We start from the raw sequence: 256,685 nt of genomic DNA, 5'->3' as shown, positions 1-256,685 counted from the left end.
ACTCCGTGAAAGAGAAGTGCTCTCTTTGTGACTTGCAGTCATTTGGATAAAAGTTCACGCAGAGGTTGTTAATGATTTAAACTCTAAAACCTGTTACTACAATTGAAGTAAAAGGGTTTGAAGCGCGGTTGTTTCATATAGCTCTCGCTTTGTGTAAGGAAACTTTGAACTTCGCAGAATACATAATTGAAATCATGAGTCAGATGTTGCAACTAAAACAAAAAACTGCATTATTCTCCCATGTGTACCTGTTAGGTTGGTTGCTTTTGACAACCTGACTCATCACTTTATCACACCACATTTTATCCTAACTTCAAAATACTTTAATTTTTATAAACAACTGTCTAGGAAAACTCAAAACGGTAGGCTTGCAGCCTATGTCGTTTAAGCAGTCACCTCAGCACTTAATCGCCTCTTGCTAGAAAGGCTTCATATAATATTACACCCATTTCACAGCACAGTTGCCTCTTCCACGCAGGGAAAAACAAAGATTTAAGAGATTAGGCTTATAGGAGAGAACCTGAGGTTCCCTGCCGTGAGTACAGTTCTGAGGTTAAAACCAAACGCACAGAGAAGGTGAGACTTCTGAAACAAGACACACGCCTCCTGACTACAGCTGGTTTCTCGTTTCCCGATATGGCTAAAATACTTCATTTTCATGGAGAAGTGTATTTACTTTTAATCCAGAAGCCAAAAACAGAAGTACATAACGAAGTGATACAGGGCTGGAGATGAATCCAGATACCTTACACCTACCTACTCATGACCAAGTATACCAGAGTAACAAGTCCCAGAGTACTCAAGTCCTGTCTTTGCCTTCAGTTCTCCAGATTACACTGGTTTTGGAGATTCATATAGCATTAGTAATATTAACCAAAAATATCAGGGCCATTTTTTTATTATTATTGCACGCAAATCTCAATTTTGACATGCCAGGGACTTTAAGCAACATAACTTTGTTAATTTAACAGCGCTAAACCCTTCTTTATTTTCTTTTAGAACCGCTCCAATGGCACTTGTGTTAACTAAGCCAGCTTTGCAGGCGATGGCTCCCTGTCTGCCTGGACACCCCTACCCACACAGGAGGCCGCAAGGCAGCTGCCCCAGAAAGGGACGAGTCCGGCCTCGTGCTGCCATCCACCGCTGTGGCAGCCCTTCTCCAGGTGCTCTGTGGAGGATGGGATGTCAGAAAAATACTGCTTTCTGCATCATCACTCTCTTCCACCCTCTACTCCTCACGCATTTCTGGCATAAATTAATGCTGACAGCGTCAGCATTAATTTACAATATGCTAATTTTCCCCCCTCCATCATTTGAACCCCCCCTTCAGGGGAGTTAAGGCGGCTGCAGGGAGGACACTGGGGGAACACAGCTCTTTGAGAGCGCCACGGGAGCTGGCAAGCGACAGAGCAGCACCACATCTCTGAAGATGACCTTGGCTTCAACACATCTCCCAACAGTTTGACGAAGGGTTTAGAGGGCCGAGCCTTAAGCCTGCTCGGCAGTGAAAGAAATCCCAATGGCTGAATGAACTATCGGGGAGACACTTCATACTTCACTTTAAAGAGTTTCTAATCCCATGCCTGGAAGTAGTCTATATGGGAACGGCTTCGTTCTTCGTCCCCCTCCTGGTTAATTGCACTACTCCGCGCATTGTCCTACTTAAAACATCGCATCCAGCAATCACACTGAAATCAAAGACACCAGGTCTAAATTTACATGCCTTTATACAGTGGTTTAAGGAAGACGACTTAGGACATAACGCCATTTAAAAATAGTCTGCCATTACATGTTTGGTGGTATAGCAGGAAAAAGAAAGAAGTTGGCTGACCATACTTTTGAACATTTCTAGTCCAAACACAAAAAAATAGTTGCAAGCCTTCCACAGATAACATAATATAAATAATGCATTGCCTCTGCAGGTCCTGCTATTAATAAGTAATGATCGTATGGCACCTTCCAAACACCAACCCTAGTTACACATATGAATTAAGTTCAGCCCCAGAAACCACTTTTGAACAAAGTAAATATTTTCTTCACTTACACATGAGAAAAATGAAACAAATTGAGTAAATAAGGTTTTACACAGTAATAAATGATGTAATGCTCTGAAAACCTTTGCAGGTTATCTAGCATCCAAACTACCTTCATATAACATAGTAAACACTTGAAAAGGTTGCTAAACACAAACCTAAAAACTAACTGGTGGCCTCGCTTTATTTTTTGAAACTTTAAAGAATTCTGTTGTCAAGGTCAGCTTGAAAGAAAAAATAAAACTGCACTGAGGAAAAAAAGAAAAAAAGGCCATTACATCCAGTTCCTGGGCCCCAAACCACCAGCCTATGGTAACTACGGTACTAGGCCACCTCTGCTCAAAGCACAGCCCACCAAAAGCATTGCTGCGTCCCTCTGTGTATGCAAAGATATACAGACTCTCTTCAATGCTACTTGTATCTTTAGGTTAATTCCTGCTGAACAAAGGTATTTGCCTATAGCCTCCGTATCTTCAATATCTAACCAGGCACCCTGTTTTCCATCAAAATCACACTCCTTCCCACACCTCTTGGAGGAAGGTTATCAATAGCCTAAACTCCTCCTCTTTTAATTGAGGTCAATATTTCTACACTGAACAGTAACAATGAATCAATCCTGCAAACAAGATTAGATTGCAAACTTCTTGCTCTAAAGTGTTTGAGAAGCAAACACAAGGGGACGAACAAATCCATAGGATTCATAGGATCATGGATACCACCATCCTTGTTTGCAAGTGCTTTGTAAGCTAACAACATTAAGCACCAATTTGTAATAATAATAAATAATGACAAGTTAATAACTGGCAAGGCCACTGACTGGTTTCACAAAGGCCAATAAACAATGATCAGAAGTCATTATCAGATGATTATCACCTTGGGACAGATAATAAACAGTTACAAAGTGGGAGGCAGAGTTGCATAACCAGTGGATCCTAAACCACAAACAGGCTTTAGCTTTTGAAAGAGGCAACCCAGTTCTCCTTCCCCAAAGTTTTTAACCTCTTTGTCTCTTAGATGGAAAACATAATGCAAGGGCCACAGTCAAGGAGAGCAAACTGGACAAAAAGTCTTTTTGGAACTGCTGAAATCACTGGCAGTACTCTTCTGACTCTTCATTTGCGTATGCCACGATTGTGAGCAGAGAACACACTGCAGCAGGAATGTTCTCCAAGATCCCAAACCTCATGAATTCCCCTATGGTCTTGCAGCCTCAGAGCAGGGAGGCATCACGAAGGAAGAGTGCAATGTATTCTGCATCTCTTAGCTAAACCACAGCCAGCTTTGTCAGAATATTGTCCAGACCCTGGTAAACAAACTAGCCATAATCATTTTATAATAATTTCAGCATAAGCTGCTTCCAGTTGCAATGCAAGTTCAGAATGTTAATCCCTTCAGCAGAATTACAGTGTTTACATGTTCCAGCTGCTAGCATTGGACACTACTTAGGAAAGGTGATATAGCTCCTAATTCCAATTAAAACAGAAAACAAACAAACAAACCACCACAACACAAAACAATACTAAAGGCTGTTAGCCTTAAACCCGTGCTCTTGAATAATCCTGGGGTCTGCCTGCCAGAAATACACAGACTAGAGGCCTAGAGACACAGTTGCTACTCAACTACTGTGATGTTCCTTCAGATTTACCAAGGAGATCTTCTGATTTTAATAACCAGAAGTGCAGTTGGCTGCTTACTTACATAATTCACTATACTACCTCTTCATGCCCTTTTTCTGTAAGCATGTTTTGAAAAAAACAAACAAACCTCACTTGAGCCTTTAACTTACAGATCCATAAAATACAGAATTCCTCCCCAGAATCCAAACCAGCAACATCTTACACACTACAACGTAAGTATACAGACTTAATTTCATATTTTGTAACCTGAAATACTAAGCATCTTCTGAACTGATGAAAAGAATTTACGTCAAAAGGAAACCAGAACACTTAGTTCAGGGCTATTACAGTTACAAATGTGAATGAAATATATAAATATATTTGCCGCAACCTTGATCTTTTTTCATCATTTTCCATTCTCCACTTAAAGACATTCAAATCAGTAGCTTTACCCATCTTAAGAGTGGTTTAAGTTAAATCAGAATGAGACCAAAAACATTCCTTCCATCATTTTGTTTCCGCTTAGCCTCCTGTTAGTCACTGGTTAACTGACGATTTAGGCACATGCCCATTAGCAAACACCTGCCGTGGTTTAAGGCATTACCACCCTCTTGGAGGAGCTAACTGCTTCCACCCCCACGCTGGCAGAGCAGAATGCATTTGGCCTCCTCATCTGCTTCAGGGTGAAGTCTTGCAGCTTAGTTTAGTAGAAAGGCAACAGCATTTTAAGCCACAGCTGTTTGCTAAATGAAAGTGTGTCTAAGTTCTTAAACACCTTGTTACATATACTTTGAGAGGCAGAGTTTCTACTGCACCAGCAAGGTGGCAAATTCCTCGGGGAAATCAATTCTGGTTTCTCAATTCACTAGCTAGCTTTGTGTTAAAACACTGGAGTAATACTGAGACTGCTCTGGACCTCGAGAACTGGCAAGCTCCCAAGGGGCTTATCTACCATCTAGGACTGTGCATTTACCAAACTCATCGCCCTCTCCCTCTGACATAGCGTGTTACCAGCAGCAAAGAAGGCAGGCATAGTAGACTTTAGCAGTACTAAGCCAACTATGCCCTCTTCCCAACACCTCAATAATTCAAAGAAGGGTGAGAGAGAATAGAAGGGCAACTGGGAGACAAGAAAACATGGCGGTGCCGAGGTCTTACGTTCCCAGGGAAAGGAAACACATGCAGGTAAGGGACAGGAGGAGTATGGGGAGATCAAGCTCCTAGCGGACTTCACCTGCCTGGTGTGATGAATTTCACATGGCATTCAGCTACATTTCACCATGCCACATGTCCTCAGTAATCAGCCCTCACCCCCTGGCAGGCAGGAGGGTTTGGGTTGCAAGTCAGCCTGCTGTCACCGCTGCCTGCTGAGAATGAAGTCATGTGGCCGGTCCCCTCCTGGAGGGAGTATCTCCTTGCTTTGGCACTTCCCCGTCGTGCCAAACAGCACAGAGGAAAAGGTTATTTGTCTTTTGAGGTACTAGGAATAGTCTGGTCTCCTCAACTCCTGCTCACGCAGTTTGACAGACGTACTGTTTCTAGCCCCTACTTTTCAGCACCAGGGCCACCCAATGTTTTCAAGTTTGTAGTTTACAGAAAGATGCAAATTATTTGTCCATGAGAAGTAGGCTAATAATAGTGAAAAATCACACATGGAGTAGCACGCAACTTCACGAGTAGGAAGAAAGGGGAAGAAGTGATGACTGGAGGGAAGCAGCTTACATTTCCACACAAGAAAGCTGAGGGATGCAGCTACATAACAAGAGGAGAGACAGCAAACAGTGCCACAGGGATTGAAGCGTGGCTTTTAGAGAAAGGGAAAGCAGCACAAGGGAACAGGTGGGAAGTGCAAGGTTCCACAGGAGAACCTTGAGAGGAAAATATCAATTGAGTACTCAGTAGCTAGGGAGCTTTGTATGCCTCAGGAAAAGGCAAACACCTGTGTGTTCAACTCCTTGGCTCAGAATGGTCACACATACATTGGGAGTTACTGTTTTCCTTTTAAGACAGAAACAAATGGCAAGGCCAAGAAACCTGTTGTTTTCTTTGCCTTGAAGCCTCTTATTTTTACACCTGTATCATAATTTATGAAACGCTAGCTCTAAATCATCATTTCTACCTATGAGAGTATATTTGAGGAAACGCGACTAAAACGTTTCCACTCTTGTCCTGTAAAAGAGGAGCTACTTGCTCCATCTCAGTTTACTATTTGATCAGAGAAGCATTAAATATTTATTAAAAACTACAACTATGTATTTCTCCTGCCAAAGTACAAGGGTAGTTACGTAAGTATTCAGCAGAAATACATCTTTCTTAGAGGCTGGTGAGAACAGCACCAGCAGGTGAGATTTTGAGAGTTTTCTTAAAGGACTGGTTGCACAAAACTCTGGTGTCCAGCAAGGAGATCCCATCTCCTGAATTATTTTTAAACCTGGAAGAGGCCTACTATCCCATTCTCTCTCTAAGGGTAAGTTCGAATGCCTTGCAAGAAAACAGAAAATTAGAAGTTTTAGAAGAGAATATTGCAGGACTAAGTAACAGGCTGCAGTGATCATGATGCCGAGTAATACAGCACATAAAGCATGAAAGGGAAAGCTGAAATGCCTTCCTTGCCTTTACCAGTAAAATTGGCCTTCAGGAATCCCAGGTCCCTGAACCCAGAGGGAAAATCTGGAACAAGGCAGATTTGCTCTTGGTGGAGGAGGATGAGGTTAGGAAGCACTTAAGCTGTATATATGGAAGTCTGCGGGGCCTGATGGGCTGCACCCACAAGTGCTGAGGGAGCAGGCTGATGTCACTGCAGCGTCTTTCTTGATTATCCAACAAAGGTCACGGCTACTGGGAGAGGTTCCTGAAAACTGGAAGACAGCAAACGTCACTCCTGTCTGCAACAAGAGCAGGTAAGAGAGTCCAGGGAACTACAGGCCACTCAGCCTCACTAGGAGGAATGTTGCCAACAGGTCGAGGGAAGCGATCTCACACCTTTCCTATGCACCGGTGAGGCTGCAAGTGGAATGCTGTGTCCCATTCTGGGCTCCCTGCTATCTGAAAGATACAGATGTGCTGGAGTGAGTTCAGCACAGGGCCACAAAGAGGACTATGGGACTGGAGCATCTGTCCTATACAGAGAGGCTGAAAGAGCTGCAGCTGCTTAGGCTGGAGAAAAGATGACTCAGGAGGATGTTGTCTATGTATACCAAAGTGTGAGGGGTGGGAATGAAGATGAAGGGGCCAGATGCCTTTCAGTAGTGCCCACCAGCAGGATAGATAAGAGGCAACACGCGTGAATCAAGAAACCCAGAAAATTCCATCTGAACACAAGAATATATTTTTTTTAATTTGTTGCTTTTCTTGCTAACCTGCACCCATTCTTCCTCTGTGCAATTCACTTCTTTTACCAGTAGGCATACAATTTCCTCCTTTATGCTCTCATATTGGCTGCTTGCCCTAGAGGTTCCTATTTCATGGAAGATACATATACAATTCATGAGCTACAATTTAATTTATTGTTACACTTGATTTCATTTAGATTTTTGGACAGATACTGCTGCTGCTGTACAGTGAGAAACACCTGCTGATTCCAGCAGTGCTATCCAAGACCCAAGGTGCTCGCACTGCGTAGAGACGATGGTGAATCTCGGCAAAGAGTAGCGTGCTCTTGCCTGCAGAGGGAGTAATGGACCCAGGCAACATGCTCTCACACATCTCTTTCCCCCCTAACTGGAGCAACAAACAAAATGACGGAGTTGTGGGGCAGGGGTTTTGCCCCTCTATTTGCTTCCCAATAGAAAATCAACTGTGAGATTGAAGAACTGATGGACGGAAAATGGAAGAATGTACTAGAAAGCATTTGAGTGGACATCTGTTTATCCCTTTGCATGCATGCAACAAAACACACATTTTTGTATTAACGTGGGGAAGAGAAAAGCAGAAGTGTTCTTAAAGTAAAGGGAGAAGTATTTTTTCCATATGTTATACTCTGCAAGGATTTCACACAGGTCAAATCTACAGTCACTGGCAGAAGCGTGAACAAGACATATTCCCTGTCCAGCCAGAGTATTAAGCCCACTTCGTCTTGTGAAGGTCATCAGGCAGGTGGTAACAGGGAAAAGTCAAAGCAAATGACTATTAGAGAAGGGGTTCAACAAGGCAGTTGACTTGTGCAAGGCCTATTAGTTTTAAGATGTTTTTGTTGGGTTTTCTTGGAAATTTTATTATATTTGGGAAGTTCTGTTCATTCTAAGGTACTGAATGGCAACCGAGATAAAACTAATAAACCTTCCTGGTCTCAATAATCAAGAAGTTAGGTGGCCTGTACCTCACAGTGCAAAGAACAAGGGAAAAACAGCAACAAAACACAACACATTTTGGCTGCTTCTTTCATGAACCACGTAAGAGTCAACTTGGGAAACTCAGGAAGGAGATACTAGGATGCTTTCATTTACATGGGGATAAAAAGCAAAGTCAGTGGCTTTTAAATTATCAGCTGAGTAGCAAAACAATTGGGAAGAGGGCCATGAAGGTACTCAAATGCAAGCTTTCTAAGGGAAAACAGCTGAAGAAGGCACCACAGCAGAGACAAGATTAGAAAGAAGCGGTGTAGAATGTCTTTCTGATCCTACTGTAAAAGGAAATCTGCTCTGTGGAGAAGGATAATGCAGAAAATAGGAGAGGAACTCTCCTGTTCAGGGCTTACTAGGTACATAGGATTCCTGCAACCTTCCAGTCCTCATACTTGGCAATACCACATCAAATGTATTTACACCTGCTGCTCAACTGGGTATGTTAATCAAGTCTGACTCCCACTTACTTCCCTCCAATCAATAACTTTTAATCAGATTATTAAAGATGTAGAAAGCTCATCACACTCTCCATTGAAGAACATCAAAATACGAAAACTGTCATCCTCCATTGCTGACAATGTTTCAGACCGTCGCAACACATGGCCTTTTTACCAAAAGTCCTGTTTATGCTCTCAGTGCATCGATATTATTAAAAAGAATAACACAACAAATTATCTGGAGCTAGATACATTAAAAAAAAAAAAAAAGGTAAAACACACACAAAAAAAAAACAAAACCAAAACAAAACAAAAAAAAGAAAAAAAAAAGAAAAAAAAAAGCAACCTCACCCAAAAGCCACCCAAAAGGACAAACAAACAAACACACAAAAATACAACTGAAAACAGAAGGTGCTAAAAAGATACAGACATTTTAGGCCGCTAGGAAAGCTAGAATTCAGATCCAAGTTGCTGGAAGTGCTCTTTCTTAACACCTTTTCACCTTTTGGCCTGACAGCTCTAACACTGCAGCTGACTGAAGTCGTCATTCCATCATGTAACAGAGGGAATATCTAACTTGCAAGCCTTTTAAGTTTAAAGGCCCTTTCTCTTCCCAAGTTACCACCAAACTCTTACTGCATCCAGTTCTCTATTCCTGTTTCTCCCATGCTAAAAATAACACCAATTTTACCTCTATGACTGAAGCCTGTTCGTCCTCTTCATCCTGACCCACAACACTCTTCCAACCTGAAAGAACACCTCAATTCTATATTCTTCCTCTGCTCAGCCATCCTATCTAATTCACAGCTTCATGCTTCATTTGCTGCTACAACCAAACCCTTATCAAACTCCTCCCCATCTCCAAACTGCTGTGCCTTCAACATTTTCCAGTAGCAGGAGGACTTCTCTGTCCAGCATCTTACAGCATAGGCTCTCTATAGTTGGCCTTCTTCAAACTAACTTTTCCAGACAAACTGAGAATCTCCAGGCCCTGTTAAAGGCTCCCTTTATCTCAGCAACGCTGTCCCCTCTGATGCTTCTCTTACTACTGAGTGTCCCATTGTTTTTAGCTGCTCCTCGTACAACCAAGCCTCAGGTCTTGACTGGCACAGTAAAGCTATTGTATACACAAAGTGGTAAGATGTGATTTTGCCATGTAGTCAAGAATTACAACTCTTATCCTTCAGAGCTCTGTCCCGAGGGACTGTACCTCCTCAGGCCCCAGACTAAGGCAACTATACTAGCAGATGCTTGGAGTGAAGGTGGTTCTTTCTTGGCCGATGCTGTGCAAGACCCAGGCAACGCCGCAGGCCTTGCTCACCTGTCCTTTAAAATACAGAACACCTTAATTCCTGCATTAAAAATCCTTCTTGCGTAAGGGAGAAAGTCTGCCGAAGGAAAAGGCTGTGTCAACAGAGGATGACAAAGTCACAAACGCAGGATTAGGTGGCAGGCCGATACTTGTTTCCTAGTCAAAAGGTTAAGAATGCTGAAGGTACAACGGTGACTTATTAACGGGTGCAGAAATAACATTCCTGCACAGATTCGGGTCTGTTTTACACCTGACCAGCAAGAACAAGCCGATGACTCCACCAGCCCAAGCCACGGCTGCCTCATAACACCCAACACGCCGCGTTGATGCCTCTCCCCAGGAGGACACCGCCTCAGGTGAGGTGAGGTGAGGTGAGGCGAGGCAGCCCCTGGAGCAGCCGCTGCGGGCTCCCCTCCCGCCATTTTCCCCGCCTCCCTCCCGAGGCTGCGTGAGGGGCGCCGGGGGGCTCGGCGGGGCCGGGCCGGCCGCCGGGCCGCGGCGGGGCGCTGGAGGCCTCCCCCCGGCCCCGGGGAACCGCCCCCGGCGGCTGTGAGGAGAGGAGAGGGGCCGGGCGGGTCGCCACGGGCTGTGACACCGAAGGATGTGCCCCCCCTTGCCTTGTGTCGCGATATTGAGGCGATGCCCGCCCTACCTTCGGCCTGCCCCGCTGCGGGCTTTGGTCTGTCAGGGGGCGATCCTTAACGGGGCGCCTGAGGGAACCGCGCTGCGTGCTGAGGAAACGTTTAGTGTCCTCTGTGTTAAAAGAGTGCCGAAAAGATAACATTAAACAAACAAACAACAAAAAACACCAAAACTAGTCCCCCGGGAACATGTAACCATACGTTACTGTTTCTGCTCCTTAATGCTAAATATGCTGAATCACAACAAATGAGACAATTAGAACCAAATTTCAGGCAGGCCTTTAGCTACTATGTTGTGGAAACTGTAGCCCTGTCAGCTTTTGAGTAAATTAATACAAGCAGTAGGGGAAAACAGCTTAGGAGAATCCAACACCATCTTAAAAATAACAAGCTGTTTTGTAGTTTGTTTGCAGGGCTCGCCATGTGCTTCAGGATGCTATGTTTTGCAGCCAACCTTTCCCTATTAAATTAGGAGAGGAGTAGCAGTGTTTTCTCTAAAACAGCACGGTAGCACAGCATGTCCATGTACACTTCTAAAATTGCCCCACGTACCCTACTGGACTCCCTGTGAGCCGAAGCTGCAGTTCCTCAACACTTTTCCACCTCACGAGCTTCCCTCATCCAGCCCCATATCAGATCTGCCACTGAACTCGAATGCTTGGGCTGTTCTCATGTGGGCTTAGCAATGGCACTTCTGCTCATTATTAACACAGAAGATGCAAATGAGACTCTAGTGGACATACAAATTTTACCCACTAATCTCACACCTTTTCCTTTCAAGATATTCATGCAACATTATTATCCATCAGGAAAGCACAGAGAGCAAGTGCTGCTAAAATTCATACCCTCCAGAGCAGGATTAGAGAAAGAATTAGACACAAGAATTAGGATATAGATAATCTCATATGATAAATTACTATGGTTTCATAAATTGCTGCTCATCAGCTGAACTTTTGTAACTGCTCTTGGACACCCTCTTAGACTGTTAAAATGGCAAGTACAATGTGTTAGACTAAAATACCTTTGTTTCACTTCAAATGTGCCAGAGATGAGAAGAGCACACAGTCAGGTACCTCATTATGCCATTGTAACTCAATAGCTTGCAATAGTCAGTACAATCCTAAACCAGTGGGTTTTTTAAGTTCTGAATTAGAAGACACATACCGAAAATAAAGGAGTCACTTGACTCTAAAGGTGCCAACACACCCTGGATTCAGGAGCCAAGTGTTCAGTTGTCACTACTAACCTTTTGTAGTTCTACTATTTTTACAACCTTTTTGATGACCATATACTGAGCATATAGAAAATTGCTACTTTTACCACTGAAAATGTGGAGTGATTTTCCCAGGTCTGCACCTTCTACTTGTTCATTTGATTTTGTTAGCAGTTGGTCATAGCAGTACCACTGCTTAGGTAAACATATGCTTGAGAGGGAGAAAGAGCCTCATATGAAATGCACAAAAAAAAAAAAAAAAAAAAAAAAAAAAAAAAAAAAAAAAAAAAAAAGTTAAAATAGTTCCTTTTGTAGTCTCAGCTCTAGGGCAGAATCCAGAATTGTGGTAGGCCACTGAGGTCCCTACGGATCTCAGGTTAGGACTGAAGTGCCTTAGAACCAGATCTGTGACCAATCCACACACTAGGAAACTACCTAGAGCTAATGAAAACCGGATTTAATGCTTATTTCCAAATAAACTATTTATGCATTTTCCTCAACAAGTTTCCCCATCCTACATAGCCAAGCATCAGGTAATACAGGCACACTTTAGAAAGTAAGTGGGAGTTCTGAGTTGGAGTCGGTTCCTTCAAGAAAAAGTTAAACTTAACTCACCTGCACCCTGGAGTTCTCTATCCATCGGCCTACAGCATAAAAGACTCTGTGTCATTGGCTCTTCTTTCACCTCCCTCTTCTCCTCTTCTCCCTCCACCTGAAAGAAAACAATAGTTACTAATGCATTTTCTGAACAGCCCAATTCTGTTAGTACATTCCTATTGAAGCTTGGAGAACGCTTACCACTGCCACTGGTGGAAACGTTCTTGATCCACAGCAGGCTGAACTACAATCACTGGACAAAACATGCCATAGTTTGTTTTCAGTTTGAGCCTGGAAAACTTTTACCAATGAAAGCTAAGCTTCAGTACTTCCAGAACTAAATAGCAGCTGAGAGAGTTTATTTTGCATGCTTGTTTTTGCCTCTCTCTTTCTCTCTTTCCTTTCTTCTAATTGCAGTTTTAGACTTAATTAAGGTTTAGGTTTCTGATTTTGGTTGTTGCTTCCTTTTGGAAAAAACATTGAACACTAAACCCTGAACGTGATCTGAGCAGATGGAAGTACAGAGCAATTTACTGGAGCTTTTCTCTCTCACTTTTAATATTTCATTCCTATAAAAAAAAAGAAATAGTAGTAGCCTTTCCTCAGTGGTTGAAGGAAAGATCCTGTAAAGATTTAGGACAAATGCTAAGGAGCTAAAATAACAAGACTCTGTTCTTAGTCTTCAACTACTTTTCTGTCAGTCTCTCAGATTGCATCTTCACCACAGGAAGTCCTCTGAGCTAGTCACTATTCTCTCCCTCTCCATGCATCATGGTTTCTGAAGGAAACCAGGTAAGACCAGAAGATAACGGGTGCCAGAGGTCATTCATTCCAACACAGACTCAGGTGGCAATCAGGGTGCTTAACCAGTAACCAAGATTTACAGGTACAGCTGATCAAAGTATTATTTTTCCTCTCCTCTTGTGGAACACTTCAGCATTTATTTTTTTTTTTAAATTTTCTTGGATATGAGCAGGTGTTAGGGGAAAAAGGTGAATCAAATCTTGATGTTGAAGCCCTACTAAGTTTGTTCCTCTTCTGCTTTAGAGGGTGGACCCAATAGCAGGGTCATCTAACTTGTTTTAGGGTATTCAGCTGGTAAGCTAAGTCAACATTGCTGCAGAAAATTGACTTCTGATAGATCAATGTCCCCACACACACAGTGTCCTCAAACAGTGATTTTTTTTTCTCCCCAAATAAATAACAGTTTTTGCTTAGACTTCTCTGCAGGCATGACCTCAAATTTTAACAGTTGTTTTTACTCGTCCTGATGGAGTTAACTGGTTCTGTGAACTCCTTTCCTAGATTATTTCATCTTTTACTATCACAGCTCTATGGAGATCAACAAGACTTAAAGCAGAAAAGAGCTATCATGCAAGAATATCATCCCAAGAATTATCTATAAACAGAAGTGGCTATCATGTCAACATGAGGTGAGAATGCCTGTATTACTAGTGATGCAGCACCAACATTTTACAGAAAAGTCCTTTCCTGCCACAAGTACCTCTTTTTTTTTTTTTTAAATCATTTTTTTCTCCTGTACCTGAGAGATAATCCGCAAATATTTTATGCAGTTATTTAATAGGCTTTGGTCAGCAAGCATTGTTTGAGTGGCTGAGGAGGAAATTAATGCAGAACGCAGCAGTCATTTACCTGAATGATCTTTTCATGCATCCATCCTCATCAGCCAAACCCTACTTTTTAAGTCACACGTTCTGAAAGCAAGTAGCACAGGGATTTATGAGTCCCACTTCCCAGGCCTAAAAAGTTGGGGGAAGGAATAAATCAGTTTCTAGCATTGGCAAAAAAAAAAAAAAAAACAACAACAACAACAACAAAAACAACACAGCAACAGAACCACCAAAAGACTCCCAACAACAATAAACCAGCAAACCAGAAGCAAACTGTTCAGCTCCAAAACAGCAGCACAACTGTTGCACATCTGCCATAATCAGTAATTACAGGGAAATCCTGGTCCCAGTTCAGTCACTGTCAAAATCCTCACTGATCTGCTCATAGCCAGGGTTTTGCTCGTAGAGGCTAATGACTCCAGCTCTCATGCACCAAAGCAAATTGTTCCAAGGCTTGAGCCACTTTACTGCTTGCAACTGCTCTTTTCATCTCTTTGCCAGAAGTTAATTTTCCCACAACAGTCAGCAAAATTCATCCTATATGTTCACCTTTGCCACTGCATATTGCAGCCCAGGTGTTAGGACACAATGAGGCAAACTCAGCTAGCTGCACCTGCCCTAGATTAAGTGGTTGCTGACCCATTTCTAATACCCTGCCACCCGTTACCATTTTTTAGTTTAGATCTTCCATATTACTCTTTTAGGGACTTCTTTTTTTACTTTCAAGATCACCATGTATGGGTTATTATACTAAGCTCTTGCTGTTGATTGTACTATGTAGGTAGTAGCAGCATCCACCCAAGGAACACAGGTAGGTTTATCAGAAGTTGTGGCTCACCTCACAGTTCTCCTCTAGCAAACCAATTCCATCTCATCTGTCCACTTTGTTGTTGACAGAGTTTTGGACATCTAGTAGCATAAGGTTTTATTTCAAAGTTTTATGAAATTAATGGAATACAGCAGCCTTGAACAATTTTAAGCAGTAGACAGCAAAGGCAAATTCTGCTAGCCTTCACCAAGAGGGAGACATAGTCATTTAATGTAACCCGTATTTCTAGGTTACCTGTTGTCAAAAGATACAGTTAGGTGCTACCAGTTGGCAGTCATTCCCCAGCCTGTGAAGGTAGCATGAATTTACCTGGAGAAACTTTGCTTTCTCCACGGACTATGGAGGAAACTAAACAATCAATTCAACCCCAAACATCAAATTTATAGGTGGTTAAATCTAGCTTAAAGGAGCAGTCCAACTCCTTTTTTAAAATACAATTATTTTATCATTCATCTAACTAAAAGGAATGCTGTGTCCTAAGCCACCTCACATGCTCTGCCACAGCCTAGTAACATGGCATGGTTTGACATTCAGTGGCAGTACAGCTTGAGCAAGTGTAAGGAATTGCCACCCGCCTTGCCTATCATTCCTTCTTTTCTGCAGCACACTAGCAAAAGCATTTGTGTAGCACACAGTGAACAAGATTGAACAACAGATGTTGCTAAAATTAACTCAGAAAAACAAAAGCCCAAAGTCAGTAACCATTCGGATGGATTCCCAGAGACCCCACAAACTGTACTTCTAAAGCAGAAAACAAGGGCACAGGAGCTGCCTACGACTGAATGGCCATTTAAACCATGCTGATGAGACCACACACTTTGCCTGCAGGCCCCCAGACTGTTGTAGACTACTAAGCATTTCACTTAATTCTCTCTCTCCACGCAGATACCCTTCTCCTGAGAAAAGACTAACCCATTCCCCACCTTACAAGACTGTGACCCTAAATGTATTACATAGTATGAGCTGATAATGCATGTTATTACTTAACTCTGTTAAGTACATACACATGAATAACAGCAGTATCAGAAGCCCACCTGTTAGTCACTCTTCCCATACCAAATCCATCCCTTCCTATTGCTCAGCACACAAGGCATGGTACACAGAGGTCTGCCTGCTCACCTGTAGTTTATCAGAATTACCTGTTACTGTGTTTGCTAATAATGATTTGGAAAGTTTCTGTGGTAAATCAGACTTCTCTCAGGAACATGCTAGACCCACTGCAGCCAGCAGGCCAACACTACAGAACCTTCAGCTGCCAGATCCAACAGATTTTCAGGACTGAAGCAAACGCTCAGTGAAATAAGCAGTTTCCTCAGATAAGAAGAGGTTGCAAATAGCCTAGGTATAGTGACTTGAGCAATTATACTTTCAGGTAAAACACTGGTTTCTAGCTTTGCCCTGACTCTTAATTTGGCTGGGATAAGCCTTCTGGCAGAAAGGCCCTTACAAGCACCACTGCCACTTGCTGCCCCTGAATCCGCACAGCACTTTTGGTGGCTGCCACATTTGCACAGCCACAGACCTCCCCTCCACTGCAACCTGTTACGCCACCTCCTGCTGCAGCAGTACCATAGCACCTATAAAGCTATTCTGTTCAGTACTGCTCTACGCATGAGAGCAAGTCCTTTTCTTTCATCAGACTCCCCCAAAGAGAGCTTCTGCTTCTTCCTCCCCCAGCGGGGCAGGAGAGGAATTTGGGTCAGCACTTTCCAAATCAGAAGGTGACAGGTCAGCTGAATGACCTTGGAAATGTAAAGAGCAGGATGTTCTGCATTTATGATACTGTATGATTAAAGTTTCTGTGAATTTATCTGGCTACCTGACTAAATACATTACTGAAAGTTGTTTCAGTAATCCTTTCTGCAAATTAAAATGGTACCTGTCACTAATAATGAAGCTGAACATAACAGAAGAGAATGTAAAGAGGAAAAATTCAGTGTTTACATGCTATAATTATTTGCATTTTCTTTTTTCCCTCATTGTGTGAGTATGTAAATTTCTAATAGATTCGCTCAGGGCTATTTGGCAAAAGAATCTACAGGTGCCTACAAACCTTCCCCATACCCTAAAAACAACTGAAGCAAATCGTAAGCCTCCGTGTTCTGCTAAGCAACACTCTTCACATTTCAATGTAAGTGTATTGAGAGGAAAAATAAATAAGCTAATCAATACCTTGTACCTCAATTAACTTACCACAAGCCAAAATGTGGTTCTGATTCTCTGTCACGGGACCGTCTCTTTAGCTTGGACCCAATTAGTGAGAAAGTTAAGGCACAGGGGAGAAAGGAGTTTTTTATACAATTGTACGTTTTTTGCCCTTCTTTACAGTGAAAGTTTGAGAGAGAGAAAGTAGAATTTGTTCTTTACCATTTTCTGTGGGTGATATTTTGAAATGTTTAATTAACATACTACACAAAACAATGTAAACCAGACCGACTTCACATGTTTTTCAGTGGCTAAAGTACTGGGGAAAAAATAAAGCAATGGTAAAGAAAATGAAGGTTAAGATTAAAGAAACCTACAGTTAATGACAGGCTGAAGTTCAACTGTCATGTAACTGAGAATGTTTGAGAATGGACAATAATTAAAGTCAAGCAAAGGATGAAGCCCAGATTATTATAATGAGATATGATATGTTCTTCAGACTATCTGGAGGTTAATGTTACTTAGTTTCATACGGTTACGGGTAAGTAAGTACTGTACTACTATATAGTAAAAATAATGTAGCTGGATACAGTCTGCTTCACAGTGACCCAAGGTTAATGGTAGTTGCTCTTAGTATATTTAAAAGGTTTAAAAGAGATGTAACAACCTCTGCATCGGAAATCTAGTGCAATGGCACTAGAAAATGGCACCGAAGAGGCTAGCATAATACCGGTGCTCTTGGTTCCATGAAAGCAGCTTCCAGTGTAATGTATGTTGCCTTTTATCTCTGTAATTATACTGAATATGTCCATGAATTCTTTCATTCCTGAATGGCACCACCTTTTGAGTAATAGGTCATTGGTATGCATCACTCTGATAAGGTATTACACTAATATATCACTAAAGCAACAGATGTATTAATGTAATACATCACTGGGACAAAGCACTCTGATGATGATGTATTTCTGAGACGATGGCACCATCCAGAAAGACGAGGCCCAAGAGAAGGCTTTTGATCAGTTTAGTAGAAAAAAAAGGTATATTTTCCAGGCACAAAAAATATGATGCTTCCTATAAAGATAGGGTACTGATATTAATCCTTTTTTTTTTTTTTTTTTGGAGGGGGGGATAATTTGATGATCATATGGCTTGGAAAAGAATTTACTGTGGTTGAGGAAAAGATACCACTTAGAAACATAACCTATCAGACTACTTTAGTCTTTTCCCAGAATGTCTGATCTCCTCAGCCCTCCAAACTCTATACCAAAAATCTCATTGTGTTGAGAGCCTCAAGATGCCTATCCTTTTCTGGAGCTAGGGAGGCTACAGGAACAGTTCAGCGAGCTCAGTGATGACATAGCCTTGCAGAAGTCACCTGAGGAATGAGGCTCAGCTACATGAACATCCAGAGGCCAGAGAAATCCAGTAATATCAGCCTTGCAGGCTCTGGCTGACTCACTCCTTCTGAGAGCAGAGATTATGCCATAGGCCCCCCAGGAGCCAACACATGAGTTGTACTTAAATAGTTAGCTACAAGCAGCTCAAGGGGCACAGACTGGCCAGTTCTGTTCTCACCTCTTTGTATCAATCAACTTGACTCAAGACCTCCCATGGCCAATGAATTACATTTGAGCTTATGTAAAACCAAAAACTGGTGCGCTTTTGGAGGTGAGTCAACTAAAAGAATACATACTCTGAAACAGGGCTCAGGAAGCCAAATAGTTGCAATCCAGTCACTAGCATGTTAAAATTTCCATGGTTTCAGATTCAGTGACAATCACAGTCTGAACCTAAATGAAATTCATTTGACATGTAACAGTGAGGATTTTGGAAGTAACTCTGAACAACTAGAACATTGAGTGGTAAAAGCAGGATAGTTCTAGAGAAAGAAAAGGGAAAATATAAGTATAGAGGATTAAAACAAAAGCATTTGAAAGAAAGGAAACAAAAGAGGTAAGAAAAGAGTTTGCATGTCAAGGATAGAAAGAAAAAGACAGATTTTTTTCACCCCTAATTTATAATGTTGACTTCAGTATTTAAGTTCTACTCTATCAGTTATAAGCATGCACACACACACACTTTTCAATGAATAATAGAAGCAAATGGGCCCACCAGACCTGATTTTCTTTTCTTTTCTTGGTTGGGCTACTAACATTTATTCAAAGAAGAATTAACATCATAAAGTTTTTAAGGGCCAAAAGTGATTACAGAGAGGGTAAGACACATGGGAATCAGGATCATTAAGTTTTGGAAAGCTTTGTTCTAGTAGTGTGAGGTATTGTTTCTCTTAAAAAAAGTTTTAATTTCAATTTTTTAAAGTGGTAAGGCAGTGGTATTAAGATGAAAAAATGTCCTAACAGGTTCTCTTTCTGTCTTAATAGGACTGATATGTGATGGGACTATATGGTAGTACTTTCACAGTCGAGCCTACATGCTATAGTCAGAGGAAAGCGGATAATGTAAACCCATTGTGTGGCATGTCTTCACATAATTTAGGCTTAGAGTCAATTTATTAGCTAATTCTTCTCTTTGTCAAATGCTCTCCAACAACCTTATTTTTCCACCTATATTTGAATAATTGTTTAGCAAAAGATACAGTTCTTCTAATCAATTTAAATTATTTCTCATATACAAAATACAGAACCAAATACTCCCTGTAAATGAAATTCTCTTTAATGGAACTAAGTTCATTTATTGTAAGTAATGATCTGCTTAACAATGTAATGTTTGGTATCAGAAACAGTTCTATTATTCGTTATTTCAGTACAGTAGCAGCTAGGAACCAAAAAGAAGGGTAAGCCCACTGCTTTAGGTGCTGGAGAAACAAAAACAAAGCAAAACAAAACAAAACAAAACAAAACAAAACAAAAAACCCTACTTCCTGACCTATTAGATCATCTAGGATTTTGTTTTATTTTGTGATCTGGTTTCACAGATGATGACAACCCAGTGGCTTGACAAGTCTTAGCCAAACAGATACACCACAGGAGGAGATTTTATGTAATATCTGTAGTCCTTCCCCTGCTTTCCTAAACAGATGAACACCTGCTTAAAAACGTAACCCCCAAAGTGAGCTAGGCATTTGCAATTTCTCAGCTCCATAAACAAAATATTACTACAGAATGATCATTGATATTATAATCTGGTCAGTCTCCACTTAGATTTGCTCTTACTTTTCTTATTAGAGAAAGAATCTTTAGAAATAAGTAACTTCCTAGATTACATCTTTTCTGTAATGGTCTTTAACCTGTGGTTTGCACAACTCAGGAAGAACCTAAGGAATCTGTAAAAGGGAATTAAAAGAAGCAAACTTACTTTAAGTAGGTTAAATTTCCCATACACCTGCACTGGAAATTGAAAAGGACTAAAATGCACTGATTTGTGAGATATAGCTTTACATACTTTTATCCACCGTGAATATTCCCCTTAGCAGTTTCTTCCACGTATTACTTGTCTTCTGTACAACACTCTATATTCTTCTTCCAGTTGGAAACTGAGTCTTCGCTTTAAAGTTTTCTTTAACACATAAAAGAATTATGCAGAAAGTTTCTGTAGAACCTGTCACAACTCTTCCTCTTGAATGCTAGGATGGCCAGGAATGCCTCCAATAAAAGACCATTAAAATATAAGAAACTCTCTGGCATAAAACCAATAGCCCCTCCAGTCTGGTATCGTGTCACTGATGGCAGAAGTGGGGGAGTTGTTCTGGCAACTGTTCCTATTTTCTCAGCAACTGAAGCTCTTTGGGAAGCAGTGGGCACCACCACCGGATGCTTTCCTCAGTGCTCCCCTCCAGTTCTTTATCTATGTATATGTGACACTGTGACCCTCAAACCCTATATCTTTTTTTTTTTTTTTTTTTTAAACTTATACCATGAGCTGTTTTTGAAGCCTCACACAGTTGTGGATTTGTTTGTTTTCTCCTTTAGTTTTTTTTTTCTCTCAACTGTCTTTCTCCCAGAGAAGTTTCATGGGGGTTTGGCTAATGCCTGAACCAAAATGGAAAAGCCAGAGGAAATACCAACAACAAAAACAACAACAAAAGCTATTCTTTTTACCTTTCTTAATTTTTTGTTTGAAACTGACCTGTCATGTCTGATGGACTTTCATGTTCTCATTTGAGCAACCAAAAACTACAGACCAAAAACTACATTCAAAGGAAGGTTGGAAATTGATTGGAAGAAATGTGCCTGGGTGTGAAAAGCAAGTGAGTGAATGGCATGGGAAAACTTGGCAAAGGAGACCCAGTAGACAATCTTAGGATGAGAAACTTCAGGAGTTAAGTTTAACCGAAAAGAGTAGAAAAGGAGGCCAAGAACAGAAAAGCAGCAAGACTGGGACAGGGACAGCTTAAGAAAGTTGAGACAAGCAGAGGCTCAAGCCTGTTAAAGATGGGCAGGAGTACCTGCGTGCGCATTGGCATGCTGCTGATCATGGCCCTGAGCTGAACTTAAGTTTCCAGTGGTTTTCTGATTAATTTCAGCTTGCCTTTGCTGCATCCCACTGCAAAAAATAATAATCATATAGCTGAAGATTAGCGTAAGGTGTATATACCCAAGGACTGAGTTAATACTGTGTGTTGCAGCATCGGTACTGGCGCGTCCTAAATCCTGAAGGCTCAATTCCAGAACCTAATTGAACATGCTTTTAATATAGCTTTCCGCATGTTGCAGAAGTAGAGACTGAAGATGGGCTAAGGTTGTACTGAAGTGAGAGAGGCCAAGGAAAGGAACAGCTCTGGTATGGTTGCTGTCGAGCAATCTGCCAATTGAATAACTGCGCTGCACCTGCCCTGCACTCTTCCATTTTGGAGGGGAAGTAAAAATGTTAAGGAACTTAAAACAGCCTTTACATATTTCTCCAGTGGGTGTTTGCCAAAGTTGCAGCATGATTAGGGAACTTCAAGAAGGAGAGTGCAGGACCCTGTAATTACCCAAATGCTTTTTTTAAAATATACACATATATTATTTTTTTCCCCTACCTGTCCTAAGGCAACTGCTCACTTTCATTTACTTGTCTTTAATTGTGTGTTTAATATTTTTTAATAAAACTGCATTAGAGATATAAATTACCACCTTTTTTGTTTCTACCTTTGGCATGAAAAGTGAATATCTGTGTGGATATGACATCTTTACGAGATCTTAAGTAATCTGTTGGAGGGTTTTCTTTCCTCTTTTCTATTTTTTGTATCAGAAGTGAAGTGAATTGAAGTGAGAAACCTCCAGAGGTTAGTTACATAATTCTGAGGATTCACATACATGCATATCCTACACTTTGCAAGTTCTGCTATAAATACATTGCAAAGTTAATTCTAAAATATGTAATGTTTCAGCGAATTACACATTTTTTAAATATGTATAAATTTAAGGCAATACACATTAAAATGAGATGCCTCCTTGGTGAAGACTTGAAGGAAATAAAATAGCATCAATGGTCCCTTGACCTTTTTTCTTATTTAAAGATTAAATAGGAACTATATTGCTCTTCTGGAAGCCTCTCAACTTCTTTCCCAGTGGCACAAGAGGTCAGTACAATCACCAAGACCCTGACATCCTTTCCTCTGTAATGAAAAAAAAATCCTTAATAATATGTATAGTTAATAAAATCTAATTGCATAATTCAACTGTAATTTCAGTCATGGTTCTTGCCAGTATGTCAAAGATGTCTTTCATAATATAGGCTTCATTCACATAAGCACCCCCGAATCTATTCGGTTTCTTCATGAGTAAGAGTATACATTTTTAAATATTCAGTAATTGTAGGTTCTTGTCTAAATCCAGCCAAATTTGGCACACAGTAATAAAGTGAAAGGTCATCTCTCAGTTGCTGCTTCTCTGAAGGTGACATTTCTTTGGTCAAGTTTCCTGACACTGTGTAATTCCTTCTGTTTATTTTACTGCTCCAGTACCTCATTAGCCATTGCAGAAATGGGTTTTCTTTGATTGTGGTTTGCACAGAGGACAGAACATATCGATATGCACTTACAGAGTGTTAAAATGCAGACTATGTAAAAGCAAATGTTTAGGGACAATCTGTAAATGTAACTTAATGAACCAACAAACCATAACAGCTTCAAAGCATTGAAAGTATAAGAACAGAACCAATAGTGTGACACAGAACCATCTGTAAGTTACTTTCATTCTTCTGCAAGGAACACAGTTGGTTTTATTCCTTTGTACAAGAGGTACCAACCTCACCTCAACCATACCTAAGAGCCACTTGCACACTCCCTTGACAACCTCCTCTTGTTCTACACAAATAAAACGAGGCCAAAATCAAACTGTACCTGCCAGCTCTTGTGAAAACTGCCTGAATCTCCTGTGGATTCAGAAGGAGGAAAAGCAGGTAATTAGATTATGCTGGCTAGGGACAACTCAGCTATCATCTGAAAAGGCCCATGGCATGACTGCTGCTCTCCTCCTGCCTCACAAGCAGCCTCTTGGTCAAGGTTGTCAACTTGAGTTGAAAGACAGAAGGTCACTTTTTGCTACCACAGAGTCTTCTACCTGACATCCAAACCTTTTACCTGTTTTTTTCTACTTTTTTTTTTCTTTTTTTTTTTTCCTGGCACAACCCTCAGACAGAGCTACTCTTAATATCATGCATCCATTTCACCTAAATCTACAGTTTAGACTGGACATATCCTGTTTTTCTTCACTAGTGAGACTGAGCCCTCTTTTCTTATAGTTTCCCTTTTTAGTTATTTTTAAAATTTTTATATCTGCCTTCTACTTTTTTTTCTTTTTTTCCTAGCCTGACCATGCAAGCGTCTCTTCAAAGGCCTCATTTTTCAACCTTTAGGTATTTTTGTTGCTGTCAACTGAACTCTTTCCAGCACACTGAGGTAATTTTAAAACCTAGTGCCCACAACTGAACTAAGCCTTGCAAACGAGGCTTGCACAGGACTGTGTCAAATAGAATAATTGCCTCTCTTATTTCAGTATATAACTCATTATCAAATTTTGTATGATACTGGGCTGTTTTATTTAACAAGACAGTCTTTTGTTTTTAATTCATGGTTAGCCTATGGCATGTGTGTGCGGCCTATAAGACCCATAGTTCGCCTTTGCTTGAGAAAAAAAAATTGAAGAGGTAGCAGTAATACTTTCCTGTGAAAAGTAATGAATCTTAAGGCGTTGGAAATGCGGGCCAGGATCACAATCTGCTTCAGCAGGGCCAAGAAATGAAGCTTGTCAGGGAACAGGCCGTTCGGGCAGGAAGCAGGCCAGAGCTGAAAGCTCATGGCAGGAGGAGAGGAGAGGAGCGAGCAGGCCTGAAGAGAGGCCTGGCAGCGCTGAGGTGGTCTGAAAGCCCCTTCGGCTTCGGGAGCAGCTGACAGGATCCCTGGATGAGAAGCCATGAGGTGGATTAATTCGAAGTCCCCAGTCCCAAGCCAGCCTCATGCTCGACTTCTGCCAGGCGAAGTGGGCACGGGGCCGGCCAGTGCCTGGCGGCCACCACATAGGCAGCCACCTGCAGGAAAAGCCCTCGTTTTAACACGGGTGGCTCTCCAGTTATAAAAAATACTCTTCTTTGCATTTAGCATACGTTTTCATTTAGTTTTATCCTACGCTTTTGGCCTCAATTACTGTTTGACATGTCTGAGAAAGAAACAAAACAATTGTATCTTTGGTTGTGTTCCTAAATTATTCCCTTCTCTTTCTACTTTCCTCAGCTGTTGCCCCCCTCTGAAGCTTCCCGCATGTCTAACACTTCACCTCTACATTAATTTCACCTCCTAACAGCATGCAATGTCACAGACACAGTCTTCAGTGAAAACCACTGAAAAGAAAAGGAAAGCAAAGTGGATGCAGCAGAAAATAAATAAATAAATAAATAAACACACTTTCCTGTAAAGCTTCTGTAAAACTAAAACTTTCCTTTACATTTCAAAATTGGGCAGGAGGTAGAATTGAAGAAAAACTGTCACCTTTACATACTCATCCAGTGGGGCAAAAAGACAAAAAAAAACAGCAAACACCAAACCAACCCACACCACAATAAATGAAACACAGACCAATGAGTTTAAAAAAAATTAATAAAAATCTACTGTTTTCCTCAGAGAGAAACTCAAACCCCAAAGTTTTAAACCAGAAACTAATAACCTGACACTTTTTCTACTTTCAAGTCATATTAAAAAGAAAACAAGAAGTTTCCCTCATGCTCACCTTTTCCTTTCCAACAATGGGAAGACAAAAAAAAAAAATCTGAACAAATGAAAAAGAAACAGAAGGTCAACAGCGGCTGGCAAATTAAAATAATAAAATAAGAGGGTACAAAATCATAGTATTTCTTGAGAGATTCATATTGACTTTCTGGGAAAGGATGGAAGTAGAAAATAATAAAGAAAATTTTGGCAGGAAAAGTGAACTATCAGGAGTCTTGTTATTTCACAAAATAGCTTCCACTGAAATGGAACTACTAAAGAAGGACTGGAGATTTGTCTTATCCTAGTCTGATTCTTACTTCCCAGGTCAAAGCTGAAGACTACTGTGCACCATTGCCTTTAAAAGCAAAGTGGGGCCTCTAAAATACAGTGTAATTAGGGGGCTCAGCTCTACCTATCTTGACTACCACAAAATGTCTGTCCTTTCAGACATACATCCCTGGGAAGTTCAAATGAGGCATGCCACCACAGAGGTTCTTCTGTTGCCTTGTGTGGTTTCTAATAAGCAAAGGTTAATTGTTATCCTTTGTATTTCCCAAGGGACACTAAAGGAATGCAGAGTTCAGATGTCTGTAAACACAGAAGTGTTTGGAAAACCTCTGGCAAAGGTGGTCATTTAGCTCGCCGTACTCTTTGTGTCCTGTAGGTCTCAGCACTGTCCTTTTGACAACATTCCCTGAAGTATTCATAAAATTATTTCACAGGATGATGGAGTGTCACAAAGGCTAATTGACTTGTGTTGCTGCAATGATCCATGATTGTACACATACAGACAGCATTGTTACCAGTTAAGTGTACACATGCATCTGGAAGTGGAGGCAGGGATTTGAATTCATAACCTTTAGCTACCCAAATTCAGCTCTTTATCCAGAGAGTTAAAAGAGCAGCTGTAGTCACAGAAAAAATACTGCTATTCATGGGCACGTTTACCCTATTGAAGAAAAAAGCAGCAGGGCATTTTCACTTTGGCCAGAGATATATTCCCAGGCAAACCTGCTTCTGGAAAAAATGCCACAGTTCCTTCATGGCTTTCTGGATATCTGTGCAGATACTGGAGCTGTTCTACTGAACAGCACCCACTGGAGTCAGACTTAACTGTCTCAGTACTTTTGTTTTGGTGCCTCAGTTCCTGGTCTTCTTGGACATGCTAGTATTTTTCCCCATCCCTCGTCTGACTTGCCTACTACCCAGAAATATGTTTACAAGTATATTAAAACTATTTAAATTTAAGCATGAGGTGCACTAATCCAAGCGCCTTTAACAACAATTAATTAAAAAAGACAACATGTTCACAACTGTTGTAATGTATCAGGCCCTACTAACAATTAATTTCTAAGCTTTCTAGCTATGCTCCACTCTAAGGAGATCCTGTAGGATTTAAACCTGAATTTAAAAGGATTTTCAATGCTTATACTTTTTAATTTTGTAATGAGGGACATGAACAATATGTTTGCAAAAGCTTTCTGAAGTGTTGTATTAACCACATTCCCTGTTGAGGCAAGACAGCCTTACCTGCCACACCACCTGAATAAGAAAACCTGTAGCTAACAGAAGCAATGCTGGTTACCTTCAGTAATTTTTCCAGCAACCAGAAGAGCTATTTCCACAGGGCAAAAAATATACAAGAAGTATTTTGAGCATCCTTTAAAAGACTATTCAAAGCGTTTACTCTGCTTTTGGCACATCTATTCTATGGTTTTAGGGAAACTGGAACTGCCATAAAAACACCTTACAGGACTAAATGACCGGTGTGCAAGGAGCCAGATCCCTATCCAAGGAACAAACAAGAGGCAAGCTGTTTATCCACTCACTCACTTCAACTCATTTTCACCTCTGTGCACAGCCTAAGATCCACACTTGAAAACAAGGTGTCCCCATTTGTCTGCATGGAGGCACAGAGATGCCTGCTTGAAGTGATCTGAATGACCTCCATTGTGGTGACACCACACAAGGTAAAAGAAAATCCTATAGCCAGTTCAAGAGAGGTGGTGCCATTTCTTTCATACTTTCCTCAATATGGTAGTTAGAGATTTAATGGGAAAGAAAAGGATTTAATCTCTCTCTCTGGTGGGGAATACTGCATAGCCAAACCAGAGCACAGGTTATGACACTGTAACATGACACAGATGTCAGAAATGAAACATTGATCCATGTCTTACTAACACTGCTGATACAGTTCCAATAGTGCAAGACTGTAGTGCTGAATGGGAGAAAGATAAAGGCAGCAATCAGCAAAACACATACCCATCCCAAATAATCAGATATTTTCAATTTACAAAATGGATTGTATACTGATTTTTATATTTTGCAAGCATAGAACAGCTACCTCTTTTAAAAGCAGTCAAGGAATTTCTTCAGAATGCTACTCTTACTTTTCAATAAAAATGCCACAGTATGAAGACACATATCTTAGTTTTGCTTTCTGGTCATATAAGTGAAGAATAACAATGATAAAATTAAGTTGCACTTACAGCTTTTATTGTCTTCCATTTCCAAATAGCCCAAGGTATTTTACACACCAAAAGGGTCAGTGAGACCAGGAACTCAGCAGCTGTCAATGTGAAACTGCACAAAGCGATGCTAAGCTGATCACGACAGGAAGCTAGAATGCCATAGCCAAATGGTACCGAAGCTTATGAAGATAGAAATTAATTAGCTAAAAAGGCCTAGGAACGGGTAGGACTGCTACTCTTACAAAGAACCTGATCTGCCACCTCTACCAGCACAATCCACTTGACAGCTAAGACACCAGATATTTGTTAAGTCCTTCTATTCTCTGTTGAGTGTCTATATATTGTGATGATTTACCATTCAAATACAACCCTTTTTCAGCTTAAAGAAGTCCAGGCTAGTCACAGGACCTAGGTGGTACCAGCTCACAGAACTATTGCTTTCATTCCTTTTTCTTCCAAAAAAAAAAAAAAAAAAAAAAAAAAAAAAAAAGGCAGAAGGTTCTACTTGCACCTAGCACTGACTGCTGTGTTCAGTACTGGATGGGTTATTTTGCTGAGGTACTTTGTGAATGCAATACCTATCCCCCTTGCACACAGCGTTCTTGATGTTCACAAGCAATAGCACTAATGCATTGGATAGCCCTACACTGAGAAGTGTAGCTAAATACCAGGAAAAAATGTGACAAAAGAAGTTAGAAATGGGGAGAACTAATGGTGGAGAAGAAATTGCAAAAAGAAAAAAAAATCAATTTTAATAATAGTTTGACAATTACAATTAAATAATCCAAAGCTCAGGCCGGGCATTTTTGTTACACACTGCATGAATGATGTTTGTACTTTGGAACCTTTAAAATATTTAAGCAGAGAAGAAATGAAATGAACTGCAACCAGTTAAGGTCATCCATTTAGGATAAAATTGATGAAATATTAAAATGAAAGAAATAAATTTTCAAACAGAGATACTGAGGCTTCACAGAGATGTATTATTCAAAGCAGAGGAACATGCGTGACCTCTAGGCCATTACATAATGGGGAAAGGATACAAAAGTTCAAACGAGCAGCAACTGTAGGCAGCAAAGGCAAAGAGGGAAGATGGATTAACAATTCCTGCTGCCAGGACTTCACTTCCAGGGTACTGTGGCTGGACCCCAGTATTTAAGCATTACATTCTCAGAGCCAGCTATTGGACTCAGCTATTACGTTGGGCTTAAAAACCCTACAGAAATCATGTATTTTTAACCACAAGACTGATTTTGTGTCTAGCTGAGTTTGTTTGTGCTCAGAGGCTGGCATTAACAGCAGAGGTGGTCCCAGGCTGCTGAGTTTCAGTGCGTGGGCTTCTTCTGAACTGTGACTTTGCCCTCACGTACCTTTTCTAGAAGGGCCTGAAGTCAGGATGCCACAGGCTGGCCAAGGTACAACACATCGGACTTCTTTCTGTGGTCAGCTTTGCTGGCTGACAGCCAACCTTCTCCTCATTCATCTCTGCCCTATCAGGGCTTGAAGATACCCAGTTTATGCTTTGGGCATCTTCAGAGGAAATGGTCTTAAACTCTGGCCATAAATTCTTTTTTGAAAATTGCTAAAGCCAGAGCCAGTACTTATTATACAGGGTTTATTATAAAATGGGGTTCTGCAAAGTTCTCGAGTGTTTTGTATCTGAAGTACTTGGATAAATCTCTCCCAAACGAAGACATAGCTTCCTGAAACAAGAAGTGTCTTTAAATCCCAGTGAAGTCTGTGGGAGAGTACAGATTTTGTTCGTTTGAAAAATTAATTTCCAACTTGCAGAGGGCTCTTGCCTCCAAGCTCAGTGTTCCAGTGCAACTCCACTGCTCTCCTGTTGGCAAAGGCTATTCAAAATTCATATAGCCAGTAATGCTCTGCCTAAAATAAGGTTCTGAACTGTGCGTCAGGGGCCAGACATCAAAAAGTTAGGTGACACGATGCCAAAGCTTTTTCTTGGATGTAGATTAGCCTCCCTAGAGGATCTATACAGAAGCATCTAAAATATTAGGAAAATAAGTGTCCCTGACAGCCATTCATGATCTGAAGTTCTCTAATGTATTTGATCGTCTTCCCATTTTTACTCAGCCGCAATTACTCCATGTGGAAAATAAATCTTTGCATTTGCAGAGCAAGCATTTATTTCTAAATCTCTAAGCTCCTTCCAAAATAAAGTATAAACATTATTAGCTTGATTTTATAGCTGTTCTAAGTGGAAAGATAGGGACAGTTTTAAAATTAGGTAGTATCAAGGATGTAGGCATAAACTGTGATACTACTTCTCTGTTTGCAGTCTTCTCTACTGACTCGTGGCAAGATGTCTACTTACCTTGCTGGAATTTAGGGATAATGGGGTGGGTCTGCCCTTTTGGGAATGGTATGAACACAGACCTCGTAAGGCCTACTGCAGAGATTTTCAGTGGAAGAACTAAGACATTGGTTCTGGGCCTGGCCCTGTACCTCAGAAGCATTTTGGAAAAGAATGGCCATCAATTAGATCCCAGAGGTCTTTCAATTTTCAAAGTTTTTTTTTTAAGACAATTTTTTTTGGGAAAAGGGATCAACAGAGCTCAAAACGTCAATAACAAAAGCTGCCTTTTTGCCACTGATTAGCTTGCAGAAATTAAGAGATACCTAGTTGCAATTAATAAATTATTACCCTTGCACTTTATGGATGCCTTAGTTTTTGAGTTATAATGCATAATTTTCAGGAATACAAGGAAATAGGAAGTGCTTAGGGAAAAAAAAAAAAAAAAGTACAATAGCAATCTTAGGATCATAATCTTAAAAAGTATTTCCTTTAATAATGTGAATGTTTCCAATCACATTTTAATTGTCAATATATTTTTCCCCAGAAGCTGAAAATATAGCAATATTTTCCTTATAATTTTCCTTATAATTATCAAAGGGGATCATATGAAAAGCATAAAAGAACTGTTCTCTGTAATGAACTAAAAAGAAAGACTGAATTTCTACTCTGATGGATGAGAAAACTGTTGTTCTAGTTCCAAAATAATATTTTCCCCTTTGAGTCAAAATGAACTTTTTGTTGACATAACTAGACACCACATCGATCAAAGGTCCATGCCACCAACTACCTTTCCTCCAGCAGAAGCCAATAGCAAATGCCTAAGGAAGTGAATAAAAAGTGGCAAATGTACAGTGACACATCCTCACTTTAGTCCTGCAGCTTCTAGTGATCTATGATGCCAGGATTTTCTTGAAGCAGAGTTAGCACCTGCATATTTGAAAGTCCCCAGTAGGTTTCCCTTCATTAAGTCATTTAATTACATTTTCAATACATGTATATATAAATTGTGAGATTCACAAAATCTGTAGCCATGAGTACCACACTGGCCAATCTATCTTCCTCAAAAATCTAGCAAAAGTGATATATGTGGCATGGCTAAAGAAGAAGTAAGCTACTTTTTTTCAAATAATGGAGAAAAAAAAAAAAGGAAAAAAAAAAAAAACAAACAATCAGACCACTTGAAAAACTTGCATTGAAATTTTGCTGAAACAATCTGCTATGCCTTCAATGCAGACAAAGAAATTTTGTAGCCAACATCATTTTAAAAACTGAGATAAGTATGTGTGTTGGGGGAAGGGATAATAGAGCTTTCTATTAATGGAAAGCAGTCTGGCTGCAGTCTGAACTGTGGTGTCTTCCCTCCCCATAATCATGGCATTAATTACTTCATAGGTCAAATTATGTTTCTGTTTGAAAGAGTTTGGCCGTCTACGTGAATCAGGGCATGCATATTTAGATCTACTGTATCCTCTAGCACGAGCTTTTATTCTTGTTTGATGCATATGGGCTAGTAATTTAGTTTTTCAGTGAAGACTGCTCTCTTTTCTCTCTCCTGCACAATGGCAGTCTGGTTCCATAATATATAGAAGAAGCACACATTAATTGAATCTGAGGGCAAGTACACTTCCTTCTTCAACCATATGGACAGGATTTTTCTTTAAAATAAAACGGCCAAAAAGGGACTGGAACAATGCCCAAAGGGGAGAATAAAGACAGACATTTAAAGGTGAGCTCACTAGATTTATAATAGCAGCGGACACTATCATCCTTTCCAGCCAGCTACCCAGTTAGCAGTAATGCTTATATCACAGGAAAGGCCCAGGAGATTCTTCTTTAGAAAATAATGGATATAGCTATTAATATACTGGGGAAGCTGCAGACATCCACTTCAGATATTGATAATAAATTACATTGTTCAGATACAAGATTACATAATCCAGACAGAAAAACATTTTTTGTGTATCAGTGTTATTTAGAAGAGTTGCTCTGAAAAGTTTCAAGAAATTAGAGGGCTTCTCTCCAAAAAGAATAGCCAAGAGCTTTGAACAAAAATAATGCTAATTAAGTATAAGAGCCTGAAGGAGATCAAAACTAAGGGCTCACAGGGAAGGTGTTGCTTCTTCTGTTAATCCAATCCCACAATCTGCAAGAACAGATTGTGAAATTATTTTGACCGTATCAGAAGGCATAAGCAAATCAGAAAGAGGTAGCGAAAACATCATCACGTTGCAACACATAGCAAAGCTTCTTCATCAGTGAAAGACCTTTCACTGTAGGCATTAGTGTCAACTTCAAGAGGGCCAGTAGTGGCCCAGCAGTTTACACACTAGAAGCAAAGTGTTTCAAGACAAGCAGTCTTGGTCTCAGAAACTTTTGGAGCTTTAGCTTACTCTCATGTGCAAATAGATGCAAGCATTTTGTTGTCCAAAACTTAAAATAGAAAGCAAAATGGAGAAACGGGAAATAAGCTTGAAAATCCCAAGACTGCTAACCCTAAATGCATTAAAAAAATACCATGAGCTTTTCTTAAGAATAACTGTACTTCAGAGCCCTGTGATACTGCAGTCATCTGGTTTGTCTGCTGGTGTTGAGACAAATGTCTTTAATATTATCAGATTTTCTCAATCACAAAGGTTAGACATTTATTTGCTTGTATAATGACAACAGATATCCTCATATTACACAGCTGATCTGAGAGTTATAGAAGCCCTTAAAAATCATGGCCATGTGATAAGGTTGTGGGTTGATATGAGTGAACTCCAGAGACTTTTCTGAACCCCCTATAAGCTCCTGTCTTCTTCTCATTTCTGGCTGAGCACATAGCACAAGAATTCCTACTGATGCCTACAGAAGTTAAGTTATCTCTTTACCTGTGGTGTTTGGTTCTTTGCAGGATCAGGCCATAAGCAAGGCTTACAAATTAATAAAATCAAAGTGATTTTTTTTTTAACTGTACCTTTTAAACCATATAAGAGTCTTTAACACCACCTTCTAAAAAAAAAAAAGTCTGACTCTAAGAGGATAAGCATAATACAACAACTTTGAAAAATTCCCTTACTCTCTGGCACACAGATTCAAGTCTCAGAGTCACTGAACCCTTCACCTTTCTCAGATAGATAAGATGACTACTGCAATATTTAATACAAGATAAGCGACACAAGCATTTGACTGGATTTGGCCTCTTGGACAGCTTACAAATCCAAGAGCTTGTGTAACCTGAACCTCTGCAAGGAAATGGCTATTTCTGCATTCTCCCATAGCTCCAAGAACTGGGGACTTCAGAACCATCAAAAACCATAAAACTGCTAGTCAACGATACTGCTGAAGGCACTTCCTTAGCTCTGTCCTCTAGTGCCAATGGCCAAGGCTCCCATTCACCCAGGTACAGACACCAGGCTGAGCTCCGGGTATCTGTGTCTGCAAAGCCCCTGGCCAGAAGGAGCCACACACCAGAGATAAAGCTGTATGTACGTAACACCAGTGCCTCCACGAGGACAGACCAAGGTGCACCTGCCCAGCCTCCCGTCTCCCACAGCAGCCTAAGGCAGATGTCTATAGGAGAGCTGTAACAGAGCTGAGCGGTGCTCGCAGAGGGTGAATCAGACTTTCCCTGAGCCCGGGGTGGTTTCTGTGTGGTTAGTAACATCGTACTCACTGCTCCGAGTTCATGTAAACCTCGGTCATCCACCACATATGCACCATGTAGCGCCACAAAGCTTGTCTGCCTATTACATGACGAGTTGCTGCTACTTTGGGGACCTGCCACGTTATGTTCCTTACACACGTGCCTGGAAATAACGAACCATCAGCCCTTACTTGCTGTCTTCAGGCCAGTCCTGATCTTACAACACAACCCTTCCCTGCCATCCCGTTCCCAGACCCAAATGCCTTACTGTACCCGGCTGGTGATCGCTCCTCAGGCCCTTGGGTGCCTCCTCTGGAAGGAGTCACCAGATGGCACTCGGGTCACTGGCACACAGGGTGACCGACCGGCCTTGGGCACCTTGTCCCCTCACACACCTGGTACCAACTGGCCCCAACCAGTACTGACCGGCCTCAACCAGTACCAATCAGAACAAACCCGCGCCAGCTGCCCAGCTGCTGCAGGGCGTCAAGGGGCACCACAAGATGTCCGCCCTGCTCCACCACCCTCAGCGGCAGGTCGCGAAGCCGGCGCGTGTGTGAGGTACTGCTAAGGGCAGCAGGGAACGCAGCAGGGTATCGGGCTTGTGTGAAGAAATCGTTCTGAATTCCTCACTTGCATGACATCAGTTTCACCCATGACACTTCCTTTTCTAATGATCCCTAATGTGTAATTTACCCTCTCGTTTTTCATCTGCGGCTCAGCGTTGAGCTGATATTTTCACCAACGATGCACTGCTACTCCAAGATCCTGTTCTTAAGTGACAACAGACAGCTCAGAAAGAATTATTTTGCTGGTGAAGTCTAGACAGGTACCCTGGTGTTCCACGTACAGTGCTCCATTTGCTTGCAACATGGTGGTGCAGCAAATACCTTTCCCTAATGTCCAGATACAAAAGCACAAGTTTTTTTTCTTCATTTAGAAAACACAACCAGAGAGGAAACCCAGCCTGCCAAGAACATCACATGACTGTGCTCTCCAAACATTGTCCCGGTGGTATTTCAGGTAAACACGCGGTCTGAGTCACCAGAGAAGCATGGCAGGAGGAGACACGAAGCCGCAGACAGCCAGCAGGCCAGCCACAGGCCTGGCCACACTCAACCCAATTTCCACTTCTCCCTTAACTGGGTCCTTAGATTTTCATACAGCTTCTGTACAAGAGTTTCTCTTCAGTTTTAGAACACGGCAACCTCATCTTCACATGTGACCAAGCTTGTCATAGTGGCTGTAAAAGAAAGCAAGGTCTCATGCAAGGCACTTATGACTTGTCTGCCAGGCTATGGTACTTCTGATACACCAGCAGATTCTGACATTCAGATACTGTATCATCCAAACCTGCTCAGAAAAAAAAGTCATCAATTGGTAAAGATACAAATGTCTTACCTACACTTAAGGTAGTGCTAAATTTATACTGACATGAGTGGAAAAGTCCCAAGTGCAGACAATATTTTCTATAGGCAATAGAAAATAACGCACCAAGTTTCAAATAACTTGTGCAAAGCATTCCTATTTCTGAAGCAATAATTCCTTACAAACATTCCTATTTCAGAATACAAGAATACATACAGTAAGTCCTCACAAGAGTATTTCCATTTACTCATTTGTACTTCAGGGTGCACTTCAAATGCCTCTGGAAGTCCAGGACAAGAATTCTTGGTTTAATCTGTATTTCCTCAAAGTAGCAATGGAATTTACAAATGGCCTGTAAATTGAGGCAGTCTTGGGGATTTTTTCCCTTCTTCTGATGTGGCATCAGCATAAACAAAAATTCAAACTGCACAGCTGTAACTAACATGCTCATCTTAACCAAGCTTTAAACAACAAAGATCTGTGTCTTGTTTACATGATTTACTAAAGCTTCTGGAGAAGTCAAGACCACTTCAAACCACTTTGGCTAAGAAGTAAGGAAAAAAGTCATTACTAAATAAAATTCAGGAAAAAAATATTAGATGTAAATTAATACAGAATTTTGATGTATTCTTGACACTATATTTATTTGATAAAGAGAAAAAAAAATAATTAGAAAATCTTGTATTCCCGCTATTGTTGCATTTGTCCGTACAATGCAATTAATTCCTGCTCTAGTAAGGTCCTACCACAGATACTACCGTCTGTACTAGGAAGTAACAGGAAGATATACACAGCTGTTTGTGACTGAGGCTATCTAATCAAGGACATATTTTTGGTACTGAAAACAAATACAGCAATATTTTAAGAATAGAAACTGTGGTACACTATAAATCATGCTTGGTTGTGAACTGGAATAAACTTCTGTTCAGGCATTTTTTTTCCTATATGGTTGTCAATGGAGGTTATTGTTCCCAGTTCTGACTGCAGCTGCATGAACTCTTCCACGTCTTACGGCAAGCTGACTCAAACGTTTTGTCCAAACCACTTCACACTACACAATTTACACAATTGAGCATTTACAAGATCTGTGATCAAACTAATTTATTGCTTTTGTTATATTAGTTTTGCTGCTGATCGGCGCAGACCCAAATCTGAAAACACTTAAATTAAACCATGCAAATAGTCACAATTACTTCAGTCGGTCTGCTGGCATATGTAAACACGAGTGCTTTAAGGTTCAGGAGCCTGGCAAGCCTTCACCAGCTCTTTGCCTATGCATCCTGCAGGTATATATTGGCTACAAAATGGTCCTGCAGGGTAGGAGATGAAATTCACAGGCTGGACAACTGCTTGCAAGATAGATAAATATAATCAACTTGCCAGAGGTACTCCTCGTGTCATATTGCCGTACACAGAACGGTTTGACAACCCATGCCTTCAAAAACAACAATTAAAGATGGCTAAGATCAGTTTCCTCAATCTGACAGTATCAGGTGTATTATTTTCCTGACAGAGGCAATGAGTTGACCTACATTCTGATGCAAAGGTTATTTATGTGTAAATGCTACATATTGCTAAAGTTACAGGAAGCTTTTAAAATTAAAATTAATGTTGCATAGTGATGGTTCCAAATGTGCATGTAATGAACAGGTTGCCCATAAGAGCTGCTGACGCTGATAGCAGTGACATTAAACTGCTGCTGTAGTGCAGGCTGACAAGGGGACAAGTACGCTGTAGCTACCAGCAAGTTACCTGCTCTCTTCTTGTAGCTTATGCACCAACTGGGTGTTACTGCTGAACATGTAAGTGCTGTGCTCTTTATATAAACCCATGAAAGAATACATGCATGTACATACTGCACACACGCATATATATGCACATACCTTCGTACATTAAACAAAATTCTCTGGATGAGAATTCCTTGGCCTTCTAGAATTTGCAGCCCCCTCACTGACCTCTCCCAAAATGCACAGCTGAGTTCAGCTCTTGCCTTTATCAATTTTACCCAAGCAGAGCTTTCCTTTCAGTCTTGCTTGGGCTATTTTTTGAGCTGAGTATTTTCTTACTATGTTCAGCTAAAACAAAATTTCGTTGGAGAAAGGGAATGATGGCTATTTTAATATGATTGCAAGATGTGAGGAAATTAGTGCTCATTTCATTTCACAGTGCCTTGTAGTAGCTAAATATCTTGATGTAGACGTGCTACATTTTAATGTAGACATTAAGTAGACATGGTCTCTGCGCTAAGGCTGTAAAATGGAGATGGGAAAGATGACTTTAAGGAGATATCAAAAGTTCAGAGTGACATTTAGGTAAGCAGCTTCTGTGAATGTTGAATGTGTTTTTTTTTTTTAACCTTTGGAAATTATTGTTTTCATAAAATATGTGATCTTTTTTCCCACGTATTTACAGCTCTTAATTATCACGTAAATATTTCTACCTGTGGCTTACTTATTGACAAATGAATATATTTAGTCCCAATACATTTAGTAATATGCTCTGTAGACAAAGGCAATGAGGGCACGGCAAAAACGTATGGGCAAACAGCCTTGGGCAGGATGAATGCTATCCTGGACAACAGAGTTAAAGTGGAGCCAGCTCAAGTAGTCGGGGGCACAAGAGAGACACCCTTGTGTAACTTAGCCCTTGTTTTCACCCTGAATGAACAGGGTTCAAACCTAATGGAAATCAGCGAACAGAAGCTTCAAAATGCTGATGCTAATCCAAATAAAAAAGACACCAACCCCAAAACAACAACAAATACAAAGCAAAAGCTGAAGTCAGTTCTCTAGCACAAACTGAATTTAAACCAGATTAATATATTCATAATATATTAGCACAGTAGCACATGTATATAATTTTATACATTAATAAACATAGATACATTGGGGTTGCATACTCAAAATGATTTTACTGATAGCAATGTGTGATCAAAAAAGTTTGGAGACTTCTCCTGCAAGGATCCAGGATCCATCCCTAAACGACCAAAGTGGGACCCCCATAATTTGAAAATTCTTCTATGAAAAAAAAAAGAAAATGGTACATGTTTCTTGGAACTTCATGCAAACATCATTGAAATAAATGGTAACCTGATCCAAAAACTTTAAGTGGGCTTGGATCAGGACCCTGCAATTTAAGGCAGAAGAGCCAAGAGAAGGCATGAGGCATTCCTGAATCCTGTCCATACAGCCCTGCTGACTCTGCACTCCATAAAGAAATATTACGTAGCTAAGGAAGGAAAAAGTGGTTGTATGTAATTCTACATAAGAGAGCAGTTTTATGGTGATCCCACAGGTAGATAATATAGTCAAGTGTTAATATGGGGCAAGATAAACACTTGCTGGTTTACACTAAAGGATACAGTTAGCAAAACCTAAGTTTAGCTGTCAGCTTTTCTAGTGTAACACAGCACAATCCTAAAAAGCAAAGCACTTGACATTGCTATTGTAAAATAATACAAAGCACACAAGTTTTAACAAACAGCTGCATTCCCTCATCCTAAAAATGGATTCCACCTTATTCCTTAGCCACCTTATCCCTTAGCCAGTGAGATGTCCCCTCAGGAGCACAGCATTGCTGCTAACAAGAGGCATTTTGTGGTATGAGACAACAACCCTTTTCTGTCATAGATTTCTTTTATTATTGATGGGTATGCTTGGGTGGCATTGATCAGCACCAGTTCCTCACTGACCACAGTGCCTCAGCTGTAGCAGGAGGCGTGCTGATACCCGATGCCAGTCACGCTGTCCCTCCAGCAGTTCAAAGGCACGATCTTTCCTTGGATCTGAATGATTAAGAAGGGCGCCTGAAATATAGCTATCGCTGCCGCTGCTCTCCGGAAGCGTTCCAATGTGATGCAACACTTTTATGCACCAGAAACAATTCCACCACTATAAAAAAAGGTAAACTCATTTATTCCAACACCCAAAATCAATCATCGGCTAGCTGGAATAGATCATGTCTGAAAAGCCATTGCTTATCCTGCTCAGTTCCAATAGCAACCCTACTGTAGGTCTGTCTCTAACTGCACCAGTGAATGGGAGGGTCAAAGAAGAAAGCTTGGAGCATCAGCATCTATTTTCCTGCTGTTGGACCTCCCTCCACTAATCGAAACTTCTTTCAAGATGTCTCAGCTGGCTTTTTGAGATCCTTGCGGAGTTATTGCAGCCCTTCCCAAACGAAATTTTGCATTGTGCCAGATGCGAAAAGATGCCTGATGCTTCCAGAACATCTTTAATTGAATAAAACACATGATTATTAATAATATTTAATTATAGAGGATATCACTAAATTATATTAGCTCTGGAAGAATGCACTGATATAAAACCAGGGCTACCTTTTAGCACTGACACACGACTACTTCACTTTTGTTAATATGATCAATAGGACATTGAGGGATGTGTCTGCACTGGGCTGTTCTCTGGCACACTTGTGCTACGGTGGCTGCTGCTGTAATTCCCGTCCATACACAAGGGAGGGACTCAAATTACTTCAGGGGGTGCAGAGGGGCTTGTTCATTAGTCTGGCCTCGCAAAATCTTGCTCTACTGCAGACATATAACTGGCTACACCTATTGTAATGTAATTCAAAGACTGCATAAATCAATGTTACAACAAGTATCACCCTTTAGATACCCACAAATGGTCTTAGCCCTTCGGAAAAGGCTTTTCCTGCAGCCTCAGGTCACCACGCCTGGTTAGCCCTCTGGTACAGCAGGCAGCCAGGACAGCTGGGTGGCTGCAAGGGCTCCCCAGCACTGCCAAGCTCTTGTAACCTTGGCTGCTGCTCAACAGCCGTGCTGGCCTCCACGCTGCTGGCAGAGGAGGCAATGCTCATGTACCTGCACCTCTCTGCTGCCTGGCCTCAAAGACTGCTGCTGTCCTCAGCACAGAGGCCTTGCCCCTGCCTCCACGCACTGCACCGTGACAGTGTATTTCCTTAGGGTAAGTTCCCATATGCCCTTTTTAGAAAAGGGGATAGCTGAGTCACAGCATGTTTAGGTGGCTTACCCAAGATCACGCAGCAGCAGCAAAGTGGTAATTCTTATGCAACTGCTGAGGAAAGCAGCATATTTCACTGAATCACACTGCTTCCCAACCATTAATAATGGTTCTTGGATTCAGCACGTTCAGATCTATGAGCTATTCTGTCCCTGACTGATGGCTAACGAAATCAACTGCTTTTATCCTCAAAAACCTGAAGAGAAATAGGGTATACTTCAAGCTTATTTTACGAGCGAGCCCACTGTGGAGCAGAAAGCAAGGTGGTGGGTCCCAGGAAACTTTTCATCGTCAGCTTAAACAGGTAATTTTCTGGAGGCACACACGTAATATTTAAAAATAGAAATTCTAAAGGAGCACAGACTGGCAAAAGCACACCACGAAGAAAAGCAGGAGGTCAACCTCGTACAGCTCCATTTGCAACCACTGGCCCCCACAATCCCCAAAGGCCTTTGAGCTTGCACATGATGTGGGGTAAGACTGCAGGGGCTTTTGAAAGCAGTCTGTCAGCAGGCAGGAGGACCCCAAAGCCCAGCACGCTCGGCATCCAGGTTGAGCTATTGCTTCTCCATCACCAGCACCCCATGCTGCAGTTCACTAAGGTGAACAAGGGGAAGGGAACAAAGCCTACTGTTGGTTATAAGGTTTTTATCTTAACATGCTTTTTTTTTATTATTATGTTATAGTCTGGAGCATGTCAACAGGAGATAAAGAGGAGAGATGGCTGTGGAATTAAATTATCCAGAGTGCTGAGCAAGCCTATTTCAGTCCACTGTGGTTTAAATTTGCCACCTGACATGATAAGGTAGAAAAGGTTATGTTACTCTTCAGCTCAAAATGCACCTGTCTAGGAAGCCCTAACATCCCTCATTAAAAGGGGTAGTGCGTGACCTAGCACGGAGGTTAATACTAATATGTTCCCCTGGAGCCACGACTGTGGTCCCTCATTACCATTATCCTCTGGATGTTGTTCTAAATGCTGGCACCCTAATTGATAAACAGAATCAGCCGGTTTCAGACCTCAGGGACAAGTGGCTAGAATTTGAGATAGCTATTCTTTGACACGGGAAAGGAGAGCTTTTCTATTAAGTGTCTACAGAACTTTAGTCAATCTTCCCACGATGCCGGTAGTTCACAGACAGAACTCCAGCTCTTGAAGGAAAGAGGTTATCTTTTCCCATTGTGAGCTGCTATTTCCAAGGAGCATCTGATGCGAGTCTGAAGTAACCATGCAATCTGAATTTGAAAGGGCCATTAACCAGGAAAAATTAACAGAATACACAGAAATGACTGAGCTCAGATGATCAGTTTTCCAGCTATGACCTTTAATTCTCCATAAAGAGGTGTTCTAAAAAGTCAAATATTCTCCCCAATCTGGTTATTTAAACAGAATGGTGAGTGATGCTGCATGTGTGGAAGGAATCCAAAACAGTTTGGGTGGAAGAGAAAAATATGCATATAATCAGCCTTATTTGAAGAAGAAAACTCAGTATTTAAGCACATTACACTATTCTGTGATTCTTATACTGTGAGACTAGTGTAAATATGCAAGAACACTAAACATACATATAAATAGAGATAAACTGTGAATGAAATCTATTGTTCTCAAAAATCTATCAGAATACTCAAATACATATACTCAACAAATATATATGTATATATATATGTAATTTTAGGGAGAGAATAAGCATTTAGGGAGAGAATAAGCATAGGGAGAGAATGTAAGCATTCAAGCGTGGTTGTAAAGAACTTGTAAGCCATATTAAATGACTTACAGGAGACTCAAACATCAAAAATGCAACTCAAATACAAGCTGTATGTTAGAGATGCATAGAGTTCAAACTCGTTATCTCATTTCAAACTGCCTTGACTAGGTACAGGGATGCTCACTGACCGCTTTCAATACAAGGTTTGCTCCCTGACGCTAAACATTTGCCTGAATCATGGCCAGAATGAACAGATGAGTTGAACTTCATGCCCCAAATAGCAATGAACCAGTACTTAAATTCATAGGCAAATAAAATTCATCCTTACAGGAAGTGTTCTTCCTCTACACTACCTAAATTTTATTAAATGCACAGAGATTTGTTACCCATGTGAGGGTACAGTACTCATTCTCTGAAAGCCATCACGTGCCTGCTGAGGAGGAAAAGGACATAACCTTCTGAGCTTTCTGAAAGAGGACACTAATGTCAACCAAGTTGGCAGACATAGGCTTAAGTCCAAAGCTTTTGAAAGCAGGAGTTTATGAGTCCCTAGTCCAACATGCATTTATTTAAACATTGCATTGGCATAGCACCTAATGATCCAAGTCATGGGCCATCACCCTCTTGCACTTGGCAATGTATAAGCACGCACAGAACAAAAGCACATTCCCCAGATAGTTTACAATTCAATTACAAACAGAGATCCAATCGAGGGATGCAGCGTGGAAAGCACAAGCGATGAGATTGGTTGATGTAATGCAGTTGCTTGAAAAATGCTGATGTGATGTAGTTCTCCTTCCATATTTCTACCTTCCAAGTGTCATTAAAAATAGCCAGAATCTCTTATTTTTTTTGCCTTACAGCACTTTTCCAGGTGACTCTATGCCACAGGGATGCCACACAATTACAAATGGGAAAACTACCAAGGATGAGAGGGGAAATGAGTCAGGAAGATGTGAGACGTAGTCTAGAAATATTTACAAAGCCTTACAAAAAAAAGGGGCTGTTGGAAATGACCCTTCTTGGGCAATAGGATTTTTTGTGGGGACAAACAGCAAGTGTGACGTAACAACTGGCAAGCTTTCCATATGAAACCAATTTTCAAAGAGCTTATGAATGGAGGTTGGACTCGATGACCTTGAGGTCTCTTCCAACCTAGAAATTCTGTGTGATTCTGTGTGAATGTCTCTCTACTGAATTTCTTCCTCGATTTTTGTTTAAACTATCCCAAGTCCTACATATGGAGACAGAACAAGCTTAATCGGGGCAAATATAAGCCTTTTATCAATTCAATTATCCGTTTAAGGACTCACTCATTGAACTTATCCATAAAATGTTAGAGTTGCAGTGCTGCTCCTGTCTATCAGCTTGCGTCCCTGTATTCTTTGTACCCTTAGGGACGTTTTATCTTTTGAGAAATGTGACAGCCTGCCTTCTGAGACTGGCCTTGGCAGAGTCCATAGCCAATATATTGACAGATAGAAGATAGCATGGAAAAGTGAAGCAGTTCACAGCTTACTTGGGTGTGTCAAGCTGCTTTTGTCACCAGCCAAAGGATCTTTCATCTTTTAAAGCTATAATAGGATCTTTCAAATCATTAACTTTTAATTGCTTCTGTTAATTGCATCTGACCCTTCTTCAGCCCCCGGCGATCTGTGGATCCACAGCAGGATCACATCACACCCCCTTTCCCAATATTTTTACTTTTTGGAAAATATAATTAATGTATCTCCAAACACACTCTTTGGAGTGTTTCTTCATGGTCAGAAGAGCAGGCTCAAAATCAGGAAAATAATTTACTGATACGCACACTATTTCTGGTGTTTTCTGCTGAAATGTAAGGTGATTATTTCTAAATGCAAGCTCAATCCTGCAGTTTCTCTTCCCTACATTTTGAAGGGGGATGAAGACAGACAGCTGTTTCAAAGTAAATTAAAAAAAAAAAAGTCACGGCACCTCTAAGAATATACATGTTTGTAAAAATTACAGTCAGAATGATACAGGATTAGCTGTGGAATATTACAGGGATCTTCATGATCCCTGTCAGCCACCACTTCAGATTTTGCATGCCACAGATAGGCAGCTATGTTGATTTCAGTGCTTCCTTTTGGCAATACTACTATAGAGACTGGCCAACACTGTTTTCCTCCCTGTTTTGCCTCACCTGAATATTACTGTTTCAGTGCTCCATCATCCCAGCTACATGAGGGTTCGGGTTCCTGCTGAGAAGTGTTTTCTTTTAAAATTACAATTTCTGCAAAGGTAATGGAAAACAAATGAGTTACTTTTTGCGTTGCCAACATTCTTTTTACACTGTAGTATGCTTTTCAAGATCAAACTGTCAAAGTACCAAATGACACAACATTCAAAGTTGATTTTTTTGAATTTTAGTTTAAAGGAACAGCCTCTCTTGAGGATACGTATGCCCATATACTTTAATTTCCTGTCGTTAGCTGACATCACCAGTCAAATGCTAGCACAAGATACTCATTGGGGCTTGAGATTTCTTGCCATTTTACAGCCTTTTCAGCAGATACTCTTGTATACAAGGTTTAAGAACAGTGCAGCTTTGGACTTGCAGGATAAAATCTCCCAGGTAAGGGCTAGAAGCGTATTTAAGAGGGGACTTATGAAAAGGACGTTTAAAATCAGCCTTTAAAACCACTGGCAAATATTTCCTAGACAAAATATTAAATTTGCTGGTTTAATGTAGAACTGAAAGCCTAGGTTTTGGTACCGGGGTGCTGTCCTTTCTCAGTGAAATAATCGTGTGCCCAGCTAATGGCACGCTATATGGCTGTCAATATCACTTTCAAGTTATTAGGTCCAATCAATGTTGAATAAAAGGAAAAAAAGGTGGTCAACAGGCAATCTAGCTTTCAGTTTAACACTCCCTTGAGGATTTTCATTATCCTTTCCTTTTCTGCTCTCAAGGTTAGCTCTAGCTAGCCTATTTCTAGCTTCAGCTTCCTGGAGATAATGCACATCCACAATAGCCTTGCTCCTCCAACGTCAGTGTGCCCTTCCACCTGAGTAAGCAGAGTCCCTTCTCTCTTCTATTATTTGTGACCTTTTCCTGGGTTAAAAGGTCGCTCCTGAAGCAGGCGGGTTTCACTCCTTATGGTGATTGCAGCGCGGAAAGCAGGCTTCTACCTTGTTAGAAGTGACATCACTGTACATTAAAGACATCATATCTCCTTTCATATTAAAATGCCTGTCAGTTCTGCTGCTCACAGGCTGTAAATCTGCCACAGTATCCTGGGCTTGGGAGTTTTCATTATGAAAATATGAAGATAAGCACTCTGCTCCACTGTCAGAGGGAAAGTAGTCTGGTAGTAATGAGGTTACTTGAAAAATAAATATACAATTTCTGAAACACAGATTATTTAATGTGGAACAATTTTAAAAAGGAATCTTTTCTATTTCAATTCCTTTAAAAAGTCAAGCTTAAAACCCAGTGTGAGAACAGGGTGAATATACAGTCCTGTAGAATTTATTAATACATAGACTGTGCACTTACTCATGCAGTAAATCATTAGATTTTCCCTTTGACTTTGGCCCTCTAGCCTTGAGTGAAATGACATACCAGACTCTAACCTGTTTTTCATCTTTATATCATACAACTACTGAAAGACTTGTATGTTCTGCAGGAAAGTGACAACGTTCAGTTGTTATATATACGACTTTAGAAAACGCATAGCAGAGAAATACCTCACAAGCAGCAAAGAAGAATATAAATAATTACCGATCAGTGCCGATTACCAATCACTAAATTACTCTCAAGGCAAGATTAGCATATTAATACCGCACTATTAGGTAACAATTTTCATCCATCAATCTGAAAACACTAGGTATTTAATTCGTGTTTTGCAGAAGGGAAACTGAGTCACAGAGCGGTGAAATGACCCGCCTTAACGTTTGAGAGCAGCTCAGCATCTAAAGTGAGAGCAGATCCCACAGACTAGCCTAACTCGGTGTGCTTATTTCAAGCTGGAAGTTTGTTGGTACCTCCCCAAATTGTTCACACAGAGCCTGTGATGATGATGATGATTATTAGTTAATGGATAAAATTATCACAGATGTTTCCTTATTATAAAAAAAACCTTCCTCCATCTTCTTAGAGAGTACCAATTCACTGCTATTGCCCATTTCCTTCTTCCTTAAATATTTGGAATTCCCTTCAATTGAGAAAACTTCAGCGTGGGAGCATAGCATATGTATTTTCAATCTCATCTTCCAGATCACATACTCGATTGTTGATACTCTGTTTGGGGAGCTGAAATGAATGGCTCAAGAGTTATTTATGGATGATGAAACTTTTCACCTCCAAGGCATTGATTTTAATGTCTGAACCCTACATCCAGAGACGGAAATAAATATATTTAGACTGTGCTGTGTGCATTACGTGAAATCAATTGGTAGTGTCAGTTCCAAGTAGGCAGGAGTTCAGGTGAAAAACATGAAAAAATAGATAGATGATGATTTGCATGAGGAAGGTGAATGTGTGGCATAGGAAGAATTCAGTAGCCGAGGAGATGACATGCTCGGGCTGTGGTCTGAAGAGACCAGACCAGAGCATCCCACGCATGTGGAGGAAACCAGAGCATATGTCAGCTCAGCAGAGCTGGAAGTGAAACGAAGCAAGAAACCTAAGAAAGGCAGTGCATGGTAAAAACATGGCTTGCTTCTTCACTTCCCAGTTTCTCCTGACTGCAGAGGAGATTTTCTTCCTCTTCTTTCTAGAATGAAGTCCTCTGTTCATGTAGACCAGAGCAAAGTAACGAGAGCTGCAGCTCCTTGATGAACCAAGTCATAAGGATTTATAACCTGTTTGAGAGCAATATTGCCAACACTTTCCTGGCCACAAAAGCCCACAAGGACTACTGAGCAGGCTTTTGAATCATCCCTCTTCTCCTCAGAAGAACCCTTCAAACCTTTTCAGCTGCACGGTCACAGGTCACGTCTATGCTGAGTGGTTTCTCAGCGTTCACCATTGTTTCCAACATCCACACAGGCCCGTGGCAGCAGTAAGGGTGCAATTTTTAATGACAGGTCTGGATAGCTGCGGACACTTCATGTTACTGCCGTCTACGTTTTCTAAGTAGTGTAGGGTGAGTGGCAAAACACGGGTGTTGTCTTTGCCCTAAAGCCCCCACAGTTCCTAGGGCTAATAGAGCTGCACTGATAGCACAGCTTTCCGTGAAAACTGAAAGCCAAAAAATGGCCCACGAGCCAGCGTGTCGAGTTCCCTGCAACATCCCCCTCTCCTAGAGGTAATCATCAAAACTGTTATCGCAGATCCGAAGGACTTAGGTCACAGTGTTCAATACCGTTTTTATATAATTTTCCCAGCAATATCTTTTCCTCATCGAAATAGTCAAGAGTAAAATATATAGGAATATTTTCTTGCATGTGCACGAACACCAGGGAATCAGGTCTGAACACAGTGTTCGAGGTTAACGGCAGACCCTGGGGACTGGGTCACAGGCAGTTGCACCACATTGACAGCTCTATATTTACAGCTAGCATCCTTATTTTCACTAGGATATGCACAAAAGGATAATAAAGTTAAAAAGACAGGAGTTGCATAATGTACTCAGTGCAAAATTAGCTTTTGACTTAATATGAAAATTTATGCCTTTGTTTTATTCCGAACAAAACTGTTTATCTTGCATACAGAGTTTCTAGTCCACCCACCTGATTTTACCTTTTTTTATATATCTATATAAAGCTACAAAATCATCCTATACAATTTTGCTTCCTTATCCTCAGGAATAGCGATTTGGTAGTCAATGGTCAGGAGTTAAGGGTACTGGAAAATACCAGCCCACAAATGCCCTAGGAGTGACCCAACATTGACATTAAATCACATTTTATTTCTAAAGAAATTGTGCTCTCCAGCTCTGCAGCTAATAAAGGTACAGAAAGAACAGAGTGATTACACCGTAGTCTCCATTATTTTAAATACTTAATTGTTTAGTTTCCTGGATTAACAGCGGACTATGTAATTATTTTTAAAGTTACTGAAACTAGGAATACTTGATTTTTTCTATAAATATCTTTCCTATTTTTCCTCCACTTCAGAAATAACATACACTAATAAAAATAGCTTCTTCCATCTAATCAAGTTTCTGTTAATTAAGTGAATGTGGGAACTGAGCCACCGAGGATGCAAGTGATTCACCCAAGGTCACCCTGGAAGCCTCTGGCAGAGGCACGTGGGAACCCAGGCAGTCTGACCAACACAACACCATCAGTTTTTTGCCTCTTTCCAGTATCCTCACGAGAGTAACACGTACCAGCCCTGAACACTGACTCTGCAGCCTCCACTCCTGGCTTCCAGTCTGGCTAATATCCAGAAAGGCACTCCTCACACTGACAAACTGAATCACTGCATGCTTATTTTTGTTAACACTTGAGCAATATTTTTATTTGCAGTTCAGTAACGTCTAAGGAGCTTCTTCATACTGTACAAACATCAGAAACAAAAGGCTTACAACCCCAGAGCTTAAAGCCTTGATCTTTTGTTTGCATCATCATTTTCCAGTATTTTTTCTTGATATGTTCCAGGGCAAATGCTTCAAATTTCTCAGTTATCTATACTTTTATATATTATATATATACACACACACACACACACATATATTTAGTACTGTGGTCTGCATCAGTAAAACTCAGTTTGCTACTATTACAACTGTTCCTTAAACTGTGCTAGCTGTTCCATCTAGTGAAGTAGCACTGCTGGGCTCAGGCTTAATGTTTTACATTTTCTGGAAGACTGCAATGTGTTGATGGAAAACAAACAAACAAAACAAAAACCCCAAAACACAAGTCACAAGTTATTTTAGGCTCAATCCACAAAAAAAAAAAAAAAAAAAAAAAAAAAGGCTCTATGGCTCTTTCCAAGGAGAGATCAACACATTTTTTTCCCCATATACGAAATACCTGTGAAGGCTCACAGGTAAATGGAAAAAATGCATTGAGAGGCCAGAAGAAGTCAGGGGGTGGCAGCTCCCATCAGTTCCCCAAAAGAGAATTATTATTCCCACAAGTCTACTCCTGTCCTAGAGCATCAGCTGAATCCTTAGGTGGAAAGGGTCAGAGGGACAGAAAGGCAGCTGAACGCTTCCCAATCCTCCTTTTTGAAACAAGGTGTGGGCTGTTTCCACCACACGATGAGTTAGAGCAGCCCTGTGTTTACTCCATATCCTCAGGTGGCCATCAGAAGCACTGCTGGGGAGCTGGGCACTAACCTTGCAGATGCTTTACACCAGCGGGTCAGTTAAAAGGAACCATTTGAGCTCATCCCTGGGCTTAACCTTGACACCAGGATTTTAACCTGAAGTACCGAATTAGCATCAAACTGGCTATGGAAAAATTTACATTGAAATGTCATCTGGCATTGATATTCTGTACTGAAGAAAATAAAGAACTTGTGTTTCTTTGATGTAAGTATTTTAGAAAGTTTAAACATAAAAGGCTGGGTCCAATTTGATTGTAATTTGGATATAATCTAGCTAAGTGTTTCAAAAAATTAAAAAAAAAAAAAATTGAGCCTTTACTTAATGTAACAGAAAGCACAGTTTTCACGTGATCTATTAAACTATACTTGAACCAAACAGAAAGCTGCAGACAAAAACATGTTACAAAAGGTAATCATGTCACTTAATCCGTATCGGATGACATGAACATCCCAGGTTGGGGAACGCAAAGCAAGAACCTGAAGACAACAGAATTTTTTTATGCTCTTTGTCTGAAATCTGTGGCACAGAACCTATATATATGTATATTTTATTAAGGTCCAATTTAAAAATGCATTAACTTTTTAATTGAGAACATGGCTGGGAATCAGTAGTTCTGATGATCTTAGCATAGCACTGGATATAATGTTGGATAACTAAGCCTTCATTTAAGGGAAAAAACCTTTAATCTTTCACTGCATAGGAGCAGATAGAGTGTCATTCAAATGCCAAAAGGCTTGAATTCTCCCATCAAAATGCATGCAAAGAGAATTTCAAACCTCTTAAGGCTCACAGGAAAGCTTATCCCTTGGGTGAACCAAGGAGAGCACTGCCAGGAACTCTGAGGGAGTTACATGAACTCTGAAAGCTTCTAGAGACCTTCCCTTTCTTTTCTACAGACCTGAAAGTCCTGGAGGAAGAGAGAAAGCCTTGGGCTGGGTTCTCACGTTGTTATCCTCGGCTCCCTGAAGACCTGCCACTTGGATTGAAAAAGCCTTTTTGCCGTGACGCTGAGCAGCACAAGGCACCAGTGTGCTCAGTTCTTCCTCAGGGATCCTCTGGGATTGCTTCGGAGAAAACACCTGCGGCGATTCCTTGATGCAAACAGCGTGGCACGGATCTGAACCTGAGCCCCCTCAAGACTGTTGGATCAGGCCAGTGGGCCTGGAAAAAGAAGTTTCCCTGGATTTGGTTCTCAGCCCCATATTTCCTTGCATATTTTTCTTTTTTATCTAAGTAGGTTCCAAAGTTGATTCTTAAAGTCTTGGGGTATGCCATGACTTTGGCCCGAATAGGTTTGTCCTCTGTGACAGAACTGTCAGGTGAGGATTGTTTCATACATCTTTTTTCATCCACTGATTGTAGCCAGGGATTATTTAGGCTGAATTCAAAGCCTTCCCACAGATATTCTTTTGTCATCTGGATTGTTGTTCTCCTGCATTTAACTTATGTAAATGGTGTTCCTTTCAGAAGAGCTAGAAGAATTGGATGACCCTTTTTAACACGTTCTGTGTTACACGGCCATCTCGCTCTACGGAAATGCTTTTATTTCAACTGGCTGGAAAGAAAAATCTCCCTAACTTTGAAGTGTTTTTTATTGCATTGAAAAGAGAGAACGAGAGACTGTCAAATCCCATTTCGTTTTTTAAAGCTAACTGTAAAGTTTTAATTAGGTCCTCTGAACAAAGATTCCGAGATGCTTCATGTTTAAGAGTTAGCGATAGTATACGAGCTGCTGACTTCCATCATTAAGTTCAGTTGACAAAGGCCAATGCAACTTTTTCTTTGTAACTTTGTAACCATTTATGTTTGAGGTGAAGATGTTAATATGGAAATTTTGCGAGCTGGGAATGAGTACGAACTATCATTGTAATTTATGACCTTTCATCTAAGGCCAAATGTAAAGGCAATCACAACTGTTCTATATCTCAAGGCCAGCACATAGCAGATGTATGAAATTTGGAAGTGTTAGACATAAACTTTTATTACCAAATTATAAATAATTTCTACCACTTACAATGTTCACCTTTCAAGTTCATCTTGATTAAAACACAAGGGCAGCATCTCGCTGACTTCAATGAGTTGCACAGCTGGAAAAACTCTCTCAGTGCACTACGAAAGGATAAAGCAACACAGTATTTAGAAGAATCTACTCATAGCAACGCACACAAAGTTTTAGATTTAAATCCTTTTTCATCTAGATGACCGAAACAACAACAAAAAAAGAGAATCATTAAACAATGAGGTCTGAATTTTATTTTCATTCCTGAAGCTTTGAATTCTGTAAGCAATCTGCTGGATGTGGATTACTTAAAACCTTTGAAGACCACCTTCCTGAGGTCATTTGGATTTCATCACTCAGGAAATAAAGCATTCTTTAGGTTGTGCATTAACAGATGTAGATTCAGGAAGATTATGTAATCACAAGATAGGAATTTTCTTTCCAGGTCAAATCCCACCACACCAAAGTGCTCGTTAATGTATGTCTTATTGCATGAAGGTTAATTTACCCCTAAGAACAGCACATGAGATTGTTTAGAGACCTATGGCAATGCTGGAAACATTAACAGAGATTTGGACTCATGACTTGGCCTCAAAGCATGGGAGCGGGGAGGATATGAAACTGTTGGCCATTTCGATTCGGGTGTCTCAGAATAGACACATTTGTAAACGCAGTAATGGTATTAAGAAGGGAATTAGGAGGATTTGGGTGGCATCAAACACCCCAAAAACAAACCTGGCACCCACCTGACACGGTGCCGCCTGCTCCCCGAGGTGCCCGTGCGTGAGGCCGCGATGGGCCCGGTGCTGAGGGGCGCCCGCCAGCACGGCCATGGTGGGCCTGGCTGCCTGACCGCGGCTGGTCTGCAGCCCCAGGATGAAGGCCTCGTGGCCCGAGGTTTGGGCTGTTTTTCTTTTATTTTGAGCAGTGTTTGGGGGAGATGTGGCTGAAATTGCGTTTAAAAAGAGAAGGCAACTCAGGAAGGGCAAACGCTTGGCTGTGCTCTGAAGAAAAAATTTTCCCCTGTTCTGAAGAGCACGTTTTCTGGAGCAAGTTTTCCCTCTATTACAAGAATTAAAAAGTTTTTTTAATCAATACTGGAAGAATAAAGAAAAAAAAGTCAGTCCAGATGCTTTCACAGAGGGTCAACTCCACCAGGAGTTTGGGTCACGCTACCAAACTCCTAAAAACCAAGGCGTTTTGTTTGCTTGGTGTTTTTTTTTTTTTTAATTAATTATTATTATTATTTTATCATTAACAAGTATTATTATTTGTAATCTTGTTGAAGAACAGAACTTGGCACAGTTCCTAGCCGTGGGGACCAGCCCCCACGGGCTCCTGTCAGGGCGGGCCGGCTGCCGCCGTTGCCCGGGCGGCGCTGCGCGCGCGCTGCGCTTTGTCCCTACCGGCGCGCCGTAGTGGGGCCGCCCGCATTGGCCGCGAGCGGGCCGGGGCGCGCGCAGGAGGCGGCGGCGGGTGAGCGGCGGCGCCCAACGGTCCCCAACGGTCCCGGGCTAACGGCCGCGGGGTAACGGCCGCCGTGACAGGGCCGGGCGGGAGGGCGGCCGGGCGGTAGGGAGGGAGGCTCCGCGGGGGGGTGCCGGGCCGCCCCCACAGGCGCTGAGCCGCTGCCCGCGCCTCTCCCCGCAGCCACGCTCGGAGCCCAGGATGAGCCTGCGGAAGCAAACCCCCAGCGACTTCCTGAAGCAGATCATCGGCCGGCCCGTGGTGGTGAAGCTGAACTCCGGCGTGGATTACCGAGGTGAGCTCGCCGCCCCCGCCCCGCAGCAAGCCCCGGACAGCGCTGCTCGGAGAGATGCACGGCGAGACCCGGCCGCAGGGCGGGGACAGCAAGGGGGGGGGAGCAGCTCTGGAGACACCGGCGGGGAGGAGGGTAACGGCGGGTTTACTGATCAGAAATACCCATCTAAGTCATTGCAACCCCTAGCCGCAGCGGTTGACTGCAGTCTCACGACGAGCCTGAGTTTCTAAATCAAGTTTTTTAGAGGTGGGTTTGGATCACAGCTCCTGAAATGGTCAGGCCCTCAGTGCGCTGACAGCACGCCTTTTGGAAGCCACCCCTTTCCTGTGCCTTCATGTTCCCCAACTCCTGGCACAGACCTTGGTCCAGAAAAGCTTCAAACAGTAACCTGTGCTATCAGCAACTACATGGGGATGAAATAGGACGAGTTGTGTGCTTGGTTAAACAGCTCCTAAACTCCTGTTGGATCAAGACACACAGGGATACAGAAGAAAGCTCAGTGTGTTTTTTGCACCTCTGTGCCCAGTGTTTTTAACACAGTCAAGCAGTTTTATTCCAGAACTCTTTGGCTTATCTGCAGACCTTCATGCACTCTATGCAGGATTGTAGGGTGTTTTTAAGCTTAAAAACACCCTATAACTGCTTAAAAAACACCCTATAATCCTGGGATTATATAAGGGGAGTATGTTAAGTTCATGCTCCCCTTAAGCTAAGACTATCAGCCTGCCAATTTTTTTTCCCCAATAGCATCCAAACGTAACTAAAACTATCACGATCTCCTATCGAACACAAGCTAGGCACTTTATTCTAGAATGATTTAAACGTTACCATTGTGCCGGAGATACCCGTTACAGGTAGGTTCAATTCAGTGGGCAAAGCTTAGTGCTTGTGAGACAAGACTGGTTTGTCCTGTGACAGGAGCCTTTGCATTCTGACAGCTTCAAATTTTTGCTCACTGACAGGGCAAGCAGTGCCTTATTATCCCTTCCCGTTCCTCTTCAGTGTCTCTCAGCTGATGAAATTTGCAATCTGTCATTTCTGTAAATTCATTCTTGCAGGATTATGTAGTGGCAGCTCATTCAAGTTAATTAAAGCAAGTCATCACTTGCCTAAGAGTACGTGCAAGGTGTTTTTTGATACACTTCCTATGTTCCATAAGAACATTGGTACCTTTTACTCATTAAGATACATTTGTAACCTGCCCCCTTAGCTAGGCCTGGAACTCTGCTAGTTTAATGTGCCTACAGTCAGGCCTACAAGGAGCTAAAAAACACTGAACAGTCAGGTTTTCCCCTTTGTGTGGAAACAGAGAAGAAAAACACATACAGGAAAATAACAATCCTCAAACCATTACAAGTTGGCAGAAAAACCTAAATTCCTAATTATTTAATGGAATATATTACAGTAACAGTTGTGGAAAATGAGAACATGCCCTAGAGGAAGATTCTCAGTCTGGAGTTTTCTTCCTCTCCTCAGTACAGCAATGTACCGTAACTCCTGAGTTTTAATACTAGGTAAATAAATGAGGTTCTTCTCAATTTTAGTAGTGGCAGTAGTTTTAGTGGTAGGGTCTGTGCTGCAATGAAGTTGGAAAAATGCACAGGCAAGACTGAGGTGAGAACAGCTTGTTAGAAGTTGTTTCATGTACACACAAAATCAGAGTGCATTTTCTGAGCACTTCTTCTGTTAATCCTCACGTTCAGTTTGTTACAGAAACGGTCTGTTCATTAGCTAAGTTTAATTTAGCTCTGGCCGTAGTGGTGAGTACAGATCCCAAGGAGTGCTTATGAATAAAAATGCCATCATACTGCCAGCACAGTGCAAGTACTGTGTCAACAAGGTGCAGCCTGAACAGGGGCTATGAGAAGTCAGAATACCAAAAACTTCTAAAGGCAGTGCATGTTATGCATATTTTGCAAATGCATATTTTCCTGATCAAGAGACCATCTAGTATAACAGGTATTTTTTTTAAGCTGTGCAATTTCATTTTTGTGGGAAGATATCAGTGTCATTTGGAAACTCCTTGCCTGTTGAAAGTGATTTAGAACTTTGCTCACACAAAAACAGACTGGCAGCCCACGTTATTCAGGGTCTGTAAGCATAAAAATCAATCTGAAAAATGTATACAGTGTCCTGTATTAAAAGGGTTATTTATCAGATACATCCTTGACAAGCTTTAATTAAACTGAACTTAATAGTCTTGTTCCTAGGCTACCCCGTTACACCTAATGTCACAAGTTCTTCTTGGGCATAAAACAAGCAAGAAGGGACAACTAAACTTTCAAGTGGAGGTTGTTGATCTTCTGGAAGTTGTGCCTCAGTGACTCCTGCCCCCCATCCTTATATCAACTGATAAAGTTGCTGCTAGAGGACCTGGGGTTCCTTACTCACAGCTTCATTCTTTTAAGAATACTCTGATCCACTGACTCACCTGCAAGCTTGGGCTTTTAGTTTATTGTAAAGAGTTTTGTTTTCTTCCCTGTACTGTTCAAATGCAATGCATTTTTATTTCTTTAAAAGTAAGCTTAAGCTGATTCACTGTTAAACTGTCCCTACCTTCAGGTGTCCTGGCTTGCCTGGATGGGTATATGAACATAGCTCTGGAACAGACAGAAGAATACGTAAATGGACAATTAAAGAACAAGTATGGGGACGCCTTTATCCGAGGAAATAATGGTAACTCCTCCTCCCTGTGTTATTGCTCAGTAAAATAATGGTATTCTACTTCTGCATCTGAGATGTGACTGAGGTGTTAGTAGGTTCCCTTTAAGAATGTTCCTTTCATACTTCCTTGGAAAACTTAATGTTTACTTTTTGTAGGGCACTTTTTCAGGGTCTGTGCTTTTCCTCATTCCCATGGCCCTTTTTGCCTCTGAACTCAGAGTTCTTTAGGAGAAGCGTGCTCTTTTCTATTCATTCACAGACCTCAAGTTCCTGTCACTTGACAGAATTACTTTTGCACCCGCTGCCTGCCAAGGTGACCTCTCCACAGGAAGTTCAGTGTTTTGCTAGGTAAACTGCTGGACACATGGATGATACGGACAGCACATGGGCACATGGAGACATGGAGAGCTCTGTGTCCCTGAGGTGTGAATGCCCCAGCCTGAACACACCTGGATGAGTGGTGTTCATTAGTACTGCAGGCTATTTTTATAGTAGAGGTTCTGTGATCAGTCAAGAAAAATCACTTGCCCTTCACTATTGAACCTTGAACTGTCCCAGTGCAGTACATGAATTTTAGTGTGCTGCAAGGACAGTTAGCATCCTTCCCCCTGCAAGAAACTTGCTTCTAATCATGGGCTGATGGTATCCCAGGCTCCTGGAATGATGCTGTGGTATCAGACAGTTAGGCTGTAGCAGCAAGACATGCCAGGGAGAAGAATATCTAAAAATAGAAAAGGTTCAAAAGCCATATGTGAAGAGACTTGTAGAAAAGGTAAGTTAAGCAGCATTTGCCTAAGTTACTAGAAAAGAAAGCACAAGCCAGGAAGGGGAATAGAAAGAAACAAGAACTGAATCTCGCATTACATAAATAGTCGAGGAGACTGTGGCACCAGCGTGAAAGATTCTGTTCTGTTTTGGGAGGAGAAACAATCCTTGAGCAAGGCCAAGTGCTTTTTTGCAAGGAATTTAGCTTATTATGATAAGAAGTACTGTGGCACTGCAGCTGGACAATCAATTATGGAAATAAGAATTTATAATAGAAGTTAATAACAATTGGATAAGAGGGAGGAAAATGAAGTACAGGCTGGGCAGAGAGCTTAAGATATCCCAGGTTTAGGAGCACGATACAATTCATGTTGTGGACATTCAAAATACAGTTTGCATAGTCCCACTCTCAGGTAAGAAACATTCCTAAGAAGTGCCTGGGAAACATTGCGTCAGACGGTGCTCTGGTGTCACCAGCCAAGTAGGCGAGAGATGCCTGCTGTCGCATGGGTAATTAGCTTTGCCAGAAGTGCCTGGGATTTCGGCTCTTGTTGAAAGACCGTAACATTCATGTCTAACACCCTTAATTCTGCTGCGTAAAGATTTTATCATGCTCTCCTCAGTAATGCTGCAGGGTAGCTGGGTTTATTCTCATCTGCTGGAGTGTATGGTTTGGTTCTGGATATAATACTGAGCCAAGTTAGTACATAATGTATAAATTTAATAACATTTCTTGAAACTTGAATGTTTCAGACTTCGTTCATGCTGAAGGGGATTCATTACACTTACTTTACAAGCCATGGAACTAAGAGGTTTTAAATAAACAGTCTTCTGCACGGCATTTACTTGAGCCCTCTTATGTGTGCCATTTTCTCGTTTTCACAGTATTGTACATAAGCACACAGAAGAGAAGGATGTGAAGATGCCAGAAGGAGGCTAATTTGTACTTGTGAACCTTTCCAAAGGGATGAGAAGTATTTGATTTGCAGTTAATAACTCACAAGTGTTTAAATATTTTTTTTTAAATAAATGTAAATGAGTCTAAGCTTCCGCAATGTTTTTGTTTCAAAATACTGCTTTGTTCCACAATACAGAAATAAGTAAAAATGAAGCATGTAACAGTACCACAAGACTAATTCAAGGCAACAGCTCATTTGGTTACACTAGCAGTCACAGAAATACTGACTGGAGGTAAGCAGGCGTAGAATCACAGCCATGCAGCCATGGCAAAACGATCATTTAACTGATGTTGGGAAGGAAAAAGAATCAGGTGACAGCGACCTGTCTTTTTTGGAAAAGATTCAGCTTTAAATGCCAAACTGTAGCAAGAGTCACTGGGTAAAAAGTTCAGCTGCTGACTGTTAAATTACCCGAAACATCTTGAATTGTGGATTGGAATCAAGGGATGCAACAGTGACACTTCAACAATTAGGGGTGGGGAAAGAATTGAGTCAAATGGAAGAAAAACCCTAAGGGGGAGCACTGCACCCGCTGTGGAAGTCAGTCACCAGTGAAAAGCTCCCAGCTGGTAACCCAGCACAGCTAGCAGCCACTTCACCTCCCACTCTGTACTTCCCTCCCTCCCCGACTGCAGTTACCTTTGTTTTGGTTTTGCATCTCTTTCCAAACACAAAGGACTTCTTCAATAAAAAGCATTTTAAGCTATTTTTTAAAGCTATTCCTCAAAACAGACAAGAAATCTAAAAGCTTTTGCTATCATATCACGCGTATCCTGTTCAGATAGCTTGCTCTTTTTCCTCACAACTTAGCACCATCCATACATTGTTTTCTTTATGTGCGAGCCAGAAATGTGAAAAAAATACATTGAGCTCATAGCATGGGGTATGCATAAGGGAAAGAGAAATATCTGTGCAGGCAATGAAGTCGGAACTGGTTTGTTTACATTCTGCAGCAACCCTCCCAGTTAATCAAAGACAAGCAAGTAAATCTAGCTCAGTTTTAGATGGATACTTGCATCGATTTACAAAACCTCTCTTCTCCTTTTACTTGCAGTCAGACAAGAAATAAATATGAAGGTTCAGGTGTTTCTTAGTCTGAGCATTACTGCACTTAACATCCAAATTTTTCAAAAACACTTTCTTGTTCCTCAGGACAAGGTTATAATTTAGGGTACTGTGCCTCATGGTGAGGTTATTTAGCCTTTTTTTTTTTTAATGAGTTTTCTGAAGCCCTCCTTTATTCTTTGAGTAGCTTACAGTGTCTCCAAGAATAAGAAAATACTTCTAGCTGTGGATGGACTAACACAAGACAATTGTGTTAGTGTAACATTGCCCCATTCTTTTCAAGTACCAGTAGCTCTAATGCGAGTAACATTTCAATTATCCAAGGCAGAAAATGTAGGTTGCTTTTCTAAAAAAGTCAGGGAATAATTCCAAATTATTTTGCAATTAATAGTTAACCTTTCTACATTAAAGACTTCAGAAGCCACTATAGAACACACAAATAGAGACGCTACTTTATAAAATGCTTCAATAATTTATCTTTCTTTGACAAGGGCTTGAAAATGGTCCAGGATGTGAGTACAAATCACCAACGTGCTCTTCTGTAAGTGACTTCTAAAAAAGAAGAAGATGTGCTCCAAGTGGAGCACGCAGTTGCTCATTTGTTTTGTCATTTTTATACAGCTGGCAGGTTACTGTGCTCTTTCAGTCCCTGAGACTTTTTTTTTTTTTACCTGCTCTACCTACCCAGCTGTAGCAACACATGTTGTATAGACTTTACATTATTCTCAAGTGCTTGCACCTCTAACTTGATCACTGCAGTTCTGTTCCTAAATGGCTGATTACAGAACAAATTTAAATTGTGATTGGCTACTTCAAAAGGCAGTGCATGGTCTAATCACAAATTAAACCCCAACTTTGGAAAATACTGTTTAAATACTGAGATTTTAATGTGGTTTAGATTATGAAGTCACAATTTGCTACATGAGATTGATAAAATTTGTGTTAAAAAAGAGCTGTTGCAATCCACATTCAAGTTTAAAAATAATTAAATGTTTAATTCCCACAATCACTGACCTTCATGTACATTTTTCAAGGTTTTCCTCTTAATTCAAGCTTCAGCCCCTATGTTGAATCAAGCAAACATTTAAGCCTTACTTCAATTATTCGTTCCAATGTTTGTTTTGAGCTGGATACAACATTCATCGTGCTTTTATCTTACTTCTCTTTATTTTGCCTATCTTTTAGATTTTGTTTTGACTTATAGTGTTGTATGTGACAACATACCAGCTACAAGTAAATCAGACGCTGGGCAGTCAGCTCTCAGAGTAGCACATGGAATGCTATCCAAAATTTAAGGCAAGCTTTCTCATGATACATGTATATAAACGCCGTAGAATGATGCATTTCACAAACTCTTGGTGCTTAGAAATCACTCAGCCACATTTATACGATCCTTACTCCACTGGGAGAAGATCCACCAACAACACAATGCATTTTGCATACTCTTACAACTAGAAGCGTATCTTCCTGCAGACAGGATCAGGCAGTAACACTTACACCCTTCATTTTACTTAACTTACTGTGTCCTGAAGCTCTTTCCCTAGCAGCTAGGTGTCAAACTTAACCTGGAGCGACTTACACGTGCTTAGCCATAACAGCAGTCACTTCACTTAAAAGAATGCCTCCAAAATCAAATAATCAAGAACTAACCAACAAATTAATTGAGTTTCAAAGGACAGAGCTGTGTTTCCCTACCTTAGTAACTTCACACAGGATCACTTCATGAAACCAAGGCCACCCAAGCGCTTCCCCAACCCCGCCCCCTCCCATACTCTCAGGCAGACCCTGGGAAGAGCAGTAACTGCAGAACCAATCAAGAAACCAAGTGGAAAAGCCCAACTACACCACAGCACCTTCAACAAAACCCTGCTCAGGAGCAGCAAGGCAGCAAGAGGAAGCATGCCTGGAGAAGGAGCTGGGTACTTACCAGCAGCAAGGAGCAGGCCAAGGTGCGAGGTGCAGTTCCCACTAGGGCCCCAGTGCCCTGCAGTGCCCTCTCTGCAGGGAGCAGGGGGAGCTGGGAGAGGTTTGCTTTAAAGGTGCACACGCTGCTGACCACTCACTTTTCCAATCGCCACCTGGCTCCTTGCTGAAAGGAAATCTAATGTAAAAGCGCTCCGAATGGTATTGCTGTGAGCTCTGCACAGCTTTCTCACAACATTATGGGGACAAAACAGCCGCCCAGAATGCCTTTGGGCACCACTTGCCCATGAAGCCCTGAGGTTCATGCCCGGCTCCAAAATGGGTTATGCCACCGCACTGCAGGTTTTGGCCGCATTGTTCACGGTAGCCAAAAGAATGTGTGAAAGTGTTTGCGAAGTGACGCCTTAGAGCATTTGACTGATGGAACCAGAGGGATGCCTGAGCTTTAATATGCCAACCCATGCCTGCGGCCGGCCCCAGCTCATTGTCATTTTTGAAAGCAAACAAACTGCAGAGCCAGTGGTTTAATGTCTGAGGTTCCTGTGCCAGAGAAAACGCACGGGCGTGAGCTTTCCCTGGCCGGTGCTGATCCTGCCCATGAGGCTGCTTCACACACAGGGGCCAGTGCTGCAGTCAGGTTACCCCGAGCAGGCGTAGCAAGCCTCCTGGCTGTGGGATCGCCAGCGCCAAGCAGCACAACAGGAGCCCGCGGGCAGCTCCCCCTGCCTGTGCCACCTGCCTGGCCTTGCCCTTATCGAGCAGGGCAGCCAGGCGTTCTCATGAGAACAGCCTTCAAGAAGAGAGTTGTTTTCACAGGAAATCACATAACAGTTCAAATGGCCGAAAGGGAGAGCGTCTCTCCTCAGACAGGGTCAGATCTGCTCTGCACAGCACGACATGGGAAAAAAAATCCATCCAGGCTGTCTGATGCTACCTGAATGTGGGGTGCCCAGCACCTGAAGGGATGTGCAGTTTACTCACTATCTGTATTCCTCCTGTTCTGCCTTACTAAAGCAGTTTTCTTAGTAAGCTCTTTGTTGCCAGGCCTCTCTTACTGAAATCCAGCAAGAGCCCTGCACCATCCCTCCCCGCTAATCCCCACCTGCACCCCCACGCAGGCTCCAGCAGTTACCAAATAAAATAAAGTGGCAGGGGGTGGTTAAGCAGAATTTGTAAGAGAATGAGGCTCAGGAGGCCATGCTGTATTTTGCATGTGTGTGTGTGTGTGTGTGAGTTCATTCCCACCAGTAACATTTGAATGCACTGCCGAACCAGAGAGTCTGACAGAGGAATAGCAAAACCAGCTGATGGAATAGAAGCAGGAGGCCCTGCTGGCACTTCTGACCTTCCTCCTAACTAGACATAGAGAAGCATCCTGCTTTCCCTGATCTCCCCAAACAAAGAGCCACAGACATGCATGGGTCAACCCTGAGATGGCAATTTGCAGGCATTATTCTTCATTCTCCTTGTGGGACTTCTCACATTTTTTACCAACTTCCTTCCCCATTTAAATGTTGGCCACTGCTCCCAGTTTAAAGATGACACAAAGTACTTAAATAAGACAGTACTTGCAGCTTTGTGGGTTTAGTGATCAGTTCCTTGTGAGCCCAACTCAACTAGCTGTTGCCACCTTCTGTCTCACTAATTGATCAATCTGCTCCTACTTCTCTAATCCCCCAAAACCGTTCAGAGGACTGAAGTGGCTGCTGGCTGAGTGGGAAGGACTGCTAAAACTTGTTATAACCCTGATTATCTTGCAGTATCAGAGCATTTCTCAACCTGTTAATGAAGCAACCAGCTTGCTCCAGTGTCAGCTCGGGGTTGCTTGCATCCATGCCCGCATTACGGAGTGACCTTCATGGTACTTCCCCACATCTGCTGCTCCATGCCTGCTGTTGCTGTTGCACTCTGCTGCTGTGGAGATGTACAAGCAACCTGCAAGAAGGAGAATGTTTCTGCATCAAAGAGCCTGGACTGTTGCTGGGTTTACGATCTTTCTGTGCACTACGTTGCTGAAATTTCAAATTACACGGTCTACAGACTATTTTAATTATCAAGCTATTATGGAGCATGTACAATTTTCCCTAACTCTATTTTGAAGCCTCAACTGAGTATTTTTCTCTTCTAAGAATCTGTAACACAAATGTTGCTGAGAAATCAATGAAGAGGATGTAAGTTGTCTCACATCCCTTCTCTGTGCCAGCTTCCTACTAAGAAAGAAATTTATGACAGGAAAAAGCCAAAACTCTTGCTAGTGACAGCAGTGCCACATGATCTTTCCTAGTCTGTGTCTGGGCCCCATCACAAGAAGGACATACAGAGCCTGGCTGAGCAAAAATGACTCCAGTAGGTCACAGCTCTGGCCAGAAAAGGCTGAGGCAATGCTGTCCTGTTGGGTGATGCAACCAAAGGCTACGGGGAGGACTATATTTCTTAAGGAAACATATGCCTGTCACTTGGCATTAGAGCCTGCAGCTGGGGGCTGCTGGTAGGTGCTCATGTCATGGTAATGACTGTGACGGGATTTTTCCATCTCTATCAGGAGGTGGTGGTGACGTCTGGTTTGACTGCGGCTTTGAAGCCACTGAGTTCTCTGCTCGAGAGCAGACAGCAGGGCTGAACTCTGCGCCAGGCTGTATTTCAAACCAGCCCAGCACTTACAGCTGTGCCCAGGCTGTGCAGATCTCTCTGACCCAGCGCTGAGCAGAGCGGGTGTACCTGTACACAACACACTGCGCGCAGCCCAGCCCCAGCTCCAAAGTGTGCAGGGACAGCTCTGTGCTGTGTTACATCCTGTGCTGGTGCAGCTGGGTTGGTGCTGGTCTCATCAGTTTGAGGCTCTGCTGCTTTCCCCCATACCTTTGCACAGAGCTACAATGAACCCTCGGTGCCACTTGCTTCAGGACCTGCACACTCCCTGTGCTGCTGAAAGCCTCTTGAGGCCTGGAGCTCACTGGAGATGGTACAATGAAAATGTGTGCTCGAGGCAAGCAGCAGCTGCAGAAGGCCATGTGGTGCTGTAACTCCACACTGTGACTCGGTGACACACTTACCTGCAGCGGTGGTGTTTGGTGGATTCAGTTGTTTTCCCTACACATGGGCAGAGGTCTGGAGCTGCTTCCTTATTAAACTGGAATTACAAGAAAGGGATTGTTTAACTTGGGAGTAAGTTAGTAAGGAATAGCCAGAAGAGCCTGCCTTGTTTCAAGAAAGGGTTAGGCACTAACATAGCATTACTTAAATGCACATATTTTTTTTTTAAATATATAAAGTATGGGCAATTGCAAACAGAAATAGAAGCAATAAAACAAACTATCCCTCCCCGCAACTACTACAGCTAAGACTTTCTGCTTTCACTGACAAAAAGAAGGGAAACTATAAGCCTTACATTATATCCTGAAATTCAGTGGCTATAAAGCCTTTTTCACGTACAGATCTCAGATGAGAGGCCAGTACCACCAGTTCTGCACTTTCAAACCAGTCAAGCAAATGAAAGCTGGGCTCTCAGTGGTCATGTCTCCCCAGCACCGTACAGCAGCTTCACGCTAAGGCACGTATCCACCACCTCCACCCAGCAGGGCAGGCTGTCGTGGTGTCTGCCGTGGCTGAAGCACCTGCAAGAACACATTTGTCAGCGGAGGAGGACTGCAGGTACCAAACCCTCTTCCATCACCCCTCCGTCAGTAAGCGCTACAGCCGTGTGCGCTGCCCTGCCGCAAGGACAGGCCCCGGCCCTGTGGCATGGCAGGCACCTGATGCTGCCTCCTGAAGAGAAGATGGCCGCTGAGGTGGTCGGTGCCTTCATCCCTGCCTGCCTGCGGCCGCAACGCTATGGCACTATGCTCAGCCCCTTCTAATGGGGGCTCTGGGGCGACGAGGATTGGGATTGAGATTTCCAAACAGGGCTGCCAGAACTGTCAGGGGGCTCCAGCAGTACCTGCACTAGCCTGGCGATGGTGGCCACAAGTCCAGGCCAACACAGCAGCCTGAAGAGACCAGGAACAACCCAAAATTGAGCTGGGAAGTGAAGGGCCAGGACCAGCACCATGGCTGGGCGCTGGCACAGCTCAGGCAGGGCCCAGGGGTGACCAAGGACCAGGTCAAGGCAATGAGGGGACACTGGTATGGCCAAAGCCACTTTGCTGTCACCCACCGTGCCGCCTCCTGAAGTACAGCAAAGCCGATCACAGGCAGGGTGACGACAGGCAACAGCGATGCTTTTATGGCCGTGTCGATTTCGTACTGGCACGCAGACAGGCTGTTTATGCAAATCTGCGCACAGCACAGCCACAACAAAGCCCACTTTCAAGCTTTTTGGCTTGAGCAGGGTAATCCCTGGTCTCACCAGGGACCTGAGGACAAGGGGAGCGTACTTGGAGGAGCTGGCACCCTGCCCCACCCAGAGGGCTCCCAGGGTGTCCCACGCACACCCCATGGCTTGCTGCTGCCCCTCTGCCCCCCTGCTATTTGCCTTTGTTTTTGCTGCAGAAGCTTGGAGATTTTTATTTTTTTTTAAAAAGGGGGGGGTAGGAATGGGATACGAAGGGGAAAACTAATGTGATTAAGGCTGGATTTGGGCACTGCCGGCATGTTCCCGTAAGCAGCGGGTGTCAGCAGTAACAGCTGCTGCACTCCCCATTAGAGGAGAAGGCGAAGAACTTCCCTGACGGGATGCGTCGCCGGCAGCCTGAGGGACGCGGCGGCAGCGAGCGGGGAGGTGCGTGTGTCCTGAGGTAAGTGCGCGGAGACGGCGTGGGTCTGGACCTGCACCCAAACCCAGACCCCAAACCAGGTGGCCAGGGCCCTGGAGGTGACGTCCCCGCTGCCTGCGAGCGTGTGGTGAAGGGCACAGGAAGCAATGGGGGTGGGATGGGAAGGGGGAAAACGCAGCCTGGGAACCTCCCGAGGAGCAGAGCTGCTGCTCAGAGGTACTTGCATGAGCTGCTGAGAGAAATCTCACCCAGCAAGGGAGATTTACGTGTATCTGGAGGGGAAGGTTTGCTATAAGAGCACAACAGCATCCTGCCTCTAGCACAGGGGCTGGGGTGTTTGGCAAAGGCTCCCGTGAATCCCAGAACGTCTTCTGGAATGGGAACATGATGATGCTCGGTTGTAGGTTAAACTGCATTCATCTGCGCCCAGCTCCAGGCGGGGCACAAGCTGTTTCATGTGATGTTTTTTTAGAGTCAGCTGGTGAGTTTCAGAAGTGATGTAAATGGAGGTGCAGGCTGGACCTCCTCAGTCTCTGATTCCTTTTGATGCATTTGCATCTGTTTGTTGATTGAGTGTAATGAAATCTAAGCCAGGAAAAGCTGTGTGTTGAAAGGATGTTAGAAAGAGCTACATTAAAAGCAGGGCTACCTGCTTTATGCCACCTTACCACTCACAGTAAGTGTGGTGTTCTCACTCCTCATCTTCACTTTCAAAAGTGCAGTCTGAAAAATGGGAATAAAATACTCGGTCTGATCTGGAAATATGCTCTGTGCCTGCCACCGAATCTGAGTGACACTAAAAGCAAGGCATGCAAAATATTGAACTTCTAGAGTTGAGAAGAGGTAGACGGTGCTGAGCTGACTCCCGAGCATATCCTCACAGAGCCTTCTCCTCCCGCTAAATGTGACCCACAGTTCTGGTGCAAATCTCTCCCAGCTACTCACTCCACAGGCCATTCACAACAAATGCTTCCTCTGATGGGATCTCTCCCTTCCCAGCCCCAACAATTTACTTCAAAATGTAAAATTCTGTGGATCCCCAGAGAGGCTCCGTGTGCTACAGAGATCATTTATTCCTCTTCATTTAAAGGCTGTGGGAACGGCTCAGCTAATTCAGAGGCGACGGACGCGTGTACAGACTGCAGCTGCCAGAGGGCCCTGCTCTGAGGTGAACCTGCCTGCTGTCCCCCCGATGCGGCATGGAGGACGGGAGGAAAGCCCACCTGGTGATCGCTGGCTGGCTGTGCACAACCCTCTGCCTGGCTTCCTACACGGCCGCCTTCTCGCACGGCGCCAGTCTTTCCGCCTGTGCTGACATGATGCCCAAGCACCTGAGAGCTCAGCTGCACAGCCCCAGGAACAACTACGTTACCATCCACACCAACGTGTCCTTCTACTTCCCGGGAGGCAAGGTTCCAGGTGAGAAACCACTGCTGATTTTATGTCTTAGCCAGACCTTTCCAGTCATGGGCAGAAAACATAAAGCGGTTATTAATTCTAGCTGGTGGCAGTTCACAGACTTTCAAATTATATCCATTTGTGACTCAAAACCCTGTGTACTGAGCTTTCTGCTCTGTGCTCCTGACTCAGAAGAGCAATTATTTAAGAAACTTCCATGCGTCTAAAAAACACACGCTAAGTAATCACAAGTGATGACATTAATCTTTGTGAGGGATGGGAAGAGAACTTCCACGTGGCACTGCTCCAGGTGCGCTGTGCTGGATGTCTCATCACTGGGAACCGAATGTATTTACAGAGAGATTCTGGTTGCAGCACTTTGCCTAAAGCTTCCTCAGGTGGCACCTGGCTCCAGATTTTCACTGTTTTGCAGACCAGGTGGTTGCCAGAGCGAGCTGGTAGGTTCAGGTGCTTCGGGTGGGATTTGTCTCAGCTGCGTTTCATCCACACAGGAACCCATCACACAGGCACGTGAGAGGCACCTCCAGAGGGCAAAACACCTTCTCTGCCTCTCATGCCTGCATGGGGACAGGAGGAACCATCCCCGGCAAGGGATGGGCTCTCTTCAGGCCATGAAGGGGGTAAGGGGACTGCCTTGACTCTCAGGGATGGTTGGGCAACGTGACCCACCCCGAGCACTGCTGCACCCAAGGAGGAGGCAGACAGAGCTGCGAGGTTGTGTCCTGCAGCCTGGCCACCTGCCTGTTCATTCCTGTCCAAAATAATACTGCTCTGAGGGCTGCAAACAACCTTCTGCACAGGCACAAAACCCAAACCTCACTCCTTAAAAATGGCTGCACGCTGCCTAACGCAGCATGGTTAGCGTTATAATCAAGGGGGAAAAAGACTGAAGCAAATTGTCCGTGCAAGGTCATATGGCAAAGTTAAGGGTAAAGTCTGGCCCCCTGTAGCTAGCACATCCAACATAGATTGTAAGGACAAATATTGTAGGATGCTGGTTTCTTTTTGATGGCTTTCTTTTGATTTCACAGTGTCAATGGAAATTCCATTTTAAAAGATTAATTTGAGCACTGGAACACAGCTCCCGTTGTGTCCCATGTCTTGTCTTGCAGTGACGGTGAGGAGCAGCCGGGATTTCATGGGCTTCTTGCTTCAAGCCCGCAAAGTGTCTAACGATGAAGTTGCTGGCACGTTTGTCTTCATTCCTCCTGGTTCCAAGCTGCTGACGTGTTTTGAAGACGGTGATACTGTCACCCACTCGGACAAGTCCCTGAAGAGAAACCTGTCCTTTGTATGGAAGGCACCAGACCAACCCATTGGAGACATCAAATTTTTGTAAGAACATGCTGGCGCCTAACCACAACCAGTGTCTGCGCAGTTTCAGGCTTTCTCATCTTTCAGTTTTCAAAGACTTGGCTGTATTTTTCCATCGCACTTGTCCAGCATGGTGGTTTGATGTCTTTTGAACCCCATATAGCTAAATACTTATTGAGTGATGCAACAGTGCCCCAGCTGGTGTATAAATCTCCATTTGTATCTGCTGGGTAGTGCTGCTTTTTATTTACATGGCCACTATCTTCTTAGAATAAATGCCATGGGAGATGACAGCCTAAGCACTAAGGAAATAGGAATATTAAGGCATAAGGAGGGAACTGTGATCACTCTGTCTGCCTTTCTAAGTAACACAGCCCATAGGACTTCCCTGCCTACAGGACAATGTCATATATCATTGCTGTGTTGATTTTTTTTTAACTTAGTGTGTTGTTTTTTTTTTTTGTTTGTTTGTATGTTTGCTTTTTTAATGTTAAATGTAAACAGAATTATTCCCAGAAGGATTAGTTAGGGAGCAAAGCTTGGGGTCAAAAAACAGGGTCAAAATTTGGCATTGCTGTTCTGCACTGAAGTCCAAGTATTTTGGTTCTGATCTGGAACTAAGTTAAAATTTTTCTAACTGGCTGTCTTAGAGGGAGAACAGTGATTTTTCATTTTGGAATAAATTGTTATGTTTTGACTTCACAAAATTGCTCAGAAGCTGCAGGGCGAGCTTGCTGGCTGCTCCCCGAAACACAAGCTTCCTGGTGAGTGCCACGGCTTGAGCATCTTATCGTGATTCAACACAAATTCATTGAAACAAAAATATTTTTGCTCAGCATTTCCATTTTGCCCGCTGCTTCAGAAAATACTATTAAAAACATGGAAGGAAAAAAAAAAAAAAGCAGATTAAAAATAACCCAAATGCAGCAGTGCCTATCGCTAGCCACCCTCTGCAATTCTCCCCGCACCCTCTGTCTGTTGCCCCCCCAAGCTGACCACCCGCAGCCCCTCCCCACCAAGGCCAGGCTGTGCCCCCACACGCATGCCATGTCTCCAGCAGAAACCTCCTCCCCTGCTCTCGCCCCATCTCCTGTGTCTGCTCTTGCTTCTGCTCTCAGATCCCCCTCAAAATTATTTATAAATCAGTAAAATTTGGGCAGATTTAAGGCAGACAGCAAGAGGCACATCCCGCAAGGGTGACCCCAGCCACACCGTAAATCTGTGTTTCGAAACTTGTGTCACGGCATCCGAGAAAACTCCTCGCTGCACTTTGAAACCTCTCAGAGGAATCAGTCAGCCTAGGAGGAGCAGGGCTGCCTCCCCCTCATCTAATTTGCAGAAGCAGCTGAGCAATCTGGGTTGAAATTCCCCAAAAAGATCCAGCTTGAATAAGGCTCTGGGGATGACTGGCTACGGGCTGGCCAAGCGCAGCTTTGGCACCTGACAAAAAGCAGAGCGAGAGGCAGGCGCAAATATTGAAGGGCTGAGAAGAGAGAGCGCCTGTGGTTTTCTCTACCTATTCTGCTGTTTGTACAAGTTACACTGACTTGTTTTAATTAGTAAATACCTCTGTTGTTTCCCTGCCTACGGAAGATTATATGTAGAGCTATTCAAACTTCTCCAAATGTGCTCCTACCGACACAGCTAATATAATGGCTTTTTTTTTTTTTTCTTCCCTTTCTGTTCCCACACATTTTTTGACTGACCTTAATTATGAGTGATCCTTCAACCAGTATCTTTCACTTGGGACCTGCTATCTTTTATTTGTAATATAAGATGTGTGATGGGCTAATCCTTTAAAATATTTGTGCGCTGCCTTTGGATTAAAGCACTCCTTGTGATTAGCTAAGCGTTCTGATCTTTTATTAACGGGACGGAGTGAGTAAATTCCTTCCTCATTATCTTTTAACAGCATCTCTGTAGTCCAGTCATACTTTGTTTACTGGGCAAGGATTGAGTCTGCTGTCGTGGCTCAACAAGGGCTGAACACCACGTCTGCTGGCACCAAGAAGGCCGGCCCCCTGACGTCTGCATCCTTGCAGGAACACGCTGACCCACGCGTAGCTGGCACAGCAAGCAAAGGTACGTGGTTTGCTGCTGACAGCTTCAAGTAGAGTATTTTTACAGCTTATTTCTTGCAAGCGTTGAAGACAAGTGAGATAAACAAGCTACAGAGGGCCATTTAACTTTTTTAGCTGCCAGCGAGATCAGCGACGGCCATGAAGAACTTCCTGAAGTGAGGGCACAAGTCGGCATCCAAGGTAACAGAGACGGTCCCACGAAAGGTAGCAACAAGACAGAGAGAGCTGCCAGCTCCTATGATTTAAGAGCTAAAATGCTACTGAAAATGCTAAACATACTTTGCCTAAAATCCCATCTCAAATACAAGCAAGTGCAGTTAGCAATACTGCCTAAATAACATCTCTAAATGTGACTACTACCCTTCAGGCATGTAGTTATTTGTATTTATGCAGCCTCTGATCGGTAAAATACTCAAAGAATTTACGTATACTACAATGAGATGTGTTTCTCAGCCTTTTTGGCATGGCATCAAGACTGAGTTGTAATTATTTTACTTGAATGCCTTTTAGGCAGTGGGCTTTGTTGCTTTACTCTCCATCTGGGTTCCTATTTAAATTAAGAGACTTAAAATAAAAGTCACTGCTATGATCCTTACTAGTAAATGCTAGCACCAGGTGGGATTTGAAACAAACAAAGCAAAGAAAGTCGATTTCTGCTCCTCGTCTGCTTTGTGCTCTGTCTCCATGTCTTGCAAGGCTCCAGCTCTCCCCAGCACAGCAGCCCAGCTCCTGCCAGCCCTGCCGGCCTCAGCCCGACACCAGCAGCGGGGCCAGGTTCTGGTGCACACCCAGATACATCGCCCGCTGCCGAGCCAACGCAGTCCCAGCCTTTGCTGGATGCACGCAGCGGGAGCAGAGGGAGCAGCAACTCCAGCGGCCCGGGGCTGGAGCCATCGCTCACCTTCCAGGAGCCGGGCATGGCCAGTGCCCTACAAAGCTTCCTCTTCCAGGACTACACCTCCAGCCAGAGCCCCTCTGACGGGTACTGCACGGACACCCCATAACCAGGCAGTGCGAGCAGCCACTTCCCCAGCAGTCCTGGGGAAGGAAATCAATGCTGGTTTCACTGCGGGCGGATGAGGGGCCATGGAGCAAGGCGTCTGTGGCTGTGGAGGGGATGTGAGAAGGTGTTTGCTTGCTGAACTTACCAAAAATAATCTTTTGGAGATGGCACACGCCAGGCAGTAGCAGCGAGGTAACAGAGCAGTCAGGGAACAGCCCTTCTGCTGATTAGCCAGGCAGAGCTGCCTAGCCAGGTGACTGAAAAATGTGATAAAAGCTATTGACCACAATTGATTGCTGAAATATTCTTCTAAAAGTGTGCAAATGTTCAAAGAAATGGTGAACTTAGCAGAGCTATTTCTCCACCTGCAGGGAAAAGGAAGAAAGGATTTCAGGCAATTATGAAATTTTGCCTTGAGGGTGTCTACTCAGATGTCTTAAAGGGCTTGGGCCACGTGACCTTTCATGCAAAGTTTTATACAGGGGGTGTAAATGAGTAAATGATGAGGCTAGGACTAAACGATCAGACATTATTAAAAATATGACCCTGTATGGTGGGTGTTGGCTGTGTGCATCACGAGGTTGCTCCAACAAGTGGCACTCCTTACAAATTGTGCATACTGTAGGCCCCGGGGGTTCTTCTAACGTGATCTGAAGCAAGAGATACTGCATATTAACTGTGTCTTTCCTGTTTCAATACTTTAGAGCACAAAGCACTGCCAGCACCACCAGACCGTACCCATGTTTGATGTGTAAAGAAGACAGGCAGGTAAGCACTGGGCATGGGGAGGATGCCTTCTGCCATGGCAGAAATTGTTGGAAGCTGGTGAAAGGTCTAAGAGAAGATGAGGATAAAACCTCTCTGCTCCTTCACAGGACCACGCAGGCTGCATAGGATTCCAGAGTGACTAAAACTACTTAGAGATTATTAAGTTTTATTTGTTAACCTTAACTTGGAAAGGTTTTTTATTTTATTTTTTTTGTTTCGTTTTGAGCCTGATGGCTGGATTTCTGAGTCCTTCTGCAAAACCAATGTGAGATAACTTTTCCATATGTAACCATGACTCCAGGCTGCTGGATGTTACGGGGCTGGAAATGTGCATTTTATTACAGTGGAAGGCTGAGATATTCCTTTCCAGAGGTGCCCGTTACATTCACTGGAGGTCAAAGATTTCATCCATTCTGGTAAAAGCTGAGGGTGCTTTCAGAGGGTGGTTCCGCAGCACTCTGCACACAACAAACCTATATTCTCCTCAGCCAAGTGAGTAGAGACACACATCCGGCAGTGCTATGGAGAGAAGTGAAGAAATGGCAGAAGATGGTAACCAATGGACAGGAAATTACTGTGCAATGTAAGACCGGACCAGCATAATGAAATAAAAATACTGAAAGGAGAGAAGCAGTACAAAGAGAAAGAAGAAAAATGGTGAGACGGGGCAAGGACATGCAAGGAAATTCCATTTCCTACAGCAAAGTCCCAACTCCTGTGCTATATCCCTTCCTCAGCTTCCATTATGAGGTCTCGCAAACCATACACACGTGATGTAATTTTGCCAGCCAGCTACCCTACAGCTTGCAGTTCAACCACTCAAATTCTTTTATTTACTACCTGTGCTTTACTAGCACCTTCCTTTCTTCAGAAATTGTCTCTTCCACAAAGGATGCTCTGACGCCACCCCCGCCCCCCGTTGGTTCACAGCTTGCCAGGGTTCCTACCTCAGCTTTGTGCTCCTGTCACACGGCCTTCCCAGCAAGCTTTAGAAATCACTAGTGATGGGAGAGGGTGAGATTTTTCTCCGGTGTAATTAATGGATGTGTGAAAAAGCCTGCCAGGCTGGACAGGCTGGAGAGTAGCCAGCTACTAAGGGCCAGATCCAAATCTCAGTGGAGCCAAAGAAAAGACTCCAGCACATTTCACAGGTTTTGGATTGGGCCTCAGGTGCGCAGTGGGAATGGAAAAATTCTGTGGGGGCCTCCTAAATTGCGAGATCATTTCACAGTTAGTCTTGGATGATATTTGCAGCAAAGCCTGGACTGCAGAGCTGGCATGGGGTGGCTGTCATTTTGTGACTGATGAAATAAGGTGCCTGGCACCAAGCAGAGCCCCTAGAAACGCACCGGAGCAAGGAGCACTATAACACATGGTTAACCAGTGCTGAAGGGCAGCAGATTTCAAACTGGCTGTGCAGACTGAGAAACCAGGACAGGCCTTGGGGAGAGTTCACAGCTTTTATGGGCTGCCCCCAAAATGCTGATGCCAAGGGCCATCTCAAGCCTTCTCAAGGCCCCTCAGCTCCATGGCCTGATCCACAATCTCAGAAGGGCAATGCTGAATTACAGTGGGCCCACTGTGACCCCCAGCACAAAGCTTAGCTGGGAAGATCACATCTGTCCTTTGAACATGACCGTGGCATCACTAAAGGCAGGAATTTATTAAGTGATTTTTCTGTGGTAACAATGCCCATGAAAAATACCACTACATCAACAATGGGACCTGCAGACCTTTACTTATGCAAAGCAGTGACCTTCCTCTCTGCCCGTGCCCTTCATCTCTGCCCATTCAACACGCTTACCTTGCCCCTGCAGGATCAGCTGCCAGTGCCTCACCTCCCGTGACTACATGTATTTGATACAGAAGGAGCAGTTTTGAATCTAGTTTGTTTGCTAAACACTACTACTGAGTAATGTAGGGGATGAAACAAGAGTTTTTCCAAGGCCAGGGGATGCTTGAATCAGAAACAGAGTCAGAATCAGAATCAGAAACTACCACTGGAGATGAGAATCTAATTGTCCTCCTTTCTGTTCCCTCATTGGATATTTTGTCATGTTTTTGCTTTCAAAGGCAAGCACTGAGAACGGGGCCACCTTGAAAACCTCCCTGCAGGCAACAGCTTCATGGTCTGCCCTACAGATGGGCCATCACCTGGGTGAAGCTGCTGTGACAACAGCCTGGTTTGGCGAGGCAGACACTACCAGCAATTTGTCACTGGCTTCGAGGCAGATGGCAGAAAGCAAGCCACCACTGCCGCTGGAGGAGGCAGGCTCTGTGGGCGAGGAGGAGGTCAGAGAGGAGGCGGGTGGGAATACACTGCCGTGGGTGACCAGACCAGCTCCTGAATCTGCCGTTCCTGGGAAGGGAGAAGGCTCTCGCAGAGGGACCCGTCTCATAGCAGCGCAGCTTGGCATCCTCCTGGTCTGCACAGCTGTCCTGGGCCTGGCTCTGGCAGCTGGCTTGCGCTGCCTCTACGCCCAGTACTGCCACAAGCGGACGGAGGTGTCCTTCAGCGAGCCAGGCAGCGACGTCGTCACCGTCAGGGAGAACGGGGAGATGCTGCACTTCCGCAAGGTCCGGGAGAACAGCTTCGTGCTGGTCCAGGCTGAGTACAACTGGGTCAGCCCTTCCAGCAGCGGGAAAAGGAGAATAATCTAAATGTTTGCAGCACTCAGGGCAGAGCCACGTCGGTGAGCCAGCTGCCCGTAGAGGTGAAAATGGCCCAGGTGTGCAGAACACGGACTCTAGGAAGCAGTAGTGTTGTTTGTGTATATGCACACGTAGAGGTAAACAGAAGTGACGCAGCCAGTTCACACAGAGGTGTTAGTCAAAAATATCTAAGCTCCTGCTAAGAAAACAAACGTAGATAGACTGTTCTGTGTTACACTTACCACAATTAATATTGTATATCTACTCATTAACTGTCACTGCAGCCATTACACTTCCCCTGTTGCCTTAAGGGTGTAGCCAAGAATAGAAATTCTTCCTCTGCACTGTACTGTTGTCTCCTGTTTAATCTCAGCAAAAGTTTCAAGTGTTATATTTTCTCCTCCTTTCTAGGAACTAGAAAGCCCTGATTTAGACAGCCATTCTCATTTAGAAGCTTACAGGTTTAGGTCTGTGCACTTGGTATGTCTCAGATGACAAAATATTTGCCACTAGATTTAAAGTTTCAATTTAAAAATAAAAAGCAATAACTCACTAGTGGAGAACATTGATCCAAAGGATGCTGAATTGATCTAAGGGAAGGAAACACAGGGTAGCCGACACCAGCTTTTGGGGGAGAAACATGCTGCCTCATCAGGTGCAAATGGAAGAAAACCTTTTCTATCCATTTGCACCTGATGAAGAAGCTTGTTTAAGTCTGAGAGCCATCATTTACTTTGTCTTTTATTTTGAGCCAGTTCAGTAACTCTCTGTGCAGAAACACACACTGAGAAGTACCCTTTCCAGGTCACTTTGGAGGTCTCCAGCAAATGGTAAGTTATCTGCATCCTTCTCCGAGTTGGCAAACTTCCCTCCAACCATGTGATTTTCTGCAGGAGGGCACTAAAACAGCCCTTGGAAAACATGAAGACCCTTGACAGGTTCCAAGAATTAAAGGTGATGAAGGCAAGGGCAAAGGTTTGTTTTACTGAAGCCTTAAAAGAGCAAAAAGTGTAATCCTGACAATAATCCTCCTGAGATGTAAACTTAAGAGCCGTTCAGAGAGCAGTGATCCCCTCTTCTGGTGTCCTTTGCTATGGCGCAGGGGCTAGGTGGTCCCCTGAGCTGTGTAATCCAGAACAGACTTAAACCTTGGTGCTGTGACTTATGTTACAGCCTGCAACACTCCCGCCCCACCAAGCTAAGCAGATACTGATGGGATCCTGATGGCTTTCACTTCCTTCCCCAGGATGGGGACACCAGACAACTCTGTCAGCAGGGCACTGTGGCCGTCTCCAGCTAGCTGGCCATCTTCATGCTTGATAATCAGTCAGTGCTCTGCTCTCAGTTACTCCCTTGCACTGCCACTGACTTCAGTGGAAACGTATGATCTCCTGTTCAGACCCCTCGGGGTAATGTAGCACATCTTTGGCTAACAGAGACTTCCACCTTGAGGAAGGGCTCGTTTCTGACCATACTGCTGCACTGTGATTAGCGACATGAAGCCTTGCAGCCCCTATGTGGCCAAACTTCTGTGAAGTAACAATAAAGTAAATGAGTAAGAAAATAAGTGTACTCACAAATGCAGCTTGCAGAGACGACCTGGGCAGTCTTAACCACCGCACTTTGATGAGAAGGGTGGCTGCACCGGGGCACTTCTACTGCAGAGTAGCCAAGGTTAGCCAAGCTGTAATTGAAAGTACATTTGTTTCAGGACTCCAAAGGGTGTTAGGTGAATGCTTTTATGTTCAGTAAGTCCAGTTTAAGCACTAGTTACTAGGAACTTTATAGTTTTTTAAGCACAAGTCTAGACACACACAATGAAGTTTGCCTCCTATGTCATGCTTTAGAAAGAAATCATGTTTCTCTATCCCGGTGTTGCTGAACTGTCTAGTGATTGAAGCAGACTGCATTTAATTCATTGTTAATGCAGCCAAAAAATTCCTAATTAACTGAGAAAATAGGCCAACAAACTCTTAAATATTTAAAGAACTATCACATATTATTTTAAGAAGTTTCTCATGAAGGCATAGTTGTTTATAAATAAATTACAAATACCTATGTCCTCTTCCTATTTCTCTCTAGGTTTAATGTTATCAGACTGGTACAGATTGAAAACTGTACCCTTCTCCCCAGCACCTTCCCTATAATCCAGCACTGCTTCCTACCAGACTGATTGCAGGAAATGAAGGCCTCAGTCTGAAAGAGGGAGATGTTTGATTAGGATAGGAGCACTGAAGTGCTCCTCTTGCCTTCTGCCAAACTCTACCTTCTGTTAAATTTATGCAGCTCTAGTATTATTAGTAGTAAAAACAGTAATGGTGAGCTCTGAGGGACACATCTCCTTTGAATTAGTAATGAGTTCTGCTGCTTTGTGGACTTGGCTGAGACTGAAAGTGCTTGTGTTTTTTTCTTGACTTCTGAATGACGTCTCGCTTATTGTAGTTGCCGTGGCAAGAAGGATAGAGGTTTTATCTCTTCTTAATGCTGCTAAAAACATGAGCAATAATTTATTAAAAGGCCAATCATTCAAATGCCCCACATTCTTAAGCGACTCACCTTTTAGTGAAATTAACCTATGCTCATATTTGTAGCAAGTTTAAGTGAAAAAAAAAAAGTCAGAGGTAGGGAGAGAAAGACACAAACCGTTCTAATACTTATTAGAGTGAGAAGTGAAAGAATTTCCCTCTCCGGGTGTACGACTGTGTTGGTCACAAATGCAGTCAGTCTGTTGGCTTTATTTCAACAGTGGGGAGTCTCAGTTCCTCCACTGTAGGTCAGCCTGAAGTAGTCTGTGGCCCACGTGAGGCCGCCATCCCTCAGGCAAGTGACAGTGCTTTGTCTGAATTGCTGACAGAAGGTGGCAGAGGAGCTTCCATTCAGCTCTAATTCACACCCATCCTAAGCCTGTCTCCCCACCAATCAAACAGGCATCAAACACAGTTCACAGTTTTAGCAGTGAAAACTCTTATGGCTGAAATACTTTCTTGTTGTTATGATGCGTAAGCTATCCTAATTAAAAAAAAAAAAAAAAAAAAAAGGTTTAGAGAAATAACTACTGGACATGCCCAGTTATCACTCCCTTACTTGCATACTCATTTTCCCATCTTGTGTCACTGTAATTCCCACTTTCTCCCTGCTTCATTAAAAAAAAGAAAAAGAAAAAAGAAAAAAAAGCAAGCACTGTCCCCAAATCATCAATCCTGTGTACTGAACACGTAACACCATCACTTACTGATTCTTATTGCTTTTTCATGGTATCAGCACCAGTTTGGATCAAGCCCTTCCGTGACTCTGTTCCCCTCTGCCCGGGAGATGATGTTGTCTCACACTATGCTGCATCTGCTCTATTAAAAGATTCCTGACCCAAGTGCAGTTAGCAGGGGATGGCAGCCCTCCAATACATTAGTGGCATTAAACGTAGTGCAGAGAGGTTACATTAAGCAGAGCGTTTGGCCCAAAGCTTGGTTAAGTCATCACAGACATTTCCTGCACTGGTTGAATTGTCACTCGTGAGAAAAAAGCCGAACATGCACTACTTTTGTCAGCCCCAGAATGGGTGATGAGACTCACGCGAAGCCTTCCTTGTTGAGGTAAATGGGAGTTCTTCCACCAACCCTTTTTGAAGCCCGGTTCACGTCCCTGCCCCAAGTGTGAAACCTAATGCCCACCCCCGTGGGCCCAGCTGCAGCAGTCCTCAGGGATGTGCAAGCTCAGGCGAACCTCTCCGCGGAGCAGAGCTGGGAGAGGCCCTAGGTGTTATGGAGATCTGGCAGGATGGCTTGGCCAGCTCTTTTGGCAATAGTTTCTGCAACTACTGGAGACCATATAAACCAAGGGAGGCAAAGCAGCTAGGCCAGGAACCCAGAGACTAAAACATTCAGCACGTCTCCACAACACACTGAGCACGGGTTGAGGTCACACTAGCTGCTTGCTGAGGGGTGAGGTTTTGACTTCTCTCTCACCTCTGTGGGGTCACCTGTGCTTCAGCCAGCTCCTTGGTCTGCAGACGTATGCATTGTTTATTTGCTCAGATTACCTAACAATGAGAAATGCCTGTAAAAAGAGGGGACGCTTTAATGATTTCTTGCAGCATTCAACTGCAAAAAGACATTTGCTTACCAGCCAAAAAAGCCCTGACAAAGTAGTGATTTGACCTACCCAGCTGGTGAACAGCCCCGTCATTCCTCCTGATAAGCCAGACTCTCTCCACTGCCTCTGCCATAGTCTCAATAGTCTGAAAGTCAACAAGCCTGAGCAGCTCTGCAGTGCTCCCTTCCTATCTTTTCCCTCCCCGTTCCCTGCCATTTCCTCCCAGGTACCACATCAGGCGCAGTAGGGCAGAGAAGCGCCTTCCCACCCAGCTCTCCTGCAGGATCTGGGGAGTCACAACCACCTTGGACCACGAGCTTATCTGGAACCTCTCCCCAGCCTCCCTCCCACCACTGAATCATTTCCCCCTTTCACGTCTCATTGCAGAAGTGCTCTTTTCTCATTAGTGTATGCGTGACTCTCTCAGTAAACCATTTTGTTATATGATGTATGAAGGATCATGTCTCAAACCACATTTTACTGTATATTTAAGTGCATGTTTTGCTGATTTACTGCTGTTCTAGAGAACATCTCCTTTTCTTAGCAGGGCAGGTCCGTAAAGGATGTATCAGCTCTGACTAATGATTATTAGTACATCCCAAGGTTATGTACTACAATCAACTAATGTGCAGAAGGGAAGAGAGGCTCCAGCTTACTAGGCTAAGGACAAAGATCACAGATAGTCTCTTTGAATCTTCAGATTGCAATATCCATTACAGATTGCCACCTTCTAATGTCAAAGCATAATTTGTTGTTCAGAAAATGTGTCCCTATTTCAAAGGCAAGTCAAAGATCAGACTTGCTGTATATCAGTGCACACTGATGTACATTAGGAAGTGGTGTCCAGGTACCAAGGACATTATGCTGTTGGTATAGAGGGAAACACAGAAGATATGACTTGCTGATCTTTATTATGCAAACACGTGGCCCAAAGTGGAAAAATATTTAACCCAGTCAAGTAAAATGTCACCAGTAATTCCCAAAGCTTAATGTAGCACAAACACTACATGTCAGACAAGTTAACTGCGATCTTCTATGCTGTTAATAGACATGGCAGGCAGACCAACCCTTTGTGCTGAAATTTGCCGGGAAGGGTTAAAGATACAACAACAAATAAGAGAAACTCTCCTGTGGGGAAAGCATAGCTTGTTCCTTTCATACACCAGGACAATGAAGTGGGCAGTGTGGCACGCAGAAACTCTGGCATAACTTGCTAGCTCTTGGCCAAGCAAGCACCGAGTGTTTGGTTTCCAGCCTTACTGTAGATGTGACTCGCACTTGGACTACTGCAAGGTGTATGTGTACAGTGCACAAGAGAAGGCAAATGTACTCACAAGCTGGTTTCTAGACTTTAAAAAAGGGTTTTATGAAAGCTTCTCACGCATATTGTTTCAAACTAGAAAGAAATTAAAATACGACTGTGATTGCCACCTTATGTATATTTCCTATTTATTTCTACGAGAGGTAAAAGTGACCTAGAAAAATGCTGGTGCAAGCTTTCATGCTCACTCCTGTGACAGTCTGCGCACCCCGCTAATGAGAACATTTTCCACTTCCAGCATCTAGCGCAGCGGGGCTCTGATCTGGGCTGTAACTCCTCACGCTACTGCAGTAAAAATAACAGAGTACCTGCTTGACTCTTGCTTCACTCGGACGTTTGATCTGTGTAAGCTCTTCTGCCGTTTGAAGCAAGCCAGTTACCGGGTGCACACACACAGGATTAGGGATGAACCTCAAAAAACACAGTCCCGCATGCCCTGAGCGACCTGTGAGGAGAGAAGCAGCGCGCTGGTGAAGGTGTGACGGTGAGGACGGGCCATAGCGAGGCGCTTGTTCCCGCCAGGGGGCAGCCTTGTCCCGCCGATGGCGGCGGCTCCCCCGGCCCGGCCCCGCCGCCCGCTGCCCCCGCCGCCGCCATCTTCTGGCCGCCGGCACCGAGCCCCTGGCGCCTCCCCGGGGCTCAGCGCTGCTAAAGCGGGCACAGGATGAATTTGAGGGCACAAATTCATTCCTAGAGACCGAGAGCCCAGGCTGAGCCCCCCGCCTCCGTCATGTCCTGACCCGCCGACACAAGAATAAGGCCCCCGACAACCCTCAGCCCAAGCCCGTCTCTTCGCTTCAGGTCGAAGTATGGGCTTGACTCTTGATTTTTTATAGCACCACTATCATGATTTTTAAGCTATAATATGCGCGAGAGATGAATAGCACACTTAGAGGATTTATTTGGCACGGCCTGTTAATTCTTTCTGGAGCAAATTAATAATAATTCTCATCTGTCAGCGTGAATTTAATGCAGGCTAAAAAGTCATGGGAAGTTTTCTTCAGATGGAAGTCCATTCAAAACAGAACAAAAAAGATGACTGAGAAAAAAAGCTTAATAAAGACTTTTTTAAACGAAAACCACTCAAGGCTTGACTGTTAATCAAAAGAACATTACTTACCTTACTCAGCATCGCTGGAACCAGAAGCTGCCAAAAGGTTTTAAAAAGGCAGCCTTTTGTCTTTCTTTACAGTCATAATTTATAAAAGAGTTCAGCTGAATTATTGGCTATAAATACTCTTTTCTCTCTGCTAATGTATTGTGCTTCTGGGATTTTGTTCGGAGCAAACATTTTGTTACTAAGACAATAAACCCCTAAATTTGGGCTTCTGAAAAAATTTCAAATGCGTTCCCAAACAGCAGCTATGCAAACAACACTGCGATACCATCTTAACGAACTAAATTGTGAATATTTGCACTGATAATGAAAAATGCATTGAAATTTCTCGCAAAATTTAATTTTTAAATACAGAAAGCTGCTGCTTGCAGTACACTGGGGCATATTTATTTATAAGTCCAAGCTAAAAATTCAAATGGGATGAATTACCAGAGAGTTTGCTGCCAAAAATAATAGCTAGACAAGCACAACTTACTATAGACATGCAAAATTTTAAATTACAGAACATACAGGGTAGTGGTTTAATACACATACTGTTACACTGGGAGAGTGGTTTTTCTACATGCAATATGCACCTTACTTTAAAAAAAAAAAAAAAAAAAAAAAAGTTACCTAAAAATCTGCCCAGGAATGGTACCAGTAAGATTTGAATGTTGCTGTTTTTAGAACAATGCCCTGTTAGATACTTTAAATGAGATTATTTGGGCACGTTTATATATGACTGTATAACAACACACAGCTCTTTATGCCCTTCGTAAGTGGAGAGGCTACGCGTTAGCGCCATGCATCACAAATACACGCTGCCTGATCTGAACCACGATCAGGTCGAGACTCCACAGCCTGCAGCACTCGTGTTCCGCTGACTCACAAACACCTCATGTATCACAGCTCCGCGATGGTTTTACATTGGGAAGGGCCAGAAGGAGAGGAGTTTGTAAACACAGGGTGGCACAAATATGAGCGTGCTGGGGAAGTACTGCTCCCACGTTGCTGTTAATGGGGCTGTGGGATTTGACTCCAGCTTGGAGAAAGAGCCGTGCTCGATGCTTGTAGGCAGCTGAGCTGAAAAGACACAGACTTCCCACGTTAACACTCCATGAGGTGCATCAGAGTTACTGTATTAGCTGGCTGAAATTGTCATACTCTTATTTTTAGTACACTATTATGCCTCTGGGATATATTTTATTTATCGAGGAATTGGACCTAAACAGAGATGTTATACCATTTTCCTAAAGGGCACTTCAGACAACTCTGCGAGTACTTGAAAGGCTGTACACGTGTTCTGGAGAAGGGCAGAGTGAATGCATCAGCCAATACTGTACATGCATCTGAGTCTGAGCCACTATTTGTAAATCACAGTTTATTTTTCAGACAATCTGAAACAGAAATATATAAAATATTTCACTGGAAATAAAAGGTTCTTTGTAATTGTTATAAATATTGAGTTCCTCCTGAAATTATTATAATTTAAAGCAACACCATGAAACAGAGCAGGCAACAGTTTGCTGAAGATCTTGGCAAAACATATCACACCAGAATTGATACATACATTTTACATGCTGCCATCAGCACCAACGCTGGGTGGAGGCTTTGGCTCTGGGGCATCAATGCAGACTCGAATCCCGCTCCGCAGTGCTACGTTGCATCGGACAGCTAAGAACGCAGAGGAGGGTTAGACTCTGCTCTTGGAAAAGCGTTATCTTGACTCTGTTTTTTTTTTCCTAGAGAATTCTTTGATCCCCGACTGAGATGCAGTTTTTCAAGAATCCCTTAGCTTTAGCAGCTATATATACAGCCTAGATTACCACCAAGGCTAAAGGAAACCATCAGCAAAGGTAGGACTGCCTGATGGAGCAGCAGTGACCGTGATAGATCCGACAGCCAGCTGCAGGCCCACGTGCGTGGTGGCACCATGGCACAAGGGAGCAGCAAGTCCTGATGAAGAACATAGGAATAGGAATTTGTGTGTCTAAAGTTCTTCAGTGTCAGGTTGAAGATAGGGGAAAAAAAGACATTTTACTGCAGATGCCATCAAGCACTGCTGGTGAGAAACAGAACTACATGGGGAAGGCCCCAGGAAATGAGAGACAATTTTGGAACACCGGGTATGGGCTGTGCAGCAGACAAAGGACGCTGATTGGGAAGGACTGCAGTCACAATGCGAAGGAACGGACAGAGCAGAGACCTGTAAAAGCTTTTGTCAATAGAATTTCATACCCAATTATTGTCACGGGACTCTCAAATTTTATTTTCCACAATTCCTCTGGCAAAAGGCCAGTTCTCACATGACCTCCATAATTTTTTAAATCGTATCAATGAAATCATCTTTCCTTCAAGGCAGCCCATTTTCTTCCTGTTAAGAGTTGATTTCCTTAAGAATTTGGAAGCATTTCATAAGAAAACTGACCATAAATAGTAATTTTTCCTCTTACAGAGATGAACATCTGCATGCTGACATCTGCAAGCCTTTGATTTCATTACAATTATACTCACTGGAGACCACCCATGGCTGATGCTGTCCAGAGAGGGTTTTTTCTTCTTCACTGGGTGAAAAATGGTTTTGCCAGGTGGCACCTCTGAACACAGGTAAGGAGCAGACAATATGCACCAGCACAGGATGCCTTGGAGACAGACGGCCTCTTCTGTGTGCTGCGGCTGCTAAGTACTGGCTGCCTCTCTGAGCAGGGATAACGAGTTCCTAATCTCTTGCTTGCTTCCAGTCTGGGCTAGCAACACAGAGCCAGAGCTGATTTGGATCTGCCAGATATGTTAACAGTTAAATAGGTTATTTTAATAGCCATGTTGTTCTCCTTGATTATATTGCTTTTCAGTAAGAGTTTGCACTGACTTTTTTTTTTTTTTTTTTTCTCTTAGGTGAGCCGAGCCCAGCTTCAGGAGAAATACTGAAATCTAGGAACAGTACTTTACTTAGGAAATGCTGATGTTGGGATCAACTCGGTGGGGCTCTTTTCTGCACAATGATGACAAAGACCTTCAGTCTACCTGCCCTCCATGCCCAAAACAGCAGTCAGCAGGGTAGGTGGCAGGGAACAGAGTGTGATTCAAGAGCAGTTACTGCTCATTTCGTTGTCACTCTTATAGGTCACTGGCTGGCAGAAATCTCTACAGAAATGCATCTAAAAATATTTTGAAAACTTGGCCTCCACTGATGAGAAAATTAAGTGGTGACTCATGCTCCCATCAGCTCCAGACTTGATTACTGCAATTTGATGGACTGAGAAGCCGATATTCCACTGAGACTGCAATTTGCTTAGGGGAGCAGCTGAGAGGCCTCATTGGCACCAATTGCTTCCAACACATCTCTCTTGTCCTTTTAATCACTAGCAAATTTAATTTCACTTCTCACTGAAGATCTCACTCTCCACCTTTCTGGCAAAAGAACAATTTAGAGGCTGATTTTGTGACCTCTGCTACAGCTCTACATGCCAGCATGAAGCAGACCTGCCTGTAACAATGCCTCGCACCTCTATTTCCTGGCGTTTCCTTTTCTACTCCTGCAAATCTACACCCACTGGATAGTACGTGTCCCTACTACTCACGATTACTTACCATCAGGTAGGGTGTTCTCTGCTGAATGAGAATTGTAGAGTAACTGTACATAAAAATTTCAAAAAAATGAATTCAAAATGCCTCCTCAAAAGAGCTCACAGTCTAACGATCGCAAGTGATACGTGGTTCACAAAAGAAAACTGCAAAGAGGAGACAATCTCCGTCTTCAGACATTGTGCCAGTCAGATGCCGTACCTTTGGTCTGGGAGACTGGGGCTACCCGTGGAAATAGGGACAAAAGAGATTAGGTTTGTTACATGCTGGAAAGAGCAGGCCATCAAATATAAAATATAAAATACTCTTTATTTAACTCTCTTCATAGGCTACATTATCACAGAGCATTGTTAGGCAGGGCTTTTCAAACAGCTTCCCTTGGGAGCCTACTCCACAGCTTAACAGCCTTTTCATGGCTGTTTTTTTTGGAGATGTGCAAGTGAAACCAAGGACAGAATTTAGTCTCTTGTCTATTTAACGTGTTTGCAAAGGTCTCTGTGTGCTCTGGCACTTTATAATAATAGTAATATAAACACATTTGGATTATAACAGAATGGTGAAACCGTGATTTAGCCTCTTACTGTGTTGTAATTCCCAAATGCATCAACATCTATTTAAGTGCAAAATAGTCCACAGTTTACAAATACAATGCTGTGATCATCTGCTCTAAAGGTATAAGAATACGATTCAATACAAAAGACGATTCGGTGTCTGAAATTTCATTTTTAATGTCAGAATAACAGCAAAAAAAAAAAAAGAGTCTCTTTCTCCATATGCAAACTGGCAAAAAATATATACCAGGGACTTGGTCCTTTCTAGTATTTCTACATATGTAACTGCTCATATTTTATGCACGTATGCACTTACACATAAATAAAAGTGCTTGCAGACAGACAATATTTCATCTTTCCTTCTAACCTCCTGCTGTCGAGATATTTTCACAGAAAACCATACACAAATAAAAGTTCCTCTTTCTCTGACTGCTAGTATAACTGAGGGGACTACTTCTGTAAAACCAAACTGCTAGATTACTCTCCTTTTGGTCCACGAACAAGCACAACTGCCCAGCTTCTGCTGAGACTGTGGCTCTTCTGTCATATAACCTATTCACACGAGCTAAAGGATATATAAGAAGAATTACAACCAGAAAATAAAGATCTTGCTTTTAAATATGTAAAAAATGATTTATCTTGGACCTATTACTGGGGTCATCATAAGCTTCTCAATTTACTGCACAAAAGGGAAAATTAAATGTTTGAATAACTCAACACAAGGTGCCAAGATTCCCTGTGAACTCTGAAGTGCTGTTTTATTGTCTTTTTTTTTTTTTTTTTTTTAGCTCTGATAATGTTAAACAGGATTACAGATATGTAAATTTAAGTATTAATGATCAAGAAAATCCGTATGTTTTATAAACAAAGTCCTCATTTGTCACCAGTTTTGCCTGGTTATGTTCTATACCAGATCTCTCTGTTAAATTTAAGGCTAAAAAAAACAAACAAACAAAAAAAAAAAAACAAAAAAAAACACGTTTCTAACTCTCTACTGAACAATTGTTGGAACTCAATGAATTACCTTCCATTTGATTATAATTTACAGTATTCTGAGAACTTTCTTTCCCCAAGTTTAGTTCATAAAATATTTCAGTACAGATCACAGATTTTTTTAAAGGACAAGCAAACAATTTAAAAGCTTACTCACAAAAACAAACAAACAAAAAACAAAACAAAAGGTAATAGAGGTAAAACGTTGACCTCAATAAGTAATTGTATCTTGTTTTCCTCTTTGCAAAATTAAATTCAAAATCATTCTGTTTATTAAGGACATACCAGCATAGCAAGTCAGAAAACAAACATCTTAATAGTCTTTAAACATAACAGAATTGATATGCATAATAAAGTTTCATTAAGTATGGATTTAATACATGTATTTCAGTTTTGCTTCATATTCCCTTTAGATCAACACCTCCAACATTCATACACAACATTTACGTTGCCCCAAGCAAAAATGACTTTGTAAAGGCTTTAACAGAACTCCACCTTAAAACAGTCTGAAATATTCTTAAATGCAGAAAGTATGTAACAAAGAAAGCATGTTTTCAGTGGAATCTAAGCAAGTTGTTGGATGTACTGAAAGTATGAGATTCAGTACACAGAGGTAGCTCAGTAAGGGTAGCTGCAGTGTTCTGACTATTTAGTGCCAACACAACCACACTAAATTATTGTATGCTTGAACTTGTCCTGTATATTAAAAAAAAAAAAAAGTCACTCTTCCTGGGACTGTTGCTTTGCCATTCAAAACCAATGGAAAGAGACATTAATTTCAGTGGGATTAAGTCCTTACAACATTCTGGATGTTCAGGTTTATAGCAAACAAAAAGGAGCTGTCCTGAGTCTGGACTCTGCTGCAAGGAGAGTTTTTAAGCACAGACAAAGGAGTTTTTAAGAAAGGGCCCAGGAAGGTGCATGTTACTCTCTCCCTCTCTCGTTACCTCCCAGGTTAGCCGGTTGGTGGATCTGACTGCCATCTAGGGACGTACTAATCCAAACTGTGAGCTCACTGCCTGCTGTCCTTTGCATTACTGGCTAGTGAGAAGAGAGCACAGCCCTAGAGGACACTGGGGGTGTCTCTCAGCCCTCCCACATACTCAGTTTGCAGAGTTTGATTCCTCTCCAGGGAATGGCAAGAATTCAGCTTATTACCACATCACGTACCTTTGTTATGTGGTTGTTTTATCAGTGACAACAATTTTGAATAAGGTGACACTGTTGGCTCCTGATAGTTTCTCATACAGATGGCAACAGAGCAGTCTTGCACTGACAGACCATCAGGTAAAGCACTGATGATTGGTACCAGACTGCTTTCCTGTTATTCACGGGAATACCAGACTAGAAAAAACACACTAGGTAAACCAAAGATGATTTGTTTTTCAGTAAGGCAAAAGGATATGAATTTCACATGCCTAGTCTCATTAAAAAAAAAAAAAAAAAGACCTTTAGCTTGCATAAATGCCTATAGCCCTACCAGAGCTATAATAATTTACATCTGCTAAAGATCGGCTCAGTCGCATTTGCTGCAATGTTACCTGTGACACACATGATGTTTCTGCACTTACATTGATCTGTGTTTGACCAATTTCTTTCATTCCTTTTAATGTTTTAACCCACAATTGCCAGCACAGCTTTTGCAGTTAGGAACCCTCAGAGTCTAGTGTAGAGTTCTCTTCTGAAATCTCAATCTCTCCGGCAAAATGCAGTGCTGGCTAGGTGCTTAAAACATATGCCTGTGTTCCCATCTCTTCAACTCTCCCATTAGAAATAGTATTTTGTATATGTTTTATATAGTTTCACTAAAAAAGGTAACATTTGATTTTCTAAAAAGTTGTGACTGATTGTCAAATCAGCTAAGATAGTGTTCCTGTTACTGTAAGGATCTTTTTAATTGGCAACAGAAAATAATTGTCAACTCTTATCCTCACAAACTATTATTCATTACCAATGCAGCAATACAGAAAACATAGCTTGGCTTACTACAATAAAGACTTTGCTTCGATATTAACATCCTAAATTCTGTCACTGTAGATCTCTGTGCATTGCACCAGGGGAAGAAAAACAAAAACAGAAACAACAACAACAAAAATAAAAAAAAAAAAAAAAGAAAGAAAAAAACAAAAATGTGTTCTTCAGGGGTAAATTATAAAAGATCTCCTAGCTGCAAACACAAATATTTCACTCATAACCCAAGCACCAGACCATTTCTTTGAAGAAGCTTATGAGGCATTTAAGATATACAATGGCACAATATCATACAATGGAATTGAAAGAATTTTCTTGAGATACCATTAACTTTGAAGGAATGTCTAGACAACTGTGTCAACAAATGCAAATAATTCATGCTTCTCAGCTTCTATCCAATAGATGGCCCCATGCTGAGTATACACAAACTCAGAAGAAAAAGGCATGTCACAGTCATATGACTAGGGAGTGTAACAGAATCACACAGGAATTCAAGTCAATCTTGAAAAAAAACCTTCAAGAAAGCTCTTCTCCAGGGTAAGCCAGCAGTGGGATAGGCTTCTGGTCATTTTGGCTAGTTTAAAACAGAAACTTACAGCTGGTGCACCCTGGCATCAAAGCAGGGGTAATGGAAGGAACAGCTGCTAGTCATGACCTCTTCATTTCACTCTGTTAGAAAAATAAAAACTAAAGGACTCCAAAATACTGTACAACTTCTTGCAGTAACCAACAAAGTGGCTTCTGGAAACAATGCTTTTGCCAAAAATGCATCTGTAAGGCACTTAACAGGTATCGTTTTAATATATATATATATATAATATATGTATATATAAAAATAAAATATGCACTGAAGCAACATTCACAAATACCCAGTTGTCTCAATTGTCTGTGTGTACAGTATAGTACATATATACATTCACTGTGACACAGGCCATCTCCATCATTATACCTTCACAGGTACTTTGGGCTGCCTGGTTAACTTCAGTGCCTGTGAACAGGGAAAGAAAAAAAAACGTCACTTTTTTTATATTAAAAGAAGATCAACAGTACAAGACAAGCTTTTTATTGAGGGTTGACAAAATGCTCCATGTACTTCTGGGATGGTAAGTTATCAGCATGCAGCTAATAGGCCACTCTATTTTGATGATCTTTTTATCTCTGATAGCCCATCACAGCCTCCTCATATACAGACAGACATAACAGAGGAACCTTAAGGAATACGGCTACATTGGCAGTGAAGGAAGCTGGGGTGGGTCTCAGATGTCTTTTAGAAAGCAACTGTTGGGACCCCAGTCAAGAAACCACCTGTGGCATGGATACAAGAGCTTCTGAGCTACTCAGGGTAAAGACTGTGATGAGAACTTCTGCAAATACTTTTTTGGTCCTTGGCCTCTTTCCATGTGGCTCAAAGCCTGCTCAGAGCATAGTCACTGTAACAGTGGTGGATGTCATGCACCTTGGGTGTTTACACCTTCCTTTCTGAGGGTATGTAAGAGTAAGCCAAGTCCAGAACTGATCTTATGCCAGGTGACTGATGCCTGAGGATCTTGTTTAAAATGTCTGTAGCTTTAGTCTGCTCTTACCAAACGTTTTTACAAGGAGAGGAGAAACCCCATGGAGAAACGTTGAAGCAATGGCAGGGTCAGCCAATTATGGTAGCTGAACTACTCAGTATGTGACAGAGGTTCAGCTCAAATAATAGGTGGTCGTGTTTCCAGTTTGGCAGGAAGCACCCTCTCTAACCTAGGAGGCAAGCGTGACAGGCTGAAATGGGGTTAGGCTTTCAGCTGCAAATTTATACAGATGTGTGCACTGTGCAGGATGCCTTCTTTTGGTGTGCTGTTCAACAAAAAATACTTGGTGTTTCTTGTGGCCTGAGAGCGAAATTCATCAAATTTGGAACCTTTGCTTTCCGTGTCCTTTTGAGGGAAGTGCCCTGACAGACGCATTTGCTTGATGGGTAAGACACTTGTTTCTGGAGGATTGTTGGCTAAACAAGCAATTTTCAGTCTGAGAGATAAGTCTGATGGGTCTTCTTCTTGTAGATATTAACCTTTAATAGTGTACATTTCAAGCTTGTATGCACTGCTGAAAAAACACTCTAGCACAAATGTAAACCCTTTAAAAAATCTAAACCTTTAAAAATAAATAGGCTATATTCCCCTCAGAAACACCAGCTTTCAGAAACTCCAGCATTTAACTATTGTTAAATCTAGCCATTTGAGATTAGTCTTTTGGATATTATTCAGCGAGAGACTTTGGAGAGAGACATCATCCCACATTTTGTTTGGGGAAACAATATTTTAACTTTGTAGTTTGGCAGATTCTGTTGCCATATTTACGAACTAGAAATACCGTACTGCAGATGAACCTCTAAATATTTAAATTCAATTTCATACAACCAGATCACATGTACTATCATAATTAAGTAAGAATGTCACTGCAGTTGAGTACTGTGACTGGATAACCGTCTCCCCCTGCAAGAGAGATGCCAAAACGAAACCAAGGTGTTTATAGAAAATAAACATCAAGGGTGATGATGACATGTTTATTTTCAAAGCGGGAGACCATTATCCAGTCACAATATTCACTTCTATTATACTTATTGCAACTGTACCAGCCCCAACCTCATTGATTTTTCTTATGAGAGTAATTAAAATAACATTTGTGAATAATACAGAAGACCAACTGATAAATCTGCTGCAACAGAACAACAATCCCCTGAAGTGGCTCTGTGGTAGCATTACAGTCTGATTAACACAGAAGGTTTATTTGAAGCTTAATGAATAAGAAACTAGTGCTGGTGAACTGTAAATCTCTCCAGTACTGGGCTGACTTTTCTGATGCCCTGTTTAAAGGCTGTGCTAACTTGCAGCAACTGACAGCAGCCCTTGAAAGCCAGTACCACCCCTGAGGACCAGGGAGGTCTGGATGAACTCCAGCCACACTCCTGGTCTTGGCAGCAGGGAGCAGCTAGACAATGAAGCCAGCATTGCAGGGATTGTTCTGCCACTGGTAGCGTCAACTTTGGGCTATCATTCTTCAGGAACAGCATGCAATTTTCTTTAAACAACCTGTCTCCTGATTATGTCTGTAATTATTTAATTTTGATAATTAAGTAGTTATCATTACATGAAACTGATGGAATCTCAAAATTAAATATGATTCACAATTGTCCATTTTTGGATGGTAAGATAAGTATAGCTTAACAAGACCTGATTTCTGGACTCAGTTCTGGAAAACTGGGACCTTTCCCACTTTTCATAATTCAGGTAACCAAAATGGAGCCACATAAAGTGAGTAATTTAAGGATTAGAATTCAAGTTAGCAAGGTGATTTTACTGAAGTGAAGCTCTTACCTTTTGCCTAGAAACCATCCAAGATTTTATCGTTGGTACCAAAAGACTGCCAAGAAGAATCTGAGCGGGATGATAGATGAGTAAGGGGACAGAAATTAAGGACAGGTGCTCATATCCCGCAAATACTATCTTCAGCATTGGAATCCCTGCAGGCAGAAAAGCAGGAGACAGATTCTCAATTCAGATTTCGAGTCAAGGACAAAAGCAAAGCATTTTGCAAAACAACTCAACCATCCAATACCCCCCAAGAAAACAGAACATGAAGGCACAGAGGTTGTATATATATTAAAAAACAAAACAAAACAAAACAAAAAAAACTACCAAAAAAATCCTGTAAGAAAATGAACAGCAACAAAAAAAAAAATACATTGCAGAGAAAGCTCTATGCCAGAAAGGAAGCAGTAGGGGAATGCCATAAAGATCTTTTCTAATTTTGCTGATAGCTGCAAACTCCTGCTGAAGACATGCTATAAAATACATCAGTGCTACAACATGATTGCTCAGTTGCCAAGCATAGGTCTGTACTGTTTATTTATAACCTTATCTTGCTATGCTGTTTCATATTTTCATGATTGTCCTCCATCCAAGCAGCCCAACTCCTGCTTGCAACCTTTTCTTCAGTCCATTCACCTCTGGAGGAGGGTTGCGTTTTCCTGGCATACTCCCTGCCAGTTAAGTACCCAAATGACATCCCTAGACTGATTCACATAGTTAAGTTGGAGAGTCAAGTATTGTGCAGGTGAGTGTTCACGTGTTAGAGAATAAAACTCTCTGCTCTACCTGTATGTTTCAGAAGAGAGACAGCTTGAGAGAAAAAAGGTTTAGTGAGCAATATGAAGAGGCCATATGCAGAACTGGAGAGCAGCTGGAGTAGAGAAGTTGCTAAGTGTTGGAAGAGGTAAATTTTAAGAGAGAGACATAGGCCATTTTTCTGAAGAGCTTGAATTTATGCTCAACAGTGCTAGTTCTATTAGACATCTCCATGCGTAATCTTCCCACTTGATGAAGTGATATGTAAGGTTACGTTTGATTTAGTTTTTGCAGTAAGGAAACTGATTAAGCTGACACTGAACACTTAATTGTTCAAAACGGTCTGTTTAAATCTTGCAGCTTTGTTACCTGCTCCACAAAGCATGGGCAATCCTCACAACCATCTCTTGTCTTGTTTGACCAGTTGCAGACAAGAGTCGCTGCTAGTCCTCAGGACCCCCCTGAGAACATACCTTACTTTTTCTCTGGTTTACATGTCAGTCTAGGAATCTTCCACCAGCATCAACCTTGCAGCGAACGAAACTAGACAAGAGTTTTCACAGAGTTTATCTGCATCTTCTTTCTTAGCAGTGACAATAAACTGAGCACTGTGGCACATGACCTTAATTCCCCCATTAGTAGATGATTTAGATCAACCAAATTTGCCATTAAAAAAACAACCAACCAACCAACAAAACAAACCAACCAACCAACCAAACAAAAACTTATCTATGTCTTGAATAAATTTCTGTTCTCAACAACCTTTCCCTTAATAAAGTGTCTCCCTTCCTTTGGGAGGAAGCATATCTTATTTGCTGGATATTTATGCTGCCAGTACCCCTTTATTGCTCACACATAGCTAAACTTGCCAAAATCTTCACAGTTGCCACAGCACAATTTCTTTTAATTATTTTAATTAGCTTCATCACATTAAACCACTAACAACCTCATCCCCATATCAGTTGCCTGTTCTTATGTGGCTATTTCCAGCAAAAGACTAAATCGAAAAAATAAAGGCTTGCATACTTAATTCAATATTAATAAATAATTACCCTTAAAACAGTATCAGGGACATATCACCAACACAATAGGACTGCTTATTATTAACACTGATTTCTAGGGCTTAGGAATATACAGTATTTTGATAGGAATTAAATGGGAATTTGCATTCTATTATGGAGTATAATTTACTTCAAATACCCATCATATTGTTTTTGTAAGCAGATAATGATTTTATTGTCTGTTTCCAGTCTCAACTTCACCCTAACATGTCTTTTCCTGTTTTCTAACCACAGAAAAATAAACTAGAGTCCCAACCTATGAACACGTTATATTTATGTTCAGAAGACAGGACCTGGCATTTGTCATCCATAGATTTAAAAACACTTCAGTATGCTGAACAGGACTCCAACAAAGAATCTGGGAACTCTAAGATGACCAGCCTAAGATCACACAGAAAACTAATGGTGGAGACATGAACAGAATGGATCCAAAGCGACTGAGGCATTCTTTAAGTTACTGTACATTTTCTGAACTGAAAGAAAATAGGAGAAATTCTAGACTAAAAGGTAAATTCTCTAGAGGAAAGCTATTTCAGTAAACTAGGAAAAGAAAATTAAAGTTGTCAAATATAAATACAAAATACTATAATTAGTGTGACAATGTAATTAGATTGCAGGGTGGAAAGAGGTTCTTAATTCACAGCTTGTTTAAATACATGTCACAACAATAGGTTCTTGTAAGCCACTAATGTGCAATTAAAGTTCCTGCTATTTACTAGGAAAAACTAACTGGTGGAAAGAAGAAGTAATATTTTTTGCAGGTAAGCAGTAGTTTAAAGAAAAGCAAATTCTCTGTTCCCTTTTTATGTACGTTCTGGTTTTTGCAATTTCAACTTTGCCAGCATGCAACTCTCTCCAAAACTATTTCATGACAGAGATCCATAGGCTACAGTCACAAATGCTTATGTCAGTCATAGTACCACAGAGCTAAACAAAACAGCATGGGTTTTTACTTTTTTAAAATATTATCTAAACTTTTTTTATTCCAACATATAGCAACTGCAAGCATCAGTATGATTGATGATGTTTTTCATGAGCATAAAGCTCACACCAATTCCTTTTTAGGAAAAATATTTTTTCCTCTCTTAAAAATATTAGTAACTGGGTGTTTGTTTTTTTTCTTGCTTGTTTTTAAATAAACCATTTGAAAACAACAACAACACAACCAGAAAAGAATGAAAATCAAATCCCAGCTGATGATTGGGGTGCTGCTGTTTGCTGTACCTTAGAATGCATTTTCAAGATGAGACTATGAATTAGCATTGTAAGAAGCTATTGTAAGAAGAGTTTAAATCTTTTGGATAGATGGCAAGGAATAAAGTTGCTAAGCAAAATGGAGCTTGCTGTCTTTATTTTGGGCTGTCCATTCTTCTTTTCCTCATTTTTATAACATATTGTTCTCAGTATTAAAGGAGTATGATAGCTATATCTTTAGTCTAAGGTAAGTAAAATTCTGCACGGGATCAAATCACTTGTTGTAGAAAACAAGCCACTGGCATAGCTATAATTCTTGTTTCCTCAAAGTACACAGCAGACGCTCTCTTCCCCCGTGGCCTTCCAGTAACACTAGGGCATTTACTTACAGAATGGAGCATTCACATGTGTAAGGAATGACACCTGTAAGGATCTGTCATTCTGTTTTCACAGAGCCATTAAATCATGCTTATCTGCATTTCAGGGAAGTTGGACTGACTTTCTTGGGTCTTCATCCTGACTGACACTGACGGAGGAATGCTGGAATTAACAAAGGTTGTATACAGGCTGGTGAGTTTTAAGACTGCCGTCATGGTCTGAAGTCTCACATCACAGACACCAATACATGCTGCTCCAGTTTATGAAGTTACAGGCTTCCAGCATCTTGGTTCAACTCCTCTGCCAAAGACCCTCACTCACTATGTCTGACGAGAGGACAGAGAGCAGAAATGGGGTACAGGCCCACCGCAACTAAGACAGGGAAGTAATTCCTGTGACATGGGAGTACTGTTCACTTTTCTCCTTGTCTCCATCCTCATCCAGCCTCTTGCCATCACGCAACAACTTCGCACACCTGAGGAACTGAAGCAAGGAGGAGTGAGAAGACTGCTCATACGGTCTGGGACAGGAAAGTCCTGGTTGCTTTCCATTGCTCTAGAGTATCCCAATCTGGTCCCAAGGCTGTAGTTTATCAGCCCTGGTCTAAGGCCACTGTTCCTGTAGTAGTCTACAAAACGGAAAGCTATTTATCCTTCCTCCAGCTCTGCACCCAGTATAACCTCCCACATGCTCCCCTTTCCTTTTTGCTACTTTCATATTTTGTAGTCACCTTCGTAAAAGGCCCATGAAAATATTATGCTGCGCTTCTCTACATTTAGTTAACTGTAAAATAATTATAATAAAAATCCTAAAAGATTTGAAGGTATTTTTAAGAGAATTTAAATATAGGACTCTTTTCATCTAGCTATCATGGCAGTAATATAAATGAAGCAAATTAATTTTAATGCTCCAAGGTACTGATTCTGTGTCACTGTCACTGACAGGATCCAACCAGACTTTATGAGATGGCATTTGACTTTATGGAAGTGAGCACTATGCACGCATTTACAATTTTACAGGGACTTTAAGCTGTCATGCTGAAAAATGTTTATAAAACATTAATCAAAAAATGCCTCTTTAATACAATGCATTGTCTGAAAGATGTTAGAAGGCACATATTGTAAATGGATTCTTTTTCTGACTAAAGTAATTTCTACCAAAAGCCTTTCCCCACTGCTATACAAGTACACAGCGCGGAGAGATAAAGAGCACTTTCTCAGCACATTACTACCTGATCCAAACACTTGGGAAATCACTAATGTACAGCATGCCATATTTCCGTGTCACACATGACACATTTGTCTAAAATTACCCAACAGAGTTTGACATTGCAGCATATTCCATAGCAGAGCTTTCAACTGACATCTGCCAAGTAAGAACTTCAAGTAAGAGCTTTCTTCTTCTAACAAGCAAGTAAGAGTTTTCTTTTATCCTATACCCATGATGGAAGTGATAAAACAATAAGTACTGGAAATCAGTTTTTTTTTTTTTTTCTATTTTAATATGTTTATTTTATGCTCACTGGATGTGTAAGCTCCCCTCAAAGCAGTGTTTCATCATTTGCTGTTTTCTACCACATTGCGATGGATTCAGAGAACTTAATAGAACATTTTTATTACCACTGAAACATAGGCCATTATCTCTCACACCCAAAGCAGAATTATTGCTAGATGCTCTACTTACATACTTCACTGTATAGGTTTTTCCCCTTAAATGTCTTTATAACAAACAATTTATCCTAAAACTTTATAGCTTAAATTACTGAAACACATTCCAAATCACAAAATGCTCCTGCATTTCTTCTCCGGAAAAGAGATTTAGGTACAAAACAAAGAGGTCATCACTAAGGCTATGAAATCACAAGGAATCAGAGCATCAAACAACTGTTAGAGAGAAGCAGTGGAAATACTCAGAAGAAAATCCTTAACCTGTGCATTTTTCAGTTCTCTTTTCTCCTCATCTATACATTTCAGAATTCGCAACTGCCATGATCTTTAACTGCAATATACAAAATGAAGCAGGTGTATGAATGGTGGCTTCTCTGACACTCTCTGTGCTATGCTGTCTTTCTGAAGAATTCTCTCAGGAGTTGATGTGAAGGGAACATCAGTAGGCCAAAAAGCTTTTTTTTTTTTTTTTTTTTTTTTTTTTAACTGAGAAGCCCGCAAAGGGAGGCATATATTGCATTAAACCCCTCCTAAACTGCCAAAACAGGAGTTTTCTGAGTTTCTCCCTGCAAAGACAGTGCCAAATGAGCACCTGAAATTTTACTGCTGAATTTCAGAATAGCATTACATGCAGTCCAGTGACTGCATGGTAGGAAAGGGTGGTGAAATCTGGAAAAATCCAGTACACAGGATGAGAGAAAGGTTGCTCATGCAGATAGCTGCCAGAATGGCAACATACTGCTAATCTCCAGTTCTCAAACTTTCTTAAGGATTTCCTTGCTTTTCTTCCAGGTAAATCAGATTGCAATGGCTAGTTTTGAGGAGGCAAAAGTTCATATACTGGGCCTCTCCTCAGTGAAGGCAACCCAGGGATAGAAGTTACTGCCCTTGTTAAGACTCTGCTATGACATACTGATATCATGATGCTTTTGACAAAATAACCAGATAAGGATTCTTTACCCTCACCTAAATATGCACTGAACTCAAGTTAAATGCTTTTCCCTCAGGACCAGTTTCTTTCAGTCTTGGGAACAGCTGAATGATATCTGACTACCAGTAACTTTACAAATACGTGCACTCTGCTGAGTGCTTTCAGCTGAAGAAAGCATCTTCCAATGTAATATGAAATCATATTAAACTATTGCACGACACTAGGTGTCTTACCTCTCTCAGAGGACTAGAAATATTGGAAAGGCTCTGTACTGAATTAGACTGATGTGATCACACGGTGTGGTCCATGCAATTACCTTAAGAGTGCAAGAATTTCACTGAGACCCACACTATGTTGTAAGAGACTTAGCTGGTCTAATACTCAAATAAAGAAGGAGAAGGAAAGGAAATAAGGAATATATATATATATTGTCATAACTAAGAAAAACCAAAACCCTAGTATGGTTTGTATGCTTTTAGTAATTCCTGTTCTTCAGGTAACTGGCTCACTATACTCATCATAAATCAGCAATTTTAAGTGAAATCTAAGTAGTTACTAGAAAATGACACATTGTGATACTATCAAAATTTTTAGTAAATAAATGTAGAAGATGGAAGAGGAAGAAAGTACAGTTTGCCTATTTCTGGGTTTTCAATGCATGTGTTCAGATTGGAAGTGATGTTTAGTGAACAACACAGGCGATCTTACCAGCTGCTAGCAATGAAACATTTAACATCAACAACTGAAGACTAGTGCCTCAGACTCTAGAACACCTCCTCCACCTGCCTGACAACATGGTAGTAATAATTAGTTAAGAGGGAATACACGAATGAATTGAACCATCATGAGTCATATTTTAGAGGCGACTTATCCTTAATTTGGGACCACAGTGCAGGCACAGCAGTGGTGTAAGCTGACCATAACACTTCACTGCTTTTTATTGCTTAAAGATCAATTCACTCTTCACACACATATTATATTCAAGGCATAGGGTAAAATCTTCCTTGTAATTCACTATTAATATCTAAGCTATGAAGTTTAAACAAATAGAATTTAAACACTTCCTTCCCTTCTCTACAATTCCTGTATTCAATACTTTTAAAAGGTTTAATATGTTAGATCCACTATTGAAAGGAATTCTGGACAACCAGATTGACAAATTTCCTAAAAACATAAGCTGAGATTTGATTAATTTGATTATTTCCTTGAACGTTACTGCCCCTTCCACACACAGCTGAGGCTAACATCTCTCTCAGCATTAGAGTCTTGATTATGTGGATTTATTTACATATATATATTTTTACAAGTATAATTTTATTTTATAGTCACACCTGTTATTTTTGTAAACACAAGAAGGAAAGGATTATATCCCAAACTGTTTCATATCTTCTAATTTTATTATTATTTTTTTTAAGTCTTTTTCTCCTGAAGCTTTGACACAAAGGAAAACATGATACCACAAATTCATTATAAATGATAAAACAAAAAAAGATTCTTTTCACAAAGAAAAAAAGATGTTAGGAATGCTAGCATATTTTTCCTTCAATCATCTCTTTACCTGATTTCTGAGTCCAAGAAAAAGAGCTATGAGGCCAGAAAAGCTTAAATGTTGCAGTCATTTGGGAAGGCATTTTGAGAAAACAGCATACTACCCAGAAATACTAAGGGATACTATTTCCCATCCTAAAATTCCATGAACTGTAGGATTTCTAATTTTTGTTGCTGTTGTTGTGTGTTTTTTTTTTTTGTTTTGTTTGTTTGTTTGTTTTTTGTTTTTTTTTTACATCTTTGCACCCACTCTTTCAGAAGTGTCTGGAGTCAGCAGCTCAGACTGGCTGCCAGAAGGTGCACTGAGAGCAGCAAATGTAGATGCAACTCTCTCAGGGAGACGCAACATCATCTTCAATACTCAGGTTTAGCATGGGTGACACTTGTAGCCTCTGCCAGATTGAAGTAAAAAAAATTCTTGAGTCATGTCCAAATGTGGATCTTCCCGAGGGTAACCTGTCAGCTGTCTGCTGAGTATAATGCAGTTTCTTAAAGCAGATAAATTAACTTTAACTGTTTTTGGTGGGGAGGGAGGGTTGGGAGGGCTCTTGTGTCATTATCATTTTACAGATGGATATGTGTTTATTTTTTTTATTTTTTTTTATTATAAAGAGGTACGAGCTTGCTGTCATTAAAAACCTGCAATCTGGTTTTTAGTGTCTGATCCAATTATGTGTACATCTGGGAAGACACACAACCAAATAAATAATTGGAGAGGTGCAACTCTGAAATGACAATTGTTATTCATCGATCTCTTTCTGTAAGTCGAGATTGAGAGATGTAAACTTCAAGTGAATGAGATCTCCTGGGTGAGATTCTTCAGTTCAAACACAGTAAACAACTGTTGTCCTCTGATGCACATTTTAGTACTGCTGGAGGCAAACTTTCTAAATATTAATAAAAAACCTACTATTGGCAGAGTATACAGATGAAAAGGAAGCCCTGGGAGCTGGTGCAGAATTTCTAGCCACATTCAAAGTCTAATCAAAGAAACATATGTTTCAGGTCAGAAAGGAAAAGAGATTCCCTAATTTCCTCCAGTATTTCCCTTCTGGAATCACAGAGAGGTCAAAATTGAGTAAATTGCAATATATTAGACATGCTATATTGCCAGTCTTGTGATAAAAAAACAACGGAGAATCAGGCACTCTGCGTCTGAGAGCCACTAGAACTCATTGGACTAAAACACTTCCCACTTTCGTGTTGGCCTGCTAGGGCATGTCCTTCCTGAAAGCACAGCCCCTTGGGATGCCCTGGTATGAAGCAGACGAGCACTGGGTACTTTCCCAGCCACATATGTCAGTAGCAAGGGGGAAATAAAAGACATGTTCTGATATCCCAGTGACCGCACCCTACTCAAAACTGTCAGTTTGACTTCTCATGGAGAATCTCCTTAAAGCAAGTGGTGGGATTAGTATTAGAGAAATGTTTGCACATGCAAAATGGCACGTCACCTCGCGTGGATTAGGCAGTCTGTGCAAGCAGGAAACATATATACTATTCCCAATTATATAAATCTTTGCCTTGAAGATTATATTTCGTTTTGCTAGTATTCTGATCTGGCAGCCATACTGGAAATAACAGAACTCCCCAGGCTTCCTTTAGGGGTCTGCTAAGAAAAAAGACATACTGATTACATGATAATGACCTCTTTGATAATATCATTTGGTAAGAACTAAACATTGCTTCTACAAAACTAATGAGCTAGGAAAGACAATCCAGCTGCCCTCAAGTTAGGTTACAAAGAAAGATGTGGACAGGAGAGAAGTCTAGTGGATTTGGGTGCTTCTGCTCATCCCGCTCTCATCTCATGTAATACAAAATCCTCAGTTCTTATTTTCCAGAGACAAAGAGGTGGTGAACTACAGAGAAGAGGAAAAAGCCCAACCAATGACTTGCTGCTTCTTCCAAGCAACTGCCGCGTGAAAACTGAAGAGATGAGAAAAACTTCAGTTTGACCCAAAGAATCACGCTAAGAAAACTAGTGAAAAGTAGCCACTAAATCCCCTGGGATCTCAGAAGCAGGCATGGGATCAAGAGGGCCCTTCTGTTCCTAACCCTCTGGAAGAAGTGAGGGATGCGCAGCCCAGACGTGGTATCTACATGACACACACTCTTTCTACCACATTTCTCCCATTGGCTTCCCTTCTTCTCTGAAGGTCAGCACCCTACCAATTCCAGTCAGAGTAGTAGCGAGATCATTTTCACTTACATCACTCTAACAGCTGGGTAGGAAATGAGATTAAAAGTCTGGAACAGGTAAGAGTATCTGCAAATTCAAGCACTAATAACATGGGGAAGTATGACAGGATACCAGCAGTAATGCCTCTCGTTCAACATTCACAGGAAAATTTGGAAGTAGAAAAGACTATCACAAATCTTACTCTTGAAAACTTTTAGAGCGCAATTAACCGGGATTATTTTTTACATCTTTATGGAATTATTCACACATTCACAGATAATCACAGTTAGTCCCTTGGTGAATAACCACCTTAGAGGACAATTCTCTGCCAGGAGCAGAGAAAAACAACCACAGAGTTTGGCTTGAATATTCACTTAGGGCAATGCATCTGATTTTGCAACCTTACTTTCTATCACAGAATTATTAAGCGAGGCCTCCTTTTTAAAATCAAAGTGACCTACCTTTTATCTTAACACAAGTTAGGACACTTTGGCATTTTTCTGTCTAAAGAAAAAGGTGATTATCACCACAAAATAAGAGTCTGCTTTTGATTAGAGCAGCATTTCGCAGACTTTGGGTACAGGAACAACCAGATGAAGCTAATATTAAACAGCAGTGGCTTAGGTTGTGCAAATATAATTACTTACCTCTGAAAAACTTGCAAAGAGATCTGTAGAAAACATGAGCAAACTCTAGATAGCTGTGAGCAGATTAGTGCTATATGTGAGCACGATGCACTCTGTCACATTGTGCAGCTGGGGAACTTGAGGGAAGGCATGGGCTGATTAATCCATAGCCTAGATGATCTGCTCACACACAATTGAGCTGTCTGTGAATCCACTTGTGCATTACACAGTGCTTTTAAAAATTGTTCAAGGACAGACTATCAATTCTGCACTCACAGAGTAAGCAGCTGAGTATTAAAAAAAAAAAAAAGAATGAAATTAAAACAATACAAAGGGCTTTGTCTTTTATTTTGAAAATTATTCTTTCCTGGAAGTACTTTGTACCCTAGAAACTTTGATTACATTACCTTACGAATTCCGTAATGAAAGAACAGCAACATTGTTAAATACAAATGAGGAAAAATGTACTATGCATCACAAAATACCCTGATTTCATTATAGGTGTTTGTTTTTTTTTTTAAACTAATCTGCTGTTCATCATACCTGCATTACAGACATTTGCACTTGTGAGAGCTAAATAAGTATCACTACTCCATTTTCTATTCATAAAATACATTTACTGAGTAAATTAAAAATATCACAAAGTAAATTAAAAATATTTTTTTGACTATCCTAAATTTTCATTTTAGAGTTGTAACTTCTGGCTAGTAATTCACACTGACAACTCTGCCAAAGATAAAATAATATTCCGTACTTGGCTGCAACTTTCGTGTAAGTCCAAGCAACAACTCTGCAGTATTGTTTAGATGAGCCACACTGATAGCTTTGCACTTCCTTGAGGCCTCTTCTCTTCTTACTGAATGAACTCCAGGGAATGGCATCATGTCGGGCTTTCCAGATGGATTATGTGAAGCCATAGCTCAATGTCATTTTCAATAGCAAGGCTCATAATTAAAGGTCAAATAGTCACTTCATCTGCAATCAATCAATAGAAGAAGTACTAATACTAAGTACTAATCAATCAATGGCAAATGCACTAATAAAAGCCATGCATCAAATGTCCGCATATGTGTGTGCTCACATGCACTATGCATATATGTGAGTAGGCGGAAGGAGAGAAAGAGAACAAAGTGTGGGTGAATATGCCAGAGGGCATTGTGAATGCTATATTTATCTTCACTACTTGTAAGTTTATATCCCGTTTCACTCATTACGTGAAATCCAAATAACATTATTTTTTCTGCATGTGTGATGTACTGTATTCAAAAACTGCCAAAGCATCCACCTCTATTCAGAAATACCGGCTTGTGCTCCTAACTAAGAAACACAAAGGCACCTACCCTGTGTAATTTGTCCTTACACAAACATGCCCTGCACTCTGATCTGTGAGACAAAAAGTGTGTCAACTGTTCTGTCTACAAAATAAAACCCAGCATATGGGAACAGCACTCATCTCCGTGCAAAGCAAGCACTTATTCATGGATTCAACACTGGAAGTGGCAGTTGGCCTCATGAGCATGCACTGCATGGGAATTAGTTGGTTTCATAATATGGTGTGGGAGAAAGTGACTTATAAAAGTCTTCTCATGCCTCTCCTATTACCACTTCTAAAGCTTTAAAGCTGTCAGCTCTTCTCCCACTTTTGTCGGTGCCATCGTAAATTCCCCCGGGAAGGGACCAGACGTACCTATCTGGAGCTTTACCTGCCAAGCTGAGAGAAATCAATTTCAAAGTGAAAGAACAAGTGTTGGGGGGTCATTTATATACTACCACTGGAATCTTGAAGACAAACAAAGCACAGCTCCACAATGGATATGAAACCAGACCCTGAGCTGTGTTTGTGCTTTCAGGCACTGAAATGACTGTGAGAGAGAAAAACTCTCTCTGCTACAAGAGAACAGAAGGTTTCTTGTTGAGTGGTTTATCGTAAACACCTCTGGACATGGAGAAATGTGACACAACAACAAAAGAATAGGAGGTAAAATACATGTGTCTGTTCTTGTTTCTGCTAAGATCAGGGTGGACAAGACTACTAGAAATAGATTTAACTGTCATTCAGAAATGGCTGATCCTTAAGAACTAATCGTATCTACTCTGCTTTCAACTTCAGTGAAGAAATAAATGCTAGTTGCTCTGGTTAACAATTCCTGTTTACATCATCAGCTACAGGGGCATATCTCGTCTCACAATGGCTTTACAAAACCCGATCCTCTTTATTTACACAGAAATGTGTACTTACACAGCTCTGTCTTATCTAGACCTGGTACTAATACCAAACAGAGCAGAATATGCCTTTAATGAGACACAGGCTCTTCAAAGATGAAGGTAAAGCAACCTGTCCTGAAGCTCACAAATGAAACTATCTGTAGCCAAGAAACAGTCCTGTAATACTGTGTTCCACCATGAGTCTGTTTCATTTCAATTTGCACACTTATTCATATGAGACATCTGTATGAGATAAAAGTATATATGGCTGAGGAGAAGTTGTAGGAGTCCTTGAAGTCAAGGTAGTTGAAATAATTTTTTTTGTTGTTGCTGTGATAGGGCAAAGACAGCAGCAAAATATAAAGTATATCTGACTCCTCAGGCTGTGCTAATCAGAGCAGTAACCTGGAATTGGGAAAACGCAAGTCAAAAAGACAAGCAAACTACAAACCTGGAAATAATCTCTTTTAGATAAGAAAATAAAATACCAAAAGTAGAGTGTATTAGCAGATGAAATGTGCACTGACTGAGCTGTTCACATAGCATACGAGTCAAGATGGTCTACATGAGGATGCTTGGCAGAGCAAGTCAAAGATATGAAGAGTCCCTAATGGTTTTTCTGGGTGAAGGTGAGCAAGGCCCTTCAGGACTTAAATATTTTTAAAAAGGCTTTGTGGTTATTTTCTCAGTGCCATCACATGCTGCAGAAGTATTCACAGAGTGTATATAGAACTATTTTCACTGGGGAGGAAAGAAGCAAATTACACATTTGTGCTGTCAGATACAACCAACTTCTCTTCTGTAATATCATGGTTGTGTCCTAAGTTCCTATACATCTCCATATAGCAGCAAGTACAGTAGTGTGTTATGATTTAGGTGTGGAGTTGCTTTCTATAAATGCAAACATAACTGTCCTCCTGAATGCAAGCACATTTACTAGTTGAAGCTTCAGTTTCACTGAACAATCGGCTGGAAAGAACCTCAAATGTCATTTAATCTATCTACTGCTCCAAGGCAGGGTCAACTCCAGTTTATCTAATTCCTGACTGAAGCTTGTCTACAATGATAAGATATTTCACTACACTGATAGGCAACATATTCCACGGCTGAAGTGTTTTTTTACAGTGAGGCTTCCCTGACTGCTTGAATCTTATTCATTGTAACAAAGCTCTTCCCTTTTCAAAGTCCACTGTAAAAGAGTCACTTCTCCTACTTTGCATCAACATTTTATGCATTTGAAGATCACTACTGTATTTCAGCTGTTGTCTCAACCCAGTTGTTTGAACCTTTCTCATGGGCCATATTTATGAGACTTAGGATCATTTATGGCACTCTCCTCTGCTCTCCTTCCAATTGGTCCACATCATTTTTGAACTGCGGAACCCAGAACACCATGCAATAGTGTCAAAAGTCAGGATGCTCTTAACCCATGCAACTTTTGCTACTTTTCCACAAACCACAGGACCTTGTGTGAAAGGAAATTAATTTGGTTTGATTTGATACGCATTTGACAAATCTCATTTCCCCATTTCCTCCTACACTGTTAAAATTATTTACTTGTTTCAGTAGTTTCCTATGAAATTAAGTTAAACTCACTGTCTATAATTCCTTGGCCCCTCCTCAATGGAAAAGAGGCATTATGTTTGCCTTTCCCTTGTATTCCTGGAACTCTTTCACCTCCCACAGCCTGCCAAGGGTGCTTCCAACCATTCTGCAGCACAGGCCTGGTTGAAGCAAAGAACCCTGGGATGAATTTTACCTTATCAAACTGACTTGAAAACATCTCACCTCTCTATCTTTGAACTAGTTCTTCCCCTGCTTCAGGCCGAGCTTTTAACTCCCTTATTGACACTAGCTGTGTTTAGGTCTTGAAAAGGCATACATCTAGTTGCATATGCTCTATCAAACGTTTTCATATTTCGAAAAACAGCACAAAAATATTCAAGTCATTTCACTGACTGAACATAATGAATGAAGCAGTATCAAGTGAGGCTAAGCAGGACTCAGAGACAGTATTTTGTGACTTTAGAACATCTTATCACTAAAAGATTTTAAATGACAAATATCTCAATAATATTTTGATAAATTAATTCTAGTAGTTAAAACACTGCCCCCCAAAATGTGCAGACTTAAACACAGACATTTCGCTCATGTTAAATAAAAGACTGTATTATCTGTTTGTGATTACTGAATACACTACATGCTTTGTTTTCACTTCTGCATCCTAGTTTTGAGGTTTAAGGAATTTATTGTGAGACTGCGAAGATATACCTTAGAATATTTTTAGTAACAAAGCAGAAATTTTATCAATATCGGAATAGGCAACAGAACAACAATATAAGAACAGAAAGAAAAATCCAGCTTTCCATAAGGTCTTAATGATATTCCTGAAATCTGAGCTGAGAAGATTACGTTGCGTGTCCTGTAATAACCATTTATTTTATGTATGTAAAAATATTATCCTATGATTAATATCATACTGGTAGCATTACTTGCCACACTGAAATTAAAAACATTTAAGCAGAAAAGCCAGCAAACAACTACTTTTATTTCCTTTTCAACAAAACAGGCTATGAGTGTTACTGTTATTTTGCTCAAAAGCTTATCTTCTGACTTACCAAGGGTGAGGGATTTGTGTGTGGAACAGAAAATGATAGCCACTGTGTCTGCTGGTGTGAAACCAGAGTCATTCCTAGAAAAGAAAGAGTTTTAATAACCTCTAATAGCAAAAACCTTCTTAAAACATCATCAATCAAATATATTACTTTGAGGATCCATATGCAAGTTCACATCACTTTGATCAGTTCTAGTGACAGAAATAATTCTACCCACAAATGAACAGTAGTGTTTGATTTATTTTTTTTAAGCAGAATTGTTTCTCAGTTGTTGCAAGCTATATACTGAATATGCTCCTGTGTGAAAGAGAGGAATACAGTATGTAGGACAAATTTTATTCCAGCCAAGGCTATTTTTGCAAACATGCTATATCACAGCAGTGGCTGGCTTGCCTCTGTGAAGAAAAACAAACAAACAAACAAAAAAACCCCTATGATTTTCTTTCCTGGTATGTAACGGTTACAAGATGCTCAATTTAGACAGCAAACTGAGTCTACACTATAAACATTGCTTAGAACATGTCATTATCCTCTACTTCAGAGAAAAACTTCATCTAAAGGTTTACACATTGGAAGAAATGCCAGAAAAGGTGGAAAAATGACATGCAGAGGTCGATGACTGGTTAATGGATCACTCTTTGGTCCAAATTTGGAATGATTTTCTGAGATCCTAAATATTTATCATACTGTCTGAACTGGTTACTACTTACAGCACTTTAGATTTTACAGTTGGGGCAGATCTTTCCTCCAGATCAAGTATAGCCATTCAAAAGTTATATAAAATTGCCTTCCAAGGTCACAGTATGACCTTGTCACAGAGAAATTTCCTTGTGGCACTAAAAAAAGCATAAGTAGCTGTAAGACATGGCACCTTTCTTTATGATTCCCCCTTACAGATATTGTATAATTTATATAAAGCATATGTCTGGAGTCTGCTGTATTGTGACACTTCACGTTCAACAGAGTGCTGCTGAGGAAAATACTCCAGGAAGCACAAATCAGAGGACAGTGCTGGATATTCTAACTAGCTCAAGTGATGCACTAAGCCTTCAGCTAACACCAGTCTCATAGTACTATTTTTTGAGAAGCGAACATACAACTGTTCTTCTTAGTTGATATTTAAAAAGAAAAAGAATACCTATACCAACATTAGTTTGGGACAACTGTCTTTTAAGAGTCACCATATAAATGTAACAGATCTGACATATACAGAGAAGAGTGGATTGCCAGCCCAGCAAATGCATCTTGAGATGTAAAAAGTCAAACTGAGTTCTCTCTCTCATATGTCATCAGCATGTCTGCAGGGCAAATTATACCTTCAGTGACATCTGTGCAAATCCATTTTTTTTCAGTGGATGAGGTATAGCAGTGATTGATTGAGATTTAACAACTCTGTAATTAACACACAAGAAAGGACAGAATTCAGGTCCTGCTCTCTTAGTCTATGAAATGCTAACAGAAAATGCAGTAAGGACAATATGAAATATCAAAATGAGGTCACCCCTATTCAGGAACCTGTGCTTTCACATTTTTGTATCACACAAAACCAAAACATCACACAAAAATATTCAAGCACTCTGTTATAGGACACTCATTTACCTTGTAGAGAAGAGGAAGGTCAAAAACATGAAGCTCATCTGAACAGAAAATACTGAAAGAGAAACAAGGTAAAATTGGACTTACATCACAGAAGTGAAGGTCAGTTAAATCTCTGTGAGTGCAGTGTATGCGCCTCTTGCACTCACACAACAGATCACAAGGTAGGCTGGACCGAGTCAATTGAGAGAAATCCAGTGACAGACAGACAGCCTTTAAAGGCTGGTGATTAGGACAATCATGTCTGCAAGAACAGTATGTATCATCACATCCCAGACAGAGCTGGTATTCTGGCTACACAAGTTCTTGGCTACACAATGAATTACAGAGAATTCACTGTTGCATGCTGCACATCTGTTTTCACTAGTTTTGCTTATGGGATCAACAACATAAAACCTCTTGGATGTGCTCTGGTTGCCAAGTGTTTAAATGCAGCCCCTTTCTATTTAACAGAAGAAAGTACAATGTGTAAGCGTGATTGCAATAAATATTCTCATGCAGTGGGTATATTACTCTCCTGATGAATGATCACTATTAACAGGAGATAATCATACACATTTAATTCCCTCGGAGACAAAGGCTAATTCCTGAACTGGGCAGCATACATCAGACAAAGCAGCTGTTCATTCAAGCTCAGTCAACTTTGTAAGTGTGGATGTGTTTTGTGCATCCTGAGGGGAGGTCTCCTCTCTGCCAGCTCACGTGATGCCCGCAGGGGTTCTGGGACACGCAGAGCCCTCACTCGATCTGCAGAGATGTGGGGAATGAGCTCAGGGAGGAGAGGCGGCTTCCCAGCTGTGCTGCGAGTAGCTGCTGGGGCTGCAGAGACCAGCTCCGCGCTGGAGGGCAGGAACTCCCCGCAGAGCTGGAGGAGAAGCCCTATGACCTGTACGGCCCTTTTCGGGGGGAGCGTGCTGGGGGGAAGGCTTTTTACTTTCAGCAGAATCTGGGGATGAGTCCTCTTCCTTCTCCTTGCAAAACTTGTGAATGCAATAAGGCTAATGTGTCCCTGAGGGTAGTGCAAGCCAAGACAATGCATTTGATTTTGACCCCAGTTTATAACTGGGCAACATGGCAGGGATATTAGCTATTACCAGTGACATTTTCCATTCTCTTACATAACGTTTCCTAGGATGTATAAATGTCACCTCAGCATGCACTTAATACTTCCTTCGTGAACTACGGAAGCAATCCATTGTTCCCAAATTACAATATTTCTGCAGCTAAGTCCATTAATTTAATATGCACAGAAAAAAAAATCCCTTAATACGTATACCTCTGTAAAGCAATATGCATGTGTTACTACCAATTATCCCTCGTGCATATTTTGCTGTGGCTAGCATATTAACATAAAAATTCCATGACAACATTCATCAGCAGAATAATAAATGCAGTTTCATCTCAAAATCTTTGTGCTAATTTCACATCCTGGTAATAACATAACACATGCATCCAGCCAACACATCCAATGTAGGTTCAAAAACTTTTTTCTAGAATATAGCATCCATACTTACCTCCACAACTTCCTTATCGTTCAGTTTTATAAATGTTTTAGCAAAAACAAATGCCTAATATGTTCCTAGCAGTTTCAAGGCTTACATTAATATTTGTACTAAGAAACTCCAATTATGCACACTGGAAATAAAAACGTATATATAAGCATTTTAATGCACTGCACTACAAGTGGTGCACCTAATTACACATGGCACAAATGCAGAGCTGTCTCTGCAAAACGAAAGTAAAAGAAAGGCAATGAAAGCAACCACTCTACAGCTGTTCAAGGAAAAACATGCCTTTTTATCTCAAAGGCAACTTTTTTTCAATGTAGTGGTCATCACAGCAACAAAATTACTTTATTCTGTTTCTCTGCACTTTATGTCAGAGTTGGAGATTTCCATGTCCCTCTTTTTCTTTGACAACCCTACACTGATTTAAGCACATGTGGTCCTTCTCAGGTGCCTGTGCAAACAAGTATTTCCTCCGTTTTGCAAAAGCTTGTTAGGATGGCTTCTTTCTTTGCTTTCAGAATAAAGCAGTTATGCAGTACCAGTTATAATTCCATGTAATATTTTACACACACATAGTGTTTCATGATAAAAAAAAAAAAGCCACAACTAGAACATGTAATACAAATAAAAAGTGACCCACGAAGTGCAGGGGCAAATTTCCCACTGACTTCAGTGAAGGTTGGATTTTTATATTATATAAATGATTCTTATTAGGTAGAAACATGTGCACGTACACATACTTCAGGAAAGTGATGCACTGATTTTAGAAAACATAAGATATGATTTATACTGCAGTTACCTCTGCTTCAAGCAAACAAATCTCTGCAGTCTGAAGCAAGACAGGAAATACCTACAGGGAGAGAAGACGGTGCCTGTATACCACTGCCCTTCCCTGGGAGGTAGTGATCTGCAAGTGTATTTTTAACTGATGGCAAAGACACCAGCAGTCTATTCTCATGTGTGCATTATTTAAGGCTGAATGAATAGAGTGCTTCTAAAACAAACTCTGCACCAAATGTGTTCATCCACAGAAATGTATCAACACCTTCGAACTCCCAACTAGTTTCTAGGTTTGTAACATGGTCAGGAACTATTTAAAAGTTTTGACAATGCTTTTGAATAACAGCTTAAACCCAGATATTTCCTTTCTGCTTGGAATGTATCATTTGTGCAAATATGGCTGTTTAAAAAACAAGAAGACAAATCAGAACAGTCAGAAACACTTGGAAAGTAATGCCATGCCCCTTTACAAGGCAAGGTCCACTGAGTAGTCTCAGGAACCCCTACGTAGCAGGGTTCACCCTTCTCAGAATGTTTACTCAGTCTCCTAAAAGCATCCAGCCCCTAAGAAGTCTGGTAATCTATTTTGCTAGACACGTTAAAAGTACAAGCTCTAGCCCCATTTCAGCATTACTCCAGCCCCATCCTTTGCAATACCTATAGCTCATTGCTATAGCTCATGAATCACTGATAAATGAGAAGTTTTACGACTGAACTTACTTATGAACACTATGACGATCAAGCTAAATTTGTCAAGGTCGATATTTGGATTGGCAAAAGTATCACAGAATGTGGTGTAGATGATCATCAGGAGCACACAGCTGCTGATAGCGCCAAATGGAGGCTTCTTCCTTTCAAGCCAGTCCCTGATGTATCTTCGGACAATCTGAAACACAGAAATCAACAGGTTGCCTCTTTTCAAAGATGCAGGGAGCCAAGTTGGGCATCACAAAGTGAATCTGACAGCGGAAAGACACAAAGAGAAGAGAGTAATTTGGATGACGGCCACAGTGGATTTCAAAGCTTCCCTGCCACACAACTCTTCTTCTGGGGAATTTAACATTTGTAGTGCAACTTCCACTGGGCGTCCATAATGAGAGTATATTTTCAAGTACATTCAAATCCATCCTTAATCATGCCAAATGTTCTTTGCTAGCTGTCACCGAGACATGCCCATTAAGCCTCCCCAAAGTTTATCTCCTCTGCTGATACTAATGGATGTATGTAATTATCACAGTCCCCTTTGCATCAACAGACAATTCCAAGTGCAACTTTGGGAATCTTAAAAATCTGACATCTTCAGGAATTTCATGACGGTAGATAATCGAAAGTGATCCATGGAACATTTTAATATTTAAATAGCTAGCGATGCACCAGAAGTTTTTAATTAAATTATAACTCAAGCTTGAAAAGCAAAAGTGCATGTGTTGTGGGAGTTTAAATAATTCAAACTCTGAATATCTAGAGTTTTTGTAAATCCAAAGACAAATGCCATTTGCACGCTTTCAGAATACGAGAATTAACACATGAAAACAAGCAAAACTACTCTACTTAGCCTAACTTTTGCAATTTCAGGAAATTGAATCTGAAGTTGTTTTTCAAGGTTTTTTTTTTTTTAGAAACAACTATAAATTTTAAAGGAAATTCAACTTTCAAATTATGCCAAACACAACAGGACTACGCATCAGCAGATACAATACATCTATTTCAGCCCTGCCTGGGGAGTCGCTTTCATTTTTTCTCTTCACTTTATATGGTTTGAAAAAACTTTTTAAAGCTTTTCTCATATAGCTGTGACGTCTGTTAATTTTTCAGCAATCCCATTATCTTGCCTAATTTCTCCTGAGACTTCCCGATACTCTCTGTTACCATACTCTTTCAGAAATAATAGCACAAGATCCTGAAACAACTCTACCAAGAAGGCTCTAAAGGTGTCTCATTACCTTCCCATAGCGGTACCATTAATAAGCAACACCCCTATCAGTTTAATAATACAGAGCGTTTTAGAGGTATTCAAGATTAATATCAAAACATCGTCACCAAAGCTACCACAGGACCTTTTCACACACTAACCGCCAAAGCCACAGGATTGACCTCAGAGCTGTCAGCTTTCCTCACTGCCTTCCCAGCTTGTTTGCAAATCTCTCAGCAGAGAAGTCCTGTAAGCAGCTATCCCGGTAACCACGGAAAATAGGCTTGGTAAGCCACATGGCAGGGCACCCACTAAAAACTTTGTGTGTGAGGTTCACAAAAAGCTAAGCAGGCTGAAGCCCAGTGCTCACCTCACAGTATGTGTAAGCTTCCTGCTGATGAAGAGTAAGAGATTTACAGGAAAACACACAAAAAGCTCAGCACCTCAGTGAAAACACAACTTTAAAATTTCACACTTGCCAGATGTTAAAGAGAGAACACAACTCAGGGATACAGCCAAACTTCTGAAAGAGCACTGAGAGGAGTCCAGCAGGCAGCTCCCTACAGGCCAGCAGGTAGGAATACACTGCCACGCTGATGGAGGGGAGCCAGGACAGCTGCGTGCAGAAATTCAGTGTGCAGCGTGACAGAGATCAACCAGGAAGACCAGACGAGCCTATTCTGGACTTTGCAAGCAATAAGCACAGATTTTCACCTCTAAAGTGAGTGTTTTCTAAGGAAGTTAAAAATAATTCCTATTATAACTTAAATTAAGGTCAATTTGGGGAAAAAGACAAGCTAGGTGAGACCACACATTCATGGTCCTTCCACCGTGCTCATTAATGAGATGCTGAAAAATGAAAAGTTATGGTTAATTATGCCTCAGGTATAATTAACTGGAGGTATTTATTATGAGACCTATAACCTTGTGTCTGTACAAGGTATAAATATAATGTGCATGACAATATGAACTTCATGCATGTATTTAACGCAGACAGATGTATAAGAGAAAGGAAAAACATTTTAAAGCTGCAAGTTGTACTTCCTCAAAATCTTCAATCAGCTGACACCTTCTTTAGATAGCCACCTCCACTGAGTCTGCAACTGTTGTGAATGAGCAAGCATAACTGCCACTATGGGTTTTTTATTGCACTTTATATAAAACTACAACAACAACAACAACAAAGATGTAATCAGATTCTGAAGAACTGAACTGTGGCTTTAGAAAATCATCAGATCAACCCAGTGTCATGCTACACATAGATTGTAAAAACACCGTTAAGTCCATCCTCTCTAACACTGTATCCAATACCTTTTGATTCTCTCACAGGTTCAAAAAAAATCTAGAATTTCAGAGGTGGATTCAGCCTATGATCATTGATTCTACGTAACCCAAATTCTTATATAATTTAAGAGGAGAAAAAAATAACCCTACAGGTATTTGTAAGAGCTCAACTAGATTTTTTAACAGGGAAGCTCATGTCAGCTGATTCATTTTGACTGAAAAACAATCTATTTGTTACTTATTCATGCCCTGCAGAGTTGTTTGAGGACAAGGATACTTTGAAAGCCTTTTAATTCTTAACCCTATAACTTTCCAGTGTTAAAATATAGGAGCTTAAACAAAACAAAACAAGCTTATTATTTCACTACACATCTTGGCAAATCCCACAAATACAACACAGACAACACACACTAGTACAGAGTCAGCCAGGGAACCTGGCAGCTCTGTGGCGACAGCACACACTGACAACAAGTCTAATAGAGGTTGAAAAGCCACGAACAACACAGGTTGAAATGATTAAATAAAGAACCTGCTAGGTAAAGTTGGAGCCTGGACAGAAATGTTAAGCTTCATTTGTCTGCAAACAGAGAGAGCTACCACAATGATTTTTGCATGTTATGAGCTGTACTAAATACGCCAGACTCGAGCACTATGCTGGGGTGCTGCTTCTTAGTTGAAATGATAGATCCCACAATTTTGAAGTAAACACCACTACAAGGGGGGACAAGAAAAGGACAAGCACCAGAGACAAGCACTTGAGAAAATGTCTGAAGTGATATTCCTGTGAACAGATGAACTCACAGCCTGGAGCAGAAATGTGAAGGACTGACATCCAAAACAGATGCATCAGACTGGCACACTGATGAAAAAGAGCAAAAAGGACAGTACTCTTTAGATGCAATAAATCCACGGATCCTAGTGAAAGGGAATTCCTCACATAAGAAATGCAATTAAAAAAAAATGCATTGTTAAGGGACGGGAGAAAGGGCAGAGATGTTGGAAAAATAATCACGGTGAAATATAAAAGCATGAAAGTTAGGTAGTAACTAAACAAAAATGTGTCCATCAGGCAACCACCTCCTGCTGCCTTGGTCCTGGTAACCTCCAAAGGTTCTTGAAAAGGCATTGGCTCAAATTCACTTTGAAGCACAATTCCAGGCTCAAAATTTCCTCTTGCACTGAATTTATTTTCCAGCAACAACGGAATGTAATAATACATGAATTAACAGTCATATGTCCATTTCAAATTAGCTCTTCTACCAGAGTGGTTACATCTAGAGTATTTTTCCTCTAGACTGCTCGGTATCCTGCCATACCTTCTTGTTCAACTACTCTTCCCAAGCAAATGGGCTAACTGCTCATCTGCTTAATTCACTTAAGGTGCCCTGTACAAACACGATCTGCTCTTCCAGGAAAGCAGGTAAATAAGACTCATCCATTAAAAAAATCTTACATGAAAGTAGTAGGAGATACATTATAGAAAAACAATTCACTTATCTTATTATACCTTCACAAGCCACACTATATACCTAGAGAAATCCATCAGTAAAATACAGTTAGACTGTTTCCACCTGCCTGCTCACATGCTGGACAGGCAAGATTTTTTTAAAAATGTAATAAGCAATGTAATTCATTAATGTTCATTATTAATTGAACTAAACAGAGCAAGGAGCTTTTTTCCCCCCACCAACAAATATGCAGTGGAGCCATCTCTGACATATGTAATAGAGTACATCTTTTAAAACCTACCTAGATCTTTAACTTTTTTTTTTTTTTTTTTTTTTTTTTGTAAACTCCTGAAATGACGAACTAGGGGAAATGGTTATGAAGCCACTTTTTCTGTTCCTAGAAGAGTATCTCTTGGTATTTGCATCATTATGCAAAGTAGTTTTTTTCTGAATTTATCTATTCTTGGGGTTTAATTTAGCCTTTAAGAGAATTTACAACATTTTTACTGCACTTTTGCTCCTCTTGATTTTTAGCTGTTGGTATGGACTTCAAAATACCTGGACAAAACACCTGGGCTTTAACAATTCAACAAAGAAATGCAAGCCACTTCTTCCTTGTGTTGAAATGCACATGGAAACAAGCTGAACCAATGCTGGATTTATCACTATCCCTAAATGCCGCAGTTACCTTATTTACTGTGTATTTTGAGGTAAGATTACTAACTCACTCCTAACTATTACTTATAGCAACAGAATTTTGCAAAGCAACATTTTCTTTTGAAAAGCTATAAGCTTGGCTCAAAGGATACCTGTAAGAGTTCTATGACTTCTCAGCAACCCTTCTTACATAGTGACGGCGAACTAAGAAAGAAGTCTGCACGGAATACTGGGAACTACTGCAGTAAAGCTGGAAAACATGAAAGGGGGGAATATACTGAAAAATTAATAAAGAAAGTGAACGAAGAAGGCAGAGATTGTGAAAACCACTAGGAAGCATTAGATACTGGGATAGAAGGGAGATTATATGGGTTGTAAGAAATAATATAGGTAAGTTGCAACTTCTCAGATTTATGTTATATCATAGCCCTCCATGCCTCCAAGGTCCATATTGCAGTTCAAATGCACAGACCCTTTTTCCAGAGCAGAGCCCACATCGGTGCAGCCAGACCCTGCCAGGACCATCTGTCTGGAGCAGTACCTGTGTCCAGGTGTGCATTCTCACCTACTGTATGTTTTCATACAGGCCCAAGCTTTGTACCAGCTCACCCACCATTCTGTAGCTTCTAGGACATCAACAGATGTCAGATCTGCCCTTATTTTAGAGCATGCAATCTAATTTAGTTTTTCTTTTCTGAAGCTAGGAAAGAGAATCACAAAATTATTTTTGCAATCTGGAAAGTAAATATTTACATTATTTGTTTTCTTTCCTCAGCTTACCAAATTCCTCTAAAAGCTACTTCATTCCATTTTTCCCATCAATTTACTGCCAAGAGGTAACTCCTGACACGTATACACCTTCAAACCAAGCTTTATAAAGCCCATATGAGGCCATTTTGAAAATTAACTTTCACATTTTGGAGCAATTTACAACTGTTGCTTTAAAACATTAAGAACAGATGCAACATGGCAAGAAATGTGAAGTGAGTCTGTAACAGCAGTGCGTTACTTTCTTCATATTTCTGTAGGGATTAGGTTCTGTTCCCTCTTTAAGTCAAGTGTCAGTAGGGAATGCACTGTGGTACAAACGTTTATCCGCCACCTCAGTTTTCTGCAACAAGCTTCCAGAAGCACTTGTTTCCCAGGACGGCATTCTTCCTCCTCCTCTCCTCCCTGCAACTCCCCAGAGTCTGAAGAAAAAGCAGGGTTGCTTCTGTATAAGTTACAAGAACAAAAGCATTTGACACTGCTCCCTTTTTATGACAGTTTCTTTGAGTATTGTTTCCCCTCTCCACAATATACAAACATTATGTTTGGTGAATGGTTCCTCCTGCTCACTAGTAACTGCTACATGACCTTCCCTTTTGATTTCTTATTCTTTAAAAATAAATCCATTGCTAAGTCTTTTAGCTTCAATTTCACTGACAACTTGTATTGCAACGTAGAACTCTTTTTAAATTGCATTTATAAACACACCTCCAAAACGCTGAGAGGGTTCCTCTGGAACATTCTGGGCAATGACGCAGAAGGCACTTAAAATCCTTTACTTGTAGAACATCAAGATTTTTAGTGTGACTACGTTCAGCTAGGATTTCTGTTCAACTGACTTCATTTTATAGATTTGGGAAGAAGAACTACTAGAATCATAACATTAATTTTAGCTTTAGTTAAGGCCTGTTTAATATGAAGTGCCCACTTTACGCTGGCAGACAAATTACCAATGGGGCAACTAGAGAATGCATGAATGATAATGTACAGACAAGCTTTTTATTATTTATTCATAGAAAACAGTGGGTTTTGGTGTGCTGCTTTGAAAAATGTTCAAACTAGTAGAATATAATGAAAGCACAGTGAAAATTCTATTTCATTAACATTTAATCATAAATCGCTCTTTAATATAAAACATAAAATAAGTCTGTCATAAGCACTTAGGTGTAGAGAATGGAGAAAGTCTGCAAAACGGGGAAAGGAAATATTGCAGTGGCTTTCGCTGTTCCTGTTATCTGCCACTTCAGAAGACAAAAGTAAGCACAGAAACAACAGTCTTCAGCCAAATTCTCAGAGCTGGTCAGGAAGAAACCGTTTTGACATTTTATGAAACCACACATTTTGCTGCCTAAAAGTATTACCAACACCTAAAACCAAGGAAACAATTATTTTTCTGCAAAATGACAGCTCAGGACAGCAGCAATCTTCATCAGACTTTACAGAACTCTGCTGCCCAGAAAAAAAAAAATCAGAACTTTAAGATACCAGAAGAAATTCAAAAATCTTATCCACGACGATCTATTAAGCATGTTTATTCAGTAACAAGTATTCTCAAATTCCCCTTAGAGGTGTTCAAGAGTGGTGCACAGTAAGTTCTTACACACTACAGATGTTCAAGGATTATAGCCCATTAGGTCTTTATAAAATACTATCGATTGTATCTTTCTTTGAGACCTCTTCTCAGCGGGATCTTATTTTTAACTCTGTAAATACAAATGCAATATTGTGCTATCCATATCAACTTGCATAATATCATATTGCCTACTACCAAAACACATTTATAGACGCAGCAGATGCAGGCCACTGCAGACACCCCAAACATCTCTGACCAAGAACAGAATAACCCTCCTCATTGAAGATCATGCCTCAGCAACCTGTGAGCCTCGGTGGCTTCCAGATAACACAGTGTCTTCCTTCTTTACCAGTTCTCTTTTTAACTATCAAACGGCAGTCACCACCTGAGCAGAGGCTGTACCTGCAGCCCTTTACACATTTAATTGTCAGCGGCTAGAAAAGCATGTTTGACTTCTGTCAACGGCAGTCTTGCCACATGCTAAAAAATTGTTAGAGACAGCAGAAAGCAAACATCGATTACACTATCGTGACTTCTTTCTACCAGCCATCATTAAAAAAAATCTGACAAGTCAGCCAAGCAACCAAAACTCTAGATACGCTTTGCCATAAAGCAAATACCACCACAAAACAAATGTAAAAGCACCTCCTCATCTGCTTTGCTCATATCCTTGGGGGCTGCTCAAACAGGCAGCTTTGCAGCCTGCTCAAGAAACGAGCATTTAGGCAACACAGGTTTTCCCAGAGGCGAGATTTTTTAAAGGAAAATAACCCCCTTAGAAAATGCTCCCTTTAGCAGCCTCCTCTGTTTTACACTGATGTGGAGAGAGCTTAAAGCCTCTGTTGATCACAGCTGAGTTCGGAAAGGTGATGAGCAGTAACCCTCCTCCAAGCAGGCAGCTTCCAAGCTCAGTTTTTCCCAATCAAGCTCTTTGCTACTAGGGAACCTTAACGGGCATCCTCGTGCTGACTGTGCTGCTGAACAGCGTGGCTCTGCGTGGTAAGGAATTGAGGGCATGAAATGATAAATTAGAAGTAATTGCTGAAACTGTCATTCATGAATTGTGGGCCATTATCTCTTAATGCATCTGGAATCCCAGAGTGAGCAGCCTGTGATTCACAAAGCTTTGCTACGTTGCTACACCACGCGTTGTGCAACAGTCCAGGAGTGAGTGAGCAGTGGTCCACACATGAAATGCACAGCCTCCCACTTAATTCAAAGCAGATCCATGCCACCTCTGGATCAAGAGTAATCTGACATATCCCCGCACCTCCTGATGTTAGTGCTTTACTTGCTTATTGTTTTTCCCTGAGTTACTGCTCGTTACTTTTGGATATCTGCCTTCAAAAATGGCTTCTATTCCCATCTGGGCAGGTTGGTTTACCTTCGTACAGTTCTACATGATCAAGACAATCAATGCAAACTATCCTTGGCATTTCTGATCTACAGCTACCCTTAGCATTTCCTCTCTTCCATATCCTCTAAATAGATATAATCAAGCAGAGTAACTTTCAAAACAAAGTCTTTATGTTTAGAGGAAAGTGAGCTATTTCTGTTCATCATTTATTTCCAGATGCTGCTTCGAACAATTGTAAAGGAGAATCATACTTCTGTTTCTTACTGAAATGTATTCAAAAAAAAGTATTCAAAATGCAACTGAGTTACATAAGCTTTAAGATTCTCTATTTTCTTTCCTTTTAGTCTTTTTCAAAGCTCCTAAATCACATCTGTTCCCAGTTAAGTCTCATCACGTTTATGATTTTATATTTAAGATCATTCAGAGTATTTGTTTTGTATGCTTACTGCTCAGTTCTCCACTACAGATTCCAATGTTATTTACCTATATATTTTAACCATGCTTTGCATTTCAAAGCCTGGTTTGGGCTTACAAAATTAAGAAAGTTCCTGCTGACCCCAGACCAAAACTCTGGATTCCAGAGACAGCAACAGTACTCCTCTGGAACTACTGGCATATTCCTCTGATGTTCTCTCAATGCATTCTGAATGCCTGGGAACAATAAATACTGACAAGTATTAAAGATTTAGGCTCCAGGTGTTTCGGTATGCAAAACCAAAAAATATATAGTGGACACTTCTTATGATTTTTGGTCTTAATATAGCAACTTTCCACCATGAAGTGAAAGAAAAGACATAATACTAATATTTCTGAAAAAACATATACCACAGACAAGTGTTAGAGAAAACCTTATATTGTAATTAGTATATTTGCACTTGGTGAAATGTTTCAACCATACACCATGAAAAATAAGGCCTTGTGTTTCAATATGAATAATGCGTAAAAAATGAAATACTGAACAGCTGCTCATTCCATGAATACCCTCCATCCAGTGTTACAAACGATGGAGGAGTCATGTAGGAAAAAATAGTTTGCAATTGTACAATTACCACCCTTATCATAAAGGATATGCTAAATGGCTCAAGCAGCCTTAATTTTACTCTTTCTTAACTTCTGGCTGTTTAGCTCTTATATATATATATTTAAGGTAGAGAATTTTTGATTCCTGTAATTAATAGCAGATACTACACAGGGAGAACTTCCCTCATCATCCAGGCAAAGGGCATGTGACAAAAGGACTATATAGTATTCTCAAAGCTCATTTGTATGGAGCTGGAATTTCTCACAGTCTGGGCTGCCATTTTTCCCGCTTTATGTTCACAAACTCCCTTCTCTATATGCAGTAGTGTATGTTTGTGGTAGTGAGGGACAGATGCTCAATCTCCACAAAGATCAATGTGGCTCCAGGGAGTACTGTAGCATCTTTTCTCTGATATTAGACTTCACTATCCTGAGGCTGTTTCTTATGTGGAGCACACAGTGTTGCCAGTCTGTCTTTAAGATCGCTTTCTTTATCTTATTTTTTTAAATAAGGATGTATATTCAAAAGACATACCTGTCCAATAATAAGGGGGACTACAACAGTCATAAACAGCTGCGAGAATATAGATGTAAAAGGCACAGAGGAGGATGATCCAAGCTACAAAATAAAAACATACCATTAATATTCAACTTTTTCTTAGTATCTACAAGTACATAGATATTGCATGCTAACATGCCTTTATTTTATGCATAAAAACTTTGAAGTATGTGCACACGTTTAATTGTTAAGTCCCAATAAAGCATTTGGTATTCCACAATACAAAAGCAAAACAATCCCTGGTTGATTATTTTATAACCTCGAATGATAGTTCCATCAAATACTCATTTACTTGAATCCCTACTACACACATATGCAAAGTAAAGCATATAAGCATTTGTAGGATGATACTCTACAAAAGACAGGGAGCGAACGTCTTCCTAACTAAGCAGTTAATTCAACTAACCGTACCATCTATACAAATATCAAGCAAAAAAAAAAAAAAAAAAAAGTGTCATTATTTTCAGAATAAAAATAATAGAAAAGTTAATAGTGAAGATATTCAGTTTTTATTTCAATGACATTAAAATAAGAGAGATCTACTGAAGGCATATTGCTATTCTCTCATTATGACAACCAGACAGTGACAGGCTTTGTTTTCAGACAGGTGATCTCTTAATTACTATTTTAAAGCTAGAACTGTGTGTGTTATATTTTTTAAGACGCAAGAAGGAAAGACGAACCAAACAACGTTAGTGGGATTTTTTTGCAACTTAGTTCAGGAAAATTTGGGAAAATACTATTTTTTTAACATTCTGACTGGAATTATTCTATGCTAGATCATTGAAAAGTTTCATGTAATTTCATTTAATACATCTTTAACAGCAATAGAACATACATTAAGAAACATATACTAAGACAACTGAAACAGCACTGTCAGAGCTTCCTCAGACAACCTTGGTTCAGGAGGAGGGTAAATGATATTAAACTGAGGATTTCACAGATCCACATTATTCTACATTTTGCACATCATCTTAACAATCCTCAAAATGAAAACAGAATTCAGAATCATTCCTAAATGATGTTGATTTCCTACAACATTCTCACACAGACATCAGTCTCATAAATTACGTTCTGACAGCACATTACACTTCTGACATGTGTCTTCCTTTCAAAGCCACCTGCAGGCATGATAGACAAGGTGATCACACAGTCTAGTCACTTCCTATAACTCTGCCTAGAAAAAATCAACATATGCCCATAAAAATGGGTTTGGCATAAAAACATTCTTCAGAAATTCAAAGACCAGGACAAAAAAAAAACAGAAGTTTCCCATGGTGAAGCACTTCATTTTATTCAGAAATGTAAAACTATAACCTGTATCTAAAGAAAGTCATCTGAGGAGTAAAGGGCAGGTAGATCACTGTTGCAGACTTTGTATGTACTGCCTGGGAGAACAGTGTACACACCAGTCGGGCTGTGTGTGCATGCAAGCTGGACTCTTGGTGTACATGGGTGGCAACTGAATTGGGAAAAAATACAGCATTGAATTCCCTTTCAGCACCCTAGGAAATCATGCGACTTTGAGTGGGACCAGACAAAGTCTGTTCTCCTGTAAACATACTCCACCAGTTTCTTTGATAAGACCTGTTCTGAATGTACTCTAGGTAGAGAGCCCTAGGCAGAACACCCAGGGTAGGACTGTTTCTTATGTGTTACTTTGACTGGCAGCACCAGGTGAGATTCAGCCTGGCCATTTAACAAACTAGAGCTCATCTGTTTCGTGCACAGCCCCACCATCCCCAGCTGAGGGATGAGGGTGCAGCAGATGGCTGGAGAGGAGCTGAAGATAATGTCACTGCTGAGGCTTTCAGTCTGCGAGCAGGGTGGCAAGTGAGAGCACCGAGATTACAAAGCCTAAATTCCCATGGTGGCAAGAGGGAGAAGTGCTTCCAGGGGAAGACTCGGATCACCCACACAAGTACCTGAAGTTAGACAGTACTGGTATCTCATTCGCAAGGGACATGGGGCTTGTCTGCATGATTCCTTGCAGAAAGCAGAGCATCAAAATGCCATCACAGCACTCATGTTTGAATTATTGTAAGGAGCTTTTGAAATTTTAAAAGGTTCATAGTTTTTCAAACTGTATTTGGACTCTTTTTTTCCTTCTGTATGCTGAGGAGTTAAAAGCATTACTTACTGTGTATTCAAAGAAGCTTTTTCAAGTGAAAGTGAAGATTTTTAAACTTTAAAATCTGCCTGAGTCACAGAGGAGAGAATCTAACCAAGCAGTCCACATTCCTTCATGGCTTCACGAAACTGTGACACTTTGACAGTGGCTCTTGTGCATTTTTATAAAAGCATTGATTGGACTTCTCTGTTTTAAAGTTTTATGCTTAGTGGGTGTTTAATCAGTTTCTAAGTCAAGAATGAAAAGCTGTTTAACAATGTAACACACTGCTGAAAAAGGCAACCGTTCAAACATCAATTGTCTTGCCAGATTTTTTAAATATTACTTCTAAAACAGCATCTTCAAGTTATCATGGATTTGTAGCACTGGGTATATATACAGAGAGACATATTTTTACACAATTAGAAACTGAATTATACTTACTGTGGTTGGATGCTAAAGGAAACCACTCATATCACAGATTGATTTCCCTAAGATAAATTCTCTTGGCAAAAAAAGTCAAGTTTTGTTGCTTCTAACATGACTCCTCCCTCTTCTGGATGCTCCTACGATCACACTATTTTTGATCCCATTTCAGTTGTGTAGTTGAGAATTCCATTTTTCTGGAACAGAGTGGAGCTGGTTTCTTTCTGGGGTCCCAAAACTCTGCTACACAACAGACAGGCAAAGAGCAGCATGTTTGCTCAGCTCCATGTCCCCTTCCTGCACTGCTCTGGTGTTAGACTTCCCTGTCCCATCTACGGCACTGACATTATTTATTCCTCAGGCAGATTTCTGAATTCTGCTTCCCTTCTGTGTATTGTGATAATAACTTCAGTGGGCTGTTTGTTTTTTGGTAAGAACATGAGACAACAAGCCTATAAAAACTCCTGCATCATCTTAATCTTGAATCTACTCCCAGAGAAAGACACAGGAGATAGATAAAAGCTGAAGAAAAAAATAAGGCAGGAACTTTTCAATCACCCAGAAGAAAAAGAATTTTTAACTCAGCCTCTGGACATCCAGAGGCTAACCATGAGGAATCGCACATGCACAGGGAGCTGCAAATAACGGATGCAGAACTTGACCAAGAACTGCCTCGGTGTTTGTAGTATGCGAACTCATCAGGCTCACAAATGTAAGTGTCCCATGGGATCTCAGGTGCTGCCTGTGTTCCAGACTTACTTTGAACTTGGCTCTGCTGGTCCCATCCATTATAAGGATGAGCAGTGACCATTTAGGAACAGAGGAAACAAAGTTCAATGTAATGTTGATCAAACCTTTTTACACATTTACAAATTCAAATATTCTGTCTGAATGAATAATTATGACTTTACTCGGGTTTTAGTGGGATCAAGCTGAGGTCTGTACTGCATTTGCTGTCAAGAAACAAACAAAACACAAAACAAACAAAAACAAACAAACAAACAAACAAACAAAAACCCTAGATCTTCCACGTTGCACTGAAATTAGCACTGTGTTAAAATATCTGTTTCTATTTGGCTGCCCTCCTTGTTATAACAACATCCATGACTAAATAGAAAACTTTCATCACAGGGAATAAACAAGCCCTGTTAAGAATGGCTGTAGGAACATCAACAGATTCAAGCTGATGATTTACAGCTGTATAGAGAAAATCTGCTTGCAATCTCGAATGGAAATAAGACATACCATTTTATCCAGTGATCAAAATTTTTCATGCCAGCATACTGTCATGCCAGCCCTTGTCTATGCTTATTTTAAAGAGAAGTTTAATATTGTAAAGTGATTGTCATGTTCTAATCTGGATAGCAGCATTTCAGTTAAAAGTCTATTAATGAGACCGACCTGTTTGAATAAAACTGTTTGAATATTATAAATAAATAAATAAATAAATAAATAAATTCTGAGTATTCCTTCCTGTGGGAAGGAACAGGCACTTTTTACTTAACTATTCTGAGTGATTTCAGAAGGACAGCTCACATGAGCAGGGACTGGGCCTTCTGCAAGTATTTGCTGGATCTGGCCGTAATAAGAGAGAATTCCAGGGACACCTTTCCAAGCAACTCAGACAATTCTGTCCCCATGCAGTACTTCAAACCTCACCTGCAGCATTCTTGCTAATTCAGTCTCAGACTTTCCTTCTCAGCAGACTTTTCAGAAAATCAGATTATTTAGTAGGCTTATTTATGAGTTCATGGTAAAAACCTTGGCTTATCCTTAACTGATAGGATGTACTCAATTGGTTGTGGTAAAAACAAAACCAAACAAAAGCCTTGCTTGCTTAACACTGAGACAATTCCACTTCCAGGCCTGACTGCCTGCACAAGCCAGATGCCCCCTCCACTCACATCTTTCTGGCAGACTGGGCAGGTCTCACAGCGGGTGTTCCCATGTCTACAACTGCCACTGATTCAGAAGAAACCGACCTCCCACCAGTCATACCAAATCATAATCCAGTGTCACATGTGTTGCACACATTGAGTCCACTTCAGAGGCAGCTGTCCTCTGGGACCTTACTCCTCCAGTGCTCTCCTCTAATTAACATGTTTCCTCAGATTGTGTCTTTGTACTCTAAAACACTGTCAAGCCAACTTCAGCCTCACCATTTGTTAAGAACAGACAAGGAAGTAAGGTAGGGGTGAAAACAGGACTGAACTGTCAGGGAGGATCACTGGCTGCTCTCTTATGTGAGATGTTAAATTTAAGCTTTTCCTTTCCACCTTTGGGACAGAGTACTCCGAGACCTATCTTTCTAATTTTTTTCTTCAATGCTGTCTTGTCACTGCTTCTGGTTACTTTCATCCAGTCCAGATTCAGCTGCCTCAGAGGCCTGCTTGGACCACCCTGCCCTTTACGCCCTGCTGTGAATGACACCCCTGTTACAGAAAAGAAGTGGAAAGTGATGTGCTTTTAGAAAAGATGTGGATGGGGTCCTCTTCAGTAATGAAGGATAGCGAACAAGAGCGACCAGCTAAACTAAACCCTCCCTTGCTTTGACTCCTGCCAGAACCCTTATCTTGACCCAGTCATTGCAGTATGCTGTGTTACAGCAGAAAAGTATACACATCACCCTGAATGACCCAGGTACTTGGTCAGTTACTGCAGTGATCTTCCCACTCTGAGATGTAGGAAGCAGCTGTGCTGCTGCATGGGGATGGTGCTGACAGGCACCTACAACTTCTACATTGCCTGGCTACAGGTTTCAGGCAGGAAATGGAGCTTGGATGTCTGACAACAAGCAAAAGAAGTTCCTTTGATCTCTTCAAGCATGCAAAAAATACGCTGGTAGGAAAGTATAAATCAGCCTTCTGACAAAAATTGAAAAACTAAAGACTGACCCTCCTTCCCTGTTCTGCAATGTAGATTTCTATGAAAAATGTCTGAAGATGTTTCAGTAAGAACATAGCAAGCCAAACTATTTACATTAACCAACTACCAAAGGGGAAGGAAAAAAAAAAAAAAAAAAAAAGCAGTAAGTCTTCATTTTATCTTCTTGGGAATACAAGCTTGCCCGGCCTTAGGTCTTTAATTTATTCTGATCATGGGAATTGCAGAAGGAGGTTGAAAGGGATGAAGTAGTCATTCCTGCCTAACATTTCACAACAGTCTACACTGCGCTGGCAGGTCACTAGGATGTTCCTCCTGCTCCACTGCTTACCCTTCACAAGCAGTGTTTAGATAGCTCCGTGAGGCAGAGGTGCTGTGGAAGGGATGCCAGCTCCCAGAGACTGATCAAGTCATTGGTACTGAAACTGTCTGCCTCTAACAGGTGCTGACAGCAGGAGAAGGAAGGAAAGGGGAGGAACGTCACTGAGAATGGAGCTTCTATACCATGAGAAGAAACAAGGTTTGGTATTCAAAAGCAAATAAGCTTCAATTTCCTAGCACTGGCAGAATTGGAGGTACCAAAAAGAATATAAATAAATTTTAAAATAAAGCTTTAAAGTCTGCCTATCCAAACCAACGAGTTGACTCTTCCCTCAGAGAAAGGGACTAAAGGTACGACACGGATCATGTCCAGTGCTTTGGCAACCCTGTATTTTAACAAACAGATCTTTTATTGCTATTCTTAAAAATTAAATGCAGAATTAGTTCTTTAGTTCTGCTAAGGAAAAGGATGTTCTGGTCTCATGGTATACATGTATTTCCATACCTCTATACACTTCTGTGGCCATGGGAATTCATTTGGTACAAACATAAAAAACCCTGTCTGCATATATCCTCCAGTACTGTTTCCAAAACAAGTCAGTTTCATAGTCAGATATGTAGTAAAAGAAAAGCTGACGAACTGACAACTTTTAAAATACTTTTTTTTTTTCTTTGTAGGGCAAGGAGACTTTGCAGTATTTCTTGTTGAAGTGATCAGATTCCTAAGCCCATGCTGGGTTCCTCTATGACACACTAAATACCAAGACAACCAAAACATACTTGTCAATTTTAAAGCCTTTTATAGAGCTGTAAACATAACCACAGGTATTCTGAAACTATACCAGAGTCACAATTCTGCTTCACCACAGAACAGTGATCTTCAGGGCTCCTGTAATGAAAAGAGACCAAACGTACAACCCAAAGGCACCTAAGCGGGAGTTTGATGGTTAGTACCCTCAGAGAGCTGCGACTTCGGGACTAGCATCCAAAATTTCTGCTATGAACATGGGGTGACTAACTGGAAACAAATAGATTAGTAAATCACAGGATAATTAAGAACCTTGAATATTATGCATCCATGAAAAAGACAGCAGCGATGTACCAGAAGAAATAAATTATTTAAAATTGCTTGTACAAGGCCTGGATAAGCCCTTGTGAAGAATTCTCTGCTACTGTGCACAATCCTTTTTACCTGAATGGAAGAAAGAATTACAACTAGAGCAGGTGCAGAAAACCTGAGAATGAGGGTTCTGTTTTATGAGCAAAGAGTAGAAAAGCATGGTTCGTTCAGCCTAGCTGAATGAAGTCTGGGAAAGGGGATAAGATGTGCACTATGTCTGAGCCAGGAAGCTAAATCTCACAGAAATGGTGTTCAGGTGCATGTAACACTGGCAACAAGGACAAATGCACCAAAGACCTGTCACAGATACTTAACAAGGGGAAATCAGAAAGTATCTACAAGATAGAAAGTTATCTACAAGACAGCAAGTTTCTAGCATTGCAAGGATGGAGGGGAAAGCAAAAATGTTAACTTTTAAAATGAAATATGTTCCATTTTGAGATAAATTGCACAGCACGAAATAGCGGAGGACTGGCTGTTCTGGGACTGGTTCTTCCCAGTGTCCTGCTTCTGTGCATCCTGTCAAGAAGTACGTTCAGCGTCTGCTGCGTAGAAGCAGGATGTGTGCATAAAAGACTCCCCTAGCACTGTATAGATGTAAAATTCCAAGAGCAAAAACAAAGTAGATAAATGTTTTCCACAGAAATATTACATATATTAGAGCTTTCTGCCTACACAAATATACGATAATTTGTACATGCATCAGGAAGAGAAGGACCCCCTATTATTCCCTGGCTGTTATTTGTATGCAATTTTATATAATAAAGCCATAAAACCTGCATTTGAAAATGTACTAAAATGCTATGCAAATATTTCACAATAGTCATTTCAAACTTCTTGTTAATTGTAATGGGTTTGGATCAGATCTGAGTATTTTGTCTTCTCAGTGATTAAAGAGAAAGTAAATGGTGAGGTAAATAACCAGGTAGAAATGATGATGCACTTTAAATCTTTCACATGAACGAGCTGATCTCTTAACAGCTAATGCACTGTGGTGCTTCTTCCCTTGCCCCCCCCTTCTCCTGTAATCAGTCTTTTGTCACATACTAGTGAAATCCATTATCAACTTCCTTATCAACTTCCAAGGCTTTCCAGCTCCTACAGTATTTGCATATTTAACGATTCATCTGACTAGTATCAACTTTCATTTACCAAATGTGTGGGAGGAAAAACAAGACATGGTGTGTAGAAATCCATTACTTTTTTTTTTTGTTTATTTTAAGTAACGAGAGCTCCTTTTAATAAAAAGATTTATCTGGAATACATTAGCATGGGATTGGAGAAGACTTGGTGAAAAATTGAGAATTATTAACTTTTAAAACAATGTTTTAATTTAGGGATTTTGAATGTAGGGGGAAAATTTTTAAACTTCAATATTTCAATCAACACCTAGTTTCATTCATGTCTTTCTTCACCAGTCACCTTCCTTCTGTTTCCTCTGCAATACTTGCACAGAATTTCCTTCACTGACTACACCCAAATTTTTGTCACTTATGACATCACCACGACAATGCCACCATGAAAACATCTACTCTAAACACCAAAACTTTTAGAAGTTACCAGAAAAGAAAACATCGCTGAATAAATCAAGGAAAGGAGCAAGCTGATAAAGCCTTAGGAAGACTCCATTGTGACACAAACATCACTGTAACCCCCCTTGGTAAATAGCAAACATGGGAGCAGTGTGTGACACTTAGAGGAAGGTTTTGCCAAGTGTATTCTTAAAAATACACAAGGATTTTGTTTCCACTTTTTAACATTCCGTGTTGACTGGTTTGCAGGCACACTTCTGAAGACTGTACATACAAATTTAAAACACTTTAACATTTGCTTTGATAGTTTTCAATAATGATGCGTAGCTTCATGCAATTTGACTTTTTCTTTGACAGCTAACTGACCGTGCTTCCAACAACTGCAGAGACCATTTCTGTCAAGGCACTGAACCTCAATAGTAATCAAGAACATGGCAGAGCTGTGATGCTGTGCCATAAGAACTGCAGCTTCACATTTGGCCACAACAAGCGTGCAGATGACTGATTTCTTGTATTTTGATAACAAATGCAATCACCAAAATCATAAGCCTCTGTGCCTTGGTATGACTGTGAGTCCATGTGCTCAACCAAATTTCAGGACAGAGAGGGAACCCTATTCCAGTGCAGCTGGAAAGCACAGAGCCATGCTCAGAAGAGAAAGGTCACTGCTTCGTCTTGCAGTGTAGCACAGTATCTACGCTCACTCTGATTCCAGGGCAAATCCAAGGGACGTGGACCTTGCTGAAGCATCGGGCTGCCCTCCATCCTGGGCAATACAAAAGCATATAAAAGCTCTAAATGAAAATAAAATTCCATTCATACCTACATGTACTTCTGCTTTTCAGTCACAGACATGCATGTGTGATACTATAGAACTGCTGCAGAGCACAGTACTCCTGAAGTTCTGTTTTTCGAATGAGACGTTATAAAAAGGCACTGACAACTTGAGGCTATCAGAGATCACAGCACTTATCTCTGCAGCGTGACAATACCTTTTGTTTAACTGCCTTTTAGCAATGTCAATATGCCCAAATGCAGCATACTTATGAATTCAAATCATAAATACTTGCAGGTGGATAGGAGTTAGCCTCTGCCTCAGCCACACATCAGTATGAACTGGAGCTTCTTTTACCTATATTTATGGAGAGTTTACGTGAAGTCAGTAGAACTAGGTTAAGAAATACAAGGTTCAGTAGTCAAAGCTGGAGTGTCAGATTTGGGTCAGTTCCTCTTACCTCCGCTCCCTCTGCTAGCTCACTGGATACTTGGTCACCTCCCTGAGTAACCACCTTGCTCAGCTCTCAAAATTTGCTCAGAAAAGGTGCTAGGACAGGCAGTTATTTAAACCACTGAAATGTAAAGGTTCTTTACAAAAACTTTCTTTTGAAAGATTACAAATAAAGGGGAAATGTTATTACAAAAATAAAGGGAAGTAATAGTACTGTTTCATGCCCAAGTGACTAAATTCCTCAGGAATTACTTAACTATATCAATAAATAATCATTACAAATAGGTTATTTCCAAAAGCAAAATTTCTTCTGTGCTACAATTTCTAGCATTTTTTTCTCTACAATATACTTTTGAGCAAACAAATCAAAACTTATTTCTCTGCCTTAAAAATCTTCACGATCAATTGGTTTCAGCTACGTACCTGACCTGACAAGAAGAAGACAGACAGCATCCTTCTCTGAATGCTTTGGTATACACACTCCTAATCACCATTAATGAAACATTGCAGAATGTTGCAAAGAAATGTGAACAGCATAAACCTATGTTAACTTGAAACTGATGTATCTTACAGTACTTTGTTTCAATGCTTCTCCTCACCATATATATGAACCCTAATCAATTATATATAGTTTATGGGACATTGCCCATTTATAACACCATTGCTGGGAATATATCATATTAACTGTTAATAATAAGAGTTAACATGAAGATGATGATATTGCAGATTAATGCATCTGGAAGCCAAGATTCAATAGCTTCTTATTAGGTAAAACGTTAATCAGAGGTATCCATGCTGAAGGCTGCTATTCTTTAAAGTCTAGCTAAGCGTTCTCACAAGGATACAGGCTGGTAATTACATGCACAATATTTAAGGTTTCATTAAATCAAAAACCTCTTAGAAACCTTTTTTTTGAGTAAGCTTTATAACCAAAAGTTTCATAACAGAAATACAGTTTTCAGAAATGTAACTGACAATCTTACATTTAACACCATTCATTTAAGATGACAAATTATTTGCATTAAATGCATTATTTATTATAAGCTTCAACATGTCTTTATCAATGTTGTTTAGACAACTTACATTTACATTACCAGGCAATTAGGAACTGGAAAGGCAGCACAGAACACTATATTCTCCAGTGCACATGGGACAAAATTTAAACCATAAGCACTACCACAGGTTAAGCTATATAACAACAACAAGCTAATGGACAACAATCTATTTTATTTCTGGCAGCACTAAGGATATTTTATGTGCTATATACAAGGAACCTTACAAATAGGATCACTAATTGAATATAGCATTCAGACTATATACTAGCATGACTCCATGGAAGAACTAATGCCAGTGAGCACCAAATTCATGAATCAAAATTCACCGGAGGCACTGAGTTCACAGCTCCCTGAATGCTATTCAGAAGCCCAGCTCAGTTACTGTTGAGGTAAACAGTATCTTCAAACTTGAAATCCCACCCTGTATTAATTAAGCTCTAAAACTAAGTTGGCATGACTAAATTAATGAGTGGTACAGAAAGCTAAACAGAAAATTACTAGTCATAGTTTCTCATTCCACTGTAATTATGCAGTACGATATGAAATGATAAAGCAACAGGTTTAAAACAAGCCAACAGAAGCATGTGAGCTATGTCCTTGCTGCCACTGCATGTTGAGGAAGTCAGATGTAGCAAGGAAATTCAATGAAAAATTAGAGAGGTTCACAAGAAAAAAAGTGTTCAACAGTCCAAACCATACATTGCCAGGGTACAGGAAGACTACAGAAGAGCACATACATTTAGTTTGCTGTCCCAAATACCTGCCACTGGATAAACTGAACCTTCAGAGAGGACCACATCTTGGCAAGATGTGTGGCTAGTCTGATCCGAATGACTGTTCTTCGTGTGTCAAGACCTCAACAAAGATATCAAGGAGCTTTAAATATTTACGTAACTCCAAGAGGAGTCCTCAAGTTTGGGGCTGTGTGACAAAGACTGCAGCTTTGGCAACTCCCCCCACCCCCAGACTAGTTTGTTTACTATTCTGATGAAAAAGTAATATGTGTTTATCTTCCTCAAAATGAACAGCTCGAAGTCATGTTACAAACAGCAGAACAATTAATGCACATTTTACACACTTCTTATACAAGCATCTCTAGGGCTTGTACAAAGAACAGAAGCATATGCTATGCCTTCTGGTTCTTGCACACAAAAAGTTTTACCATCTCTACTGAGAAGTAATGGTGAAAATTGCAGTTTAGGGGACAGAATATTTTGTTTTCTGTCCATAAAGTCACTGAAAGAAAGATCCTTATCTTGCTTGAAAGGTATGCAGATCATTCTTTAACATTTCAAGTTCTACAAAAAACAGTCCTTTCTTAGGTTTGGCTGTATAGAGCACCATTACTCAGTGAGACATAGGGGGAAAGTTGCCAGAGAGATAAAGTAAAAAGAGATGAAGTTTCAGTCGCTTAGAAACAAAGGCACAGGTCTCCAGATGAGTGCTTGCCTGGAAGATACATGTTCCATATGGGAGGTAAGAAGAGAGGAAAACAGCGAGGCAGATCATCTGGAATCAATTTATTTGGTGAAAGAACAACAAAACATCCATTTTTCTTAGAATAATTGTCTTTCTCAACCTGCAGTAAGTCCATGGTCCCAAGAATATGAGGAAAGCTCTGCTGGTGTGTATTGATATAGATGATATCAAAGCAGGTCTTGTGTAAACAGAGCTGTGTCATATAAATTACAATCTGCTACAGTAAAATAAAAATACTCTAAAATAAAAATCTTCCCACACAGCTTTACTGAAACAGTAGCTGATGTTACAACTACTCTCACAGTACTATTTGTCCCAGTTTAGCAGTATACACTGCTATATGTGTATATAGTACATCTGCTGCTTGAACATCCCTACTACAAACAACCTGCTGCTTACAAATTGCTTCAGACTAACTCCACACTTGCTTCCCTTTCCAGGGTGCTGGCTTACACACCATATGATTAGTAACATAAATAAGTAAGACAAGTTACGCCTCTCCTGAAATCCTTGAAGTGCTTCAGCCTCCTTCCTTCCTCTTCATGAAGCCACAATCCCCAGTAACTTGCACCATACTTTGCCTGCAAATCCTTCACAAGCATCATGACTTGCTGACGCAGGACTTACTGAAGAGCCATCACCTGTCTGTTAACGTCTCTTCATTGTATATTCACTAATATCTACTAACATCCTGAAGATAAAACTAGGTCTTTGCCCTTCTACCCCAGACTGTGAGGATCCTGACTGAGCATAACAACTGAGAAAGTCCCGAACTAACAGGAATGAAGCAGCATCACCTTAGTGATAAACAGGAGCTCCAGTCATTTGTCTTTCTGCTTCCGACGTCACTGACCATTACCACAGAAATACCCATGAGCTTAGTTGCCCAAGAGTGCAGCTTTGTTGATCTCAGCAGCGCTCTCTCCAACTGGCCTGTCACCCATTCCAGACCATATAATCTTGTCCAACTCCTGCACATGAGAGCTCTTCAAGAGATCACCTAACTGGGTGATCACCTTATGTGGCAAGCCTTTGCATTTGACCCAGCCCAGCAGCATAGGGTTTTGTGGTGCTGCAACAGCAACAGGTTTTGGTCTTCTTACAATAAAGTGCACTTACTGTTTGCTTTCATTGTGACACACTTTTATGTCCCTTCTGGAAGGCAGTTTATTTCAAATATCAACCAGAAAAATCTCCTGTTACTTAAGCATGGCTATACCACCCAAATCTCTGTCTTAAATATGCTGTTTAATAGATGCAGAATTACTCAGTAAAAAGACATCTAAAGATCAAAATACTTACAAATAGCAGAAGCAGAAGTGGAGTTACAACAATGCCCTGGAAGAAATAAAAGAAATTGTCCATTAGTCAGGGAAGCAGAATACTCTTTTCTTCATTTTACCACGATGCATGGAAATACACAAACGCCATTCAACATCATGGAAATTAAGTGAAAAAAAGTTCAACTTCACTCTTCAGTGTACATTCCTTAGCACTTGTACGTCGATCATTTTATAAACTACACTCAGTACAAAGTTTTGTGTTTTGTTTTTTTTTTACCTCTAGCTTTTCCCATTTTGGGCCTAAGCCTTTCTAATCTGAAAGACGGAAATACAGATCAATTATTTTAAAAAACATATTAAAGCTCTCCCCTCACTGTGCTGTATCTTAACTCCACTAGGCTGCCCCTCCTTAGGGGGAGACTTGTGATTGAGTCCCGTGCTACCCAATCCCAAGTCTTCTTCTGAGCAAAAGCCACATCAACTGTGATGAATTAGGTGTCGTGACTGTGTAATGTAAACTGATACTCCCCAAGGAAATGAGCTGAGATCTCAAAACTCATTTCACTTGATTAGACTTCGTGTCTCACTGGTAGAAGGCAAGTCTTTCATCTAATTTAATCACACAGGACCACCTCAGCTTTCCACATCCCCCAGGCAGACGCAAGCAAAAGGATTTTTTGTCTTCACTGACAAGGAACAGGTTTAAAGCTGATGATTGGACAAAACAGAGGGTTTTAAGTTTCATGAGAGCAAATCTTTAAATGAATTGTTTGGGTTGGGAGTTAACATGACATGCATCAGTTTCATGGCTGCAAAGAGCAATTCCCCATCATCCTTCCATCTGACTTCAATATTTTATTGTTGCTCAACAAAATTATTTTATCATTTAATGTATGCTAATTCACAGAGCTTGCTCAGATTTTCTCTAAGACAAGACTGTTCTTCATCCAAACATTTCTCAAGAATAATTCCTTTGGCTATTCACAAACTTCATGGTATAAAGGATGACAGTACAAAATTTGCTTATGTTCATCTTTAAGGATGCTTATTTTCTGTTTGGTTTTGTCTCCACACAAAAAAACAATTAAACAAAAAGGCAGCTTTTCATTTAGCCTACAGAAACACACCTTTACTTAAATATTTTGGAAGCCAATATAAAGAAAAACCTTATATGACTAGTTTTGTATTTACTTTCTGGGTCCACAAGTCCCTAATCCAGACACTAGTGCCCACTATGCACAGAGTTCCTCTTGTGCTCTTAAAACAAAATGCAACAAGTTAATGCCACAAGAAGGGTAGAGGAGACAACAGATAAGCTGTGCAACTTGAAGACTGAAGAATTTTGAAACATATTTTGAAATTAATAATATATGCTGTATCTGACTGCCCCACAGCCTAGCTATCCATAATCATTTATCTTTTTGCAAATGTCACAGCTGAGATGGATCATAAAAGACTAGAAATAGAAGAAGCAGTAAGAATTGCTTTAGGGAGTCGCTCACTGTTTACAGGGGAGCCTAGACCAAAATGCAGATACAGTTATAAAGAAATATAGATGTTCAAGTACGTCAGCTGTAAAGGATGAAACAAAAGCTGAGAAAGGGAGGAGGCACTAAGAGCTGAACTTGTGAACAGCAGCATCTACGGTGCTTGGAACAGAGAGCTGACAGTAAGATCTGTATAAAGCAGATGCAGCAGTCACTCCATCAGAATGGGCAAACTCTGGAAAAACTACTAAGAATACCTGAGCCTCTTCTTCCCTTTTCCCCACTGACAATGACATTGCACAGCTCAAACAGTAGCAAGTGGCTGAGTACTGCCTAAGCACCCTGCAGTTTTGGGATAGCAGGAAACAATTGCAATAGGCTTCCAACTTCAGATTTTTCTGGGCATGAGCAACGTGGAACATGAATGGCGCAGGAGGCAATGCACCTACATCATCTCCTCTTTTGTTTTTACCTTTGCTTATGATGCATCTCCACTAAACCTGAAGGATCTCAATGATTCAGCACCGTTAGCCATTTCTTGTGTGCTTCGTGCCTCAGTGAATCCCACAGCACTTTTATACATTACAGAAAAATGCAAAAACAGAAACAGAAGAAAACAACCCTCTGCTTTATCTTGATGATGGATAAAGACAGCATCCTTCCTCTTTAGGATGGGATCTCCGACTTGTTATATATTTGCTATGGAAGCTTTGAGATACTAATGCAATGGGCAGCAACAGCTGCTAGTTCAAAGCACATTATTTAATAAAAGAAAACATTACCTCCGTGACAGTAACACTTCTTCCTAATTCTGTAAGTGGAGGGGAAGAGAATCCCTGCTTACATCATAAATAGAATCCTGACTGTGCTTGTTGAAAATCTAGTGTTCAAAAGGTCAATTCTAGCAATTCTTTAGAAAGTTTTGCAATTAAACCTGGAGGTCTTGATAATCAGAAGGAAGTTTCCCGTTGTCTCACCACAGAAAGGATTCACGAGGTTGAATTTGCCCATTTGCAACACACAGGCAATTCCCTGGGAAGCTAAACAATTACCCGACAGTACAGACAAGTTCATATTAAAAAATAGATGCTGTTGCAGAATCAGATTAATTTGATGTTAATGTTTATTTTGATAGGAAATTCTCGCTGGAAAAAACAAGGACTACATTAATACCAAGGATTTTTTTCAGTCTGTTGTGCTGTGCTGACTGTGATTGTTTACGGGGGCAAACAAGGCAAGATTTGTTAGGGGAGAGAATCTGCTATCAGGCTGCCTGATAGAGATGGAAAAGAACAGCCAAACCCTGTGTACATAAAGCCCATTTATGCGCTATATGAACACACTATTGTGCTTTTATTTGCAAAAACCCTTTTCTTTAGGTTTCTATCCCAGGCTTGAAGGATTCACATGACTAAAGCATAGCTAACAAAAGGTATTATTACTTTTCCCTGCACACACCACCTCACTTCAACATATTACCTTTTCGTTAGAAATGTGCTCCTCAACACGCTCATAAGCACTACGTGACGCATCTCAATTCATACCCACCAAAGAATAACATACAGAGCACATTCAGTCTAAAATCAACTGACAGAAGTTACAGACAATGACTTCGGTTCCTAAGGTAAAAACAAAGTGTAGTTCACTCAGGAGAAAAGGAGGAAGAGAATGGTTACTCTACGCTGTTCTGCTCATGCACTAGCAGGCTGTTAACCAGGCATGTTCTGCCCTGTCTGATGTGGCTACCTTCAAAGTAAAGACAGAAAAAGAAAAAGAAAAAAGAAAAAAAAGAGACTATTTTTTTTTAAGTCAATTGGAAACAAACACCATCAAAGAGGAAAAGTATCTAACTTTGACTGCTCTTCTCCCTGCCTGGCTTTCGAGGCAAGTGCTGTCAAACACCCAGTGTATGGAGATAAACAGATTGGAGATTAGCACTTCCAGCAGAAGCCGAGCAGCTGCCCTTGAGAATGCAAGGTCATCACACAGTTTTAGCATCTCCAAAGTTCGGGTGGAGTGTTAAGTTTTCTGACTGCTGCCCACAATGGAGTCAAAGTTGTAAAGTGACTGCCGTTTGCCATCAGCAGAAAAACTTTCAAGAAATCCATTTACACCTCTGATGTGAAAGACTGACTGAATATATTTCAATGATTTTAATGGAAAAGGAGGAAAACAAAATCTCAGCCTGACCTGAGACACTGATACAAAATAGGAGTCTGAACAGTCAAAGTGGATACCTGCAAATACACTTCTTTTTACAGTATCAAGAAACACATCTTCACGTTAAACTATCTTAACAGAGTTTAAAGACGTGTGTGCGCATGCATGTGCACATGCCCTGTAGCAGGAAGGAGGATACCTGGAGATGCACTTAATTGCTATTTGCCCTGCACAGATAAAATATGTTCAGAAGGTTTTTAGAGGTTTCATTCAGTACAGCACTGCTGTAGAGCAGATATTAGAAGGTGTTTTATTCTCCAAGATAATACGTAGAATCAATACATGTAATTGGCTGCCAAATTGGACAGCAAAAGGAAGTAACATAATGGATTTGAATCTATAATGGCAAATCATTAAGAAAGAAATTATGCAAATAGTAAGAGCAAGGTGGGCACAGATCCAAAGGGACACATGGTAGAAGACAAGTAAGGATTATTGTAATGAGGCATGAAATACATGTGAACTTTCCTTCGTTTCCTTTACCCACAAATTTCCCATGCAATTTTTCTTCATTCTCACAGGTCATCAGTATGACACACATATGGCAATTACTAAGTGGGAAAAAAAAGTTTAACCAAAGCAGCCTCTGGTTTGTTAGAAGTAGAATTAGAAGGCAAAAAATATATATAATACCTAATACACGTATATTTTTTATATATATATATATATTTGTAATCAAGGCACAGAAGAAATGCATAATTTCTGAAATCAATTACCTACTTATGTGCTTAAAGGTAATTTAGTGCAGGGCACAAAAGGAGCAAAAGCATAAGCCTCCTTAAGTTATAAACTGAATAAAGGTTACTAACAAGTTAACTGGATGGCTTTTCCATTACTACTGATAGGGTAATATGTGAGAAAACTGGCTATGAACTCTGGAGAAGGTATTCAGAAAACAATCTCCACGTGTGTACAACAGCACTGCGTGTTTGCTGTCCCCCTCAAGAGTCAGCGCCACTTTTTGGAAAAGAAAGTGCAAGTCCCTCCCCACCTTACCTCCCAACAAAAACCAATCTAGGCAGTTTTTCTGCTTGCAGTGTGAGATGGACTTTACCTCAAAACACATATTATTTCTATTTCTTTTTATGTCATTTGTTTGCTTGCTTTTGTGCTTGGAAATGTTTGGTGGTGGTGGTTTTTTTTTTTTTTTTTTTTTTTTTTTTTTTTTGTGTGCCACCCACTATATTTCTATTTTTATTTTTGACAAATTTGCAGACCACTTCATAATGTTTTTCATTTTAAATAGTAGCCTTGCCTCTAGTAAAGTACTTCTAGGTCGGAATTAGATATGTTTGTGAGCAATACAGGTAAACTAGTACCAAATTTCTGACAATACACAGAAGTTCTCAAAGTCTGGTACCATCACAACAGGAAAACAAGCAGGCGATCCCAAAGGCCCAAAAGCTTATAGAAGATGATACAGAGATTGTAAAGACAACAGCACTTAGAGTCAACTCCATCTATTCAAGAGAAGGACAGCAAGAATTCCCCTACCTTCAACCCTCACAGCTCTACAATTCCACATGGTGACATGGCGCCTGCATAACATATTGCTTACTGGATAGGACATTACATTACACACCCTCTTCAATAGGCTGATTTAAAATACAGTCCCATGCTGACCTGTTCTGTAGTAATCTTTATTTTAGACATTACAACAAGATCGACTCTTACTTCTGAAACAGGGTTTTCACATACCTGGGTAACCAGCCAAAAGTCCCAGGAAAGAGTAGCCTTCCCCCTTCTTTCACCCACTCCCAATTCTCTGGAATGATGCATAGCCTCACGACACACACCACAGAACAAGTTTAAAACCTCCATGCTAAATATACTTCTTTGGTTTCAAACCAGAAAAGTAAAAAAACTAAAAGTTACATTGGGAAGGCCTGTGCAAGGCCTTATGAAAGCATCATTCTGTGTTTTATGGAGTCCTAACAGAAAAGGGTTGCATAGGCAACTGTAAATTTTGCACATCTTGATGTTTTGAGTATTAAACCTTTTTAATACGATTTCAAGTCTGTAACTGAAATACTTTGGAAAAAAGTTCAGTGCATTAGTACATGGACTAACTGACTGCAGGTGCTTTCGAGACATCCCTTTTCTGGATTCTTTGAGCAGTTTTTAGTATTTGTATAAGCATGGCTATAAAGACGATGCTATTCATTTGTTCCTATTTAAAGGCAACACTGGAATTGACAAGTTTGTGTTGAATTAGATGCTGAACTAGATCTCAATTTCCACACTGATGCATACATTCTCCTCACCCCCAAACAAAGCTAACTGTCCCCATGAATGACGTGTTGGTTTTCACCTCTTCCAATTTCAGAGATAGCGTTAGAACTAGACTTTCCGTTGTGCTTGTGATTTCAGTCACTGCCTCACAATGCATCTTCAGTGTTCCTGTGTTGTTCCCCCATGGACATCACAGAAGCTCATGATTCCAAAATAACCACTTGTCTTTTGTTCTCCGATTTTATTATTTTTGAAATTATTAAAGTTGCAGAACACGGGCTTTTAAAAGTCTCCTATCTCACATCCCTTCCATGTCAGCTACTCCAAAGATGTTATTTGCCCTGAGAAGTCTTCTACAATTGTAGGTCTTCAAAGCGAAATAGTTAATTTAGCTCATTACTGTACTGTTTTATATCAAATGACTGATTTGAATGCTGAGAAGAACAAAGGCTTTATGAATTGATACTTTTTAGAATGCTAGATACACCCATTCTCCCCACAATATACAATACGAAAATGCAAAAGGACATTGAGAAGAACATAAAGTTAAACTCACATGTTTTGTTAAATTCACAGTCTACAGCATGAAGTCAATGAACTACAGTACCAAATTGAAAATACAGCTTTGCATAACCCTAATTCAACTATAATTATAAATAAGTACAACAATAGCTGCAACTCATCGAATTAGGCCAATATTGGATTTTAATAACAAAACTGTAAAATTAGAAGTCCTGTGTCAAATGGCTTTTCCTTTATTGAAGGAGACAAAATAAACCTGATTTCACATCAACTATGAGATTATGCAGAGTACTTTGTGAATTGTTCCAGATGTTGCACCACCTTTGTTCTGTTGTGACAACCCAGTGTTCTCTACTACGGGAAGGGAAATTTGAAGAAAAAAAAAAGAAAAAGATTAGATTAAAAAGCATGTTCGCATCAGATACTCGTAGAAACCAAACAAATTTTCACTATTTATTAGGAATTACTAAATACGAATGTTCCCCTTACACACACTTTACACAAGTATGAAATCAACACAGAATCAAAATGAATTAAAGAAGCCAGAATTCAGTACTTCCAATGTAACAGAACCTGGAAAGAAATACAGTGGTCTGAAATACTGGCATAACATTACTACCTCTGTTGTAAATTGAGTGCAAAGAAAAAAAATCAGAAGGAGAAATTATTTTTTCCAGTAGTTTTGAGGGGTCAGGCTCCAGTACAGGGTAGAGAGTTAAGTGAAGAGTATGAGTCTTTCAGAAAGGTAAAACTCCATATAAATATAGTTTGCCTGGCTTCCCAGCAGAGGGCATCTTCAACACATCAGAAATTTTCTTTTTACACAGCAGTAAAGTCAGTAAGGACCCTGAGTTTTCAAGTAACTACAAAAACTTCTTTGGGTTTTGAAAGTGAAGAAGAGCGCTTGAAATGATGCACAAAATACAAAAAAAAAAAAAAAAAGTCTGAATCAGAGTCGTAAATAAGTGCTTCCATCAAGCATCCTGAAACCTGATAGCTTACATTAGCATGAGTGAAACTCAGTGACAGAGGAGTTGTCTGGCAGCACGTGGAACAGCTCCCGGGATGAGCAGGGAAATGCTGCTGGCTGAGGAAACTGCTGCTGGCTGCACTTCCCTTCAGCTGCAGCAACCTCTTGCTACTGTGTGTGACCAAAGGGATCATGGAGAGCCTTCGCACGCCTGTCTGGGACAGGAGCGAGCCACATTCCCTGCTCAAACTTGCAGCACCCTCCTGCAACTTTTTATTAGCTCTCTTTTGCACAATGCAAGAAGTTGGGTGTCTTGTTAACATCTTCAGTGCATGCAATGATACTGCCAAGCCAGTAGCTCCAGTTCTTTTCCATATCCTCTTCTGTCACTCTCGCTGACCATCATTCCTGGCCCCAATGCTTTCTTCCTCTCCTTCACGTCCCATCCCGAGAATCTTTTACACTTCCTCACACATGCAATACTTTTTCCAAATACCAGCTCATTAAACCACTGTCTGTTCCTATTCAGGATTATTTCTTGTGCAGTGTCAACAAAGAACAAGATCACTAGTTCTGTATGTCAGCACAGGAACTCAATTTATACATTGCCATTAGGTGGGTCTTCCCTAGAGGAGGCATAAAAGGAAGAAAGGGATTTCTCAACCATCCCCACCTGTGCATTTCTCAGATTGATCCCCTTCCCTTTGCAAAAATCATTTAGACACAATCCTGTAACTTCTTGCAGGCAGAAAGGTTCCCACAGCACCTAGCAAGGCCTCAGTGGGACTGAGGGGGAAAGCAGAGCAGCTCAGGGGATTAGGGTGCCTGCAGGTGTAAGCATGGCCCTTTCTCGATAACAGCTGCATACGTGATAAGGATATAAGAAAGAGTTACATGCTTTGGAGCTTATGTCAAGCGCAGCATGTATGGTAGTGCAGTGCTAAGAATGCACTACAATTTCTCCTTGTTTTGAATGTAGGAAACAGAAATGCAGTAACATACACACTTTAGGAAAAAAAAAAAGTTATTTTTCCATTTAATTTTCAAGTATGTTTTCTTGAAAAAGAAAATTACAAGTGAACCTACCTACATTAATCAGCAAACCCTAATTTTAATTAATAGGAAGACGTTAGGTAGCAAAAGATGCCAGCCTCAGCACCCCTGCCATCACAACACCATTTGGTAGCAGGAAAGGATGGCACACTAGATGGTGCTGTGGGACCTTCCAGGGAAAAGAACTTCCTTCTAAAAGAGTAGTTGTAGTATTAAATTAGCCATATAGTTGATTCCATGTTTTGAAACACATTAAAGAGTATTGAGTCACAACTAAGAGAAACCAGAACCACAGAAATTAAACCAATGCACTAAACAAACATCACGTGTTGCCTGATCCTGCTTTTTGGAATAGTTAAGTGCCCCTCTTCCATGGCAATGGTTTCTTACCTCTTCTTCCCCAAACAAGAGAAAGCAGGTTTTCTTATGCTTTACACCAGCCTCCTTTTTTATTTCCAAAGGCTTATTCAACATGGAAAACAGAATTAGAAAAGTGATGTCCAAGGTCAGAGATCAGATACAGAAAAAGGTCCCTACCAGCCTTTTCTGATCTTTTTTATGAGCTGGACCTAATTCTGTCTAGAACTCAGTATTTTATTCTGTGAGGGTGTGTGTCTGTATGTGTATATATATAATTATATGTAATGTTTTAACACAGTAAGCTTTGAATTGACTAAACTTTAAATTAACTTTTCCTGCTGCGATTATCAGTTGTGTGAAAAAAAAAAAAAAACACACACACAGAAGCATAAGGAAAAATTACAGAAACCTGAAAGAAGAGCTATAATAAATACAGAAATAAGCAGTTATCAAAATTGATTGTATTTATTTCTTTGATAGCCTTCCTTGTAACTGAAAACTATTTAAATACAAGTGTCTACATGAACACACCATCCATATTTGAACCAAAGAACACTTCGTATGTTCAACACACATACTTTGTTTAAATAAACTCCTATCTCCCAATTTTTCTTAAAGCCAAGAACCTCAAACAGTATAAGAAGAAAGCCTTGTACAACTCTTCTATGACATACGGAAGAAAAACTTCATATAATGGGCAGGAATGTTGTCCCAGTAAAATCCTGTAAGCATTAATTCATTTAACAGTAGCAATAAAACACTTAATTGGGCTTGAAAAGGTCTCTTGGTGATTTACTGTTCAGAAATACCACTTCAAAACCTATGAAGTGCTGGCATAATTACTCTCACTCACCCAAACCGTGGGTTTGGGCTGTGGTACCTGTGAAATAAGATACTGCCCATCCCTCAAATCAGACCAACAGCACTGTTAGTCTGTAAGTATCAATACAGACAAATTAGACAGCTTACATGTGTTTTGTCAGCAAAATTCCTCATCAGCAATGGTACTACCTACACTCTGTAAGGTGAGAAATACTCTCCAAATTCCCTTACGATAAATGATGCTCAGGACCCCTCAGGATTGCTGCTAAGACTGCTAGAAAGTTAAACTAATAGTAATTAGTTTGTGAGCGAGCTCACTCATATATTCTCTTTCTCTTCCTTAGTCTAAGTGCCCCAAATTGTTTTATTAAAATGTATGACAAAGCTCATTCGATCTGTTTCCCTTTCTTATTCCCGGATATGATTTCTGTTCAGAATTGAGCATTTCCAAAGCGTTAAGCCAAACCCAACCAAAATACACGCACACGTGTGTGTGCGTGCGCACGCGTACACACAACCCCCCAGACCCAGCCCCCAATATGGTAATCTATATTGCTTGTGTTCTCTGCTGCCTGCCTGGCCCCAAGTCATCAATAATGAATAGAAATGTACAGCTACAGCAGTAGCCTGTGTCATGGGCTTGTCAGGGATTTTTGAAAAGGAACAAAAACACAGGTTTGCCATTTCATTGTATCTTCTTTGGCAAACACAAGACAGAGGAAACAAAGGGGTATTTTAAAAAGGGAAATATGATTAACCCTTTTTGTACTAATTGGTGGTTTCTCCTACCATACAGAATAAAAAATTATTTGCTTGTAATGCAACCAGTATTCTCTTAGGTCTGGGAATTCAACAATAATGTTGATTTTGAGCACAGGGAGGGGAGGTTGCTCCTATTTTAAGATAATGAATACATACTGAAGAGGAGTCAAATAGCTTGGTTTACATAGAGGGAGGGAAAAAAACAGTTTTGTCTTCCAGGAAACCCAGCAAGTTCAGCCTCAAAATTGTTTTTGAAGAAGAAACTTAATGCACGCAAACACATACCCACACAGCGTCATTAAAGATATGCAGATCCCAATAAATTAGTTAGACAATGTTAGAAAGGATGCAGTCATTTAATCTATCATTTCCTTTAGTGTTCTCAAATACATTTCTACAGACATTGTGACTGTAGTCTTGCAGGAGTGATTATCTTGCATTTTCCAAACAGACCACACCAGCTGGTACACTACCAATCCACCCCCTGGGGAGGGTGGGTGGCAGATTACAAAATGTCCACAGGACATGCAAAAACTAAACTGATTGAAAACCCAATTGTAACCCTAAATCTTTCTTGCTTTCTGCCTCTGCATAAATTCCAGAGTAACTCTTGCACTGTGTTTTGATAACATCAACTTCTGTAGGAACTTCGGTAGTAGGTGGGTAAATATTCTCCACTTTGGAAGATGGGACTGAAGATGCAGCCTTCTTTTCAAAAAGCCTGGAACTAAATAATTCGTGTAAGAAATTAAATGATATAAGCATTTGCTTTCAAATGGGAATCAAAAGCAAGATGTCTCAACTCAAATTATGCTGCCACACCACCTTTTCCAGAAGCAAATAGTAAATGGTTTAAAAACAACTGAAGAAAATCTTCAGCAATCAGTAATAAGATTTGAACAGCCTACTCTGTGTGTGCAGACCTAATGTTACCTTGTGATAACTGTTTTTACTGCTTAGAATGGATTATTACAGTATTCAGCTGAATTGTGCATAAATTGCTGAACATTCACAGGATGAATATGTTAGCAATGAATGAATAAGGAAAAAGGAACATAAAGCACCTTTTTGTGGCAGACATTAAAATAACTGCCTCAAAAATCACAAATCACTACAGCACACAAAGGTTAAGAGTACCAAACTGCAGAACAGTGATTCCGTTTAGATTAACTAGGTGCAGGCAAAGATCTTTTAGAAAAAAAAAAAAAATTCTCACTTTATTCTGCTTAAAGAGTTACCAAACTATTTTATAGCAGAGAAGTCGTTTCACAGTTCTGACTCCAAACATGCTTTAGCACGACTGCAGTAATTATTATCCATTTTGCCGATTCTATACAAGCAGTAAAAACTGCTTCTTTTCTCCTGGTGACAAGTTTTTGTGCTCTTGCAAGAGCTCATCCATCTCTCTAGCCTATTGTCCAAACACAGGGCTGAGAGCATGAAACTTTGGTATTGCCTTTTTTTGCATTGTTTTGGATATCCCCACAGCATGGACATCTGCTTAATACACGTCTTAAAATGCCCAACATGCACATTTGGAACAAGAAAATGTAGCTTTTGTTCATCTGGAGTAGGGTGGGCCAAAGCCCACGCTCTTGTTATCAATAATGCCATACGGGTCTCAGAATATCTTGTAATTTTATTTTAGTTTAACCATCTACTTCAAAGATGTGCATTTTTTAAAAATGTTATTCCTTAGGTACGGATGAGGATCTCATTCATGACACACATAAAAAAGCAGCATTTTTTCAATTACTTGCCATCTCTATGGTCACAGATGACCCAATCGCATGAGGTCTTGCTTACAGCAGCCTGCCACTTAGCTGAGCACCCTAAATCGCTCATCTCACCGCCTTAAAAAAATGACAAGCACTTTGAAGCATGCACGCAAATGGTAGAATCTACAGCTCTGTCTCATCAAAAGAGAGCTGTCTACACTGATTTTGTGCTAGCAGGTCCAACAAAAAACCACCTCCCCAAGTCACGGGGGGCTCACCATTGCCATCTTCCTTGCAAGCAGAGAGAGGAATGCTGTCTAGGAAGGCTCTTGGGTTACACTGCTCAAACTTGCCATTAGAAGGAGCCTGCTTTTCCACCCTCTGATACAAACACCAGTTTTGGCTCAAATCATCTGCTCTGAAATGTGGATCCTTGATTTTGTAACATAACAGAGTATTTCTTGAGGAGGAAAATTGTTTCTGAAAACAAACCAGTCCTAGTCTAGCAGAGACTGCCCCAGCAGGGAAGGGTAATTCACATGAGCGGAACCAAACAAGAGAGAAAATACTTCCTTCACGGCCCCCACAAGACAGCCTTTTTTGATTTGCACTCCCAAGGGCTCAAATGGCAAGACAGTTAACTTGGAAGGTGTTTCCTACTTTAGAAGAGATAAAACAAGGAAATGTTTTACAAAATGGAAAGATGTTGTCCAAGATCTCTACCTTCCCCTTCTCAAGTTATCATCATACTTTTTAGCTCTGTTCTCCCTCCCCAAACTTTGCCCCAGCTCTTTACACAGCACCACCATCAGGCTGGAAGTTCACCGTACAGGATTAGATCACTGTGTACTTAAACCTCAAAAGGCCCCAGTCCTCCATATCCAGGATAATTCTCATTCTGCATGGAGAATACTTCCCTTTTAAAAGTGAAGTCCCTTATAATTGATCAGTTAAATGACAGGCATTCACAGAACCTCATTAGCCGGACAACACATATCCCTAAGGCTCTTAATTTTTACGGAGGACTTCTAGGATTCTCTAATCAACAAGAGACTTGTTTGTGTCTACTGTCATCATTAACTTCTTCCATGAACCGCCTCACCTGGCAAACAGTACTGCTCTCCATAGAAGACAGGGAAGGAGTAAATCAGCCGCTATCTCCACCCGGAATGTGTGAGTTACTGAGAGAATTGCAAGATTTAAGCCATCCCAAGATTAATAAGTGACTTGATTTTCAAAGTAGTTCTCAGGTTCCTCAATTTATCTAACAGAAATTCAGGTACACAAGCTCATGTTAGTGTTATGCACCATTGAGATCTACCAGCTGAAACTATTTCAAAAGAAAAAATAATGAAAAATAAAACACCATCATCCAGCTCAGTATCAGTTGTTAATAACTATTGCTTATCCATTATAAAGCAGCTTTAGTTCCCACCAGATGAAGGGTTAAACAACAGCCTCATCCTGGTGTTAAATACAAATCTTGGTACAGTATTTACATTGTCTACAGTATTCTGCAGACAATGCCTTACAAGTGAGAAATACAACAGCTCCTGTCTGAGTACACAACGTATATTTCAGAGAAGGGATCCTGACCCCCTGATTTAGTCACCATCAGTTTATTATCAGCCTTTTTTGTTATAAATGTAATTTCAGCGTGAAAAAGACTCGATTTCCCATTTTTTTTCCTGAAGTTTTGCTGCATGCTCACACAGGTGGCAGAGTCAAAAAGGAAACTGCATTGGCTATTTACAATTGCACATAACTGTTACATCTCCAAAGCAGTTACACCTGTACAGCAATGCAAATGCGTGTTCAAGGCAGGCTTGTAACATGACAGTGGCTAAATCAAGGCCCTGCTATTAGAAGGGCACAAGGCCATCATCACCCTCATTTCCACACCTGACACAAGAGACCAGCCTCTCTCATATCAAGAGCAGAAACAACCACCCTGTAGGTTAAGGTAACATAACGTGGACTGGTTGTTCCCAGTATTGGTGCTGTAAATGAGCTGCCAGCTCTCAAATGTCTTTGGAAATTTTTAAGCACCCTGCTTTCCTGAGAAGGTGCATTAACCAAAGAGCTTCGGGATCTGTGAACAAGCGAGCACTCCCAGGGAGCTGCCTGCCAGATGCCTGCTAGAGCATTCCACACACAAAAAAAAAAAAAAAAAAAATATATATATATATATCAAAAATAACCCGGCAGTTTTATAGCACATCTTATATAAGAGAGTTTTTAAAATGTAAATATTATTTTTAAATTAGCATTTCTGTTTTGCCTACAATCAAAAGCATCTAACATCACAAATCATGACAAGGAGGTGGCCTAGCAACCTAGACAGACAGACAGAGGAAGTTCAGTCAGTCAGTAATAAAAAGCTTTGGCTGTCTGGCTTCAGGGAGAAGAAAATTGCTTGGATGATCACTTCAGTACTCTACTAGGTGATGCACTATTTTATTCTTTCTGATAGCTGCAGTTTAAAAGAGCTCAAAACAGGAAAATGTACATGTAAAGGCTGAGCAAAGATGTGGACTGAAGCTTTATTTTGTTTGGTTTCAAACTCACACTTTTCATAGAGCCATGGGAGCCAGAGACGGAAAAAAGGAAACTGTCCCTGAGCGCCTGACAGTAGCAGAAATGAAAACAGCTGCTTAAGTTATGAGCTACTTGTAGAGCAAGCGGGTTTAAGAGCAAAGGGCTCTGCTGTGTGGGGCAGCCTTTGCAACTATGGCAGGTGTCACTGCATCGCACTTGCCAACAAAGCAAAACAAAACATGTTTATTAATTGCAACGCATGGCTGCAATTAAACTTATCATAATTCACTATAATATGTGAAAATGCAGCTTCATTCTAGTCACCTGTAACTGGGTGGCAATTTTACATTGCTGCTTATTATGGACCCAAGCCTAAAGGTGTCAAACATTTACATCTAGTCCTGGATAAAGAAGGCATTCTGCACCTTGCAGAAAAAAAAATGTTGTTGGCTGTTTTGTTTTGTTTTTCCCCCATTTTAAAAATGAAGCGGTATCAAGGCTGACACTTCATTCTCCATCCCTTCTCATTCTAGTTATATCTAGGCAGTTAGACTGCTAAACTCTTATGCTATTGATAAGTTTTAAATCCTTCAGTCTCTGTGACTGGCTTTTCTCTTCCCAGGCTCTCCCCTTTTTGCTCCTCTCTGTCCTTTCCCTCCTCCAAATCTTTTCCTAAACGACTAACAAAGTACAGTCTTCCAGAGTGTTTACTTCCAAATGTACCTCACACCAGAGCCTATATCCAGCAGGACGCTGAAGCTCTCCCCATTTTTTCCCATAGATATGTTTGGAAGAACCCTCACTTAGTGATGAGATCAAGAAATGCCTTTTAACTTCATTACTAGTATCAATGTCGAAAAATCTCCAAATGTCAGCTTGTCTTCAGTCTCTGACAACTACCATCTCCTCGCTCAGACTCCGTGCTCTGATGACAATTGGCAAATAAATCTGATTTGGTCATTTATCCAGCAAGCACAGAGCATCAAGACGAACATTTCCAGACTTGACAAGTAATTGCTGTATTAAATACCGCACATGTACATTTCTCAGAAGTTGATGGCCCATCTGTAGAATACTTATTACTAGCAGCAATAACCATTCTGGCTAAGTGACTATTCTCTTCCAAGGGTAATAGCATCTGCTTACATAAAGGGATATTTTTGGCACATTCTCAAGGTCTTCTTTCTTCTGCCCTGCTGTCAGAACTCTCATCAGGTATGCACGGCACCTCCAGCACTCCTGCATACGCCAGGTAATTAGCCTTTCCACTAATCAGAGAACATCTTGCATAGCTGCAAACGTACAGTACACTGCTTGTTCCTTAACCCTCAGGTTTCCTTCACTCATTTCTTAAAGGATCGACTGAACGCTGGCTACCTTGAACTACTCATTCAATGCACACCGTTTAGAGCTTTCCGCATAAAATCATTTCTGAGCATTTTGCTGGGAGCTGAATTTAAAGACATGAATTATCAATGTTTCAGCTAAAATATAGCCCTGATCTTTCCTTTTTCTTCTAATAGTTATGAAAACAAAACCTCGCAAAGTGTTTCCTTGTGACCACCTTCGCATGCCTCTCTGCTTGAAAAATTGATTACCTTAGATAAAAACTAAGTGACGCCAATGGTTTATTAAGACAAGAAACTCACGTTTAAAGGGAAAAAGGCTGCAGTAAGTGTCTATGCTCTGACAAATGGCAAAAAACACAGCTGATTTAACAAATGAGTGCTCAATCAATGATGCACTGAGGCACATGACAAAGGGAAGTCAAAATCCATTACATTCAAGAACCTCCTTTAAATTCCACTTCAGTGCACTGACCCTGTTGCTCAATGCTAAAGACTTTACAAGGTTTTCGGAAACATTTAGAAGAGCTTTTGTTTTGGCATTCACTCAGCTGCACCTCACAATTAACACTGCCAGACTCCTTTCTAATCAATTATTCATTGCGATTACTAGCATATCTTTTGAGCATCTTAACTTCACATCAGAAGTGTGCGAGGGATGACACATGCATGTGTACTTTACAGAATAAAAGGCAGACTCTAAGCAGGTTTTAACGCTAAATGAGAACAAGGCTAAAAGAAGCGAAATCAACACTTTTAGTCAAAGTTGAGCTTCAGGCGAGCTGCAGGCAGTGCACAGCATGAGAGAATTTGGCTCCAGAAAGTGCCCATGTGTTGACAGCTGAATAAGAGTTTGAAGGCTTAATGGTAAGATATGTTCCGTCACTGATAATGTTACACATTACTTACTCACTTAACTACTCGTCTTCTGCAGCCCTGACAGCTAATGACGCAAAATCCATTTGATAGTTTTACTATTAGCTATACAAACATGTTTATTGTGGTTACCATGCCTAATATTTCTACCAGCCAAACAAAAAGGAGGAAATAATTTGCAAGACACAACTACAATCCACAACAGTACTGAGAAATTAAGAATGTGGCACAATCTGAAAAGCTGTTCAAAATAAAGAAAAAATGTGAAATAATTTGAGTGTATTTCCACAAGTCTATTGGTATGTGTGCAGGATAAATTATTACCGATTTATGTTATGGTAGAACCTACTCTACTAAACACCGTGTGCTGGCAGGGGAAGGCTCTTTGCACCATTTAGCATTAAGGCACATAACTTAAACTTATAGGTTAGCAACCTGGGCTTTGCATTTAAGCTCCATCAGAAATCTAACTCAGGCACTGAAGTTAGATGGTATAAATGTGTCTCCTCAAGCACGCAGACAATCCCTGTTATGAAGTCTTCAGTCCTAGTTTGTATCCACCTGTTTTACCTGGGTCATAACCAGCCAGCTAGGACACTCGCTAGCAGTTAGGAGCACCTAGCTAGTGCAGCGTGGCATACAGAAGCACAGCTAGGTACAGGTGGATAGGGTTTGCGTGTGTTCAGCTGCACTGCTGGTAGCATTATGCGATGTACGTGCACACATACATCTCCAGACAAATACAGCCTAATTGCCCAGCATTTGTGCATTTCCTAAGCATCACAGCATGAGCAAAGTATAAAGAAAAAAACAGAAGAGAAAGAATAAAATTACCAAAATTAATGAAAAGGCTAGGGAGCCACAGTCATTTAAGTCACTACAGTGCTACCAGAGCAGAACTATGGTGCCCACTCTAAGCTTGTACTCTATAAAATCCCATTGCCTCCAAGTGCAAGCAAGTCTGTAGCTGCCTAGTAACACATCAGCAGAATGGCAGAGGTGCCCCATATCCCTCTGTTCTGCATACCCACAGCTGCTGCCCATCTGGGCTGAGAAGAGCACCTCTGCGTTTACTTTCCACACACAGTGACAAGCAATTTTCTGACCAGAGCATCTATCAAAGGATGAATATTGTGTTCTGGTACCTGCTTTTACATTACAGAACCAAGAAATAAAATTTATTGGCAGCTGGAGTGAAAGCCTGGAAACAGCAGCCACAGATCCCAGCACTTAAAGTGCAGTGATACTTGTTGCAGCCATACCTCACTGCTTAGGTTTTCAAGGACCAAGCGGCTTAGATGAATAAGTACTGCTACTTAGTTCGTTAAAGGACAGAGGGAGCATACAGAAAGCTACTGATGTATATTTAAAATGATAACTGCCTTCCAGAACTAATATTCATTATCACACTAGCTGTAAATATTCACATAAAGTTTTAGTCTCAGTGTATCAAGAAGTATGCTTGAAATCTCGAGAGCAAAAGAACTTACTGCCATCAGACCTGTATAACTGTCCCCAAGCCAACAATGAAGAAATTTAAATCATCCTTGGAAGAATCAGCACTTAACAGAATTATTTTACTGTTCAGTTCATTTCTGACTGTACTTCTGAAATAGGGGTAAACAATTAAAAGACAAATCCAGCCCTGGAATTATCACTCAGGGCTCCCACTGAAGACACCATTTGTATAGAGCTATGGGCAAAGCAAACGAATATGCACACTTTACTGTCGTGATGTTCCAGCTTTCCATCACCGTAAATCCACCGATTCCAATGGATTTAGAATAAAGAAGAATTAATTTACATTAATTACAGTATTGCAATTAATATACAGTATTACAAAAGAATACATGGTATCTTAGAGGATATATGGTTGCTTAGAGGAAAAAGAAAACAAGACAAAAAAATCCTTACAAAAGCATTACCAATATTCTGTTTAGCATCAGAGGCCTGAACGCAAACTCAGGCCCTGCAATGTAAAGAGAAACTGCGAGCCCTTTTGGATTGTTTATTTCTGCTATAACACACGGGTCTGTTTCCATTATCAGTTTTACAAATTTTCATTGTCAAGTTGAACATCATCTGTAAAGCAGATCAAATGGTACCAACTAACCACACACCCACTCTGTTTATAACTTCGCGTAGCCCTGTCCTCGGGGTGTATATGAACAATGTTTAAAAGAAAGCAATATGCCCAGCTGATCAGACCGGCAGCTGATCAGTATTTAATCACCAAATCCAATAAGGAAACAAATGAGGCAGAGCATGGGGGTGGAAAACAAAGGTAGATGGGAAATGTTAAATGAGCCACCGATTTATGGAAGATAAAAACACTCTCGGAAACAATTTACAAAACAATTTTCTTTTTACACATTTAATAAACATTCTGTCAGAGTAAACGAAATCTCAGAAGGTGGAAGTTTAAAAAAAATCAATTAAAATGAAGTCACGGGGAATGGTGGGGAATTGTTTCTGGCAGTTATTTGATATAGTATGGTTAATATTTCTAGTCAGGCAAATTAACAGTTCTGCTACTGTAGACTTGTGCTCACAATGCATGCCCTCTAAGGGTTTGTTCTTAAAGTTAAAGAAATATATGCATAAATATTTTTATATAGCTACATTTTAGATGTACAGTAGTAGTCATTTACTCTGCTAACTTTCATACTAAGCAATTCTAACACTGTTAAAAAAAAAATGAAGAAAATGCATCCAAAAGAGTAACAAAATACACAAGTCATTCCATGGGTCCCATTTCACTCAAACCTTGAAAGCTCTTAGATAAAAACTTATTTCTCTATCCATCTGTATCAATAGATAAGCTTTTCTTAAATACTATTCTACTGTATAATTTGTATTGTGTCACGCTCATATTGATTGAAGAAAATTCAAGCAAGGCAGTGTCAGTTTCTATTTCTATAGGGAAACCACTGAGCTGAACAGCCAGGCACGTAAGGTCAAATCAGGATTCAACTTGCTGTGTTGCTACCTTAAAATTATAAAGCACAAAGGAAGAAAACAATGATAGGCTTTGCAGATGTGATATAAATACCAACAATTCAACTTTTTTCTTTTCATTATCTAATTTCTGTATCTCAGATAATAACTTTAATTAACGATTTTATTTTCCATACCCTTTTTATGTATTAAATTTAAATTTGCAAGCAGAAGATGTATTTTCTTTGTATACTTCAAACTTTTATTCCTCTTCTATGCTGTCAAATGTGGCCACAGAAATAAGTTCATGTTTGTTTAGTTTACCGGTTTATCTCCACATCCTGCTTAGAAGCTTCCTTGGCTTCAGTGGCTCATGGTTTCATCAGAGATTTACTTCATGTGCAGGAAGGAAGAGGACAAGCAGCAAATCTTTATCACTTTACAAACACATTTCACTTTACATAGATGGCAAAAGTATGGATAAGCAAATTGAACCCACCTCTCTTTGTTCAGAGGAGCACACAGGGAGTAAGTGCTTCACTTGCATAGCTCACCTTTATTTATGCCTGACCTATAGAAACTGAACAACTCATTCGGGGCTGTCATGGCCCTCCACCTGCAGCTGCTGGAGCGTGGGATACAGAGTGCCTCTAGCCTGTGTGGACACCTGAGCCAGAGCCAAAAAATGGGACTTCAGACCTGCCCAGTGTGCAGAAAATAAGTATTACCCTGTGGTGTACTCTGGGCCCTCACAGCTGCAGCTCTACTGTGATATTCCGAAATCTTCTCAGCCCAGCTCTTAGCTGCACTGCATACATACCCATTCCCTATTCTTCTAGATCAGAATGCTGCAATAGTATCATAGAGCAGGGGCTGCGCGTGTTTCCTGAGCCTGTCACTGCCTACCAGTGACACTTTTCCCTTAACCTGCAAAAACTTTCAGAATTATATACAAATTCATTAGTTCATAACTCAGTCAACCAAAACTGCTGTATCACAAGTAGCAGCAGAAGAGTTCACTCACACACATGCAGGCTTTCAAGCTCTAACACAACATCATGAGAATTGAGCTGACAATACAATCATACAACAAAGGAAACATACCGATAAAAAGACTTGCACCTGAACTAAAGATTGTGCAAACTACAGAAAGTTTATGTTAGCATGAGGTATTTTTCATAAAAGCCATCCTCATTTTGCCCTCAAAAGATATTTATGCAAGTCCTGTGTAATGCATACATGCACTAAATAGTGAGCATACATTGAAAAGATAAGCAATAATTTTTAATAAGCACTATAGTTATTTATTTTTTCAGTGACTGCTTGATGAAAGAAAACTATTGTCTCAGCTTATTTATATTGTCCACGAAAGACTAAATGAGCATGAAACAGAGGCATCTCTCATATCAACAACAGAAGCATGTCAGAAGCAACGCAACTGAGAGAGGACCTGCCTACTGACATAACACCAAGTTTGAGCCGGTTAACTTTTTTCAAATAGAACAAAATAAATTAGTAGAGCACAATGCACGCTTGCTCACCTTTCATACCATATTAATAGGTGGCAGTTCTTTGATGCTTGTTGTGAAGTGAAATTCAAAGAGCATGGTTAGTTACTTTTTGTCACGTTTGTGTTTCCCTCTTCTACCAATAACTACATTAAAAAAAATGAAAACCCCACACATTTTTAACCTTATGAGATAAACTTGTCATACAATGCACGCAGCATTTCTGTAAGCTCATCTTACTCAGTTGGGCACCTCTGTTTTTTAAATAACAAATATCCTAACTTTTTAACAAAAGCTATCCCACTTTGACATCATGGAGATGAGGCCAGTAATTACCTTTTGGTAAGATGAGCCACTCCAAGTATTTCTCTTACAAAGTTGCCAAGTTGATAAAACACTTAAAGGAGGAGAACAGTAATCAACGAAAGAGTGAAAACAATAAAGAAAGTATAAAACTAGGTAAAACATGTATGCTATGCAGTCACTAACTTACACTTCACTGGAATAGCAAGCAGTGAAAAGGCTGTGAGCAAAGATCCTCTGCCTGTCAAAAGGACTGCTGTATGAAATGTACCCAGCCAGTTAGGTGATTTGACAACAGCAGCATGGCAACAGAACAAATGGATGGGAAAGCAGACTTCAGTTACCTTGACTCCCATAGATGGCTACAACAGGAGATCAAAATGACTGTCCACCACAGTCATTAAAGACATTGGTTTTAAACCAGCACCTTACCTTTCTAGAAATGCATGCCTGTGACTTCATTATCTTTCTTTCCCACCTCCAAGGAACTCCTGCCTCATTCCCTGCCTTGTTCTTCCAAAGACATCATTCAAAGTTTGTTGTCCCCGTGGCCAAGTTCAACTTTGTTCCATCAGTAGTTTTGGGAAGTACCACTTATGAGTATTCACAAACTGACTGAAAGGTGCGTCCTTGCACCACTGCAAACCTAAGTTAATCCGAGTTATCTGTGCTGTAAGAAATATGACAGATACATTCCAGAAGCTCACAGGCATCTGTCTATGAAAGAAACTATCACCACAGGGCCAGTACTCAACCTGACTAACTTGGGCCAATATCACATCATAAAATCCTCAACACTTGTCACCAACCATCCAGAAGACTCATTTTTAAAAGGCCTCAGGAGCCAATTCTAGTTCCCTGAAACAGTGTAATGCACCAAAATGCTGCTGCAGTTGCCGAGGCAGTAGCCATCAGGCCCTGCACCTTTCACTGTCATTACTGTCACCCACATCACACACATCTGCCAAGAGCACCTTCTGTGGCTGCTATGAGGTAATAAGGATTTAGACACATTTATGTCTACACTTTTTTTTCAGCAAAGCAAGAGAGCAATGATTAAAAATGCAAAACATCACCTGGAGATTAACCCAATTCTTTGTGATTTGTTATTAACAGTGAAGAAATTCCCAATGAGTTTGCACAAAAATGGCAAACGGTGTCACATTGCCCATGTTCCAGTATGTGCCCACTTGATTTGCCAGTTTGATAAATTTCATTCTCTTTCCCACAAATACTGCCAAGTCTGATAGCCATTTTGTGTTTTGCTTGTTTTTAAATTAAAAAAAAAAGAACCAAACTTGCTTTTATTATTATTTTTAAAGTTAGCTCATCTAAACCAAAATGGAAAAAAAAAAGGGGGACCTATGATGGCTGTTTTTTTTTTTGTTTGTTTTGTTTTTCTGCAATACAGTTCCAACAATCCATAAATAAACTTATTTCCATCAAAAAATATCTACATATAGTTTCCACCCAGACTCACAATACAACCTAGCAGCCATGGAATCTCTCTCCATTGTTCTACTACCTACACATTAGGTGAACTCTAGAAATTAAGGAGATAATTAAATTATAAAGTGTAATTAATCTAAGTAAGTCGCTGAAGAATAATGGATCCAACAGAAAGCTCCCTTATAATCTGCAGATAGAACTATGAAAGAACATAGTGAGTTCAAAAAATAGGCTGTAAGGTCAAAGAGGCACAAAAACACTTTTTTCACTGAAGTTACCTTCTGAGTAGCTCAGCAAAGACTCTAGAAATAAATACCTTATCAGTACACAAGCCTTGGTGAGGGTATCTGCAGCTACCGCCTTCAAGACTGCTTGGTCAGTCTGAATATTATTTGAGAAATGTCGTCTCTGTTGGCAATTAGATGCTTTCTGCTGATCCACTGCCTCGGTATCGCGCATCTGCTTCTTATACAGACAGCTACAACACCATAAGGGAGGACACTGTTCTATTTCTGACTGAACACTTCCAGGCTGCAGAGGAAACAAAGCCTACCCATTCAGCATTTTCTAATGAATCAAGATGTACCGCTGGTGGCTGAGGGATGTAAAATGTCCAACAGCTAGGAGAATAGCCCCAAGCTCTTGCCAAATTATGCACTTCAGTGTTATAGATCTGCTAGCAAAATGTATCAGATTTTCCTCCAACATGATACTTATTCCTTTGGACAAAGAGAACAGATAAAAATAAGTTGTTCAACAAAATCTGTTACCCAACGGAATAAGGTATTCAACAGGGAAAGGTTTTCAGGCACAACAGAATACTGGAGAATCTCAGATGACCAGGAGAAGCTCACAGTAAATGCAAATGTATTCACTGACATAAGAAACATTGGAAGACTTAGAGAAATAAATTGCATTAATATAAACATAAAATCTTGTTCTATTAGAGAACCTTCCTGAAAAGTTAACCATCCAGGTAATGTGTATATACAAGGCAAAAAATACAAACTTGTATCATTTTCAAAAAATTTCCTGTGGATCAGGCATGATGAAAAAGTTCCTTATTTTACTGAAACAGTACGATCACCCATGTGCAACAACATACACAAAACACAGCTCTCTGTATGCTTTGTTTATCCCCCATCTTGGGATAACCTCAATCTCAAAATGAAGAAGAGTAGTAACTTCATAAAAAGCAACAGGGAAAAAAAACAACACCCAGAACACAAATTACAGTACCAGTTGGTTCTCCTCCAGTCTACTTGGATTTACTTGGATTAAGGGAAAATTTTGCAGATGCATGTTTGTGCATTTGAGTTACTAACAGCAGTGTAATGCCATCCAAAAGCAGGATTTCACTTATCACATACTTGCAATTTGAAGGGAAAACCTGTAAAGAGTCCTCTAGTAGCCATCTGTCCTTCTTCTGCCAATACAGTGCAGACAATTATAGCAGGACTGCTTTCAACCTCTTGAACAAAGTACATTAAAAAGGTTTGATCAAATCCTCTTTATGCAATATATGTCACATTCAGTGAATACAAATTGATGACCCTGCCCTTTGCCCTGGCAAACTGTCTTTGTCTTCCACTATGAAATGGCTTATTTGAACACAGTATTTTTTTTTTTAAATGTTGCCTTAATTGCACATGGATAGAACACAGGTAAATGTTAATTAAAAAAATGAATAGGGTTCTTTAAATGTTCCTGTCCACAATTTTAACACACTCTCTCTCACATCACAAATATTATCTTTATAATCAAGTGCCAGAAAGGAACGTGATACAAGTAGGTTAAAAAGAAATGACATAGCCTCAAATTATTTAATAGTCCAGTGAAAACATAAACGCTCCTTTTTTTTTTTTTTTTTTTACTCAAAGCACAAATAGATTATCTTTAAAAGGAATACAATGAACTCTTAAAAAAGTAAGAACTGTTTTTAATAATTTACAATTCACTAGGCTGCTGTGACTGAAACAGACTGAGCAGCATCGCTGCTTTTTGTTCAGCTCACTATGCAAATGGTTGCCAAACAGCCAGAGTTGCTTCTTTCACAGATTCTTCTACACAGTCAGTTAATCATTTTCCTATTTCATCTGTATCCAACCTCCACATACTAACAGAGAAGAAATAAAAGCATAAAAAGGAAGATATAAATGCTTACCTACAAATTATCAAGGGACTTGGAGCACTGAGTTATTTGCATTATTTGTTTCACAGTAGTGTTAAATGGTTAGATGACCCGATGTGCAAAGAACTGTATGTATTCTATTTATCAGGCAGTCTCTTCCCTCAGAAGTATATAACCTGTCTTATGAAACACACGTTAAAAAATCCCAGAGGACAAAAAAGAAAGCCAAGAGACAGATAGATATATGAGGGGGTTTGTTTCTTTGTTTTGGTCTTCTTTTTCTTTTTTACTGGATTTCTAACAGAAATCCCTGAAGAGTCAAAGAAGTTACCAGTAACGGCAAGAAGTGAACAAGTGTGCCTATCTGTTCGCCTGCTCCAGAATGGGATGGATTCAGCAGATATTTATATAGGAAATTCAAGAACAAGGTATTGAGATCTAGCACAAGATAAGACTTCTCAAAGTGCGCACCCAGAGCATCCAAAGCATTTCAAACTTGAAGCAAAGACCATGGATTAGGAAGAAGTGTTAAACACCTGTTATTTTTGTGCTGACTGCCATTGCTTGAGCACTAAAAAGCGAAGAGCTGGCATTTAATAAAGGCCTGGTTACTAGCAGGAGAAACAAAGAACACAGTGTTGACATGCATCTCACAGTTCATATTGACAATGACTAATACGAAAGACTGTTTATTCATCTTTCTGGGGGAATTAGAGGATCTGACCATAAATAAACGAAGACTGAAGATTCCCCCACTTTGCTTTACCAAGCAGCAGATAGGATCGGTAAGAGGTCCCCCACTAACAAATCGTGTGAGATGGGCATGACACCCATATCACAGATACTAAAAAATGCAACTGGAAGATTTAAAATAACTAAAAAGAGTAGTTTTAATAATATTAGCAGTGTTGTTTGCATTTATATACCCATTTTGTAATATTTTATATCTCAACTCTTAACATTACCGTTTGAAAAATAAGTGGTTTAATGTAGCACTATCTTAAAAATATTTGCAGATGTTCCATTCAAGCAAAAAGGGGTTGAAAGCAGTATCATTTCTCCAGCTGAGAACACATTCATCCTAGTTGGGGGAAGAAAGAATGCTCTGTACATGATTTGTCATGCAGTCAGGAAGGGAATCCTGCAGAGCCATGAAAATGACATTATCAGAAAGGCTGTGTAAGGATATGTGAACGAGCATATAGCACTTCCACTTTTCTAACCATGCTCAGACCTCAAGACTGGAATGAAATATGAAGCTGGCCTGGTTCTTTCCTCACTATGGCTCCGAGCTCTTCAACACTGATAAGAGAAGCTTCAAAATTCACTAAAAAACAAACAAACAGAATCAACTACTGCTTCAAACCTTTCTGTTTTCTAGCAAAACATTAATTAAAGAAACCCTGCACCTCTGCACCAGAACAGCTTTTTCCATTGATTTTCACCAGGGCAGAAATTCTACCTTTTAAGTTTACACAACGCACAGCTTCACTTTAGTCTCCAGTAGCAAAGCTGACTTAAATTGTAATCCTTAGCCTCTCTTCTTTTGGCCACAGTTAACCAGCTCCTGTTCTTCAGGCACACTCTGGAGACCATTTCTAAAAAGGATCACAGACATGATCCAAGTGGGGAAGATAAAAACCAAGGTTTTGTTTTTAAAGACAGTTCATTTCACTGTACTGGTTTAAAACATGGCCCAAGAAAGCAATGTATTGTCACCTCTTTTGCAGTGTAAGGAGGGTAAAGCAGGGATGTCACCTCTTAAATGGGTTTTGTCACCACAGAAGTCAGTGAGGAATTGCACCTCAGATTCAAAAAATATATGTATGTATCATATATACTTATATATACCTACATCCCATTTTACCAGATCACACTTCTTTTTTGAAAGGGCTTAACCAAGTTGGTTCCAAAATATCCTGACACGTGCTGGATAGGAACATTTGACATTGTGAGCACCTGCAGCCCCTGCCTCCATCTACTAAAAGAAACTGTAGAAACAGGGTAACTTGAAATGAACCTATAAATACATTTAGGAAAAGCTAAGGAAAAGTTATCCCTTATTTGAAGTATGTAGTATAATCCCACATGACTGCAGCATCTGAAGCACCTTTGCTTGCTCTGCTGCTTTGATAAAGCAAGCAAGAAGCTTAGTGTGCATCAAAGTTGCCAGGCATCAGCAATGAACTGTGAACAGCTGGGATGTCATCACTGAAATATATAAAACTCCCTAATGCCCATCTTGAATCACTTTGGAACCCATTTTCCTGCCCCCCTTTTTTTTTTTTTCCAAACAATATTAGTTCTCAAGTCACAGCATTTCTTTTAAAAGGTCACTTTTAGATGTTCTGATACCTTTTGTAGTTCTATCCACCTAGACAACCTATCAAAATTAATGCATTTCTAATGATCCCAAAATCACGTTGAAGTGACTCTGGTGTGACTTACTGCAGAAACCCTACCCAAAGCATCCCACAACATACCCCTCAGCCAGCCATTTCAGTTGCATCACTGTTCAGGGCTTTACAAAATGAAACCTGTACCACTGAAGTCTTCTGACCCCACAGAAAGATCTCACTGTGGCAGCTACCATGCTGACCACCAGTCTCTGACCTAGCAGTCTACAATTACGCTGAGAAGCTTGAGAAAAAGAATATAACTGCAAGCTTGTTTCCTGAAAAGGCTACCATATATCTTTGCTATACTGAAGTAACTTTTAATCACTCTAGGATTACAGTGAAAGGCTTGACAGCTCCTTAGAGAGGACACGAGACTTCCAGAAGTTATTTCTAGTAGGTGTGTTTACTAACTTTATTTGTGACTTATCTGGAGATGCTTCGCTCTGTAATCCCCTGCCTCATTTTCACTTTGCCCATTCAGACACATTTTCAGTCCTCCCTGAAAGGAAAAGACACCCAGAACAAGTAACGCAAGAGTATAAACATCTAAAATAAATTTTCTTCCAAATACATTCTCATACACAGCAACTCTCCCAGTGGTTCTGCAGTCCTCATTGATATAAATTTTTTTCTATTGTAATTATTATTTTGCCTGTGCATTAGGCATGAGCATTAAGAAACCTTCAGCTCATACCCCGCAGTGCCAGCATAACCACAGTCCTCACTGTGCTACAGAGAGGCCTGACACCGAGCGGATGGTGTGGCAACTGTGAGAACTGGGCACACCACTACAGAAGGTGCAGCCAGCATTACAACAGCATTATTTGCCACTAGTTGTAGCGTGGCCTTTGAATTACAGAGAGGTGGAGGGGTTGGGGAGAAAAGGCTGGAAATTAAGATATGGGCTGGGACCTGAAACCACCACCTAATTTGCAGCACACGGAGAGACTTGGGAACCAGCCAGCTTTGACAGGGCAGCTTCTTTAAGCAAGAGAAGTCAAAAACACTGCCAAAAAATATGCCCACTGAGCCAAGGGGGCAGGAAAAGCTGCTGGGCATAGATCCAGGACTCCCACCAGCAGTGACAGAAAAACAAGGGGACTGAAGTCTGTGGTCTTCCACAGGCTGAAAGCCTTTAGTTATGAGAACAGAATTATGAAATAAATGTGAAGTACACAAATATATTTGTAAAATGCTAAGATCAAACTTCAGCCCTTTGGTTTTGTAGGGCACTGAGATAAAGCAGCACATAAAGTTATTCCCATGGTCTGTTTACCCAAGCGTTGTCTTCAGCTGTAAATGTGTTCCAGAAGATCCCTTCCATCCAGCCTTTCACTTCTGCTCCCACAGCCTGGAATACCATTTTCTCGCTTGTCCGATTTATCATGGCACAGTCAGGATGTAAACCAGAACAAAACACAAGAAACCACAACAAGCACAGAAGAGGCTATTTCAATAGCCAGAGCAGGTGTGTCCTCCAGCCTAGCCCCACAGCTAGTTGTATTAGAACAGAAGACAGCCCGGCAAGCTGCGAGGGATGTGTGGAACAAATGGCCCCATGGCGTGCTAAGGCGCAGGGGAAATTCACATGTTCTCTTCTTTTGCTTCCCTGGATTTACAAGATGCTACAACTCCAATACCACTACAAGACTGTCAGCAGCAGGAACCAAAGCAATTAAAGGTTCCCCCCGGCCCCCTCTTGCCCCACCCCCAAAGAGTAAGTGAAAGTGAAGAAAAAAATCTTCTAAAGTGTCTCTTCCTCACAAGTGTTAAACTGATCCCTCAATTATTGATAGCTCACTTTCTCAAGTGACCGCGAAACTGGAAGCCGTCCAAATCTGTATTTATATTTAAAGATAACAACAGTCAATGAGAAGTATACTTACAGCCTTATTAAAAAAAAAAAAAAAAAGAGTGAGCAGGACTTATGTGAAGCATCTTCACAATCTGGGACAGGGAGTGCACTTGCTGTTTTCCACTATAATTAATCTAATTGAAAATTAGAAAGAGATTAAACCTACTCCTATTTAAAACTGGCAGCCTCACATTAAATTGTCATTTATACCAGTACGTTAAGAGTAAAATGAAGCTTTTGTAAATATTTTTGCTTAACATGGCAGTGACATACTCAGTATGAAGTTGAGCTTTATCTTGTTATATGAAACAAATGTAACTTGTATAACATCGCTCTAAATATTATATTGCTATGAAAAAGAACATGGGAATGTGCAGATTAGAATTCAGAAATAAAAAACAGTGAAAAAACGATGCCTCCAGAAGTTAAATTAACCGAACAATAATTCTCTGTGGCTATACTTTAACAGTTTCACCAGTCAGCCTATCAGCTGTGAATGCTGGGGGGAGAAAGAAGAGATATTGCATAAAGTGAAAATAAAAGTCTTCTCTTGTGAAAGTCAATACATCATCTTAAGCTAGAAAAAATGGTCCCTAAACATCCGTAACTACAATCAGTAATTGTCATTAAAAGCTCTCATTATATAGAGTAAGCGTAATTAGAGCATCTCGCCCGCACAGGGTGCAGCACACAGAGGATGCTAGAAGGATTCATAAATTAGTGCCAAATCAGTCTCATTCCCATCTACCATGTAATCTGCTGTAAAAGAGAAAAATTGTATTTACACGCATTAAGACAAAGCCCACTGGCCTCTACAAAATTAGCCTAAACACGAAATGCAGTTATTTGAGGGACTCCCTATTTCATTATGTGTCTTAGAAATAAAGGGATAAAGTTTGCCATCAATAACACTGAACATATCTGCTGAACCCCGCAGATTCCAGGGCATTAATAATTTAAACTCTTATGGGAATTTTGTCATGGTGGAGATAGGACTTGTCTGCAAACGGAGCTCAGGGGATGTTCAATATGATCTATTCTTGTATACACACACAATTGCTACATTTATCATGATGCAGAGGAAAAGAATGGCTCTTTCTTAAGGACTTCAGAAATGTGTTTTTTTCTGTAATTTACACAATAAAACCTCTGAGTATTTCTAACAACAACAAAAAAAATCAGCTTCTAAAAAGATACTGTCATAAGAATTACACTGAAAAGGTTTTTTCTCTCCCCATCTCTATCACTCAAGCATGTACACCGGTGTTCAACACATTATAAAGCAGGATGAAAAGTCAGCAATCCAGCCAGCTGACGGTAGTGCTGTCTATGTAAGATGTTACTGTAAGCACAGATGGCGTATGGGATTATGGCCTAAACAAATACAACTGCATGTTTGACTCATATATTTATACTTTTAAATGCAAATCTCATAGCTCTGTATGTAAACCAGCCAGTTGTGTGCACAAGTACTAGACCTCGGTGAAAAATCTCCTTTTGCACTTGCCAATAGGAAGCACAGAAAGCAGATATCCTCTTGAGATCCTTGTGCTGTTTGTATAACACAGACTAAATTCAGGCTTTTGTGCAGTAGCTAATCCAGGGCAGCTCCAGGTATGGACACATTCATGCTGGAACAGGAGTTCCTGTGTTCTAATTTACCAGAACCATTTTTCATACTTCTGTTCTAGGATAGAAGTACGCTCAGAGTTCAAAACAATTAGGTAAGAAAAACCTTCCTTTTTACAAGCAAGCCCTAATTCTTACAAGAGGTTTTGCAGGAAAACAAAAAAAAAAAAAAATAAAAAATTCTGTCCACACACTTTTAATACACTCACAAATACCCTCAACTGTGCCAGACATACCCAATTCAATCTGTATCGCAGCTCCTGCATGGCACAAGGACTGATACTCTTATTGCAAAGCTGGGGCACTAGAGATGCTAATGAAGTACTTAAAAATGCAGGAAGTACCTCACAATATTTCACTTGCTAAATCTCCATTAAAAAAAAAAAAAAAAAAAAAAAAGCATTTAAATCAATGAATTTTTAAGTGATAAGAAAAAGAACCTTAACAGCACAAGGCATGCCTCAGCATCTTAGTCCTTCTGCTGGCTAGGTTTTCACCATGATTTTAAAATAATCCCTGTAAAACCTGAAGAATAGTGTCCGAAGGCTTTACAAGATTACTGCCTGATTATCTATAAAAACCGAACTCCCTATGAATTCAGTTCAAGAACTTGATCATATAATTTCATAGAGCAATTATTTTTCTATTGGGATATTCGTAAGAGAATCAGTCTGGAAAATCTAATTCCGAAGTTTATCACCATAGCAGCTTCTACTTGAAGTCAGCACCCTGAAGAGCTATGTTCCTGTCTCAGATTAAGCGTGCCGTGTTAGTGTTGGCTCTCCACTGATCACTTGACCGAGGCCCCTGCGTTTCTGATGACGAGGAGGAGCCACAGGAGGGAGAACAACAGACAGGCAGAGGATGCGTGGCAGTCATGCTGAGGGAAGGCTGGGACGGCTGCGGTGTGTGTGTCCCTTCCTGGAACAGGAGCTGCCAGATAGGGGATGCCTCAGGGTAACCCCACGGCCTGACCCAGACCTTGCTGTTCGTCCTTCTGCGCCGAAGCCTCCGCAATCCAAGCACTCCCCAGAGACCTGCCAACCCTGCTCCTCCAATATATCATTGTAGCTTAGACCTACCGTGCTCCAGGCCCCTCCTGTCCCCAAACCCTTTTCTGTCACAAACCTCTTTTAAACTGCTTGGACACATTGGTGCTCAACTGAACTCTGATGGCTGATGGATCTGCCTCTTGCTCACTCTCCAAAGAGGAAGAAACTCCTCCTTCCTCTGACAGGGCTATAAGAAATCTATGCACCAGGTGTATACACCCTAACATTTACCTGTGAAACCTATGGGCAAAGACAGTGACTACCAAATATATGCCTAAAAGAAGGCTTCATCTTTATCACCCTAATTTAAGGTGCTTGAACTGCATTTGTAAAATGTTAAGGCAGTAGCGGGTTTATCCCCCATCAATGATGGCCTTTTCTGCCCCTAAAAGAAAGCATGGCAATTGTTTGGAAGAGGCTGTAGAGGGGTTTAAGGGCCTTTATAACAATTGCAACAGCTAACACTGAGCTTGAGATGTTCTCAATACAAGCTCAGCTGCCACGGGAGCTGGGCTGTTGTCTGAATTGCCAGAACAATTTTAATTCTGACAGTTAAAAGAGATCAGATTGAAAAAAAATAAAATAAAAAAGAACCAACAAATGCTTTGCAAGCATTTATGATGCAATAATTATGCCACAGCTTGTGGTGGTAGGACTCTGATGATCTATTTTTCCAAATGGCTTTGGAGTGATGTATCCCATTTTGACAGACCTTTGTGAATGAGGGCAGCATCAGCCCCCCATTAACTGTTTGCTTTAGGGTAAGCAAATTGAGAAAGTAATGATGGAATTGTGTTTTAGTTTTCTGACTTGAATACATAAACCAATTGGTTTTATTTTGGAACTGGAAGACAAAACAGCTAGGACCTAAGGCACACAGGACAGTTTTGCTGGCAAGCCCACACTGCAATTAGGAAGGGACCAAAAAAAGAGAAAAAAAAAAAAAAAAAGCAGTAAAACCATACTTGCATTTTAATTGACTGAGTAAACTACGCAATACAGCCATACTCTAAGTATTAAGCTTCATCTACACTTTATTATTTTGCAAGCTACTTGTGTTACAGTGATGCTCTTAGCAATAGTAACAAATGCATTTTACACAGAATTTCTTTGTTGGGGACACCACAGTCTATAAAACGAATTATCAATACACTTTTATCTCTGCTTTAATTGGCCTGCAAACTAAGAATGAAAGATGGACGGAAGCTGGTCCTCAGACTTACTGACCAGAAAAATCTTACTGAAGCACTACATATGAATTAACACCAGAATAAAGTAAGCATCATTACTTTCATGACTACTTCATTATAGTGCATTATCTGGATTATGAAAGCACCCAGTTGTCTTTCTGGGGACTTCACAGGACTTGATATAATTTCGCCCTCACTATAGGGAACCCAGTTCTGCAGCACAGCAAAAGATACAATGACTGCCTCTGAAGGAACAAAAGCGTGCATCTCTACACACCAGTTCACAGAAACTGTAGAGAAAACAGAGTTTAGTCCAGGTGCCTGTGGTTAGACTGAACAGGTAGTGAGAATGACTGAACATCTGGGACATATTCATTGCTCTTACGGAAAAAGCAGATAAATACAAGACATTTATAAACATTTATAGCCTTTTCAAACTTCAAATGATTGGTTTGCCAGCTGGATGCTGTCTACCTAGAAGGAAGCATTAGACAGACACTTGGATGCATTCCAACCTTTACAACCAAGTTTTCTCAGCCATAGGCAGGATATTTACAGACTTACAGAGCAGCTCTTCCAGTCTGAGCAGAACTGCTGCCAAAGCAACTATCACACCCTGCGAGCTGATGGACAAAACAATATTGTCTTAAAAAAAGCAGGAACTACCTACTAACAAAAATACTGCAAAAGTTGTCCATTTCTTGTAGTCATTCAAAGTGATGGAGACCTGCTCTATGCCCCTGTTATCGTCTCTCCCGATGGTCAGACGCTCCCCAGGCTGTTGCTGAGCTCCTACCTCTCTCTTCTCCTGTGATGGTCACAGGTGAGCAGAAAATGGACTGTCCCTTATGCTAAGCAAGGGCCTCAGCCCTGTTCCTCTTTCAGAGTTCAAATCTCTCAATCCACTTCCAATTCTACTTACTGAGAATTAGATCTCCTACAGATTGATTACTAGCTCCAGGCACCTGATAAGTCATGACAAAATTAAATTCACAGGCTAGTACAGTTTATTAGCAGGTCACTGAGTTACTAGAAGAAAAAACCCTCACCCCTCTCCCAGTGCCGTCCTACCACAACCCTAACAAGCTTTACATCAATAAGGCACCTGTATGGTGAGCAATACCATCCACACAAAGCCTGGGAGGTGCAGTAAAGAACGACCTGTAAATGAGCACCTTACACCACTTTCACAGAAGTGTTCTTAAGAATCAAGTGAAATTAAATTACCCAGTGTCTGCAGATTTGTACAGCAACACTACTAACGTTGTCTTCCCCTTCACTCACACAAATTGTCCTAACCCACAAATGTGTGCTTGCATTGTATGTTCCTGTAAAACACCTAATTGGCAAATAAACTAACATTGCAAATATACCTAGCTCCATTACATAACCCCTTTCCATGGGGAAGCTTATACAGCAAAGCAAATTCTGTTAGCTGCTCAACATGTACCTTTAAAGGAATTACAAGGGAAAAAAATCTTAAATGCACAAGGACCTTCTCCCTAACTGCTGCACTGTTTCACACAATAAGATTAATAATTTAACCATCTGCAACTTCATATGTGCAGGGCACTGCAAGCAGACCAGTGGCATTTTCACTTCAAATTTATATAGCCTTTAGTCAGTACACTTCATCTGCATTTCTAACACCTGCTTCAGTTGGCTGTGAAGTGCAATGTTATCTTTAAAATCTTCTTTCATCTTTGTACTGTCCATCTAACAAAAAATTATATGATGGGGGATAATTATTTGACTTTAAAAAGGATATGAAACTTTTCAGGTTTTTTGATCATTTCTTGAAAGACATGCTCATATATTTGACGTTCTATTTTATTAAAAGGTAGGATTAAAAAAAGGGAAACTGGCTTTCACATTATTCATGTTATCTAATCCTACGTAATATATTTCTCTTTTGAATAGTTAACGTTCACTTTCTAGACAGCACTAAAAACGTGGGATATTAACCACATCACAATTAAGCAGTGAGGCATGACCAGGTGTGCATTTTCAGGGCATTAGCACACGCCTTAAATGCCCGGGGAAGAAGAAGTTAGAGTGACTTTTCCACTCAGGTAGGCATCAACACCAGCACCTGTGGCACGTCACAGTGCAAAGTGATACATGAAGAGGATACAGAGGGGGTGAAATGACATGCAGCATTCATCCAGTGGGTTTATGTTGGGCGTAAAAGCTGTTCCCAGTCAAACACAGATGCATGGTCTCAGTCAAGATAAATACAAGCAGAAAACAGGTATTCAGTGGAAGAGTTCATTGCTGAGCTTTCAAGACATTGGTTGGGAAACGAAAGATAGTACACAGCACAGTTCATAAAAACAGAAACAAGATCCCATCTTCATATAGTAACATAGAAAAATTCCTATTTGACATGGGGTGGTCACCGCATTTGGATACAAGTGAAAAGAAACTGTTGTTTTTATGGGAAGTAAAAAATGGCAAATTTTCACATGCTTAACACTGTCAGAGCTCACACACTTCTTTCAGTGCAAGCCTGTTTTATATGACTTACTCAAGTTTCAGACGATCAAGTCAGATGATCATCTAGCCTGTCCTTTCCCTTTGACCAAGATGGTACCTTCAGAAAATTTTATAGAAAAGGAATTTTGTGGAACAATCTTTTTAACAAATGAACAACTTACCATTACAGGAAAGTAAACAGAGGGTGGGTGGGTGGAGAATTAGAATAAAGTCTGAAGATGCTATGAGGTGGAAAGGAGCCAAATTTGCTCACGTCTCATCCCAGAAAGGTGATAAACTCTATGAGCAGACCTAAGTCTCAAGGGAGGTGAAGGAGCAATCTCCAGGACAGTACGTACCCTCCCCCTGCTTTTTTTTTTTTTTTTTTTTTTTTTTTTTTAAGTCAAAATGAAAAAATAATTCTACTGACAGAACATTGTTAAAAGAAGCCAGGTAATGACAGACCTTCAATAAAAATATTTCTCCCCCTCTTTCACAATAACTGTCATTCCCAAATCTGTACCATTAAGGATGAAAGCTGTAGGTTGCTTTGAATGTTTGAAAGAGCTTAAGTATAAATAATAATGAAAGAGGCCTCTCCACAACATGAGAACAGCCATTCAAAAAAATTCATGAACAACTGCTGTCTCATACTAAAGGGTCACAATGGTTTCCCCAAACTGCTTTTTTTAAAAGGTCGGTAATAAATAATAAACAAACACAAATTTCCAAAGGATGTTACAGCTTTATGATAACCATGCCTCCCTTGCTTAAAATTTTGTGAAAGCTTTTGACTTAGCCTCCAGCACTTCCAGAGGATGTCATGAAACAGGCATACTGCTTTCTAGGATTCAGCTGTTGCCAGCTGCTGAATCCACATTTGGTGGATACAGAAGGAGAAAGAGCTCCATGCTCCATTACTGATTACTGCATCCATGTAGGTGATTCTACAAAATAACACTATTTTAGAACAAAAACAGATGCAAGAAATAAGTCCTCCATGCAGTGTTATCAGTTCCACATGCTGGTGAAGTAGCAAAAGACAGGCATTTAAATACTCCTGTTCCAAATTAAGGGGGGATTCCTCTCTACCCATCCCTGCTGCCCCAATGCAGACACTCTTCTTGTGCAAGAGGCTAACAGCTGCAGGACAAAGGAAGGATCATTGCTCCTTTTCAATCAGAAGCCAAAATTTCTGGGGAGCACATTAACAGTAGAAACCAAAAAAAATTTCATTTCCTTTTGATGAATTTTTTAAAAAGGAGGAGGGAAATTATATATTTTGTGCATTTCCAAATCTTTCTGCAGGGAACATTTACCCTTCAATCAGGCCAAATGACTACATGCTTGTAGACAACCACAGCCCTGGAGGAATGAAGTTTTGCTTCTTCTAGTACTAAACGATGCTACATAAAGAGCCAAATAAAAAGCAAATTGTCCTTCAAACAGTCTCCTTTCTCAATTTCTCCTTCATGCACCAACCTAAGGTAAAGAACCAATAAATTCAAACATCTGTTTCCTAGAGGTACAACCAATTACTTGCAAGAAGTTTAAATCTTATTTTGCAAATAAACTGTTTAAATTTTTGTGTAAATTTTCACCTTTTTAAACAAAGCATACAAATAGTTCTCCAAATATTTCTTGGAAACTTCACGGGGCAGCTTATCAATGAAATATATATATTTTTTAAACTAGCTTTGAATAGGTAATATGAATGACATCATCCCATGATAAAAACTTCAGTGACCTAAATAACATTGAACATCTTGATCTTAAATTTGTAACAGAACTACTGATATTTCTTCCTGCTCGTTTTATTTTCTTTCTCTTGGAGTAGAAAGACAGGAAATCCTAAAAAAAACAAAAGCCGAGAATGATCACAAACTAGTATCAGGACCTTTTCAACGTGATGACCGGCACAAAACTCCACCCCAGTGCAATCATTTTATCAAATCCTGGGCACTAAGGAAAAGCAAGCAGAACCAGAAAAAAAAAAATCCCGACACATTCTTTTGACAAAAATGGTGCATTTTTACTCTGAAGAGGATAATGATGAATTCTACAAATTATGACAAAAGTAATCTTAGACAACAAACTGATTTTATGCTAGAACTGTGTATAGGCACAGACGTGATTTCCATACTAATCCAACAAATCGCCTGATTATATAACAATATTAAACACATACGTCTCCTCCTCCAGATGTTCCCCAAATGATAGTTACCAAAGATGCATATTCTCATGACTGTTATTCATTAGCATTCATTTAAAATGGAATCAAGCTTTTTATGTTTCCAGTATTCAATTTCCATTAACAAGAGAGAAAATTGCACCATAGTCAGTCCGAGGGCACTTTCATCTCTAGTTTCAATGCACTATGTGATCAGAAGAAATATGCCAGATCATAAAATTTAAGGTACTTTGAATGCTCGGTTTTAGCTCCTGAAACTTCACACCCTTTACTTTGCAATTCATAAATGACAACTGGACTGGAAGAATAAAGCAGCCTGAACTCTCCTGCTATCTTTCTGATTTACAACTAGCAGCCTGAGGTCTGCCTCTGAAATTTCTCCAGCAACTTCCACTTTTACTGCTTGTTTTACTAACTCAGGAAATGCTACTACACAAATATCCTCAGCTACTTCTTTCCCTGAGAGCCTGTTTATCTATAAAACTGGCAAAGATTTTTAATTTTTTTTTTTTTTTTTTGCGGGGGGGAAGGGGAAATAACATGACAGGAAATCAACATGCTGTCTCAAAACCAGTCACTAAGTTCCACGCCAAGGTAGAGCACTAGATGGTGATAATGACCAAAAAAGTAGGTGCAAGAAAAAAATCCTGCCCACTGTTATTTATCGTGAAAAGGGAGAAAAAATGGAATGCACAAATCTGTTTATCTTTCAAAAGATGGTGGTTAATTACTTTTGGGCTGCAAAGAGAATGCAAAGAGAGATATTTAATTCTTGCTACCTTTAAATAACCCTTTTTTGGAAGAACTGGATGCTTGAGTCCCTTAAGACGAACAGAGATGAATTAATTAAATGTTCAGTACCAAAAGCTAATGGGAAAACTATGAAAGCGCTAAGACTAGCTACAGCCCACGCCATTTATAAACAGTTGATGGCTAATAGATTCATTTTTTCTTACTATGTAGATTTCAATGCATTTTCCTTTTAGCCATTGAAAAAAATGACAGGGACTAATCATTGGTCTTCTAGAAGATACTCTTTTTTTTTTTTTGAAGGCTTAATAGTACATTTTCTTTCCTCCTGGTTACTGTTACCTGCCCCTCCTCTCCAGGACTTTTCAAAGATAACCAAAGGCAGGGCTGTTGTTTTTGAACTGGTTCTCAGATAGTCTGTGCCAGCCAGCTGTGTAAATCCCTACTGACTTCATTGGTCTTTTCAAATAGACTGTCAAACACACCACACATCACCTAGACATTAATACTCAGATTTCCAGTTATTCCTCTACATTTCTCTCAGTCCCTTGGCAGTAGGATCTAATTTGCTTCTTCTTAACTTTCTGACCACCATATCTTTATATTTACTTTTTTATTTTAAAGGAGATCAGCACTGCTCATAGAAGATTTTTATTTTTTTTTTGCTAAACAGTTTTGTGTCTGTTTCTGACGCCCATTCTGTCAGCCCTGCTTTTGGAGAGCGAGAGCGAGAGAGAGAGAGAGAGCGAGCGTATACTGGGACCAGTGCACTTGGCTAGCCATCCCTCACAATAGTCATGTGCATCCAGGGCCCTTAAGCCCACACTAACCAGTTAACAGATCTCTATCACAGCAAGATTTGTTACTCTGCCTTGCTTGTATCAGAAGTAGTATATGCTAACTCAAGCTTAAGGATTAAACTAAACACGCTGTACACTGAAAAAACAAGTACACAATAAGAGTCAAGACCTACATGTTTTAAAATACTACTTGGTAGGCCTGGAAAGAGCTGATGATGTCCAAATTTACAGACAGATTTCAGATCAAGCTAGCAGAAATCCAAATGAGGATGCTAAATAACAAGAGAAAGTTACAGTAAGACAACATAAGTGGCTCCCAAGACAATTTAAATTCCATGGAATCCAAACTCTCCCTGCCTGGTACAGAATACCTGGCCCAACAACTCACTGCTGCTGAGATCTGCCATCTCCTTCCACTCATGCAAAAACCCATCCTTCGAGGCTGAGGTGGCTTCCCAAGTGGCTGATTAACAGGGAGAACTTGCTCGGGATTTTTGAGAATTCAGACCAGCAGCTCCACTGCACCATTTCACAGAGGAAGAGGAGACAACTAGGAGACAACTTCCGAAAGGGCAGTGGCACAACATAACGCAGCTCCACTTCGCAATTAAACTCAACTGAACCTAGAATTCAGCACCTGTTGTGAACAGAGCTCCTTGGCAAGGTTTTCTTGTAAACAGCTAGCACACTAAGAAGGGAATCCCAGAAGACTGCTCTGCCTCCTTCTCATACTGCAAAGACACAAGTAAAAGGGAACAAAGGGTATACATTTACCTGATTTTAGAAAAATATTTACAATGTTCATGACAGAAATCATTAAGCCAGGTAAGGTTATTTATCCCAGAAGTAACTAAGATGAAAAAATATTAAAAAACAAAACCAAAACTAAACCATTCAATGTCCATTAACGTAAAATAAAGTAAATAAATTCAGCCAATTGGTTATTTCCATATGGGTGGATTTCTTTAAATAGTAATGAAATCATTGCTAAAAAATCCATTGTTATTAAAATAAAAAAAGTTGGCTCAGCCTACCAAAATTAGATTTGTAACTTGCTGGTCATTCCCATAATTAAATCTGTGTCACAAATTTGCAAGAAAAATGGACACTATGACTAATGCATTTACTTGCTGCACTAGTGCTGTCAGGCTGTGTAAATCATTATGCCTGCTAGAACAGAGTAGATAAGAATTCCATACATTTTCATTAACCGACTAGGCTTTGTGTATGTGTGAGAAGCTAACTTCCATACTCCCTTCCAGATTTAGCTCTCATTTGGAAAACAATGTAAATAAAAACACTAACTTTGGTTCAATTAGCCAAATGACTGCTCCAAAAATGAAATATTTGAGTTTTTTGAACAATATGACCATTTTGAACCAGCTCTGTCTACTTCGAAAGATGTCAGATAAAAAAAGAAAGCCATACGTGCATACACATTTAATTTGGACAAAGGAGATTAATGAAATGAAGCACACCTGGAATGGGTTCCTTTCTTCAGGCTGACTTTTATGTATACTGGACAATGAACTTACGGTACTGCCGAGGTTTCAATACAGAAAGCAAAGCTAATCCACAACAGCATCATAAGAAGTCTCAACCAACATTCACTCATTCTTTCATTTTTTGGGTGCCCTTAGCTCTATTTTTTCCATGAGTGAAGCCACATCAGAGCCCTCTGAATCCCCTCGTCTCTACTTGATTTCCTGGCACCACAGACCTTCAGATTTTGGTTACAGTTCTTTGTTTAAGATGAAGTTGATGGTTGGTCTTTTCATACACAATGTTCATAATCCCAAGGTGCCAAAGAATGAGAACATTCACTCAAATCACAAGCTGGATATTGTTATGAGTTTCTAACCCACTATCTCAAGTAGAAAGTAGATAAATGAGACACAGAAAGACGTAAAACAATAGATTTTCTAGTCTAGCACTGCAGAACATTTCATGAAGACGTCGTCTTCAAGGTTTTCAGCCCTCTCCTTCTCCCATGCAGATGGCATATATCCCATTGAATTGAGTTTAGCTCTCAAACTGAGCATGCAGCTCCACTTCAGTGCAAGAACAGCCTCTATGACAGACTGTGCCTTGCTGAACTTAAAGCTAAAGAAGCTGAGACATCCTGGTAAACAAAGCGGAACGATCACTGGCACAACATGTTTTGCAACATTGCTCTGTGCTTTGGACTTTAACCAGCATTATTTTTCTGTGGCAGCACAAGTTCTAGAAGCAGAATATACATGCTTATCATTGTGGTAACACATACAGTAGTAAGAATTTCAGCAAACTCATACTGAATATCCCAGTCCATCTTTAGGTGTAAATGTATCCTCGCTTGGAAGTGGAAGCAGCTACCTCAGTGCTTTTCAACTCAGCAGACCCTGCCATGCTTTTGCATGCTTTACAGAAGCACCCTTACTGATAACAAACCACCCAGTATTAGTAAAACGCTATCAGATTTTATTAAAACCCCATTAAGAGGAAAAACTGAAATCACTTATTAAGTTCCACAATTATTATAAACCAAACTGCTTAAGTGAGAGAAGGAGATAATGATATTAACTACCCAACTCAAAGCAATCCTCTGTGGTATGATTTTAAATATTCTCTTGGCTGAAATTTATGTAAATTGAATTCATCTATCGTTAGTTATTACCAGTCTAGCTATATAAAAACACTTTTCTGTAACAATTAGTTCTTTAAAATCCTGTGTTTTAATTAGACCTGGGACATTATTAAATTAAGTGTAAATATGTACAATCTCCTTCCATGCATTCTTTTGCCAGCATATTTACAGGAATATAGGTTTCAGAGGAGTTTAAGAGGAATTACTTTGCAGTTGTTTGGTAGTTTATTTTAAATCTCCTTACCAGTGAAAACACCTCTGAGTACTTAATCTAAGAATATTGAGCCCATCAAGACATATTTGGTGGCAGAACAGTTTGCACATCACAACGTGTTCTTTTACATCCAAATGAGCTCATCTCAGTACCACTAACATTAAGCTGAGACTTTTCCTGCAGACATTTTGTTCCACGCTTTATTTTCATTTAACTTGTTTAACTTCTCAGGGACCATTTACCAGGAAAAAAAAAAAAAAAGAAGAAGAAGAAGAAGAAAGCATAGCACATCTTTCTGCCCCTTTCTATCAGTTTGCTTTAGACTACCACACACAGGCCCTGGCCCCACCGGGCACAGCCTGAGAACAGACAGCAACATACTGTCCTCCTGGCTTTGTCAGGGCTACATGCAAGTGCAGCAACCAGCTCATGTGATTCAGCTTGCAAGATTGGGAAAGGAAGGAAAAATGCAACCTTGTCAATAGTCAGATCCTCCCAAACTAGCTCTAGGACATGTATATGGCTACGGTCACAAAAATACTTTAATGCATATAAGCCTATGCACAGACAACATATCAGACACTAATAAGAAAAGTGCAAATACAATTTACATTCATTACGAAGCAAAAATATATGAAGTAGGATCTCCACCTATAGCCAGCTGAGCCTCTAAGCTAGACAGTGATACAAACTGATGGATTTCCAAAAATACTGCCTGGAACTTCTACCATTTTCTCAGTAATACGCCACTTATTTTCATATTTTACAGAAGTGCTTTGACTTCAAATGAGTTGATATATGTTTGATGCTCCTCAGGTTGTTTATGAAAAGCTTACAGAAGAAGTAATTGATCAGATCTAGTGAACATTCAGGACCACTCAGTTAAAGGCCATGTAGACTACAGCACTGTAAAAATTGTAAGCAATTCTGGCAACTTGCTACAGTCCCTGTCCTACTACCTATCGCTCCTGCATTTTCAGTCACATTTCATCCTATCATTATCATAAATGGAGAAGTTTGTCACAGGAAAGCTTTAAGTAAATATATCTGTGATTTGTTTTCTGTCCTATATACGTATCATCCTACATAATCATGCTTTCAAATTAGGATACCATAGTGACTGTCTAAATGTTTGTATATATTTCTGACTTAATAGTGGCCACTTTCTTTAATTTTATTTTAAAAATCAGTAAATGGAGAAAAATAGCTGGTACTATGGCTTAATTTATTTAAATAAGGTCCACAACAATGCTACTCCAAGATTTTAAAAAACTATTTATCCAAAGCCAGTAAAATATAAAATATATGCACATTTTGAAATATATGTGCTATATATCAAGAAATACATGGATCTCTCCAGTGATCAATTCACAGAACAAAGATGAAAATCAGGAATATTGCATGAATCCACAAACTACCCCAGCTTCTTTAACTGACATTTCTTCAAAGAGTTACAAACAGGTAATAGAAATTAAAATATGTATATGTTGCTTTACTAGGATCCATCATTGCAGTCAGATGCTCTGGGGCCTAAATTCTTATTTGAAGTCAAAAGCCATTCTCCTAATGACAGCTGAACTGAAGCCTTTGGGTATTCCAGGAAACCTCCTGAACTGAAAGCTAGGGACAGCAGAGAAACCGGAGCTCGTGCCAAGCAACAAGACAAAATGCCAGGCACACACAAAGACTTGAAAGTCACATTAAAACTGGGATTCTGCAATCGGAGGCAGAAAGCACTTTCTTCCAGAGGACACAATAGGAGACAAAAAGGAACAAGTATCTGGGGACTGATACTTTGAAAACGTGAATGGCCATCCATGCCCACAGAATGGATTTCTATCCTCCTAATTTTAAACTATTCCCTAAAAACAAAACAAAACAAAACAAAAATACAACAACCAAACAAAAAAAAACTAACCACACAGCAGTACAGTGCACAACTTCACAATGCCAGGCACCTTACTCTCTTGGTGGTATATCTTTACACACCTAAACTTCCCAACTCCAGCTCTTCCTAATAAAAATACACATGAAGTGAGTTGTTTTGCACCTGCAGTTTTCGTTTTAATTTCCTAATCTGAACTGCGTTGTCATTCATTTATTTTATATGTCATCATTCTCTTTCTAGAGACACAAAATTGGAATCACAAATGCATACTTTTAAATGTGCACAGATTTTAGTAAATATGAGCAAATTCAATTATTAGCTGCTCAAGTAAATCAGTCACAGTAGCTTGCCTACATATAAAATAATTAGTATTTAATCCTTAATGTCTCCCTAACAATAAAATAAATCTATTCTTCTTTTCTTCATAAATATACCTATTTAGTGCTCTTAACAGCATGCCATCTGAATCTTGGCAGACCACCAGGCCCACAAATACTGTTTTAGCTTTTCACAGAAACAGCTGTATTTCCAGCGGGATTGATTGCTTTCCCATATCTAGCTATTTTAGTGTGCTCCTCAGAGACACGGAGTGGCTTCACTGACAGTGAAATATGCTAAACAAATGACATGTCACTGAGTAAATTAGCATCTACTCTCTGATCAGCTGGGTCATGTTTTCTTTTCAAAATCCACGGCCTCCTGATAGAAAATAATGAGTATTTGATGGGCCTTATTAGAAAAATCAATATATTGATGCCCATGTCTGAAACATCTGCATAATAATAGATTCTGTTAACCCATTAAAGAGAAAATTAAGATGTGTTTACACGTTATTAATTTACCATGATTAGAGGCAATTTATTCAGCACTTTTCTCAAGAGTTTAACAAAAAGAAACTGTAATATCTGTATTTAATAACACGGTGAAATAAATTGAAAGACAATTCAGATTTCTGCCACAGGAATAGCACAATTCCGTCAACACGAAGGTGAAAAACACAAACACACCAATGGCATTGTTTTAAATAAGATTATTAAAGCGCTTATAAATACGGCATTACTCACCAAAAAACTTCCAAAAGCAGAATTAAATATAGCAGCTGCCTGAAGAGAGAAAAAGTAAATATCACCAATGGTAAAATAACTACAGCACAAGAATAGAACGTTATTCCCCCACCCAACAAGCTATTAGATTCTCCAAATGAACACATACACAGAGACCATTAGGCAGTTAGCCACTGCTTAAAATATTGCCAGTGGCCTGTAACTTATGAAGACTGATAGGTTCTGGTCTATGCATTCATAAATAATGTGCTGAAACAGACAAAAGCAGGAGAAGAAAATCCTTGCCGGTAAACTTATGAGGAATATCCACAAAAACTAGGAATATCACACAGAAGTTTAATCTCACTGATTTTGTTCTAATTTGCTCAGAATATTTTTGCACATTGACCTATTAAAAAAAATAAATATATATGCATATATAAAATCTGATTTAACAAAAACACTACATTTTTGCAGACTTTCAACAATTTTTAAAATGGAATATTAATTTGGTAAACAAGCTAATTGTTCATCACAATAAAGTATCATAATAAAGTATTTACAGAAGTTTCTGTAGTTTGAACAACAAATTCCAAACAGGAATAACAAAAACAAAACACAAACAAACAAAAACAACCACCACAAACATCCCACATTTCTAAGGCCAAAAAGTCTAATCATTACTTTTTACTCCACGGTCTTATTAAAAAGGAAAATAAACAATTTTGATAATGACTTTTGAAACCTTTGTGCTTACCTAAATATCCAGGAAATGTAAGGTAGTAGTATTAGTTCCTAACATTAACTCAATAAATTCCAGGAAGTTAAAACTTGAGTCTTGAAAAGCTTCCCCCAATTACCAAGAAAGAACAGAAACTCTTGTATGGCCGCCAGTCTGATGATGAAAAGCCACACAGCAAAGGTAAGAGGCAAGGGAGGAGGGAGACCTACCATTTACATGAAGATTTAGAGGAGAGTCAAATTAATCACCCTGGACACTTTCAGTCACAGATTAATAACAAGTGGATGCTATTGAGTTTAGCAAGTTTGAATAAAGTCCAAATTCAGGGTAGGAGCTGTAGCTGAACCTGCCTTCTGCTCCATAAGAGGATGCAATGAAAATGAATGGGTAATGAGATCCTTGGCTCTAGAGAGCTTAGCTTTCTTATTCAAGTTCATAATTAATTCAAAGCTTTGATAATTTCATTAGATTCCTCCTCTGCTGGCCCTATCAATAAAAGATGGCACTGGACTGCAGCTCCTCAGTGGCCCAAATACAAAAACAAATGCAGACTGGGAAACCTTCGCTGACTTGCTTACTAACAGGGACAATGGCATATGGCACTCCGTGTTGCGGAGGGAGCATCTCAATAGATACAGCTAAATAAAACATTATAGTTGACAGTTGTAAACTACAGTAACATATTTTAACACCTCTTCCTCATCAGCATTCCTTTTTTGAACATAAAAAAGAGGCACAAGTCCAAACAGCTTCTCTTGCCAGAGATCACAGCTGAAAGCAAGACTGAGTATTACTTAAAATGGTTCTTCAACAAGTGTGAATTAAACCAGGATTTTCACCTTGTATTTGAAGCTGTACAACTGATACTTTTATGTGATACTTACTTTTTATGTGGCAAAAGAGAGACACATTTCACCCACGCACACAACCCCACTGCACACGATCGTCTCCAGTTCAGGAGATGTCCTTGCGGGTACCTTTCGTTAATGTATCCCTCTTGCAGTTCCTACTATTGCTACGTTAAAAAAACAACCAAGGTTTACGGGGTCTCTTTGGTACTTGTTGGCCCCATGCCATGCTTTTACACGGACTGATTGCATTTGATCACTTTGAGCAGACAAAGATGCAGAAAGCTGCCTTTTGTAACATCTTGCCTCTGACTCCACGAAGGAGAATCAAGACTTTTGTTTTTAAACACACTCCAGGACCTCTTCTCTGCTGTATAAAACTTTGTAAATCATCTGTTAGATCTGAAAGATACAAGCATCTGGGCTCCACTCCTGCAGCAGAAGGCTGGGAGGAAACACAAGGGTCCCCACCTCCCCACACAGACTTTGTGTGCAGAGCAACAGCCACGTTTCCACCTACTGCAAAGAATTGTACTCCTCGTCTCCTTCAAGAAAATTGGTCAAGTCCTTTCTATGGACAGGGATCAAAAAAAGTAGCCATTCCCTCCCTAACACGCTCAATTTACCTCCAGGTCTCAAAAGCACCCAGCCCTATCAGAAGCTAGCTCTGCTAAAGCGCATCTCCTGACACAAAAGAACCAACTCTGGCAGCCCCGAACCTTTTCTCCGGACACTTCTACAACGCACAAAGAACAGAGCAGTAGCTGGCAAGAACCGATGCACTCAGCAAGACCCCGTGCATCTATCGTTAGCCACACTACTGGCCACTCCCGATCTGACAGTCATTTACAGACATGATTATTTTTTTTAAGCTTACCTTATGCTGGAATTCTACTGCCAGGAAAAATTCTGTACCCAGAAAGGTAGCAAAGAGACAGCAGATGGTTCTGGTGGTATATATTTTGACCACAAACCAACTTCTTCACTTCCTCCCTTCCCGACTCACCAGAAGGATTTCTGCTTTATTCTTCTCAAGCATTTAACAAGTACTAAGGACACGTTATGCTTGAGGTATTTAGCCAGTCACATGCAAAAGTCATAATTCATGACTGGTTCAGGGGTACATTTGTTTGGAGTTTTTAACACCCTTTCTCCAAAGCATCAGGAATTGTCCATAGCAGAGGATTAAACACTCACTACAGTCAAAAGGAGGAAAAAAAAATCAGGAAGACTACAAATTATGCTATAAATTCACTCAGATGATTCACCTCAGGGAGTGAGGACTTACACATGCCAGCTACCATATTTGCAGTTTTCTTTATAAACCTTTTTTCCTGCAAAATAAACTTAGAAGTAATTTTTCTCACACCCACAAAAACGAGGTTTGTATTTGTGATTCTGGTTTAGTGTTAAGCAAACTGGTAGTAAACTGAATCAACTGCTCCAGTTTGTAATTAAACATACCTAGTAGCATGACCCTGTAGAATTTAAACACTTTTGTGCTTCCAAGCTCCTTCCATCAAGAGGGATAATATTGCCTACATACCTCACAGGGCATTGTCAAAATTAATTCATTGCTTAAAAAGCACTCTGAGATCCTCAGAGACACAGTACCAACAAACATTAGTGCTGACACACGATACAGATAGTCTCTTCATTTTCTGTTTGAAACATTTATTAGTCATTATTACTGTACAACTTTTTTTAGCGTTTGCTCCTTTTGTGCTATTACAGATATCAGACTATCTGCAGTCAACTTAATTGAAGCAGCACAACATGAAAACATTTAGATGTCCTTATAATACTCCAAGTTCAGATTTGCAGGTGTTTGCAAACCATACATTGCACTTACCATTAATGGGAGGGAAGAGTTCTCTCTAAAATAATGGTAAGATCCTTTCAAGAGGTAAATGCATTGCCATGTATCGAAGCGCAAGGTTAGGCCGCGTTCTAAAGCAGCGGTGGCAATAACCAGACCACTTACTCAAACTTACATCAACTCGCAGACAACAAAGACTGAAAGTCACTGTCAGTACTCTTAACAGGACTAGTACTGAAGAGTATGGACATCTCCACTTGAGTTTGAAATAGTAAGCCTTAGTGCCGCTAAACAACAAATTCACTTAATATTAAAGAGGTACAATTTCAGTCAACTCATTATGGCACTAAGCTTGAGGGAATTCTTTTGCTGCTCTGAACTACCAGGGAGGATCGGCTGGCCAGGAACACTTTCAAGTGAGAAGGAACTAGCCCACCTCTGAAGGAAACCTACTTGGCAGTATGTGGATGAAACTTTCTTCTTCCCATACCTGAGAATAGTGCAAACCTTCACCCCTTCATCTCCCACCTTATGCTGGAACATATATACAGAAAACACTGCTAAGATCTGTAACAGTGATAGGAACAAGATCCAAGACAGTCTTCACAGCTACAGAAGTTATTAAAAAAAACAAAAAACAAAAAACAACATCAACAGACAAAAGAAAAAAGCAAAGCCATAGCCAAGGGGCTGAGCAGTCCCCCACAGGTGGGTGTCCAAGCACCACGGCAAGTACATGCAGCATTCAAGCACATGTGATTCAGTGGCAAATCAAACAAGCATGCCAAGGTTTTGATAGAATTAAATATTAAATACATCCTAAACTCTGCTCCATTTTCTTTTCTTTTGGTATCAAACTACCCTGGAATACTTAGACTCACTATCTTTCCCTAATAATGCAGCAGAACTACACTAAAGGAGAGGAAAAGATATATTGGCAATGCCTGGGTCCAAAAAAAAAAAAAAAGGCATTTTATCATTTTTGTCAAGATTCAAATGAAATGGTTGTGCACAACTCAACTATAACTACAGTTTCTTTTTACTGCAGTGTCACAGGAAAACAATGCTGCCCATAGCTTTACATGTGGGCCATATAAAAAAAAAAAAAAGGCTTTTTCACCTTTATATATATATTTTAAAAACAAAAATAACTCATTTAAACATTCAAATCTTGAGTGTCATTTGGCAGCCTTTAGGGAAGTAACCTTCCCAGCTGTGCTGCTCTGAAGCTTACACAGCAACTGTATCCCCCAGGCACCCCAGAGAGGATGCAGAGCACGTGCCATGCACCAGGACCTGCGTGGCCATGAGCCATCCCCTCTTCATGGAAAGGGCCAAGGCTGCAGATACAAAGTAAGGAAACTAAAACGCCTCAAAGCATCTCAGTAGGAAGCAGTCTGGCCATTGTACAAAGCTGCTCTGTGTAGGCCTGCAATTACCTCCAGCTAAAACCTTATTTTCAGACATAGACTAGTGGTAAATACAGTTCAAGTACTAAACATAAGGCTAAATATCCATGTTAACATGCATGGCACAATGCAGGAGAGCAAAAAACCTAGAAGCATAGAAAAGATTTGGAAAAGGAAAGATAAGAACTCCACCAGTTCTATTGCAGGATTACACAGAGAGCGTGATGTAGTACAACAGATTATAGTGTCCATGTTATTAATGCAAAATTTAATAGATCCATGCCTCCTATTTGTCAGAGAAGAAAAAAAAAAAATGCTGAAGAAAGTAATGGAAATGGCTTGACCAAACAGGACAGAAAAGGAAATTTTATCTACCCAAAGAGATCAGTGTAGTTCGAGAAGGTGGAGGAAGAAGGCAGGACGTCAGAAGTAGCTTGAATGAGTCGGCAGAGTCCCTTTAAACAACTCCTTCCATCTCCTATTTAAAAATAAAATCTCATGTGAGTGTTACTGCAGCTCATGTCTTAACTGCTGTTTCCATTAATAAGATGTTACAGCTCTGTAGAAAGCTATTTGCCACAGCACTGTTACTGCAAACAGAATATAAATATACCTAATAAGGTTTAATCTGTGTTGCTGTTCATAACTATTCATCTGAGCTCAGACAGGAAAAAATATATATATATTCAAGTTCCTGGTTCTGAGCACTAAATTGAATCAGGTGTCCTCTTCTCTTAAGAAAATTAAGTTGCTTTTGTGCAAGAGTGTTTTAATGAGAACAGAGCTTGCCGACATTGATAAATGGGAATGACACCAGAGAGAGCATGTAAGCAGGACAATATGTGCATGTTACAGTCTTACAGGCTATTTTTCACTGACTATCCTGAATGACTTCGCTGTTTCTTAAGGGGCCTATTAATCTCAAATTTAGTTATTACACAACGTTTATTTGAACATATATTCTGTGGATGATGACAGTTAATAAAGGAAATCTTTTACAAGCTGTATTTTTACATATTGTTCCAACTGCAGCTCCCAGTCATTCTACTGTATTGATGGAATAACCTAGTTATGATGCAGCTTTAAAAAAGGCACATATATTCAGATTCTTTTCTAAGCATGTGGGGACTCTTAAATAACCGTTAAAATGCATATAAAATCCTGCTACAGCAAGGCAAAAATAAAAGAGCTAGTGTTAACTGTTCAGCAAAATCTCTGGCTGCACAGTTGCCCACTCAAAGGCAAGGCTCATGCCTTTTTAACCCTCCAGCATAACCTTTGAGAAACAAATAGAGCCTGGATTTGACCCTGGAGGTGTATATACACTCCACGTTGAATTCAGCAGAAGCCATAGTATGCATCTTACACATGAGTTCGGCCCTAAGTGTTTACATACATGATAGGCAGTGGTATTTCATGGAGGGAAAAAAAAAAGAAAAAAAGAAAGAAAAAACCCAAAGACAGTGATGATAACTAAATTTTTCATCCACACAAATCTTATAAAAATATGAACCAATGTTTGAAAAGCATCCTAAAAGTACTGAATTACTTGCATTATTTTTTGGTGGTGGAGTGGAACTGCACACATAATCTTATCCTCTTAAAAAAAAAACAAAACAAAACAAAACACAATCCTCCCACCCCCAAAACAACCAACCAAATAATAAAAATACAAAAAAGCCCACCAAGATATGGAGGGTATTATATCTTTATCCGCTGCCATGTTCCCTGTGGTCCAACACATCTGTTCCCTGTGAAAAAGTTACCAGCTCATCCCCAACCTGCCTTTACCGCTGTGCTGACAATATGAAAACATTTCTGTATTTCAGTAACTTTCAGTAAGCATCAGTTTTAAGGAAACAATGCTGAAAGGGCTCTAGAAAATGAAAACAGAATAACCAACCCGATGTTTGCAATTTAGCAGGGGAATATCATCCAGAGAATGACGCCTCCAGAACACGTCATTGAGCCAAGGCTACGAGGCTGTGCACACAACAGATCTGCTCCGTGCTGGCAGAGGTTGCCATCACCTGAATAGGAGTTTGTGCTGCTTCAGCCAGGCTCAGTGCTCTGCCACAAGCAGCACACAGAAACGAGCTGGGGACTCTGCTGGCAGCAAATTATTGCCTGCTGCCTACTCGCAGCCAAGTTCTCTCTGTTGAAAACCAGCCTTTCACTCACCCGTTTTTGTAGTTCCTCATAACCAGCACAGCCTGTTGGTAATAATATTTACAAATACAAAACCATCCATCAAAAGGTGTCAGAAAGCAGGTCTTTTAGACTCACTTGTGCAGTGTATTTGCTGCTCCACTGAAGGATTTCTCTGTTCACCGATAGTTTCAGCGATACTGAGAGAACCAAAGAAAACTGTCCTGCTCTTTGCTTACATCAACAAATGGTAACCTATTCTGTGAGCAACATGCACAACTCAAGGGAGTTCTGAAGGGTCAGCCTGCTATTTATTGTACTGAGGCTATAGGAGATGAAGACTAAAACCCAGGATAGTACTTACATTAAAGACAGAATAAAACCAGTGTGTTAACATTTATTAACAATTCAAACAGCAAACATTGAGCATTCAGACTTGCAGAACGTGTGTGTCAGTCTGCAAATTTCCATTGATACTTATCATCTATAGAGTAGTGACAGGAAATCCATGCTGAGCAAGGGTTGGAAACCAAGCACAATGAACGTGAAAGCTTTCAGAATCAGCACAAGAAAGGACACATGAACAAAGCCAGGAGGGCAGAACCTCTGTCATGAGAACATCCATCTCTTAAATGACAGGACCAAGATACGGTCTCCTCAGGTACAGACAAAATGCTTCATGAGACATGAAGTGCACACCACCTGCCCAGCACATGCTACCTGCAGTACAATGCTGAGCTGCTTTGTCCTGCAGTTTCGTTGCTTTATCCTCGATACCACAGACCCATCCGTATCAGATGCTTGCGTGGCTGCATAGCATGCAAAACCAGGATGCTATCCACATGACTTACCAGGAAAAAAGGCTTATCCAGGCTCTATCCAGAATCACAAACGTAGCCAACTCAGCCCTTTGACAACCTCATGTCTATGCCTTTGTGAGGTTAAGGAGAATGGAGGTTTCTTCTTTCTGGCAACTGTGACCCATTTCCTTTTGACAACTAGAAGGGCTGTCAGCAGAGACGGCCACCACAGCTCTCACTTCATCCTTGTGTCAGAGTCCTTTACCAGCCACACTCCAAGTCCTTCAGTACCCTAAAGCTGTAGCTTAACTTTGTAAGTCTGCTGCCCTCTCACCAGCTGCAGCACAAACCACAAAACCATACTATACTTATAAGACAGAGTGCCTTCCAGCAGCAGGCCCTACACCACGCACCCCACTGGGGAAGCAACCTGAACATCTACAGTGGATTTTTGAATACTGACATGAGTAAATAGAGGCAGGGTGTGTTTTTTCTCCTGTACTTTTAGAATTTTAAGTGCAAATACTAGATTTACTGTCCAGTGCCAGTGTAAACATTCAAACAAGAAGTGACTTAAAGCTGACAGCCTCATAACAACACACGCTTTCTCACACTGAATACACACATGCCTAACTATCTGCAAACTCCTTCTTCTAGCATCTGACTTCCTCCTCCACAAACTTCACGAAGGCCTGCTGTGACAGTCATATAGCCAAACCTGCTGTATGAAGTTTTGCCCAAATGGAAAGCCCATTTCCATAGTTCTCCTAGACATCAGGACACAAAATGTAACTTCTCCCTCCTACCCAAGTACTGTGAAGTACGAGCATTAGCAGCCATACATTTGACATCCAAATGTGAACCAGGCTGTGCTACACAATTAGAGGGTAAACAAGAAAGAACATAAGCAGTCACTGACACTTTGGTATGAAAGCTACACACACTTTTTTCACATCTTGTATTTGTTAGTGACTTGAGGCTTACTACCTTAGCAGTGAAGACACTAGCTCTTGTACCAGCAAAAATGGACTGCTGAACAATGATTTAATAAAGGAGGCTCAGCTAAACAACTGTATATGAGTGACTCTGCCAACTTGATCCTCTCTTCTGGTCAAACATTTCATAACTGTAAGTGACTTTCTCTAAAAAAAAATAAAAAACATACTGTAGAAGGTATCCTCAAAAGGATACAGAGCAATAACAACCTCCCAAACATACTTTTATTTAAGTTCACATTTTCTGAGATCTTAAGCTGTGATAAAAACACTTAAAGGTCTTGTCCCCTGATTCTCCTGGAGACACATCATCCATAACATGATTAGAGGTCTAGTTAAACAATGCATCCCACAACTCCAAAGAGTATTACTTCCCTGCTGAAGTGAAATGAAAGCACAAGGCCACTTTTTAAAAGGTGCCCTTTGCATTAACTGTAAGGCTGTGCCTGCACCAGCATCTTTCTATAAATATCCCACTGTCATATTGCTTTCTGGGCAGTTAGTAGCAGAACCAGACATTTCAACTGCAACACCATCCAAACCAGCCCAGAAAAACATTGTTATTAAAGTCCTCGTCACTACCGCCACTGGGAACAGCTTCACCATTACTCGTGCAATGCCAGGAGCCAGGAAATAAAGCATTAATCTAAAGGAGGTGCACTGTGTAACGTGGCCCACTGCACAGATCCATCTCTGGAGCTTATATCAGAATGTGTCACAGGTCCCAGTTACAAGATGCAGAGATTTTCATCTCATCAACAAATGTCTGCTCCTATCATGAAGAAATACAGCTACTTTATTTATTTAACCACAGCACAACATTTGGCTTTCCTGCAAACCAGTATTGTATGGTACAGGAAATTCCCCTCTCATGAGGCCAGTCAAAGCTCTACATGCTACAGCATTGTGGCAGAAATGCAAAGCGATAGGAAAGAAAAGTAGTATACTATAAGGAAGAGACTAGCAATGTAGTCACTACCTGCATGTAAAAGAAACCATTTTTACGTGTGCAACAGTGTGTTCAGATACCCCTGTAATTTAAATTCACAATTCACGTAAGTTTAACTAAAAATAGTTATACACGTACACACACAGATGGGAAAAAAGAGGTGAAAAGTGCGTAACTGCACATCTTTAAGAGTTACTTATCTCAGAAATTTGTCCCAGGAGTTCAGCAGTGTATCAGTACTAACTGAAGCTCCAAATTTGCTTTCAGAGAAAAAAGCCAACTATAATATCAGTATTTACCACCACCATCCTTTGGAAGCACACCCAAACCACCTTTCGATTCTGATCAGTGAGATGGCCCCATTTTCCATGGGACCTGCTGTATCCTCTAACCCAAAGGACCAGGGGGGCAGCTGGCCTTCACTGAAGTTCAAGGATAAGCACTCAAGTCTCAGTCAGGTCTAGGTCACGGACCTGATCTCACAACTACCTGGCTAGCAGTAGCAGTACATCATGAACTACAAAAACACTAAATCTGTTCTTTGAACCTTTCATTCCTACATATATAATGTACGCTTTTTTTTTTTTTATATATATAACTTGTATACATATAAGTAAAAGATATGTAGTGACTCAGCTAAATTAAAGACATTTTTATAATTTCCTTGAAGTAATTTACTTTATTCTCTACTGGGACAGAATACTTTAAAAATGCTGCTTCTCTGAAGAAAAGCTGAAAACATCTGAGGGTTTCATGTACAGAATTCCATTCACATTCTGCAGAGAGCAGAGGCTCACCAAGAGCTGTGCCGGGTGCTAGTCTAAGAAATGCACAAGCTTGTTTTACTGCAAGAGGTCACAAACCTGCCAAGTGCATTAAACATGCTCTTAGTGGCTGCATTCACTGAGCTTCTACACTCTCCATTTACACCCAGAGCTGGCTGAAAACTGGAATATCCACCATCAGGGAGATTCCAGTATTCGAACATTTGCTTTAATCCCAAATTCTCTTCCCTAGAATCACAACTTCCCATACAGTATTTGAAGAAAAAAAAATAAACACCAAAACAACCATTTTATCTTGGTATTTTGCTGCTTCCTGCTGAATTGCTCAGGTACCCAGTAGAGGATGGCCTCTGCCCCTATTAGTCTCTGCACAAAGCTTTTCAGCTGCTCCACATCTCCCAGGGTGCAGCACTGTTACCAAATTCTTATGAGGCACTGAGAAGGTAAAGCCAGGCAGATCACTGATCAAGAGAAATGAAAGCATGAAGCACCTAAATTACAGTGAAAAACATGGAAGACGTCACCCTTGTTTGCAAAACTGCAAGATTGACCCAGGTTAATTTGACCTGAAACAAAATATTTACACACAGATTTTCCTGAGAGAAAGAGGAAACACTTCTAAACAGTCTCAATTGCACATACACAAGAGAAGGGAAAAAAAAAAAGTAAGTCCCCAACTATTTCCTACTAAAACATGGTTTGTAGCCCAACTTCTGTATTTCTAAAGCAGTTACTAAATAATGAATTGCATGTACAATGTAAAAGAAAAACAAAAACACAATTATTGAAAAAAACTCTAAGTGGAAAACACTTACTCTATAATGTGTCTTTTTTACAGTTATAGTGTGTCTTTTTTCAAGTACTTTGTGCTTAAAACTATATTCTCACCTTACTGAGAAACCGTAGAGATGAGGCCAATACATTTTGAATTGCCCACAAGGAACTCCAAGGAGAATTCAATAAAAGAAATAATCAATAACTTTGTGTTCAGTGCAAAGGCTCCAGGAGGAGGCACAGGCACTGCTACTGTCTATTTTGTGACAGTTGCGCATCACAGACACTGAATGAGGCAAAAGGCGTGGAAACAAAATTGTGTTCTGTCACACCATTTAAGCCCAAAACATAACATTAGCTACCCAGTCAGACCAAGTAAGTTTGCAGAAGCAACCCAGATTCAGAATGTTTTCCACCTTAGAGCACTTCAGTAATGTAAGATGCTCTATGATACATAAATGGACAGTGTTGTGCAGACAGTACAGCCAGGTCAGAAGTGGAAGAGCTGCTCACTGTTCTGTACTGCTGGAGGTCCTGGTTCCAAGACAGGCGTGCAACCTCACCAGCAATGCAAAGTGCCACCACATGCGAACACAAAACTGAGGAACAAAATTAGGATGCACAAACAAGTGTAAGCAGCAGAAAAAGTCACCTTGTACTCTACAAGCAATTCAAAATTACATCTTACACAAACACAAAAGACCAACTAAAGATAAGCTCTTAACAACTTGGTATCTGGCTGATAATTGCTTTTCATAAATACAGCTCTCACTTTAAAAAGTTTCATTTAGGTTACTGTTTCTTTGAGTTGTCTGTGATCAGCACATTTTGGGTGAAACAGACAAAAACGGATGTTAGAAATCATGTCTGGCTAGTATTTTGAGTCATGTTTTGCCACTAATAAAAGCCTGATAAAAGGTACAGAAAGCCTCTGCATACCAGTGATACCATCAAAGGGGAAAGCAAAAAGCTGTTTACAAAACATTTTTTTCTCTGCTACATACATTCATTCTAAACCTGAGCTGCTGCTTAGTCAAGTCTATTATAAAAAATGTCAGAAAAACATCACAATATAGTCACCAGCCAGTCGATTTAAAGTTCAATTTGCTCTAACACCACAACAAATACATTTCTATAATCTGTGTATCTCCTCCTCCTGTGGAAGTATCAACAAAATTCAGAGCGATATACTTCTCTATAATATATAAAAGAATCATATCAGTGCTATAAGCCATAGTGTAGCTATATAGTAGCAGAGCATGAAACAGTAATCAAAGTCCTGAAAAATACACCATTGTCAGCATTGTACACTGGTACCAGTGTGTTATAGCACCTCGGCTTAACATAAATCAACCTAAGTGCCTGCTTTGGTAAGCACTTCGCACTCAGTGTACATCAGCACTGGGGGGGGCACAGAGAAACAAATCAGAAAATGGGACTTGTAAATAACAATTCGATTAGTGGATTTATACTACCGGTTTCCTAATAAACTCTGTACCCACACCTAGAGAGAGCCCTACCACAGCCTCCCCCCCGCCGTCTGCGCAGGTCTGCTTTTGCTGCCGAGCCCTTTGCCCTTCCAATTGCTGGGTGTGTAACTGCGCTGTCAGAGCCAAGCCGCCCCTCGCAGTAGTGGGCAATGGGGCTGTGGGGTCACTCTATGGGCCCAGCCCTCAGGGGGCTGTAGCCAGGCCCCCACAGGTGCCTCCGCCCGGGCCTGAGCATCAGGGTGAGGAAACAGGTGGTGGGTGTGGGGCTGCCGCTGGATGGTGGGGCACAGCCATGGCTGCGTGCCCTGAGCCCTCTGAGGGCTTGGAAGCTCACCCGTGTCCCTGATGCTGCCAAGCCCCTTGGATACAGGGAAGGTGTAAATCCATTGTGCCGCGTGTTTCAGTGCTGTCCTGCCCCATGCCGTTGTACTTATGGCATGTGTGCTGCTTAGACGGAGCATGAGCTCGGGTACCTACTTTGCTGATTAGTTTTTCTTAATTTTTTCTTCATTTCTTCTTAATTAGAAGAAAAATAAACACATGCACCAGCAAAAGATACTACTTAGTTCACCTTCTAAGAGATGATCTCAAAGAATACAAGGAAAAAAGACTTAGGCTCTAATACAATTTCAAATTTTTGTTTAAAAATACACATGCCCTAATTCCCCATAACGACGGAAGACACAACAGAAATGTAATACAGTCTTATTAAAATCATGTTTTGCAGACTGTGCAGAACCACATTTACGTGATCACTTGTGATGCAGAATTTCCCTAACCTCATTAATTTTCATTTATCTAGCCCTCTCAAAGAAGGAGGTAATCAGAAGCAAATTTGTATTTTATTTTAATTGCCTCATTGTTACATTATCAGTGCAAAGAAGTCTAATAGATAGTAATTCATGTCACAATACTCTGTCAAAGAAAGACCATATGAAATGATGCTAACAATGTAATTTAAATATTTTAGAAAGCAGACACTATGGAAGTTCTGCCTGCTACTACTCCTCTACTCCACAACAGTAATAAAAACTACACGCCACCAAAAAAACACACATTGCTTTACAAGCAGCTCATTTCCAAAGCACAGCCGTCCACGCCTGTCAGCAGTCACAGCACCTTGTTAGCAGCAGCACCGCTCTGAACTGGGTAGAGGAGTGCTCAAAACCAGCCCCCTGCATTGAATTCATTCTCGGTCACAAGGGTCACAGACAAAACACCAGGATAAGCCAGGGGGCTGCAATTATTATCATACAGTCAAGGGTTTTTTCTTACACAGCCACCAGCTTGTACACCTACTGTGATTTAGACTTCTGGGTCTGCAATTTAAACCCTCTCCTTTGCCTCACAAACCAACTGCTATCACATTGGTGATCTAAGAGTGAACATCATCCAAGTGAATTGGAACACCCACTACAGGCTTTCTCCTTCAACATCACTAGATATACATGACTTTGGTTAGCTGTAAACCAGGAAAAGGAACGGGTGTATTTTTAATTACAAGAGATTAGAAGAAAAATGCCTTCCTAACAATCAGTTTTCTTAAGACCTGTTCTAATTAACTTCCTCCTTTCTCCAAGCTACTGGTCAAAACCTCCACAAACCAAAGTAAAGGTAAGTTGCACAAGACATGCTGGAAAACCAGAAATTCACCAGCAGGAGTTGTCTAGCAAGATTCTAAGCATAATCAAGTCCTCGAGTACCTTCTGCTGTTCGTGGTAAACATTTTGTGCTTACAGATGCATTGCCACCAACCACAACAGAAAGCTGTAGCGTTATTTACATTCCTCATTTTTCACTTGCTGTGAATGGAACATGTAAATGGAAATACATTTGTGAATGGAAATGCAGATTTTCCATTGATTTCATGGCCTGTACAGATCAGGCTTGTGTCTCAATGAAGTTGGTAGGAGATTTTTGTAGCTGGTTTTACACAGCCAAGGCCAGATGTTGCAATAGCTGAGATATAATAAAAGGAAACTGCGACCTAAGCTTCTAATAGAGGATGTACTCAGGCTATGATGGGGTATTTACAACAGTTAATACTCCTGAAATTACTGAATATAAAAGTTGCCGCATGGAGGAAAATGTATATATGTTGTCTAAAACATAATTCTTAAGTCAACACCCCTATAAAGACCGTATTTCCTTCCAGAAACAAACTATTGGATCCACACTGATGATGTATTTTAGTTTCCTTCACAATTTACACTTGTGTTCACTCACAGTTTTCTTCTTTCCATTTGCAAGACTCCCTCACCACGTTCTCGGTATACTCCCTGCTCTTCAATAACACTGTTCTATGGTTTTATTCTTACATACCCAAGAGGATGACATTAATGCAACAGACAGATGTTTTCTTCTGTATATAACTCTGCCAGCAGAACAAATACCACTCCCTAGCCCCCAGCTGCTCATCAACTGTTCTCACAGATTTGTAGGGGGCAGACTTTCATTCCTGTGCTTTTCCTTTCCAAAAGTTATTTCAAATTCATAAAGACTCTTCTGTAATGGAAGTGCTCAGAAGTAAGCAGTATTCATAATACAGTGTAACACCTTAAATATACATGCATTTAGTCAGCTTATATGAGGCATTTACACCTATCCCTCAGTCTACTCAAGCATCTTAATTGCTCTGAAGCCTGTTGTTTTTTTTCCTCAAGTCCAGCTTTGGACTTGAAAAAACAAAGAGGGAGATGGCAGTACTTCTAATTCTCTCCTTTCCCTCGCATCTCTGAGAAGCACAATACCTGTTCTCTATCCTACCAAGATTTTAATGAGGTTCAAAATATTAATAAGATGATCAACTACACCTGCTGACAGCCATAGGGCTTGAAAGGCTAAATATACCTGCATCACTAGAAAACGTTGCCCTGCCATTTCTTGAGGCACTAGATTTTTATTTAGTTGGTTATTTTTAAACACTGCTTTGGGTGTAGAGCAATACTGATAATGTATGCAACTGAGCAGGAGGGGGGAGTCAAAAAAGCAGCAGATGTGGCCATGCTGGAAGAGAGACAGGCAATACCTGTCCCAAAGGTAAAAATGTAAAAACTCAATGCACTTTCATTTAAGTCAGCTTTTTGGGGGTGGGGGAGGTTCTTGCTTGAGTAGCATGTTTTGAAAATAAACTGTTAAGACTGAAACAAGTAGTAAATTCAGTCTTTTAAATCACTCCAGGGATCATCTTCCCACTGATGACTCAAAAGTCTCTGTTAAACATATGTAACATGGGTAATCAATTGCAAACACATATTTAGTATGACTAGAAATTCACACCCTCCCACTCAAACACATACACAGTATTTACCACACATGAACATTACACTATGAAACAGTGAAATTGTAGCAGTCATAACACAGACAATAGGTCATGTCTGATAACTACAGTTTATTATTCTTAAGCTGAGAAAAATTGTTCCAACTCTACAATTCTACAATGACAGGCAATGTTTTCACTTAGCAAAACAGCCATTCCACTCATAACCTTGATATTTTCATTTGGAGAATAAAAAAAAAACACAGAAGGCTGCAACCGGATTTTTTTTTTCTCTCCCTCCAGGAGCCACCCACCCTAAAAGCATTACAAGAAATCAAAGACAACACTTACAATCTTAGTTGTTATTTTAGACTACATAACAGAAACGTGTTGAGCACTAAAAAATATTAATTAGCATTTCATTAGAAATATTGATATGGCAAAAAGCGGTGATGTGCAGACACCCTGCCTCTGGGAGTAGATTTGAATTCATCTTAGATTAGGAGACAGTGCTCTAAACCCACTACCCTGACAAGTTAACTATCCTAGCTGACACAATCCTGGATAGGAATAACACCAGCACTGAGAATGGCACAGTAAACAAGAAGTCATGCTAACTTCTGCTGTTTACAAATGACAATTAGGATCTGAAAGAGTTACACAAATTCGCTACTTTGACAGTATTGCAATTTTTTTTTGTGTGTGTGTCTTTAAATTAACAGCTACATATGTAACAGTACCAAAAAGAGCAAATAGCTATTACAGGCAAGACTGCACTGGCAAGAAAATTTAACCAACAAAAGGGTTAATTAGGGATACAAATTTTCTCAGACTGTTAATAATGGGAACAACACATAGTATGTGCCCATAAGTAATTCTCAGGTATCTTTGATCTTCGGCCCCAAGCGATTGCTGTTGCCTACCATACCCTGGCCTCTGGGACTCTCTCAGAACCAGACATCTGGCTACTTTGTTGTTTTAGACTAATCTCTTCCCAGGAGAGCTCAAGAAATGACACCAGGCAAGGAGGGTCCTGGCAAGGGAAAAAACATTACAGTATCAGCAGATTTTTGAGTGGACTAGAGTATCAAAATTGTCTTCGAATTTCTATAGGGATCCTGTGGCTTCTCTGCTCTCCAGCTCGGCTTTCACGCAGAACGCACATGATCCCGTTTTAAGGAGCTGCTAATCTCTTTGGGGAAGCTAATGAACGATAATCCAGGAGAGAACGTGTGGCAGGGCAGACAGACGTAGAAAAAAGCAAGGAATAGGTGGATTTTAAAAAGATTTTATTGAAAGGTCAACACACTGCATGATGAAATAATGTTTTCAAAGCCCTACAAAAATAACTCCGACATCCAAACACTCTTTTTGACTAATTCACTGTCACCAATTTTAACTGCCAGCAATGTTATCATTGAAGTATGACCCTCTGACAAGTGCAGCAGTATCAGCCTAGTGCCTGACTGGCTGCTCTGGACTTAGAAAAAGCACACTTCACAATGCACAGGGGTAAAACGGGCTGCTAACATGAAGGAAGGAAGGTTTAATGTTAAGGCTAGAAGCTTCCACTATTTCTACCACCTGAGGCTAGCTGGGTTTTGCCACAAACTCTAGTCCGTTAGATTCCCATCCTCCCCAAACCAGAGGTGTCATCAGATGTGACACTCTGGGCAGCTGGACAAGAATGGCTGTAGGCTTCGAGCTGAGCAGGCAGCCCTGAAGGAGAAGACCCTTCTCCTACACCGAAGGCTCTCTGTCCTGGGTGATCCCAGGAAAGAGAAGGAAACAAGACCTGGAAGAACTAAAAATCTTACACACCTTTCTCTGAGGGCAGTAAGCATGCCTGTAACACGAACATCATCCCAGATACATACTTCCGAGCGGCATCCTTTATAAAACCTAGGGGTGGCACATAGCAGCAGTAATAAGAGATCACTTCTTGACTCAAAACCACAACCCCACCTTTTTTGAACTTCCCTTGACAAAGGCAAGTTAAAAAGGACACTAATGAAACGCAGATTCTAATCCTCTCCCAAGATATCATACAGGCCTGTATGATCTAACTTTGCCTCATTTCAAGGTACTTGCAAAGCATTCAAAACAGAGCTTTGCCGAAAATTCTGAATACTCTGCCACATTGCATCAGCCCCCAAAGTAAACAAATCCTTGCCAAAACCTTACGCAATTGTTACAGACAGAAGCAGTCTGAAATTATGTGCTAAACTTTCTAAGGGCCAGGCTGTTACAGAGTCCCCTACTTTTATCTTCGTATTTCTCACAACAGATACTCCGCTTCTTTCCATCTACAGCATTCCTCTGTGGGAAAAGCGTTGCTAAAAAGTTGCTTCAATGTATTTTAGCAGTTTCTTAATGCACTCTAGTATTTGGATCAAGAAGAAAAGAACTTGTGCTTCTAGTTACAATATGAGGACAGATTAAAAAAAAATAGTAATAAATAAAACCTTCTGCGCAGCTGAGTTATTCAAAAAGATACTTTTTCTTTCTTTTCTCTGAATATGACTGGAGTCATATTCATATGCTCCCAGTTCTCCAAATTGTCCCTGCTTCCTCGCACCAAGGAGGTACATTGTTCAAATGAACATGGATTAGTCCAAACCAATTTTACAATACCAGCAGCACCAGGACAACACAAACTGTTTTGTATGCTGTCTATAAAAATATTTGCTCAACAGATGTTTCTCTTAAAAGCTTTGCTATGTCAGCCTGTTACAGTTTAGTTGATGCCTTCTATGACTGCTGTAGCTTGCAAGTAGCTATGCAGCTTAATACAACAGAAACAAGTCAGAAAAACTCATAAAATAATCCACACTACCACACTAAAATCTTACCTGTATTTACTAGTACCTCATCTATTGCAGAACAATCCAAACTACAGTGTAATTAGAAAAGCATTTGAGGTAAACCAGGTCAAACTTACATGCTTAAAAAACAGCATGACTACATCAGTGAAGATTGCACCAATATAAGTAAGAAAAAAAAATGAAATAAGTACAATGTGGACTTTTAATTTGGGTATTTTCTGCTTTGTAAATAATTATAAACCTGCTGTCTTCACTTGCCAGAGAACCCTTAATGGTGAGTCCTTCACACTTACCTTCCCTACTCCTCTTAAAACAACACCAAACAATATGCCACACACAAATATATAAGATCACTTCACAAAATATACAGGAGATAAATGCTTAGTCAATAAAGCAAGCAAGCCCCTTACTAATCCTATATATTAAAGGCAGAAAAATACAGAGGATATAGATATAGATTCTAACAAAGATTTCTTGCAGTATCTGACAGTAAGCACATTTTTATAGGACCATCTTAGATACTACAGCTACAACTCCACATACAGTTAACAGACATATTTTCAAAGCTGTATGCCATCGCCATAACTCCAACAGCAAATAAACCAATGTTTCAGCAAGTAAATACTCCTAGGTTTACTCTGAGTAGTAATTAAGGTGCTACAGGTATCCAGACAGTGGAAACTAAAGCTGTCTTCCACTATCTATTAGCAAATCACAGCTATTCAGTGAGGTTTTCTAACAATAAATAAAAACCCTCACAGCCGTTCTCCAAAAACTCAGCAGCTGGAAGAAGTGAACACAGCAGCATGACAGGAATGCCAATATATCCATACAAAGGCAAATCAAATATGAAAGCAAACTCCAGAGAAAAAAAAAAAAAAAAAAAGGTCTTCAAACAAAATTCACATTAACACGTCTCCTAATTTGGAAATGGAATGGAATACCTTCTATGCATCTGACATAACAGTGGAACAGAGAGAGGAAAAGCCATTTTGGACATCAGGAATGTCTTGAACAACATCTGGAACTTTTCCAAGAACCTGGTCAGTCTACACAAAAGCAGTTCATGAACAATGTTTTTAATGACAAGCATTGATCTCACTGCAGATCCATTAAGCCTGCCGAAGTATGAATGTCTATCTAGGGTTCCTGATTTCAACACGTACATGAAATGCTGTGGGTACAACTGTTACATTCTCTCTTTATTTCCTAATCTAAGACATTTAACAGTATTACTCTACAGTTCACGGCTGACTGCACGTACGTTATGCAGTTCTTCATTTGGATAGTTTCTGTATGTATGAGCAAGCCTTGGAGAAAACATCCATAAACAACTCTAATAAAATTCACCCAGGTTTTGGAGGCTGCCTTTACCTCTCCAGTGAAGGTTGGAGGGAAGAGGCTTCTGAATGGAGGTGGAAGAACTCCACATTTCTTCCACTCAAAGCTGTTTCTTATCTTGTAATTAAACAGCTCATCAGCTAATAAAATGTCTACATATGCCTCTAATACCTGCATAAGGGGATGGCAGAGGGTAAGCTTGGTGATATTTCCTGACAAAGACACTTCCTGCAGAAAGATAAATATGGTTACTTGACCATAAAATCGACCTAATGAAATACACTTAACCCAGAAATAAAGCTCCACCTTCAGAAGCATACATGGCATGAAGAATACCGATACTTGTCTTTAATTTTCTACTTTAAATTTACAGGCACAGTTTAATTTCTTTGAAACAAAGACATTTGCAAACTAGCAGTAACACAATGAGAATACAGTGGGCAAAAATGCAAAAACATACTTATTTATATATCTACCTAGTGTTTTACATCAACTGCACACTTTTGCTTAATGAGACGAGTTAAGACCAAATACTACTGCTGGAATCCACCTACTGTGAATCATACAGACCCCAGTTTTCATTTGTGAGTCTTACTCCGACTTACTCAGCCCATTGCTTTGATTTCAACAGACACATAACTGATTTACGCTCAGATGAAAGAGAAGAATCAGGCACAAGTTTCCAGGTAGCCTCAACAGCAGCACAGGTGTTCTGTTGCTGGTAGCAGCTGGCATGTGCTAATTGGCAAGAAAACAAAATTCAACTATTTCGAGTTTTGTAAAAACATCTAAGAAGAGAGATGGCTCAAAATAAAGTCTCAGCATATTACAATATGCTCCACAGGCAGAAATAACCTGACAAAATTAAATTTCCCATTGCCTTGCACTGCACAATTCAGGAGCTTGAAGTTTGAAAGACAGGAAATCTCCTTAAAATTTGCTTGTATGGCAGATCTGCATTAGGTGCGAAAAAATTATTACAGAGTATGAAAAGACTCTCTTGCCCCCTGCCACTTGCAAAACAAAACAACACAAGAGCTGATAAAGAAACTATGAATATTGTGTACTGAAAATGTTGCTAAATTAGCCATCCACCTCACCAGATACTTTATGATAAACTAGCATAGCAAGCAATTTGCTCAAGTAAAATACTCTTGAAAGTTAGAAGCACTGACTGCTACTAGGACTGAGCAGTCTGGGCAGCTGGGAAATAGCCTACTGCAGATTTCAGCGTGGCTGTGTATTAGTAAGGAAAGACAAGCAACATGCTGGAACTAGCTAGCGATTTGAAAGGGGAGAAAAATTAAAATCAGGGTGATCATTTAAAGATATGACAAAATGCTTACGGGGGTGCAGTGACTAATATGCAAAAATACTGGGGCAAGGGGAGACTGACAGGGTGGTAAACATAACATCATTGATAAGATGACAAGAAAGAAATTTTGCATGGTTTAAAGAAAAAATGTGAATGCATCTGAATCCTGTTTACAACTCAGGGTTCAGACTCACAAAATACTTGGGCTATAAAGCATCCTAACATTCTATAATTCATATTTCAATAAAACAAGATAAACAGAACTAAGGCAGAGGCTACTATTTTGAATGTACCTTTGTCTAAAAAGAGAAAAATGTTACTCACAAACTGATTTAACGTCAATGTAATACAAAGGAAACTGAAAAGTAAAGTGCTGAGGAATCAACTAAAACAACGAAATGTGAGCACAATTTCGTTGTTTTAGGTAAGTATTTTGTTGTTATCTGCTGATGAAGATGACTACTGTGAGTTTTATCTGCTGGGAGTATCAGGAAGGTTTGAAAAAGCACAAGTAACAATACAGACATTTGTTATTCAATCGGTCATGACAGCAGACCCCTTACAGAGCAGAGATGTCTTTGTGGCTTTATTTCATTTTCAGAAGGGATTTGCAGACAGCATTTTACAACACTGCATATTTTCTGGGTATGCCATACTTACAAATAATGTCTATTGTTCTGACTTTCTCAGATCATAAACTGCAGAGAATCAAGCCATGCAGAAGTTATCGACATGGGTGGTATGAATGGCAAAAATGTGCTAGCATTGATAGGTCACAGAAGTTTGTGTCTATGCTTAGAAATAGAAATGCCTCACAACTATACAAAAGAGGCTGCACTGCTGGCAGTAGAAAAAATGTATAAGAGAGGCCATTGCCTAAATTATTAAAATACACACCTTAGAGAACATAACCCATATAGAAAGTCTCACTTGACACAGACAGTCTGTACCATTTGGATAATGAAAGTATAGCAAGTACTTTTAAGATAACACGTGATATCAACATTACAGAAAAATATGTTAGAGGATATGTTTTTGAAAATGGCATGTGATCACGCAATTTAAAAACAGAATCATAAAATATATCCATAGACATAAAAATTCCATTCCAATCTAACTTTAATGTTGTCATCTCTTGAATTCTGGGTAACCTGTCAATCCAGCTCATGCTTCTTCTTCTCACAGGACTTTTAAGAAATCGTGTATATTGAATATATGAAAAGTTTCCCTATAAGCACATTCATTTTGAAACAAAGTACTTTAAGTAAAATGAAACCTAATAGGCATTCCCTGTTAAAGCTTTCTCTAGTTCTAGGTATAAACTAATTCTCTAGAAATAAGGTTTTGTTTTCATATTTTCAAATAAATTAAAATATCACTTGCTAAAAATACATCTCCTTGTCATTTATAGCTGTAACTCAGGGAACAAATAATCCTTTTAACAAATTCATCTTCTTAAAGTAGATTAAAGAATTTACGAAAACAGAACACAAACCTGAAATTTTATCTAGATGGGAAATGGCATAGAAATGGGACTAAACAGAAACTTCTGAATAAAATCACTACAGATGATACCTTCTTGTAAATTCAGTAACCTCCGTGACAAAGTACAAATACAAAGGGTTTCATTTTTGAGTATGGTTGCTTAATATTCTACTTATAAAAGCAGCACAACCCTGGCAAATTTCAACCCTTCTGCAAGCAAACAAATTGAGCACTGTAAACTCTGTGAACAAGTGAGTGCTGTTATTGGCAGGGATATTTGCCAAACCATTCCCAAGACACAGTAACAGAGTTCAGACTCTGCACTACTGAGCAGATTTCTATTGCTCATTGCTATCACCAAAATGCATGCATGCACACATGTGAAGCCTAGAAACAATGTAAAAGTCTGCTGAATAAACTGACAAATGAATATCTATTTCTGCTGACAGGATGATGGTCTGGGTCACTGAAGACCTTGGTTCTACTCATGCTTTTCTGCCCTGTTTGTTTCATGGCAATATTTGTCTCTTTTTATGTGGACTATCAACAGATCAGGACAGGGATACCGTTATTACTGTATGCAAGTGTGCTTTGATTAATTCCATTGGGATCGGAACATTGTTCAGGTTTACCACATTATATTTCTATTGAAGGAAAGAACTATTGTTATGAACTGTTATATATATATTATATTGTTATTAACTAAGGAAGGTGTTTGCCTTTATCTTGTAACAGAGACCAGGCTAGCTGAAAAGCTAGGAAATTTTCCAGAAGTCTTTGCAACATTATTTTAAAAAATGTGTTGTTTTTTTTTTTTTTTTTTTGTTGTTGTTGTTGTTTGTTTCATTTAAAAAGGTTGAAATAAAGCCACAAAGGATGGCAAATAATTACAATAATTCCCATCTTCAGTATTGGGATTAGAGGTTGTAAACTCCCCGTTGATGATGTGAAAACCTCAGTGAACGTTTCATGCCCTGGTATTATGTCTGAGAAAGAACTTTTCAGACTCCATTATGTCCGCCATGAACTTGATCTTTCACCTCTAGTGAAAATCCTCTTATAACTAGAATTCTAAAGTTAATGATGAGAGATTTCATTTGCTTTCCAAGCACAGATAAAACCTTTTTGAAATACACTCTCACTGCCGTGACCTTGGTCTATGACTTAAGAGTTCACCACATGTAATAATTTACTTCGCCCCATGGGACTCATTGAGATTTCCTTTTAAAAGGTTTTGGATATGCAGTTAGAGCTGAAACACTCTCACAGTATGCATCAAAGCATACATCCTGTATACGCTACAGATGTTTTGCAACAATATCAACAAACTAAATGAACTTAGATGATTATAAAATATAAAAACAAAAAGGTCTAGCTAAGCAAAGCCATCCACATACTAGAAACTGAATGTTTGGGGAATTGTGCTGCAATAATGCACAATATCTGCTAGAACAGGGAGTTTCAAAATTTCATAGGAGTAGTAATATATGTAAATTGGCAAATTAATTCAGGAAATATACCGTTGCTCTGAACTTACCAACTCAAACACAGTAATATTCAGCTCAAGCACATGCTTTTTAGTTTATGAGCCACATAATTATCAGAATTGCTGCATTACAGCAGCAGTCTGTGGCTGCTGACTTTTCTTCGATAAAGCGTGCTATTTTCTTTATTTGCTCATGTATTTCTTATTATACATCCTTTTATTACTAAAAATACATGCATGAAATCAGAACTACTGTATACGTCTCAATATAAGGCAAGTTTTTGCTCTCATGTATCTCTGAGAAAATTCCTTCAGAAATGTTATTTACCTTCAATTCCAGCCCTGGCCTGCAGCCCTAGTTAAGAAGCAGTGTAAAGTGCACTTCCCCGAGCAGTAACATGCTGCCAGGCGTGAGCACAGCTCTGGCCGGCTCCCACGTAGCACCCTCCCTGCAGTGCCTTGCCGAGTGGCTGGCTGCCACCGGCTCCCTGGGGACACGTACATGGGCCTGAGACAGAGCAGCATGTGGAGGCAAACACCACGGGCCTTGAGAGGCTGGCCTGAGGGCAGCAAGGGGCACTGAGGGCACCAGAGAAGCAAATGGTTTGGAAATCCAGCTCATAGGGAGTGTGTGTGGGGGGATAAGACAGGGTACTGAATGCGTTGGCAAAGATTCTATTTAATGGTAAAACTTCCACTCCCTCATCACACACAAATCATCGGGGGGTGTTGTGCTTTCAGGGCACCCCATAGTAAGCTGGACTCACTGATGATCCTTTGCTATTCCCTTGCCTCTCAATTTCTTATCTTCTACCATCTTCTGTACTCACACGGGTAGCCCCTATGAGGAGTTCAAGTCCCTACTACAGCTACTCTGAATGTTGTGGTTCCCCCCCCCCATCCCTGTTAACCTAGAGGTATCAGCAGAACCGGTACATTTTAGACAGAAAAGGCAATACACACAAAGGAACACAGCAAAAACCCTTGCTGAACAGGAGAGCGCCTGGCTATGGGGACCTTAAAACTGAAAAACAGTTCCCAGGAGGCATGTGGCTTTTCTTCAACATCTCCAAAAACAGTTTAACAGCAGCTTGCTATTTTCAGAGTCATAGTAGGGCCAATATTTTCCAGAAATTGGAGCCTGAAGTAACTCTTTTGAATCAGAGAAAAATTGCTGCTCTACTGCTCTCCACAGTTTTGCCAAATGTTCTAACAAATAAAAACAGTCTAACAGAAAAATACAGACTGGAAACGCTTAAAACACCCTATCTTCTCATAAGAGTTCTGCAAGAGAAATAAATTTGGGCTAGTTTATTTTTATATAAATAAATGTAAAAAATTGTTTTCTTCACATAAATGAGGTTTTACAGTATTTAAGACAGTTTTCCTTAAAATGTATTGAATATAATCATTTGACAATTAAAAAAAAAAAAACAAACTTCAGTGTGCCTTCATAATCATAAAGATAGGAAAGAATAAATTGATAAAATCAATTTAATTTATTTGAAAAAGAAGTGAATTTAAAGATAATAGTCATTTTAACTGAAAATCCTTCTTACTGCTGTACAGGAGTGATTTGTACAAGTCAGGAATTAACTTGGATATACAAAAAAGGAGCTGAAGAAAACAAACACTGAATTTGCAAACGCGATCACTTTCTTTCCTATATATTACTGTTAGCCACTATGCGAATGTATTCACACCAGCTAAAAATGTGCTTGAGTAGATACAAAAACCTTCCCAAGTGAAATACTCTTAAGTTTTGATTTTAACAAGCAAATGACAGATTCAAGGAAGGAGAAGCAATGTAATATTATCTTGTTGCAAGTCACTGTTCAGAACTTGCAAATTTCAAGAACCATGATTCTATCCTTGACTAAATCCACTACAGATATTCCTTAAGGGCAGTTTGTTATCGCAATAGACAAGTCTGATTTCAGTTTATCTGCAATGAGCTGCAAACAGTCTTACATAAAAGATATTTCTGAGATTTCAAAATGTTAGCAATGTTCTATATATTGTCACTTCAAATGATCTTTTTTAGAAAGAAATGCTGAATTAATAAGGTATTTGACAACTAATGTCATTGCATATTAGCCTTTGCTAATCTTATAAACACATTCCTTCAGTTAGTCACAAAGCTGAGGCCACCAACCACCATGCTAAGCCATTTGCAGCAGCATCCCTTCATGCAAGAGAGTCCAGGCCCACATGGACAGGCAGGCACATTAACACAAGTCAGAGGAACTGACTTGTTCATTAAGGAAAATAAAACACTTAAACGAAAACAAAGCTGTAAAGTTTGTCTTCTCCTGAATCAGTAATTTAACACCAATCCTAACACATACAACAACTAAGCACTTCACTTACTGTTAAATGAAATATTAAATTAGCGTGTGCTTTGCAAGCCACCAAGTGAGGGACAGCAGAACCAGAACAAAGCATGTTCCAGGGATTCATGGCCAGCAAACCGCCCTGCTTTGCCAAAAGGTAACCATTGAAAATGACCCCTGTACTGTGAATGTTGTCATCCTGCGGGCATTCAATGGAATTATGACTCCACAAGACACTCCATTGCAAACAAATCTCCTGTAGTTTTTTTTGAAGTTGTCACCTTTAGAGTAAGTATTGCCAGTCTCCACCACTCTGCTAAAGGTGGTCTTTTGTTTTAAAGGCTGTGGAAGGGAGAGTAACATAGCTCAGCAGTAAAGATCTGCAATTTCTTTCAAATAGCTATAAAGATTAAAAACCAAGCTGACTTTTAGCAGGGCAGTAGACCCCACTCTCCATAAATACTTTAGTAAGAACATTACTGACTTGTTCAAACAGTGCCTATCGTCTTACATTTGGTTTGTGACCTCAGTGGAACAGATTTTTTTTCAAACACGCATAGGGATAGAAACAGGGCACTCACAGTATCTTGGTGAATAGAATAGTTCAGTTGGAAGGGGCCTTAATCATCATCTAGTCCATCTGCCTGATCTCTTTAGAGCTAAGGTGAGGAAGAGGGAAGAACAGAGATCTATTGGTTTTAAACCCAGTAGTACAGAGGCATAAAATACAATCCCAGAAATGCATAATGATGTGAAAAAATTCCAGGCTTCCAGGAGTGTAGGAGAAGGGCTTTTTCCACTGATCACCTTGTGAGCCACATGAAAAGACCCTGCGTTAGAAGTACTGGCAGCCAGGAATAAAATTGATTATTTTTTCGCAAGTCTATCACAAGGCTAATTCATCCACTGATACCTTACTGTAGCAAAAGAGCTCCTTGTCAAATGTGTCAGCAAAATATTAAACTGTGTACAAACAGATGCAAAGAATTTGAAGGTGACGTGTTCAGGTTTGGGGATCTCAGAAGTCTCACTATTAGGCTGAATTTGCTTCCACTGAATTAAGAGCAGTGCTGAATACCTTTGAAAATCCCGTCTGCTCTGAACTGTTGTAATAGTGGACCTGTATTAGAAAGATTCATGATAAATGAAAGCAGAGCAATGGGTGAGGGAAAAAAAGAAAATAAAATCCACAATCGTTTTAAGGTTACAGAAGACTTGAGATGATGAGGAATTCCAGAAATGTCTAATGGAGCTGTGTGACTGGGACGCATTATAGTGATGAAATTCATATTGTAAGTAATAATTTGGGCTACTCCTATGCATCGATGGATATAAAATGCACTCACTATTCAGGGAAGAAAAAACCCTAAGTGTCAATAAATAGTTCAATAAAAACCATCTGCTCAAAGCACAGTAATGATAAAAGAAAACTCTTAGGATACATAAAAAATTAGACTGTAATACTAGAATATAGTGGGTGAATTTAATAGCACAACAGTTCCCATGTAGATACAAGGCTTATGCTTACAGTTATTTCTTTATATTGCTACATGTGAAGTACAGACATTTTCCCTAAATTTGTCCTTTGACACCTACAGACATTTCCCAAAGACTTCACTGTAGCATTGGCAGAATTAGTTACATTCTCATCTAGAAGTACTTAGTCTACATGGGTAGACAAAATTTATTACTTAGGAAATAATAATAAAAAATTTTCATCATAGAATTTCCCTTTACAGTATTAAATTTTAAAAGATTAAGTCACTTCATTCTATTGTTTTTAAACAAAACCTAAAAATTATCTACTACTCTTTTAAGTGCTATTTAGAGATCAAATTTTAGATAACGTTATTGCAAGTTTTGACTTATATTTAGAGAAGAAAAAACTATATTGTCAAAGACAACTAAAGACCAGGACACGTACAGTTCATTTGAAAATCTTAAAACAATTTTGTTTCATAATGTTCATGTGTTACCTTCCAAGGATAAACATTCTTGGTATGCTGGTGCACTGTATGACTCACAAACCATTAGAGTTTGTTCTTTTTTTTATTCATTTCAGTTGTTTTTTTTAAAGGTTAATGTACATATATACACAGTTCAAAGAACTTTGGATATTTTTAGAGAAATCAATCTTTTCTGGGACTTTGAAGCACTGTTAGGGGTTCACCTTTGTGTTTTTACTTAAAAAAAGAAAAAAACAAAAAAAACAATACTCATAAACAGAGGAATTTTCCAGTGTTTATTTCTCAGTAAGAACTTAAATGTTCTTTATTCTAAAATAGTTAAACTTCTTGCATGTTTTTATTTTTGCCAACAAATAGTTGGCAATTATAACAAAATGTTACTATTCTCCCCCAATTCTTTTCCAGAAAGGCTGGCTGTGGTTCTTTAAAATTTATAGTAAGTTCTATGGTCTATATTTGCTTCATAAAAACAAATATAAAAATCACTCTTAGAACTTCCTTCTTACTTCATATCTCACTTTGGAAATATTTTTATAACTTTCTTCATTATATTCTGTTGTACATTTCAAAATTTTGCCATACATATGTGACACTTAGTTTTACAAAAGCCGTAACATTTGGAAAGATGTTTACATAACATTTGGAAAGATGCTACCCATATGGAATGTGAAAAAAATTAAAACAAAACACCACTTTAAAAGATTTTGTATAAGCTACAGTTTAACCAAGCAAAAAAAAAAAAGTCAATAGCTTTGTTGTGTAGGAGATAACAAAATAGCCAAAGTATTCTTCAATAAAATAAACTGTCTGCCATGATTTATCTGTACAATTGCATCACAGCTCTTGCCTGTTATGTTATACTTTTCAAAAATATGCCATTAAGTTGCCATAAAAGTCATCACAATTTTTTTTTTCCTCCCAATATGATAATAGACTTACAGATTTAATTTTCAACCTCTCTATTCTTCATTACTTTGATTCTTAAAGAGAGCATGACATTAGCTGTCTGAATACTTTGTAGTAATATTCTGGCATTTCTACAGCATTTCTGTCTGAGGATCTGCAAGCTCTGAGTAGGTTTGTCTTTACAGCACCTTGAAATGCTGACATTTATTTGTCACTCATGCAGAAATGGATAGTTAGAAGTAGACTTTTAAAGAAATGGGTTTTATAATTTCATTAAAAAAACTTTTTCTTTTTTTTTTTATTTTAATTTTTTTAAAAGATGCTAAGCAGCTTTTGGTACCATCAAATACTTATGTCATTAAAATTCTGACTCTTCATGGCTTAACAGGAGCTAAAAACACAAGTGAGGCCTAATTTTTTTCATTCCAATTTTTTTTAACTAGCAAAGAGTGTCCACTTCACAAATCATGAGATTTCATAAACATTACTGATGGTAGAAATACTTAAGTAAATGAGAAAAGGTCACAAAATTAAAAATTAGATTTTGATTGTTCATGGTGATACCTCCTTATTTTTGCCAGTGTCCAAAAATTCACAGAATGGTTTGGGTTGGAAGGGACCTTAAAGCCCACCCAGTTCCAATCCCCTGCCATGGGCAAGGACACCTCTCACCACACCAGGTTGCCCAAAGCCCCATCCAGCCTGGCCTTGAGCACCTTCAGGGATGGGGCATCCACAGCTTCTCTGGGCAGCCTGCGCCAGGGCCTCACCACTCTCAGAATAAAGAATTTCATCCTAACATCTAACCTAAACCTACCCTCTTTTAGTTTAAAGCTATTACTCCTTGTCCTATTACCACACTACCTGACAAAGAGTCCCTCCTCCCCAGCATTCCTGTAGGCCCCCTTTAGGTACTGGAAGGCCACTACGAGATCTCCCCAGAGCCTTCTCTTCCCCAGGCTGAACACCCCCATCTCTCCCAGCCTTTTCTCATAGAAGAGATGCTCCAACCTTGTGTCCCTCCTCTGGACCCACTCTAACAGGTCTATGTCCTTCTTATGCTGGGGGACCCACAGCTGAATGCAGTGCTCCAGGTGGGATCTCATGAGAAAGAGAACATTTTTTTTTGTTCAAATAAGCTTGATATGCACAAAATTCTGTACCTGACATAGACTTATTTCATCAATAAAACCTATTTGCAACAAAAGCTAGGAATGGGCCATTTAAGAAAGCTGCAAAGTTAATGGAAATAACCACATATAGGAAGAGATCACATGAGAAATGATGGAAAATTCGGAGCTAGAGGGAGAAATTGATACAAGAAACTAGAATGTAAAGAGTTCAAAGAACAATCCATACATCCAGAGATCAGGGAGGTGAGCCGAAGAAACCCAATAGTAGGTCACTGAGTCAACAGGTAGCCCTACTGGACTCAAATTGGATTTCCACTCATCACAGCAAGAACACTTACTTCCACCCCATGAGAAGAAAGAGTAGCCATTAACAACCTTCCTCTCCTCCAAAAGCCAAGATTTTCAGTAAGCACAGAAGGCTTCCCCCTACCACTTACATTGCTCATTTGCCAACACCTCTCAAGACAGAATAGCAGCTCTCAACTCATCTGGACCACATAGGTAGATATTTGCAGAGACATTTTGATCTCCACTGTCTCTTCTTCCAGCTCCCACAGCTAAATTCCTTGTAATGCTCTATGTCAGGTATTTCCAAGATGTGGCACCTGCATCACTGGTGGTACAGAAGTTATTCTGAGGCACTGGAGACACTGTCTTGAACGGCTGAACACCTCTGCTGCTGCCACTGCTGCTATCACTGGTGATATGTAAGGAAATGAGATTTGAAAAGCCTGTCTTTAGTCTCTTTTAACAACCAGTACTGAGTGTGAACTAGGCATTCCAGTATTTTCTTTGCAGCCACAATCTCCTGTTCTTCCACTTTAATGCCAACATTGAATTTCTCCTCCACTGACAGCAGAAAAAAAAGAGAACACACCTATAAACCTTGCTCCTGTTTTTCAGCCTATTTATCTGTTCTCTTTCCATTTCTCCCTTACACAGCTACAGAGATCTTTTTCCTCCTATATTTCCTACGACCTGTGAAGAAAGCTCTTTCCAGTCCCCCAAGCCACCCCATCACTCACATATCAGAGCTAGCTGAAGATGTTCATTTCCATGCTCAAACACTAAAATGCTTGGAAGCCTCTATCACAGCATGCTTCTCCCCACCTTAATGCCACAGCTACAGCAAGCAGAGGTGCCAATACTGGTAAATTGTATAGTTGCTAATAAACACTGACAGTTAAATAAAAGATTTTTAGTTTACCTGGTTTTACCCAAAACCCCAGAACACTAACTTTTGAAACGGTAAACCGTTTAATGAGAATTCTTACTATAAGCTTTGCTGATCACATATTCCTTAGCCAGCAAAGGCAGAACATTTTATTTGCTGCCCTCTGGCATGTATCAACTAAAAAACCTATCCTTGTAAGATTAACAAAACTCTCAATTTTAGCATCTCACACCCAAATTTTCTAATTGGTATACAACAAAATCCAGTTGATATGAAGCAACTTCTAATGATGTAGACTCTTTCTAAGCACTTGACCAAATATTTAATCACCTTTTCCCAGAATGATGTGTTTTAAATAAGGCTTTTCAGCACCGATCTTCAAACAATCCACAAAGAAGTCACCAGTACCCATTACTGCTAACCCCAGAGACACAATACCCCACTCACTTTCACCGAAAAGGTTAATGACAGAGCTGAAAACAGAAACCATGTCTCAGCCCCACCTGAAAACTTGTCCCACCACACCACAGTGCCTAATATATCCACAGGAATTACCTAAGTCCAAACTGATATTCAACAGTCCCTACTACTTAAATAAAGAAAACCTAAAACCCTCTGTACACAGTCAGCCACCATAACCGCCATATGATGTCTCTCAAGAAATCCAGAGGTCTCCACAGCACTTATTCAGGGTGTGCCTGCACTCTATAGCGGCAGGACACTTCTGAGACTAATTAGCTCTTGTAGCGCTGCCTCACTATATTGCTTCTGAGCAAGCTCATTTATCTTCATATTACATTATGCAGTGTAGATACACCCTCAGACAAATCAATTTCTCCAGGTAAGGGAAGCACACCTGATGAAGCAAAGGCAATTTAAGGGACATTGTTATGAACAACTGCTCTCACAGTACAATTGCTTATATTTCTAGTCAACTGCCACATTTAAATTCTTCTTCATGCATGAGAATTGATTTAAATTAAAATGGGGAAAAAAAGCATTGCTCTGCTCATGTCATAAAGAGAAAGGTATCAGCAAAACCTTAGGTGAAATGTGGCAAGGACAGATAAGAGGCTCTTCTCCCCTAGCACAAAGGATATGATTTGCTGCTCTTCAGAAGAAAAACTAATAATATGAATGACAGAGAAGCATTGTATTTCAAAAATCTGCTTGCACTGGAAACTTGCTCAATTTTAGCAATAAATTTGCCACACACTTTGCCTACAGCAAACACATTTAAAGGATGTTTCTCTTTAGCATACTTTCATAGAATATCCGAAGTTGGAAGGGACCCACAAGAATCAGAGTCCAACTCATGTCCTACCTTCCTAGAACCTGACTGAGAACTCACAGGTCCCAAGACCTAATTCTTGACTCACTCTGCCTCTGCTGTCAACAGTTACCTGTAAAAATCACTAACAAGGTACACATTTTTACGTTCCTCCAACACCAGTTCAGTGCAAAAGAATTAGAGGTTCAAGCTTACTTTGTCCATGACGTATACAATTACGACCTGAGCTTCACATGACAGAATGTCTGTTTTTCAGCTGGTATAAAAAACTGACACATACACTGCACCAAAAGAATATTACCATATAAAAGTAAACTTTAATCATCAAGAAATGAAAGCATCTCTCTCACTCCCGCACACAGATGCTTTATGATACTGTCTTCCACTAACCAATCACACCTTTTTTTTTTTTTTTCCAGAGGATCTTTTCCTTGTTCTAAGGACAGGACAGACACTGCTAACAGAATGATCACTCATTCAGTAGCTCATTTCATCCTCACTGTTCACTATGTGGCACCTCGTTATAATTTACAGAACCTAGATCTAGAATCACAACTAGAAAACTTATTTCTCTTTTGCTCACTATTATGTACCTGAACGATTTCTTTACACTAATTAATCCACTTCACAGAACCTCCATCAGACAATTTTAAGATCCTTGTTCTCAGGTAGCAAAGTGAGACAGTGATGTGCATGAGGATTGCCCATAATTAGAGATGCTTGACTTGAGATGCTTTGGGTCTCTCTTCAGAGGATAGAGCAATTAAACAGCACTTTGTCAGTACAAAGTACAACTTCAATCTATTTCAGTGCTATCATGTGTTTTCAAAGCTGACACTAATCGGTCCCAGGAGTCTGAACTCAGAAAATGAGAAGTACACAACTAATGGCCATATTTTAAAAATGCAATTCACCCAACCTCATGCAGAAGCTCTATCACTGAATTAAGAATTGGCTCTAAGAGTCCAGAACAGCACCACAACAATCCTAGCTTTGAAACCAACCTCTTCTAGTGTTTTTCTCCCTTCCTTACCCAGCATGTTTCATCCAGCTTCTGCAGATACAAGGAAGCAGATCTAAAGGAAAGGACCTTATTAATTATCACGCTTGCTTTCATTTCCTAAACAGCGGATACCTGATATTCCTAAGAATTGCATTTTATAGAGAAAGAAACAGTCTGAAATGACACTAGCACTTGTCACTTCAAGACAGAAACATAATGTGACCAAACTGAGTTTCCACAGACAACCTCAATTCCAGCATTTCCTTTCTGTTGAGAACTTTGTATTACATCACTGACAAAGAACCCCGAGCTCCCAGAAATTTCATTTCATGCAGTCTCAAAAAATGCTATAGGATTCAAATTCATTTTTGTGTCTCCGTCATCTCACTTGCTACATTTGCAGCTTCTAGCTTGGGGAACTCCTGCTACCAGGTCCCTTAATAATAGACACTCTTCAGACAAGCACTGCGAGGACATTTCTTCCCCCAGAAAGCTAGTGGTCTACAAGATAACCAGTACACAGCATACAAACATTATACAGTTAGGAATTACAAAGCAATTACAAGCAGAAAGATGCTTATACCATTTTTTTCCACACTTATATTAAAAAAAAAAAATTAATTCCAGAACAAATGAAAACTCACCTCATTTCCACCAACAGCTTTGGTTAAAATTACTGCAGAAGACACAGGAGGTGGCATGCAGCCTACGGTCTGCAAGCTGAAAACAACAAAAAGAAACATTATGTTCCTCACAGGTGGAAATACTATGCAAGATAAAAATCTTAAAATACCACATAACTGAGCAAACACAATCATTTTATCCCCTGTGCAACACAATCAGTTTGCGTTGCAGTTACAGCCCTGTACCAGCTGGCATGATTTCTATGCTTTCTCTCACCAACACCACACTGAGGAGTCTTATCACCATTTACTAAAAAATGCTTCATCTCTCTCTGACTTAATTTCCCTATACACATCACTATATTTACCATTCACAAATATATCTACACATATATCTCAAAGATAGCTGCATCATATGTCCTAACGTAGTTAAGTTTGTAGTGTGCTGAGAGACAGGTATCAATTTGGAAAAAAAAAAGAATAAAAGGATGCAGATGTTTATGTTAAAAAGAAAAAAAAAAAAAAAAAAAAAAGCTTAGTGATAAAAACATTGACTGCTAAGAAGTGTAAGGACAAGAAGAGCCATGCCTACTATTTTAGGTTTCCACTACTTTATTTTTCATCAGCCATTACTACAAAAATATATATATCACAATTAAGCTTTTTTATTTTCTGAAAGAGGCCATCAAATGTTACATTTTTATATATGTTTTCGCTTCATGGTAAAATCATTGACTTCCACTAATAGAAATGTCAATAACTTTATCCAAGATTTTAGAAGTCTAAAATATACCATCTGTCATTTCTTCCACTGTTTGTGCTGCAAAATTACCAACGTATATAGTAAATGTCATTGCAAAGTGAGAAATTCGTGAGCTTTCTTTTGTTTTAAATACAGTCCACAAAAAAGTGGTTATTACAAAACTGATTTGTTTTATACATGTATTGAGAAAAAAACAAGAACATACCACAAAAGGTTATGATTAACTTAAGTAAAATAATCCTTCTGGGGGAGGAGGGAAGTACCACCTGTGCTGAGTTAGAAGGAACAGGAAGGCAGGAAAATAAATGATCTGTGAATTCCCCAAAACATGGAATCTACTTATGTTTTTAAAGCATTGGAGTTTGAGACAGTATTCTAGTTCAGAACACAATACTAGTGGTGACCTACTTTGTACTTGTAACTATGTTAGTCCATCCCCAGGAAATGCAGTGTCAAAAATCTATAGCATACAGAAGTACTAAATCCAAACAACAGGAAGCATATCACAGTGCAATTGATATACTGCAAAAATACAACCAGCTTAAGTAGAAGAAAAGGGTAAATGACAACAAAAGTATTCAGTCAGCTACAGACACTGTGGAAAAGGAAAAAGGCAACCAATGTAAGCATTATATAAATTCAATCTCACAAACTGCCAAGCACCAACCACCTTGGAAGTACATAGGACCTCCAGCTTACAGCGAAGTCTATAGAAGCAGGGAGTTGTCAGCGCTTGGCAGGATGAACTCACATTTAAAAAAAAAAAAAAAAAAGAAACACAGGAAAAAGAAATGGTCTGGAAAGTTTAGTGTGTCCCTCCAAATACATACAAAAATATACAGCAGATGAACAAATGGTGACTCTGATATTCATCCCCTATATCAGCTGCAATACTATCATCCCTCTTCCTGTGTGGTCTCTTGGCAGTCAGCTCCTTGAACTTCTCACCTGCACTAATAAGGGTGGATTAAAGTTCAAGGTTATCCAGAAAGGTATGAAATGTGTGCAAGTATATTCACGTCAGTTGGAAGGGATTTTCCACACTGTAAGAGGAGAAAGGTTTAATAACACAACCTTCTCAAATTTGTAATAATGTATTTGGAATTAAAAAATAAAAAGCATTATCAAACTACGGGACAAAATATCCGTTATAGGGAAATAGCAATCTAAAAAAATCCTGGTCCACTAAAAGGAAATACTTTTAATCATGTGTATCTAAACATTCATGTAAATAGCCTGAGCACCTTCTTTCTTACTTTATATTAGCTATATGCAACACTAGCAATATACAAACTAGTTCTTCTAACAGATTATTACAGACAAACAAAAAATTGAAATATTTCTCTCATTCAGGCAGTGTTATAAGCACTAATATCAGGGGTCTAAACCCTTAATGAAGTGCAATAAATAATACCTGTTCTACTGATATACTGCAGACAGCTGAGTACTAAGCTCCAAATTCACTTATTTCAGATATTAACTACCAGAGCTGTATCTTGTACTAGGTTTTGCATCTCATGCCTTACCAACGGTGCTGGAAATGCTATATGCTAGGAGTAGAAGAGGTGAGCCTGCGTAAACACTAATAAGCTGCATCATGTTCTTTTTCAAAGAGATCCTGTCATTGCAAAATCTAGTCAGTTAACAAAAAAACGAACTTCAAAGATGCTTGGTAATGTCAGTTCCTCCTCTATTTTATATATTTCAAAATAACTGCAAAACAAACCTCCTAATATCACCCCAGACACAGAGAAAAACAAAACAAAACTGTAGAAACAGAGATGAAAAACCGGTAACATCTGAATTTGCCTCTCAAATAGCACAGCAAAACAGACTGTTAGGAAGGATGAGAGAATCTACCACTCATTCTGAAGCAATGCAGGGAATTACCTGTGGGCTTGACTGTGCCCTTTAAGCATAACCTTGTCTAGAGAGTAGAGCAGAACTACAGTCCCCAGCTGTGCCACCCTGCCAATAAAGGAGGGTGTTGCTGAACACCCTCGGGAGCATATGCCTGTTTTCCCAGGCCTTTGTGAGGGTGATCAGCCAGCTCCCACTAAAACAGTGATAAACATACATGATAAGGAAGTAACTTTGCCAAACCCCATTTTTGTTTGGGTATTTCAGTATTTTTAGAGAATAAGAACTGCAGCTGTGGGGCATTAGGATGAATTCTGGATATATAGAGCAGGCAAGGTACAGGCAGTTCCTCACTTCCACTCTTCACTCCACTTTCATGTACTCATATGTATATGTGTGAGTACCTGCTTTAAAATGAGTTATCCTAGAATTTTAGCTAATTAGAACAGAGCTCAATAGCTTCTCCACCACACAGCACATAAGGTACAGTTGCAGTGGATGTGTTCAATGCTACAAAATGGCAAGTGGTCTAAGCAGTGTCCCAAAAAGCAGTATTTATCAAGAAAGCTGTTTTTCAAAATAACCTTTCATTAAACTTCTCAATCTGACCATTCTTTAGAAGAAATCTCAACACAACAGATTTACTGTACTATAAGATAAGATGTAGCCAAAGCACAAATAGTACTCAAGGACCAGGTGCTTGCAAGGCAGCTTGAAACAAGTGTACTAGCTCGCTGCTAACACAAAACGTGGTAACATGAAAAATTAGGCTAGTTTATACTTCACGTGTAGCCAAGAGTCTTCTTCTCCCTTAATATAGCCATATTACTATATTACTTCATATTTAACGATACATATATATTGTAATTTTACACGGAGTTTCATTTGTGCATATAAAAGCTAACTTCCCTTAAATACTAAGCACAAAGGCAGCTTAAAAGGCATCAGGAAAGATGGGATGAGAACTGCTACAAAGAAGAAAAAGCACAAAACCTTCTCGTACTTTGCACTTCAGAAACCGGGGCTGCCACTATGGAAAATCCTTTCTCTATTCTAGCTGAGGAAAAACTTTGCAATGATTTAACCTTTACTATCAAACCCAAATTAATATTTTCTGCAACCTTGTCATTACTTTGATTTACTAAGCAAAACAGTAACTTTAAAGGAGTGGTTATTTGTTTGTTTGTTTTTTTCTCTCTCTCTCTCTCGCAGATTTCACCTTCTCAGTATCATTTGTACCACTTCAAGCTTGGTGTGAAGCCTGGAGAAACCTCTCCAAAACAGAAGTCTCTTTTAGGCTCAGGCCCTGTAAAAATGTAAACATGAGGAGCTTTATCATTAAACTTTTAAAGACAGGGAACTCTCCCCAAGCACTAGGAAACAAGAGGAATTTTTGAAGTAGTTTTCTAAAATAATCGATTTTGTATTCACGCATTCCAGTGTAGCTGCATGGTCCTAGGTATTTACCTTTGATTCTCAAAAAACATTTTATTCTTTGGATTTTTCATAACATCTTGCACCAGTGAACCATCAATACAACTTTGGAAGCACACACTCGCAGACTACACCACAGATTTAAATCATGTTTGCATGGCAGCATAGCTCCTGCTCATCTCAAATTTATTCCATCTTTTTTTCTTTCCCCCATTATTTAGCTAGGAGCAAATACTGAGCCCCAATCCATACACACCAAGAGATGCTCAGTACAGACTGTTTAGAAACAAAACAGAATACCAGTATGTGGCATGTTTAGTATTTATTCACAGACTTATAGTTTCCTTCAGAATGTTTTCTTCTTCCCCTCAGTCCTCCTTGAGACCCAGCAGAGCACTTGAGGTGCTTTTCAAAGAAGGTAACCTGTTGCAAGCTCTCTCCATATGAAACTAATTGACTAGATTTTCTAGAAATGACACCAGGTTCCTGAAAAGGTAATTCTGTGCATACTGTTTTCAACAACAAAGCACTGTAGCACAACAGCAAACAGCAAATTCTGCTCATAATCTCTCTTCAAACATCTGCTGCAGGACAAGCAGCCCTTTAAGAGGACAGCTACAAATATTGTTCAGTCCATTATGCTTACACATACCCTTTTAAAAGCCACTCATTTATAGGTGTGATTGATAACAGCTGAAGGAAGAGCCATATTGCTGTTGGGAAGAACGCAAGTGTAAAAATCTGGACAAAAAGGTGTAGTTTCACGTGCATCAAAGCACTTGTCAGCTCCTGCAAAAGAAAAAGAAGAGAGGAAGTTGCAGTCATAACAGCTGAAGTAAGACCATATTCGTGCTTTTAAAACTAGGATTATCTTTATAATAGAATGACAGCGCATGTCAAAAAGGCACCTTTAGGGATCATCTGATCTCCTCTTTAATAACAAGTACAGCCAGACAACATAAAAGCCAGACAACATCTCTCTGCTCCTGGGTGTTTTTCCAAAAGAATTGTCCACCACTTCAATAATACCACAGCTCTTCTAACAACAGCTTTTCAGCAGGCAGCCTCAGCACTGTGCTTCAAAACCTGTGTTAACCGTGCTGACAGCCTGTTTACTTTATTGACTGCTGGTATCAAGAGGAAGGGAAACTTGTAGTTCTGGGTGATTTCAAGCTTCCCTAGTCTGAAGAGAACCACAGAGAATGTGATTCTCCTTTACACCAGGAAGGAAAAAGGGATCCTGACATTACAATTAAAATCTAACAATTATAAAAAGCAAAAAATCCAGTGGCAGATTTTGATTGTACATTTTACCAACTGATAGGAAATTCATACAAAAATATTAGGCTCATGAAGAAGAACTAAGAAAGAATACCAAGGCTATGAAAACTTATCAACAGTTAAGCCACAAAATGCAGAGAAAAAAGGTGCAAAACACCTTAGAAACAGATTACAAGACTGAGGAAATAAATAAAACGTTGTTGTTACACAGTGTCTTTCCTCAAAAGCAGTAAGAACTCTCCAGAGAGGAGATCAAGTATCCTTACACAATATGCTCTTCAGTTAGCTGTGTCTCTCTCTGTTTCTGTTTTCCAGGCACTACAAGAATCTTCTGTAGAGTTTTCAAGTATCAGAGAAAAGCCTTGTACATTTCAGCTCCCATATATCAAGAAAAGGTCCTTCTCTTGTTTCTCAAAATAACTTGCACCCTCCAGTAAACAATGCAACATAAAAAGATCTGGTGACATTTTTATTCAAAATCTGCTAGGATTCTCTATGTATCTTAGGTCTGATACCACAAATGTACTAAATGTACACATATATATATCGTAGAGTAATACAGCAGCAGATCTTCACATGCTACCTCCCAGCTACAAGACAGCTGAACTGTTATTCAGCAGTTTTATTTTTAAAACAATCAAATGCTGCATTTTTGATCCTCCAAAAGCACATTGATGTAAGCACACATCTGGAAGTATTAGCAATTCAGCACAATGTCCTCCTTTATTTCTTCGAATAAAATTATCTTCCAAATTTGGGTTTGGGAAACAAAAAAAAAACTTCCACGAAAATCTACACATCTCTTCGTACCCCATTCTCACAAAGTTACATACAGCATGGACTTGAAATGTACATCTTGAACCAGTTTTAACAAGAAAGAATCACTCCTCTTGGTTCTTAGTTAACTGAATGAAACAACTACTTCATTTTCTAAATAAAGAAGGCTTTTGCACATACCACTATAACTCTGCATGAAAAAATAGGCCTTCTTCATACATGAGCTGTCATAGTACTGGCTGAGTTACAGAAAGCTTCATTGTAGCACTATTTCATCCTTTCTCAAACAGAAAGCAAAAATAAAGTGTCTAGTAGTAGAAACACTGTACGGGGGAAGAAAAGATACTTTGAAATACCTACATAAAAATGTATCACTTACATTTAAAAATGCAATTGAGAAAAAAAAAAAAAAACTAATCAGGTGACTTATTTCAGCAAAGCTGCTTTATTTTTCCTTTCCTGCCATGCCACCTCCGGCCCCAGATCTCCTAGTGGACCAAGCTCTGATGGCAATCCCAGTCTAGGCAATGTCACACACACAGAGGTGCAGACACTGGAGCCAACAGCATTGTACAAGATACTCTTTCTTTCAGTATTGCACCGTTGTTGCCTGCTTTCCCTTTTAATCTACTGTTTTTACAACAATTGGAAAATGCCTTAAAAACAGATGTTTTCAAGAAGCGCGCTACTTCCAAAAGCAAAATCCAAGCCAAAACTTTGGGAAAGGCTGGTAACAGGTTCCAGTGAGCAAGGAAGGCAATTACAACACAGCCAACCTAGCACACGAAGGAATGCTGTACTAGCAGAACAGGTATTTGCAGACCTAAATTACCAGTCCTTAGAATGTCTCTGGTGATCATGTTTTAAAAAGGTATTCCTTAGATTGTATCAGCATAGAACAAACACTGGAAAAAAAAAAACAGCCTTCATCCTCTTAAACAATCTACAAGGACTTATCCCAAAATGCCTCCATCACAGTGGCACTCAAAAAAGGAAAAATCTCAGAAATGGCTTTGAGAGCTGCCAGTTACAACTCAGGTTCTGCACACCAGGCAGAACAGGATACCTCGTCTTTCCCACTAATTTAGACCCTTTAGAGAGTGTCTCCATGCTTCCCCTCTGGTCAATGCCTGGTGCCACCTAATCACACTAAAATGGTTATAGGTGAGCTTTTCTGGGCAAGAACTTAAACAAAGCAAACGCTGTTTTCAGTGGCCTTCCAAATTCCTCATTGAAATGGATAACTCAAGTATGCAATTTATGTCTGGGGCCCTACAAGGAAAAAGCAAACTATCCAGGCACTGGAAGAGCTTTATGGTAAGGTGCAATCAAAGGTTCTTGTCATTCCTGGATACAGCCTATTTCTGCAAAGGAAAGAGGACCTTAAAGAGGATCTCTTTAGATTTGAAACTGTAACAAGGCTGTGTGCAGACAGACTCCCCCTGAATGCTGGCAATTATTCTGTGTACTGCTTTCTGAAGGCACGGTGAGGAATTTATTTACACATGCACTTTCACAGCAGATAAAAACATAAGTGTAACCTAAAAAAGAGCATCAGCTAGTACTCATTTTTATCAGATTTATCAGGAGGCCTCAGCTAAAGCTTACACAACTTTTTATCGTTTCATAAAGCATAGCAAACTCTAGTTCACTCCAATCAAAGTACTGTCCATGGTAGAACACACAGAGGGTGAAGAACTAATCAAGACAAAAGCAGAAACATTCCATTGCAAAGACGGATTAACTGATTAATAGCAACTTTAGGTTGTGCCATAAAAAAATTAAAACATGCCCCCAAAGTATTTTAATAATATAATGACCTGGCCTCCTAACATTTGAAAATTGATTTCAACACCCATTTTAGAAAGTAATAGCACAAGGTACAATGAGTGAAATGTTTTTCTTCCTCTTTATCTTCTACCCCTGTGGCAGAAATTCAAAAAGGCTTAGCTTCTTGATGGAATACAGATCTGGACATGCAGCACCACCCCTAACCGGTACTTCCAAAACAAATGGAGATACGCTACCTAGACAGAAACACCAGCTTCTGTAAAGGCTTCACTGATACTTCTGTATCTTAGAACTGCAGAATGAAAGAAAGCTATCAAAGTTCAAAGTGGGTCACGATGTATCACCAAGGGATGTGTCAGTTGTATCACCTTAACTGGAGAAAGTTAGAGGTGCAGTAGCATTCAGAATCTAACCAAGACTTTGACTGTGCTACTGATTCCTCCCTCCCTCACAGCTGCTTTCCAAATATAATGCTTCAAGGATTCAAGCTACTGAAAGAGAAATAAGTTTTACGTGTTTTTCTCTGCATACAAAGATTCTTAACCCTGAAAGCAGAAAACACCACTGAAGTTTTGTGGTTTTGGGTCCTCCTCTCTGTGGGAGAAAGTGCCTCTCTACAGCCTGTTTACATTAGGATGTATTTCTGTTCCAGGCAAATAGATGATATGGTTCTTTCTGCTTCCATATAAGACCACAAAGCTTAAAAAAAGCTGCTACAGAATTGACTACAGTTATTTGCTTCACTTCTACTGCATCCAGGCAGAACTATCCAGGCGCCAGTGCCAGCAGTGCCCACAGACACAGGGAGAGGGCTGCCATCAATTCACACACTGCCGCCATTATTAATATTATCATTGTGACCATGATACAGGTACAGAAACGTTTGTTTAACACACGCTATTCATCCAGATCCCACTTTGCCCAGAAGCTCATGCAATGCTGGACAGTGTCATGCTGCTTCCTTTAGTATCATGCAACATATGGACAGCATCACCCATGAGCACAGCCAACAGAGTAAAAGGAACCAAGAAACCAGAACAGCAGTGACATGCACTGTTTCCCTTCAGCTCTGGTTACTCCTCCTTTTTTTGGCACACAGCCATCATTTCCCTTTCTCCCTCCCTACTTGACAAACTAGGAGGTTTTCCCCTCATCTCCTTTTATTCACAGATTGCTCCTCTTTGAAAAATAAGCAACATCAAATTTGGAACAAGTCTCAGTGTCTGTGACATGCAGCAGCGCACAGGCACTTCAAGTCTACCTGCCCACAAACAAATGCCATAGGAAAGGATCACCAAGACCTCATACAAGTATATACTGGTCTCACATCTGCAGAGGAGAACCTCAGTGTTGACACAGGCTGTTGTCCTATTCCTATACAATGTGGTAACTTCCAGCCATTGATCTTGGCGTCGTGACTAGCCTCTCCAGTCTTACTTAGAGAACCAGCAGATGAGATGAAGGAGAGGAGCACAGAGAACTCACCTCTTCTCTTCATGTCCTACAGAGGCATGGAGACTCCCCAGAGCCCCTCTCTGACCAGGTCCCTGCAGATCTCTACCCTAGGATTCACAGTTTTCTGCCTGGTAGCTAAACAGGGCAGTGGGGAAATGCAGGTGCGCAATGGTAGTAGGAGCCAGGTACCAGTGTGCTCCCGGGTCTCACCCTGATATGTGTTGGGATGCACCCCAGGTGTAGATCCAGTCTTTTGCACTCAACATTGTGCTCAACACTTAGTCAAAGCCCTACAGAATCAAGCAAAGTCTCTATGGATGGGTGAAATTCATTCACACTCTCCTTCTCAACACACTCACTAGCTTGATTCTTGATTTCAAGAATCTCTTGAAATCAAGGAGGGGTTATTATATAAATGTCTCATTTTGATCTTCTCTTGTCGGCCGTTATCTGAGCATCAACAACAGCATAGTAATTAAGTATTTCATTTATGTTCAAACCTGATCAAAAGCAACAAAACTTTTAAAGCAAAACAAGGATGAAGCAATGAGAAATTACAGTACCTCAGTTTTTAATGAGAGTCCACTGTTAAAGAATATAGCTGAAACAGCAATGTAAGTTATGGTAATTTCTGGTTTCAAGGGTCCTAAAAAATACAGAGAACAGAGTGAACTGTAGTCAAAGAGACAATTATATGCATATATTACATCAAAGTGAGAATCTGTAGACAAATATCTGCAGAAAACCAAATCATTCAAGTCTCCTTAATAAAAAGAGTGGGGTTTTAACCATTACGTTACAGAAAGTATGCTGCTCATTTCTAAATGAAAACAAATCAGTGAGTGACCAGTGAGGTATGGCGTCAGAAAGATTGGGCTCCCATGATTACAGGCCACCAATGGGTAAATTCTGCAAGAGTGAAAAAGGGGGAGTTTTCAGAGCTTGGCTCTGTCATCAGAGTACCCCCACAGCAACAAAAATTGAAACCACACACTGAAATGGAAGTGTGAGCTGCTCCCTCCATGAGGGTATCTACATCAATCCCATATCTACCTCTGATATCCCCCCTACAACACAATGCCTGTCTGGCTGCCTGCAGAAAGGAAACCTAGTTGTTCCTTGCAATGAGCTCCTTGAAGCAATGCAGTTCTGTGTTATTCCCCCACAACAGGGCTGTGGCGATAACACATTTCAGATACTGCTGCAGTGAGAGCAGCCAGGGCAGATGCCTGTACCTCCACGGGTTCCACAATATTAAAAGCTTATATTGGTATATATAGTCATATATTTATTTTAATCTCCTGAAAAAAAAAGAAGTAGTTTTTGTACTCCTATAAAAGTGATGAATTATCTTAATACCCTTTGACTTTGAAAGCCACAAAATGCAAGAAGTATACATGCATATTTTTACAGGCATTCAACCAGGTATTTCAACAAAAAGAAAATATTAACAGCCTACTTAGGGTCAAACTAATATCCTAACTCTGCAAGCGACAATAAATTGTCATGAGCAAAACTGCAGCAGCAAACAGGCAAGCCTTTACTCCACAGACCAGAAGAGAAGATCCTTTCTGCTCTCTCGAATGAATGACACATTGATGTGAGCAACATCAATGATCCTTAAATTAGAGGGATTTGATCGTACACTGAGTCTACTCAGGCTTGCACCTCAAGTTGTTTAAACCAAAAATCCTACTCTGAAATAACTTTGTTGATGAGGCACTAGAAATGTGTGTGTGTTAAGTACAAAACAAAAAAAAAAAAAGGCAAAACAAACTGCCTATATGAAGCACAATGTAAAAATAAGCCAGGAAATGCAAAAGTTAAAGTTACAGCAAAGCATGTGGCTAGTTGCAAAATCAATTGCAAAAAAAAGAAAAAAAAAGTTAACTGAAAAGCCAGAAGGAAAAAAAAACACACATTAGAATCCTATAAACAGTTATACAGAAAAATATATAAGTTCTACATATACAGACAACTATGTAACTTTTCTAATCTTGTAGAAGATTAGAGCACGTACATATGGGCACACAGGCAGTTGGTTAGGTGGTCTGGCTAAAATAAAGGTTCTTCTAGGACACAATTTTTCTGTCACAGGTTTTTCACTGGACTGCCTGAACCCTGTCACACTGGAGAAAACTCTACCACTAGAGCACTCGCACGTTCATGCAGCCCAGGGAATTTCAATCAGGACAGATCCCCTTCATCTCATGTGCCAAAGACTGATCAGGAAAGCTCTTTTCATGAAAAACCAAAATAGGCACATTCACTGGCTAGGGAAACATGCCAAAAAGGGCTTGGTTTGCGCCCTGAAGGTGAGCCCAGCACAAATCTTTATTTGTGGCACAGCATTCCACTGGTATGGATGCTGGGCCCTCTGTGTCATTCAGCAGGGCTCTGCAGATTGCAGTGCATGGTTTTGTCCCCTGGAGGATGACAAACTTGGAGCTTTTTTCATATGCTGACTTTTTCCACCCCACTGCCTTTCACACACACATACCCTTTTTTTTTTTCCTCCTCTGGTTTTAAAATGAGCACTGAGGTTCCATGATTTCAGAAAAGAGATACTGTTATTGGGAACATGTCTGACAATTTCTATCAATGTTTACAAGCTTTTTCAAGCTAGCTGTCCCAGGAACAACCCCATGTCTATATACCACATGTGCTATCTCTTTACAGTAGAATTATTAAATTGAAGTCCTCCACAATAACATGCAGGAAATAAATTGCGGAAAAATAATCTCATATTCTAATTTACAGGGTGTCCCACATCGCTGCTAACAATCAGTGTGACAATCAAACAGACAGGGACAAACAACTTAATACTATAAATTCAAATTTGTCTTTAAGATCTGCTAAAGACACAGCGTGGATCCTGCAAGAAGCTCCACGTGAGCCCTATTCACCTATGCAAAACAGCACACGGATGTTAGGAAGGATCCTTGCAGAGCAGGAATTTGCCTGCCCTGAACTCCGTGAAGTACCGGAGCCTTGGCTGCCACAGCAAGTGTTTAGAGCCATTTTTAAAACTTTTTTTTTTTTTTCCAGAACCTGAGGAAAAAAAAAAAAAAAAAGAAAAAAAGTTAGCTCCTCAGTGAGGAGCTGTCTATCCTCAAACTTCAGCTGTTAAGAAAAAAAAAAAAAAAAAAAAAATCTCCACGTATAAAAGCACAGCTAGATTCTTCCTCCAGTCCTGTAACGTAGAGTTGCTAAACAAATTCTGCTGAAGTGTTCTGCCTTCCTTTTCTTAAGTCTTTGGAAAGCAATCAGAAAAAAAAAAAAAAAAAAAAAAAGTATAAAATGTAACCTGTTTTTGAAGACTGTGAGCATCTGGAACTGAAGTTACAACGTAAACTAAGCGGCTGATACTGCCGCTGTGTGTACCTAAACACACGCTGTTTATCTTAAAGTAACGCTGGCAGTTTCCTCAGCTCCGGCTGCAACAAGCACAAAAGGCTTCGTTTCACCACAGACGACAAGCCTTCCTTCTGGCTCCCTCACCGCGGGCACTCCGCACCGTTTCGCACCGAAGCGCCTTCCGCGAGGGGGTAAAAGGGGGCGGAAAACCCATCCTCAGAGCACGAGCGTGTGAGCCCAAGCTGAAAACCCCCCGGCTCGGAGGCAGCCGAGGTTTCCATGAGCTCCGCGCTGCGGGAGGCAGGCCCGGCACACGCCGAGTTCCTCAAGTTCCCCCTCAGCCCCCGCGAGCCCGGCCGGGGCAACGGCCGCCGCGCGCCGGTTAACGGCCGCCGGTAACGGCCGCACTCACCCCCTTTGACGCCGACGGCGGGCTCCAGCCTGGCCGCGGCGATGACGAGCACTATGCCCGCGATGAACCAGTCCTTCCGCAGCCGCTCCAGCAGCCCCATGGCGCCGCTGCCGCCGCCGCCCGGCTGGGCAGGGCAGGGCAGGGCAGAGCCGAGCCGTGCCGGGCAGGGCCGGGCCGTGCCGTGCCGGGCGGGGCGGGACGCAGGCTGCCTGCCCGCCCGCCCGCCGCCGCCACGAGCGGCCGGATCGGCTGACGGCGAGAAGTCGCTCCCACCGCCGCCATGCCTACCGCGCGGCTCCTAATACCGCCGCGCCGCCACGCAGAAGGCGGCGGCCGACACCGGCAGCGGCCGCCGCGGGGTGCGGGAGGCAGCGCCCGCAGGGGCTCGGAGCGCCGGGAGCGGAGCCGCCCGTGAGGCGCGGGGCCGGGCGGCGGCGGGCGGGAGCGGGCGGGTGCGCGCCGCTTCGGCACATTACGACGGGCGCGTGACGCCCGGCGCCTGACGCGCGGGAGGGCGGGCGGTTGCGGCCGTTGGGCGCCGTGTGGCAGCGGCGTCCCGTCAGGAGCCCAACGCCCCCTCAGCACCCCCAGGCGCCTCAGCCCTGCCTGGGGTATCCCGCTGCGCTCCGTCGCCTGGCTTCCGAAGTTGGGAAATTCCTCTCGCGGCACTCAGCGTGTTCGACGCTGGAATAAACCCACCTCCATTAAATCACGCTGTCGTGTAATTCCAGTGCTCGACCCACGCTTTCGATTTTCCCATTCCTCTCTTGTCCCAGCTTCCCTGACGGATTCACGAGCCTGCTCTCTGCCTGGCCGTGACCCCCTCGCTCTAAATCACCGTAACAAGGAAATGATAAAGTATAAAACATTCAATCATCACAGCTGCTCGCATGGCCACAGGCAGCTTGTTCCAGGGCATTTTAAACACGCAACACTTCTGCTGTGCAATTTCTACACATTCAGGTAACTTCATACTTCAGTGTCTACAGCTGTGTTCAGGTTTCAAGGACTAGCCACGCCACATGCTTTCTGCTACTAAGGACATAAGCATCGATAGTTCAGCTATGATCCCAGCTACTTCAGGAAGCACATACTGCTGTATGTCCCATGAGATTCACTTCTATTAACACGTATACATCATGGCTGCTTTTTATTTATTTTTGAGCATGGAGGGAACATGCCCTCTTCCTCTCACAAGGGGACCCCAAACAGGCACTTTAAAACCATCAAATACTTCACTGCTTTGCTCCAGTTCACTGGAGCACACCTTAGCCCTCGCTCCCTGCTCAGGTACGAGTAACCAACTGCAAAGCATTCCTGTACTTGCTTGTGCAGCTGCCACAGATCAGCTCGCAGAGGGCCTCACTCTGCACCAGCACAGCTAAAAGGTGCAAACACCTTTAGGGCAATTCAGAAAAACATTGTTACTGGGGAAATGCAGAACACTGAATAATCTATTGAGGTCAAGAAGTTATGCCCCCAGAAGTTAGAAGCAGCTTCATTTTATACCAAGTGGAGTTGCTGCAACACCGCTTGCTGCAGAAGCTGTAGATTGATGCAAAGAAGGAGTGGGCATAGAAGGTGTTCGGTCTGGCAATGAAACTCCCTTCTGCAGCAAAGACAGCATCTCCCTGCATTTGCATCGCAGTTTTTATACAGTGCTAACCCTGCCTCTCACTCTTCACAGACAAATACTAACTGCTAATTTCTACCACTGCCCACTTGATTCAAGCTTCATTTGGGGACAAAACTGAGGATTCACACTTGTAGCTGTAGCTACTCAGAACCATGATATGACTACAGCAAGGAGTATGGCTGCTGAGAACTCTGGAAAATCATTGTTACCTCAGGATTCCCATCCCTGTTAAAGATATTCTTATACACTCCAATAAAATAATAGTATTCCTTTGTTCCAGATCTGAAAAAGTGAATTAATCTGTGAGGCATTCAAGTATCTTAGTGATGGGGGACCACTGTACATAGAAGTTTGTCTCTGAGTAGGGCTTCAATGATGTGCAGTAAATACATGCATGGAACACCAAAGTGGATATCAAAGAGCTGCACAGGGAGTTGGGGAAGGCTTCAGCCTAGAGTTCATTAGTTGAGCGCCAGCCAACCTAGCCAAGGTGTCAAATGACAGAGATCCTCTGGCAATAAGCTGGGATATCACTTAACCCAGGACTGTCATCCTGCACACAGAATCCAAGAGGAACAAGTTACATTTGTAGGAACACCTTAACATGCTTCACATCAAAAGCATTTATCAGCTTTTGAATGCTTGCCCCAAAACATTTCTGTGCACAGGGCTACCACTGTATCTCAGATCTTTAGAGTCAGAGCACAGATCTCTGCCATCTGAGCTGCCAGCAGGAACCAGTGGTAGCTGTAAGCAGCGTGGGGCACTAGTGTGTGGGAGGTAGAGCACACACATCTCCTGAGAGTTGCAGATATTTGCTCACAGCAGATCCAACTGGAGAAAGTTCAGAACTTCAGGTTCTCTCCCCAGGCTCTGGAAGATTCTCATCTTCTTTCCCAAAGGGTTACTCCTTGTGCATCATCCCAGCCCACCTCTCCTCCTCTAATCTTCAGTGAGATAGCTTATCCTTCTCTAGATTTAGAACAGTTAAGAGAAAAAGAATGCTACTGGTTTTCCAGCAGTCAGAAATCATAGAAAAATGTTAACTTTGTCTATACTTGCTAAAGAAAAAAAATGATTTAACACAGCTCCATTGCTTTCAGTGAATGCTTTGTCTGGAAGTTTTTCCAAGAGATCTGAACCTTGTAATAATCAACTTTTGCTCACTGAACTACAGAACACAGGCATTCACATAGCTGTCATTTTCTATAATCTTTAAGATCCTATGCAGATATTCCAAGCTGCATATCAAAAGACTTGTACAAAGGTATTTTAGATGTTTTTGTTTAGAAACTGTTCTTCATATATCATAAGAATATATAGATCTTAGATGAACATGTTACTGCTTTTATAAGAGAGCTCCATAAGCCCTGCCCTACCCCACCAATGTGGAACAGGAAGGAAGAAAATACGAGGGATGTATTGTGTAATTCACAGGACTCTCATGGGTCCTAAGTCTGTTTGCAAGACAGCATCACTGTTTTTATAAGCAATTTGTCATCCACGTTGAAGCATTTGTTCGCTATCTGCCATCCAGAACCACATCCTGTAACATTTCACTTTCCTCGACAGGTTCCCATACAGATACCGTGCATTACCTATTTAACCACTGGGACTGCATCATGTCCCAGAGTCATCTGGCACCTGTGTAAGTGCATTCTCCATTACATCATACAAAACAGCATCAGGATATATTTAGCTGTGGCTTAGACACAGCACGAGAACAAGAATTTAGCATCTCTGATTTCACATGACCAAATTTTCGTTTTTGTACAATTTATTTCAAGAACAGAATGCAAACATACCTCAGGGCTTCCAGATGCTTTCCTGCCTCTGAAGGCCCTGTTGCTTCCTTCTGCATAATACAAAAGCATGGTGACAGGAGTAGCTATATGACAACAGACCTTCGCTGCTCACAAGTAGTCTGGTGAAATCAATGAGTCGGTGTGAGCAGCAACCAGTTGTCACATTTGCAAAGATACAGAAGTGGACTGTGTGTTTCTGGGCTTCACCTCACGAAGGATCAGCCTTATGTTGTTCGTAACCGATGCAGAGATGTTGGCTTCTGTTTGTGCCAGATGGAGCCTGTTCCTTCTGAGTCCTCAGCCTCTTAGCTGCATGACATACCTGGCTGTCTAATAACTACACAGTTAAGTTACTTCAGGGAATGTGCTGGGATTTTCAAGTCCTATAGTAGCAGGTGTCATCTGATTATGCATTTAGACAGAAGAGATTTCAGTATAAAGGAGAGGGGATCATGAGATAAAGGGAGCTTAAACGAGAGGAAGAGAGTAATAAATAATTTAGCTTGAAAAGAACAAAGATATTCAGAATGAACAAGATAAAGCGAGGTGTTAATTATAAATAGGAAAGTTGAGAAGAAAAAGTGGAACTATATGGGAGACAGTTTACAACACATTTATATTTCTCACAAGCACTTAGTAGAATAATCTCAGGTTTTCTCAGCAGCTGGAAGAAATTGCTGTACTGATCCCATTAGCTGGTTTTGCTCCTGGAAATGGAGTGCACGGCGCTTACTCTGTCCTGGTCTAGGTGCTCATGCTCTTATCTGTACAGGATCATTTAGCTGCTGCTACTGGACATTATAAAATGCCCACGAGCACTTACAGATTGCCAGCTGCAGAACTTACCACCATTAGTGCAACGCAGTAGTAGGAATTATGTACAAGTTCAATTTAGTACAGCACTTAATGGGACTTAAACACACAAATAGGTATGCTTTTCTAAAGAAGCTATAAGATGGTAAAAGGTTTTCTGGATCTTTATTTTTATTTCTATAATGATTTGATCCCACCCCCTGAGACTTTAAATGCATAATGCTCTTTCTTTTTACACTAATAATAAAGGCTCCTCAGATATTTAGGTATCCAACAAATGAGCAATTATTATTTTATTTAAGAGCCCAATGTGAAATTTTCATGCAGTAGTCTTCAGCATTAGGAAGAAAATTTGAGGGAACAAACAGGGACCCCTTTCCTAGAACCTAGTTGTTCCTAGGAGGTCACAACGCACTGGCTTCATGCTCCTGTGCTCACAATATTCTCTTGTCTAGACCTCCAGGACAGCTTATAGATGAGACAGGAGGCAAAAAAAAAAACTTTGTATTTTGCACTTCTTCAGAGAAATGTTTCCACACTGGACAGCAAGACTATAATGCATTCAGATGTTAGGATTTTTTAAATGATTTAAAAATGATTATCACAGCATGATAAAATTGTTTGAAATAATTTTCAAACTTCCTGAACTGCAATTAAAAACTTCTTTAAAAACCATGAAAAGCTGTACATATTTAAACCTGAAAAATGAAAGTGAAAATGTAAAAATAGCTTTTCTGGATGATTTCACAGTAAACAGTGACATTTAACCTGCTAGATATTTCAGAGAGAACATACTAATGCTTTTATATCTTTTTCTTCTTACACTTTTCGCAGATGACTTTTTAGTGTTGCAACAGTCATACCAAAACCCCCTGAAATATGAGTAGTTTCAGTATCAACCCTTTGCTGTATTTGCAGAGGGAAGCAGCAGCCAAGGTTTGTTCCTGGGTGTGCACAGGTGTGCAGATGCCAGCTGGTTACTACAGTTTCAGAGTAATTAGCCACTCACAATGGGAAGAGCATACAAGTTGAAGAACAAGGAGAGAGATCATCCCCGCCTATGATACTTGTCACAAAGGTCAGGTTTGCAAGGAGCAACCACCAGAGAAACCAGAAATACATGAGCACATATAGACTTGAGAAAGAGGCAGCTGCTAGAAGGGTTTGTCTTCAGCATGTTGAAAACTGGGTTTTAGGAGCTTAATGTGTATCTTTGATGAAGAAGGAATGGTGGGACTTGTCCATGAGGAAGGACAGCCCGTGCTCCAAGCTTTATATTTACCTAGATGGACAGAGGACAGGGCCTGATTTCTTTTGTGCCCGTGCCTTTTGATTTTAACAGAACCAAAGAGTTTAAAGGTTCAGAGATAGAGGTGCAATACAGATGTGCAATAGAAAGACAGAAGCATACACACATCCTTTGTGCTTACCTTGGCACGTTGACTATTTCAAGCATCAAACCAGTTTCATAACAAAGCCTGACCATTCACTTCTCACCAGCCACCATGATTTCCCCCAGCAGGATGGAAACTAAAAACCTTGTTATACATATGAGGATACAGATCTACAAAGTGAAGTTTCACCTGCCCTCCCCCTAGTAAGCCAGGCCACTCCAGGTGCAGGGAAACACAGGAGCTTGCAGTCATCTAGCTTGATGATGCAGTCCTTTACCTGCATGGAAGCAGATTCTACATTATTCACAAATCAATTTCTTTGATCACAGCCCTATCTGGCGTTTGCTTAGAAATGGACTGGAAAGTGCTCCCAGAGGAGCATCTGTGCATGTGCTGCATAGGCCAGTCCTCAGAGCACCTGCTCCCACCCATCCCTGCAGCACCAGGCTCCTCTGCAGTGCTGGAGTTGGGCTGCCTGCTTTCTTCCTAAAATGTTATTTGTTCCAAGACAGAAATCTTGATCAGACCACAAGGCTTCACTGCACCAGCTCTAGCGGAACTCCAGGCAATATGCTAGCATAATTCCAGGCATGTTTGCACTGCAATCAAGGAGCTGCAGCGCATGTGCACACAATGCGCCTCATTTTAACGGAGCCCTCCTTTGTGCCAACCACAGGGATTAATGCCATTGTAGATTCAGGCTTCCATACAAACAGGCACCACCAAGACAAAGTTATCAGGGTTCCCCCTTTGCTCTGCTCTGAACAGAGTCAAAATCCAAACTCCTCCACCTCCTCCTGCAGACACCCTCACCAGCCCTGTCCTTGAGGCACCGGGGTGTATCAGGCCACATCTACCACTGGGGATCAGGTCCACTCTTCCTCTCCCCTCAAAGATTCAGAGTTAAGTGGAAAACTCATCTCAAGAGTGAAAGCAGACAACCAAAAACAAAAGTGGAGTCAGGTAGGAAGACAAGCTAATGGGAAGTACACTAACTAATGAGGAAAAATATCGCCAGGTAGGAAGAGATCCTTTGAAAACCATTAACAAATCAGCTTCTGTACAGTTACTTTATCTGTCAATAGAAGAAAAAATGAGGATGCTGACAAACCTTCATCCCACGATCTGTGGCATTAATAAATAACGAAGTGCTAAAAAACTGGGACATTTTGTGCCTATAACAATATCACACAAGGACGAGGGAATAAAGCTGAACAAAAAAGGACATAATTGTGTATTGCTGGTAAATAATGACATGAATGGAGAACAAAACCGCAGAAACAAATCCAGTCCCCCCACTACAAGCATCTAATAGAAAGAAAACAGGACTGCCTCTTGTTGTTGTTGTCAGTGATCAGATCCAGATCTGGAAGTCACTGTGATTAGTTTTGGATGCAGTCATTATTCCAGAAGCATCCAGCCCAAACTGACTATTTAGATAAAGACAGAGGGGATGGAAGCTGAGGGAGGGCTTTTGGGGTATGTACCACCCCAACGTAAACAGCACAAGGAAAGACACAGCCTGAAGGGAAAGCTTTTTAAACCCCTAACCTTGAAATATTCCAACAACGTTAATCAGATTTCACAAAGGTTTTTAAGCAGCACACCCTACTGCCTGCCATCTACACAGCTTATGCCACAGAAGCCATCCAATGTTGGTTTTGCGTTGCTCATTTGTCAAGTCACATCCAAGCTCCCTGATTTTGTTCCACATAAGCATCTCATATGCCAAAGCATTGTGCTGTTGAAAGCAAGGGAAGGGATTCATTTTTTGTGGGTTCAAGCAAGTCAGAAAGCACTCTACAGAAACTAGGAAAGCAGATAAACACAGGGAAGGATCATCTGGTAATGAAGGTTGGACTAAAAGACAGGAATCTGAGGAGGCTGAATTAGGTAGGGCCTTATATTCCCTTTATAGAATGTGCATCAAGCAGAGCTCTGCCTCGAACCCTCCAGGAAACAGGAGAGTTATGATGGTGCCTTTTCCCTGAGAGCGTTTCTAAGCTTTCCTCACAGGAAGCTTTCCTCGTGGTGCATTCTGAAGTAGATCAAATGTAAAGGAAAATCCCAATTCAGAATTAATTGGCATACATTTTTCTTCAGAAGCTGGAGAGATTTTTGAATTTCTTCCCTCTAGATGAACTCACAACACTCCCACAATCCCACATTTGAGGTTGTACCTGTCTTCGTAAGCATGCAAGCACAAGGCCTGCAACAAAATGCGTCTGATTTTGCCACTCAACCTTGCTATTCAGATGCTTTCCAGTCTGCTGTCCATGGCCCGTGTTTGCTCCAGCTTCTCCTTGCAGCCTTAGCTTCCTTCAGCTTTGTTCTTGTTGCTGATGCAGTGTCACAGGACACGAGCCTTGTTTGGCATGAACCAGCTGCAGAGACAGATGCTTGGCGGTGCCAGGAACCTGCCTGCTTAAGGAGTCCAGAACAACGTATCACTTGGAAGCACTTGGTACACTGAGCTCAGGATCATCACACCACATCCTTATCTTCTGGTATTTGATGACAGTGAAGGCATTTCTACCATGACAGACCAGTGCCCCCTTAAGCCATGCTTCTTCTCTGAAGAGACAGCTTTCTTTTAAAGAATGGAAAAAAAAAAAAAAAAACCATGCCAGCCAAACACCACATCCCCTGCCTAAGTACCACCACTACTTATCCAGACAGGTATTCACTTTTCATCTGCCATCCAGCAGCTATCTGTACAGGCACCAAGCTCCGTCTGAGTCACACAGTAATAATCACTGCTTATATACAAGATCCCTTGTGTACTGTATATTAATGTCTGGCTGGTAATTTAATGGCACCTCTAGGCATAAACAAAAGTTTATTAAAACAGTAAGTAAAATGTTCCCAAAGACTGGCCTGCATTTTTAATTTTCTATTCAGCATTCCAAAATCCAGAGCCAGCCTTTTTATGCAAAAAGATAGCTACAGAGTTAGCACCAAGTAGCAGCATTTTGTGCGAGTTAGATACAGCATGGCCTAGAGCAATAGGATGCTTCATTTATATTCCCGACCCTTTCTTTTCTGATCATCTTTAACAATGACAGCCAAACAAAAATTTGGATTACTAGGAAACGTGTACAACTCAAGAAAGCAGCAGCATATTGATTACTCCTCACAATCAAATTACGTGTCAGCTCTTCGCTGGGAAGCCACATGGCAGCTGAAGCCTCAAGTCCCAGCCAGCAGTTGGCAGTGCCCCAGTGCCCTCTGTAGTTTAGACCGGGCTGTGCTCTGAACATTGGGCACACAAGTGTGATGCTGTGCCCTCCCTGCAATCCTCTTTGTTCACACAAGACACTCATTCCACAGTGTTTTGAAGACCAGCAGCTTTCTTTTATGAGAACTCCTTGAGCATGACAAATGCACACACTATGGGCTTCAGCTGTTACACACACTGTGCATCACAGTGGGTGAGTAGGTGGATATTTTTCAACAATATCTAAGCAGAAAAGTGCACTGATTTTCACGTTTTGGGTTAATTAACAGAGACCTGGCAATCTGCAGTAGGCAATTAGTCCATGAAGGAAGTGCAGCACAGAGCCACCAGCAGCCAAGCAAGGAGCTCTGCTTGCCACAGGCTCCTGAGACCACAGCCACATGTCCTAGCAGCAGCAATGCTCCTCTGCTGCAACTCATCACATTTTAGTGGCCTGTAGCACTTCCCAGCTCCCAGATAGTAACGTGCCCCATCCCCACTCTGAAGGAATGTGCTCAACTCTCACCCACACTCCTGGGTTTCCACAGCAAGGAAACCTGAGCATTCAGGCAGCCAGGTGCGCTCCCATGTCTGCTACCTACACGACCAGAGGAATAGGATTCCAGGAGCCCAGAGCAAATACAGATGTTGCCAGCTCTTTGCTTGGAGCCTGGAAGCATTTGTCATAACCTAGAGATTTGCCTGCTTACCAGAATCGAGTCATTCAGGCAGCTGAGAAGTCTCTTGCAAACAGCACCAACAAAGGAGAGACCACAGGTACTGCAGAGGGAAATCCACTAAAATAAATCCTTCAGTGCCTGTGTAAGGATAAAAATTGGTTTGTAAGAGATAAAAGCACTCGCAGCACATCAACTGCCTTTCTGTGGCATTCTTCAGTGCTGAACACAATTCAGGTTTTTATTGTTAAAACACATTTTCCTCATTCTTAGGAGACATCCTAATATAAACAGATTTGCTACTGCCCCATTAGCCTTAACCTGCAGAGCTTGGTGTCCTTATTTATAGCAACATGACTTTACCCTTAAAGAAAAACTGTTCTCTAAGCTCCGCTCTTGCAGCTTCCACGGTCTTGTCAAAGATTAGATATCAAAGCTTTGAATATGCAGCAGTAAGTGTGGGATTTTAAGTCTTGCACATGTATCTTGTTTATTTTGTCTATCAGAAATTGATGGCACTCTTCATGCAAGAGGAAGCAAAAGGCAGCAGGTAAGGTGCCAGGAGCAATACAGATATAGCTGTGGTATTTCACATTTCCAGCTAAAGACCTGGGTCAATACTTACCTATGATAAAAGGATTCCACAGGGTATTCAGGCATAATGGATTGTTCATGCATATGAGTTTGCAGGATCTGGCCCAGAACTTGAAAATGAGCAGACTAACACGGCTGTCGGACCCCTCAGACTTGCTGTGGTGGCAAGTCCCTAAAATCCTCACGGAGGTCAAGGGGTGTTCCACGAGGGAGGGGAATTTGCATTCAAACCATTCCCTGGCAGAGGACATCCATTGTAAGGCCTTCCTTTCTAGGTCTTACCCCCTATAGAGAAGGATGGTTGCGTAGGACCTTCACCCTTTCAAGGAGAGTATTCCTCCCATTTTGATCTTCCTGTTGTGATTTAATCAATGGTTTAATGTTGCTCTGCCCCCACAAGGTCCAAGCTGCCCAACAGCCACGTGGTTTCAATGAACTGTGGATAAAATTCTGGTCAACGCTACACTTGCATACATTTTTTAAGGTGAAGAAGCAGATTCATTTAAATGCTCTGCTGAGTTAGAGACCTATGACCTTAAATCATATGCAACTTAAACCTAGCTAATAGCAGATACATATATGCACAATGACAGCAAGCCACTGACTCCTTCATTCCAGGAACAGGAAAGAAAAACGTTGGCCAGAGTCTGGAAGCTTTGCATATTCATACTTCTTACAGTTGTTAAATGTTTGAAAATTCAGGTAATGAGCATACAATACTCTGGCTGCCTTTGTATTGCTTGGGGGTTTGCTATTCTCGTAATCTCTCTACAGAAACCGTTCTATCAAGTCAGTTTTTTTCCCCTCAAATTGAATTAGCACTTGTACATTGAAGTTTTCAACATCACCCATAAGATTTTTCAACTTGTCAAAAGAATCTGCGTGGTCTCTAACCATGAATAAAAATGATTTCAGATATCATCTTTATTTGAAGTTTTATTTCCTGGGATTAATTTAATTGATTGTGCTGGTGGCTTGTTAAGCAGCTGCTGAAATAAACAGACCATTTGTCTTTCTATGTAAACATATGGGTACCTGGTTTAATTACACTTCACAATAGTGCTGGAAGGGGAAAAAAAACAAAACAGAATAAAAGCCACCCTGTTTTCCAGAGAAAACACAGACCTGAAGTCATAAGGATTCTCCCATAGCAACAAACTTGGCTGCTCTTCTTCTAGGAGATTTTAATAAATCTTTTATCATATGGAAGAAAAATTATGAGGTTATATATATCTACTGGACTTTTTCCACATATAGCCACGTGCTTACCGAAGACATTCGCGTTTTTATCCTTTCCTGATATAACTAGGAATAGCCTCATAAATTTCCACTTCAATATAATTCTCATTTTATGCTTTGCAGACCTAATCCTGATCTGTGTCTATTACAATCATATTAACCTTGTTTTATAGCTGTGTAACAGATCAGGCCCTAACCTGGGAACTTGAGATAAAGCCAGAGGAGGGGCATTCCACTATTTTAACAGATATTTTTACTTCTCCCAGACAGTTCTGCTGAAGAAAATAGCATGGCCAACAGAAATAAAAGGATCAATAGTTCCAAATAATTCTTCCTGGACTCTTTTGCAAGAATTATTTAGTTCCTTTAAAACCTATATATATATATATATCCTGACTTCCCCAGCTATGCTCATCATACAAGCAATAACTCGTGGACTTATGTGGGAGACGAGACAAGCAGAAGGAAGTGGAGACCCCAGCACTGGAGCTAAAGAAGGCAAAAAGTCACTTCTGTACTAGGAATCTGGAAAGCCATAGGGGTGTATAAGATCAGTTATCAATATCCTTTTTATGCCCAGATAAGCACCATTCCTAGCAATAAGCACATACTGCACAAATGCAATATTAACAGCATGTAGCTGTGTCCAAACAGCAGGAAACCACATAAACAAGACTTGTTACATTACACACAGCCTCAGCTTTTCCCCTCCAACCAACTTCGCCAGCTATTACAAGCTTTTGATGAAATTAAATACACAAACACCATCAAAGCACCTACAAGAATGGGACAAAGTAAATACTTCAGGACTATCATTTTGAGGCAGTCAGAAGGCCTTGGAAAGAGTGGAGAAGCATAGAAGTGTTTGGGTTGGAAGGGACCTTAAAGCCCACCCAGTGCCAGCCCCCTGCCATGGGCAGGGACACCTTCCCCCAGCCCAGGTTGCCCAAAGCCCCATCCAGCCTGGCCTTGAGCACCTCCAGGGATGGGCAGCCACAGCTTCTCTGGGCAATAGCAGAGTAACTGGATTGCACGATGTGTAAACACACTCCAGGAACCAGACCAGAAGAAAAGTGGCTGTGGTCCCCAGGCCAGCGAGCTGACAGGTGCTTCAGAGCCAGGAAGCTGGGCTCCAAAGTCATCTGCAAAGCCACTGCTGCATGGCTGACACTGCTGGTGGGAAAGGAGGAGGTCTCTAGCAACATGAACTAGCCTTGCAATTGCTTGCAAAGTGAAAAAAGGAGGAAAAAAAAAAAAAAACAAAACAAAACAGGAAAGAGAGGAGCCCTACACCTTTATTACACAGGAGATGTCTGGCCATGAACAAACAACACTAAGCTTGAACTCAATAAATACTCCCTTTGCCCCACTGTGTCCTCATCTACCACTGCTTTTAAAGCAGCAAACCTTGCCCCTGGGGCTGTACACCCCTGTATCTACCCAGACACGTTCAGGTGACCGAGCATCAGCCCTGCCTCTGCAGGGAGTTCAAGCTCTGGTCCTCAGGAAGACTGCAGAGTAAGTCAGGATAGCCACAGATGCAACTCCTCCGCTGTTCTCAGTGAGATATTGAATTTAAAGACATACCAAAGATTTGCTTTTAAATGATACATGGATGAATATCCCACTTCAAGTAAATAGAACGATGTTAATTTGTCACTTAACTGCTAAAAAATAGAGGAAGGCAGTTAAGACGAGGCTGCAACCACATCACTGGCACCGCTTGCTGAAAGCGAGCATCCACCTAATGACAGACGTAAGCTACTCCGATTTTCTCGGATCAGTTTATAATTTGGGATGCTGTCTTGGGATATCCTATTTTTACCTTTAATGGAGGAACATAAAAATTCTAATCAGTTTCGAAGTCTCAGGAGTCCACGTGGAATTTGCATTTCTGCATAACGAAGGACTGGGTACAGAAGAATAAAGTGGGAACTATTTGGATTATACAGAGCCAGGTAGGATGCTGCCGTGGTCAGTTCCTCAGCAGGATTTGGCACAGTTGGCAAGATTTACCTTTCCCCCCTCCTCTGGAATGAGGCCAGCTGTAATTAGACATTATAATGAGCAAGATGCTTGAATTCACAGTAGAGCAGCAAACTTGTTTTTCCTCACCTTCAGTAATGTATTTCTGCCCTCCTTCTTCATCTTTCCTGTGCTGTTTTGTAGTTTGTGTCAAACAAGCTTCATTCTTCTCATTACAGACAAAAATCTTTGCTTGTTGAAGTGCTGAGAGAGCTAATTCTCGTTGTTCTCACTTGTTACAGAAAGCCTCCTGCCAAAGGAGCCATTTGGCTTAAAACACTGTAAACAAGATCTCCTTCTCCCCCCCACAGCTTGCTTCAAGAAGTCTGTTTTCATAAACACTACATCTTGTCTGCTCAAAACAGCCGAGCTTGGAGTTGCTAATATCAAATACATTTGTAGAAGGCAGCAATAAAGAAGCACCTCGACAGACTAATGATGGCCTCCCACAAGCCTGGCGCTTAAAAGGCTCGCAAAAGGCTCACCTCCCTGCCTTGCATATTAAAAGGTAACAGCTGAGTGGCACCATCGCCACGCACAGTTGTCAGGTGGAATACCTGCCCTGTTGGCCACCGAAAATTAAAAACAGGCATCGCTGGCAATGAAAAGAGGTGTCACTGATGGGCTGACCGTGAGTCAAGCTGTGTTGCTGCAGACCCTGCCTGTGCCAGTGCCTCTGGGCAGCAAGGCACGAGCCAGGGACGTGCTGCAGATGGGCACGGGGCCCAGGCACCCCCCGAGCTGTTTCCCTGGGAGGTTGCACGCTGCCAATCCGAGCCCAGGAGGATGAGGGGTGATGCCGTGCCCCTCCCTGTATCAGCTGTAACTTGGCGTTTCGCTCTGCATCCTATTCTGTGGGGATCCCACACCACATGGCACACAGATAGAGACCACCACCCTCCCTTGCATAGCATATCCTTAAGATGTTGGACAACCACAATGAGGAAACACAACTTGGAAATTCGCTGGCCTGTGGTCTTGCTGCAAGTTTGCCGTGATCACCACCACTCAGCCCACACACGGAAAGTGGGGGCGAAGTGAAGATCACTCACTGAATTTGATTTATTATTACAGGCTCTGAAGGTAAGCGGAAAACCTTGGTAGAAAGAGGTGAGGAGTTAAGTGTTTGTTCTGTTTGGGTTAAGAGGCAAAAAACCTCAGCAAGTTCTGACCTTGCTGAAATCCTGTTAACATTTCTGGGAGTAGCAGAGACCAACCTATCTCTGCAGAAGGACCTGTGTCTGAACACAGAGCTGCATGTTTCCCATCAATGGGGAGATAAATGCTGGCTTCTGGCATAAATAAGCCACTGGACAAACCTGCCACCAACACCACTGGGCTCTTCCACAGGGTAGGAACGAACAAAGCTATCTGAAACAGGTGGAGTTCAGGCTTCATCCCAGAAATCAGGATTAATGCTTAAAAATGGGAAAGAGTAAAGATAACCCTAAATAGCAGTCAGCTATAACACAACAACAGAAAGAGGGATGACGCTGAACCAAGCCATGTTTTAAACAGTCTTGTGCTTGGTACCTAAGACACTTTGGGTGATGTTTGCTTTCCTATATACAGTTTTGGAAAAAAAATTTACACCAGCATCTTTTAATAGGACCCAACTCTTCATAACTTTCTTTGGAGCTGGTTACATGGGCATGCCCTAGGTTTACCACCCGAGCCTTTTCCCTCCATCTTCTGGAGCTGTGTAGGCCAGTATTTATTCATCACTTTGCTTTATTAAGATGCATTTCAGGTTTTCACCCGTGTTGCATGTTTTGCAACTATGAAATATGGATCTAAGACCCCAAAGATATGAGAGAGTAAGGAGACTTTCAGACACGGGTGGTTTTTGGAAAAAGCACGCCCCAGATGCAGGAGCAGCACAGCACTGCTCTGTGACCTACAGCAGCTTCTAGCACACCCAATTGTCTTAGGCTTAAATGTCACCACATAGGAATGAGTACAGAGCTCCTTTTTTACATTTTCATCGCGTCCTGCTAAAATCCCAGGTCTGACAGTGTGTCTTGACGAAAGGGTCCACATGAAATACGTTGCTAATTATTTATACACCTCTTCAAAGGCTCGGCGCTTCTACTTGTACTTCTTACTACTCCTACCTACCCAGGCCCTACAGCTGTTTTTCAATCACTGAACCGAAACCCCTTAGAGTAACAAGTTTGTAATAGAGGTTCATAAACCTGGCAGTGATTAACAGCACGGGTTAATCAAATGAGTGTAGAACAGGCTTTCCCCCTTTTTCTTTAAGGAAAACTGGCCCCAAGTGTTTTTTCCCTTATTGCTGTGCAGAAATAAATTTGCAATTAACTCGTACTTGCTGGTGTCACAGCAGGCTCTGTGGAGCCCAGCAGAAGCAGGCACCACTGCGCTCCGCAGCCCCTGAACGAGCAGGAGCAATCCCTCTGCAGAGGTGACAACAGTACGTGGGCACCCAGGGACGCCTGGGGACTGGGCATTGCTCAGTAATTAACTACTGAGACCAAACCGAAGGGGAGGTACGCTGTTTGCTTCATCTCCTTGAGCCAGTTTCCTTTCCTTCCATTAACTGCTTCTGGAGTTTACCAACACCCCACAGCCCCTTCAGTCCATTCCTCTTACCCCCATCCCCATCACTACATACAGTTTTTCCCTCCTGCATACACTTGGATGTTCCTATAGGTTGCCAGTATTGCTTTATTTTGGCAATAGGTATGAAACTGGGTGCTTTAGCTAACCTCCCACATGCACAGAGACATCCTTACAGCAATAACTGCTGGTAACCTGGAGCAGCGGGCAGGACACATCACTTCCCTGCCCCTGGGTGAGCTTGCTGAGATGAGTTCTTTCATACAGGCAAGTATTAATAAAAAACAAATGGGAAAAAGAAAAAAAAGCCAAACCCTATGGCACTATTTTCCACAATGCCAGAGGAACAAGTGTCTTCATCCTGAAGATGCAGGTGTTTACCTTCCCCCTCTAGCACTTTTTCTCTAAGATGCTATTTAGCTAGGTCTACAAGTTGCCCTCAGGAGGCACAGGCTTCCTGCTAACATCCTGTGACGCTGTTACCTGAGATCCGACCACCCTCCACCCACTTCTGTTCTTGACAGATTATAACAACATAACAGCAGAAAAATAAACTTATTTGCACATAAATAAATATAAAACTGGAAGCAAGTTCTGAGTGGCACAGCTCCGGCAGTCTGATGTAGATATAGACAATTCAGAACAAAGTTTCTTCTTCAGCTATCTTCATATTAGCCTACATTTCATAAACACAGTGTAAGAATAAGTAAGACCAGACAAAGACTAAAATTACCTTTTTTGTCCTCTCCAAAGTTTTGGGGGTGTTTTATCCAAAAGATAGTAATCTTAACACGCAGATGTGTGCCAGCATAGCATTCAAGGTCTGATTTGTATGTGCATGAGCCAACAAACTAGGGAAACGCTAACAGACACGGGAATGTCTGCTGACATAATATGGAGACGAACAACGATAATTTCAAAAAAGTAACTCTGTATGTGCTATGCTAGTAAGCCTCTATAGCCTTTGTGAGTTACTTTTTAAATGGGAAAAAAAAAAAGAAAAATCACAAGACTGCAAATTTAACTCTTCTTAATTTGAAGAGCACTCGTACAGCCCAAGTCTATCCTCTAGACAGAGACTAAACTCTCATTTGACGCAGCAGCAGCTTTGCCACAAGGAAGAACACATGAGCGCAGCTTTCCTTTGGAGCTCCCATCGCTCTTGCTTTACCATAGCACCTTAAGTGCATGAGTCCTTGAGTAAGGAGACAAACATCCCCGGCTTGTGCTGATACAGAGATCTAGTGTTTTCACCACTTCATGTATAATGCTTGATTTACCTGCAAAAAATTGTGATTCCAATAAAGTAACCAGAAGACAGGTGTCACACAGAATTAAGTAAGGAATGCAGAGTGTTTTAAAAAATAGTTGTAACATCAGCCTGCATCTTTAAAATAAGGGGTGTCCCCAAGCAGCCCCTCAGAAGATGGCATCTCTTCCCTCAGAGGAAGGCTGGTCACCCATCTCCAGGCCAGGTTTAACTCCACAAGAACGTTTAGAGTTCAGGGCATCCATGCGTGCATCCAAAGGAAGCATAGGTGCTTCCAATTCACCCAGTTACTTCTGACTTTAAAAGGAGTAAATAAACAAAATCTAGCTACCTAACTAAGTGTAATTAGTGTTTTCCCCCTCCCTCTTTGCCTGGCCAAGCTGTTTTGAATGCACACGCTGTTTTTGGTCAGGACAAAGCTAATGCAGCAGCCCCTGCTGTGACCTGATACCCTCCCACCATCTCTCATGGCAGTACAGCACACACACAAGATCTTTATCAAACTATTACCTAAAAAAGTATTATTTAGGTACAACAGTAAGCCTGCCATCCCCTCAGAGATCATCCAGTTTTATTATGCCATGCTGTAAATTAACTTCACTACCCACTCACCCCACAGAAGACACAGGTTTGGAACAACCACCCTCTTCCTTCCCTCACCTGCCAGCCTGGAGACCTCCTTCCCACCCACAAGCTTCTTTCCTGCCCATGGGCATCTAAAGTAGGTGGGCTCTGCTCACTGATGAGCTTTACTTGCTTTGGTGTCCAGGTGTTTAACATTTATTTGTCAGGTTACCTTTCTTTCCAGCCTTTTGAGCCACCTTTAAGTACTCTGAGAAATTCAGGAGCACAGAGTGAGCCACTTTATTTCTAGTTGGAAGCACCTCCTGCCTTTAGCATATTCATAAGGCAAAGGCTGGTCTTACTTTTTAAAAGAAGTTATTTCGTATTACCTATTTCAATAAAATAGCATGCCCACCTTTAAAGTCACAGTATGGCACACAACACACTACGGCATGCCACAAGACACCACACGGCACTGGGGACACAGCACAAAGCACCAAATAGCACCAGAACAAAGCCAGGTGCCACCAAGGCCATACCTCTGCCTAGGGACAGCTCCTGACGCCCTGTCACCAAACTCTCATCCTCTCAGGCAGGGCAGGGAGAGCCTGCTTCAGGCTCCACTTGGAAAAAAGATGCAAGTTATCCCCATCCCCTGCAAAACAGTGGGTAGGGGCAGCAAGCTGTAGTTATCACCACATGCCCAGCCCCAACACACACAGCTCCTGCATGGCCAGAGGAGAAGGGGCTCGCTGGGCCCTAATTAAGCTGTTACACAGCTGCTAGCACTCACTGCAAACGAGTTTTAATGCTAGTAAAAGCTTTGTCGAATCCAACACCCTTCATTCAAAGAGTTTAGTATAAAATATTACAATGAAAATGTCATAATGACCCCAAAATAAAATAATAAACACCGTTTTGGCCTACTTTGGGCTACTATTTACTGTATTTGCTACATATATATGTATAAACACATGGTTGATTATGATGTTTGCAAGTTTTTAAAACACAACAGCAAAATATTTGAAGCTGGGTGTGTGTACAGGGGCTTTTCTGACGTGCTTTGCTGGGTGCCCAGAGGCTGTTGGAAAAGTGGAAAGTGTTTCTTCCAAATGAAGGGATGAAAGCAGAAATGCAGAGAAATCTTCCAGTCCCACTCATAACGCAGGACAAGACCTTACCAAGACCAGAGAGACCATGGAAAGCACAGAACAGAGGAGGACATGCACCAGATAGTGCAGCTGAAGGTTATACACCTCTCGTGTGGGACAGCAGATCTGTGGGATGTGTGATAATACATCTACAAGTGAAATGGACTAAAACATTGTAATAATAATGAAGGGTAATCTAAGGCACCGTGTTATTGTCTCGATCAGCAAGAACAGAGTCCCGAGGACATCCACACTGTGATTTATAGGACTTTTTTTTTTTAATGATCTGTGAGATCCTAATGTTTTCTGTACAAGGAATGAGTGGTAAAGAGGTTGGGAACAGATGCCACCTGTGGGGCTATTTTAAGCTAGCTAGGTTCCCTGTGAGACTTACATTTGACATTCTTATCAGTTTTGTGTAGCCCATTACTTCCTTTTCCACTGTATGCCCCTTTATGTCTGTGAATTTCCCTCTTTACAAGCCCCAGGAGGCGTGAGGCCATCCGTGGTTTCCCTGCTGGACCAGGCCCATGCTGACCACCAACTGCAGCAGGACGGGGGACGAAACCACCACCAGGTGCCTGCCCAGACGTCCTGCAGCCCCCAGCCAGCCTTACCCTCGGCGAGACCCCCGAGGGGTGCGGGGAGGCAGCCCCCGGCAGGCGGTGAGCAGCTTCCCCTGGGTGCTGCTTGGCAGCCTGCTGGGCACCAGGGCTCAGCCTTGTCTGAGATGCTGGGTGGCTGTGAGCAGCGAGGACAACCCATCCGTAATGATTTTTTCACTTATTACCGGTTTTGTTAGATCCCCTCACTTCTGCGCGAGGCTGCTGTTCGCGTAGCCAAATCAAACGCGCTTCGGTTTGCAGGCGGCTCCCAAATGTGCTCTTCGCTCTTCCCCAGCATCGCTCCACATCTCCGTGAGGCAAACTTTCCTCCCGTCCCAGGCAGGTCCGAGGCGAGGCCGGGTGCTGGGGATGGGGATGGAGAACGGAGGGGTCCGGGGGGGGGCCGGGGCCGTGCAGGGAGCGCAGCGAGCGGGGCTGGAGGGCGGCGCGGCGGGGTGAATGATGCGGGGGGGTTGCGGGATTTCTTGCAAGTAATTAAGTTTCGATTTCTTGCATTTGTTTTAGTGCCAGGAAGCGCGAGGCGCCACGGACGGCAGGGAAAAGAAAAAAAAAAAAAAGGAAAAAAAAAAAAAAAAAAAAAAAGGTCTCCATTGATCGGAGCCGGGCTTTGGGTTTGCTTTCGTGGCTCCTCCGCTGGGCGCTGCTGGGGGCAGGGTGCGGGGTGCGGGCGCGGGTGCGGGGTGCTGGGGGGGGGTCGGCGCTCCCCGTCCAGGCGGGTGCCCGCGCTGGCAGCGGAGGTGGAGCGCGCCCGGAGCGCGGCCCCGCATCCCGACGGATGAAAAATTGATGGGGCGCATTAGGTTCGGTAAAATATGAATGCGCGGCGTTAAATTTTAATCGTAAATCAGAGCGCGGATACATGAGAGGCGACAGGGATTTCTCCCCTGGTGTCTGCGTGGGTCAGGCTGTGGGCGTGGGCGTGTGTGTGTGTGTGTGTGTGGGGGGGGAAATCTCCTTTGATTTGGGACCGGGGGCTGCGCGCCGGCCCTGACCCCCTCCCCTCCCTCCGGCTCCCCTCTCGCCCCGGGGATGCGGCCGCGCATCTCGGCCGCGCTGAAATGACCCAGACCCCAAATCAATAAGCGAAGGAAGAGCCCGGAGAGGGAAGCGCAGCGCTCGCTGTGCGGCGGGGCTGCGGGCAGGGCGCAGCGAGGCCAGCGCGGGGCGGCAGCGGGGGCTGCGCGGCTCCTGCGCGGCTTTTGCGCGGGCCGGCGGGGAGCGCAGCGCCGGGCGGCCGCGGCCGAGGGGCGGCGATGCCCGGTTTGGGGAGGGGGTCCCGGGACACGGAAAGTTTCCTCGGGCGTCCCCACCGCTGCCCCCCGCGCCCGGAGCCCGCTCCTGCCCCGTCCCGGGGCGCGCAGCGGCGAGGAGCGGCCGGCGCTGCGGAGCGGGCTTGTCAGCCGCGATTAAAGTCAAGATTAATTCATATTAACGATATGCGTCCTCCGCTCTCCCCCGTGCCAGCATGCATTAGGACAGCGGCCGCCCGTAATTACCCTGCAGGCGGGAGGGGCTGCAGCCGCGCCGCGGGGAGGTGCCGGCCCGCCCGATCCGGCCGCCGAAGTTGAGCCGCGGAGCGAGGCGCACGGAGCCCTCTCCCCGCTGGGCTGCCCGCCCCCGGACCTCCGCGCCTAGACGAGGCGTTTGCCTTCATTTTTTCCCCTTTTTTTCTTTTTTTTTTTTTTTTCTCTATTTTTTCCCCGGACGGGAATGATGCTCCCCTCGCCCGCCGGGCCACCGCAGAGCCCCCGGCGCGGCGCGGGGGGCAGCGGCCGGGGTCGGGGGGGCAGAGGCTGGGGCAGGGGGTGCGGAGGTTGGGGTCGGGGGGGGCAGAGGCTGGGGTCGGGCCCTGCAGCCCCCCCCGGCCGTCCCCGACCCTCGCACGGGGTCCGGCGGCGAGGCGGGCAAGCTCGGCCGTGGACTTTTGTCAGGCGTTGGAGGGGCTCGATAGTTTGGGCTAATTAGACAAGCCAAAAGGCTTTTGAAGATTAAGCAAATCGGACAACCCTTGTTAATTAGAACATAATTTAAAGTTTGAAATTATATCACTCACGAAGTAGCCTAATTAGTATGACGATATGTTAATAGCCTACTGAGACGCGAAGCGCGGAGGTTTGGCACGAACTCCTTAAAGGCTTGCAAGAAAATCCTCTTTCCTGCGTTGTCATTAATAAAAGATTTCTATAGACTTCAGCCTTTCAACGGTGACATACAATTTATAGTACACACAATGCATTAGCCCATAGTGCTGCTCAATTTTTTTACTATTATGAAAACTAATAAATTCGTCAAGCTGAATTAAGCATACAAATCAGATGAGGCATAACAGATTACATATTGAAGCGCTGTGTCTCCCGAGCCTAAATGAAATTTCAATCTAATAATTCCTTCCTGGCCCGGCCATAATTTGTTTAGAGATGTTGTTCTACTTCTTTCCAAGCGCTATTCGCACCATAATTAAATGATACTCAAGCTTTTAACTTTGATTTATTTCATTTCTCCGAGCTGGCGACAGTGAGAGCTGATACAATGCAATTTTTTTTTATTTCCCTTAAAATTACCAAGTCTGCTGTTTAGGTGAGAAATTAAACACCTAAGCACTTATTTTAACCTTCCTGGCGCAAAGCGAAAATTCACGGAAACGCACCCGGCCACCTTAACCAAACCCGACTTCCCCGCTTCCCTTCCCTTTCTCTCTCCCGATTTAATTTCCCCCCCTCTTTCGGCCGGGAAGTTGCCGGGACAGCGCTGCTCTTTGCGGGAGGACCCCCCCAGCCCCGGGGGAGCCCCGGGGGAGCCCCGGCGGCCGCTCCGCGCCTCCCCCCGGCGGCTCCCGGTCCGCGGCCGCTGCGCGCTGCGCATCCCCGGTGCGAGCTCCGCAGGGAGCCCGGCCGGGCCCCTGCCCTCCTGCCTTTTATTTCACGCCTTTTATTTCCTAACGGAGGTCGGATTTGGGGGCGGCGAAGGCGGGGTGGGGGCGCTTTTTTCTTTTTCTTCTTTTTATTTTTTTAATTTTTTAATTTTTATTTTTTAATCCCCCTCCCCTCCTTTTCCTTCGCCCTCCCCTTTCCGGGAGGTGCGCGGCGCGGGGGGCACGCGTGGGCGTGGGCGCGGGGGGGCGGCGGAGGGGAGGGGGCCGGGGCCGAGGAGGAGGCAGGCGCGCAGGGCCCTCGGCGGGGAGCGGGGCTGCGGTGACAGCCGAGAGGGGAGGGGAGGGAGGGGAGCGAGTAAAACCCACCGGCGCGGCGCCGGGGAGGGCACTTGGCGAGCGGCGAGGGCCGGCGCCGGAGCGGAGGCGGCGGCGGCCGGCGGCGAGCGCCCGGGCGGGAGGCAGCCCCGCGCAAACCCCGCGCAAACCCCGCGCAAACCCCGCGCAGCCCCGGAGCAGCCCCGGAGCAGCCCCCGCGCGTCCCCGGAGCCGCCTCTCCCGGCCGCCCTGCTGGGGACCGAGAGGGATTTTTTTAAATTTTTCCTTTTCTAAAAAAAAAATCTCGCTTTTTTTTCTTTTTCTTTTTTTTTTTTTCTTTTCTTTTTTTTTTTTTTCTTTCCGCGCGGGGGGGGTGGGGTGGTGCAGGCGGGGCTCCTGTGGCTTTTCCGCGGGGTCCGGGCCCCCGGGCCCCGCGCCCCTGCCCTCCTCGGCGGCGGCGAGCACGATGATGATGTCCCTGAGCAGCAAGCAGCCCTTCGGCCTCCCCCACGGCGGCGGCGGCGGCGGCGGCGGCCTCCACGAAGCCAAGTACTCGGCCCTGCACAGCGCCTCGCCCTGCCCCTCCGCCGCCGCCCCCGCCGCCAGCCCCCCCAGCAGCACCGGCACCGGCGGCTCCGCCGCTCGCGGCTCCGGCTCCGGCGGCGGCTCCGGCTCGGGCTCGGGCTCCGGCGGCGGCTCCGGCGGCTCCGGCGGCGCGGAGGCGATGCGGCGGGGCTGCCTGCCCACCCCTCCGGTAGGTGCCCGCCGCCCCGCTTTAAGGGGAGCCCCTCGGCGGCCCCCCGGAGCCGCCTGATGATTTTTTCATGGCCGCGCAGCAAATCACCCGGCGGCGCCGGGCCGCTCGCCCAACTTATGCATGCGCCGGGGCTCGGCGCCCCCATGAATTTTTATGACCTGGGGCCGCTGCGTGGGGCCGCCGGGGCGTGGGGCGGCCGGCGTGCGTGTGCATGCTCGTGTGTGCGCGTGTATGTGCGTGTGCGTGTGCGTGTGTGTGTGTGTGTGTGCGTGTGCCCGCCCGTGTGCGCGCCCGTGGCAGCCCGCGCGCCTCGCCCGCTCCCCTCGCTCCCCGTGCCTCTCCTTCTCCCGCTCCCCCCCCTCCCATCCTCTCCCCCCCTCCCCGTCCTTTCCTTCCTCCCCCCCCCCCCCCCCAGGATCTCTTTTTTAACATGCGGGGAAGGTTTTAGTGGCACGGCGGAGCGCGCGGGGAGGCGAATTCCCCGCTGAGCGGTATGTGCGCCTTCTATTTGCAATTGCAGAGCAATATATTCGGCGGTCTGGACGAGAGCCTGCTGGCCCGCGCCGAAGCCCTGGCAGCCGTGGACATCGTCTCCCCGAGCAAGAGCCACCACCACCACCCGCCGCACCACAGCCCCTTCAAGCCCGACGCCACGTACCACACCATGAACACCATCCCCTGCACCTCGGCCGCCTCCTCGTCCTCCGTGCCCATCTCCCACCCGTCCGCCCTGTCGGGCGCCCACCACCACCACCATCACCACCACCACCACCACCACCAGCCCCACCAGGCGCTGGAGGGGGAACTCTTGGAGCACCTGACGCCGGGGCTGGCGCTGGGGGCCATGGCCGGGCCCGACGGCGCCGTGGTCTCCACGCCGGGCCACGCTCCGCACATGGCCGGCATGAACCCCATGCACCCGGCGGCGCTGGGCATGGCCCACGGCCACGGGCTGCCGGCGCACATGGGCTGCGTGAGCGACGTGGACGCCGACCCCCGCGACCTGGAGGCCTTCGCCGAGCGCTTCAAGCAGCGCCGCATCAAGCTGGGGGTGACCCAGGCCGACGTGGGCTCGGCGCTGGCCAACCTGAAGATCCCGGGCGTGGGCTCGCTCAGCCAGAGCACCATCTGCCGCTTCGAGTCGCTCACCCTGTCCCACAACAACATGATCGCCCTCAAGCCCATCCTGCAGGCCTGGCTGGAGGAGGCCGAGAAGTCGCACCGCGAGAAGCTGGCCAAGCCCGAGCTCTTCAGCGGCGCCGAGAAGAAGCGCAAGCGGACCTCCATCGCCGCCCCGGAGAAGCGCTCGCTCGAGGCCTATTTCGCGCTGCAGCCCCGGCCCTCCTCCGAGAAGATCGCCGCCATCGCCGAGAAGCTGGACCTCAAGAAGAACGTGGTGCGCGTCTGGTTCTGCAACCAGCGCCAGAAGCAGAAGCGCATGAAGTACTCGGCCGGCATCTGACCCCGAGCCGCCGCCCCGCGCCCACCCCGCGCCGCCGGGCCCCGGGACGGGCAGCGCAGGGGGCGCGGGGCCGGGGGCCGCCCCGGCCGGCAGGTACCGCCGCGGTAGGGGGGGGGGAGGGGGGTTTGGGGAGGGTTTTTGGGGGATTTGGGGGGGTCCCGAGCCCGCCCGGGCCCCGCTCGGGGGCTCGGGACCCAGACTGCAATCCAGAGTTGAGGCTCGCGCCGCGAGGGACGCCTCTAAAGTATTTTGATTTAAATAATAATAATGATAAAAGAAAAAAAAAAAAAAAAAACAGATGGCAGGGTTTTCTGCATTTACACTGCGTATTATAAATATATATATATATTTTTACTGTGGTTACTACCCCCCCCTCCCCGTCCTCCTCGGGAGCCGCAGCGCTCGGGGAAGGAGCCGACCCCGCTGTGTTCACCGCTCCCCGAAAGCTGTTATTAGATTGCCGCCAAGCAGCCCCTTGTAAATTATTAATTTCTCTCTCTAGCAACTTCATTTCGTGCTCATTCGAATTAATTGCACCTCTTTAATCTAAGTCTTGGTAAAAGTAAAAAAAAAAAAAAAAAAAAAAAAAAAAGGATAGTGAGAATCAAACATTTTGTGTTGGTAGGATTTCTGAACGTGAGCTTCTCTCCTCGCCTCCCGACCCTCCCTTTCGGCCGGCTGTAAATTGCCCCGCAGCGCCCGGCCCGGCCCCAGCCGCTCCCCCCCTCCTCCCGCCCTCGTTTTCCGCCTTGCACAGAGATTTGGGGGCGCGGGGGGGACCCCGGCTCGCCCCCTGCTCGCCTCCCCCCGGAGCTGGGGCGCAGCGCCCCGGAGCCGCCCCGGCCCCGTTATTTCTCCACCAGCCCCGCATTTCTCCGGGCCGCCGGCTTCTCGCCGCCTTCCACGGCCGTACCGGGCCGCCGAGGGTGGCCCCCTTTTTTTTTTGGGAGGCGTCTCCGCGGGGGAGCCGTGTGCAGGGCAGGGCGAGGGGCTGCGGGGGCTGCGGGGGCTGCGCGGTGCCGCTGCTCGGGGCGCGGGGGGGGCGCGGGCACTGCCCGCTCCCGGCCGCTGTAAATAGTGGGGGTGGGCGCGCACCTGGACCTCCTCGGACAGATTTCGCTGTATTGCTGTTCTAGCTGAGACTGCTGCCAGTCTTAAGTCCTGTACATGACCCGATTTCGTTGCTTTGGTTCGCTTCCCTTTTTAAAATTTTATTTATTTTTTATTGTTTAATTTATTTTTTAATTTATTTCCTTTTTTTTTTTCCTATTTATTTATTTATTCGGGCGATAGGTTTATTTATTCTAGTCCTGTACCGCGTTATTTTTCAATGGTGTTGAATCGTCTTTCATTAAAAAAGAAAAAAAAAAAAAAGATTTTAACGTTTTACTGGCACGGCGCGTTTGCTGCTTCTTTCTGCCCCTTCCTACCCCATCCTCTCCCCTTTTCCCATCGAAATCCTCTCCCGCAGCCTGCGGCCGGGGGCAGGGGGGGGACGAGCGCGGCGGGGACGCGCTCCCGACCCCCCCAGACCCCCCTGACCCCCCCCTTGACGCCCCCCGGCCAGCTCCGCGCCCCCTCCCCGCCCCGCCCCGGGGGGGACACACGGGGGACCCCCGGTCCCCTCCGGCCCCGCAGCCTGCGCGGCTCCTTCTGGCGTCGCGAACAAAAAAAATTACCTATAAATATTTCTAGATAAATAAAGCTGGGAAAAGGGGAAAAAAAAGAAGAAAAAAAAAGTGCTTTCACCGTGCGGCGCTCACAAAAGCCGGGGAAACCCGACGCCGGGCGGGGAGGGGAGCGGAGATGCTCCGCAAAGCGCTCGTAAATATTCATCTTTCCGCCCTGCCACCAGCTCCAGCTGCAGCTTCAAAGCCGCCCGGGCACGGCGAGGTGCCCCCCCGGCCCCCCCGACCCCCTCCCGGCCCCTCCGAGCCCCCCCGGGCCCCGCAGCCCCCGGCTCCGGCCGTGGCGGTGGCGGCGCCTTCCCCTGCCCGCAGCCCCCGCCGGGCTGCTGGGGAAGGGAGCGGGGATTTGGGGTCGAGGGGGTCCGAGGGGGGTCCGGGGAGGGTCAAGGGGGGGGGGGGCAGGCGCTGTCCTGGCGCTGAGCCCCGCGGCGGAGCGGGCCGGGATCACGCAACCCCCGGGGTGTGCGGAGGGGCTGCGGGAGGAGGGGGCGGCGGGGCCGGGGCCGGGGGGGCCGGGGGGGCCCCCGGGGGGCAGCATCGGCCGGGGTGGGACCCGGGGGGACCCCCAGAGCCCAGAGCCGGCGGCGGGGACGGGCGTCGGGCGGGCAGCGAGCTCCGCCGCCTCGCTTCGCCCTGCTCGGCGAGCCGCTCACTTCGAGGCTATTAGGGGCGAATTAATAAATTACACAGCGAATTATTAAATCCAGATAATTACAAGGAATAAGTAAGTAATCATTAGTTATCTCAGCTAATTACTGCGGGTCAGAGCGAGCGAGAAGGCGAAATCCTCCTCGGGAATTGAAATTAACTTTGCACGGGGAGTCTCCGCTTGACATCCCCCGTCTGCAGGCGCACGGCGGCTCCCCTGCGAGCCGGGCTTCCCGCTCCACGCGGGGAGAATGGAAATAAAATTAAGTGGCGAGGAGGTAACAGGCAGAAAGCAGCCGCCTTTCGTTTGGGTTTCTATTTTTTTTTTTTTAATTATTACTACTATTTTTATTTTTTCCCCACCTTTCGCCGCCCGCAGCCCCCCGGCAGCGGGGAGGCAGCGGCGGGGCGGAGGCTGCCGGAGCCCCCCGGGCTCGGTGCGCTTTGTTTTGGGGACAATGAGCTGCCGGCCCCGCGGGGAGCCCCGGCCCCCTCCGCCGCTACCCGGGAGCCCCCGGCCCCCGGTCCCCTGCCCCGGCCGGGCGCGGCCCCGAGCCGCCGGGCGCGCTCCGGGAGGGCAGAGCTGCCGGCGTCCTCCTCGCCTTCCTCCCTCGCAATTAGGTGGACGGTCTTCCCCCTCTTCCCTCGCCCCAGTCTGGGATGATAATTAAAATTTAATGAAGCCTGGGAGTAGCGGAGCTCTGCCTGGGGACGGCGGGATGGAATATTTTAACTGTACGTTTACACCAAGTGTCTGGCTTCAAAGACGTGACTGCTTTTAATCTCGAATTAGAAAACCACAGCCCTGAAATTAAATATTAGCCACCCCCGGCTCCCCGTCCTTCCCGGCGCGCTGTCACGGCCGTGTCTCCCTGCCCTGCCCCACGACACCCCCCCGCTCCCCAATTACCCTTTCGTTAATAATAGATGGCTTCGCGAGGGCGCGGTACTCCGGGCCTTGCCGATTTTTTTTTTCTTTTTTCCCTCCCCCCCCCCCCTTTTTTTTTTTTGTATTTAATAGGGTTAATGCAATATTAATTGCTGGCGGCTGCTATAAGAGCGCGCCGCGTTTTTCCAGGGACAAATCGATGGAGCGGGGCAGCCGGCGCGCAGGGAGGAGGCGGAGGCGCAGCCCCGGGGCCGCGCAGGGTGAGTGGGGGCCGCCGCGCAAATCCCGCGCAGGGGAGGCGCTGGGGGGGGGTGGTGGTGCTTGTGCCCCCCAGGGAACGCGGGTGGTTGGGTGCAGGAACCGAGGAGGGGCCAGCCAGCAATTGTCCCCGCTGTTGGGGCAGGAGGATGCCCGGAGGAGGAGGAGGAGGAGGCCGGGGAGCGAGGGAAGGGAGGGAGAAAAATCCCCGAGAAAACTCCGCGTGGTCGCGGCCGGGACTCCCCCCCCGGCGGGGAGGGGGCTGCTCGGGGAGCCCCCGGTGCCTCCTCGCCTCCCCCAGGGCTGGGCCCGCCCGCGGCACTTGTTGCCAGAGAGAGAAAGAAAAAAAAAAAAAAAGAAAAAACGAAAAAAAAAGGAAAAAAAGAAGAAACAAACGGCAACACCAACATCCCGCTCCCCTGGCTCAAAATCCCAAAGAGAAACGGCAGGGGACGAAAAACGCGTCCCGGACAGCTGGGCCCTGCCCCAGGAGGAGCCTTCGGCCTCCTCCTCCTCCTCCTCCTGCCGGGCTGCCGTCGGGCAGGGGCACGGGGCCGTTTCCGCGCAGTTTCCGCGCAGTTTGCGCGCTCCTCGCCCGGCGTCGCGCAGCGCAGCGCAGGGGCCGGCCTCGCCTCCCCGCTTATCCGGAGCCGGCTCATTTCCATAAAGTCCTTAAGGCAAATAACTGTTGGGGCTCTAATTTATATCTGATCGAAAATTAGCCGTCATTATGCGCTCCATTAGCAGCGTCTTTAATGTGCTTCTAAGCACCATTTGTCAAGCGGCTTGTTAATATCCTTCAAGTCTTTAAAGTTGAGAGCTCATTAAGGAGCGCGCTCCCTTATTGATGGCATTTAGATGAGTTTGGGGGAAGGAGCGGGCAGGGGCCGGGCCCCCCCGCACCCCCCCGCCCACCGAGGCCTCGGGGACCCCCCGGGGGTCGTGGCTCCCCTTTCGGGGTGCACCAACCCCCCCCACATCGAGGGAGCGGTCTCGGGAGCATCCGCGGCTCTGCCCCAAATCCTCACCTCCTGTCCCCCCCGGC

The 256,685-nt window shown here is 41.5% G+C and overlaps 4 protein-coding genes across 6 annotated transcripts; 3 read left to right on the top strand and 1 right to left on the bottom strand.

Annotated features, from left to right (window-relative positions):
• The first annotated feature begins 52,088 nt into the window (after positions 1 to 52,088).
• On the top strand, positions 52,089 to 56,924 carry LSM6 (LSM6 homolog, U6 small nuclear RNA and mRNA degradation associated). 2 transcript variants are annotated; one of them, XM_084285761.1, is made up of 4 exons: positions 52,089 to 52,152; positions 52,327 to 52,438; positions 55,001 to 55,114; positions 56,753 to 56,924. In XM_084285761.1, the coding sequence occupies exons 2-4, from the start codon at positions 52,345 to 52,347 to the stop codon at positions 56,785 to 56,787; spliced, it is 243 nt and encodes an 80-aa protein (XP_084141887.1). In that variant the 5' UTR covers positions 52,089 to 52,152; positions 52,327 to 52,344; the 3' UTR covers positions 56,788 to 56,924. The 2 variants fall into 2 exon arrangements, with proteins under 2 accessions (XP_084141887.1, XP_084141888.1); XM_084285762.1 differs by having other exon boundaries at positions 52,105 to 52,204.
• Positions 56,925 to 65,725: 8,801 nt separating this feature from the next.
• REELD1 (reeler domain containing 1) lies at positions 65,726 to 73,772 on the top strand (the record flags this gene model as incomplete). Its single annotated transcript, XM_084286502.1, has 7 exons — positions 65,726 to 65,945; positions 67,058 to 67,280; positions 69,172 to 69,341; positions 69,455 to 69,520; positions 70,037 to 70,322; positions 71,048 to 71,111; positions 73,185 to 73,772. The coding sequence occupies 7 exons, from the start codon at positions 65,726 to 65,728 to the stop codon at positions 73,770 to 73,772; spliced, it is 1,617 nt and encodes a 538-aa protein (XP_084142628.1).
• Positions 73,773 to 88,262: 14,490 nt separating this feature from the next.
• Positions 88,263 to 227,369, bottom strand: SLC10A7 (solute carrier family 10 member 7). 2 transcript variants are annotated; one of them, XM_084286376.1, is made up of 12 exons: positions 227,161 to 227,369; positions 223,955 to 224,037; positions 218,740 to 218,876; positions 214,052 to 214,127; positions 179,152 to 179,190; positions 133,804 to 133,839; positions 120,324 to 120,407; positions 110,490 to 110,655; positions 107,485 to 107,536; positions 105,889 to 105,962; positions 90,729 to 90,874; positions 88,263 to 88,357 (listed from the first exon to the last, which is right to left on the bottom strand). In XM_084286376.1, the coding sequence occupies exons 1-12, from the start codon at positions 227,258 to 227,260 to the stop codon at positions 88,313 to 88,315; spliced, it is 1,038 nt and encodes a 345-aa protein (XP_084142502.1). In that variant the 5' UTR covers positions 227,261 to 227,369; the 3' UTR covers positions 88,263 to 88,312. The 2 variants fall into 2 exon arrangements, with proteins under 2 accessions (XP_084142502.1, XP_084142503.1); XM_084286377.1 differs by lacking the exons at positions 88,263 to 88,357; positions 90,729 to 90,874 and adding an exon at positions 101,612 to 102,040.
• Positions 227,370 to 250,404: 23,035 nt separating this feature from the next.
• Positions 250,405 to 252,157, top strand: POU4F2 (POU class 4 homeobox 2; the record flags this gene model as incomplete). The annotated part of the gene is made up of 2 exons (XM_084286186.1): positions 250,405 to 250,692; positions 251,216 to 252,157. 2 exons carry the CDS (start codon positions 250,405 to 250,407, stop codon positions 252,155 to 252,157), a joined length of 1,230 nt encoding a protein of 409 aa, XP_084142312.1.
• Positions 252,158 to 256,685: the final 4,528 nt, after the last annotated feature.

The sequence above is a fragment of the Netta rufina genome (genome assembly GCF_964035555.1).
Source record: "Netta rufina genome assembly, chromosome: 4".
Taxonomy (NCBI): Eukaryota; Metazoa; Chordata; class Aves; order Anseriformes; family Anatidae; genus Netta; species Netta rufina.
Note: the sequence above shows the minus strand (reverse complement) of the source record. Positions and strands in the feature narration are given on the sequence as shown.

Bases quoted from the DNA above. Each gene is read 5' to 3' on its own strand.
- SLC10A7 (XM_084286376.1), bottom strand. From the start codon at position 227,260: ATGGGGCTGCTGGAGCGGCTGCGGAAGGACTGGTTCATCGCGGGCATA. The intron at 107,537-110,489 runs GTAAGTTCAGTC...TTTCTCTTTCAG, and splicing joins GATCGTCATAGTGTTCATAA to TATTTTCTGTTCAGATGAGC. The intron at 88,358-90,728 runs GTAAGAGCTTCA...CCCTGTTCACAG, and splicing joins GGATGGTTTCTAGGCAAAAG to GCACTGAAGTTAACCAGGCA.
- LSM6 (XM_084285761.1), top strand. From the start codon at position 52,345: ATGAGCCTGCGGAAGCAAACCCCCAGCGACTTCCTGAAGCAGATCATC. The intron at 52,439-55,000 runs GTGAGCTCGCCG...CCCTACCTTCAG, and splicing joins CTCCGGCGTGGATTACCGAG to GTGTCCTGGCTTGCCTGGAT. The intron at 55,115-56,752 runs GTAACTCCTCCT...TCGTTTTCACAG, and splicing joins CTTTATCCGAGGAAATAATG to TATTGTACATAAGCACACAG.